At 49.0% G+C, this 257975-nt stretch overlaps 3 protein-coding genes and 2 non-coding genes across 19 annotated transcripts; 3 read left to right on the forward strand and 2 right to left on the reverse strand.

Moving 5' to 3' along the window:
- Positions 1-6819: 6819 nt before the first annotated feature.
- On the forward strand, positions 6820-6893 carry TRNAL-GAG (transfer RNA leucine (anticodon GAG)). Its single transcript has one exon. It is a non-coding gene; the product is annotated as a tRNA-Leu (tRNA).
- A 3267-nt stretch (positions 6894-10160) lies between these two features.
- HSPG2 (heparan sulfate proteoglycan 2) lies at positions 10161-212835 on the forward strand. Of its 15 annotated transcripts, none has more exons than XM_060276274.1 (105): positions 10161-10546; positions 52342-52477; positions 55594-55659; positions 69916-69999; positions 74939-75048; positions 81565-81623; positions 83327-83487; positions 83595-83633; positions 89633-89758; positions 90802-90915; positions 91779-92039; positions 93583-93702; positions 96772-96903; positions 99888-100032; positions 100138-100289; positions 101689-101835; positions 102771-102934; positions 103584-103763; positions 104909-105105; positions 106364-106511; positions 106674-106801; positions 110206-110292; positions 111540-111598; positions 112118-112156; positions 113617-113684; positions 114617-114757; positions 116843-117025; positions 118263-118442; positions 118901-119019; positions 120409-120520; positions 120686-120799; positions 121864-121991; positions 122092-122178; positions 123534-123583; positions 123891-123976; positions 125348-125488; positions 127110-127301; positions 129798-129848; positions 131791-131886; positions 132362-132607; positions 133913-134014; positions 136255-136338; positions 138481-138573; positions 139453-139533; positions 141420-141650; positions 141737-141850; positions 144225-144352; positions 144721-144807; positions 145349-145407; positions 147364-147537; positions 149079-149189; positions 150367-150467; positions 151306-151486; positions 152559-152618; positions 153016-153138; positions 153783-153935; positions 154233-154375; positions 156849-156984; positions 157302-157453; positions 164211-164352; positions 165672-165814; positions 166562-166697; positions 167765-167916; positions 169589-169718; positions 169862-170013; positions 171922-172060; positions 172788-172942; positions 173567-173705; positions 174297-174448; positions 174774-174912; positions 176169-176320; positions 176933-177071; positions 178601-178752; positions 179890-180028; positions 180122-180262; positions 181243-181377; positions 182818-182999; positions 183486-183678; positions 185351-185530; positions 187335-187595; positions 188376-188553; positions 189576-189673; positions 190954-191220; positions 191306-191421; positions 192666-192813; positions 193563-193679; positions 194268-194285; positions 194941-195025; positions 195248-195392; positions 196636-196735; positions 197929-198038; positions 198652-198760; positions 200173-200271; positions 200371-200592; positions 202325-202569; positions 202678-202849; positions 203732-203854; positions 203982-204038; positions 205312-205387; positions 206944-207022; positions 208190-208231; positions 209717-209787; positions 209885-209968; positions 210282-210385; positions 212125-212835. In XM_060276274.1, exons 1-105 carry the CDS (start codon positions 10271-10273, stop codon positions 212295-212297), a joined length of 13728 nt encoding a protein of 4575 aa, XP_060132257.1. In that variant the 5' UTR covers positions 10161-10270; the 3' UTR covers positions 212298-212835. The 15 variants fall into 15 exon arrangements, with proteins under 15 accessions (XP_060132257.1, XP_060132259.1, XP_060132258.1 ...); XM_060276276.1 differs by having other exon boundaries at positions 150370-150467; XM_060276275.1 differs by having other exon boundaries at positions 131794-131886.
- On the reverse strand, positions 92318-92391 carry TRNAA-GGC (transfer RNA alanine (anticodon GGC)). The gene has a single exon. It is a non-coding gene; the product is annotated as a tRNA-Ala (tRNA).
- A 3918-nt stretch (positions 212836-216753) lies between the features above and the next one.
- On the reverse strand, positions 216754-237046 carry LDLRAD2 (low density lipoprotein receptor class A domain containing 2). Its single transcript, XM_035120241.2, has 5 exons — positions 236783-237046; positions 221793-222269; positions 219971-220120; positions 219619-219756; positions 216754-217605 (listed from the first exon to the last, which is right to left on the reverse strand). The coding sequence occupies exons 1-5, from the start codon at positions 236904-236906 to the stop codon at positions 217382-217384; spliced, it is 1113 nt and encodes a 370-aa protein (XP_034976132.1). The 5' UTR covers positions 236907-237046; the 3' UTR covers positions 216754-217381.
- Positions 237047-242848: 5802 nt separating this feature from the next.
- On the forward strand, positions 242849-245938 carry LOC132592369 (uncharacterized). Its single transcript, XM_060276482.1, has 10 exons — positions 242849-243022; positions 243156-243270; positions 243629-243760; positions 243917-244054; positions 244336-244494; positions 244609-244713; positions 244831-244936; positions 245148-245210; positions 245653-245835; positions 245925-245938. Exons 1-10 carry the CDS (start codon positions 243015-243017, stop codon positions 245936-245938), a joined length of 1023 nt encoding a protein of 340 aa, XP_060132465.1. The 5' UTR covers positions 242849-243014.
- The last annotated feature ends 12037 nt before the right edge of the window (positions 245939-257975 follow it).

The following is a 257975-nucleotide window of genomic DNA, read 5'->3' on the forward strand; positions in this document are numbered from 1 at the left end:
AGAAATGAAACCCCAGCAGTCTGGTTTTCATGGCCATTCATGGTAATGTGCAGTGCTGCAATGATGCTTTTTTTAAACTCGCCAGCTGAAGCATGAAAGGAGTGTGGGGGAGATACTTCCCGGCTTTTGCAGAGATCACTAGTGAGATAGGCAACAGCTGTGAATTAAAATGGCATTTGTGAACCACAGGCTCCTCTTTAGTCTGGACTCTGGGTTATATATGAGCCACATCTCCAAGCAGTCTCCAGGAGCTTTCCCAGAGTTCAGTTTCCTTGGGATGAAGGTTGGCAGAGATGATGGTGTCTTTAGGATACAGTGGTACTTTGGTTCTCAAACTTAATCCGTTCCGGAAGTCCGTTCCAAAACCAAAGCGTTCCAAAACCAAGGAGCGCTTTCCCATAGAAAGGAATGCAAAACAGATTGTTATGTTCCAGACTTTTTAAAACAACCATTTAACATGAATTTTACTATCTAACGAAACCACTGATCCATCAAATGAAAGCAATAATCAATGTACTGTACTATAAAATAAATAAGACAGTTTTGTAAATGATAAAAATTAAAATCAATTTTTTTTCTTACCTACACTGATGGTAGTCATTGTTTGGATGGGGGACTTTTATCCATTTCCGCAGTCACACAATCAATCAATCAATCAATCCGCAGCTGAACTGGGTTCCACACAGTCACAGAAACAAATGAATTGAAAAAGCCTCGAAAACAAAAATGCAAAATAAATAGCAAAAAGGAAAGCGCCAAACTTAATCCGTTCTGAAAGTCCATTTGACTTCCGAAATGTTTGGAAACCAAGGCATGGCTTCTGATTGGTACAGGAACCCTGGAAACAATAGCCGGCAGCCGCATCGGATGCTGGGCTTCCGAAAAATGTTCGGAAACCGGAACACACACTTCCGGGTTTTAGGCGTTTGGGAACCAAGGCATTTGGGAACCAAGGTACTACTGTATCTGGTTTGACGCACACATATGCACAACCTGAGCATGAGATGCTCACGGCATTGGCACCCCAACACACCTTGCATCTTCATTAATCACTGCTTTGGCTCCAGCACAGAGGAGGCAGGTCTCTGGGTCTTGTTCTCCTACCTAGCAGCTAGGAGAGTGGAGTCCATGAGCCTGTAGGGAACCATCCCTTGTAGCCTGGCTCATTCTTTGGGGATGCTAATGAGGACAGGACCCAGGTGGCGCTGTGGGTTAAACCACTAAGCCTAGGGCTTGCTGATCAGAAGGTCGGCGGTTCGAATCCCTGTGACAGGGTGAGCTCCCGTTGCTTGGTCCCAGCTCCTGTCAACCTAGCAGTTCGAAAGCACGTCAAAATGCAAGTAGATAAACAGGAACCGCTACAGCGGCAAGGTAAACGGCATTTCCGTGTGTTGCTCTGGTTTGCCAGAAGCGGCTTTGCCATGCTGGCCACATGACCTGGAAGCTATACGCCGGCTCCCTCGGCCAATAATGTGAGATGAGCGCACAACCCCAGAGTCGGTCACGACTGGACCTAATGATCAGGGGTCCCTTTACCTTAAGGCCATCATCTTAGAAATAAACTTGTCTGACCACCAGAATCCTCTCTTAGATTCTAACCCTCACTTCCCCAAAAGATTGGAAAAGACTCAGGGCATCTTCCATACTGACCCTTCCCGTAGACAACAATATTTTTCCCCAAGCTTTTGGAAAGGGTGGTTTATCTGCAGTTCTCCAAATGTTTCTGGACTCGAACTCTGAGCAGCCCCACCAGCCAGCATTGGCCCCACAGTAAAGGATGATGGCTGGAGTCCAGTAACATATGGAGAGTTGTGGGTTTCCCATCCCTTAATTAAAAGAAGACTGAGCTGGGTGAGATGTACTGTAGCTTGGGGCAGTGAAGGCAAGCGATGGTCTAGTTCAGGAACCGGGAAGATTCTGTGGCGCTCCGAATATTGTCGGGCTGCTTCTCTGATAAGTTCTTGGGAGGCAGAGTGGTAATGGAGGAAGTTCGGGGCAGTAAGGACAAGTGAGGGTCTAATTCAGGGTTGGGGAGTATCTGTGGCCCTGCAGATGGTCTTTGGACTGGCAAATAAATCTCTGAAATAAAGAAAGGTGCTCCGACTCCAGCTCCCATCAGCCCTGGCAACTGTGGTCCAACAGTGTCTGCAAGGTCATATGACCACTGTCCCTGAACTTGACCGTCACTTGCCTTTAGTGCCCCAGTTGTAAGAGTCAATAAAAGATGCTGATGGTGGAGAAGGGACATTTCCCGTTGAACAGGACAGAGGTGAGAGATCAGTAGTCATAGCTGTACCTTGGAAACCAATAATAATAATAATAATAATAATAATAATAATAATAATAATAATAACAATAATTTTATTATCTATACCCCACCCATCTGGCTGGGTCTCCCCAGCCCCAAAAGAGGACTAAAAACAGAATAAAACTTCAAACATTAAAAACTTCCCTAATCAGGGCTGCCTTCAGATATCTTCTAAAACTCAGATTGTTGTTTATTTCCTGGACATCTGATGGGAGGGCGTTCCACTACCGAGAAGTCCCTCTGCCTGGTTCCCTGTAACCTCAATTCTTGCAAAGAGGGAACTGCCAGAAGGCCCTTGGAGCTGGACTTCAGCGTCCGGGCAGAACGATGGGGGTAGAGACACTCCTTCAGTTATACTGGGCTGAGACCATTTAGGGCTTTAAAGGTCAGCACCAACACTTTGAATTGTGCTCGGAAACGTACCGGGAGCCAGTGTAGGCCTTTCAAGACCAGAGTTATGTGGTCTCAGTGGCCGCTCCCAGCCACCAGTCTAGCCGCCGCATTCTGGATTAATTGCAGTTTCCGGGTCACCTTCAAAGGTAGCCCCACGGAGAGTGCATTGCAGTAGTCTAAGCGGGCGATAACCAGAGCATGCACCACTCTGGCGAGACAATCCGCAGGCAGGTAGGGTCTCAGCCTGCGTACCAGATGGAGCTGGTAGGCAGCTGCCCTGGACACAGAATTGACCTGCACCTCCATGGACAGCTGTGAGTCCAAAATGGCTCCCAGGCTGCGCAGCTGGTCCTTTAGGGGCACACTTGCCCCATTCAGACAGGGCCGGCTCTAGGTAGACCCCCGGTGGCACGGTGTGTCAGGGCGGCGGGCGGGTAGGCGGGGAACCACGCGGCAAAGCTGCGCAGAAACCATGCTGCATCCTGCGAGGGCGGGGGCGCCGGAGCGATCTCCGCCCCTCAGCGCCAGGGAGGACAACCTGCTCAAGACTGCCCTGCATTCAGAACCAGGGAATCCTCCACCCCTGCCCGCCTCCTGTCCCCACAAAACAGTACTTCCTGTCTTTTTTCCAGTACTAAAAACATTCTTCCTGTCTCTCCCCTCCCCCGTTCCAAACCTGCATGGCCTGGGACCCATAGCAGGTGTCAAGGCCACTGGGATGGCAGATCATTAACCAGCAGCCGATCTGGGAAGGTTACCCTGTAGCCAGCTGGGCAAGCAAAGAGGGGAGGTGGACATCTGCAGTGGGGTGGAGAGCCAGCTCTGGGAAATAGCAGACTGGTCATTTCTTCGTCAGAGGGCAAATGGGCAAATTTAGCAGGGGATCAAATACTTCCCCCCCCTCACTGTAGATGGAGCAAGGATCTGACTCAGCCTTCAAGCCCCACGTCTGGGGTGATGGGTGCAGCGACTTCGGATTCCACAAGGTGGAATAGGCTGCAATCTGTGAGGTCTTCTGGCATGGGCGTAGGCAGGGGGGGCAGGAGGGGGCAATTGCCCCCCCTAGAAGCAGGGCCGCTGGCCAGCCTGTCCCGCTGCCCGCCCGGTGCCGTCTCCCTTCTCCCTGGCTGGCTGTGGAGCGGGCGGAGGGGAAGCCAGGCAACCGCTTTGCTCTGGGGCTTTCCCTCCACCTGCCCCGGTGATTGCAGAGGGGGAGGAGGGGATCGGAGCAGCCCGAATTTGGGCTGATCCTGGCTCCCCCTCGCCCCTGCTGATCGCGGAGGGGGAGGAGGGAGTCGGAGCAGCCCGATTTCGGGCTGATCCTGGCTCCCCCTTGCCCCTGCCTATCGCGGAGGGGGAGGAGGGAGTCGGAGCAGCCCGATTTCGGGCTGATCCTGGCACCCCCTCGCCCCTGCCGATCGCGGAGGGGGAGGAGGGAAAGCTGGCAAAGGAGAAGGGAGCTTTCCTTGCCCCACTGTGGCCCCTCCCCCACCCCTTGGCCCCGCCCCTTGCCCCCCTGATTTTCATCCTGGCTACGCCCCTGTCTTCTGGCCTTAATCCAGGATGGGTGAAATTTCAGTTTCTCCTTTCCCCAATCTTGAATTCAGTTCTCCACATCAGCCTATGTATCATTTATCACCGTTATTTTTTTCAATGTGCATGTTTTTATGCCATTTTTTCCTGACAGAAACATGTTTTGCAAAACAAATTTCCTTAATACAATGCATCTACAGATTCAGTATGCATTTTTATGGACACTTTACCCCAGTGCTTTAAAAAAAAACTGTTTAGGGGGACTCTCTACTCATATTGAAATACTGCCCCTCAGTGAGGCCAAACTTAGATTCACAAAATGTTTAGGAGTATGTGCACCCCTGCGTCCCCCCCAAAAAAGCACTGCTTTACCCTAGTTATATGTATTTTTTAAATAAATAAAAAAGTTACACAAATACTTGGCCATAGAATTGCATTGCAAACTCTGGAGAAGTGCAGATTTTCGAACGATTGCCATGTTTTGGAGCTCATATTATTTCAGAAAGTGCAAACAAGGTAAATGAGAAGTGAAGGGAATTTCTCCTGAAAGCTTTGGCTGTCTCTCTCTCTCTCCCCTAAACCTTCACTCTATTTTTTCCTCCTTCCGCCAGAGGGAGCAGAGTCGGATATCTGTCCATCTCACTCTCCTCTGTCCATCTCTCTCTCCTCCAACCTTTTTGTCGCTCCACAAACCCTTGGCCCCCTTCTTTAGGGAGAGGTCTTGAACTCCCTCCAGTTACCTTTGACCCTCCATTTAATCTCCCTGGGAAGGAAGGAACGGGGGGGGGGCGGGGGGGGGCGTGGAACAGTGGCCCAGCTAAGCAGGAAAAAATTGTTTTGCAACAAGGCAGGACAAAGGACCCGTGGAATCCCTTTTCGACCCAGGCAACCCTGGCCAACGGTGGCGGTCGGCTCTCCCAGCAACTCTTGGCTATTGAGCATCTTTGGACCATGCCTGCGGACAAACCATGCATTTAGAGCGCACAGATTTCCCCTAGAGAGAATCCTGGGAAGTGTAGTTTGTTATGGGTGCTGGGAATTGTGGGTCTGTGAGGATTGAACTACAGTAAGTCTCTGCGGTCTGTGGGAGAGTTTCTGCTGCAAGTCCCATAGATCTCAGAAGCCGGCCCCACAGTGTCTCGGAGCAGGGCCTTTGGTGTGGCTGCCCCTGTTCTGCGGATCAAGGGGGACAAGATATGGCAGGGGCCCCCTGGCTTCACTTTACAAAGACATATTTGTTCCAATAGGCCTTCCTAGCTGTATCAGTGGCTCTTTGCCACAAGGGTCTCATAAATGTATTTGTTGTTCTTTAATGGCCTTTTATGTAAATCACCTTGAGACAGGTGATTTTAGGAGGCGATTAAGAACCTAAAAAGAACCTGCTGGTTCAGGCCAATGGCCCATCTAGTCCAGCCTCCTGTTCTCGTAGGGGCCAACCATATGTCTATGGGGAGCCTGCAAGCAGGATTCGAATGCAAGAGCGTTCTCCCCTCCCCTGAATAGCAACTGCTATTGCTGCCTCCAACCCGTTACGGCTAATAGCCACATGAATTTGTCCAATCATCTTTCAAAGCCATCTAGGCTGGTGACCATTGCTGCCTCCTGCGGAAGTGAGTTCCATAGTTGAACTACCGTATTCTTCGCTCCATAGGACGCACCCGACCATAGGACGCACCTAGTTTTTAGAGGAGGAAAACAAGAAAAAAATATTTTGCTTTCTTGAATTGTCCTAGGCATAGCAGCCAACTCCTAGAGGCCTAGGTGCCTTTGCCCCCTCCCCCCATTAAATATTTGAGGAAGCTTTATTGCAAAGGGGGAAAGCTTCATTTTTTAAGATCAGCTCAAAGTTGCTGAGTTTCCTTGCAAAGGGAAAAAATCCTGTTTTTATGGGGTTTAACTCACAGTTCTGCATCTTCTTCTATAGGAAAGGGACCCATTTCTACAGTTTCCAGACAGATAATCTAATCACATGTCTCCCTCTGCAGACATAGCTGCCAAGTTTTCGCTTTTCTCGCGAGGAAGCCTATTCGGCATAAGGGAAAATCCCTGTAAAAAAGGGATAACTTGGCAGCTATGTCTGCAGACAACAATTGAGGCCTAGGCAAGGGGCCCATAGCTGCCAAGTTTTCGCTTTTCTCGCGAGGAAGCCTATTCAGCATAAGGGAAAATCCCTTAAAATAAGGGATAACTTGGCAGCTATGCCCTAAGGGGCCTGGAGGGGCCAGAGCTAGCTCTCTTATCTCCCTCCCTGATCTCTTGCAATCAGCTGCTGAGTGGGTTCCTTTCAGCTCATTCCCTCTTGTTAGCCTTTAGCTCTTTCTTTAAAAAAAAACCAAAACACCACGATCTGCCTTTAGCCCCTGGGCAATTCGGCTCCAGGGACCACGCATTCGCTCCATAAGATGCACAGACACTTCCTCTTACTTTTTAGGAGGAAAAAAATGTCTCTTATGGAACAAAAAACACTAGTAGTGTGAAGAAGTAAAATAGGTCAGTGCTTAACAATAATTGATGGATAAATGAATATTAATACAGTAATAGAATGGGGTTATTAAAACTGCTTTTCGTTGGGCTACAGCCAAACAGCCTGGATAGCTCGGTTGGTTAGAGCATGGTGCTGAGAACGCCAAGGTTGCAGGTTCGATCCCTGCATGGGACAGTTACATATATTGCAGGGGGTTGGACTAGAATGATGCTCAGGGTCCCTTCCAACTGTACAATTCTATGTTACACAAAGGGAGGGCTAATGGGAACTGAGGTGGGGTGCATCACACTATGTCACCCCCTCCCTGAAAGAAACGTATCAACATGACACATCAGAAAACCACAACCACCCCTCCTCCAAAGTGAATAGTTTTCTTTTGAATCAGCCAGTTTTAGGGAAAAGCCACATAAACCAGCAAGGAGTGGGGAGCCGGGAGGTGGAATTGGGACGTGTTCAACGTTAGCACGGCAGTCAGTGCCTGGAAATGTGTCTTAAAAAATTACCCCCTGTGCTGGAAGGAGGCAGTGCAAGTGAGGGCTGGGTGAAGCTCCATTGCTTCTTTTTTCAGGCTGCCTTGGAAAGAGAGCGATTCCAAGAGAAAGAAGGAGCATGTCCCTTGTCTGCCGGGAGAGGGCAGCCGCGAGAGATCTTTCCTGCAAACCTGTACAGTATTACACTTTTTAAAAATCCCAGGAAAATGTCAGAAAGAGCCAGGGTGAGTGGATCAGACCAAAAGGCTATCTTGTTGTGCCCCATCCTGCTTCACACAGCAGCCAAGCAAGGGAAAGGCCTTAGCTCAGTGGTAGATCCCCACCCAGGGACCCAGGTGGCGCTGTGGTTAAACCACTGAGCCTAGGGCTTGCTGATCAGAAGGTCGGCGGTTCGAATCCCTGTGACAGGGTGAGCTCCTGTTGCTCGGTCCCAGCTCCTGTCAACCTAGCAGTTCGAAAGCACGTCAAAATGCAAGTAGATAAACAGAAACCGCTACAGCAGGAAGGTAAACGGCGTTTCCGTGCGCTGCTCTGGTTTGCCAGAAGTGGCTTTGTCATGCTGGCCACATGACCTGGAAGCTATACGCCGGCTCCCTCGGCCAATAATGCGAGATGAGCGTGCAACCCCAGAGTCGGTCACGACTGGACCTAATGGTCAGGGGTCCCTTTACCTTTACCTTTAGATCCCCACCCAGGATGGATCCTTCCTGCCTGAAACCTTGGAGAGCCATTGCTGCTGCAAGTCAGTGTGGACAATACCGGTATATTGTCCAAGGGTCTCGTTCTTTGTAGGGCAGGTTCCTATGAAGAATGGCTGTGGCGTTTGGGACTTTTTTTAATTTAGAGGGGGAAATGAGTCAGAGGCGACGGCTTAGAAGTTTATAAAATTAGGCCTGGCCTGGAGGAAGCGGACGGAGGCAAGGTTTCCCCCCCCCCCCCTCTGTCATAAGACCAGAACTTGTGTGTGGACATCCAATGAAGTTGATCCAGGATGGATAAAGGGAAGTCTTTCTTCACAGAGCATGTAGTTAAATAATGGAACTTCCTCCTGCAGGAGGCAAGTGATGGCCACCAACTTGGATAGCTTTAGAATCATAGAACTGTAGAGTTTGTAAGGGGTTCCGAGGGTCACCTAGTCCCTAACAGCCCGGTTTAGGGAAGTTTTTAATGTTTGATGTTTTATCGCATTGTTGTTATTGTTTAGTCGTGTCCGACTCTTCGTGACCCCATGGGCCATAGCACGCCAGGCACTCCTGTCTTGCACTGCCTCCCGCAGTTTGGTCAAACTCATGTTCGTAGCTTTGAGAACACTGTCCAACCATCTCTGTCGTCCCCTTCTCCTAGTGCCCTCAATCTTTCCCAACATCAGGGTCTTTTCCAAGGATTCTTCTCTTCTCATGAGGTGGCCAAAGTATTGGAGCCTCAGCTTCACGATCTGTCCTTCCAGGGAGCACTCAGGGCTGATTTCCTTCAGAAGGGATAGGTTTGATCTTCTTGCAGTCCATGGGACTCTCAAGAGCCTCCTCCAGCACCTGTATTATTATTATTTTGTTGGGAGCCACCCAGAGTGGTTGTGGAAACCCAGCCAGATGGGCGGGATATACATAATTTATTATTATTATTATTATTATTAGGATGGCATTGTGTGGATGTTGTGCCCAACTTCCGTGCCTGAGCAGCAGTGAGTGCAAAATGAACAGCCTTGTGGAAGGAAGCACACCAGGAAAGAGGGGTGCTTGTGTTTCTCAGCGGAGAGGGGTGGCGGGGGTCTGCAGAAGCTGCCCCCCACATCAGGGCAGAAGGCAGAAGCAACACGCTGAGGCTACCTGGATAGTCTTGGGGTCAACCTTCCACCTGGCTTACCTGATCCCACAAACAGACAGCTTCTCCCTCACTCAAACAAGATATGGAGAGTGAATCATTAACGGCACTCATCTTGCTTTGGGGCTGTCGCAGAGCAAGGGGTGGGGGCTGATCCGTAGACCCCTAAGGGTGGGGTGAGGGGAACAGGAATAAGCAGGAGATACCTAACATTGTAAGAAAAGCCCCCCCCCCTGGGTCATGCCAGTGGTCCGCCTGGTCCTGCCCCCTGGAGAACCCCCTCCCCCAGGTGTGGGGCACTGAGAAAACAGCTCTGCTTGCTCCCCCAGTCATGATGGAGAGCCATTGATGGGGCCTGGGTCCTCCCAGGAAGAACAGAAGCGAAGGGGATACAAACAGGCAGGATATAGGTGGTTCCTTCTTCCTTCCTTCCCAACAGCTTCTGATGGGTGGGAGAAAACGCAGGACAGATTGGATGGGCTCTACTTTCCTGTGCATACACAAACACACAGGAAAGCGGGAGAGCACCTGCTTTGCATGCAGAAGGCCCCAGGTTCATTCCCCGCTGGCAGCATCTCCAGGCAAGGCAGGGAGAGAATCCCTGTCTGAAACCACGGAGAGCCATTCTGCCACTCAGTGTAGGCAACATTGAGCTAGATAGATGGACTAAGTAATAGGCAGACTCCTATGCTTCCATTTAAACGAGTCCTTTATTTGTGACTATGAGGACTAGGAACTTGCTTTGTTTTTAATTTTTAAAAGACCACAGTTCAGCCGTGGGGCATCTGCTTTGCATGCAGAAGGTCCAGGGTTCAGTCCCAAAGAAGGCCTAATCCAGTCCAGCCTCCTGTTCTGACAGTGGACACAGTGGTATTCTGAACCATCACCACCTTAGAGGCAGAGCCGAGCTAGTAGACATCGGGAATAGTGGATGGAGGCCTGCCCCTTCCCAATGGGTGGGGGAAAGAGGGCTTTACTCCCCAGGCAAGGTCTTTGGGGGCGAGGGGAAACGCCCCCTCCTCATCTCATCCCCGTCCCGTCCCGGGAAACTCCAGGCCAGCTTTGCCGGGAGGCTGGTGGAGCCGGAGATTTGGGGCGGTGCTGCTTGGCAAGGGAGGGGAGGAGGAGAGGCGGCCGGGAAGGAGGGGTCGACGTGTGTGTGGAGGGGGAGAAAAAGTTTTGCTGGGACTGCCGCGGGCTCGCCCTTTCGCCCGGCGAGCGCTCCGCGAGAGGAGGCCGATGCGCGAACGGGGCATCTTTGGCGACATCACCCCCCAGCTGCAGCGGCGGCCGCACCGTCGAAGAAGCGAGGAAGGAGGAGAAGGAAGGCTCGGTGCGCGCTCCCGGGCGCAGCAGGAGGAGGAGGAGAACGACCCCAAGCTCTTGCTGCTCCGCGCGCTGCAAATGGGAGCCGGGAAGAGGGAGCGGAGGAGGTCGCGGGGCTCCCCCTCGACGGCGCGCCCCTCCGGCGGCTGCTTCTGCTGGGCGCTGCTCCTGGCCGCCGCGCTTCTGGGCGTAAGTGGCGCTGGATGGTGGTGGTGGGGCGCTCCGGGAACGGCTTGGCCAAAGCGGATCGGCGCTGGGCGTCGGGAAGATCGGAGTTTGGAGCGGGAGGCGGGGGGGCGTCCGGAGATGCCTTCTCCTTTCTTCCTGCCCCCTTCCTTGCGCCTGGGTGGCTCCTGCCCCTCCCCGGCCGGCCCTGGGTGGGGTGCCCGCCTGCCTGTTCGCCTCCCGGGCGTCTAATTTTAAACGTGGGACTGGGGAGGCTATTCATGGCGCGGCTGGCGTCGGCGGGCTGACCCAGGCCCGGCTCGGCCGGCCACCGGGCTCCGCCACGTCCCCGGTGGAGTTTGGACCATGCCCGGCTGGAGGGCGCCGGCCAGGTGGAGAAAGTCCCGGCGTACCCGGGGCGCTCTCCATCTTCCTTTTCTCCTGGCCCGGCTCTAAATTTAAATGCTGACGGGCTCCAGAGAGAGACAGAGACAGAGACAGGGAGACCCGTAAAAATAGCAGTCTTAAAATAAAATGGAAAAGTGTTCGGAGCTGCAAAAACTTGGCCGCGCTCTGCGAGGGGCGAAAATTGCGCCCGGATGGAGAGAGAGGGTGAAATTTGGAGAGGTGGGGAGACGTGCCACCTGTGGTGCCCCGTTAGGCGGGATTTGCCCTGAAGTTGTGGGGTTCTGAGTGTTTCCACACCACTGGTACCCCCTCTCCAAACCACATTCCTTTAAGGGAGCTATGTCCAGCAAAATGGCGAGATCCCTGGGGTCCAGTTTCTGCGCACCGTGGGCGACTGGGTTTTGCTTCCTGGCGAGCGGAGAGACGAAAGGTGGCAGCCCGATACGTGGTCTGTGGGCTTTTGAGCTGGGGCAGCGGTTTGAGGGGTCCGGCATTGGCGCCCCCTAGGCAGGTGTCTGATTGGAGGGGGTGGGGGGTCCTTCAGCGGCAACAAACGGCCCCTGAATTCATCGCGTGGTTGTTGGAAGAAGTTGTTTTCTATTACTGAGTCAACGCTTTGACCCGATGCCTGTGTTGTCTACACAGACTGGCAGAAACGGCTCTGTCCGGGTTTCAAATGTGGGGCATTCCCAGCCCTACCTGGAGGATGCTGTGGGGGGGGGTTGAACCCAGGGCCTTATGGTGCTAAAGGGGGCTGCACTGATCCATTTAGACACTGATCATCATCATCAGCAGCAGTGGCTCTCCTGAGGGTTTCAGGCAGGGCAAACAGCCCTGCCAGGAGATGGATGAAATGTGCATGCCAAGGAGATGGTCCGACACTGAGCTTGCTTGCCTGCCTTCCTCATTTGGGGTTTCCACGTCAGGCACCAAAATATTAATTTGGCTTTCCCAGCCAACCACACACCCCTCTCCCCTCGCTGTGCCAGATTCCGCACTGATGCCGCTTTTAGAAGATGCCCCATTCCGATGCCATGAGCTTTTGCCTCCCACGTTTAACCACCCGCCCCTTGGCAGCCAGGCTGCACTGTCCCAGCAGCCTCACTTCCCCCTTACTTCAGCCTGCAGCCTCCCAGTGAGCCCAGTATGTTTCCGAGCACAATTCAAAGTGTCGGTGCTGACCTTTAAATGGCGTTGAAGGAGTGTCTGCACCCCCATCGTTCAACCTGGACACTGAGGTCCAGTTCCGATGGCCTTATGGTGGTTCCCTCCCTGTGAGAAGCGAGGTTGCAGGGGACCAGGCAGAGGGCCTTCTCGGTGGTGGCACCCACCCTGCGGAACACCCTCCCGTCAGATGTCAATGAAATAAACAAATATCTGACTTTTAGGAGACATCTGAAGGCAGCCCTGATTAGGGAAGTTTTTAATGCTTGAAGTTTTATTTTGTTTTAGTGTTATTATTACCCATTCTCTTGACCTGTTGCCTTCCCCCTTCACCATCAGGGGAGGGGGGGTGACTGGCAGGCCAGCCCGCTCTCCCCATGCTAGCCAGCCTGCCTTTCCACCCACACAGACAGCCCTCCGCACTATGCGCCGCTAACAATGGGCTGCTTTGTGCATGGCTCTCTGAGGGTTATGGGAAGAAAGAAGGGGGGGAGGCCCAGCACCAGCCACTCCTTGCCCTGGCTGGGCCCTTTTCCTGGAGGGCACATTCCTCGAGGCCTCCCCGTGGTACGGCCACACCCTTGGCAGAAGGTGCTGCCGCGCCACTATGCGCTATGCCTGCTGGTGTGCAAAGGAGGGGGGCCAGAGGTTGGGGTGGGGGAGAATGTGCCATGGGGTTTGGGTCAATTCAAGGAAAATGGGATCAGGTTGGCGTGCCGGGCAGACATTTGGAAAGCCCCCCTGTTGGTTGCTCTGGAGCGATGGAAGGAGGAGGAAGCTGCCTTGCACTGAGACAAGACAGCCGCTCCACCTGGTTCAGTAGTGCCTGCACTGGTTGGCAGCAGCTCTCCTTGGTTTTGGGGCAGCCCTGCGTGGAGACACCAGGGACCTTGCACATGTGAAGCAGGTCCTCCGCTGCTGTAAAACAAAACCAAGTTGCTAGTTCTCATGGTCAGATTTAGCGAGAGGCTCAGGAAGCTGCTCTGTAGTGAGCCAAAATGTTCCATCGCTGGCTAGCAGCAGCTCTCCAGGGTTTCAGACAAGGGGGCATGGTTGGTCAGCCCTATTCAGTGGAGAGATGCTGCCGGGGATTGAATATGGGACCTTCTGCATGCCAAGCAGGTGCTCTCATGCTCAGCTGCAGCCCTTCTCTCAAACGGACAAAGCTGCCTTATGCTGAGCCAGACTTTTCATCCATCAGTATTGCTCACACCCTCCAGGGTTGCAGCAGGATTCCCATTCCCTGCTAAAAGTAGCGATTCTAGTCCTCGTGGTTCTGCAAAAGGGCTGATTTGAATAAAAGCTGCCTTATTTGGAGTCAGACCATCGGCCCATCCAACTCAGTAATGTCTGCACTGTCTGTTAGTGGGGTTTCTCTTCCCAGCACTACATGGACATGTTGCCAGGGATTGAACCTGGGGCCTTCTGCATGCCAAGCAGTGGTCCTACCACTTAGCTACGGCTGTTCCCCGAAGGCCTGCCTTCTGTCTCCTCTTCCGGCTGCATCTGTGTTCTGACCCATCTCTCTTCCTTCCCACCCCCAGTTTTTAGGAGTGCCAGTCTGGGCTGGGGACTCTGGAGAGAAACAGCTGGTGGGGGACACATGCCCTTTCCTTGGGGGCGGTTTCTTCCCCCTTCCTCCAACCCGACCAGCCTGACCTCTCCCTACACCCCACCCAACACACACACATGCCCTGGCTTGCTTTTGGTGGGGAACCTGGCTGATTTGACTGTGGAATTTGCATGGGGTTGTGGGAAGAGGAATCCCTCATCCCAGGGTGGGATCCTGTTTGTGCGTCTGTGTGAAGTGGGGAAATGAAATCCGAGGCATGGCGGAACTGTAAACAGCGCTCTAAATATCATCCCTTTTTTGCGCCTGGATTGGGAACGCCCTATCTCCCCCCCCCCCCCGACTTTATTTGGGCCTTGTCTCACCGGTGGGCAATCTCTCCCAATTGCTGGGGGAACCCAGAATTTGCGAAGGCGGCGATGGTGCGTTTGCTGGCTGCAGAGGTGGCTGCTTCGGAGGCATGCGCAGAGTGCCTTCTACTCCATAAACACCAAGAACACCTCTTGTGCTTGAATCTTGCTTGCTGGTTTCCCACATGCATTTGGTTGTCTGCTGTGAGAACAGGAGGCTGGACTAAGTGGGCCATTGGCCTGATCCTGCCGACCTCTTCTTACGTTCCTATCTGTGATTAGAGTCAGCGATTGAAATCAGCCAGGTGCATTTTATACCTGGCTATCTGCCCCTTGCGACCAAGTGAAGATGCCCTGGTGCCAGGATCATGCCTGACATCTCCGCAATCTGGAGCTGCGTGCCTGGGGATCCTTGGACCTTGCCTGCCTTTCACGCACTAGCAGCACACCCTGTAGAATTCTTATCTGTGATAGTTTATCTGCACAATTGGAACAAAATTCAGGGACCAAAATGTATAGGAAAATACGACTGGCCCCCAAATGGCAAACTAGACAATTCGTTTTGGCGACTGTAACCCTGGTTTATATCATAAGTTTCTAACACTGGGTAGAATGTGAGGCTAGCATACAGATTTCAGACTTGGTGTTGCTTTGTGCTAGAGGGGTGACTCCCTAAAGAATGGGGGAAGCTGGATTGTTAGTACACTTATTTTTTGGCCGGGTGGGGGAGTTTGGGGCAGTAGTCATGGAAGAAATGCCCCCAAGGCTGGGAAAAAGCTGTTCTCCAGAGAACAGTGGAAACCTCTTTATACTGAGTCAGACCTTTGGTCCATCAAGCTCAGCATCTCCTACTCTGACTGGCAGCAGTGCCACAACATTTCAGGCAGCTTTACCCAGAGAGATCGCTGGGGATTTGAACCCGGGGCCTTGTGCATGCCCAGCAGGTGCTCTATCACCAAGCTATGGCCATTCTTAATAAAGTAGCTGGTCAGTGTGAACAGACACTCATTTTCTCATTCTATGACTGTGCCTTCCCCGGTTGCTGATTTTATTTATTTTATAAAATGTGTCCACTGCTTTAACAAAAGCATTTTACAGAAAATTGAGTCTCTGTGTGGGCTGGTGAGGTTTCAGCGATGGGGCATGAGTCTCTCTGGAAGCCAGTCCAGTGGCGAATGGAACGCACCCTGCACAGGTTTTGGTGCGTTGGATTATTTCATATACTGTATCCCGGGAGCGAGCCCTGCAGTTCAGAGTGGATTTGGAAACTGCCCCCTCCCTTGCTTTAAAGGAGACTTGTGTGTGTCCCACCTTGGTGCAAGGTAGCCTGAGCTGCTGCGTCCCGCTTTGTTCTGACTTGGCGCGGGTCCCTTGACAGCTGGATGCCCTATTTCCAAACTGCTAGTCCCTGTGTCCTGACCTGACGCCGTTCTGTGTCTCAAGAGAGATCCGAATGAGATGGCTTGTGGTTGTTTTATTCTGGAGGCTGTATGTACATACTGTATTTGAATCCTCGCTCGGGCATTTGAAGTTGTGAAAGTTGTGCCTTGAGGAAAAGCAGCTCGTAAAATCACCCCATATTATTGTTGACTGATGGGTTGAATTCATAGCCCTTCCTTCCCTAGGAGCCCAAGGTGGCACACAAATCACACAGATTATAGCATTCAAGAAACCACCACAACTGAAACATCCAAAAGCATTTTAAATCCCCAAAGCAATTAAGATTTTAAGAAGCATCCTTCCACCCAATGATCTCGAGGTTGCCAGGAGAGGGATTCTTCAACCACTGCATGCCTGGATAAGCAGGAATGTTTTCAGATTCCTCTGGGAAGTGAACAATGATGGAGGCAAGTGGGCCATTGGCCAACTTCTGGTGGACCTCGTAGTTCAAGGCTGGGGGAGATCGGAGCCCTTTGGATTCCCTTATACTGTAAACTCACATTGTCCCCGCCCATTGTCTGTGCTGGCTGCTGGGGGTTAGAGTCTAGCAACACCTGGAGGTCTGCAAACTTCACATCCCTGAACTAGACCACCCCTTCCCTTCCCTGCCCACTAGCTACCACCATCACACCTCTGCCTTCTTTTAATGGTAAAGGTAAAGGGACCCCTGACCATTAGGTCCAGTCGCAGACGACTCTAAATTCTGGTCCTCAGCTGCACCCCATCTTTCCCTTAGCGGTCAAGGTTCCTGCTTCAGGCCCTCCGTCACGGGACCAGCCAGGCCTTGCGTTCTTGAGCAAGAGGGTCAGTTTAGGATCGCTGACCGCTTATGTCTTAATTCTCGAGGGATCCTGGCTTTGCACTCTTGCGTGGCAGATTCAAAGCACATTGTGGGCCGTAAGGATCCTTGATTTTAAAAAGAAACCAGCCCTCTCCTTTGTTAGGAGTGACAGCGCTAGCCAAAGGCATCCTCCTCCTTTGTTTAGAAAGCACTTGTCTCCTTGCTTTCAGACATTCATTTGGTGCCAGCCTTCATGGAATAAAGCCTGATCTGTCACCATGTCAATTGGGGAGGTCTAGTGCCCATCCAGGATATTTAAGCACCTGCCCGATTGTTTAGCTTTCTTACTTTTCTTTTTAAAAGAGATCTCAACCCATTTTCTTTACGCGTGGAGATACAAGGGGGGGAAATGTTGAGGTTGTATTGTACACAATTGAATTTAATAGCTGGCTGTTGTGTGACTATTCCCACCCTCCTTTTGGCCCCCTCCCCTATTTCCAGGTCCAAGCCAACATCTCTCCCCTTCCCTAGGTGAAGCTGATCCACCTGGGTTTCCCTGCAGTGATCCCCAAAGGATCCCCTGGAGAAGGAGGTTCTTGTTTGCTAGATGACTGTTAAAACATGTGTGGCTTTTTAGTCGAGAGAGCAGGATGGAGGCGCAGAAAATGGTGCAGAAAGCGGGCGAGGAAAAAGGTCTTCTCCCTGTCTCATAACACACAATAACTCTGGGCCGCGCCACACAGGTGAATGCTGGGAGATTCAGGACAAAGAAATGCTCTCTTCATGCAGCATATAGATGGACTATGGAACTCCCTCCCACAGGAGGCAGCGACAGGCACCAACTTGGTGGCTTTAAAAAAGGTTTGGGCAAAGACACAGAGGAGGAAGGCTCTCCAGGACTACTAGCCAGGATGCCTATGACCTACCTCCGCTGCCAATAATAATAATAATAATAATAATAATAATATTTATATCCCACCCATGTGGCTGGGTTTCCCCAGCCACTCTGGGTGGCTCCCAACGGAATATTAAAAATAGAATCAAACATTAAAAACTTCCCTAAACAGGGCTGCCTTCAGATGTCTTCTAAAAGTCAGTTAGTTGCTTATTTCCTTGACATCTGACGGGAGGGCATTCCACAGGGCGGGCGCCACCACCAAGAAGGCCCTCTTCCTGGTTCCCTGTAACCTCACTTCTCGCAGGGAGGGAACTGCCAGAAGGCCCTCGGAGCTGGACCTCAGTGTCCGGGCTGAACGATGGGGGTAGAGAGACGTCCCTGAATTTCAGCTGCTGGCAAAGTGCAGGAGAGGAGAGGGCTCTTGTGCTTAGATCCTCCTTGCAGGTTTTCCACGGGCATCGGGTTGGGATGCCAGGCTAGACGGGCCCACCATTCCCCTCATCCAGCAACCGGGCTCTTCCGAGGGTGCGGCTCGCGAAAGGAATGGGGGTGGGCTCACAGTTTTGAGGCAGGAGCTTTCTATGTCTGGTATCGCCTTCTTAGCGCATTCTTCAGGGAGGCTGTGTGTGTGTGTGTGTGTGTGTGTGTGTGTGTGTGTGTGTCTGTGTCTTCTCTGCCTTTCCTGGGTGTGTGCCACCCCTTGAAGGGGTTAAACTGCACCGCCCTTTCCTCCCCCCCCCCTGCTGTGGAAGAGGGCAAAGGGCACCAGCAGGAATGTCTGATAAGCCAGGTGGGGGCTGCAGGCAGCAGCACCCATCAAAGGCTCCCAGGCGCTGGCGGGAGGGAGGTGGCAGAAAGCAGATCAGGCTGGGGAGGGCCAGAGGAACGAGAGGCGGGGTCTTCTTCCGTCTCCTGGCATGCAGGCAGCTGGCCGGGCTGGCTAGCTAGCATCAACGGCCTTGGAGTTAGCAGGGCAATTTGTCCCAATGACATAAGAAAGATTCCTGCCGGGTCACACCAGTGACCCACCTAGTCGGGCATCCTGTTCTCACACTGCCCAACCAGATGCCCATTCAGTGGGAAGCCCTTGAGCGGGACCTGGGCGCAGCAGCCGCTCTCCCCTCCTGCGGTTCCCAAAAACCGGGATTCGGAAGCATCTCTGCTTCCGGCCGTGGAGGCAAAGCATGGCCAGTAGCCACTGAAAGCCCACCTCGTCCAGGGAGTGCCCTCTGAGCCTTCTTTGCCCAGGCAATCTCTTTCTCCCTCCCTCCCACCCTCCTTCCGTTCCCGGGGCCCCACCCTGCCAGGACTTGCTGGAAGAATCCCTCAATTGCCCGCAAGAGTCTCGTCCGAAGGTGGTTGAGGGTATAGGATCTCTTCCCCGAACCCTTGTGGTGCAGGCAACATCTCTTGATGTCAATGCTTGTGGGCCTTTGTGTCTCTCCCCCCCCCACATCCCCTCCACCCCCCAATCCTCTCCCTGCAGCAGCTGCTATTTTTGAGCCGGCTGTGAAGGATAAATTAGGCACTGTTCCTCGGGAGAGGAATGTGCCCATTGCTGGTCCAAAGCCCAAGCAGAGAATAGCCATTGGTCTTTAAAAGCTATTCAAAGACGGGCTGAGGGGGTGTGGGGGAAAGGAGGTGAAGGCGGCCTGCGGCCTGCGGGAAGTCGGCAAGCCTCTGAGCATGTGCAGAGTGCGCACTGCCTCCTGGGACGAGCTGCCTTTGCGCGCTGACCTGATGTTCCTGTATTTGCGCAGAGTGCAGACCCTGGCAGTTTGCCTTGGACACACCTGCCCCCTGATGCCCAAGAGGAGCCGGCTGCCCCCCTGCATGAGTTCATGTGCTCAAGGCAAATTGCACGTGCGAGGGGAGAATTACTGTCGCGCTCGGGTCCGCTGGCAGTAAATATGAGCTTCGCAAAAAGGTGGAGCTTCCGTGTCCAGAGGCAGTCCACCTCCAAACGCTGGTTGCTCTGAATGTGAGCCAAATGCTTAGGTGCTTGGATGGCTGGCTCAAACCTCCCTGGCCCGTTGCAGTCTACCTCCAAATGCCAGATACTCGGGTCCTGTTTGCAAGCTTTCCACTAGGGCACCTGGTTGGCCACTGTGGGAAGAAGAGGATGCTGGGCTGGACAGGCCTGGTTTGGCCTGATCCAGCTTCTGAGCTCTCTTTCGGTCTTTGTCCTGGCATTGGTAAGGTTTTGCACTCTCCTTCGCTAGCAGAGTCTGGAGGCTACCTGTCATGGGTGCTTTAGTCGAGATTCCTGCATTCTAGGGGGGTTGGACTAGATGGCTCTTGGGGTTCCTTCCAATTCTATGAGCTAGGCTGCTTTTCATCCTGGGACCACCCTGCTTCCCTGCCCAAAGCCTTGTGAACATAAGAAGAGCCTGCTGGATCAGACCGACCAGATGTGGGAAACTTGCAAGCAGAATTGGAGCACAAGAGCCCTTTCCCCCTCCTGTGGCCTCCAGCAAGTGATATTCGGAAGCCTCCATCTGTAGGGGCAAACACAGCTTACAGTAGTTACCAGAGCTAGTAGCCATTGATAGTCCTAACTGAATTTGTCTAAGCATCTTTTAAAGCCACCCCTGTTGGTGACCATCACTGCCTCCTGTGGCAGGGAGTTCCACAGTTTAACTCTGCATTGCCTGAATAAGTCCTTCCTTTTATCTGTCCCGAATCTTCAAACATTCAGCTTCGTTGGATGTCCGCCAGTTCTAGTGTTAAGAGAAAAACTTTTCTCTAGCCACTTTCTCCATGCCGTACATAATTTTTATAAACGTCTGCTGCGTCGCCTTGCCTTTTCTCTGAACTTTCTTTACCTTCCCTGTCTTTTCTCTGAACTTTCTTTTCCTTCCCTGCCTTTTCTCTGAACTTTCTTTGCCTCCCTTGCCTTTTCTCCGAACTTAAAAGTCCCAGACACCGAAACCGTTTCTCATAGGGGAGTCACTGCTTTAGCCGAGATTCCTGCATAGCAGGGGGTTGGACTGGATGTCCCTTAGGGGACCCATTCTACAATTCTATGATTCCCCACCCCTGATCCCTTGGGCTGCCCTTTTTCTGAACTTCCTCCAACACCCTTTGAGAGGGGAGGCGACCAACACAGTCCACAGCATTATTCCAAATGCCGGCTCCCCCATAGACTTGTAGCACAATGAACGTTCTGGTTGCCCTTCCGCGAACCTGTGGCCCAGCCTGGGTGCTGCTTCCCACCTGCCCCTCTGTCCATCTGTCCACCCACCCCCCCGCCGCTGCGCCCATCTCTTCCCTTTTCCCCTTCTGAGCAAACAAGGCAGATTAGGGCTTGTTTTGACTGGGGTCAGTGGGCACGATGCCCGCACGTTGGCTTCTGGGTGCCAAGTTATGCACGCTCTGGGCTGGGCTGGCCCTTTGCCCAAGGGAGAGGAGGAGGAGGAGGACACGGCTGGGTTGGCATGGATGGGCCAGATCACAAACAGAGATACAATCGCCTCTTGGCAGCCGCGGAGCCAAGCGGAGGGTCCCGATTCTGGGCTGAGGGCATCCCGCTGCCTCACCCCTCCTGAACCTGGGTCGGCAGAGGGATTGGGGGGCCATTCAGGACAGGAAAAGGAAAAGCTCGGAAGGCCCCGCTGACGTGGGTCAACCGTGGTGTGCAGGAAGCGGTGGGGGGGGGGCACACTCTATAAATAACCTCTCCTCCCTTTCTCTGAAAGCTCGCAGTTGCTTTGCTCAGATCTCCTGGGCTGCCTGGGCCGTTCCCCAGCCTGGTGCCCACAAATATGCTTTGGACTTCAACTCCCAGCAGTCCCAGCTCTTTTGGACTACAACCCCATGCCCTCTTGCCTATGGATCTGACGGTCTGAGGCAGGTGTTGCAGCCCCTGCTCCCTGGACGCAGGGCTCTGGCCCAAGAACATAGGATGCTGGTTCTTGTAGCTTAGCATTGCCTACACTGGCTGGCAGCAGCAGCTCTCCAGGGTTCCAGGAAGGGTTTCTTTACCCAGCCCTCCCTGGAGGTGCTGCTGAGGATTGAACCTGGGACCTTCTGCATGCCAAGCAGGTGATTTACTGCCGATCTGTGTGTTCCTCTAGCAGCAAAGAAACATTCTAGTCCTCATGGTTCTCTAGAAAGGGTTGATCGAATTGGAAGCAACCTTAGGCAGAGGTGGAGCGCTGGATTGAACATGGCACCTTCTGCATGCCAAGCAAGTGCTTTACTGCTGCATACCCTCCAACATTTCTCTGATGAAAATAGAGATGTCCAGTTTAACAACAACCACAACCACCACAACAACAATTTTATTATTTATACGCTGCCCATCTGACTGAGTTGCCCCAGCCACTCTGAGCAGCTTTCAACATATAAAAATAATAATAAAACATTAAAAATGAAAAAAAAAACTTACCTATAGAGGACTTCCTTCAAATGCCTATTTAAGCAGGGGCCAGCAAACTTTTCAGCAGGGGCCCGGTTCAGTGTCCCTCAGACCTTGTGGGGGGGGGCGGACTATTTGGACTATTGGGGGGGTGAATGAATTCCTATGCCCCAAAATAACCCAGAGATGCATTTTAAATAAAAGCACACATTCTACTCATGTAAAAACACGCTGATTCCCGGACCGTCCGTGGGCCAGATTTAGAAGGCGATTGGGCCAGAACCGGCCCCTGGGCCTTGATTGGCCTTTCCATGTTCTAAAGGTTATATAGTTGTTTATCTCCTTTGGCTCAGTTGTCGCATAGCTCCATACCCTCCAACCTTTCTCTGATGAAAATAGAGACATCCCCTCAAACATTTATCTGATGAAAATAAGAGACATCACCCCAACTTTTCTCCGATAAAAATAGGGGCGTCCTAAGGAAAAGTGGGGGCATTCTGGGATCAATTTGGAAACTGGAGTGGCTTCTTTAAATCCAGGACCGTTTCTGGAAAACAGGGACGCTTGGAGAGTCTGTTACTGCTGATCTGTTTGGTTCTAACAGCAGTGAAACATTCTAGTCCTCATGGTTCTCAACAAAAGGCAGATATATTTGGAACCTGCTGTCGGCAGATGCAGAGTGCTGGATTGAACTGGGCACCTTCTGCACTCAGGGCTCTACCCCCAAATTGTGGCTCGTGCCTGTTTTGCTGAAGCCATTGGGGGGGGGGTTCGGCTGGATTTAGGCTCGACCCTCCGGCTGGGAGCGTTGTTTGTTCCTCCCAGGAAGGCCACGGGCCGCCTCCCCCTCCCCATTCACTCTGATCTGTTACTCCAAGGTTGACATGTAACATTAGCCATGCTTGCCCTAGAGGAAGCAGCGAGGCTGGAGTTACACTTCCCCCCCATCCCACCCCCTTCTTCATAGGAAGCTTTTGCCAAAGCCTCAGCTTTCGATAACCTGCAGTTGCGGGTTGGTTTGGGCGCTCATTGAAAACAGCAAATCTTTTGCAAAAAATAAATAGTTTTTGTTTTGTTAATAAGCAAGATAAGTCAAAGCTAAAGAACATAAAGAAATCGTGTTGCAGAAGGTTGAAAGCAACATAAAGTTGGACATAATAATTGACCCCGGTGTTGCAAAACATTCTAGCAAAATGCCCATTTTCTCATAAACCTGCAATTTCCCCCCCTTCCTTCTGGGTGTGTGTGTGGACCGAGGTCATCCTTACATCTGAAATCAAAAATCAAAATGGCAAATTTACTCAGCCCAGTATGAGATAGTGGTGAGTTTATATATCTCTTTCCCACCTTTGTCTCAGACTGGGACCCCCCACGCGGCTCCTGCGAATTAAAATGACCCTGATGAAATATAATGAGCTAAAAATATTATGCTGATTTTGAATTTCCTTCCCCGCCCCCCACAATATTTTGTGTTGTCTCCGTATTCACGGTTATACCCGAAATTCATTAAAGAAAAGAGAGCTAAAAGCATATTAATTCACAAGAATCTTGTTTGATTTTGAAATTCAAATGCGATAAATGTGAGGTTTATTTTGTAAAACCAATAAAAATATTCCAAAAAGTACCCCCCCACACACAACAAATAGATTGAAATGCAGGTGGTAAAAACAGCACAACACTATTTAAAGGCCATTTCCCTAAAAAGCACAGTCAGCCCCCAAAAGCCTGTTGGAGTCTTCACCTGCTGTTGGAAGGACAGCGAGGAGGGAGTTTCGAAGCCTGGGAGCAGCCACCACCAAGAAGGCCCTGCCTCTACGGTATCTTGAGCGGAGGGCATCGTTGCCAGGGGCTCCAATCTAGGGAGTGGGTGTCGTGGAGAGTCAGGAGCGGGACCTGAAGAGAGTTGCCAGGGCCACAGGGAGAGAGAAATGCCCCCATGGAACATTTGTGACAAAGCGAATGTCCAGGAGAGACGGGGAAAAACCAACCTACCGGTAGCAGCCTATCCATGAGCCAGTCAACAGGGAGCTACTCCTTTGTAAAACTTCACACCCTTGTGAGGTAGGTTAGTCTGCGGCTAAGTGGTGGATTTGAGGACACCTAGTGAGCTTCAAGGCTGAGGGGGGCGGGAATTGAGCCTTGGCCTCTCAGGGTTTCCCAAACTTGAGTCTTCAGCTGTTTCCGGACTGCAACTCTCATCATCCCTAGCTAGCAAGACCAATGGTCAGGAGTGATGGGAATTATGGTCCAAAAGCAGTTTGGGAAACACTGCCCTTGTCTAACCACTAGGCCATGCTGACCCTCTCTTTCTAGCCCCTGGCTGATCGCTCCTGGGGAATCTACAAAACTCCCAAGAGGTCTGCCGTGTTGCCTGCAGACTTCCTTTGTGGCAAGATCCCAGGCAGAGCGAGCGGCCCCTGAGTTTGTGAGCAGCTCCTCAGAGGAAGCCCAGCTGCAACAGCCTCTTCGCTTATGCAGAAATCTCACCCTCTTTCCAGCCACTCTCATCTGGCCTGCGGTTATCCCTGTGTCTTATGCAATGTGGGAAAACTGTATGGGAGGGAGGGAGGGAGAGTCAGAGAGGCTTTTTGGACGAAGCTCAGCAGGGAGCTAGGTGCTGTCTTTGCACGTAAGGGAAGTTGGCTGTGAGCCAGTTCCTTCCAAGGAGAGTCTGGGCTTTGTGACGTGCCTCCCGCCATGCCGCTAGTCCTCATTGCCGAAACCCAGTGTATGTGTGTTTGTGTGCAAGCTCGTGCATTGAACCTTGCATTGTCTGTCCGCTGTCCTGGTTTTGGAGATGCCCATCAGGCTCTCCCCCTTCTCCCCCTACCCCACGGCTGCTCTGCCTTAAGTGGATAATAGCATCCCTTACGTAAATCTACTCTGTGGCCACATCTGGAATAGCAAACGCCTTTCTGGTCAAAAGGAAAAAAAGAAAATGATATCATTGCGATGGAAAAGGGCAACCCAGATGGTTTGGGGCATGAGTGTGGGGGGTGCCTGCCTCCCTCCACATGTTGTGGGCCCTACCAGCCAGCATGCCAGTAGCAAGAGCTAGCCATCACTCCTAATTTCAGGGTCGCTGGTTCGAGCCCCACATTGGGCAAAAGATTCCTGCATTGCTCTTCCTCTTGATCAATGATGGGAAACCAGGGAAGAACGAGTATTTTTAAGAGGCTGGGTTAAATTTTTAATTTATTTAAAAGACCACTGTAAACAGTTAAAATAATTGGCAGGGATGTAATGACACTTGTAATGTGGAATTAACCACGGTAACTGGAAAATACAACAGATTGACAATGGTAAAATATGCAGCAAAGTTAATCTTAAACATGGAACCCATGGAGGGAGGGAAGGAGGCCCGAAGGTTCAAAAGAACCTTTTATTTTAATGTTATAAAATGTATAAAAATGTGAAAAACCAATCAAAATAAAAAGATTCCTGCATTGCAGGGGGTTGGACTAGATGACCCACAGGGTCCCTTCTCCAAACTCGATACGATTCCACCCCGAGTCAAGTTGAAATCTGTGGGCCAGCGCAGCTGCCTTGCTGGGCTAAGATCCATCCCTGGCATTGCCTGGTGTTTTGCAAAACTCTTCCCAGATTATCAGCCCCTGGCCCTCGGAGGGATTTGCTGGGCTTTTGCGGACAGGATGTTCTCCTTTGGCCAATGGCGTAGGATTCCAGGGCAGGAGGTGACAGGCAGCAGGCAAAGAAATGTGCAGCTTCCGGTAATCGGAGCCCGGCGGCAGCAGGGGCTCTCTCAACCCCTTCCTCCATGCACCCCCTCCCAGCCAGCCAGCCGGCCGTGGCGGCCGACAGGTGCTGTGCAACTTTTTATACTCCATCCAAAACTTCAGAGCTGCAGCCCTGGAGATGTGTAGACGTACAACTCTCCTGTTGTTCTACTGAGTGCTGCATCCTTTGGCCTGGGCGGTGTTCATGGAGGAGGGGACCTGTGCTCTGCCCCAGGCAGGATACGGCCCCAACGGAAGCCTGCTGCATTGATTTGTTCTTTGTGTTTATTTCATTCCACCTTTAATTGGTGTACTGCCTTTCTTTATTGCGATACAAAAGGGGGGTTACAACAGCAGAATATACGGCAAAGGACACGTACGCCTTATAATAATCTGATCCGGTACAAAAAGTCATAGTAAAAGATAAAATGAAGTAATAATCTATTAGAATATAATAGTACACAACAAAATTAACTCTCGAAACACCGGCAAATAATAATGAAACAGAATTTCACTCTTAACAATTACAGCAAATACAGTGGTGCCTCGCTTAACGAATGCCCTGCTTAACGAAATTTCCGCTTAACGAAAGGATTTTTCGAGCGGAGGTTGCCTCGCTAGACGAATTCGTTTTATGAAAAATTTGTCTAGCGATTCGCGGTTTCCCATAGGAATGCATTGAAATTCAATTAATGCGTTCCTATGGGCAAATTTTTTTAAAAAAAATTCAATGCATTCCTATGGGATTCGCTAGATGAATTTTTCGTTATAAGAATAGACCCGTGGAACAAATTAAATTCGTCTAGCGAGGCACCACTGTAGTTACTAAACTACAACTAATTTTATTATTTGTACCCCATCCATTTGACAGGGTTGCCCCAGCCACTCTGGGCAGCTTTCAATATATATAGAAACAGAATCAATTATTAGACATTAAGGAGCTCCCCTATACAGGAATAGCTACAAGTCACAAGGCGTAAAATACCACAACACATACCAAACCATGTAAAAAGGATCAAATTGAGAAACAAAGATATATGATGCAGAAATGGCGAAACTTAGCGGAAAAATAAGAAATCAGGTTAAAAAATCTTTTAGATAAAAGAATGGAAATGGTTTATTGAATATTTACAAATTGTAAACAGTTAAGAACATGGGCAGGATTATTGTAATCACCTGCAGTTTTATAAGAGTACTAGCTGGGCCTGCCACGCATTGCTGTGGGTCCCTACCTCCGTTCCCCGCAAACCTGAGCTGAGGTGTTTTGGGGCATAGGTGGCTAGGGGCAGGATCCCGGCGTGGCCCTTTGTGGAGGAATGACCGTTCTGGCAGTTATAGCATATTGGTTGCTGAGACGCAGGTTCGGCCTTCTATTTCCCAGGATGCACTCTGTCCCGCCCTTGGAAACGCAGCTTCTGCGTTTTATTTCCCAGCATGCCCGGCAGTGTCTGAGTTTTGAGGTCCACAAAACGGGGTTTTTACCTTGCACTGGGGTGTCCTCTGTATCCACAAATGGTATGTGGACACTCGGTTATTCGCATGTGATGTTGTGTCCAAATTTCATTGGCATTGGTCAAGCGGTTTTGGTGAGAGGTGGAGACCAACACACAAGCCCCTTTTACATTTATTTATACAGTATATAGATATATTTAAAGCAGATGAATAAATGAGAAAATTAAGTCAATTTGGAATGTGCAGAAAATATAAGAAACCGATTTAAGGAACCGCAGAAGGGGGGGGGGGGAGGAAGTCGAGTTTTGAAATGTTAAAATGATTGTGGAATTATTGAAATGTATAAAACTTGAAAATCATAGTAAAGAAACAGATACATCTGCAAAAGGTCCCAGATTCAATCCCCATTGGCATTCCCAGATCCGAGAGACAGGATCAGAATTTGAGGGCTCATCCCAGACAAGCAGAAGCACTCTGGGAGGCTGGGAAGGGGGGTGTCGGGTCAGAGTTGAGAGGGCCACATTCAGCCCCGTGGCTGGAGATTTCCCCCAAGAGACTGTTCCTTGCACGCTTCTGGAGGTGGCGGTCCACAAAAGTGCGCTATTGTGCAGGAAGGTGCTGGAGGGCTGGGTCAGGGCTGGGTGGTCCAATTTTGGGTGACTTGGCAACATTTGATGCCCCCCCAGCCCCCATGCCGCCTTCCCAAAGCTGGCTAAGCAAGGCACTGAGCTTTTGGAAGGAGGCCTGAAGGTTCTGACATGGTCCTAGAGCAGCAAACCTTTTCAGCAGGGGGCCGGTCCACTGTCCCTCAGACCTTGTGGGGGGACGGACTATATTTATGGGGGAAAATGAATGAATTCCTATGCCCCACAAACAACCCAGAGATGCATTTTAATTAAAAGCACACATTCTTCTCATGTAAAAATACCAGGCAGGCCCCACAAATAACCCAAAGATGCCTTTTAAATAAAAGGACACATTCTACTCACGTAAACATGCTGATTCCCGGACCGTCCACCCGGATTTAGAAGACGATTGGGCCGGATCTGGCCCCTGGGCCTTAGTTTGTCTACCTATGTCCTAGAGTCTTCCTTCCTCCTTACCACAGCCTGCTTAGCACTTTCCCAGCTTTGGGCTGTGAGGAATGAGATTATCACCCCTCTTTTATTGCCCGTTCTGGGTCGCCTAACCTGCCACAGTGTCCTTTCTCTTGGCAGATCAAGATGAGCAGGTGACAGCAAAGGTTGCAAGGTTTTTAGCTGGGGCAATCAGAATCAGATCCACTATTTTGATTCAAGACCCTAAAATGTATTTTATATTCTTTGTATATCGTATTGTTGTTTTATTGCTCTGGCCGATGGCTGATGCAAATAAAGATTCATTCATCCTTAGGGCAGTGTGTGTCAAATTGTGGCCTCACTCCCTGCCCCTCCCCACGTGACGAGGCAGCGTGCAGCCCATGGGTTCTGCGTCCCCACTTTATCCTACTTTGAATCGTTGTGTCGGTAACACTTGTAGTTGAATGGTGCATTTTGGACGTAACGGAGACGGCAGAAGATTTTGATGATTAAAAAAGATGCAGGAGGAAAGGATGGACAATAGGACCCGCAAAGGCGAGGAGGGAAACCCAGGAGATTCTGTGGAATCTTGTATGCTGATATGTGATTGTAAAATTTTAATTTGAAAATTCCAAATTAATCAATCCCCCCCCAAAGAATTGTAGTGTTGGAAGGGACCCCAGGGGTCATCCAGTCCAACCCCCTGCAATGCAGGAATCATTTGCCGCAGGCGGGGGCTCAAACCCGCAACCCTGAGACTTAACAGAGTCTCATGCTCTCCTGACCGAGCTGTCTAGTGGAACTTCAGGGGGTCCTCCTTGCCCTTTCCCAGAAAGGGGCCGTTCCCGCAGCCTCCCCTGCGTCGCCACCCTGGCTGCCGCCTTGATGGGCTATTTTCGGGAGGCTTCTCTGCTTTCACCCGTGGCCACCGTTGCCTCCTCTCTTCCGCCAGGTCCCGTTTTTGTTTTAAATGTCTGTGGCTCAACTCGACTGAGTTCCGTTTATCGCCAGCTGATGGCTCCTAAAATTAACGCACTTAGGCAATGAACTGGCAAATGTAAGAGATTGATATGGGGGGCGTGGGGTGTGGTGATTTATGGAACAGTGGAAGCCTTTTCTGGCCTATTTGGGGGAAGAAAAATAACCAAATGGAATCGTGGGCAGCGCTTGAAATTTGAGCCACGGGAAGAAAATGATCAGATATGATGCGGTTTGCAGAAAAACAGCACGAAAAGGAAGGCAGGAAGTCAAATTATAAGAGAAATGGATAGCAGATTTGAAACGTTATGAAAATCTTAATAAAAATCTTAAGTAAAAAAAAAAGTTTATCACTGTCAGGACTGCAGATCAGTGGCGGACCCCTTGCTTAGCATGCAAAAGATCCTTGGTTCAGTCCCCAATGGCATCTGCAGGTAGGGCTGGGAGAGACCCCTCCCTGAACCGCCACAGAGCTGCTGCCAGTCAGTGTTGGTGGGTCAAAGCACTGACTGCCCGGCAGGCCTGTTTTTGAATTGGCCTTTCTGTTCAGAATCCACAATACAGTACCTAGAGTTGTAGGCTCACTGGCAGAGGTTAGTGGTTAGATGAATCAGCAGAAAGTTAACTTCCTATTTAGATCAGAACAATGAGGTCTAGAATCTTGGCTTTGTTTTTAAGGGAAGAGCCATGAATCTGAGCAGAGTCCTTGCTTTGCACTCTGAATGTCCTGGGTTCAATCCCCACGGGTGTAATCTTGGGTGGGGCGGGGGTTCGTCTGCCTGACACTCAGGGAGACATTGCTGCCAGTCAGTGTCGACAGCACTGAACTAGATGGGACCCCATGGTCTGACTCTGCATAAGGCAGCTTCCCGGAAGGGCTCAGCAGTAGAGCAGCTTTCCAAGCCCACACTGATTTGCAGATCGCCCTTTAACCATTATTTGCAGTTTTATTTTCAGCCTCTTTCCAAACGCTCCACATTATCCTTAAAAAAAAGAGGACTGTGTCCAGTCTTCCAGATGTCCTTAAATCTGAGGCTGAGAAGACCTGAGAGGGTCCCTGAGGAAGCAGGGAGCTAGTTGCTTCCCGTACAAAGGAAATTTCTTTAAAAGAAAAACCCCAGCAGAACTGGTGATTTTGTCCAGTCCTTAAAAAAGAAAAATACTGTACAGTCGAGAGGAAGAGGCCGAACGGATAACAGTATTTCTGAGAGCAGCTGATTCCTGGCTGGGGATAAGGGGGGGGGGGTGTTGTGATTTTTTTTGGGGGGGGGCTCTGTAGTGGGACAGGACGGGGGTTCCCAGAGGATGGGCGGCTGCCAATCTGTGCGTGCACAAAGGGCTGGAGGTGTCAGGATGTTGCAAGTTCCTCAGCGGAAAGTTCCCTTTGTCCTGATTCTGTTTTTGCAAGCAGGAGAGAGAGCCCTGGAAATGGAAAGGGTCGATTTCGGAGGCCAAGGATAATGTTTGCCCTGCAAGGGGGGGGTTGGAAATCTGACTTCCAAGAGGAGGATAATTAGAGAGGAGCCCTCTTCCGAGGCGGCAATTGCGGGGGGGGGGGCTTTTTCTCGGTTTGATTTTCGTCTCCCTGCCCAAGGTGGTGGCGTCTGGTAGTATGGCCCCATGTAAAAATAAATAAATGCTGGGTGTCTATATAGATTGGGTGGGTGGGAGCAGAGAAGCCCAGTTCGAAAACTCCACCTCTTATCCCATAATTTGCAAGAACAGCTGCAACGTCTTTGCGTAAAACATGTGCAGCAGAGCCTTGATCTGCAGGCCCTTTGGTGACTGAGTGGCGTCATCTGGATTCTCCACTCCTTCTTTATCCAATTTTTTTTTGCTTTCTGTGGAGAGACAAGGCATTTGGGAGATTCCTAGGCAAGACCAGAATATTGGAGGCCATGGTGGGTGGGAGACTTTAAAGCCCTTGGGCCTTTGGACCAAACTCAGGAGTGTCTTGTTTTTTGATTCCACGTTATTCTTTATGGGAGCCTTTTTTGGCTGAAAAGCAGGGTGCAAATGCTTGAAATAAATAAATAGAACGAAGCATGGAGGAGAGAGCGGCTGCTGGCCATGATGTCTTTACTCTGTCTTCTTCTTCTTCTTCTTCTTCTTCTTCTTCTTCTTCTTCTTCTTCTTCTTCTTCTTCTTCTTCTTCTTCTTCTTCTTCTTCTTCTTCTGCGATCCCTCGTAGCCGAGTAAGATTGTCTTCCATAAACACGGTTTTAACAATGAGTCTGTAAGTGACTGTGGAGGCCACTTCTGGATCCACATGTCCTTCCACAGTGGGGACATTGGTTTCCGGGCGGGAGTTGATCACGGTGAGGATTTGCCAAGAGTGTCTTCCTCTTCCTCCCTTGCGTCCTGAGTTCGAGTGTCTTCAAAGCCCATGACACCTTTGGTACAGTTGGTGGCAGCAGTGCTTCAGAAGACCAGTTGCCAGAAGCCACAGGAGAGGAGGGTGACATTGGGGTGAAATCCTCCTCGTGGGTTTGCCGTTGGGGTAGCTGGATAGCCAGAGCGAGAACAGGATGCTGAACTAGATGGACCTGATCCAGCTGTTGTTTCATCTACAGTGGTACCTCTACTTACGAATTTAATGCGTTCCGAACGCACATTTGTAAGTTGAAAAAAATTCTAAGTCGAATCCCATAGGAATGCATTGGGAGAAAAAATTTCGTAAGTAGAAAAAATCCTATCTAAACCACATTCAAGATGGCGGATGGAGCTCCATTCATAAGTAGAAACATTCGTAAGTAGAGTTATTCGTAAGTAGAGGTACCACTGTATGTGTCTTTGGAAACGGTGACGAAGCGCGCCTTAAGGGTTGAAGTCAAACCATTGTTTAGTTACAGCACCTGCTTTGGCTGTCGAGACCGATAAGGGAGAGACATGTTTTGTTGCAGTGGGGGCAGGTGAAGGCGTCTGGTTGCGCTGTTGCAGATGCACCGTGCCATTTCTTCTCCCTGCGCTCCTCCCAGCGGCCATTCCTCCTCTGGTCACTGCTATGGATGCACGACTTGACCACCTGTCTCCCGGCACTGCGGTCATCTGCAAGGGATTCCCACATGGCCGATGTTGCCAGCCTCCATGTCATGTCTGCAGACATTTTTGTGACACGGTCGGTCTGCCAATTTGCCCGCTGGAAACCAGCTCCCCGTAGAGCACATCCTTGGGGATCCTGCCATCTTCCGTTCTGTGGAAGCCAGCATAGACAGGAGGGCAAAACGTGCTGGGAATGTGGGCTTGGGAGAGCACATATTTTTTTCGAATTCTGCCCTGCCGTGTTAAGCCCAAAGTCTCCCTGATGCCGCGCATGTGGAAGCATTGAGGCATCACTTCCGACAGTTGTAAGTTGCCCACGACTCACCTCCGTAAAGCAGCGTAAGCCTGGTAGACCTTCACCTTGGTATAGGACATCAGCATCACATCCTCCCATACCCTTTTGGAGAGGTGAGCCGTTGCCATAGCTGCCTCACCAATACGCTTGTCCAGCTCAGCGTTGATGGAGAAATTGCTGGTTATGGTGGAACCCCGGTAGACAAAATGGTCTACCACAAGTGTGTGGGCACCAGCGTTGATGTGTGGAGTGCTGGCGACATTCCCACCCAGAATGCTGGTCTTCTAGCAAACTCTTCTTATCTTTTTTTGTTTCTGAGACTTAATGTCCAGGAGGCTGTTTTCCAGCGAGCTCTGTCCTGGCTCTAGGAATTGCATTTTGATGTCCTCCTGCGATGCTCGGTTGTATCCAGAGTTCCCCTTCTGGAGACCTCCTTCCTTCTTCTTCTTTTTGTATGAATTTTTTATTTGATTTTTAAAAAACATAGACATACAACCAAAAACAGTTCTGAATCCAAATATCGAGATTGCTCTGAATCTCCTGACTTCCCCCATCCCTTCCTAACGATATTTTTTACAACTGCATATCAATACTTATCCAAATTTTTAATCCTTCTAAATTATCCATACTTTCTGTTACTTTACAAGTGGGGTTAAAATCCTGCTAGTGTTGTAACCTGCTTACAGTGGTCTCGTGAATAAACTATAAACTTTCCCCATTCCTTGTTAAAGTTCTTGTCTTCTTGATTTCTGAGCTTCCCAGTTAATTTTGCCGTTTCGGCATAGTCCATCAACTTGGTTTGCCATTCTTCTCTGGTTGGGGTAGTTTCTTCCTTCAATCTCTGGGCTAATAGCACCCATGAGGCTGTTGTCGCAGGTGGGTCACCCTTCCTTGAGGCTTCAGAATCCCCCTTCCTCCTTTAGCTGTGACTCCTGCATTGCAGGTGGTTGGACTAGATGAGCTCTGGGGGTGTCTTCCAATCTACAATTCCGTGATTTCCCCTTCCTTCTCCTCTGTTTGTCCATGTTTTATTCCCCCGCCCCATACTTCTTTATGCTAGCTAGAACAAAGCTCAGTGTTTACTCTGGGTCAAGAGGAAGATGGATGGAGTCCCCGAGTCAGTCATTTCCTCGCCTTCCTGTGTGGGGCCTGTGTTAAGTGTCAAAGGAGGAAGCACGTGGTTGTCACCCGGCAACCTGGAGTGGAGTCAAGTAGCGGAAGAGCTCCGCCTTCCTGTCTCCATCCCTCGCACTCCGAGGTGATGCTGAAAGCCTGCAAATGAGTTCGCAGGGCTTGGGCATCTTGAGAAGCCAAGACTGGGCAGAAGCCTTCTTGCTGGGGCTGGTTGGTAAAGAAATCCCAAAAGCAGATCAAAGATTTTTTCTGTACGCCACTGTGGCTGCCAGAACGTTAATTGCCCAGAAATGGAAAACGCAAGAGATTCCTTTGATAGCAGAGTAGCAAACGAAGGTATTGGAATACATGGAAATGGCCAGATTAACCCATAGAATCCGGGATCGGGGAGACGAGAAATTTCAATTAGAATGGAGTAAATTCATAAACTATGCTAAAGACAATTACAAAAGTATGAAATCGCTAACGGTTTTGACATGACTCCTACATCGTAGAGATTGTAACAAAATTAGATAATATGAGAATAGCTTGAATTAGTTTACCATTTTGGTGGGAGGAAGGAAGTCAAAAGGTATTGATTCTGTGTCATATATTTGCATAAATGTGTTGTTGTTTTGTTGTATAAATGAATAAAAACTTATTGGTCAAAAAGAAAAGAAAAGAGAGAAGCCAAGACTGGGCTTCTGTCTTGCAAGGGCAACAGAGAGGTTCTTGGACTCAGTAGCGGAGCCCCTGCTAGGCATGCAGAAGGCCCCAGGCTCAATCCCCGCTGGCAGCCATCTCCAGATCAGCGTTTGAAATTAGCCAGCCACCAGGCGCATTTTGCACCTGGCTGTCGGACACTTGTGACCCCAAGCGAAGGTGCCAGGGTGCCTGAGGTCTCCACCCTCGGGAGGTGCATGCCTGGGGGCGCTTGGGTCGGGGCTCTTTTCACAGGTTAGCAACGCATCCTGTCGAATTCTGTTAGATTTTATCTGCACAATCACAATGAATTTCAGGAACCGAAAATTAATATTGAAAAACAGGACTTCCAAGCTGTCTTTCCCCCAAAATGGCAACCGGACATTCCGTTTTGGCAACTGTAACCCTGCTTTAAGGAGTCATTTGTCACCTAGCTGATATATCTGAGTTTTAAACACCGACTGGTTCTGGTCCTGCCATCTGGAGCAGCCGAAAGCAAAGCTTGCTCCATTTACCATGGGACAGCCCTTCAGATATTTTAGGATGGCTGTCATACCATATCATCTCTCTGTCTCCTCTTCTCCAGTCTTAACATGTAATCATCATCATCTTCATCATCATCATCATTTATTATTATTTATACCCCCCCATTCAGCTGGGTTTCTGCAGCCACTCTGGGCCATAGCTGCCAAGTCTCCCGTATTCCCCGGGAAATCCCCGTTTTTCCAGCTGTTCCTAGCTGAAAAAACGTATTTTTTTGTTTTCCCCCGGGTTATTCTGGCGCGGCGGCCATTTTGGAACTGGATGGAGCATGCTCAGAAGCGACTTTTGATGCTGCTCTGCCCAGTTCCAAAATGGCTGCAGTGCGACTTCTGGCGTCTGCTACTTCCGCCCGGTCCCTTATTTCTCCGACAGCAACTTGGCAGGTATGCTGTGGGCGGCTCCCAACATAATTAAAAGCACAATAAACCACCAAACATTAAAAACCTCCCTAAACAGGGCTGCCTTCAGATGTCTTCTAAAAACCTGGTAGTTGTTTTTCTCTTTGACATAAGACGGGAGGGCGTTCCACAGGGCGGGTGCCACCACCAAGAAGGCCCTCTGCCTGGTTTCCTGTAGCTTTGCTTCTCGCAGGGAGGGAACCCCCAGAAGGCCCTCAGGGCTGGACCTCATTGTCCGGGCAGAACGATGGGGGTGGAGACGCTCCTTCAGGTATACTGGACCGAGGCCATTTAGGGCTTTAAAGGTCAGCACTGACACTTTGAATGTGCTTGGAAATGTACTGGGAGCCAATGAAGGTCTTTCAGGACCAGTGTTCTATGGTCTTGGCGGCCACTCCCAGTCACCAGTCTGGCTGCCGCATTCTGGACTAGTTGGGTTAGCCTGGCTCCCTCAACTCTTCCAAACATGGCTATAACCGTTTCCAGCATTAGTCCTACTCTGAGTAGACCCGTTGAAACTGAACAGGGGGCTGGGCTGGGCTTACCCGGAGCTTGGGGGGGGCGGAAAGGGAGACAGGAAGGGCGTTGGAGAGTGCTAAGGGACGCTCGTCTTTGCGAGGGATTTCCCGTGGCTACTGTTTGCCAGTTCAGCAACTTCCGCAAGACAATTTCCGGAAGAGAGTCAAGGCCAGCGGACGGCTATTCTCCGGCCTTTAAGTAGCCAGGCAGTTTGGTTCTGGAAATAGCTGCCATTGTTCTGATGGGTGACTGGACCAGAGAGCAGGATGGAAAGTCGCTTTTCCTAGGCGGCAGGAAAGGAGACACAGCGGGGAGGAGGGGGGAGGGCAGAAACATCAGGTTTCCAGAGAAGGGCAGAAGCAGAGCAGCCGACTCGTTTCTTGTTAAATTTGTGCCCCCAAAGGAGCCCAGGGTGGCATGTGGTCTGTAGTCCAGGCATTGGTAACCGCAAGGCTAGATTACTGCAATGCACTGTTTGTGGGCCTGGTTGGGAAGCTCCAGCTTGTGAAGAATGCTGAGGCCATATTGCTGAGCGGAGCTTTTAGTTGAGAACATGTGGCCCCCTTGTTAGAACAGCTGCCCTGGCTGCCCATCTACTGCCGAGCCAGGTTCAAGGTCCTTGTGTTTAGTTATGATGTCCTGAACAACTTAGGGTGCCTTGGGGAATGCCTGAACCCTTTTACAGTGGTACCTTCATTCTCAAACGCCTTGGTACTCAAACAACTTGGAACCCAAACACTGCAGACCCGGAAGTGTATGTTCCGGTTTGAGAACTTTTTTTCGGAAGCCAAACGTACTCCCTTTTGAGTGTTGCGTTTCCGATTTGAGTGCCACATTTCCGTTGTGAGTGTTACGCTGAGGTCGGTCTTTTTTTGCTATTTATTTTGCGTTTTTGTTTTGGCAGCTCTTTTCCGTTTTGTTTTTGTGACTTTGTAAGGACACCAGAAATGTAATATGGATGATTGGCTTCCCAAATTGACCAGACGAAATCTCAGGCAGTTGTACATATTATAAAACAGATTTATTAAAACATTTATTGCAATAAATGGTGGCAGTGAGAATGAGTTTCTCATTCTGCCCGACCCATGGGCATACACAGAGTGCTTTTATACCTTTTTTGACAGAGTGAAGTGAAGATCAGCCTTTCTGCAGTACTTCATCAACCAATCAAGAGAGAGCACCCCAAGATGCAAAGTCACCCGCCCAACTCTACTAGGTGGCGTTATGTACCTGGTACCTTCATACACGTGTCTATGTGGAATTTTACAGGCACAATTGTGGTTGTGCTCTACTTAGAATTTGCGGTGGGCTGCATCCTCTTGCTCTTGTGGTTTATGCTAGAATTTCTTAGAAGTGCTGTGTGTGGTTAGATCTTTGCATTAGATGTGCAAACATGCTGTGCCTGTGTGCAAAGTGCTGTCTAATTTACTTTCTATCAGAGGCAGAGAGATTTAGAAAATGGAGTTCCTCTTGCTTTTAGGGCCTGCATGGCCTGACCAGGATTATTCTGGCCCTGGTCATTGCCACCCTATAACTTGTGTGGGACCCAGTTCAGCTACTGATGGATTGATTGTGTGACATTGTTTATTGCTTTCATTTTATGGATCAGGGGTCAGCAAACTTTTTCAGCCGTGGGCTGGTCCACTGTCCCTCAGACCTTCTGGGGGCCCCGACTATATTTTGAAAATAATAATAGTGAATGTGTTCCTGTGCCCCACAAATAACCCAGAGATGCATTTTCAATAAAAGCACACATTTTACTCATGTAAAAACACCAGGCAGGCCCCGTAAATAACCCAGAGGTACATTTTAAATAAAAGGACACATTCTACTCATGTAAAAACACCAGGCAGGCCCCGCAAATAACCCAGAGATGCATTTTCAATAAAAGGACACATTCTACTCATGTAAAAACACCAGGCAGGCCCCGCAAATAACCCAGAGATGCATTTTAAATAAAAGGACAACTTCTACACATGTAAAAACACGCCGATTCCCAGACCATCCACGGGCCAGATTTAGAAGGCGATTAGGCCAGATCCGGCCCCCGGGCCTTAGTTTGCCTACCCATGTTATGGATCAATAGACTCGTTAGATAGTAAAATTCATGTTCAATTGCTGTTTTAGGGGTTGCTTTTAAAAGTCTGGAACGGATTAATCCATTTTGCATTACTTTCTATGGGAAAGTGCGCCTTGGTTTTGGAACGCTTTGGTTTTGGAACGGATTAAGTTTGAGAACCAAGGTACCTCTGTAATATCGCAGCTTGATTACAGAAATCAACTGCAGGAGCATATTTGATCGTTTCCCAAGTTGGTGAGGCCCGTTTGACAATGAGAAACTTTAGTGTCGCTGGCCCAGTCTTGTGGAGCTCTCTGCCACTGGAAGTTGAGCAGGCTCCGTCTGTGCTAACATTTAAACACCTGCTGAAATCTTTTCTATTGCACCAGTTAAGAGAACATCCCTCACAACCGCCTGTTGATGTTTGTTTTCAATTCTTTCACTTGCAACTTATTTTTAACTTTATGGTTTCACTGTATGGTTTTATATTGTAGTAAACCGCTGTGATATATTCCTGTGATACTTTGGTATATGATTTTTTTAACGGATGAATAAAGAGCAAGTGAGGAAGCAGTAAAAACAAATCTTAAAAACGATCCCGGTGCAGATGAAGACTGGGAGGAAGTTCTCCACTTGCACAAGGCTTGTTGGGTAGGGAAGTAGGTGCTCAAAAGATGCCAGAGCCTAATATTTTAAGGGGAGTGCATTCCAAGGGGCAGGTACCCTGACACTAAAGGCCCGATTCCTAACCTGCCTTGCAGGGCTGTGGAGAGGATAAAAGAGGAGAAACATGTGCAACAGCCTGAGCCCCATGGAGAGAAAGGTGTGCTATGAATGTGACAGATAAATAACTATGGGGAAAATAGTGCTGAGGGAAAAAAATACAGAGAGAAACAACTTTGCAAAACTGAGCCAGCAATTAAACAGCAATAATACCAGTAGAATGCCATCAGAAGATCAAAGCTACTACTTCAAATGCCTGAGGATTTATTTTTATTACTGTGATAATAAAGTTTGCCTGGCACAGAAGTCTTCTTGCATTGAAAGGACTGTTTTGCTCAGCTTCTTATCACATTGATAGCCGACTACAAACACAGCAGTGCGGATGTTGGGAGACTGCTGTCATACCTCTCTTTAATCTTCCCTTTCTGTGTATGTGTAAGGAAATCCAGAGTTGATTAACTGGGCGTCAGCCCTGATGAAGGGTTGATTAAGTGCCCAGATACTAGGCTGAGCTGGATAAAAAAAAATCTGTCTTCATGCAACCAATTTGGGCGGGTATGGAGGACTCCCTGGTCCTGAATGGGGTAACTGGGTCCCTGAACGACCAGGTGCGGAGCCTGGGAGTCATTTTGGACTCACAGCTGTCCATGGAGGCACAGGTTAATTCTGTATCCAGGGCAGCTGTCTATCAGCTCCATCTGGAACATAGGCTGGGACCCTACCTACCTGCGGATTGTCTAACCAGAGTGGTACATGCTCTGGTTATCTCCTGCTTGGACTACTGCAATGCGCTCTACGTGGGGCTACCCTTGAAGGTGACCCGGGAACTACAACTAATCCAGAATGCGGCAGCTAGACTGGTGGCTGGGAGTGGCCACCGAGACCACATAACACCGGTCCTGAAAAAGCCACATTGGCTCCTAGTACGTTTCCAGGCATAATTCAAAGTGCTGGTGTTGACCTTGAAAGCCCTAAACGGCCTCGACCCAGTATACCTGAACGAGCGTCTCCACCCTCATTGTTCAGCCCAGACACTGAGGTCCAGTTATGAGGGTTTTCTGGCGGTTCTCTCGCTGCAAGAAGCGAGGTTACCGGGAACCAGGCAGAGGGCCTTCTTGGTGGTGGCACCCTCCCATCAGATGTCAAGGAAATAAACAACTATCTGACATTTAGAAGACATCGGAAGGCAGCCCTGTTTAGGGAGGTTTTTAATGTTTGATGTTTGATTGTACTTGCAATTCTATTGGAAGCCGTCGCCCCCCAGAGTGGCTGGGGAAACCCAGCCAGATGGGTGGGGTAGTGATGATGATGATGATGATGATGATGATGATGACGACGACTTGGAAAAGAGGAGCAGACAAATTCATGCAGGAGGAGAAGGCTATCTGTGGCTACCAGCCACAGTGGCTGTGCTCTGCCTCCATAGCTTCTAAATATCAGTTGCCGGAAATGGTGTTCAGGTCGTGCTTGCTTGTTTCCCACAGGCATCTGGTTGGTCAGTGTAAGAACAGGATGCTGGACTAAATGGGCCACTGCCCAGCAGCCAGACTACTTACGTTCTTATGGAACCTCCAGTTCCAGAGGCAGTCTATCTGTGTTCCTCAGTTCTTAGAAGCTATTTGGCTAGTGTGGTAACAGATGAGATGGGCTACCGTCCTGAATTGGCAGAGCTTGTTCTGATGTCACCCACCCCCCTTCCCCCATGGTGTAAATTCTGATTTGAGGTTCCCAGCTCTTTCCAAGTGAGTTGCAGGGGGAACCTGTGGCTTCTGTTGACGCAGCAGCTCCTGAATTGGAACGCAGATCCCCGGTTTTTGCTCCAGGCCGCTTCTCTGAGGCGATTTCCTTACAAGATGCACCAAAAGACCAGGAAACAGCAGTGAAGTCAGTGTTTCCAGGCTGCAGAGAGGACTTGAGCAGGGGTGCTTTTGGGGAGAGAGAGAGAGAGAAAGAGAAAGAGAGAGAGAGAGAGAGAGAGAGAGAGAGAGAGAGAGAGAGAGAGAGAGAGAAAGAAGGACTCTGAGTGCATGCTCCTGGCTTAGGACTCACGCTGTTGACTACATGAGAATTTGCCCATCAGAGGGGCAGGATCTCCCCATAACCTGTCCCACCATCCTCCACTCCCCGGCATACCACTCTTTCTCTCTCTCTCTGTCGGTGCCAGACGCCGCCTCTCCCCTCCTCCTCCTCCCTTCCTTTGTTGCCAATGCCAAAAAAGTCTTTTCTTCCTGGTTCCCGGCTGGCATCAGTCCCTCCTCACCGCAGGGCAGGAATTTCCAACCGTTAGTCAGCAACTTACCTGCCTCCCTCGTGGCTCCCGACCACAGGCTCGCCCTCGGCAGAGTTGACACACAAATAGTGCTGCCTTTCAGGTTATTTACTTTGTGTGCCCGCTGGAAGCTTTGCCACGTGCCAAGCAGGGCCGGGAGCTGCCCTAGACACAGCTGGAGCATCTTCCCTCATCTCTCTCCCCCCCCCCGCCCCCGGGCAAAGAAACCGCTTATGAAAGAAAAATGGGATTTTGGGAGGTGCTGAAATAGGAGGGGCATGGCAGAGAGTGGAATCAGGCTTAATGCCCAATTCATGCCTGGGGCGGATCCGCAATAAAATGAATGAAACTTTAGTTTCAGGGCCCCGAATCCCCATTGTGTTAAAAAAAATCGATGCAATAGTCGACCCGATTTGAGTCGCATGGCTTGAACGGATTAATTTATTCTTGTTGTTTAGTCGCTTAGTCATGTCTGACTCTTCGTGACCCCATGGACCAGAGCACACCAGGCACTCCTGTCTTCCATTGCCTCCCACAGTTTGGTCAGACTCATGTTGGTGGCTTCGAGAACACTGTCCAACCATCTTGTCCTCTGTCGTCCCCTTCTCCTTCTGCCCTCCATCTTTCCCAACATCAGGGTCTTTTCCAGGGAGTCTTCTCTTCTCATGAGGTGGCCAAAGTATTGGAGCCTCAGCTTCAGGATCTGTCCTTCCAGTGAGCACTCAGGGCTGATTTCCTTAAGAATGGAGAGGTTTGATCTTCTTGCAGTCCATGGGACTCAAGAGTCTCCTCCAGCACCATAATTCAAAAGCATCAATTCTTCGGCGATCAGCCTTCTTTATGGTCCAACTCTCACTTCCATACATCACTACTGGGAAAACCATAGCTCTAACTATACGGACATTTGTCGGCAAGGTGATGTCTCTGCTTTTTAAGATGCTGTCTAGGTTTGTCATTGCTTTTCTTCCAAGAATCAGGCGTCTTTTAATTTCGTGACTGCTGTCACCATCTGCAGTGATCATGGAACCTAAGAAAGTAAAATCTCTCACTGCCTCCATTTCTTCCCCTTCTCTTTGCCAGGAGGTGATGGGACCAGTGGCCATGATCTTAGTTTTTTTTTTTATGTTGAGCTTCAGACCATATTTTGTGCTCTCCTCTTTCACCCTCATTAAAAGGTTCTTTAATTCCTCCTCACTTTCTGCCATCAAGGTTGTGTCATCAGCATATCTGAGGTTGTTGATATTTCTTCCGGCAATCTTAATTCTGGCTTGGGACTCTAGTTGTATATATTAGGATTTCTAGTTGTATATATTTCCACAATCCCAATGTGGTGCAGGTGCTGCCAAGGCAGCAGTAAGTTGGCCTTTCTGCTCAAGAGCGCTGAAATTCTTTCTGCATCTCGTATCTCAAAAATGAGCTTGCAAGGAAGCTCTCCGGGCTTGAATACATGTTGCTCGAAAAACCAGGAAAAGAGTATTTTGCAAAATGTGCTTCCCGTAGTATGTATTCTTACCGGTGTCTAAGTTGAAAGATTATATTCTGTGGTCTTTTTAAGGCTTTATTTGAGTTTTTTCAACAGAGGTTGAATGGCCAACTGTCAGAGATTATTGAGCTGCAGTTCTTGCACCGCAGCGGGTTGGACTAGATGACCCTTTGGGTCCCCTCCAACTCAGCCATTATATGATTCTATGACCTCAGAAGGTAGTGGGCTCACCTTCCTTGGAGGTTTTAAAGCAGAGGTTGGGGTTTCTTCCTTCTAGTTCTGTGCATATAGGATTCTGGCAGCTATTGTTGCATACACAATTTTTAAAATCGTATTCTTTGGGACACTTACCCCCAATATCCCTAGAAGGTAAGCTTCGGTTTTCTTGGGAATTGCCAGTTTTATCTACCAGCGTTCAGCTTCCTGAATCTTCCAACATTCAGCTTGCGATCTTGGGAGAGGGAGAAAACCTTTTCTCTGTCCCCTCTTTCAACGTTATAAACTTCTATCACATTGCTTCTGACTTGGTGATAGCTTGCAATGTTAAAAACCCGATGTCGCCCAGCCCTACCAGTGACTTGGAGATGCCATTGCAGATTGAGCATGGGGCCTTCTGCATGCCAAGCAGCTGCTCTGCCACCGAGCTGTGGCCTAGCCAGAAGTATCTGTTCACACGCTGCCTGGTGCTCAGAATGCATTCCTGGGTTCTGGGCTGAACGCCGTGAGGATTCCTTTGACCAGCTCCTTTGCACCCTTTTTCCCTCTTGCGGCTCAAGAGAGGCTTTGATCAGATTCTTCTTAAGTGCTTTTCATAGAATCATGGGATGGTTGATTTGGAGGGGACCCCAAATGCCATCTAGTCCAACCCCGCTCAGTGCTAAAGACTCCCAGCTAAAGGAACCCACTCTGCTTAAAAGCCTCTGACAAAGGAGACTTTGCCCCCCTGAGAAAGTTTCTTTCTCCTGGTTAGCCAAACTCTCCTTTTTCGCTCCCCTTGCCTGTGCCACCAGGACGGATGGGTCCTTTGTGCCAAGAGCCCTATGATCGGCACCGAGGCCACTTTCTGGCCAGCCTTAGCCTGGCACAGGCCACACAAATCCCACGGAAGAAGCAGGCCTCCCTGCAGAGAGCCCGCACTGCCTGGCTCATCTCCCGCCGCTGGCATGGTGCCCTGCTGGCATTTGCCGCCGGCACGGCCTGCCAGCTCTTGTTTCCCCTCTTGCCTTTTCACGCCCTTTCAGGCGGCCCGGCCCGGCTAAACCCCCTTTTATGTCTCCGGCCGTAGCCATTGTCCCGGGACCGCCCAGCCTTCAATAATGCGCCCTGCCGTGTTTGTACAGGGGGCAAAATTGCTGCCGCGTTGAATTCCTGGCGCGGTCTGCTGCCCTCGGACGCCTCCGCTGCCAAGGACGGGGCCCAGGCTGGCTTTTTCCCACCTGAGCAGGGAGGGCACTGTTTGCAGGGGGCTGGCGGAAGGGCGAAGGAGAGGCAGGGGGAGCAGCGACGACCCCCCCACCCCAAGATCCCTGTAGAGGGTCTTGGGAAACAGAGTGAGATGTTCCGATATCCCCTGCAGTCATATCTTAGTCATTGGTCCTGAAAGCTTCCTCCGGCATTTCAGTTTAGAGAAAAGATGAGTCAGAGACAATATGATAGACGTTTGTAAAATGATGCAGGGCGTCAGACCCTCCAAGTGTCACGGTTTTCCCAGGACGGCCCCAGATTTACAGAAGCCATCCCAGTTTTTGATTTGATGCCAGAATGTCCCACTTTTCCTTAGGATGTCCCTATATTTATTGGAGAAATGTTGGAGTTACGTGACCCCCCAAAAAAGACAAGGAGATAAGTAGCTACAGTGGTACCTCGGTTTATGAACACAATTGTTTCCGGAAGTCTGTTCATAAACTGAAGCGTTCATAAACTGAAGCGAACTTTCCCATTGAAAGTAATGGAAAGTGGATTAATCCGTTCCTGACGGGTCTGCGGAGTACTTAAAATGAAGTGTTCATAAACTGAAGCGAACTTTCCCAGTGAAAGTAATGGAAAGTGGATTATTCCGTTCCAGACGGGTCCGCGGAGTACTCAACCTGAAGCGTACTTAACCCGAAGCATGGGTGTAATTGGTTCCGGAAGTCTGTTCATAAACTGAAGTGTTCATAAACTGAAGCGAACTTTCCCATTGAAAGTAATGGAAAGTGAATTAATCCGTTCCAGATGGGTCCGCGGTGTTCGTAAACCGAGGTTCCACTGTATGCAACTTTTAAAAGACATCTGAAGGCAGCCCTGTATAGGGAAGTTTTCTAAAAAAAATATATTAATGTTTTATTATGCTTTTATATATGTTGGAAACTGCCCAGAGTGGCTGGGGCAACCCAGTCAGATGGGTGGGGCAGAAATAATAAAACTATTATTATTATTATTATTATTATTATTATTATTATTATTATTATTATTATTTTGGAATAGGGTGTATTTTCACCAGGGAAATGTTGGCGGGTATGAAGGCATGCCTGTTGTTTTTGTCCATGGAGTTTTCTTGGCAGGGATACTGGAGTGGCTTGCCAGTTCCTTCTCCAGGTGGATCACGTTTAGTCGAAACTCTCCACTATGACCTGTCCTTCTTGTGTGGCCCTGCACGGCATAGCTCATAGCTTCTCTGAGTTATTCAAGCCCCTTTGCCACGACAAGGCAGTGATCCATGAAGGAGACAGGAGTGCCTGGCATGCTCTGGTCCATGGGGGTCACGAAGAGTCGGACACGACGAAACAACAACAACACAACAACAACAACAACATGAAGGCATAGAGAGAGTGGGGAGGGAAGAGCTTTTCCCTCCCCTCTTTCATCATCCTAGAACTCAGGGAGATTCAGGGAAGTTAAAAGGAACTCCTCCATCACACAGCGCAGTGTTAAACTGTGGAACTCTCCTCCACAGGAGGCAAGTGACGACTGCCAACTCAGATGATTTTAAAAGCGGATTGGACAAATTCACAAAGAGGGCTATTGAGGGCTACTAGCGATGCTCTACCTCCATGGTTTTGGAGGCAGCGATGCTTCTGAATACCATTTGACGGAGAGGCAGGGATGACCACCAACTTGGGATGGATTTTAAAGCGGAGGAAATCTGTATGCGACAACAGCCGCTCGGATGCTATTAGCCCAGGGATGGAAAAAAAACAATGTCCCTACCTGATAGTTTAAACTGATGGAATATGCCGAAATCGCAAAGCTCAGTGGAAAGCTCGGGAACCAAGAGGACAAGAACTTTCAAAAAGAATGGGAAAAACATTGGGGTTTATTTCGGAGACCACTGTAACCAGATGGAAACATTAGCAGGATTTTAATCTCAGATGTTATGGATAATTTGGATTGATACAAAACATAGATTAGGTAATAATATGCAGATTTTAATGTTGATATCAAGACCCATGGACGGGGTGGGGGTAAGTCTTGAGATGCACAGTAATCTCCATTTACGAATATGTATTTGGATTGTTAATAACTTTGTTGTTGTTGTTGCTTAGTCGTGTCCAACTCTTCGTGACCCGATGGACCAGAGCACGCCAAGCACTCCTGTCTTGCACTGCCTCCCGCAGTTTGGTCAAACTCATGTTCGTAGCTTCGAGAACACTGTCCAACCATCTCGTCCTCTGCCGTCCCCTTCTCCTAGTGCCCTCAATCTTTCCCAACATCAGGGTCTTTTCCAGGGAGTCTTCTCTTCTCATGAGGTGGCCAAAGTATTGGAGCCTCAGCTTCACGATCTGTCCTTCCAGTGAGCACTCAGGGCTGATTTCCTTCAGAATGGATAGGTTTGATCTTCTTGCAGTCCATGGGACTCTCAAGAGTCTCCTCCAGCACCATAATTCAAAAGCATCAATTCTTCGGCGATCAGCCTTCTTTATGGTGCAGCTCTCACTTCCATACATCACTACTGGGAAAACCATAGCTTTAACTATACGGACCTTTGTAGGTAAGGTGATGTCTCTGCTTTTTAAGATGTTGTCTAGGTTTGTCGTTGCTTTTCTCCCAAGAAGCAGGCGTCTTTTAATTTCGTGACTGCTGTCACCATCTGCAGTGATCAAGGAGCCCAAGAAAGTAAAATCTCTCACTGCCTCCATTTCTTCCCCTTCTATTTGCCAGGAGGTGATGGGACCAGTGGCCATGATCTTGGTTTTTTTGATGTTGAGCTTCAGACCATATTTTGCGCTCTCCTCTTTCACCCTCTTTATATTTGTAAAATCAATAAAAAATAAAAGTGGAGGAAATTGGTGCTCGAGAGAGCTGACACCCCTGAGTCCCTAGTCTGCCACATTGAGCAAGATGCTCTGTGTCCCTGCAGGGGTCAGAGGTAGCAGCAGTGGTCAGCTTTCAGCCTCTGGCCCCAGAGGAGGGGTGTGGGTGTGGGAAGAGCAAGCCCCTTCCTTCCTTCCTGGCCTGGAGGTTAGCAAGGCCTTGGACTGCCGTGGGAGGCAAGTGATGGGGAGATGAGCTCACCGTCTCCCCCTTCCTCCGAGATGACTCCGCTGCTCAGCAATGTCGGGGAAGTTCTTGCCAGGAGGTTGTTGCAGCTGCAAGGCAGGAGCAATGGGGTTGGGGGCTGGCCGGAGGTGGAGGGGGCTCTCCTGTGTGCGCAGTGGACAGGGGCCAGTTGGCCCTCCAGCCCTGTGGCTGCTGCTGCGACGCCGCTTTTGGCCTGCGGTGGACGTGAACTCTCGCCACCTCCCTGAGCTGCTTTGCAGATGCACGGCCTTGCATAACAGACCCAACATGCGTGCGCGCACATAACGGGCCTGCATGACCTGCCACAGGGCTGACTCGCTGGGTTTCTGAGACCCAGCAGGATCGGCACTGGGACGCGAGCGAGCGATGGATGTGGCCCCCGCAGTGCTTTTTCGGGGGGACGGACGACGCATAACAACTCCCACTTTGTGCCAGACGTGTTCTCAACCATAGTGCCTTTATTCCCCGAAGGTATCTTTTGTTTTCCGTGCAAAACAAAATACCTCCAGTCCTCGAGTGAAACACAGTGGCGGCTTTCTTGAAGGGTGCAAATTTGCACCTCCCTATTTTGCATGCCTTTGCTGTGCTTCTGGTCCTCATGAGGGAGGCACGGCAGAGCTAGGCAGAACATCTGCCAGAAAGAGCTGGACTCCTTCAGAAGGCAGAAGACTCTCCTTCGCTGTAGGTTGTTTTAAAAGCCGATTGACTGTGATTCTTTAGCTGTTACTCCTGCGTTGCAGGGGGTTGGACTAAATGACCCTCAGGCATCCCTTCCAATTCTGTGATCTTATGGTTCTATGACCTGACTGCTCTGGGCTCCATCCAGCCCTTCGGTGGCTCCTGATCAGGCAACGCTGTGATGCCTTCATGGTTTATCCCGGTCATAAGGACTAGAAACTTGAGTAGTTAATGAAAACAGAGTCAGAGGGAATCCCCACTGGCACAGTTGGGCTGGTGATATTTCCATCTATTCTGTCCACTTCAGCAGAATGGGTGATGGGAAAACCTGCTTTCAGGAATGTGCCATTTGTAATCTAATAAACAGATTTGTGCTTTTGCTCCGGAGAGGCTTCCCCTCTTATCTTTGTTTGCTCAACCTGAACAGGCCTCCTTGGACCAATCTGCTTCCTGGCCTCCCGGGTGACTCAGAAAACTGCCAGGAGAGGCAGCCATGCTGAGCCTGTCGCAGCAAAAACCTGAACCGGGCGCCTCGCAGCGACCTTCGATACAGAGCAGATTTGTAACGGGGAAGAGCTTTTGTGCAACGAGAGCCACTTCAAGCGATGCATGGAAGCGTATCCTCAGTTGGCCGATACATAAATATATTTAGAGAGAGGGAGAAATTGTAAACAGTGGAGTCAGAAGTCCAGGAAAAGGAGAGCGACGCAGCCTCTCACATTCCCGGGCGAAGATCCGATGTGTACAGAATAAGCCCAGAGGCTGCACGGAACAGCAGGAAACTGGGAATGCTGTCGTTTCCCTAGCAAAATCTTACACTCGTACTTGTGGGAGAGGAAACCCTGGTCTCTGCTGAGCCCTGAACAGGTAGCGTCAAACTTGGGGGCAAATTCTAGTTTCTCCTTGGAGACTTTTTAGTCAGATCTTTTTTATTAGGTTTTACGTTATGAATTGACATTCAAACATTAAACACCAACATCATCATTTAGGATTCCCTGAATCTTTCGACTGCCCTCCTCCCTTCCATGCTTACCACTATCGACCTTTTTCCAACTTGCTTCTCTTATTTTCTCTGTTTTTCTTAACTAACCAATTTTTACCATAATTCTTGTACATTACAAGCGTTACTCAAATCTTGCCAAAGTTTTTAGTTGTTTACAGTGTTCTCTTGAAATTATTCTCTTCCTGGTTTCTGATTTTCCCGGTCAGTTTTGCCATTTCGGCATAGTCCATCCTCTTCTTCAACCATTCGTCTCCAGGACTTTGTCTTCTTTCCATCTCTGGGCCAGTAGTATCCGTGCTAGAGATGGGAAGGCCTGGAAAAAACCCAGAAAAATTGGGGGGACGGACCCCAGATTTCCACAGGTTTTTTCCTAAAGCTGTTTTTTTCCAGAAAAAATGGGGGGAAAGTATATGGAATATTCAAACTATATTAAACTGTTGTTTTCCGATTTTTCCAGAAAAAAACAGCATTGGAAAAAAACCTGGTTTCCCCCCCACCCCCCCACCCCGGTTTTAATCCGCACTGGAGACTTTTGCTGGGAAATGGTGATAAGAATTTAAGAATAGGCTGCTGAATAAGCCCAAAGGGATCCAGTCCCTGCATCCTGTTCTCACAGTGGCCAACCTGTAGAAAACCCACAAGCGGGATTAATAACAATTAATAACAATGCTTTATCCATGGCCACGGCTATGTTTACAGGTGCAGCCGTTGCCTCTTGCTGCTCTGATTCCAGCAATGGGTTAAGACTTCCTTTATCTGTCCTGGCACGTTGCAAAACACCCTGTGGTCATGGGATGAAGGGCGTTACATAAATTTATTCATAATACTAATTTGAAGGGCTTTTTGCCAGCTCGATCGTTGCATTTTAAGCTACTCCCCCTTCCGCAGTCAAAGCTGCCCTTTCTTTGCCTCATGCCATGTTCCACTGGGCGCCAAGAGTTTATATTAACGGTTCAGCCGGCTGCTTTTATTCTTGTGCCCCATAACCGACCTGCTGGGATCTTGTACTGGCAAAGAGTGAGGGCGAGCAATATTTTTAATCAATGAATCCACAAGGAGGACGATTTGGAGAGACACAGAGTTGTTCTCCGGTGCCCTGGGGCGACAGCAAACTTCCTGCTCCGACAGTGGTACCTCGGTTTTCGAACATCTCAGAAGTTGAACATTTCAGTTTTTGAACACTGTAAACCCAGAAGGAAATGCTTCGGTTTTCAAACACGCCCCGGAAGTCGAACATACCACACGGCTTCCGCTGAGTGCAAGATCCAGAGGCCTAGCTGTCAGCTATTGAGTTTTCTGTTTTCAAATGTTTCAGAACTCGGAACAGTCTTCCGGGGTGGATTACAGTCATACCTCGGTTTAAGTACGCTTCGGTTTAAGTACTTTCAGTTTAAGTACTCCACGGACCCGTGGAGGTTAAGTACAGACTTCCAGAACCAATAACACTCATACCTCGGGTTAAGTACGCTTCAGGTTGAGTACTCCGTGGACCCGTCTAAAATGGATTAATCCACTGTCCATTACTTTCAGTGGGAAAGTTCGCTTCAGGTTAAGTACGCTTCAGGTTAAGTACAGACTTCCGGAACCAATTGTGTCCTTAAACCGAGGTACCACTGTATGTTCCAAAACTGAGGTACCGCTGTATTTATATCTTTTTATTTTCTTTGCATTCACGTTCCACCTTCTTTCCTCCGAGGAGCTTGAGACGGCGTACGTGCTTCTTCCCGCTCCTCATTCTGTCCCCACAACAGCCCTGTGAGGTAGGTTAGGCTGAGAGGCACCGACTTGCCCAAGGCCACGCCCAGAGAGTGTCGTGACCCAAGTGGCTGGGCGATTCGAACCCGGGACTCTCCTGGTCTGAAACTCTAACCGCTACATCACTCTGCTGTCGTTCAGCTTGAGCTCGCTGTGCATAAGATGTAGCGCGCACACACACACACAGAGTTGGACCCTACAACATTCCACCTTCCTGCTTGTAGGAGCTCCTTGATTCTCTGCTCCTTATCAAAGCCTCTCCCAAGTGACTTTGCTGTTCCCCAGTTTGTTTTTCCTGGTGACTCGAGCACCCTCAGCTCGGCTCCTTGACTTCAAGCATCGCCCAAGGAGGATCTTGGCATCCTGGTGTCGCCCATTCTGTCTCAGTCCCCTTGGTGCTGCGGCCCGGAGACCCTTTTCTCCCCAGGCGGGCACCAAGGGGGGTGGGTCTCTGCTGTAGTAGCTTCATCCCCTGCAGCCTGGATCAGAATGGGCCTTTGGCCTGATTTGTCCAAGGGGCTCTTCTCATGTCGTACCTCCGCTATCCGTGGCAGTATACCCTTGAATGTCAATTTTGGGGAATCCCAAGTTGCTGCTCTCCTCAGGGGGTTCCTTTTGGGGTTCCTGGTTGGCTGCTGTGAGACGAGGCGTCTGGACTAGACGGTGCCCCTTGGCCTGATCCAGCAAGCTCTTACTATGTCGAGCCTCCACTTTCAAAAGCAGTATACCTCTAAACACCAGTTGCTGTGATGCCTGAGAAGAATTATGCCAGGCAGAATGATAAGAAGTTATGTAATTTGATATACCTAAACTTTATCCTGTTGTGTCTGTTCTGGTTAATTTGAAGTATTATTACTGTATATATATATAGAATTGGCAGATATTGGATGGGAAGCCCACTTGTTTTTCGTTTTTGTTTTGGATTTTCCTTTTATGCCCTTAACGTAGTTTGTTTAACATAGCTCTTTTTGTTTTTAACTTTTTTGGAAGTCCTCTATGAAAGACATGATGAAAGACATACACAGAGAGGTGGCAGGGGGGTGACGAGGGGCTCTGCGGGGGAGACAGGGGAAAGAAAGAGGAATTCCCAGGTGAGAGCTGGGAAAGACTGCTTTTCTGTACACTGGTACCTCGGTTTTCAAACGTCTCCATTGACGAACGTTTCGCCAACTTGAATGCCATAAAGCCGGAAGTACATGCTTCCGTTTTCGAACACGCCTCGGAAGTCGAACTGCTTCTGCTGCGTGTATATGTTATGTTTTTATCAATCTTCTCTATTAAATTTGCGGGCCGCCTTTTGCACATCGGTTTTTGGAACTCGAACGGTCTTCCAGAATGGATTACGTTCGAAAACCAAGGTACCACTGTGGTACAGTGGTACCTCGGGTTACGAACACGATCCGTTCCGGGACGCAGTTCGTAACCCGAAATGGTCTTAACCCGAAGCTCCATTTTGCGGATGTGCAAAGCGCAAGCACGCCGCTTCTACACATGCGCAGAATGCGTGCGCGGCGAAAATACTTCCCGGTTTGCAGAGTTCGTAACCCGAGGTGGTTCGTAACCCGAAGTACGACTGTATAAAGGATATGGCACAATTGTGATCAGAGGGTTTTTATATCTGTATTTTTTCTTCCCTCTTTTGGTTTTTTGGTTTTTCTCTCTTATTTTGGCTTTTCTGTATCTTTCTCTCTCTAGATTAGATTGGCTTTTATTGTATCGCATGTTGAAAACGCCAGTTGCTGGGATTCACAAGTTTGGAGATATGCTCAGTCCTTGCTTGAGGGCTCCCCAATTGGGGCATCTTTGAGAACAGTACTGTACATTGGGCTAGAGATCCAACAGGCTCTTCTGATGTTCTTAGCTGTCTCTCCTCTTCCCATTGAGGCATCATATCCAGGGGCAGTGTACCTCCAAATCCTGTCCCTGGAAAGCGCAGGAGGGGAGACTTTGCTCTTGTGTTGGAATCCTGCTTGCGGGTTCCCCATTATGGCCAGGAGCCCTTTGGGCTTAATCCACCCTCAGGGCTGTTCCAACAATTGAGAATGTTCCATCTGGGCCTGGCTGCCACCTTTGGTCGGGCAAAATACAGGACAAGTCGGGCAAAATACAGGACAGGTCGGGGTAGGGTTGGTGGGGCACACACTCTGATGGCACCAAACCCTGCCCCCTTGCGGAGGAGGGCCCTGCATTTGCCCTCCCCCCGCCTCCCTATATACCCAGCTCTTCCCCTCGACTCACATAGTTGGGCAGTGGCCAGGGGTAGACAGCCAGCTCCCCTGGGCTACTTACTTGAGCCGCCCCTCCAGCCTTTCGCCCATGCTGGCGTGGGAAGAGACTTGAGCGAGAAGGACGGCGGAGGTCAGGTTGGGGTGGCAGAGGAGGCCAAGTTGCAGAGGATCTGCGCCAGGCTAGAACGGCAGGTGGTGGCAACCCTGCCTGGGACGAGTGTCCTGGTAGGGGAGAGAGAAGGTGGGTGCGCCACTCTCGAGACGAAAACGGCACCCTTCTTCCACCTAACCGCTCTGCTTTCCCTGCTCTCAGGTGGCTCACGCCTCCAAGCGGCCGGATGAGTCCTCCTTCCCTGAAGACACAGAATCGGAGGCCATGCGCCAGCGCTGGAGGAAATACGCAGAGCTTTCTGACGACGAGGATCTGCTAGCGGACGAGGCATCCGGAGGTGAGGGTTGGGTTGGGCTGGGGAACTTTCCGCCACGTTTCCAAAGCGCCACGTTTGGCTATCCGAATGTCGTTTTCACAAAGCTGCAGGTCTGGAGATTCAGGGCAGACAAAATAAAGTCCCTCACAGAGTGCAGAGTTAACCCGTGGAACTACCTGCCTCAGGAAGCAATGACAGCCACCAGCTTGGGCGGCTTTAAAAGAGGACTGGACAAATTTGTGGAGGGAGAGAAAACTTTCGGTGTAATTACAGTATATTTTATTTTCAGTGGAGAAATAAACTGAAGGAGATAAAAAGCAGAAAAAGTGCATTCCAAATATTATTATATTTGTTGATTCACAACATACATCTAAAAGCAATCTGTTTGTATGTTGCAAGAAATATCTTCTATCATATTTTCTATCTATTGATCAAAGGGAGGGCATAGCATTATCTTCCCAATGGATCAATATCTGGCAAAAGTAAGGGTACAAAGGGTCCATCTCTGTACCCACTGTCAAACCACACATAGGTAGCATATGGTTTAGGATAATATTAAAGGGACCCCTGACCATTAGGTCCAGTCGTGACCGACTCTGGGGTTGCGCGCTCATCTCGCATTATTGGCCGAGGGAGCCGGCGTATAGCTTCCAGGTCATGTGGCCAGCATGACAAAGCCGCTTCTGGCAAACCAGAGCAGCACATGGAAACGCCGTTTACCTTCCCGCTGTAGCGGTTCCTATTTATCTACTTGCATTTTGACGTGCTTTCGAACTGCTAGGTTGGCAGGAGCTGGGACCAAGCAACGGGAGCTCACCCCGCCACAGGGATTCGAACCGCTGACCTTCTGATCAGCAAGCCCTAGGCTCAGTGGTTTAACCACAGCGCCACCTGGGTCCCTAGGATAATATTATCATCTGACAATTTTAACTGCCTCCCCCCATTAGTATTTATACATCCTAATTCTTTTCTCCTTGTTTAATTGCGTTTTTAATAATGATAATATTGGAGTTGAAGAACCCCATAGGCATTTCTTTAATAATGAGTTTATTTTCTGGGAATATTTTCTGGGAATATGGACTGTGATTCCTCTTGGAATATAACATGGGAGTAATATTCATTTACCGTTCCCCAGAAGGTAAGGTTTAATGACTCCCACCTGTCAATGTCTTGAGGCAGGCATCCCCAAACTGCGGCCCTCCAGATGTTTTGGCCTACAACTCCCATGATCCCTAGCTAACAGGACCAGTGGTCGGGGAAGATGGGAATTGTAGTTCAAAACACCTGGAGGGCCGAAGTTTGGGGGTGCCTGGTCTAAGGAAACCTCTTGATTATTTTGTTCCTATTACCTGGTACTAACTGGGTTATATCTCTCAGAATTAAAATACCCAAGTACTGAACAAAGAATAATATAATGATAATGATAATACAACAACAACAACAACAACAACAACATCAACAATTTATACCCCACCCAACAACAACAACAATAATAATAATTTATACCCCACCCATCTGGCTGGGTTTCCCCAGCCACTCTGGGCAGCTCCCAACAGAATAATGCGGAACTGATATTTCCTAAATGAATGTGTAAGCACCTTTTCGCCCATTGGCACCAGTTCTGATTTAACCCAGTTAACAGAGTAGCCAGAAATTTAAGAAGGGGTTACTGGGGCAGGGGGGGAGGGTGGAGGGCACAAATCCAACTATATAATGGACCACCTTCGACTGTCTACTTGCACGGGATTCTCTCGTGGCAGGAGAGGGCCCGTGGGGGGGTGGGTGGGAAGAAGGTGGAGAATATGTTATGTGTGTATTGTTTTGTAATGTGTAAAATCAATAAAAATTATTTTTTAAAAAAGAAAGAAAGAAAGAAAGAAATTTTTACCAAAAGTAGCCTATTTATTGTTTGCATCAGCCTTGGGATACCAGTGTGAGGTTTTGTGATAAACAAAAGTGCATCACCTGCAAATGAAACCCATTGATATTCAACTGAGTTGTGAAGTGCTCTGTAGATCTCGCTATGTTGTCTAATAGCACAGGCCAAGGGTTCTAAGCAGAACTCTGAATATTCCCTCGGAAAGAGGTGGACTCTCCATCTCTGAAGACGGTTCGGAAATTTCAGCTAGTGCAGAATTCAGCGGTCAGGTTGCTCACCAGAGCAAGACGGTTTGAGCATATTACACCGATCCTGGTCCGACTGCACTGGCTATCGATGAGTTTCTGGGCCCAATACAAAGTGCTGGCTTTGACCTATAAAGTCTTAAATGGCTCAGGACCACAATACCTCAAGGACCGCCTCTTTCCATATGAACCTACCCAGACCCTGAGATCATCTTCTGAGGCCCTTCTTTGTGTGCCTCCTCTTCGAGAGGTCCGGAGGGTGGCAACACCAGAAAGGGGCCTTCTCTGCAGTGGCCTCCCGTCTGTGGAATGCTCTCCCCAGGGAGGTTTGCCTGGCACCTTCATTACACACCTATAGGCGCCAGGCAAAATCGTTCCTTTTAAACCAGGCCTCTGGTTCATCTGTTTGACATCCTATACCAGGCATCCCCAAACTGCGGCCCTCCAGATGTTTTTGGCCTACAACTCCCATGATCCCTAGCTAACAGGACCAGTGGTCAGGGATGATGGGAATTGTAGTCCAAAACATCTGGAGGGCCGAAGTTTGGGGATGCATGTCCTATACCCTTTTAAAATGTGGCTCTTTTCTGGGGTGTGTGTTAATGGGTTGTTGTTTTCATTCTGATTATAGATGTTGTGATTTTTTCTGTGAACCGCCCTGAGACCTCCGGGTATAGGGCAGTATATTTATTATTATTATTATTATTATTATTATTATTATTATTATTATTATTATTATTCTGGTGCAATTCCTGCATTGCAGGGGGTTGGGCTAGATCAGGCATCCCCAAACTGTGGCCCTCCAGATGTTTTGGCCTACAACCCCCATGATCCCTAGCTAACAGGACCAGTGGTCAGGGATGATGGGAATTGTAGTCCAAAACATCTGGAGGGCCGAAGTTTGGGGGTTCCTGGGCTAGATGAACCTCAGGGGTATCTTCCAAATCTACAATGTTATGACTCTATGCTGGCTCAGGTGACACTCAAGTCGTGATTCTTGCTTTCCCTTGCAGATGGGTATGGAAGTGGAGAGAACGGCAGCGGAACAGTCTCCCCGGACAAGCCCCTCCCCACCACAGGTAAGAGGCCAGTTGGGTCTTGGTCTAGTGGTGGGGTACAAGACGTCTCCAGATTTAATCCCCTGTCCTGAGGAAACTCTGACTGTGGAGCTGGCAGCACTGACTGTGGAGCTGGCAGAACTGGGTGTAACAGGGCTCCCAACAGCTTCATTCATGGGTGGGCAGGATGGGGAAGAAATTTGCAATGGTCCCTCAACCAAATTGTCTGGTCCTGGACATACATGTGGGTCAGAGTGCAGATATCAGTTGGATTGCAAATGTCAGAATACAGGTATCAGCCATACAGTGGTACCTTGGTTCTCAAATTTAATCCGTTCCGGAAGTCCGTTCCAAAACCAAAGCGTTCCAAAGCCAAGGTGCGCTTTCCCATAGAAAGTAATGCAAAACAGATTAATCCATCCCAGACTTTTAAAAACAACCCCTAAAACAGCAATTTAACATGGATTTTACTATTTAACGAGACCATTGATCCATAAAATGAAAGCAATAAACAATGCACTGCAGTCACGCAATCAATCAATCAATCAATCAATTGGTAGCTGAACTGGGTTCCACAAAAACAAAACGGAAAAGAGCCGCCGAAACAAAAACGCAAAATAAATAGCAAAAGCAGACAGACCTCAGCGTAACACTCAGAATGGAAGTGTGACACTGAAATTGGAAGTGTAACACTCAAAACGGAGCATGTTTGGCTTCCGAAAAAAGTTCGCAAACCAGAACACACAATTCCGCCTTTGCAGTGTTTGGGTTCCAAGTTGTTTGAGTACCAAGGCGTTTGAGAACCAAGGTACCACTGTATTGCAAATGACCCTTGGGGGGTCTCTTCCAAGTCTACCGTTCTGTGGTCATCTGATGGAGATTTTAGCTCAAAAAAGAATGCAAGCAAAAGTTCCCATTTTACGGGGGAAATTCAGAATAAAAGGGTTGCGTCTAATGAAGCTCTAAGTTACCATTGCCTAGTGGGGTTTTTGCGGCATGAGAGAATGAATATTGCAGGTTGCGGGTGACTTTGTTGAGCTTTGTTGGGATTGCACAATCTGTCATGCGCTGAGGTGCAACTGTGCAACTGTTGCATTTGGATTTGGTGCAGTGTTCAGATCCTTCCATCTGTGCTAGAGAAGGGGGCCGGCGGACAGATGGTGTTGGATACAGCCCCCCCCCAGGCGAATTTTGGGGAAGCAGGTGCATTGCAGAATGTGTGTTTTGGGCGGAAACTGCACACGAAAGGTCTTTTGGGTGAAAGGGTGTACAGTGGGCAATAAAGGCGTCGAGGGGACAGCGAAATTGTGCTCGGATTGTGCTCGCTGGTTCCCCATAAGGGGAAACTGGGAGCTACTGGGAGAAGGGGATGCTGAAGTGGACGGGCCACTGGCCTGATCCACCAGGACCCTTCTTCCTCTGTTCTCCATCTTCCGATGCCTCTCACACACCAGACCTTGCTCCCGAGCTTCCCTTCGGGGCATCTGGTCTGTGCTGGCAACCGGCAAGCGCCTGCAGCATGCCCGGTTGTGCCACGAAGGGCGTCTGGTTCCGGATTCCTGCCTGAGCCGTGGGCAGGAGAGGCCTGGGGCGGTTTCCAGAGCCGCTGGCGAGATAAATCCCATCCCATTCCCGACCCAAGAGGCCCATCTATCTGTGGGGGAGGCTTTTCGGGAAGGCGGAGGCCTGTCTGGTCTGGAGCTCACTCTCTCTCGCCTGTGGCCTCGTGGGAGGAGAAGTCGACTCCGGCCCCTTTGACTATCCAAAGCATCTGTGCTCATTTCCAGCTTCCCGATTCCTTTATTTATTGCCGTTCTATCCCACCTTTTCCTCTGCGGAGCTTGTACATGGCCTCCCCTACCCCCCCCATTTAATCCCCACAAGAAGCCTGTGAGGTAGGTTAGACTGAGAGGCAGGGATTGGTCGTCAAGGTCCACCAGTGAGCTTCATGGCTGAGTTGGGGGGGGGTCTCCCCAGGTCCTGGGCCAACAACAACAACAACAACAATTTATTATTTATACCCCACCCATCTGGCTGAGTTTCCCCAGCCACTCTGGGCGGCTTCCAACAGAACATTAAAATGCAATAATCTATTAAACCAGGCATCCCCAAACTGTGACCATCCAGATGTTTTGGCCTACAACTCCCATGATCCCTAGCTAAGAGGACCAGTGGTCAAGGATGATGGGAATTGTAGTCCAAAACATCTGGAGGGCCGAAGTTAGGGGATGCCTGTGTTAAACATTAAAAGCTTCCCTAAACAGGGCTGCCTTCAGATGTCTTCTGAACTCTAACCACTATGCCATACTGCCTCTCAGTGTGGGAGTTGGAACCTTGGGAGAGAAGGAACAGAATCCACCTTTATATGTCCCTGAACCTTTTTTTAAGGACAACCAACAGGGAATAGGCCAAATTCTGCCTTCTAGGTTATTTTTAGTGGCGGCCCCTATGCTTAGGAATAAGGCTGAGTGTGCTGAGATTATTCCCTTTGCCAAAAGACTGTAAGGCCCTGGGTTCAATTTCTGGCAGCATCTCCCCGTAGGGATGCAAATACCTGAAACACCCAGAGTGTTGCTGCCAGCCAGTGTTGACGTTATTGAGCTCGATGCAGTGTATGCTTGACTTGGCGTAAGGCAGCGAAGGTGTGGGGGGCATGGCCTTCCCCTCTTTATTCCCCCTGCAGAGATGTTGGGGTGCAGGGTCCCCCAACACAAATGGCCATGTTCTAATTGATATAAAGGTGTGCATTTGGAATGACTTTCAGAGGGGAAAACAAACACAGGCTACATACGCATCGTGGATTTAAAGCACACCCACCCAAAGAAGAAATCTGGGAATTGTAGTTTCTTGTGGGTGCTGGGAATTTTAGTTTCTTGTGGGTGCTGGGAGCTGTAGTTCTCTTGGTGGGGGCCAAACTACATTTCCCGGGGGGGGGGAATGTGCTTTAAATTTGTTGGGGCTCATCCAGTCACGTTCTCCTCGAAGCAGACCCACTGAAACGAACGAACCCAAGTCATGCATGCTCATTAGCTTCAGTGGGTCTACTCTGAGTAGGGCTAGCATTGGTGGCAACCCTCCCTGGTACACCAGCTACGCCACTTGCTGCAAGAGCTTCCTTGGAGCTAGGATGTTTTGCGTGCAAGACAAGGGGCCCCCTTGCAAACAAGACAGCGGCTGTTGCGTGCGTACAGTATTTGTGCTTTTCATCCCGTAAGCAAAGCTTTTAGAAGAGAAAACAAATTACTTTTAAAAAGCCGAGGGGGGAGAGAGAGGTCTAGATCCCTGCTTGCAAAAGCGGGGTGGGTGTGTAAAGTTTATGTTGGGTGCAGTCTCTTCTCTGCTGCCTGGGCCTGCTGCAAAATTTGGGTCTGTGCACATGCATGCCTTTTTTAAACATATTTTAAGCCTGTTGTAAAAATTTTGCAGAGCTACACGGCCCTAGAATTAAGTGGATCCTTGACCCAGGAAGAGTCCAGGTATCCTGGCAAGCAGACAAAGTTTAAGCGTCTCCTGCCCACCAAATAACAGAGACCAAACCAGGACGTGCGAAGCAAGGCACTTTTATTTTTGCTGTTGCAACAGGGTCCTTCCTCTCACACAGGAGAACAAGGAAGGAACCCCAAACAAAGATGTCTTGCCCTTAAAAAGAGATTTGAAATTGGTTTCAGCCCACCCCCCAGAAGCATCATCCATATGTCACAGAAGGGGTGTAGCCCAAGACCCCCCCTCCCTAGATTCATCATAGGTACATCATGAAAGGGGAGGTCTGGTGGCAGTAATCTGAGCACCCTGGACCCTGCCCCCTGCCCCCAGAACCTAATCAACAAAATTGAGAGATATTTACATTTCCCTGTTTCCCAGCCAAGTTAATCACACCCTTTTGTCTGGCAGTCAGGTATCAGGATGCCAGGGATTATCACTTTAATTCCTGAGACAATGAGAAGGTTCCCCCCACCCCCCTTCTTCCTTGCAGAGGAACACCTGGTCAGAGAGAGTCAAAATGGTGTCAGTCAGGCCTGTTTTCCTGTGCTGCTTCAGACATGTTTCTGTACATTCATGTACATGTTTTATGAACAATTATTATATATATATATATGACCTCAAAATTCTTATAACAATATCCCCCATTTGGGGCTATAATTTTTCTTAAAAATTGTTGCCCCACAAAAGAATAACCAGATGTGTTGTTTTAGTACTTTGGGAGAAGCATTTCTCAAAAATGGTCTACGTATTTCATTTAACAGGATGGTCCACCAATATTGACTGGAAAGTGCAGTTTGTTTGTTTACCCTTTTGTGTGTTCTTCAGGTGTCAAAAGCTAGCTCTCCTCTGGTTGCACACCTCCATTGTGGCACAACAGCAACAATCCCTGGTGAATCCCCTTAGGGCTTTCATATTGACCATGTCGCCTGGCACCCCCCATAGCTGCCACAGGTTTGGACATGTCATGAGAGAGATGCCTTTGCCTTGGGCTTCCTATGGGCCTTTATTATAGGCTCTGGCCTTGCACTGTAGGGAGTTGCCCAGTTGCTCTTAAAGGAAGAAAGCTACTTGCACCTTGGATACACTTGCCCAATTAGAACTGACCCAATTAGAATTTATACAGCCCCATAAAACATGTCCAAATTAGTCAAATTTAACTCTAAAAGGGATCATTCCTGTTAAATCAAGACATAAATACCTTCATTTATCTGGTGTTTCATGGATCTTGGGGCTTATTCTTGGTAAAATGATTTAAAACAATCTAAAATTGTGTAAGAAGGCTGGCACACTGCAGAGTGCCAGGTGGGACAAGAAAACGTGGTCATAAGTTGATCTAATCTAAATACTGGACTATGCAATATCCTGATCCTTTAAAAGGCATACAATAATACAAAAAAAATCATTGGGACACTATACATTAAACATAAAAAAACAATTAAACACAAAATTGGTTCACCCCCCCTCCTTGTGGAAATAACATACTGTCAGACATAGTTCAATGTTTCTGTCGAATATCACACAACATAAAACATAATCATATATCAGTTGTATGTCTTGAGGCCATCATGATCTTGAGACAATTCCGGCTGCTTTTAAATCCTAGGGCACAGAGTCTTGAGGTCAAGGAGAGAGAATGTCCTTGCAATTCACTTTCCCCCTTTGTCCCAAAGTCATTTGACACATTTCAGTGTTCCTATATAACACATAATGCACAAAACCTTCAAATTATTAATTATACGCCACTTGTATATCTTGAGGCAATCAGGTGAACTTGAGATAATTCTTGCTGCTTTTGCATGTATCTCCAACAAGGGGGTTTTCTTGTCTGCCTTCGAGTCACTGGGAGGAAGTTAACAGTACTTCTATGCCAGCACTTCTAAACCTTGCTGAAACGTTATAGCTTTCTAGGTCCTCCTTCTTAGGTTGTGATCAAAGAGATAAAATGTCAATTTGGTTTCCTGTAAAACATCCTTTTGAAAATAGGCCTGCAGGGGGTTGGGGTCTGAAGATATAATTAGTTAAAAAATAATAATAATAAATAGTATAATAATGATAAAGTCAAGAAAGGGGAGAATATTCTAGAAATTTCTTCTTGGGAAGCTGCAAAGAATATAAGATCATAGTTAAGCATTTTATTCATCTAAATATTATTATTATCATTCATATTTAATTACTGCTGTTATTGTCTGCTCAGTCAGTTTAATTTACTTCACCTAGTTTGGCTGTGGAGGAAACAAAGGACAAAAATTTTGTTAATTAGGACACAATCGATAAGTTATTAACATTTTCCTTATGTGGTTCTGAATTCTCTTTGAGGTTCACGTATCTTGTTTGAAAGGGATTAATATTATTATTATTATTATTATTTACAGGAAAGAATGAGTTAGATGCTACATTTGTATGTACAGAAAGAAAAAGTAGAAATACCAAAAAAAAGATACAAAAATAAAATAAAATTTAGATTACCACTCACACAACAATTTTTCAAATGAAATTGGACTTGACACAAAGATATCAGATTTTTTTTAAAAAAAGAATTATCATTAAATAATACAAAGACATTATAAATTGGAGAGGAACCTTAAAGATCTGAAGGTGAAATATCCAATTAAGATGGAAAAATGGTAAAATAACGGAAAAAGCTTTGAAATTCATCATAATAAGAAATACTCAGGCAAGACTACCTGACAAAATACAGTCACAAAACAATACCTGGTTATTGTTAGAATAATTTCATAGACATAATGGAAAAACTGATTTAATAAATGGAAGCAGATTATTTATAAGCTAAAGAGAAGCGCCAAAGAGAAATGAAATTACTGTTTGTATCTCCTCACTCCTCACTTTTTCTTTCTTTTTTTTTTTTGTGCTGTGGAAGAAAAAAATTGGCAAAACACTCAATCATTGCTACATTAGAAAAGGGAGGGTTATATTAACATAGGGTAATGCTTCGGGGTGAAATGCAAATGAGAGATAAGTATCCATCCTGAGTACCTGCTAGGAAAGAAATGGAGCCTTTTGTTTGCATAGTCTGTCAACTGGTAGACAGCAATTTTCTATGAATTTCCAAGTGTGGAGGGGGCTTGTTTAGGTGGCGTCCCCCCCCCCATTGGGAGATAATTTTGCATTAAGGTTCTGAAAGAATTTCTCTGCACACTGAATCTCAGTATCCTGCTGGAAAGGGAAAATTATTTCATGTGAAAATCAGTCAGGAAATGTTCCTAAAATGTACAGAGTTTTGCATGTTGAACTGGAATTGGCAGCTTCTAAACAGTTGATGGTTCTCAATGGTTCTTTATCTATTTATTTATTTTTACATAAAGAAATTTAAATTTAAGTTTCATGTGCAAAGCATAACCTTGAACCTCTTAATTAATTTATAAACTACTCAAGAGACAGACTTATAGTAGTACTCTGCTATTTATACCTGTGGAAAGAATCTGGCATGTTAAGATTTTGAAACTTGGCAACCATTTAACTTTGATGGACCAGTAACATACATGAGGTTGTTTTCCCTCAGTGGTTCAAAGCTTTACATTAAGAAATTTGAATAATATTTCATGAGCAGATTATAACCTTTTCGCCCCTTAGTTTAAACCTCCTTTTTCTCCTCTATTTTCCTCTTCAAGCTGACATAGCCTCTGTGCATGTACAGAGTTCATGATTCGGCAGTCTATTATACCCTTTTTTTTTTAAAGTGCTGTACCTCTTGACAACATTACCATCTGAATAAAGGAAGGGAAGGGGAAAGAGTAGATTTTAAAGTAGGGTTAGATTTCAAACAAAAGATAGAAACATAGCAGTGTTTTTTTTTTCAGAGCCAGTTTAAATTCTTTTTCCTTGTTTGGAGTCCTAATACAATTTGATACATTGTTTCTTGTTTCTTGCTGCTTAAGAAGCAGGCTTATAAACCTTAAACTAACTTGGAAGCTGCAATAAAAGTTGGGTCAGATTAAAGTCCTAATGAAGTCACCAAATAAACACCTCATACCCCAGGCAAAATAAATCTTGATTTGCCCCCTTTATCTACAGGGTTCGGGGTGAATTCGTAATTGCAAATGTTTTCGTTTGTTTGTTTTTAATTAATTTATTACAGCCATGGCAGACTAAATTCTCTGCCCCTTTATCTATGGGTAATATGGCCATAGAGCCAGAATTCATAAAATCCTTTGCATTCTCATTGATTTTCAGCCTTACCAATTCCAGACAAAATTTTCTGGCCCTTTATTTACTTGAACTGTTGGCTGGAGTTTTGCAGTTAAAAAAAATAGCTGACAATATGGTGGAAAAAATAACACCAGACATTCATTTTCAATGCATGATATACCATCTCTACCTCTTTCTGAATGGCACCTCAAACTCTTCATGCCAAACTTTAAAAATCTATCTTTCCATCCTTCTCCACCAAAGAGTAATGCTTGACTGAATTCAGGCCATTTCACTATACCACCAGGGTTTAAACTCACTTTTCAGTGCTTACAAACACATTTTCTCTCCCTCCTTTTTCTAAGTTTGGAAAGGGTTGGAAGGGATCTTGAGTAATCTAGTCCCCCCCTTCTGAAATATGGGGATCTCAACACTATCACTGCCCTTAGGATACACATACATTTGAGTACAGACGCCTGACTGGGAAGGAAACACAGGCTATGCCCTATCACGGAAGCACATGTGTGTACTAAGGGAAAAATAAGGAAGGGGAAGATTAAAAGTACCAACGTTATATAGAAGCCTTTAGCAAACCTTAAGATTGGATAAAGATTGGGAAATGTTCAAGACTTTCATATGTGCTTAAACTTTAAACCTTAATAGACAACGTGATAAAAACTTATATAATCACTCCATAAAAAAAAACAATTACACTCTTGTTCCAACTCTGAAAACCAATAATCTTTCCTTGCCAGAAAGCAGAGCTGGGCTGAATTTCAACCCATCACCACATCAGACACATTGCCTTTCACATAGCTCTAAAATGGGGGTTAGAAGGGACCCTGAGGTCATTTAGTCTAACCCTCTAAGATACAGGATTCACAAGATTTGAATGAAAATACCAACTTTATACAGAACCCTTGAGCAGATGAGTTGTTTTTTTCTTAAGAGACTGATATTAGGAGCCCAACAATAACCCTTCTGTCCAACACAATTGAAGTTAAAACTAGACTCAGATAGACAATTCCTGGCTATGGAAGCTCTACCTTTGACAAACAAATCACCTTTATTGGAATAGCTGTTCAATTTTCCTTTAGTCAATATTCATCTAGTCACTTGGAGAAAGACTCCCCTTTGGAGCCTCTCTCAATAACAAACATTTGCACACCTCATTCTCATATTTATAATGTTTAAGATTGATCGGTTCAACATTGTTTCTATACTAGAAATTTAAACAAGTTGGCAGTTTTAACTATGCACACTTAAGAAGGCAGTCTATGGATGTTGTAGCCAATTTAAACACACCCCATAACATTCTAAACCTTGAGTACATCTCTTATCCACTTATAGCTGGAGTTTATGAACATTTTCAAGTTTAAAATATTTTCAAAGCATTGAGCAAGCATTTTTAAACTTACAGCTCGTTATTTTCCTTCATCCTGCCCCCTCTTTTTACTTTTGGAGAGGAAACAATGGCCTTCTACAGCCTCTTTAAAACAAACCTTTACACACTACCTCCACTCTTTTAAATATTTGCCATGTTTTTGGGTTGATCAAGCCCTTACATAAGATTATTTAAGCAAGCTTGCCTTAATTTTTATATTATTTTAAACTATGCATGCTTTAAAAAAGGCAGTCTGTGGGTGTCATGGCCAAATTTTAAACACAAACCCCTAATTTCCTAAACCTGGATTATATCTCTCATTTACTTTAAAGGAAACAACTATCTATAGCAGACACAAGGAACAGACGCACATACACGTAACAGACAACACAGACAACATGTAACATGCAAACATATATAATTTTATACCATAACATACTTTGCAGGATTCCTCACAAAACTTTTCCCATTCAGAGTTCACCAGGGTTAATTTTAAAGCGGAGATTCACTGTATGTTAAAGGAACCTCCTGGTAGCCATTTCCCCTCATCTGGGTGGTCCATAGTAAATCGGACCCTATGTTTTTTTCTTACAAAGTTTTTGCAATTGGTTCCCTTCAAGCTTGTCCGCCCCGGGGATTTCATGCCAATTTAAGAGAACGAATTGGAGTGGACTTTCATCCTCAAAGTCCTTACCGGAGCAAAGCCTCAGTTGTGCTTTGCCTCGGTTGGGAGTCTGGGAAAGGAATTCCTTAGAGTGGGTTGCACCCATTTTACTTCTGTCTTTTTATACTGCAGTTCTGGGTCCCCGACCCTGTTCCTGGACACTCTTAACTTCCCGAGTCTATGACTCACCCCCACGTCCTAGTGGTGTTCCTGCCTGCCGTTCGCGTGCACTAACTACTAGGCGGCCTGGTGCAGCTAAAACCCTATTGGAACCCTCCCACTGGTCATCAATTGCCTGAGGGTTCCACAGCAACTTCCTGGCTCTTACAATCTAATAGAAAGACTACCTGCCCTGGACGCTTGCCCACGCAATGCCGGGTGGTTAGCCTTGGAAGGAAGGTTTTTTGAAAAGAACGGGTGACCTTGCGATCTAGAACAACCCCGTCACTTCCCGGTGGGGATCGGGGGTGTCTAGGGGCGGCTTCACCCGAAGATTAAGAGCAGAGGAATAGGAAACAGAGCTGGGATAGCCAGATTCCCAGATTGGTAGAAAAGCGACAGTTTGCTCAGACTTCTGCTCAGTTTGGCAGAAGGGAGCTGGGACAGTCTTTCTAAGCTCTGCGTTTAACGTAAAGACTGTTGCCCGGGACCTCAGTTCTACTCTGTAACTGTGCCTGGCAGCCTTGCTGCAACTAAGGTCCAAAGAGGAGAGTAGAAAAGGATAGTCCAAGTGGAGAAATAGATTTTTAGTTGCTGTGGTTCTTAGCTCACCCAAGGTGTCCCCTTTTAATACTCACGACCGATCCTTTCAGTCGAATCCCGTTGTCTCCAGCTTCCAACTGGTTCCTAAAAAAAAAACAGCCTTGTCCCTTTAAACGTTGCTTCGTCCTGGGGGTCCCGCTTGGACTCTCAATTACTACCAAGTGCCTCGGGTCCTGAGGTTGGTTTACCCCCCTGCAAAAGAGGCAAGGGCGCGCTGGGCTCCCCTTCCTCAGTGAACCCGGAGCTCAAGGCAAAACTGGGTCCCCGAAGTGGTCGCCAAACTGTTGTAAAAATTTTGCAGAGCTACACGGCCCTAGAATTAAGTGGATCCTTGACCCAGGAAGAGTCCAGGTATCCTGGCAAGCAGACAAAGTTTAAGCGTCTCCTGCCCACCAAATAACAGAGACCAAACCAGGACGTGCGAAGCAAGGCACTTTTATTTTTGCTGTTGCAACAGGGTCCTTCCTCTCACACAGGAGAACAAGGAAGGAACCCCAAACAAAGATGTCTTGCCCTTAAAAAGAGATTTGAAATTGGTTTCAGCCCACCCCCCAGAAGCATCATCCATATGTCACAGAAGGGGTGTAGCCCAAGACCCCCCCTCCCTAGATTCATCATAGGTACATCATGAAAGGGGAGGTCTGGTGGCAGTAATCTGAGCACCCTGGACCCTGCCCCCTGCCCCCAGAACCTAATCAACAAAATTGAGAGATATTTACATTTCCCTGTTTCCCAGCCAAGTTAATCACACCCTTTTGTCTGGCAGTCAGGTATCAGGATGCCAGGGATTATCACTTTAATTCCTGAGACAATGAGAAGGTTCCCCCCACCCCCCTTCTTCCTTGCAGAGGAACACCTGGTCAGAGAGAGTCAAAATGGTGTCAGTCAGGCCTGTTTTCCTGTGCTGCTTCAGACATGTTTCTGTACATTCATGTACATGTTTTATGAACAATTATTATATATATATATATGACCTCAAAATTCTTATAACAAGCCGCTCCGCTCCTTTTGACATCTTGGTTGGGGGAAATCCCCAGACCATCTCTGCTCCCCGCAAGGCATTCCAAGGAGAGGCAGGACCTGGTGGGGCGAGTCCCTTGGAAGTTTTGGGCTACGGCCCCCTTTCTGGGAGCCAAGAGGGTTGCTAAGATTTGGGTGGGGTTGAAGGCAGGGGGATACATCCGGTGGGTGGGGTGGGGGTGGGGCGTTGGAAGCACAAACCTCTGCACACACGCCCATGCTCAGTTTCACGCACCCTTCCCCACACAGCCCTCAGACACACCCACAGATTTGCAAACCTGCATCAGAATTCAGAGGAAATTCAAAATGATGTGCATGCTTATGCTTCTCCTGCAATTATAAACTCCTCTGGTCTGGTTGGCTTTGGGAAGGTGGGGGTGCAACTGTTTCTGATGTCATCACCCATTTTGGGAGTGGGGGACGCGGAGAGCATCTTCTTTTTCTTCTTCGCCGATCACTCGTAGCCGATTAAGATTGCCTTCCATAAACACGGTTTTAACAATGAGTCCATAAGTGACTGTGGAAGCCAATTCTGGATCCACACGTCCTTCCACAGTGGGGACATTGGTTTCCGGGTGGGAGTTGATCACGGGGAGGATTTGCCAAGAGTGTCTTCCTCTTCCTCCCTTGCGTCCTGAGTTCGAGTGTCTTCAAAGCCCATGACACCTTTGGTACAGTTGATGGCAGCAGTGCCGGAAGCCACAGGAGAGGAGGGTGCCATTGGGGTGAAATCCTCATGGGTTTGCCGTTGGGGTAGCTGGATAGCCAGAGCAGTATTACGCTTTCCATTTTTAAGTTCGGAATAGAGTAGTTGCTTTGGAAGACGATAATCAGGCATCCGCACAACATGACCAGTCCTACGAAGTTGATGTTGAAGAATCATTGCTTCAACACTGGTGATCTTTGCTTCTTCCAGTACACTGATATTAGTTCGCCAGTCTTACCAAGTGATGTGTAAAAAATTTCGAAGACACCGTTGATGGAATCTTTTGAGGAGTTGGAGATGACGTTTATTAGTAGTCCATGTTTCACAAGCATATAGTAAGGTTGGTAGTACAATAGCTTTGTAAACAAGCATTTTGGTTTCCCTGCGAATATCCCGGTCCTCAAACACTCTGCACTTCAGTCGGAAGAAAGACACACTCGCAGAGCTCAGGCGATGTTGGATTTCGGCATCAACGTTGGCCCTTGTGGAAAGATAACTGCTTAGGTAGGAGAAGTGATCAACATTTTCCAGCGCTACACCATTGAGTTGGATTTGTGGCACTGCAGAGGGGTTATTTTGTACTTGTTGGTGCAGCACTTTGGTTTTTTGGATGTTGAGTGATAGGCCAAGCTTTTCGTAAGCTTCTGCCAAGATATTTAGGATGGTTTGGAGGTCATCCTCTGTGGTGTGGAGGACCACAGCTCTCCTGGCAGAACAGATGGGGCAATGGAGGCGCTTCAGATGGGTGGGGGGAGGCAGGCGAGTTGCAAGGAGGGGGTTATGAGGGGTGTGCCTGGGAGGACATTGAGGTGAGGGCTGTTGTTGGGGAGCATAGCTGTCAGTGTGCCCATGCTTGGTCCTTTCTTCTTGGCCCCACTTCTTGCCTGGTATGTCGGCTTCCTTCCCTCCTATTGATGTTTGGCCATTCAGCAATCTCAATAGCCAAACTTTCCTGCCCTTCCTACTTCCCTCAGTTGTTTAGAGCAGGGTTTCCCAAGCCTGGATCTCCAGCTGTTTTGGACTACAGTTCCCATCATGCCTAGCTAGCAGGACCAGTGGTCAGGGATGATGGGAATTGTAGTCCAAAACTTGGGAGACCCAAACTTGGGAAACCCTGGTTTAGAGCGTGGTGCTGATAATGCCAAGCTTGCAGGATCAGTCCACATCTGGAACAGCTGCATATTTCAGAATTTCAAGGGGTTGGACTAGATGAGCCTGTTATAAGGGAAAAAACCTGCTCCTTTTCCCTTTTGGGGTAGCCAAGAGCCCTTAAGTGGGTTCCCTTTTGGTAGGGGAAAATAACAGAGGCCAACCAGAGAATATTGAGAAGCAAAGCAGCTAGTAAGCCTGCTCTTTATTCAACTGTTGCAACAGGGTCCTCACTCACCACATGCAGGAGGGAGGAGGCACCCAGAACAATGGTGCGCAAGCCCTTATATAGACTTTTGAAATTGCCCACCCTGTAGCTCAAGACCTCCCCCCAAAAACATCATACATACACCACAGAAGGGGGTGGTCTGCAGCAGAAATACATCACAAGAGGCTGTCTCTAGCAGAAATCCTGCTTGCCAGGATATCTGTTAATGGTCACTGATTGCTTTACCTGAGCAGCCTGGCCTTTCGTTTGTGATGGTAAATACTTTTAATTCCTGAATCCTGGTCACAGGCTCACCCTATTCACATAGAAATATGCCTTTAAGACAGGTAAGTACCGTAAAAGGCAAGGGAGAGGCTTTCGCACTTCCTTCCTCCTTGCAGAGAAATATGAGGACAATTTGGGAGCATCAAAATGACTTCAGGTTGGTTCTCCTGTACTATTTCAGACATGTGGTTTATATACTTAGGTATGTGTTTGCCTTGTAAATTTATGAACATATAATTTATATATTTGAGATTTATACATTCTTATAAGAATCCTCAGGGTCCCGTCCAACTCTACAGTTCTATGATTCTATTATTCCTTCCTCAACTGTCTCAATAACCAAACCTCTCCATCCTTCCTTCCAAATTTCTGTGTCCTTTTCTGTTACTCTTAGTTGGGTACTAGAATTTTCAATACCAAAACTGGTCTCTCCTCTCCTCTCCTCTCCTCTTCTTTTCTCTTCTCTGCAGACCTTCCATCTCCTCCTCCTGTCGGGCTCCCTCCCCCTGCAAGCATGACCGGTGCAGAGACCCCCGAGGACGACTCTCTGCTCAGTAAGTGGCTGGTCCCTGACCCACTGTTATAGAAAACACCTGCTCCTTTTCCCTAATGGGGTATCCAAGAGCCCATATAGAGTCCTTAAGTGGGTTCCCTATCGGTAGGAGAAAAGAACAGAGGCCAACCAGAGAATATTGAGAAGCAAAGCAGCTCGTAAGCCTGATCTTTATTCAACTGTTGCAACAGGGAGGAGGAACCCAGAACATTGGTGTGCAAGCCCTTCTAGAGGATTTTGAAATTGCCCACCCTGTAGCTCAAGACCATCCCCCCAAAACCATCACACATACATCACAGGAGGAGGCTGTCTACAGCAGAAATCCTGTCTGCTAGGATACCTGATAATGGTCACTGGTTGCTTTACCTGGGCAGTCTGGCCATTCGTTTGTGATGGTAAATACCTTAATTCCTGAATTTAGGTCACAGGCTCACCCTATTCAGACACAAATACGCCCTTAAGACAGCATTTGCAACCAAAAAGACAATGGGAAGGCTTTTTCCATTTCCTCCTTGAAGAGAAATATTTGAGGTCAATTTGGAAGAGTCAAAATGGTTTGGGAGAGTCATAATGGCTTTAGGATTGTTCTCCTGTACTATTTCAGACACGTGGTTTATATACTTATGTATGTGTTTGCCTTGTACATTTATGAGCATTTATTTTATATTTGGGACCTTAGAATTCTTATAACACCACCAAACATGGGGCATAGCAGCCTGCATGTGAAGAAAGCCAGAGGCTACGCTGTCAAGGGGGGGGGGCTGAGTTGGGGGTCCTCCACTCTGCCCCCCCAAGCCATTGTTATGGTCAGAAGAAAGCTGTTTTTTTGGTGGTGGGGGCATGGAATAATTAGCGGCATGCTGGAAAATGTCTGGCGCGGAGGAAGGGAGAGGGCTTTCGTGGAGCGAGGGCAATGGTTGCTCAGTGGTTAGAGCGCCTGCTTTGCAGGATCAGCTCAGGGCGGCATCGCCAGGCGGTGCTGGAAATCTCCCTGCAGAGCTGCTGCCCGTCAGAGGCAACATTATTGAGCTAGGTGGACTCTGTAGAAGAAGACAGCTTCCCGTGATTCCACCCGAGAACAAGATGGGTGCCCGGGAATTTTCGGGTGGGCGTTTAAGGAGTGCCCTGTGATGATCCCATGGGCAAGCTCTACCCCTGGACTCTTGCAATGAGGGGAGGGGAGGTTTGGCCAGCCAAACTGACTCAGCCAACAGGAAGAAGCCCACAGACCTCTCTCTCTCTCTCTTTTATTGTTCTCCTTTTGCGACTCAAAGTGATTTTCCAGCTCACCGCCCCAGGGAGCGAGAGGCGAGCCACGGAGCGCAGGGCTCCTTAAAAGGAATCAAAGACTTGGGGCTGATTTTTACGCGACTGGAACAACTGCAGGGCCAGGGTGGGGGTGGGGTGGGGGTGACAGTTGCCAAGCCTGGCCAGGCCTCTACAGGGTGCAGGCGGATAATTCTGCCTGGATATTTGCCTGGGTTTTTCTCTGTTCCTCTGCTCTGCCACCCCCCACCCTGCTGCTTTTGCCAGGCCTCTTCCCTCTCTTTAAGAGTCTGGTGGCCGGATCAGGCCAAAAAAGCTCATCTGGCCCAAGTGTCCTGTTCTCACCGTGGCCAAACAGACGCTCCAACGGGGAGCAGCCCCCAGGGTGCAGTAGCAGCACCCTCCTCGCTTGTCGATTCACAGGGATTTTGGAGGTAGACTTTGCCTGCACCTGGAGGCTCCATCGGTTGAGTGTAGCTGGTTGCTACTGCAAGTAAAGCTTAGAAGCGTAGCTAAGAGCCATCTGGATCGGGCCACAGAGTTCTGCTCTCACAGTGGCCAACCAGATGCCCATTGCGGGAAGCCCGCAAGCAGGACCTGGGTGCGAAAGAAGCTGGAATCCTTGTGATTCCCAGAAACAGGCATTCCGAAGTATTGCTGCTTCTGATTGTGGAGGCAGTCAATGGCTGCTGTGGCTAGTAACCCTTGATAGCCTTTCCCTTTAAAATCCTTCTTCCTTTGTTTGGAATGGGCCTGCTTCCCCACCCCACCTCCTATAGGTCTGCTTGTACCTCCTTTTGTACCTCCTTTCCAGGAGTTGGGGCCAAGATGGCTTCTCCTCCCTAGCCCACATCTCCCAGGCCTCGTCCCCAAATGAATGGGGCTGTGGCAGATTCAGCCTTGACATTGCTCCTGGGCCCCATCCCTTGCCCTGTTCAGAGGGGGCTGCAACCCCCCAAAATGCTTCTTTGTCTCTGAGAGCCAGTGTTGCATAGTGGTTACAGCATCGGACTTGGGTTCAAATCCCTCCACTCGGCCAGGAAGTTAACTGAGTGTGACCTTGGGGGCTAGTGTCCCTGCCTCTCAACCTGACCTACCTCACAGGGCTGTTGTGGGGATTAATTGCAGAAGGGGGAGAACAGTGGGATATGAATGCCCGGAAACAAAAAGCGATAAAAGCTGCCTGCCTATTCCCCGACAACGGTTGTGCCCCAGCAGAGAGGGAACAACACTCTGTGCACGCTCAGAGGACGCACTTTTCTCTGCTGTTTTGCTCCCACCTTCCAGAGCCGAGTTTCCAGCACTAAAAAATAAATAAAGAGCTTCAAGGGGCTGGATTAATCCTCGGGGTGATACTAACCCCTGAGGCACAATCTGGGTCACCCCCCACACACAATGTTGCAGAGCCTGGCATGAAGGATTTGCATGTGGCTGTGGCAAGGAAGAGAGTAAGACAAGCCTTGGGGGGGGGGGGTTGAGAGAAAACCGCCCCTTACCGGTAAAGGTAAAGGGACCCCTGACCATTAGGTCCAGTCGTGACCGACTCTGGGGTTGCACGCTCATCTCGCGTTATTGGCCGAGGGAGCCAGCGTACAGCTTCCAGGTCATGTGGCCAGCATGACAAAGCCACTTCTGGCAAACCAGAGCAGCACATGGAAACGCCGTTTACCTTCCCGCTGTAGCGGTTCCTATTTATCTACTTGCATTTTGAGGTGCTTTCAAACTGCTAGGTTGGCAGGAGCTGGGACTGAGCAACGGGAGCTCACCCCGTCACAGGGATTCAAACCGCCGACCTTCTGATCGGCAAGCCCTAGGCTCAGTGGTTTTAACCACAGCGCCACCTGGGTCCCCACCCCTTACCATTACCTCCACCCAAACATTCATCCCCCTTGAGAAAAAAAATACTGTTAGGGCATTAGAAAGGGCTGTTTGAATCCAGGGGCATGGCACATTCTTTGGGGGTGACTGCAGGCAGGGAATAGCGGGCAGCTCTTGCCAGGTCATGGGGGCACAGTGGCACATGGGGCATCTGAATGGGGCCTTTGTGTGGGTCGGACAACGGGTACCCCTGTTTGCCCAGGCTGCATTGGAGGAGGGTAGAGGCACCCTGGCATCCCTGCCTTGGGTTCCTGCCCTGGGAGTTGGGAGACGGAGGGCTAATGCAATTCTGGGCTGCATCCACAGAAGTCTAGTGTCCAGGCCAAGGGAAGTAATACCGTATTGGCCCGGATATAAGCCACACCCACAAATAAGCCACACCTTCAAAATTCCCCAGGCATTCACACCTGTAAATGGCAAATGTAGAAGAAAATCCTATAGCAATATCGTAAAAGCCCATTATTGTAAGGTCGCGAATTTAAGCCACGCGGCTCTCGCTGCAGAGGCACCTGGAGCACCAAAAATGTTGCTGTCACACACCCTTCCATCACTTGTCCCGCCTCGCAGCTGCGTCTGGGAGCTGCCGCTAGCCAATGCTCCTGGCAGACAGCCTGTGTGAAATCTGGGGGTGGGGAGGCTGATATCCAGGGCCTTTTTGTCTCTCTTCCCCTCCCCGTCAGGCGGGGAGGGGGGACTTCCCACTCATGGAAGGAGGGGTCTGCTGAGGCCTTGCATGCCAGTGTGGGAGCAGGGAGGCATGTCTCATGAAAGCTATCGCCTGGGTGGGGTGGCATATTTGGGTCCTTTCATTTGACACACACACATTCTCTGGCAAGAGTTCCCTTGAGCTACAGTCAGGGCTTTGAAATCCTTCGCACTCGAGTCTCCAGTAGCTTCCATTTTGCAGGAAGTCGGCGACATGTTCTTTCCGCGGTTCCGGCAACTAGGCCCTCACTTGCCTCCATTACCCCACTGCCTTCCTCTGGTGCAGAGCAGGGAACATGTGTGGCCCTCCAGATGTTCCTGGACTCAAATTGTCTCTTACTGTTGGCCATGTTGGCTAATGGGAGCTGGTGTCCCGACAATGCCTGAAAGCCAGAGGTTCCCCCTCTGTGAACTTCTTCTTCTTCTTCTTCTTCTTCTTCTTCTTCTTCTTCTTCTTCTTCTTCTTCTTCTTCTTCTTCTTCTTCTTCTTCTTCTTCTTCTTCTTCTTCTTCCTCCTCCTCCTCTTCGATCCCTCGAAGCCGAGTAAGATTGTCTTCCATAAACACGGTTTTAACAGTGAGTCCATGAGTGACTGTGGAGGCCAATTCTGGATCCACACGTCCTTCCACAGTGGGAACATAGGTTTCCAGGCGGGAGTTGGATCACGGTGAAGGTTTGCCAAGCGTGCCTTCCTCTTCGCACGTTTATCCCTTTCGTCCTGAGTCCGAGTGTCTTCAAAGCCCATGACACCTTTGGTAAAGGCTGTTCTCCAATTGGAGCGCTTGCAGGCCAGTGTTTCCCATTTATACTACATTTTTAAAGATTTGCCTTGAGAGAGTCTCTGTGAACTAGGCCATCACTTGCCTTCTCTGCCCCTCTCTACCTCCATCATTGGGCCTCACTGTCTCCGATGCTACCTGAGAGCATCCTTGCAGATAGGCAAATTTCGACCTACACGAGAATTCTCATTAGTATCTGTGGTCATGAGTGTTTAGGCAGGGGTGAACAAGAGAAGGAATTCTTCTGTATTAAGTCACGAATGGGACCAACAATCTCCTAACTATCTCCTCTCCATCATATCTCCTCTCTAGTTTATTTCCGGGCCCTGGTGAATTTCACAAAGTCCATCGACTACAGCTCCCGCCTGGATGATGTCAACTCAGAGGAGTTCCAGGATGTTTCCAAAGCAGTGGTGGACACGGTGAGGCCTGATTCTATCACGTTTCCACAAAAGAGCTGTCCCCAGGGGACAGAGATCACGACCCTTTGGACAGTCTTATCCTCCTCTGATTTTTATATCCCTATGCATTTGGATCAAAATAAGCAACTCCTCCCATAATATTCCTGTGAACTTGGTGTTTTAACATCTGCTAGGGTATCCCTGTTCCACCCTCCCTGGAGTTAAGATTATAATGTGTCAGGAGCGGGGCCTTTTCTGCAGTGGCTCCATGGTGATTAAACGCACTCCGCTAAGAAACATGCCTCTGTTCTCCCCAGATCTCCTGTTGCAGGCTGTGAAAATGTGTGTTTGGGGACAAGCAGACAGCTTTGCATAGCTTTCAATGCATCGTTTAACAAAATTGTAATTTAAATTGGGGTTTTGTGTGTGTGTTTTAAAGGTGGGTAAGAAATTTAGCAGATAAGTAAATGAGTAAATTTTAAAATTAGCCACAACAGCCTTGCGATGAGCTAGCGGGTCTGGGGGACCATCTCAGTACCAGGTGGAGCAGTATTGGCCCTCTTCCTTCTTCCCCCGAAAGGTCAGAGAAACAAGCACCTTGAATTCTGCAGAGGCTGGTAGCCAAGAGGCCAGGTTCTACCCTGGCAGTTATTCCTGCATTTCAGGGGATTGGACTAAGTGACCATTTGGGCCCCTTCCAACTCTGCAATTCTATGAGTGTGAGGGACAGGGGATATCGCGAAGTCCCTCCCCTCCTGAGTTCAAGCCCATCCCCGAGCACAGGGGAAAGCAGAGAGAGTTCCGATTCCAATGGGGAAGCAGGAAGTCGTGTCCGAGGCTCAGGCAAGGTAGAGGAGCCAGGGTCCCAGGTGGGACAGGAAGGGGCGAATAAGGGGGGGAGACCCATCCCCCCAACTCCGGAATTACGCAGAAAGAGGAGGGGAAAGAGGATGGGTCTGCCAAAGCTTTTGTGTTGGAGAAAGACGCGCCAAAAGCCATTCGGAGGTTCTGGAACCGACTGACCACATCACTCCGTGTAAATAGCAATGACTTCAGCACTGTAAATACGCAGCACCAATAAAAGAATAAAATGCAGAGCTGCGTAGCGTCGTTACTCTGAAGTAGCCCACTCCGGCCACTGTGACAGCAACCTCCGAATCCTTTTTTGGGCTACTTTGGAGTTGCCGGGATGAGCGTGTCAGAGGCGGAGAGATGGCGGCAGATTGCGGAGCAAGCCCAGCAAGAACTGCAGCAGCTGTCGCTGCAGGCGCAGGGGGAATTGAAGGCAGCTAAAGAAGAGACTAAGAAGGTCCAGGACGACCGGCTACAACTTGCAGAACAGGTGAGAGCGCTACAGGAAAGAGAGCAGGAATTAAGGGCGGTGGCGGTAGACCTCCAAAACAAGCTGGATGCAGAGAAAAACAAGGCGGGAGGGGCACCCCAAGTCCAAGTGCTGCCAGGAAGGAGAGCCGGGACCCTAGTAAGCAAGTTCAACGGAGACCCGAGGGAATATCAGGGCTTTGAGACTGAGATTGTGTATGCTCTTGAGCTGCACCACGATGAGTTCCCTGATGATGAGCACAGGGTAGCGTTTATTGTGGAGCACCTTACCGGGGCAGCCAGGGAGTGGCTAAGACCGTTAATCGCAACAAAGAATCCTTGCATGAAGAATGTCAAACTATTTCTGGAAGGTTTGAAAACGATGTATTCGTCCGATAGTCATATGGACCAGACTAAGGAGGAACTTCATAATTTACGCCAAGGAAATATGACAGTTCGCGCGTATTGGGCGAAATTCACCATGCTGGTGCACAGATTGGGGTGGGAACTGGAGTCACCCCCAATGCAAGCGGCGTTCTACTTGGGGTTGCATGAGGGGGTGAAGGATGAGCTCTCGAGAGGTCCAAAGCCCAGTAATATGGATCAGCTGAGCAAAGCGGCTCTGGCGGTGGGGGTGAGACAGGAATCCCGGTGGAGCGACAAGCAAGCAACGCGCGCAAAGCGGGCTTGGTTCCCACGGTCGCAGGAGAAGCCACTCCCCCAACAACCCTTTCAAGCCATGCCTGGGGCCAGCCAGGACCAGGAACCCATGCAGATTGATAGCGCGCGCGCGCGGGCTTTTCAAACCCCAGCGGCGCCAAGACGCAAGGAGGGAAGGGGTGGGAATTGCTTTCTCTGCAACTCCCCCCAGCATCTCGTCAGAGACTGCCCACATCGCAGGGAGTGGCAAGGAAAGGCGGGAACGGTTGTGCCCTCCCCCACTGACGCAGCACCACAGCAGGGAAACGGGAAAGCCTGGCTGCAGGAGACAAGGGGCAGCAGCCAGGCACAGTCAGCAGACAACAGCCCCAGCCCACCCACCCGCACAGAGAGGAGCAGAGCCAGCCCACCCCTCCCAGAGCAGGAGTGGTTCTAGAAGTGACGCTCACGCTCCCAAATGGCTATCCCCTGACGGTCCTCGCCCTAATTGACAGTGGGGCGTCAGCGAACTTCTTCTCGAGAAACTTTGCAGAAGAGCACCAGATCCAGCTTCTGCAGCTGGATTTTCCTCTGCACGTGGCGACCATTGACGGCAGAGAGCTGCTGGGAGGGGCCATCACTCATCAAACCCCCCCCCCCATGAAAATGACGGTGGGAAGGCACTCAGAGACACTGGCATTCAACGTCACCACCATCTCAGACCCCCCCATCGTCTTGGGCATGAGCTGGCTGGCGCGCCACGACCCCTCCATCAGTTGGCACCAGAGATGCATCACTTTTGGATCGGACTTTTGCCTGGAACATTGCATGCAGCACCAACCAGGGGAGGGGCCTCCGATAGCCACGGTGGCCACCATGCACGTCAAAGGGGGTGAAGCGATACCCAAGCCGTACTGGGACCTGCAGGAGGTCTTCAGCGAAGCGGAGTCCGACCACCTACCCCCACACAGGCCTTTTGACTGCCAGATCAACCTGGTGCCAGGGGCAACTATACCCCCAGCCAAGCTGTACGCCATGTCAGACCAGGAACTGGAGGATCTGCGCGCTTTCATCGACAAGAACCTCAAGCGGGGGTTCATCAGAGAAAGCAAGGCAGCAGGGGGCAGCCCAGTCTTCTGGGTGGACAAGAAGGACACGCAACAGCGCCGTCTTGTGGTGGATTTTAGACGGCTGAATTCAGTGACAGAGCCAGTGGCTTTCCCCATGCCCAGAGTGGACGATCTGTTGACAGCGGCACGCAGGGGCAAGATTTTCACCAAGCTAGACCTAAGAGGGGCGTACAACTTGATCAGGATCCGGGAGGGCGATGAATGGAAAACCACGATGTTCACGCCTCTGGGCTCTTTTGAATATCTGGTGATGCCCTTCGGGTTGCAAGGGGGCTCAGCATGCTTCCAGGCCTTCATGCACCACGTCCTGGGGTCCCTCCTCTTCAGGAAATGCTTGGTCTTCCTGGATGACATCCTTATCTATTCCGATGACCCAGTGCAGCATGTGAAAGATGTCAGGGAGGTGTTGCAGCGCCTGAAGGAGAACCACCTGTATGTGAAGCTGGAGAAGTGCAAGTTTCACACCAAGGAGGTGGACTTCCTGGGCTACAAGCTGTCAGACAAGGGGCTGGCGATGGACAAGGACAAGGTGCAGGCCATCCTGGACTGGCACAGCCCCAGGACGCGCAAAGATGCCCAACGCCTACTAGGCTTCGCCAACTTCTACAGGAAGTTCATCAAGAACTTCTCTCGCGTTACGGCTCCCATCACTGACTGCCTGAGAGGCAAGCAGAAGTTCAGGTGGACACCAGAGGCGCAAGCAGCGTTCGAAAGCCTCAAGAGGGTGTTCGCCTCAGACCAGAACCTGTTCCACGTGGTTCAGGACGCGCCCCTACGCGTGGAGACAGATGCTTCTGATAAAGCTGTGGGCGCCATTTTGTTGCAACTGGACGCCAACAGGGAGTGGAGACCCTGTGCCTTCTTCTCCAGGAAGTTGACCCAGCCAGAGCGAAACTACACGGTGTTTGATCGGGAACTTCTTGCGATCCACGCTGCGTTCCAGCACTGGAGACACTTCCTGGTGGGTGCCAAGCACCCCATCCAGGTGTGCACAGACCACAAGAACCTGGAGTTCTGGAGAACTGCCAGGGTGCTCAACCAGCGGCAGATACGGTGGGCAGAGTTCTTCTCGAACTTCAACTTCTCCATACACTACATCCCGGGGGAGCAGAATGTCAGGGCGGATGCCCTCTCCCGCAAGCCAGAGTACATGGAGGAGGAGGCGCCACCGGCACCCAGACACATTTCCCCCCCGTCAGCATGGTCCTGCGGAGCAGCAGTGGTGAGCGAGGCGGAACTCACAGCACTGACGGCAGCGGATGAGAGGGGGGGGGAGCAGGCAAAAGACTTTGCAGAACGCAGGGGGCTGCTTTTCTACAAGGGTGCACTGTACCTGCCCACCACCCAGCTTAGACGTACGGTCCTCAAGCAGATGCACGACAACCCAACGGCGGGTCATTTTGGGAGGGACAAAACCGCTCACCTAGTCATGAGACACTTCTGGTGGCCAGGGGTGCGGGAAGATGTTAGAGACTACGTACGGGGCTGTGACACCTGCCAGCGGGCAAAGGTGGTCAGAGCAGCGCCACCGGGATTGCTGGAGCCCTTAGCCACGCCACACAGGCCGTGGGAAGTGGTGTCCATGGACTTCATCACAGATCTGCCTTCTTCCAGGGGCAAGACCGCAGTGTTGGTGGTGGTGGACCTCATGTCCAAAATGTGCCACTTTATACCGTGTGCCAGGGCGGTCTCTGCAGAGGAGACAGCCAAACTGTTTGTGGATCACGTATTCAGACTGCATGGATTACCTTTAAGGGTTATTTCGGATCGTGGCCGCCAATTTGTTTCCAGGTTCTGGCGGCGGCTCATGAACCTCCTGCAGGTGGAGGTCAGCTTGTTGACGGCTAGACACCCGCAGATCAATGGACAGGCGGAGAGGGTCAACGCCATTCTGCAGCAGTACCTGAGATGCTACGTCAGCCAGCGGCAAACGGACTGGGTGGATCGCCTGCCACTGGCAGAATTTGCCTACAACAATGCGGTGCACGTCTCCACAGGGGTGTCGCCCTTTAAGGCCAATTACGGGCGCGACCTCAGATCTTTCCCAGAGAGGGAGGGGGAGGAGGAGGAGGAGGGCCCACAGGCTGAGGATTGGGCAGAGGAACTGGAGACGGTGCACCAGCAGCTTAGAGAACACTTGGAGAGAGCCAAGGAAGCGTACAAGAAGGGGGCAGATCGCCACAGGCGACCGGGGGAGGTCATTAGGGTGGGGGACAAAGTTTGGTTGTCCTCGGAGGGCCTTCCCATCAGAGGGAGGTGCAAAAAGCTGGCGCCCAGAAGGTTGGGCCCCTTCACGGTCACGCAACAGGTCAACCCGGTGGCATACAGGCTGGCACTGCCAGAGGACATGAGGGTGCACCCAGTGTTTCATAGATCGCTGCTGTCGCCGTACAGGGAAAGCAGCAGGCTCCGAGGCAGCGAACAAACCCCTGAGGGAGGGGGGGAGAGAGAAGGCAGGGAGCAACTCAATGAGGCCACGGCCATCCTGGACTCAAGGAGGGGGGTGGGGGGCCTGGAGTACCTCATGGCATGGGAGGATGCTCCACCGTCCCAGAATGAATGGGTCCCAGCCACTCAGATACAGGAGGAATTCCTGGTAGAAGAATTTCACGCCCTCTTTCCCCATAGACCCAAGCCCTGGCACATGGAAAGGGAGGGGGAGGGGGAGGGGGAGGAAGCACGGGAGAGCAGTTCACCATGGCGCTGGGAAGCGGAGTTTGAGGAACCAGAGGATGAGGTATGGGTGTCACCGAGATCCACCCAGTCAGAGGAAGGAGCAGATTGGCAGAACATTTTTACCCCTACCAGCTCTGACGCCACGGACTTTTTGGGATTCCCGTCCTCCCAGGCGGAAGGGGGGGGCTCGCAGGACTGGGGGGAGGTGTTCACACCAACGGGCTCGGAAAGCACTGAGTTCTTAGGCTTCCAGTCGTCACCGACACCTGGGGGGGACCTGGGGAGGGGTGAAGGAGAGCTTGGGAGGGGGGTGGATGTGAGGGACAGGGGATATCGCGACGTCCCTCCCCTCCTGAGTTCAAGCCCATCCCCGAGCACAGGGGAAAGCAGAGAGAGTTCCGATTCCAATGGGGAAGCAGGAAGTCGTGTCCGAGGCTCAGGCAAGGTAGAGGAGCCAGGGTCCCAGGTGGGACAGGAAGGGGCGAATAAGGGGGGGAGACCCATCCCCCCAACTCCGGAATTACGCAGAAAGAGGAGGGGAAAGAGGATGGGTCTGCCAAAGCTTTTGTGTTGGAGAAAGACGCGCCAAAAGCCATTCGGAGGTTCTGGAACCGACTGACCACATCACTCCGTGTAAATAGCAATGACTTCAGCACTGTAAATACGCAGCACCAATAAAAGAATAAAATGCAGAGCTGCGTAGCGTCGTTACTCTGAAGTAGCCCACTCCGGCCACTGTGACAATGAGGCTGATGCAATTTTCTCTCCGCAGCTGGAGTCTGAATACTACAAGATCCCTGGACAGCAAATGGTTAGCGTGGTCTTCATCAAGTGAGTCCAGGGGTTGGTTTCCATGTCCAGGGTGCCACGGAGGCAGGATTTAACCCCCGCCTTTGCTGTTTTCTTTTAAGGAGCTTGCATTGCATTGTTTTAAAGTACTTTCCCCCAAAAAACCAGAGTCCTTTTTTTGGGGGGGGGATACATTCAGACTGAAATTCCCAGATGTCAAAAAGGTTGTTTATGTATGTCACTACTGCGGCCCTTGTTTTGTTAGCCCCAAAATGGAAAACGAGCGAGGTCCCAACTAAAGAAGAATGGCAACCTAAACAGATGGACTACACACAGCTTGCAGACTTAACATATACAGTGGTGCCTCGCTTTACGAATGCCTCGCACAACGAAAAACTCGCTAGACGAAAGAGTTTTGCGTTGTGCGAGGCATTCGTAAGACGACAAGATTTTCTATGATCGCCGCTTCGTCTTACGAAGCGTGGCCATAGAAAGCGGCAAAGGAAGATCAGCTGTCAGTGCGGGAAGCTGACGGCTAATCTTCCTTTGCCAGGGGGGACGGAGCTGAAACGCGGCGGTGCGGCGGCTGCCCCTGCCTGTCTTCCCCTTGGCTCGGGGAAGACAGGCGGGGGCAAGCAGCGGCCGCTGCGATTCAGCTCCGTCCCCCGCCGCCGCCTCTCGCCTGCCTCCCCCGACACGGAACGCAACTTCGGATGTCTCCGAAGTTGCGCTCCGTGCTGGGGGTGTGGGGCTAGAGGTGGCGGCGGGGGAAGACCTCTTGCCTGCCTCCCCCGACACGGAACGCAACTTCGGAGGAACGCAACTTCCGTGTCGGGGGAGGCATATGAGAGGTCTTCCCCTGCCCCCACCCCCGCCTCTCGCCCCGCACCCCCGGCACGGAGCGCAACTTCGGAGACCTCTGAAGTTGCGTTCCGTGTCGGGGGAGGCAGGCAAGGCGGTGGCTGGGAGAAGAGAGCTTCTCCCCCCGCCGCCTTGCACACAGCTGGCATCGGATGGGGCTTCGGAAACCTTCTCCGAAGCCCCGTTACATGGCGCTGCCAGTCCCCCAGAGCCTATAGGAACGCATTGATTAAGTTTCAATGCATTCCTATGGGAAACTGGGACTCGCTAGACGGAACGAATTCATTTCGTCTAGCGAGGCACCACTGTAGAATAAGAGAACAAGAAGAACACACATTTAGATAAGATTGGAAAATGTTTATTGAATATATGAGAAATAATTGTGCACAGCTGAAAACGTGGGCTGCATTAAGATAAATTCAACACTGTAAATAAGTTTTGATGGTTGCAAAAATGGAATACTGACTGGTGTATAGTTTTTGTAAAATACGCAGGGGTTTATGATATGCAAAATGAAGCATGGAAAGAGAAGAAGGAAAGTCACAGATATTTTATGGATGCTTAAATGAGCATTCTAAATTGTAAAACAGAAAATTTAATGAAAAATTACAAAAAATTGGGGAGATATTTTAGGACAGTGGTTCCCAAACTTGGGTCTCCAGCGGATTTTGGACTATAACTCCCATCATCCCTAAATCAGACCCAAAAGCAGCTCGAGAGCCAAGTTTGGGAAACACTGTTTTAGGATCTGAACAGCACAATCCCTGGAAAGGAAGAGTTAGGTGGGAGGTGAGAATTGGACCCTGTCTCCGGACGCAGGTTTTACCCCCTTCCCCACATGATGGGTCTGTGAATTGGCGCCCATGCACCTCCTTTCCCACCAGGGAGATTGACGGCTACATCTTTGTGGAGCTGGATGTGGGCTCTGAGGAGAACGTGGATGAGGACCAGATCCGCCAAGTGCTATTCTCGGTCATCGAGAGCGGCTCCATCGCCTCCTACGTCACCTCCACGTTGGGATTCCAGTTCCGCCGCTTGGGAGAAGGTGAACCAGACTGGAACCTATATGTGGGTTAGAATGGGGTGGAGTTTATTGTGGAAATGGGCGTCACCCCCCGTTCCCATTCACATTAACTCTCCATTTGCTTTCAGCCCAAACCCCACCTCCCCCCATTACAATGGAGCCCCCAGGTGAGTGTGGCATCCGAGGGGTGCAATGGGACCTGGAGGCTTCTGTCCCGAGGGAGGTGGGTCAACCTGGGTGCCCCAGATGTCGTTGAACTACAATTCCCAGCATCCTCAGCCAGCGTTGGCAATTGTCTAGGCTGATGGCTGTCTGTGTGGCTGGGGGTGAAATTCACATTAGAAGGGGAATCGCTTCAAATTCACACTTCATGAAACACAAACCGAAACATAGCCCTTCTTCCAAGCTGGCACTTGTGCAAATTTCAGGACACGGTTTTCCAAACAAGCAAGTGTGTGCAAAAATGTGTGTGAAATAAGAGCGAAATAACATGCCCCGAATGCATTATACTAGAGGAAATCTGTTGCAGAACGGTGTACACTGGTCAGGAACTGGATTCAAAAATAAGTTTGTCGAGAGAAGTTTGCACGAAAGTGCTGATCAGTTTTCATGAGCATTGTTTCTCCCTTGCTGCCACCCAAAATTGCAAATTGCTGTGGAAATGTGGAGAAACTGGGTTTTTTTGGGATTTTTTTTTTTAATTAAAGAGAACCATAAAACAAATATCAGAAACAAAAAGCAGTTGTCGTAGCAGCAGTCAAAATACAAAAAAGCAGTAGATCTAAAATCAGATCAAATCCTGAAACTGAATTGAAGATAGGAAAGAAGAGAAACTGGGTTGAAATGGACGAATTTGTCCATCCCTAATGATAACCCTCCTCCCGGGAACCATCCCCCCCCCCCGCTCCTCTCTGCAGCAGCTCCTTGGAATCCCGTATGGAAGAAAACATCCAAGATAGTTCTTGCAGCTGCAGGGCTCACGTTTCACCATCTGTGAGGTCTGGACAGTGTGATCTTTGCAGATTGTAAGAGGGAGGTTTCGGAGCACAGAGAGAGCACCACACTTCTCTTGCTCATAATCTCATTTCATCCCCCTTTTAATTTGCAAACTGCCTTTCTATATTAGCATTTGCAAGGCGGTTTGCAAGCTTGAGGAAACAACAGAGATTGCCCACCTTCTGACAACCTGCTCCAGTATCCAAAACACGTCATAATAAAAACATAGCTTTAAAATAAATGACTTGTATCAAAGAAAATTTTATTCAACAATCCATTAGAATATACCGGGGTACCTCAGTTCTCGAACGTCTCCATTGACCCGTTTCGGAACCCAAATGCTGAAAACCTGCAAGTAAATGCTTCCGTTTTCAAACGCGCCTCGGAAGTCGAACGGCTTCCGCTGCGTGTTTTTCCATTTTCTCAACTGAATTTGCAGATAGCCCTTTTTGTGCCTCGGTTTTCGAACATTTTGGAACTCGGAACGTTTTTCCGGAATGGATTATGTTCGAGAACCGAGCTACCACTGTAATAAAGGTAAAGGGGCCCCTGACCATCAGGTCCAGTCGTGTCCGACTCTGGAGTTGCAGCGCTCATCTCGCTCTATAGGCCGAGGGAGCCGGCGTTTGTCTGCAGACAGCTTCCGGGTCATGTGGCCAGCATGACAAAGCTGCTTCTGGCGAACCAGAGCAGTGCACGGAAATGCCGTTTACCTTCCCGCCGGAGCGGTCCCTATTTATCTACTTGCACTTTGATGTGCTTTTGAACTGCTAGGTGGGCAGGAGCTTGGACCGAGCAACGGGAGCTCACCCCATTGCAGGGATTCGAACCACTGACTGATCAGCAAGCCCTAGACTCTGTGGTTTAACCCACAGCGCTACCCGGGTCCATGTAATAGCACTGTAATAGCACACTGTAAAATTAAATATCAGCAAATAATAATTAAGCAGAAATTCACTCTTAGCAATTGCAATAGATAATTTCTAAACTATAATCAACAGAAAATAATGGCAAGTCACAGGGCATAAAAGAGCGCAATACAAATTGAGAAACAAAGACACACAAAATTATTTTTTAAAAATATATACCCGAACTCCTCTTTTTCCCAGCTGCCAGTCATGGTCTGGGAAATGCTGCTAGAGGAGGCAGGCCGAGGCAGGTGGCAAAAGCCATTGCCTGGTGACCAGCACAAAGTCTCTCTCCTCTTACCTGGCATCTGTTTGGCCACTTGGGGGACAGGATGCAGGACTCGATGGGCAGAACCCCATTCAGCACGCTTGTCTTACACTCTTACGTTCAGCTAAATAACCTCCCTATTGCGTCTCCTGAACACACCTCCAGTAAAGTTGCAACAAGCAATCCTGGGTCCCTAGTGGGGGGAAAACACCTCTGAGCTGTGCATGGACTAGCAGAGCTGTCTTCTTCACCTGCCTGTTGCACAGTCCTTTTCGAGGGGTGGGGTGGCCTCCAGGTCCCTTTGTGCTCACCTGCTTGTGTTGTGCCGTGTGTTTCTCTGCCAGTGTGAGTGATGGACATCCCTGCTCCCCCCCCCTCGGGATATGTGAATCATGCCAGAAGGAACACAAGCCTCTCCCTCCAGCTGGGCTGTGGCATGCAAGGGCAGGGACTGGCATGTTGCTTAATGATGCCCGCCCCGCAGGGCAGAGTGCAGTGCCTGGTTTGGAGCAGCGTGGCGTGGTTGGGAAAAGGCCACAACTCAGCGGGCAGAGCCCCTGCTTGGCATGCAGAAGATCCCAGGTCCAGTCTCCAGAAATGTATCCCTGGGGAAGATTTCTCTGCCTGAAACTCTGCTGAGCCATTGCTACCAGTCATAATAATAATAATAATAATAATAATAATAATAATAATAATAATAATAATATATTTATACCCCGCCCATCTGGCCACTTTGTGCGGCTTCCAACAAAACAGTAAAATACAATAATCTATTAAACATTAAAAGCTTCCGTAAACAGGGCTGCCTTCAGATGTCCTCTAAAAGTCAGATAGTTGTTTATTTCCTTGACATCTGATGGGAGGGCGTTCCACAGGGCGCCACCACCAAGAATACCCTCTGCCTGGTTTCCTGTAACCTCACTTCTCGCAGGGAGGGAACCGCCAGAAGGCCCTTGGCGCTGGACCTCAGTGTCTGAGCAGAACGATGGGGGTGGAGATGCTCTTCAGGTATACAGGACCGAGGCCGTTTAGGGCTTTAAAGGTCAGCACGAACACTTTGAATTGTACTCGGCAACGTACTGGGAGCCAATGTAGATCTTTCAGGACCGGTGTTATGTGGTCTTGGCGGCCACTCCCAGTCACCAGTCTTGCTGCTACATTCTGAATTAGTTGTAGTTTCCGGGTCCCCTTCAAAGGTAGCCCCACGTAGAGCGCATTGCAGTAGTCTAAGCGGGAGATTAGAGCATGCACCACTCTGGTGAGACAGTCCACGGCAGATGGAGCTGGTAGACAGCCGCTCTGGACACAGAACTGACCTGCGCCTCCATGGACAGCTGTGAGTCCAAAATGACTCCCAAGCTGCGCACCTGGTCCTTCAGGGGCACAGTTACCCCATTCAGGACCAGGGAATCCTCTTCACCCGCCCTCCCCCTGTCCCCCCAAAACAGTACTTCTGTCTTGTCAGGATTCAACCTCAATCTGTTAGCCGCCATCCATCGTCCAACTGCCTCCAGACACTCACACAGGACCTTCACCGCCTTCACTGGTTCTGATTTAAAAGAGAGGTAGTGCTGGGTATCATCCTCATACGCTCCGTCCCTTGTTGATAAAACAAGTTTCTAGGCCTCATGGTTCTGAATCGTAAAGGGCTGATCTGAACAAGGCATGCCCCTCCCTTATATCAATTCAGAGCACTTGCTCTCTGTATTTTTCTATTCTGTGGCTGGCAGCAATGACTCTGTTGGGGTCTGAGCCTGGAGCCTTGTGCATGCCAAGTCCCACTGCAGAGCATTTCCCTAAGAGAAGTCTGGGGGAACTTAAGAGTGCTCCACTGCCTCCTTCCTTGACCCCCTGTGCTGGGACGATGGAGAGTCTTTGTATTGATGCCGATCTGTGAAGTAACTATCAAAAAAAAAAAAAGCAGGAAGGAAGCTTGGATGTCTGGGGCATCTGTGTGGCTGGCTCTTGGTTTGCTTGGCTTGTGCCAGCAGCCTCCTAACTGTGTGCTGTGGGTTTTGGTGTGTGCCAAAGGTGGGGTTCTGCTTTCTGGGTGGGTGGGGGTGGAACACAGCTGGGAAGGAGGCAGGTTTGCTTGTGTGTGTGTGTGTGTGTGTGTGTGTGTGTGTGTGTGTGTGTGTGTTGGGGTTCATTCCCAGCATGATGAATTGCCCCCACCACCAAAGTTGAGTGAAGCCTTTCCCAGGAGGGCCCCAAGAATAGTAGTCTAGCCCCCTGCTAATAGAATCAAAGAATTGGAAGGGAACCCACAGGGTCATCCAGCCAAACCCGCTACAATCCAGGAATTACAGGGGGCAACGCAGTTAATTCCAAAGCCAAGCTAGACTCTGTTAGGTTGTTTAGGGCAGTGGTCCTCAACCTTGGGCCTCCAGATGTTTTGAGACTACAGTTCCCATCATCCCTGACCACTGGTCCTGCTAGCTAGGGATCATGGGAGTTGTAGGCCAAAAACATCTGGAGGCCCAAGGTTGAGGACCACTGGTTTAGGGTATCCTCAGAGACCATGGGAAGATTCGAATTCATTGGCGCTAACCATCACTCAACTGCTGTGGGGATAAAGGAGGCAGCCAAGAGGGATTGGATGGGATGAGGGGGTAGAATTCAGCTATTGCAGAATTCAGCGGCCAGGTTGCTCACCAGAGCAAGATGGTTTGAGCACATTGCACTGATCCTGGTCTGAGTGCACTGGCTACCAATTAGTTTCCTTGCCCAATTCAAAGTGCTGGTTTTGACCTATAAAGCCTTAAATGGCTCAGGACCACAATACCTCAAGGACCGCCTCTTTCCATATGAGCCTGCCCGGACCCTGAGATCATCTTCTGAGGCTCTTATTCATGGTCCGGAGGGTGGCAACACAAGAACGGGGACTTCTCTGGGGTGGCTCCCCGTCTGTGGAATGTTCTCCCCAGGGAGGTTTGCCTGGTGCCTTCATTACACACCTTTAGGCGCCAGGAAAAAACGTTCCTTTTTAACCAGGTCTTTGGTAATAATAATATTATTACCAAGCCACTCTGGGAGGCTTCCAACAGAAAAATAAAATACAATAATCAATTAAACATTAAAAGCCTCCCTAAATAGGGCTGCCTTCAGATGTCTTCTAAAAATCTGGTAGTTGTTTTTCTCTTTGACATCTGATGGGAGGGCGTTCCACAGGGCGGGTGCCACTACCAAAAAGGCCCTCTGCCTGGTTCCCTGTAACTTGGCTTCTCGCAACGAGGGAACCGCCAGAAGGCCCTTGGCGCTGGACCTCAGTGTCTGGGCAGAACGATGGGGGTGGAGACGCTCCTTCGGGTATACTGGACCGAGGCCATTTAGGGCGTTAAAGGTCAGCACCAACACTTTGAATTGTGCTCGGAAACGTACTGGGAGCCAATGTAGGTCTTTCAAGACCAGTGTTATGTGGTCTCGGCGGCCAGTCTAGCTGCCACATTCTGGATTAGTTGTAGTTTCCGGGTCACCTTCAAAGGTACCCCACGTAGAGCGCATTGCAGTAGTCCAAGCAGGAGATAACTAGAGCATGCACCACTCTGGTGAGACAGTCTGCAGGCAGGTAGGGTCTCAGCCTGCGTACCAGATGGAGCTGATAGACAGCTGCTCTGGAGACAGAACTGACCTGCGCCTCCATGGACAACTGTGAGTCCAAAATGACTCCCAGGCTGCGCACCTGGTCCTTCAGGGGCACAGTTAGCCCATTCAGGACTAGGGAGTCCTCCACACCTGCCCGCCTCCTGTCCCCCACAAACAGTACTTCTGTCTTGTCAGGATTCAACCTCAGGATTCAACCTGGTTTGACATCCTATATCCTTTTAAAATGTGGCTCTTTTTTGGGAGGGGGTGTTATTGGGTTGTTGTTTTTATTTTTTGGTGGAGTCTCTTTCCTCGAAGGAGGGCTCCAGAGTGCAGCCGGCTTCCCCCCACTGCACACCCCCTACTTCTCTCCGCAAGAGTGGCTCTGATTCCCCCCATCTGCTTTCAGTGACGCCCGTGGTTCGCGCCTGCACGGCCGATGAGTTCAGGTGCCGGAGTGGCGAGTGCATCTCCAAAGAGTTCCTCTGCGACAGCCGATCGGACTGCCGGGACATGTCGGATGAGCTGGACTGTGGTGAGCATGGCTGTGGGCTGGGGGTGATGGCGGGTGGCGGGGAGGCAGAGAATTCATGGCCAGCATCCCTTTCACCCCCACGAGTCCGTAATGCCTGCATTGCAGGGGGTTGGACTAGTGATAATAATAAAAATAATTACTATTATTATTTGTACCCCGCCCTCCCCAACCGAAGCCAGGCTCAGACAGGGTTGTTGTTGTTTAGTCGTTTAGTCGTGTCCAACTCTTCGTGACCCCATGGACCAGAGCACGCCAGGCACTCCTGTCTTGCACTGCCTCCCGCAGTTTGGTCCAACCATCTTGTCCTCTGTCGTCCCCTTCTCCTTGTGCCCTCAATCTTTCCCAACATCAGGGTCTTTTCCAAGGAGTCTTCTCTTCTCATGAGGTGGCCAAAGTATTGGAGCCTCAGCTTCAGGATCTGTCCTTCCAGTGAGCACTCAGGGCTGATTTCCTTAAGAATGGATAGGTTTGATCTTCTTGCAGTCCATGGGACTCTCAAGAGTCTCCTCCAGCACCATAGTTCAAAAGCATCAATTCTTTGGCAATCTGCCTTCTTTATGGTCCAGCTCTCACTACTGGAAAAACCATAGCCTTACCTATACGGACCTTTGTCGGCAAGTAATAATAATAATAATAATAATAATAATAATAGTAATAATAATAATTTTTATTTGTACCCCGCCCACCCCAGCCGAAGCCAGGCTCATCATGCAAATAACACAGTACAGTATACATAAAAAGAGGCATCAATTAATTAAAAGACATCTTAAAATTAATTGAGACAAATTAAAATCTGGACAAATGGCAGTTATCAGGTTGAGATGGAGAGCGGTTAATACTTGCCAGGACCAGCTGTTTTCACTGATCATATAAGGACCTGTGAACAGGCTGGGATGCCTCCTCCATGCTTGCTCTTATACAAAGGAAAATAGGTCAGACTGCCCCCTGGCCAAAGGCCTGGCGGAACAGCTCTAACTTGCAGGCCCTGCAGAAAGATGTCAAATCCCGCTAGGTGACTCTTGGTATCCCTTCCAACTCTATAGCTCCCGAGTGCGGCAGCGATGAGTTTGGCTGCGACAACGGTGAGTGTGTTCTCCTGGAGGATCGCTGCGATGGCCACGCCGACTGTGATGACGCCTCGGACGAGGACGGCTGCGGTGAGGAATGGGAGGCGGACGGCAGCCTAGGCAGAAACTGTTGCTGCCCCCTGCCCCATCTGGGAGGGAAAAAAGCCTTTAGCACTTCTTCTTTTATTTTTAATGTTTTTTATTCAATTTCACACTATACATTTGTATTCAAACATAAACACCGCTTCACCGATTCCGTTCAAATTTGAACACAACGTCCAAAGCGAATGTCCAAAGGCTCTTATATGGTTTTCAAAGACAGATGCCACACCTCCGCCAGGTGAAAACCCCCAAAAAAACCCTGTTCCAGAATGCACCACTCAGCCGAAAGTGCATGCGGGAAAAAGAACCAGGTTGCAAACCAGCGCCCTCTAGCGGCGGCTACAGTGGTACTGCACCTGTAGAACCTTCCCTCTCAACAGCACCTCGGCTGCTGTTTACATACTAGGCCGAAGCCTTTACAGACTAGGCCGAATGGAGGGGAGGAGGGGACGGGATAGGTCAGGACATGGTGGGGCCAGTCAAAGGGATGACCTGGGGGATGGGGGGAAGAGGGGGCGGGATACGTCATGGGACGGGACAGGTTGAGAATCACAGGGAAAAGACAGGGGGTGGGGGGAGGAGGGGGCGGGATACGTCATGGATCGACACAGGGTGGTGGCAGTCACAGGGATTAGCCACAGCGACGCGTGGCAGGGCCAGCTAGTATAAAATAAAGATGAGGAGAATTTGAATTCTCCTTATCCTTTTGACTGCCCTGCATCCCCCTCTCTATCAAGCCACAGCGAGGATCAAGCGATTCATCCTAGTCTCCCTTGCGTCGTCCAGGAGAGGCAAGTGCTGAGTTCGAGACCAGACTTTAACTGACTTCCTCCTTTCTCCCCTCTCTGCAGGCATTACCACCCCTCGACCGCCTGTCACCTCCGCACGGCCCGGCACCACTCGGGTGCCCGCTACCACGGCCTCAGTGACCACCCGCCGAGCCCCAGTCACCCCTCTGCCTGGGGTCTTCCCCACCAAACCCTCCCTGGCCCCCATCCTGCGACCTTGCCGGAAGGACGAGGCCATCTGCTCCAACAAGCAGTGCATCCCCCGGGACTACATCTGCGACGGGGAGAGGGATTGCAGCGACGGAAGCGACGAGAGCAGATGCGGTGAGCCCCTATCGGCGAGTCGCTTGAGGAGCCTGACCGTGGATCCACCAAGCTCTGTGTTGGCTGCACTGACTGGCAGAAGCTTTCCAGAGTTTCGGGCAGGGGGACGTTCCCAGCCCTACCTGGAGAATGGAAGCTGGGGCCTTTTCTAGTCTTTGTGGTGCTGAAAAAATGCACTGATTGATATAGGGAGCAGTCTTGTACAGAGTCAGACCATTTAGCTCTGGCTACACAGACTGGCAGCAGCGGCTCATCAGGCAGGCGGTATTCCCACCTGGAGATGCTGCCAGGGATTCAACCTGGGGCCTTCTGCATGCCAAGCAGATGTTCTGCCACTGAACTACAGCTTACCAGGGCCACAAAGGAATCTAGCATCAGCTTCTGTTTTGTGGAGCAAAGTAGGGCCTTAATTTATCATCGAGTCCTAGAATTGTGATTATAAACTATTTGCTACAATTTTAGCTAACAGATTAAAAAAGAGTCAGTCCACAGAAACCAAGCCAGGTTCTTACCAGGCTGACAAATGAAGGACAATATAAGAAATATAATTAACTTAATAGAATATTTGGAAGTGAGAAATGAAAAACAGGCCACATTAATATTTTTAGATGTGGAGAAAGCCTTTGATAATATTTCTTGGTCATTTTTTATTAAGGTATTAGAGAAAATGGAAATAGGGAATTCTTTCCTTGCTGGAATTAAAGTGATCTATACTGATCAATCCACAAATATTTTAATAAATAATATTCTTTCAGACAAATGCCAAATAGAAAAAGGAACCAGGCAAACTTGTCCCCTATCTCCATTGCTGTTTATTATGACATTAGAAATATTGCTTCCGAATAGAAGGACAAATAGGGAAATTAAAGGTATTGAGGTGGGACGTCGAGACTATGAACTAAGGGCATTTGCTGATGATGTGGTGTTGACATTGGAACAACCTTTGGAGAGCATTCTCAAAGCGTTAGAAGAGATCAAAAGGTTTGGAGAAGTGGCAGGGTTTAAAATAAATTCAGATAAAACAAAAATGTTTGTCAAAAACATGGATGATAAGTTGAAAAATATGTTAGAAAAAATGTCTGGTTTGAAAATACAGTGGTACCTCTACTTACGAATTTAATGCGTTCCGAACGCACATTTGTAAGTAGAAAAAAATTGTAAGTCGAATCCCATAGGAATGCATTGGGAGAAAAAATGCGTAAGTCGAAGCAACCCTATCTAAAAATTCGTAAGTAGAAAAAATCCTATCTAAACCGCATCCAAGATGGCGGACGGAGCTCCATTCGTAAGTAGAAACATTCGTAAGTAGAGGTACCACTGTATGTAAAAAAGTTAGATATTTGGGAATCTGGCTGACAGTAAGAAATCTCAGCTTACTTGAACATAGAGTCCTAGATCTTGAGAGCTAGAAGCGACCGCGGGGGGGGGGGGGGGTCATATTGCCCATCTCTCAGACAGCTGAAGAACTCCTGACAGATGGGGAGGGCTTTTTGTGTGGCAGGCAGGTACTAGCTTCTGAACTCACTCTCTGTCTCCCGGACAGGCACCCCGAGCCCCTGCGAGCCCAACGAGTTCAAGTGCCGGAACGGGCACTGCGCCCTCAAGCTCTGGCGATGCGACGGGGACAACGACTGCACAGACGGCTCGGACGAGCTGAATTGCCGTAAGCGTTTTGGGAGCCCTGGGGGGATTCGTTGATTTACATCCGGGTTTCCGTGTCCCAGGGCTTAACACAAGCACTCCGGGCGGCTCGCCACAGCTGAGTTCCCCCTGGAGCAGGCCCCTCGGAATGACAGTGGTACCTCGAGTTACAAACGCCTCAGGTTACAAACGCTTCGGGTTACAAACTCCGCTAACCTGGAAGAGTTACCTCGAGTCGAGATGTGTGTCTATATCAGTGGGTAGTGGCGCCCGCCCTGTGGAACGCCCTCCCATCAGATGTCAAAGAGAAAAACAACTACAGTGGAACCTCGGTTTATGAACACCTCGGTTTACAAATTTTCGGTTTACGAATGCCGTGGACCCATCTGAAACGGATTAATTCACTTTCCATTACTTTCAGTTGGAAAGTTCGCTTCAGTTTATGAACGCTTCAGTTTATGGACAGACTTCCGGAACCAATTACATCCATGCTTCGGGTTAAGTACGCTTCAGGTTGAGTACTCTGCGAACCCGTCTGGAACGGATTAATCCACTTTCCATTACTTTCAATGGGAAAGTTCGCTTCAGTTTATGAACGCTTCAGTTTAAGTACTCCGTGGACCGTCTGGAACAGATTAATCCACTTTCCATTACTTTCAATGGGAAAATTTGCTTCAGTTTATGAACGCTTCAGTTTATGAGCAGACTTCCAGAACCAGTTGTGTTCATAAACTGAGGTACCACTGTACCGTATATTCTGGCGTATAAGACGACCCCCGACTTTTGAGAAGTTTTCCCTGGGTTAAAAAGTAGTCTTATATGCAGGAATATACTGTACCAGACTTTTAGAAGACATCTGAGGGCAGCCCTGTTTAGGGAAGCATTTAATAATAATAATACCGGTAATAATAATAATAATAATAATAATAATAATAATAATAATAATAATAATAATAATAATTTATTATTTATACCCCGCCCACCTGGCTGGGTTTCGCCAGGCACTCTGGGCGGCTTCCAACAGAAAAATTAAATAAAATAATCTATTAAACATTAAAAGCCTCCCTAAACAGGGCTGCCTTCAGATGTCTTCTAAAAATCTGGTAGTTGTTTTTCTCTTTGACCAAAGGAGGAGGACTGTGTGTATATGTGAACAAATGTTGGGCCAACAACTCTTAAGACTGTAGGCAGTCACTGTTCACCAGATTTGGAGTATGTGGCTATTAAATGTAGACCAATTTATCTCCCTAGAGCAGGGGTCAGCAAACTTTTTCAGCAGGGGGCCGGTCCACTGTTCCTCAGACCTTGTGGGGGGGCCGGACTGTATTTTGAAAAAAAAAAAATGAACGAATTCCTATGCCCCACAAATAACCCAGAGATGCATTTTAACTAAACGGACACATTCTACTCATGTAAAAACATGCTGATTCCCGGACTGCCCGCGGGCCGGATTTAGAAGGCGATTGGGCCACATCTGGCCCCCGGGCCTTAGTTTGGGGGCCCCTGCCCTAGAGAGTTCACAGCTGTTATGTTAACTGGTGTGTACGTTCCACCAGATGCCAATGCCAACTTAGCTATGAGGTCTCTGCAGAGCTTTATCAGCAGCCAGCAAGACAAGTATCCAGAAGCTGTGCACATCATTGCTGGGGATTTCAACCATGCTAAACTTTAAGACTGTGCTCCCAATGTTCTATCAGCGTGTTAAATGTGACTTTTTGAAGATCTTAGTCAAGACCATCGCCAATTGATCTGCACAGCCCCTCAACACCCTTCCTGTGATACCATCAGGTCCAGCAGCCTTCCTCAGATTCACCATCCTCAATACCAGGGTCACCTCATCATAGCTGCCAAGTCTCCCATATTCTCCAGGAAATCCCCATTTTTCCAGCTGATCTTAGCTGAAAAAACGGATTTTTTTGTTTCCCCCTGGTTTATTCTGACACGGCGGCCATTTTGGAACTGGGCGGAGCATGCTCAGAAGCGACTTTTGATGCTGCTCTGCCCAGTTCCAAAATGGCTGCAGTGCGACTACTGGCGCGGTGGCCATTTTGGAACTGGGCAAAGCAGCATCAAAAGTCACTTCTGAGCATGCTCCGCCCAGTTCCAAAATGGCGGCAGCGCTATTTTCGGTCTGCTACTTCCGGCCCGGTCCCTTATTTCTCGGACAGCAACTTGGCAGGTATGCACCTCATGTTCCTTTACAGTGAATGTGTGGCTGAAAATGTGTTTATTTTTTTGTTTTTGTTTTGTTTTGTTTCTTGTTTTTGTTTTTATGGGATAGCACCCAATTTCATTGTAATTACACAATGACAATAAAGAAATCTAATCTAATCTAATCTTTATCTTTGCATCTCTGGGCCAATAACACCTGAGCAGCCATGGTCACGTACATAAATAGTCTTTTCTGCTCCATTGGGAAACGGTTTCAGTAGGTGCCGAGAAGTGGTACCTTGGTTCTCAAGCTTAACCCATTCCGGAAGCCCATTCCAAAACCAAAGCGTTTCCAAACCAAGGTAATGCAAAAACAGATGTAATGCAAAAACAGGAAGGTAATGCAAAAACAGGAAGTAATGCAAAAACAGATGAATCCGTTCCAAACTTTTAAAAACAACCCCTGAAACAGCCATTTAACAAGACCATTGATCCATAAAATGAAAGCAACAAACAATGTACTGCAGTCACACAATCAATCAATCAATCAATCGGTAGCTGAACTGGGTTCCACACAGTCACAAAAACAAAACAAAAAGAGCCACATAAACGGAAACGCAAAATAAATAGCAAAAACAGACAGACTTCAGTGTAACACCCAAAACGGAAGTGGGCACTCAAAACGGAGCAGGTTTGGCTTCCGAAACAGGTTTGCAAACCGGAACACTTAATTCCGGGTTTGCAGTGTTTGGGTTCCAAGTTGTTTGAGTACCAAGGCCTTTGAGAACCAAGGTACCACTGTACAGTGAAGGCACCTGCCTGACGGTCAAGAGGCGGGGAGTTCCGCAGTGTAGGTGCTGCCACACTAAAGCAATATCAAGCTGGTGAGCCTGTTTCTTCACCCCAAGCTGCTCCACTAATGCTCTTGTTGTCTCCGCAGCTACCAAGGGCCCCGGGGACACCTGCGCTCCAGACCAGTTCGTCTGTGTCTCCACACGCACCTGCATCCCGGCCAGCTACCAGTGCGACGACGAGACGGATTGCGCAGATCGCTCCGACGAGATTGGCTGCAGTGAGTTCGGGGTGGGGGGATAGCAAGACAGAGTGGGAAGAGTTCAGCCCCCTCCCCAAAAGTAGACTTTGAATATGATTTGCGTCCCAAGGCACCCGAACCACAATAAATCACCCTGACATGGAATATTTGGTTTATGGGTTCAAATAGGCCACAACTTTATTGGTTACAGATGTGAGTGGTTTGGCTTAGGCACTGGGGTGAAGCCAGGCTATATCTTGACTCCTGCCCGCCTGTAGGGAGTCCACAAAGGGTAAACCACTGATGGGGGTGCCCTATAACTTACGTCAGATAGGGGCACCCAGAGGGGTCCCCGTAGGGGCTGTGACATGGCCCTAGCCCACACCCAGGCTTCGGACAGGATCCACACCCCAGTTCCCTTTAACAGGATACCCTTACTGAGGAGGGGCAGGTGAAGGCAACAACCTCCCCTCCATCCAAACAAAGGCTTACCCAATGCCTAACCAGGGACGGCGCGTCCATTTAGGCGAACTAGGCCATCGCCTAGGGCGCCTAAATGGAGGGGGCGCTGCCCAGCCTAACCCCCCAGCCACCGCCCGCCACCGCCACCCTCGCCTGTGGCTTTGTTTCTTATTTTTTTCTTCTCCCGCCGTTGCCAGGCGAGGGGCGGGCTAGCGAGGCGCCACGCTAGTCAACTTCTGGCGCCCCCCCAAGTGTGAATGGCTAGCCCGCCCCTCGCCCGGCAACGTCGGGAGAAGAAAAAATAAAAAAGAAGCTGCTGGCCGAGCGAGGCTGCAGCTTCCTTTTTTTCTTCTTCTCCCGCCGTTGCCAGGCGAGGGGTGGGCTAGCCATGCACACTGCGTTGGGGGGTGCCAGAAGTTGACCTCGCCTAGGGCGCCAAAAACCCTAGCACCGGCCCTGTGCCTAACCTCACAAAAGTTGTGCTGATTGCTACTCGGTAGACGAAAACCAAACGGCCGGTGCCTGTTTGCCAAGTGGGAAAAGATTCCTACCCAGCCCCAGCAACATGGCGACCGACAACTGCCATAGCAAGGTCATATCAGAGCAAAGCATGAAAAGAGGGTGGGTGCGTAGGGTCATCTGACGAAAAGGCAAGGAAGAGGGAGTCAGCTGGCCACGCCGAGTTTAAATGGCCTACGGCCACACTCACCCTGCCAGCAGATTGGCTGGGGTTGCCTCAGAATGCCGCCAACACAGCCGGCAATGACTTAGGGGCAAGATAGGGTGCCTCTCCCCCTCCCCACGCCGGAAGATTTTGAGGCTCGACTGCCCATGAGCAACACTGCCCTCTGATACAGAGGAGAGCGGATTTCTATCATTGCTGCGGATGAATGCTAATGGATGGGGAAACTACCTACTTCCTTCTGTCCTTAAGAACATGTAGAAGAATAACGCTGCCAGATCAGGCTGGTGTCAACTGCTCTGCCCCGACTGAGGGCACTCGGTTTTCCCAGTGAGCAGTAACATAGGAGTCAGTCTCCTCCTCTGAGCTAGGGTCCCTTCCTTAAGATTAAAGCAAGCTTCTAGTCCTCATCTTTCTGAATAAAGGACTGGTTTAATTAGGAAAATAGCCTTGGTCCATCTAGTCTGGTATAGTCAGCAATGGCTGGCAGCAGCAGCTCTACAGGGTTTCAAGGCAGGGAGTCATTTCCCAGCCCTGGTTGGATCTGCCGTTGGGAAAGGAACCGGGGACCTTCTCCAACTGAGCTCTGGTCTTTCTGGTAAGATTCTAGTCCTCATGGTTCTCACTTGCTAGCTATCTGTTAATTACGTGTAGGGCCTTCGCTTTCCTCAAAAAACCTCCAGAGGATGTTGCTGTTGCTATTTTGCTTTTCCATATAAACACAGTGGTACCTTGGTTCTCAAACTTAATCCGTTCCAAAACCAAAGCGTTCCAAAACCAAGGCACGCTTACCCATAGAAAGTTGTAATACAGATCGGATTAATCCGTTCCAGACTTTTAAAAACAAAAACAGCAATTTAACATGAATTTTACTATCTAACGAGGCCATGCATTCATAAAATGAAAGCACTAATCAATGTACTGTACTATAAAATAAATACAGTATTGTATGATAAAAATGAAAATTATTATTTTTTCTTACCTGCACTGATGATAGTCATTGTTTGGATGGGGGGCTTTTATCCATTTCCGCAGTCACACAATCAATCAGTCAGTAGCTGAACTGGGTTCCACACAGTCAGAAAAACAAATGAACTGGAAAAGCCTCAAAAACAAAAACGCAAAAGAAAAAGCGAAAACAAAAGCGCCAAACTTAATCCGTTCCGGAAGTCAGTTTGACTTCCGAAATGTTCAAAAACCAAGGCACAGCTTCTGATTGGTGCAGGCGCCCTGGAAACAATAGCTGATAGCCATATCGGACGTTCGGCTTCCAAAAAACGTTTGAAAACCGAAACACTTACTTCCAGGTTTTTGCCATTTGAGAACCAAGGCGTTTGAGAACCAAGGTACCACTGTAGGTGCAAAGTAGAGCTGGGCGAAATCTGGTTTTCAACATCATGATATATCGCCAGCTAAACATTGTGATATATTGATATATCACAATGTCTGAAATAAGGACGGAACTGCCTAGAGGCAGACTCCAAAGTGGAATCCTTCCAGAGCTTCATGCTATAATCCCAGCCAATATTTTATCGCGTTTATATCCTACCTCCAAGGAGCTCAAGGTGGTGTTGGTGTGCATGATTCTCATTTAATCCATACTACAACCCTGTTGGGTAAGATAGACTTAAGAGACAGTGACTGTTCCCCTAGGGCACCCAGTGAGCTTCGTGGTCAAGTGGGGATTCGAACCCTGGTCTCCCAGGCCCTAGTCCGCCATGCTGACCATTAGGCCACCGCTTCATAGGCATTTCCACTTGCAGATTTCATGGTCGAGGTGGAAGGAGAGCACGAGAGAGATGCTCCCCCCTTTGTTTGGCGATTCCTGCCTTGCAAGAAGCTGGACTAGACTAACTCTACGATTCTTCTCCCTGTCTAGCCCCTCCCCAGGTGATCACCCCCCCCGAGGAATCCATCCAGGCCGCCCCCGGAGAGACGGTCCGCTTCACCTGCGTGGCCGTGGGCGTCCCCACCCCCATCATCACCTGGAGGCTAAACTGGGGCCACATCCCCAGCAGCCGCAGGTAAGCCGTGGGTGGCCCAGGTGTGCCTGGTCTCCATCCCTCCCTCCAACTTTTTCCTCCACCACCTGGGCTTTGGGATGCTGACTCTGCCCCTTCCGGCCGCAGGGTGTCCATCACCAGCAAGAACGGCCGAGGGACACTGGTCATCGAAGACGTCAAAGAGGCCGACCAGGGAGCTTACACCTGCGAGGCCATCAACGCCCGCGGGATGGTTTTTGGCATCCCTGATGGAGTGTTGAGTCTCACACCTGGACGAGGTAAGCCAGAGGGGCGGGAAAGGCAAGGTGGGGACGGTTTGGGAAGGCGCTGATCTATCCATCTAATTAGCATATCTGTTCTTTTTGTGTCTGTGATTTTTTAAAAAATATTTATTCGGTTTTTAAGGTTAAAATTTTACAACCACATATCCAACAAACAACATAAAAACAAGATTCCAAGGAATCTCCCGAACTTCTCTTCTCCCCTTTGTGGGTCCTACTGTTAATCATTTCCTCCTGCATCTTTTATGATGATCCAAACCTTTTACATCTCCATGGTGTCCAAAATTCACCATTAAACTACAAGTGTTATTCCAATACAATGGTTTTTAAGATAAACTGTAAATTCCCCCCATTCCTCATTAAAATTTTGGTCTTCCTTATTTCTGATTATTCCGGTCATTTTGGCTATTTCAGCATAATCCTTCAACTTAACCTGCCATTCTTCTCTGGTCGGGACTTTATACACAGTGCGTAGTTAACCTGTGGAACTCCCTCCCATAAGAGGCAGCGATGGCCACCAACAGGGATGGCTTTAAAAGAGGACTGGAGCAAATTCACGGTGGAGAGGGCTGTCAGTGGCTACTAGCCACAATGGCTCGGCTCTGCTTACACAGTTGGGCACAGCACTGCTTCTGAATCTCAGGTGCTGAAAAACGCAGGCATTGCTCTCGCACTCGGGTCCTGTGTGAACAGGAGACTGGGTCATTGGCCTGATCCAGCAAGCTCTTACGGTTCTTGTGAAAGGCTCTCAGAAACTCTTGACATAGATGCTGCTGTCTGCCAGAACCTCAGTCACGAGACTCTTAATCTCAGGGTTGTGGGTTTGAGCCCCGCAAATATTTCCTGCACTGCAGGGGATTGGATTAGATTAGATTACCTTTGTGGCCCCTTCCAAGACTACAGATCTATGAAATAGCATAAAATTATATATCAGTGGAAATGTTAATTTAATGATTGGCTCTCTAAACACTCCTTTTTCTGGTTATTTGGCTATAGCTTTTGATAGAATATAGATAAATGAACAAACTTTGTTGCATTACATTCTTCATTAAATTATCTTTCCATTGATATATAATTTTATGGTATTACTCCAAAAGAAAGTGGCGTTATGAGTCATCAAACCTCGGAAATACACTTTTTCCAAAAGGTTTTCACAATTTTGGCCACTAGTGTACAATTTTGGCCACAGACACAGAGGACTCCCTCTTGACAGGACATTTTCCTACTGGCCTTCAGTATCGTCCCAACCAAATTTTATGTCTCTCCTGCATATACTGTGCTGCTGTATTGATTTGTTTGATTCACATCAGTGAAATCTGTTTTTTAAAAAACCTGCTGGCATGTCCATCCATTACCCTGAATCCTGGACACCCTCCTCTTTCGCCCCCCACCCCAGGACCTTGCCCAGAAGGACACTTCCACAACGAGGAAACCTCCCAGTGTTTCCCCTGCTTTTGTTTTGGCATCACCAAATCTTGCCATGGCACTAGCCGGCACCGCAACCAGATCCGCCTTCGCTTCGACACACCCGACAACTTCAAAGGTAAGTGGGCTGGGGGTGTTATAAGAAAAAATTGCTGCTTTTTCCTTTTGGGGTATGCAAGAGCCCGTACAGAGTCCTTAAGTGGGTTCCCTATTGGTAGGAGAAAATAACAGAGGCCAACCAGAGAATATTGAGAAGCAAAGCAGCTAGTAAGCCTGATCTTTATTCAACTGTTGCAACAGGGTCCTCACTCACCACATGCAAGAGGGAGGAGGACCCCAGAACAATGGTGTGCAAGCCCTTATATAGACTTTTGAAATTGCCCACCCTAGAGCTCAAGACCACCCCCAAAAAACATCATACATACATCACAGAAGGGGGTGGTCTGCAGCAGAAGTACATCACAAGAGGCCATCTCCAGCAGAAATCCCGTTTGCCAGGATATCTGTTAATGGTCACTGATTGCTTTACCTGAGCAGCCTGGCCTTTCGTTTGTGATGGTAAATACATTTAATTCCTGAATCCTGGTCACAGGCTCACCCTATTCACATAGAAATACGCCCGTAAGACAGGTAAGCAAAGGCAAGGGAGAGGGTTTCCCATTTCCTTCCTCCTTGCAGAGAAATATTTGAGGTCAATTTGAGAGAGTCAAAATGGCTTCAGGATTGCTCTCCTGTACTATTTCAGACATGTGGTTTATATACCTATGTATTTGTCTGCCTTGTACATTTATGAATCTTTTATATTTGGGACCTTAGAATTCTTAGAACAGGGCAAGAGGGGGAGGCTTTGGGTTTTGAAGTGGTCTTCCACTAAGTTTCCCTTGGAGAATACCCGGTGGCATTAATGGGCCTCTGAAGAACCCTGCTGGATTGGGCCCCGGGGGGCCCACCTTGCCCAGTATCCCGGCCTCACATAGGCCAACCAACCAGGTGCCCTGTGACAGCCCCCTGCCATTCCCGTGTCACTTTCCCCGGGATCCTTTCTTTCCCCAGGGGTGAACGTGACGACCCCCTCTCAGCCCGGAACACCACCCCTCTCCTCAACCCAGCTGCAGATTGACCCCGGATTGCAGGAGTTCCAGCTGGTCGATCTCTCCCGTCGTTTCCTGGTACACGACTCTTTCTGGATGCTCCCCGGGCAGTTCCTGGGGAACAAGGTGAGAGGAGCGAGTTCTAGTCCTCGTGGCGCTGAATGATAGGCCAGTTTAAAGAACAGGATTAGCTCCCTCTTATTTCTTTTGTATTTGTTTTGTTGTTGTTGTTGTTTTGTTTTGAAAAAGTAATAATCATACATAAAGAAGAATAAGAGCTTATATCTTATTCCCTTTTCCAGGGATTCTGTCCTTCTTTTTTAATATTCATTTATGTATTCATATGGGGTCACAAAGAGTCGGATATGACTAAACGACTAAACAAGAACAATGTATTCATTTATTCATTTGACAAAGTAATAATCATAAATAAATAAGAATAAAACTGTGCACCCCTTATTCCATAAGTTTTTGTATCCATTCTTCCTTTGCTGGGACTTCTATTCTTCCTATTTTGGTGCGAGTAACATGAATAAATTTCTATACGATTTAGGTAGTTCTGTTCCTTTAATTATGGCTCTCTCCTTTCAGGGTTTAACTTTCTCTCCCTCCCCCCCCCCACCTCCAAAACATCACTGCACTCATCCAAGGAAGGCTCCCAGCTCACATTTCTGCTAAATGGGCACATGGATTTATGGCAGTGGGTTGGAGGGCCAGGATCTACATTTGGGTTGCCCCCTCCTGACCTCCCCCTCCCTCTCTGCTCTGCCTGCAGGTAGACTCCTATGGAGGTTTCCTGCGCTTCAAGGTGCGCTACGGTCTGGCCAGGGGCCAATCGGAGCCTGTGCAGAAGCCCAACGTCGTGATTGTGGGGAACGGGCAGAAGCTGATCTACCGTGTGCAGGTGCCCACCCAGCCCTCGGTGGTGAACCAGCGGCAGGTCCAGTTCACCGAGGTGAGTGCGGCTGGAATGGGGAGGGCTTGTTCCATTCTGCTGAGGCTGAACACTCCTCTCAACAGCCCTGCGAAGTAGGCTGGGTCAGGAGGGAGAGAGAGAAAAAGAGAGAGCCGGCTCTGCCCAGCACAAGATTCTTGCCTGAGCAAGGATTTGAATCCAGATCTCTCCCAGGCCTTCAGAGGCAAATACTTATAACTGCCACGTCACATTGAACTTTAAGGTGACTCAAACAAGTGAGCCAAGCTGCGTTGGGCGGGTAAAAGCAACATTACCCTTATTTTTTTGTACTTTTTTCTTTTTTCTTTTGTAGAGACATCTTTTTTAAATTGATTTTCACAGCTTTTACAAGTTTGCTTCTGTTTCAACATATGTTTTTCTTTGAATTTTGAGTTCCCACCTTTACTTCCATGATGTTTTTATTCCTACCTTATACCTACCGCTTTAGATGACGGTACTTCATTCCGCTGCTCATAAATCATAATTCAATTTTCATTTGACCATAGCCGTTCTTCAAATACAGGAGACCCTCGGGTTACGTTACGGTACGCGGTGCCTCTGGATGCGGATTTTTCGGGGTGCACACAGATCCCCGGAATGAATTACATTGGTGCCTCGACTTACGAATTCAATCCGTTCCGAAGGCACCTTTGTAGGTCGAAAAAATTGTAAGTCGAAAAACGCCATTGGAAACGCGATTTCCCATAGGAATGCATTGGAAACGGAAAAATTCGTAAGTCGAAGCAACCCTATCTAAAAATTCGTAAGTCGAAAAAATCCCTATCTAAAACCGCCGCGGTTTCCTTCCGGATGTCGAGACATTCGTAAGCGCGCGGCCATTAGTCCCATTTGTAAGTCGAAAAATTTGGTTGTTGAGTCGTTCGTAAGTCGAGGTACCACATTCATATCCAGAGGCTCCACTGTAGTCCAAAAAGGGTCTCGCCTCATGTTTTCCATATAGATTTTAATGATGGGTAGTGGTATGTGTTGGTTTTTTTTTAATAGACCATTTCTTTAAAACATTAACAGTCACAAGATTTGTCGCCTTCTTTGCAAGTGCTCTTGGAGGAGCCAGCGCAATAAGGGGATTTCTCCCGTGGCATTCGCTTAGCCCTTTCTTCACCCCCCGGGGGTCCCCTCTGCAGGAGCACTGGGAGAAGGAGTCGGGAGCCTCCGTCAGCCGTGAGGAACTGCTGCTCACCCTCCAGAACTTGGAGGCGGTTATGATCCAGACCGTCTATGACAACCGGATGGCCAGTGTAGGGCTGAGTGACATCGTCATGGACACGACCACCACGGAGGTCACCGGCTTGGGCCTGGCACATGGCGTGGAGGAATGCAGGTGTGCTAGCGATAGGGGTGCCTGCCAAAATCCAGGGTGGCTCTGGGCAGGGAAGGTGGGGGGGGGCCTTGAGCCAGCCTGCTGCGGCCCCTGTGCCTTTGGGCTGTGTCCAATTCAGTCCTGCTCAGAGGAGGCCAATAATAATAATAATAATAATAATAATAATAATAATAATAATAATAATAATAATAGTTTATTATTTATACATCACCCATCTGGCTGGGTTTCCCCAGCCACTCTGGGCGGCTCCCAACAGAATATTGCAAACACGATAAAACATCAAACATTTAAAACTTCCCTAAACAGGGCTGCCTTCAGATGTCTTCTAAATGTCAGGTTTATCTCTTTGACATCTGATGGGAGGGTATTCCACAGGGTGGGCGCCACTACTGGACCTCAGCGTCTGGGCTGAACAATGGGGGTGGAGACGCTCCTTCAGATATACTGGGCTGAGGCCGTTTAGGGCTTTAAAGTTCAGCACCAACACTTTGAATTGTGCCCGGAAATGTACTGGGAGCCAATGTAGATCTTTCAAGACCGGTGTTATGTGGTCTCAGCGGCCACTCCCAGTCACCAGTCTAGCTGCCACATTCTGGATTAGTTGTAGTTTCTGGGTCACCTTCAAAGGTAGCCCCACTGAAATTACTGGTAACCTGCTGACATTAGGATCTGAGTGCCAAGTCACATCCTCACTCCATCCATAGCTCAGTACAGTGGTACCTCGCAAGACGAATGCCCTGCAAGACAAATGCATATTGCTATCTGATGGTGACTCGCAAGACGAATTTGTTTTGCGAAAAAAACGTCTTGCGAATCGCGGTTTCCCATAGGAATGCATTGAAATTTAATTAATGTGTTCCTATGGGCAAAAAAAGAAATTTCAATGAATTCCTATGGGAAACCGCGATCCGCAAGACAATTTTTTCACAGAACAAATTGACTTGCGGAACGAATTAAATTCGTCTTGCGAGGCACCACTGTATTGTCCACTCTGATTGGCAGCAGCTGCTCTGCTGGGTTTCCGGCAAGGGTCTCCTCCTAGCCCTGCCTGGAGATGCTGCCATTGGGAATCTGGGGCCTTCCGCATGCCAAGCAGCTGCTCTAGCACTGAGCCATGCTTCTTCTGCACATGCGACCTGCAGGCTGAGTTTGTCGCCTCTGCGGCCTGCCTTACAGAGAGTTGGCAGTGTCTTTCCTGGCAGCCCATAAACCTGCCTCTCTCCGCCGCTGTTTTCACCTCCCACTCGTCTCTCTGCAGGTGCCCCTCTGGGTACGCCGGCCTCTCCTGTGAGCGCTGCGAGGCCCATTTCAAGCGAGTGCCCGGCGGGCCGTACCTGGGCACATGCTCTGGCTGCAACTGCAATGGGCACTCCAGCACCTGCGACCCGTTCTCCGGCTACTGCCTGGTAAGCTTGCCAACTGGTGGTGGGGGTGGCGACGGCCCCTGGAGGAGGGGCGCAAAGTGGGTTGGCTGCCGGGGGCGAGGGATTTGGGGAAAACTGTGCCCTCCCCTTCACCTCCCTCTTCCTTTTGTGTCTTCTCCTTCCCCTTCTGCCCCCGCCCTGCAGAACTGCCAGCACCACACCGAGGGGCCCCAGTGCAACAAGTGTAAGCCGGGTTTCTTTGGAGATGCCACCAAGGGCACCCCCACCGCCTGCCGCCCCTGCCCCTGCCCGTACACCGAAGCCCCCCGCAGGTGAGTGAGCCGAGGGTCTTCACGTTGCGGGTTATCGTCCTCGGGGGCCGTCCTGGAGGATGTCGGCAGCCGCCTGCCCTCTGTGGACTCGGCAGGCTTTGCGGGAAGGAGATTAGAAAAGGACCAAAATGCACAGCTTCTGGGGGTGGGGGTGTGTGTGCCTGCACTTTTCCTGTTGCCCTGAAATCAAACATTGAGCCTGCAGGGAAGGACAGTGGCCCGGTGAGTCCATATCCATCAATTTACCTCTGGGAACACCTTGCCTTGTACACAGTGGTGCCTTGGTTCTCAAACTTAATCCGTTCCAGAAGTCTGTTCCAAAACCAAAATGTTCCAAAACCAAGGTGCGCTTTTCCATAGAAAGTAATGCAAAAAATGTTTTAAAAAAACAACCCCTCAAACAGCAATTTAACATGAATTTAACACTCTAACCATTGATCCATAAAATGTAAGCAATAATCAATGTACTGTACTACAAAATAAGTAAGACAGAATTATAAATTAAAATTCTTCCCTGCACTGATGATAGTCATTGTTTGGGTGGGGGGGCTTTTATCCATTTCCACAGTCAGTCAGTCAATCAATCAATCAATCAATCAGTTCAATAGCTGAATTGGGCTCCACACAGTCACAAAAACAAATGAACCGAAAAAGCCTCAAAAGCAAAAACACAAAATAAATAGCAAGAACAAAAGCGCCAAACTTAATCCATCCCGGAAGTTGGTTTGACTTCTAAAATGTTCGAAAACCAAGGCACAGCTTCTGAATGGTGCAGGCGCCCCAGAAACAATAGCAGACAGCTGCATCAGACGTTCGGCTTCTGAAAAAAATCAAAATCCAGAACACTTACTTCCAGGTTTTCGGCATTTAGGAACCAAGGTGTTTGAGTACCAAGGCATTTGAGAGCCAAGGTCCCACTGTATGCCTTTTTCTGGGCAATTCAATCCTCCTGAAAGGAAACAGCCCCCCTTCCTTTAGTTGTGCCATGCATTTCCAGGTCCGTCTTGCATCCACAAAGACCAGGGCTTTTAGTGTTGTGGCACTAGCCCACTGGAATGTGTTCTTGGTGAACCTCAGGCAGGCACCTGCAGCGCTGGTGTTCAGGTGCCTGCTTAAAACACACCTGGCTTTTCCTGAAATTGAGCTGTGTGTATGTATCGGCCTGATCTACCCCTTTCGTGATACGTTTTGTGCTTGTTTTATGAACTTATTTTTATTGTGGATTTTATGCTCTTTACCATCATGAGATTGGTAAACAGGGTGAGTAGGTAGGTAGTTGGTAGATGATCAATTGATTAGGAAAGCAAAAAGAGTAGGTAGGTATATTAGACAGGCAGGCAAATAGACAGATAGAGTGGTGCCTCGCTTAACAAATGCTCTGCTTAACAAAATTTCCGCTTAACGAAAGGATTTTTCGAGCGGAGGTTGCCTCGCTAGACAAATTCGTTTTATGAAAAATTTGTCTAGCGAATCGCGGTTTCCCATAGGAATGCATTGAAATTCAATTAATGCGTTCCTATGGGCAAAAAAAAAAAAAAAAAAAATTCAATGCATTCCTATGGGATTCGCTAGACGAATTTTTCGTTATAAGAAAAGACCCGTGGAACGAATTAAATTCGTCTAGCGAGGCACCACTGTATATAAATAAAAATGTAAAGATGACCGTGAGGCTAATTGAAAAACTCCGAAAGCGCTTGACCGATCGCTTTGAAACTCGGACATGTTGGCACACTGTACACGAGTGATTTTATATACCTAGATTATATAGATGTTTCACCTGTGACAAGTTAGAACACAATTTCTAACTTAGAACATTGCCTGGATGACAAAGCAGCACAGCTGCTGCCTGGATGTATCAGCTGCTGCCATTGGCTGAAGACCGTCTGTGACATCACAAACGAACATGGCAACGCTCAGCATAGCCCAGCCAGCACAGCTGAGGCCTCAGCTGCTGCCATTGGCTGAAGACCATCTGTGACATCACAAACGAACATGGCAACGCTCAGCATAGCCCAGCCAGCACAGCTGAGGCCTCAGCTGCTGCCATTGGCTGAAGACCGTCTGTGACATCACAAACAAACATGGCAACACTCAGCATAGCCCAGCCAGCACAGCTGAGGCTTCAGCTGCTGCGATTGGCTGAAGACCGTCTGTGACATCACAAACGAACATGGCAACGCTCAGCATAGCCCAGCCAGCACAGCTGAGGCCTCAGCTGCTGCCATTGGCTGAAGACCGTCTGTGACATCACAAACAAACATGGCAACGCTCAGCATAGCCCAGCCAGCACAGCTGAGGCTTCAGCTGCTGCGATTGGCTGAAGACTGTCTGTGACATCACAAACGAACATGGCAACGCTCAGCATAGCCCAGCCAGCACAGCTGAGGCCTCAGCTGCTGCCATTGGCTGAAGACCGTCTGTGACATCACAAACAAACATGGCAACGCTCAGCATAGCCCAGCCAGCACAGCTGAGGCCTCAGCTGCTGCCATTGGCTGAAGACCGTCTGTGATATCACAAACGAACATGGCAATGCTCAGCATAGCCCAGCCAGCACAGCTGAGGCCTCAGCTGCTGCCATTGGCTGAAGACCACCTGTGACATCACAAACGAACATGGCAACCTACTGAATATATATGTAGCCAGCACAGCTGAGGATGCTGCATCCTCAGAGGCTGCTGGGTGTGGCTGTCTGGCAGGTGAGGAGGGCAGGGCCCTCCCCAAGATGTGCATGGGGTGGGAGGGTGGGAGAGAGAGAGGGGTCGGGGGGACGGGTGCCATCACGCAGGAGGAAGATGACCTCACTTAGCGGGAGAGAGGGATGTCGTAACATGCCGTGACGGGTGAGGAACGGGGTTGGGGTGAGGAATAGGGGCGCTGAGTGGCCTTGGGGAGGAGGAATGGGTGGGAGGATTTAACGGAACACACGTGGAGAGCGGTCTGGGTCGCGGGTGGCATCATGCGGGAGGAAGATTACGTCACGCATCGGGGCAACCAGAGAGAGGGGTGTCATGATGTCATGCGGCTGGGGTGAGGAACGGGGGCGCTGCATGGAGGAGGGCCGTGCCCTTGGGGAGGATGAATGGGACGTGACAGGTTGGGCGGGTGTGGCTTTCTCCTTTTGAGCCACAGCAACGCGTGGCCGGGATCAGCTAGTATGAAATACATATTTTAATGACAGTGGCATTAAAATTTGTGCAAATAAATAGATAAGCAAGGCAGCTATGAATGGGCCACTGATTTGTGCCACTCAGTCCGCAACTGGGAAGCTGCCCTTGCCCACGATCCAGGCCGATATGGGCCTTGCCAGCCATGCACCCAGCGGCCTGCATTCCCAGTGTTGGCCTGTTCTGGGGCAGAGGGATGGTAGTGCCCATGGTGACACTGCTCTCTTCTCCTTTCAGGTTTTCAGAGTCCTGTTTCCTGGACACAGATGGGCAGGCCACCTGCGATGCCTGCGCCCCAGGCTACACCGGACGTCGCTGCGAAAAGTGAGTGGGCTCCCTGTTGTAGTTTCAAACTGTATGTTGGAGCTGCTGAGAGTTGGAATCCAGCAATTTCTGGAGAACCACAAGCTCTCCATCCCTGAACTGGACCGTCTCTTGCCTTCACTGCCCCTGGCTACCTCCATCACCACTTTGCCATTTTTAAACACAGGGATCAGGTATCAGTTGGGGAGTCTTAACAACATCTGGAGGGTTACAGGTTCCCCATCCCTGAACTAGACCGTCACTTTCCTTCACTGCCCACTGCTCCCTCCATTGCCACTCTGCCTTCTTTTAATGCTTGAATGAGAGAGGTGTGGCCCTCCAGGTGTTATGGGACTCAAACACCAAACATCTCCTGGCAGATATAGAATGATCCTTGTAAGATAAGAAATATAATGTTTGCTTTTGTTGATATCTGAGAAAAACAAAGAAAACAATACAACATCATGGAACTGTGTGTGAACAAATAGTAGAAATAATGACGCAATGAGTATAATCGGAAGTCAATTGTGTTTATTTTGTTTTCTTTTTTTCCCTTCTCCTTTTTTCTTTCTTCCCCCCCTTTTTTCTTTTTGAATTTTTCCTCTTTCTCTTTTTCTTTTTCCCTTTTTGCAATTTTCAAGCAAGAGCCGCTAAGAAAGAGACAGAGAGATAAAAGTTAAATACGACAATTTGAGCAAATCAAAAATGAAGTTTTGTATTACTGTTTAACTATTGGTAAAGCGGGTCAGTTGTAACGAAGTGATGCAGTAGTTATTGTCGGTCTTTTTGTGTTATTGCTATTTTTGTTATCGTTGAATTCTAAATAAAGCTTTTAAAAATTAAAAGAAGAAGAAGAAGATGTTATGGGACTCCAACTCCCATCATCACCCCTCACCTTAGGCTGCTGTGGCTGATGGGAGTTGGGAATCCCATAACATCTGGAGGGACACAGATGTTCTCCACCCCGAAACCTGGCTTATCACTTGCCTTTGCTCCTGGCTACCTCCATCATAACTTTACCTTGTATTTAAAATACAGGGCTGGGTAACCTCATGTCCTCCATATGTTAGTGACAACTACCGTCATCATCCCTGACCATTGGGCATGCTATCGGTTGTGGCTGATGGGAGTTAGAGTCCAGCAACGTTGGGGAGGGGGGGGGGCGGAGATGTTTCCTACCCTTGGCCACAAAGTGATTTCCGGGGGACACTGACCCCCCATCAGGAGGATAAAGTTCCAACTTAACATATTCTCTCCCCACCCCCCAGATGTGCTCCTGGCTTCAAAGGAGACCCCATCCAGCCACGAGGAAAATGTGTGAGGATTGGTGAGTAAAACCTTTGAACACACGCAATTCAGGTTTGACTCCAGAGTCACGCTGTTAGGGCAAAAGCTGTGAAAACTCAGCATTGAATAACTGCCGGCTGTCTCTAGTACAGTGGTACCTCAGGTTGCGGACTCGATCCATTCCAGGACTTTTGCGAAAAGTCCGCAACCCGAGTGGCGCTTTTGCACATGCATGTGGCGAAACCTGGAAGCAAACACTTCTGGGTCCGCCGCATTCGTAACCCGCAGCGGACACAACATGAGGTATGACTGTACTAGATCCATTGAAATAAAGGGACATGTCTAACTTACGGTAGGCCCCTTCACTTCAGCGGGTCTACTCTGAGTAGGACTCCGTTGGGAACAACCTGCTGAGACTTCCTTCTGAGTAAGCTTGCATAGGATTGTGCCACGGAGCAGAGAGGGGGAAATTGGCCAAAGGAGATTGCGGACTGCCTCACATATTGCTGGCCAAACATTTGAGCCCTTTTGACGGTTGCTTTCTCTCTCTGATTTCCAGGGTTCCCCCCTAGGCCTGAAGTTGATACTCCACCAGAGGGCAAGTTGTCATCGCTATTATGTTTGCGTTTTCTTATCCCCCCACCCCACCCAATAAAAGCCTCACTGTCTTTTTCTTTTTTAAAAAAGAGCTTTTATTTGATTTTACAGCTTCATTCACAATTGTAATCACAAATATTAAGAAATAAGCTTCTTCTGAAACTCCTCCCCTCCCTGGGTTCTTTGAGTAACTTTTAAAACTGAATATTATAAGTCCATCTTATTTACAATCCTCCGTTGTATCCAAAATCTATGTAACATTGAGTTATTTAAAACCTGCCAAAGAGTTCACGTTTTTACAGTGGCCTTTCAAATATAATATAAATTTGTCCCATTCTTTATTTAAGTCTTGATCTTCCTGGTTTCTGATTTTCCCAGTTAATCTTGCCACCTCTGCATAGTCCAATAGTTTCATCTGCCAGTCCACCCTGGTAGGAATCTTGTTGTCTTTCCAACCCTGGGCTAGAAGCATCCTTGCAGCTGTTGTAGCATACATAAGCAATCTTTTCAGTTCCTTTGGTAGCTCTGCACCTACAATTCCTAACAAAAAGGCTTCTGGTCTCTTAACAAAACTAATTTTAAACATTTTTTGGAATTCATTGTATATAATTCCCTAGAATTCCTTTATTACTTTAGAGTTCCACCATGTACGATAAAAGGTGCCTTCTTTTTCCTGACCTTTCCAACAAACATTTGAACTTGTCCTGTACATTTTTGCTAATTTACTTGGAGTTAAATACCAGTGATACATCATTTCCCTATAATTTTCTTTTAATGTATAACATGCTGTAAATGTCAAATGCTCTCTCCATAATTTCTCCCGTGCTAGAAACTGTATCTTGTACCCAAAGTCTCTTGCCCATTGAGTCATAACCAATTTAACTTCTTCACCTTTAGTAAACCGTTCCAACACTTTCTCATTTCCTATAGCTGTCACCACCTCCTTTCTTTCGCACGGAATTGCAGAGTTGGAAAGGGACCTCCAAGAGTCAGCTAGTCTGACCCGCTTCAAGGAGAGTCCAGCCCCTCTGTCACCTGCCTGCTTGCTCCCTGTCTCTTTGCCTTCCTCCTTGCACTTCTTCAGCTCTTCCAAATTCTCTTCTCAGACATTTCTACCCCTTTTCTCACCTTGTTTTGCTTCCTTTCACCTGCTGGTTTTGCCTTTCTACACTGACTGTCTGCAGCTTTCCGAGGTTTTGGACTTCGAAAGGTCTTTGTGCAGCCCTGCCTAGACACGCTCAGGATTGAACCTACAGCCTTTTGCATGCAAAGCAGCTGCTCTGCCGCACAAAGATTCTAGTCCTCATGATTCTGCGTGTCAGGGCGATTTAAGTAGAAATACAAGGAAGCTCCTCTGGACTGAGTTAGACCTTACGCTGGGTTTTTGCTAGGCCATGGTGGAGAAAATACATTTCCCTGCCTGGGTTTGTCCCTCTCAACCTCTCTTTACTCCTTGTGTAGGGCAGAGCATCGTCGAGTGCGACAAGAGAGGGAGCAGTGAAGTGTCTGATGGCGCTTGCCAGTGCAAGGTAAGCCAGGCCATAGCTTGGAGGTGCAGCAGCCAAGACTCCCCTGGGTTAGGTGTGGCAAGATGAGACAAAACGGTGAAACTTGAAAGCCTTGTTATCCCCTCATTTGCCATTTGTTAATGGGAAGGCCCCAGATCTGTGGGGTCAACGGTTGGGTGTTTGCCATGACAAATGAATACATAAATTGCATTTCAAGAAGAGCTCTGAGAACATCTGCCCAGGTGCTGAGCTTCTGTTGTCAGCATGAGATTATTTCAGAAGGACAGTGGAACCTTGGTTCTCAACCTTAATCCGTTCCAGGAGTCCGTTCAACTTCCGAAACTTTTTGAAAACCAAGGCATGGCTTCTGATTGGCTGCAGGAGCTTCCTGCACTCAATCGGAAGCAGCGGAAGCTGTATCGGACGTTTGGCTTCTGAAAAACGTTTGCAAACCGGAACACTTACTTCCGGGTTTGTGGTATCCGGGAGCCAATTTGTTTGGGAGTCAAATCATTCAGGAACCAAAGTACCACTGTACAGCAGGAATCAAGCTCCCAGACTCCTTTTTTTCCTGAGCAGAAGCATTGACATCACCTGCCAGAGCGCCTGGGTCATTGACCCTTTGCTTTGGTGGGCAAATGAGGCGATGGCAAGGCTTTTAATTTGTACTCTTTTGTGACATATTAGCATGGCCTAGAATGTGACCCTCAGCTGGGCTGAGCAGATTTATTATGCTATACACTGCTGACTTTTGGTGCTTCTATGAGAGAGAGCTAGATCAGCAAAACTCCACCCACCCACCCACCCACTGCACCCACAGCAACGCACAGCAAAGGCTTGAGTCTCCCGGGCTGATGGTCTGGATGTGTAGGCCATGCAATATAGGATCCATCCCCTTTCCTCATTCTGCTGCTGCAATGCCCTCTCCTCCTCCTCCCTCTCTTTCTCCCTAGCCCAACGTCATGGGACAGTCATGCAACGAATGTGCTACGGGCTCGTTCCACCTGAGCCACGCAAACCCCGAAGGCTGCCTGCGCTGTTTCTGCATGGGGGTCTCGCGCCAGTGCTCCAGCTCATCGTGGAACAGGGACCAGGTATTGCTCCCTGGGGCCGGGAAGGCAGGTCCTGTTATGTGCGAGGCCGGAAGCATCCTTCCCTATGCAAACTTGGTCCACAGATCCTGCGGGAAGGTCCTTCCCCACCCCTCCTACAAACATACCCATTGCAAAGTATCTATCTATCTATCTATCTATCTATATAAATGTAAAAAGGACATGTGGGTGTAGTACCATTTTTCACCAAAACCGCTTGACCGATTGAGGTGAAATTTCGACACAACATCACATGCGAATGTCCGAAGGACATAGGATAGTTTGCTAAGACAGATGTCACACCTGGGCCACGTAAAAAACCCCAAACCCCGTGTTTCAGAACACAGAGATCAGATATAAAAGTGCATGCTGGGAAATAGAAAGGAGAATCTGCGTCTCCATTGGCTGCAGACAATCGGTGACATCACAAAATTCCACGGCAACCAACTGAAAACAGGCCTTACGCAGCAACAAGGCCCAGCACTGCCAAACCGACTGAATAGGCCAACTAGGCCGCAGCATTGCCCAGCAGGGAAAACTGACTAGGCCACAGGCAAGAATCAACTGAATATGGGCCTTTTACAGGGCCCTGCCTTTGGGTAGGATAAATGTGTCGCGTAGGTAGGGGAGTCAGGGTTGGGACAGGGTAAAATTTTACAGAACACGCCTATTGGAGGGAATGATTGTGTGCAAAATGAAGGGGGACTCTGAAGGTGAGAGGACTCTGAAGGGAGACTCTGAAGGTCCATTTAAGAGAAAAAGGTCCATTTAAGAGAAAAAGGTCCATTTAACACAAAAAGCCACTGCGGCGCGTGGCAGGAACAGCTAGTATATTTATAATATACAGTCGTACCTTGGATCCCGAACGTCTTGTGAGTCTAACGTTTTGGCTCCCGAACGCCGCAAACCCGGAAGTGAGTGTTCTGGTTTGCGAACGTTCTTTGGAACCTGAACGTCCGGCACGGCTTCCAGTTGGCTGCAGGAGCTTCCTGCAGCCGATCGGAAGCCGCGCCTTGGTTTTGGAGGTCAAACAGACTTCCGGAACGGATTCCGTTCGACTTCCAAGGTACGACTGTACTGAGATAAAACAGCTACTTGATCTTAAAAAAAGGACAAAGTCAGAAAGAAGGAAATATAAGAAAAGGACAAATCTAAAGGAGGAGAAAGCAAGAGAGAAGGAAAACAAAAGAAAGATAATAATGAAAGGACTTCCGGCTCTCTGCAGCTGCATATGATATTCATTCTCCAAAATCCAACCATTCTATCTTCTATAAGCCAGCATTTTTCTGAATCATCAAATCCAGATATTACAAGTTCATTTTCTCTTTCATGCAAAAAGTCCCTAAGAAATTTCCAATCCTTAACAAATGTTCGTAATGATTTTTCTCGAATTAAACGTATTAGCTTAAGCCATCGGCCAAGTCCAATGATTTAATCAGCCATTCTTCTGTCCTGGGTAAGGCTGTGTCTTTCTGTGTGCATGTTACAGTCTCACCGAAGTAATCATATTGGAGTAATCTTCCACAATCCTTTTCTACTTGTATGTCCATTAATCCTTTAAAAAAAATTATTATTTGGTTTTTCGTTTTTACAGCGACATATCCAACATACAACATAAAAACAAGATTCCAAGGAATCTCTTAGGACTTTCCTTACTCCCCTATGTGGGTACTATTGTTAATCATTTCCTCCTGCATCTTTTATGATAATCCATATCTTTTGCCTCTCCATCATGTCCAAAATTCGCTCTTAAACTACAAGTGGTACTCCAATCCTACTAACAATTTTAACAGTTTACAATGGTCTTTAAGGTAAGTTATAAAATTTCCCCATTCCTTATTTTGGTCTTCCTGATTCTTCCTGTCATTGTAGCCATTTTGGCATAATCTGTCTCTGGGCCAATAACATCCGCACAGCCGTGGTCGCATACAAACGTCTTTTCTTTGGGATTTCAGCACATAGGTGCATTAATCCTGAAATAAAGAGTTTGGCTTCGATTGGATACATGTATTAGCCTTTAAAATCTGCTGTATCGATAGGTGTACCATCTGTATATGTATCTTGACAGCCTCTCTCCTTGTGCCCTAGGTGCGAGTGGGGTCTGAGGACACTGAGAGAGCACAGTTCAGCCTCTCCAACTCGGCCAGCTCCCGGACGATCACCGAGGGCATCCGCTTCACCGGTGCCTCAGAGCTCGCTTTCTCTTCCTTCCACACTCTCCCACGAGATGTGTACTACTGGGTGCTGCCGGAGCGCTTCAGGGGAGACAAGGTGCCACCTCTCAGGGGTGCTTCTGCTGTATTTCCTGTAATAGGGTTGGACTATAGAGGACACTTGGGGGGAATCTCCCTACCCTGTGATTTCAGGACAAGGAAAGGTTGAAGGAGGCATCAGAAGCCACTTGTGGGGCAGGAAATAGGACATCCCAAGTCAGGCATTTAGTCCACCTGGCACAGAACCGTCTACTGTGGTCTCAACCTGTGAGCCTCTTGGGCTTGACGATCGGAAGGTCAGCGGTTCGAATCCCCACGACGGGGTGAGCTCCCGTTGCTCTGTCCCAGCTCCTGCCAACCTACCAGTTTGAAAGCACCCCGGTGCAACTAGATAAATAGGTACCATTGTGGTGGGAAGGTAAACGGCATTTCTGTGCGCGCTGGTTTCCATCACGTTGTCCCGTTGCACCAGAAGCAGTTTAGTGATGCTGGCCACATGACCTGGAAAGCTGTCTGTGGACAAACGCCGGCTCCCTTGGCCTGAAAGTGAGATGAGCGCCACAACCCCATAGTCGCCTTTGACTGGACTTAACCATCCAGGGGTCCTTTACATTTACCTTTACCCTGCCTGGCAGCAATCCATGATATTTCACACAATGCAGATGCTCTACCAATAAGCTATGGTCCTTCTCCTAAAGTCCTATTCTATTTATTTCATAATTTATGGCATTTGACTGTTAAAATGAAACATAGCCCAAACTTCTAAATGGTTTCTAGTCCTCATGATTCTGACTAAAGATTCTAATCCTCATGGGTATGACTAAATAGTTGATTTGAATGGAAACGTGGGAAGCTGCCTTATATTGCTGTTATTTACTATGATTATAAAATAGATTCAGATCCTGGATTTTTTGACAATTGTCTTCAGAGCGACCTGTTTGTCCATCTAGCTCAGCACTGTCGACTGGCAACAGCTCTCTGGGATTTTGGGGCTAGGGAGACAAGTCTCCTCAGCCTTACCTGCTGCCAGAAATTGAACCCAGGACCTCCTGGAGCCAAAGCAGGTGCTCTACTCACTGAGCTATACAGCCTCTTCCTAAATGAATGGCCTGTGGTGGCCTGTTCTTTGCTGGAGGTTTTTAAGCAGAAATTGGTGTGCCATCTGTCGGCAGTGCTTTAGCTGTGAGTCCAGCATTGCTGAGGGTTGGACTAGATGAGCCTTGGGGGGTCCCCTTCCAAACTCTGCGGTTCTGCGGAATGGCTCTGACGCTGCCCCTCTGTGCCTCTTTCTCCAGGTGACCTCCTACGGCGGAGAACTGCGCTACACCATCACCCATGACACGTTCCCCGGCTCCCCTGCACTGCGTGGCCAACCTGATGTTCTGCTGAAGGGGAATGAGATCTTCCTGGAGCATGTTGCTGAAATGAGCCCCCTGCCTGGCTCACCCACTACGTTCACCGTGCCCTTCCGGGAGGTGAGACTTATTGTAGATGATAAAAATTAAAATTCATTTCTTTTCTTACCTGCACTGATGATAGTCATTGTTTGGATGTGGGGCTTTTATTCATTTCCGCTGTCACACAATCAATCAATCAATAGCTGAACTGGGTTCCACACAGTCACAAAAACAAATGAACTGAAAAAGCCACAAAAACAAAAACACAAATAGCAAGAACAAAAGCGCCAAACTTAATCCGTTCCGGAAGTCAGTTTGACGTCCGAAATGTTCGAAAACCAAGGCGCAGCTTCTGATTGGTGCAGGCGCCCCGGAAACAATAGCCGACAGCCGCATTGGATGTTCGGCTTCCGAAAAACGTTTGGAAACCAGAACACTTCCGGGTTTTCAGCGTTTGGGAACCAAGACATTTGAGAACCAAGGTACCACTGTATGAGAAAGCACAAACCTTACCCTCCTGCTACCATTCCTTTCAGCAAGCCTGGCGTCGCGCAGATGGTCAGAAAGCCACCCGTGAACACCTCCTGATGGCCCTGGCCGACATTGACGTTTTCATGATCCGGGCCTCCTACTCTGACCAGCAGGCGGAGAGCAGGTAAAAAGGGGTCTTTGTCCCTGGTCAGCATATGGGGAATGGGGAATGGTGCTGGTCTGTGCCAGATAGGAGCTGGGAACCCAGGGGATTCTGGGAAGGCCAGCTTCTGGGGACTAGGTAGGGCGGAAGGATCCATGAGTGGTAGAAGGTTGGTGGGTGAGAAAGAAAGATATATTTTGGGGCTACTTACCGTAGCAGGTGGCGGTGTGGGTTTTTTTTACTGTTAAAGTGTCTTGGTATTTTAGTATAAACTTACATTTCTAACCCGAAAGGTTTCCATGGGGATCAAAGACTTAGAAGGGACCCCCAAAAGTCATTTGGTCCATTTTAGTATTAAGTGCTATATAAATGTACCAAATAGAAAGGGTGGCAGGGAATAAATAGGTTTTAAAAGAGAATTCCCTGGATGCCAAGATCCAGGTTTGGGACAAGTGCTCTTTGGTGAGAGAACCCCAGCAGAGATTTAAAATCACAAAACATGCAGCAAAGGTGAAGCGTTGAAATGTACATTGGCAAATGGATTATTGTAACCAGGACGTCCGACACGGCTTCCGCTTGAGTGCAAGAATCTCTTACAACCAATTGGAATCCACGCCTTGGTTGTCGAACGTTTAGGAAGTCGAGAGGTGGTCCGGAATGGATTACGTTCGACAACCGAGGATTGACTGTATTCAGTAAACATTTTCAAATCTTCTTAAAACGTACATTCATCTTGTTCTCTTATTCTATATATTAAGTCTGCAAGCTGCACATATTCTGTCAGCTTAAGTTGCCAATCTTTGCTTGGGGCCTCGCTCGTTTTCCATTTTGGGGCTAACGAAACACGGTTCACAGTACAGTCGTACCTTGGAAGTCGAACGGAATCCGTTCAACTTCCAAAACATTTGGAAGCCAAAGCGTGACTTCCGATTGGCTGCAGGAAGTTCCTGCAGCCAATCGGAAGCCGTGCCAAATGTTTGACTTACGAAAATCATTCGAAAACTGGAACACTCACATTCGGGTTTTGATCATTCGGGAGCTGGTTTGTTCAGAAGCCAAGGCGTTTGAGATCCAAGGTACGACTGTAGTAGCATACATAAATAACCCATTTCGACACCTGGGAATTTCAGTCTGAATTATCCCCAACAGAAAGAACTCTGGTTTTTTTGAGGGGGGGAAGTACTTCTAAACATTTTTTTCAATTCGTAATGGATCATTTCCCAATACTTTTACCTTTTTACAAGTCCACCACATGTGAAGGAATGTTCCCTCCGCCTCTTTGCATCTCCAGCACTTATTTGATTCAGTCTTATACCTCTTGGCAAGCCTACTCGGAGTTAGATACCGTCTGTGAATCATTTTCATGTAGTTCTTTTTCAAAGAATAACTGTGGCCTCTTCCTCCTTGCAGGATCTCTGCCATCCACATGGATGTGGCAGTGCCGCACACCACGGGACTGAGCCCAGCCCTGGAAGTCGAAGACTGCACTTGCCCGCCAGGATATCGCGGCCCCTCCTGCCAGGCGAGTGGAGCGCTGAGTCACATCCAAGTCCGACTCGGGAGTAGACCCTGGGGGTTCTCAAGTCACCTGGCACAGTGGGGTTGGGGGCTGACCATGGGACAGGAAGGACCGATCCCTATGCCACACCCTTTTGCTGAGCCGAGCCCTGCCCCCCCTCTCTCCCAGGATTGTGACGTCGGCTACACACGCACAACCAGTGGCCTCTACCTAGGGACCTGCGAACGCTGCGACTGCAACGAGCACACCGCCGAGTGTGACACCGAGACTGGCGACTGCCAGGTGAGACCTCCTAGGGCAGGTTGGCGTGGAGGGAAGGGGAGGGACTCCCGTAGTAGCAGGGTGGTTTGGGGAGGTCCTGTGTGAGGTGTGAAAGGTGTCATGGGGCGGAGGGAAGTGTCAGTCCCAGGAAGCATGCCCCAGATTAGTGAAGGCCGTGGAATGGGAACTGTTCTGTGATAGCAATGGCATAATGGCATAGCCCACACTACCGTGGCGATGCCAGGCAAAAGAAGACAGGGGTGGTAACTGACAAAAGATAGACATAATATATTACAAGGACAGGAAGAAACACTACGGACAGAATAATTGCCACACACATGAAGGAGAGAGTTTGATTGCTTCATCTGTAGGTGTAGAAATCATTTAATGTGTCAATACGTATGGAAGTTAAAACTGCAGTTGCTATATAAGGGATTGATATTTTGACTGGAGCGTAATTGAAATTTATAAAATTTTGGAATGCAGAAACAAAGTAAACCATTAAATCAACAATTCTAGCACACAGGGGGGTCACCTAAATCGTGTAACTAGCATCTCAATGGTATTATTAATTGTATTATAATTTGGCATTGTTATAATGAAGCTATTATTGGATTGTTGTAATTGAAAACGACTAAAATTTATTATTTTTTAAAAAAAGAGTGGACAGGGGTGTTTCTCATTTTCTTCCCAAGATGATGTGGAATCTAACTCGTTCGAAATAGCACTTTCTGGTGAATTAAACTATAATTTCTGGTCAGTTTGAACTAGTGAAGAGGTAGAAGAAGCTGTTTGGGTGTGGGCTCCTCCAGCCTGCTCTTTGATTCTTCGCCTGTGATTCCTGCATTGCGGTTGGGCTAGATGATTCTTTGGGTGCCCCCCCCCAAAAAAACTACAATTCTGTGATTCCTAACATAACCCACATATAATTTGTTTTGTTTCCCAACCATTTGTTTCGGGGATCCCCTACAAGGTTCCCTTCCCTTGCTGGAATAAGGCTTTAGTGAAAAGCATTCGATTGTGTTGAGAGGGTGGTGAATTATTATGGCCACCATCATCAATAATATTATTATTATTATCCACAGGCCTGCCAGCACAACACGGAAGGACAACGGTGTGAGCGCTGCCAGCCAGGTTTCTTTGGCGATGCCAGGCGTGGGACCCCTGGAGACTGCCAGCCGTGCCCGTGCTACGGACCATATTCTGCTAGCCAGTAGGTACCGCCTGCCAGCCGTTCTGCAGCCCCCCTTCCACCTTTTGAGCGAGGGGTGGTTTCTCTGGGCTGCTAACTTGCCCCCTTTCTCTTCTTCCAGACTTGCCAAGACCTGCTTTGTGGACACAGACGGGCAGCCCACCTGCGACTCCTGCGCCCCGGGCTACATTGGGCGCCAGTGTGAAAGGTAGGACGGCCGTGATGACTCTGCCAGGGAGGGGGTGTAAGAATGAGCCCTCTGGCTGGGGGGGGGAGGGAGAAATTGCCCACTCCTGGTGTGATTGGATGGCGGGGTGCCTTCTTCCTTTGGAAAATTCAGTTGGAGCTCAGTAGGCAGCGAACAGCCTACTGGGCCAGGGTGGGGGAGACCCTCCTACCACCAGGAAGCTCTCAATGCATGACCATGGGCTGCTTCACTCTCGTTCTCTCTCATCCTACCTCGCAGGGTTGTTGTGAGGATCAAATGTGTGTGTGGGGGGGGTGTTGTTGCCCCGAGAGCCAGCAGAGATGTGGCTGGCAGCCTCGCTTCTGACTTTCAGAGAAGTTGTTATGCCAACAGACCATTGCTTATTTTAACCATTCACAATGGTCTTTAAGATAATTTATAAAATTTAAGAAATTTATAAAAAAAAATCCCTTATAATAAGACGAAACCTTAACACTAAGCAAAGTCTATACAGGACACAACACCAGAAGAAGGAGAGACAGGACTACAGCTTATTTTACCACTGTTAGCAGGCTCTTCTCCAGGAACATTGGGAGTGATGTCTGTTATTTGCAGATGGGGTTCTTGCTCTGCATCAATAGTTTCCCCCTCTTCTGGTGCCGAACACGACACATTTTTACATGTGCAAATTAAGAGTTGCCTGTATAGAAATACTTCCATTAAAAATAAAAATGGTGCTAGTTTGGTTGCTTGCTAGGGGTCCTGAACACACTCTCTTGCATAGACTAAACTCCACAGGGATAATATAGAGTTTCTCCGCCAAGCGAAAATGGAAGCAGAAATCTGAAGATGTCAGAAATTAGGAACCGCATAGAGGCAGAAGGAAGTCATTCAATAAACCATGGGAATAAAACCAGAGACTAGGCATAGATAAGAAAGTGAGACTTGCAAGGAGAAAAAGGATAAGGTGAAGATAAAAGAAATCCTTACTGGAAAGATGTGTTTATAACAATGTCATCGACAGTTTGTATTTCTTAAATTACTGTATGTTTTTGACAAGATACGTTGTTTAACATTCTTTCTATTCTCTTTTTCTTTCTATTCTTTTCTTTTTCTTTTTTGTTTTCTCTCTCTCTTTTTCTTTATAACAGAATATTGTGTCTCATTATGTGTAACTTTTAATGTGCAAATAAAAATTATTTAAAAGGGGGGGGGAGAACATACTCTCTTGCTCCCGGCAGCCAGGGAGGTGAACTTGGGTCCTTCCAAATCTGGAAGGTTGGGGGGGGGGTGATGACGATGGGCTGAAGCAGACCCTCAGACTTTGGCCCCTGCTCCTTTCATCCCCTTAACTCAGCCCTCTTCTCTTGGGCCAGGTGTGCACCGGGCTACGTGGGCAACCCCAGCCGAGGGCAACCGTGCACAGGTGAGTCCGGCTTCTGGGGCTAAGGGAGCCATCCGCCAACAGAGAAACCAGGTTTCCGTGGCCAAGTGGCTTCGATTGTTTCTGGCATCCCATGAAAAGCCTCCGTGGAGGATTTGATTGTCGCAGCCTCCAGTGTTTTGGACTTCCGACTCCCAAGCTAGGAGGCTGAGAGGAGTTGTAGCTCAAAATATCTGGGCTGCCGAAGGCAGAATCATAGCCTTGGGGCAGGTGGAAGGGGAAATAGTCTCACTCCTTCACCTGCCAAGTACCTGCTGCCCACAGCATTTCCCTTCCACTTCTCCCCCAGCTACAGACTCTGGCCCCCGATGCCACTGCGATCCACATGGAAGCATCAGCACCCATTGCGATGCCAGTGGGCAGTGCCATTGTAAGGTAAGGCAGGAGGGGGGCACCCCTGGGGGGGGGGAAGCACCTATCGGTCTGCATTCCCCCCCCCAGCTCAGAAACCTTTTCCTTTCCTTTCCTTTTAATTTTTTTTAAACTTTCAGGTTTTCATCATTAACACCATTCAAACTTAAATTCAACAGTATTTATACAATTGTGTGGTTCCCTGACCCCCCTTCTGGTTTTCCGCAGATACATTTGTTAAAATTTTAACCACATCTAATTCATATATCCAGCTTTGATTAAATCCTTATTTACAGTGGTGCCTCGCTTAACGAATGCCCTGCTTAACGAAAGGATTTTTCGAGCGGAGGTTGCCTCGCTAGACGAATTCGTTTTATGAAAAATTCGTCTAGCAAATCGCGGTTTCCCATAGGAATGCATTGAAATTCAATTCATGCGTTCCTATGGGCAAAAAAAATCCATGCATTCCTATGGGATTCGCTAGACGAATTTTTCATTATAAGAAAAGACCCGTGGAACGAATTAAATTCGTCTAGCAAGGCACCACTGTATTCTTTTACCTATTAAAAAATTACAAGTATTACTAATGTCTTTAAATCTTTACATTGTTCCTTAATGTACTCTATAAAATTACACCATTCTTTTTTAAATTTACTGTCGTCTTGGTGTCTGATCTTCCCAGTCATTTTTGCCATTTCGGTATAGTCCCTCATTTTCATGATCTATTCTTCCTTGATTGGAGCTGCCCTGGGCAAACAGTATTCTTGCAGCTGTCGTTGCATACATAAACAGTCTTTTTAAGTCCCTTGGTATTTCTTCTTCTGTGATGCCTATCAAAAAAGCTTCTGGTTGTTGTTGGTTTTTTTTTACAAAAGTTATCTTAAATATTTTTTTCAGTTCATTATATATCATTTCCCAGAATGCTCTGGCCTTTTTGCACGTCCACCACACGTTGTAGAACGTGCCTTCATTCTCTTTGCACTCCCAACATAACGTTGATGGTGTTTTTGTACATTTTCGCTAATCTCGTGGGAGTCAAACGCCATCGGTACACCCTTTTCATATAATTTTCCTTCAACGAACAGCATGCGGTGAACTTCAAATAAATAGTGAGAAACTATTGCCAAAAATGTTGTTGGAATGGGAAACGAAAGATAAAGGGCTAAAAGCAGGAATGATTCATTGGGCAAGAGATATGGGGTATAATATACAATTTGCCAATTGGGAAAGATTATGGAGGGAGGATTTGAAGATCAGAAACAGCGCATGCTGTTTCCACTCGCCTTTTCCAGCTGCCCTTTCCTTCCCCGCCAGACCCTCCTCCTTTTCTGAGCCCACTGCCTGCCCATCGTCCTCTTTACTTTGCGCTCCAGCTTTTCTCCGTTCCCCTTGCAGGCACACACGGAGGGGCCCTCCTGCAGCAGCTGCCGCCTGCACCACTTCCACCTGAGCGCGGAGAACAAGGAAGGCTGTTTGCCTTGCTTCTGCATGGGCGTCACCCAGCAATGCACCAGTTCCTCCTACCACCGGGACCTGGTAAGAGCGGCACAGCATCTTGCCTTTCCTGGATTTCCAGCAATTTCCTTCCTGCTGGTCTTGGGAAATGTACCAAACAATGTTTCACACACACTGTTCCCGGTGCCACATAATACTCCTTCCACATTTGTAAGAAAGCAATCTTTTAGTAAGGCACACTTTGGAACTCCCTGCCTATGGACCTTCGCTCTTCCGCTTTCTAAGCTTGCTAAAGGCGTTTTTGTGTAGGTGAAGCCTATCTGGATACGCAGAATGTTGACAGGCGTTTTAATCTTGATTTTGGCTTACTGTTGATTTCTTTTAAAAAGTGAATGCTGTAATAATGTTTTTTTAAAATATTTTATGTATGATTTTCAATTTTGCACATTTCACTAATTTTATAATCCTTTTAACATTTCAAAACTTGACTTCCTTCCCCATCTTTCTGCAGTTCCTTAAATTTATTTTTAACTAGCTGGCCCGTGATTGTCCCCACCCTGTCCCGATCCATGATCTATTCTGTTTGTCCCCCCCCCCCCCCGGGTTGGCTTATCCCGTTGAATGTCCACTGGAGGGCGCAATTTTTTTGACCACAAATCCAGGTTTTTACCTGTGTTAGGGGTGTCAGCTGGTCAGTGTAAGTGCATGATTACCTGCTCACATGTGACTCTGAGGTTGTGGCCAAATTTCAGGACGATCGGGTAAGTGCTTGTGGGAGGAAAGTGGGGAATAACACACATGCACCTTCACCATTTATATATATATAGATAGTAACTATATTTCATAAAATTCATAGACTTGCTATCTACGGGACCGCCTCTCCTGGTATGCCCCGTGGAGGACCTTAAGGTCCACAAACAACAATATTCTGGAGATCCCGAGCCATAAGTGGCTAGATTGGCTTCTACTAGGGCCAGGGCTTTTTCAGTATTGGCCCCAACTTGGTGGAACGCTCTTTCCCAGGAGACCAGGGCCCTGCGGGATTTGTCATCTTTCCGCAGGGCCAGCAAAACAGAGCTGCTCCGCCTGGCCTTTGGGTTGGACTTAGTCTGACGCCTGCATTTTTCCTCCCTCATGGCTTGAATTTATGGACTACTCAAAATGAGGCTGCATTTTAAATTTTAATACTGTATTTTAATTAATTGCTTTTTATGTTTTATTGTAATTTTATTGGTGTGAGCCGCCCTGAGCCCGGTTCTGACTGGGGAGGGCGGGGTATAAAAATGTGTTGTTGTTGTTGTTGTTGTTGTTGTTGTTGTTGTTGTTAGCAAACCCTCAAAGCAGTTTACAAAGAGAACAAAAGTATGAAATTATCAGAAATCACACCTTTAAAACATTCAAATGATAAAACCAATAAACTAAAAGCAGATTAAAACATACACCCACATTCTACAATGTCTGGGGAAGTCTGCCTAAAGAAAAATGTTTTATACAGGTGCCAAAAAGCGAAGGCGCCTTGCCTGATGTCAATAGGCAGGGAGTTCCAGAGTGTAGATGCTGCCACACCCAAAGATTAGCTTCTTACTGATGCAGAACAAGTCTTACGTGCCACCTGTAAGAGTCCAAGTTCAGCAGATCAAAGTTGCAGTTGGTTGCGACCCTCTGCCATCCCACCTGTGCCATCTCTGCTCTTTCCCTGCAGATCACCACGCCCTTCCTTCCCAGAAACTTCCAAGGATTCTCACTGGTCAACCGCCAACACACCACCCGGATCGAGACCGGCTTCGCGGTGGAGATGTCCCCCGAGGGCCCCCAGCTCTCCTATGCCCGCTTTGGGCAGCTGGGGGAGGAAACCTACCACTGGCAGTTGCCGGAGACCTACCTGGGTGACAAGGTGAGAGCCCCGCTCTGTGGGATGCAGAGAGTGGTGCCTGCAGTTCTTGAGCCCATCCCTGTTGCATCTGGTCATCCTCCCTGGACAGTCTTTTCGTTTCGTGTTCCTTGTGGTCTGTTGTGAACCAAGGCACTGATTTTTTTGGGGGGGGGGGCGGGATGGCAATTCATAGGGTGTTTCCAGAGAGAGGTGAGCCAGCAGAACCTTAGCTTTGAAGGTAAGTCCATGGCTACCAACTTAAAGGAGGAGACAAAAGAGAATGGAAGGATGCTAGGAGGCTGATGAGGATTCAGTCGGACTATTGGGTCCATCTAGCTCAGTATTTGGGACGCGGGTTGCGCTGTGGGTTAAACCACTGAGCCTAGGGCTTGCCGATCAGAAGGTCGGCGGTTCGAATCCCTGCGACGGGGTGAGCTCCCGTTACTCTGTCCCAGCTCCTGCCAACCTAGCAGTTCGAAAGCATGTCAAAGTGCAAGTAGATAAATAGGTACTGCTACAGCAGGAAGGTAAACGGCGTTTCCGTGTGCTGCTCTGGTTCGCCAGAAGCGGCTTTGTCATGCTGGCCACATGACCTGGAAGCTGTACGCCGGCTCCCTCGGCCAATAACGCGAGATGAGCGCCGCAACCCCAGAGTCGGTCACGACTGGACCCAATGGTCAGGGGTCCCTTTACCTTTAGCTCTGTATTGTCTACATTGACTGACAGCAGTGGCTCTCCAGGACTTCAGGCAGAGGTCTCTCCCAGCCTTACCTGAAGATGCTGCCAGCGGGGGTTGAACCCGGCGCCTTCTACATGCAAGGCAAGTGTTCTGCCATGGCCTATTTTCAAGCAAGGAGGCCGCACAGATCAGAGCCGGCATGGCGCACTTTGGGTGTCAGACTAGGACATGGACGACTCAGGTGCAAATCTTCCTGGGTTTCTCTCTCCTCCTCCCAACCATCTCCCAAGAAAGAAACCTCGCTTTTCTGGCGCCCGTCAGTAGCACGAAGCTCGCGGGAGTGACCTTGGGCCACTCGCTGCCTTGGTCACCCTAGCTTGCCTCGCAGGGTTCTTGTGAGGATTAAATGAGAACAGTGTAGCTCTTTGGAAGGCGGGGTGGGGCACAAATGTGGTGGTGGCGATTTTGGCGGAAAGGAAGGGAGGAATTCCACCCCTTCCCCTATTCCCAGGGTTTTTCTAGCAGAAAACCACACAAATAGACTCAGGGGTTCCCCTGCGGATGTCCTCTTACAGTCAGCATGTGAGGAGGTCCAGGTGATGCAGCCCCTTGCCAGCAGAAGGTGGCACGAGGCTGGGTGGATCCTGGGTGCTCCCAGAGCTCCCCCCCCCCCCGGGCCAACTTTTCCCCAAAGCAAGCCGTTCCACGGGGCTGGAAGTGGGTGGGGACTGTTGTCAGGGCATTCCTGGCGGACAGCAGAAAAGTGAGGCTTCCTTCTTGAAAGGTGGTCGTTGTTTTGTTGTTGTTTATTGAATTTATATACCGCCCTATACCCGGAGGTCTCATGGAATCATAGAGTTGGAAGAGACCACAAGGGCCATCCAGTCCACCCCCCTGCCAAGCAGGAAACACCACCAAAGCATTCTTGACATATGGCTGTCAAGACCTCCAAAGAAGGAGACTCCACCACACTCCTTGGTAGCAAATTCCACTGCCAAACAGCTCTTACTGTCAGGAAGTTCTTCCTAGTGTTTAGGTGGAATCTTCTTTCTTGAAGTTTGAATCCATTGCTCCGTATCCGCTTCTCTGTCTCAGGGCAGTTCACATAAAAACATCATAGTATATAACATAAAAATAAAAGCAGAGAAGGCCTGTTCTCGTGTTACCACCCTCCGGACCTCTCGAGGTGGCTGGGGGGAGGAGAGAAACTTTGAAGCAACACCCAGGAAGGTAGGCGGTTAGGATTCCAGAGGCAGACCTCCTTTGTTGCTTTACCCTACAATCCTGCCTTCGAATATGCGTTGCAGAGGGTGGACTCGATGACATCGGGGGTCCCTTCCAACAATTATACAATTGTGAGGAGTGGAATGGGCATCCCTAGTTTTGACAGCTCACAAGCCGCTGGCAAGGCTTGTCATTTGTTGTGTATTTGTCTATAAGCACGCCGTCTTGAATTAGCAACCACCGCAACTTCCTGTGGCAAGGAGTTCCACAGGCTTACGCTGAGTTGCACAAAGGCGTGCTTTATTTTGTGAGGGAATGACATTTCGAACTTGGAGGGGGCAAGTTTCAATGAGAGAGTCCTGCTGGCTGAGGGAAAATATTTTATCCAGCCCCAAAATCTGCTCAGGGCTCCTGCTTTTCTGCGCCACTTTAGAACTGGCTACAATACTGGGGGGCAAGCTGGACAGGAGGGAGACTCTTGTTCCCAGGAGGGGCACAATTATGGAGCTGGATGTATTTGGGGGTCTGGCATGGGCTATGAACTCTCCACCTTTACCTTCTCTCTCTCGACGTCTGTCTCTTTCTGTTTCTCCCATTCTTTCTTTCCTGCCCAGACTGTCGGGCAGAAGGAGACCTACTTTGCCCGGATGCGCCGTGCCCACAAGGTACGCGGGCAGAGATGCCCGTAACGGAGCATGGACATGTCGGGTTCTGGGGCATGCTATTGTATTGTGTGCTTCTAAACTGGGGTATGGGCAGGCCTGGTTGTCGAAGGCAGGAGGCCCCAAGAGGATGACTCGCTAATAAGAAAGGTGGTTTTCAGAGTTTGGGGCTTTTCAGTTCAGAGAAAAGGCGAGTCGAGAGGTGATGTGATAGAACTGTGTGAAGTTATTATGCATGGCATTGAGGAAGCTGAATGTTGGCAGATTTAGTACAGATAAAAGCAGGCTTTTCTTATGTTCTCTGGCTGGCATCTGTGCCAAAGCGGCTGCCATGTTTTGTTCAGAAGCCACAGAGCTTGTTCAGCCTTATGCAAAGTCAGACCGCCTGGGCTACCTAGCTTTTAAAAATGTTTTTAGGACCCACCCTATTCTTGAGATTGCCATTTCTTTTAAGCCATTTTAATCTTGCATTTTGAATTGTTGTAACCTCCCCTGGGGAACCTTAGGATGGAGGGCGGGTCATGAATCAAAATAATCACAGCAATAACAACAGCTCAGTGCTGTCGACAGTGACTGACAACAGCTCTCCAGTCTTTCTTTTTTCAAATATTTTTATCGGTTTTTACACAAACAAATTTAAAATAGTGTCCTTAAAATGTTTTTCCTAAAACTACATATCATTACATTCTCCACAGTTTTCATTTCTCTAAATTGCCCGTGTCTTTCGTTTCTTTAAAAGTTACAGTGGACGCTCGGGTTGCGAACGTGATCCGTGCAAGAGGCACATTCGCAACTCGCAGCGATTGCAACCCGCAGCACCACGTCTGTGCACGCGCGGGTTGCAATTCAGCAATTCTGCGCATGCGCGATTTAGCTTTTATGCGCATGCGCAGAAACCCGGAACTAACCCATTCAGGTACTTCCGGGTTTGGCGCGGGATGCAACCTGAAGCATCTGTAACCCGAGGTATGACTGTATTCTTAAAGTCCAGCTGACGTTTTTATTTGTTTGCAATGGTCTCCTAAGTAAGTTATAATTTTTCCCCATTTTTCTTAAAAATCTATATCTTCTTGATTCCTGAGTCTCCCGGTCAGTTTTGACATTTCAGCATAGTCCAGCAGTTCGGCTTGCCATTCTTCCCTAGTCGGGACTGTGGCTTCCTTCCATCATTGGGCTAGTAGAATCCTTGCAGCTGTTGTCGCGTACATAAACAGTCTTTTCTGGTCTTTTGGAATGTCGGTACCTGTAATTCCAAAGAGAAAAGCTTCTGGTTTTTTGACAAATGTTATTTAAAACATTCTCCCCCCCCCCAGTTCATTATACAGTGGTACCTCGGGTTAGAAACACCTCGGGTTACAAACACTTCGGGTTACAGACTCCGCTAACCCAGAAGTAGTACCTCGGGTTAAGAACTTTACCTCAGGATGAGAACAGAAATTGCATGGCGGCGGCGGGGCGGCAGCAGGAGGCCCCATTAGCTAAAGTGGTACCTCAGGTTAAGAACGGACCTCCAGAACAACTTAAGTTCGTAACCAGAGGTACCACTGTACATCAATTCCCAAAATGACTTTGTTATCTTACATGACCACCGCATATGAGCTACAGCCCTTCTAATTTTGGCATGGCTGGGGTCAGTGCATGCCCCCAACTCTGTGGTGTGCTGCCTCCTAAGATCAACAGGACCCCCCCCTTTATAGCCTGCCCCCTTCGTGCAAATTGGGGGTGTGTGTGTGCACTTTGCCCTGCTAATGTGTTCCTGTCTGCCTTTCCCTCCCTTCCCTGCATGGGCACCCCATACCGAGCCCCCAAACAGCTGAGCCTCTGCATGGGGGGCAACTGTGAATGTTCAAGGGAGGCGGGTGTGGGGAGGCTGCCAGCATTGCGTGGCCAGGCAAGAGGCCGGCCAGCTTTCAACATGCCCACTGCCCCCCGTGTCCCACCCCAGCAGAACTCCACATCCCTCACAGAGGAGCAGCTGAGGAAGGACGTGGCAGCTGGCAGGATCCCCAGCTCTGGCGGCCGGGTCCGGCGAGCCACCCAGGTAACGAGTGCAAAAGGCGGCTCCACGTGGATCTGCCCAGCTGGGGATTGCAGCATTCGTCCTGGGTTGGGAAGCCATTCCGAGCCCTGTCCTTTCCTAGGACAGCCAACCGTTTTCAGGCCTGCCAGCGCGAGTAGATAAATAGGTTCCTCTGCAGCGGGAAGGTAAATTGCATTTTTGTGCTCTCTGGCACTCGTTGCACCAGAAGCCGTTTAGTCCTGCTGGCCACATGACCCGGAAAGCTTTCCGTGGACAAACACCGTCTCCCTCGGCCTGAAAGCGGAGATGAGTGCCGCACCCCATAGTCGAATTTGACTGGACTTAACCATCCAGGGGTCCTTTACCTCTCTGTACTGGGCTTGCAGATCCTCCTTTGCTCTGTCTGCCTGCCTGCCTCTCTCTCTCTTTCTCTCTCTCTCTCTTCCCCACCCTGCTTCTTCCTTCCTTCCCTGACTCCCTCGCCTCCATCCTTCAGGTGCAGGAAGCCCAGTTGAGACGTGATGCTGAAATCTGGGAGATGCTGTCCCGCTGGCAGGCCTCCTCCCACAGGGCGCCCCCTCCTCCCAAGGAGAAGGAGGAGAGCGGCCCCCAACCCCCTCCAGCAGGACTGCGGACCCCCTCTGCTGCCCAGGCAGCCCACTCTGGCCCTCCTCGCTCCTTTGCCTCCTTGGCCAGGGCTCCTCTGCTCCCTGCTTCTCTTGCCGCTGCTCCTGGCTCCCAGGTACATCCCTGCCCTTCCTTGGCCTCATAGGGGAGCCCTGGTTCTCCATGCTCGGCACTGCCCTGGGGCACATCTGCTTGCTGCCAGTGCACTGGCGGAAATCAAACTCATCTGGGCCATACTGGGTTTGGAAGCCGAACCACGGGGTGGGGGAGAGGGGCTCAGAGCTTATGTCTTATTCCCTTTTCCAGGGATTCTGTCCTTCCTTCCCTCTGCCCTTTCTTCCATCCTTTTGTCTTCCCCAACCTTCCTTTTCTTTATTTTTTTTAAAAAATATGTATCCATTCATTTATTTGACAAATAATCAGAAATAAATAAAAATTCCATTGTAACTATCCAACCTCCCAAAACTTCAACACCTCTTGCGATGGTTTGACCCCTTTCCATTTTGACAGTACAAATTCTGCAAACACCCTCCGTATCTCCTCAAAGTCATTTCTCTTGCATATTCCCCGTCTTACCTTAATGGCACATGTTAATTCATCCTTAATAGCTGTATCCCACACCTCTTTATACCATCCTTCCATTTGATATTCTGCTTGCCCCTTCCACTTCCTGGCTATCATAATTCGTGCAGCTGTCAGTAAATTTGTAAGTCCTTCCTAGCCTGAGAACCTTCCACCCCATCGTAAATTGATAATAATGCTGCCTCTGGACTTTCGGCCAGCTTTAACCCAGTGATTTATGTTATCTCCTTAAACACCCTTTGCCAAAAAATATTTACACCCCCACCACATGTGAATATAATTCCCAGATTCCTAGCATCCCCTCCAACGTAACACTGAATATTCCTTGTTTATTTGATTTAATCTGACTGGTGTTAGATACCATCTCCAAACTAATTTATAATAATTTTCTTATAGACAACATTTTGAACGTATTTTTCCCCCAGCTTTGACTTCTATATGCCCTGTGTGAGAAAAGGAGACAACCTTCCTTTTCTGCCTGCTTCCATCTTTCCTTCTGTTCTTCCCTCCGTCCTTTTCTCCAGGGCCGTCTCGAGCAGATCGGGCGCCCTGGCGCTGAGGCGAGGAGATCGCTCCGGCGCTCCCGCCCTCGCAGCACGCACCACGGCTTCTGCGCGGCTTCGCCGTGCAGCGCCCGGCCCGGCGCCCCGCGCCACCGGAACTGCACCTAGAGCCGGGCCTGCTTTTCTCTCTCCTTCCCTCCACCCTGCCATCTTTCCCTTTCCCTTCCTGCCCTCCTTTCTCCTATCCTTCGATCCTCCCTCCCTCCCTTTGCTCCCCACTACCTTCCTGTCTTCCCTCTACCTCTTCTCACTGAACATCTTCTCTTGGCCTCAAGCCCCAGGGACAAGGACTCCCCGGCGGAAGGTCCTCAGACTCCTCCAGCAACCTGCTCTCCTCCTCCTCCCAGTACCGCCTCAGGGCGTCTGAGGCTAAAAAGGTACCCACAAGCAGGGCGCAAGCAGAGTGGGTAGTGAATGGAACATTGGCATGGAGAGGTTTGTGAGGAGGGGAGAGCTCTGCCACACAGCACACAGCTGTCCAGAGCAGAGGTAGAAAAACGCCCCCCCCAAAAAAAAAATCTGGAAGGCATTTTTTAAAAAAAGCAAAATGTTTGGGGGCAGGGGTGGGTATGTGCGGAATTTGAGGGGCCGTTGGTGCCAAAGCTGGCTCCTCTTTTCTCCCTCTTGCCTTGGACCTCACCCTGCTTTTGGCATTTGCTCACCTAGAAGATGCAAAGCAAGCATTGGCAGGGGGGTTGGACTTGGGGATCCTTGGGGAATCTTCCAGATCTACAATTCTGGGTTCACGTTTGGTCGTGAAAACTTCCCTTTGCCTCCTTGATGGGGAGGAGGAGCATTTTGCAGATTTGCCTTCCTGTCCATTCTTAACGGTTCCATTTTTTTTTTTACTGAATTGCTTACCAGGCCCAATCTGCTTCCCCTCCTCTGCCCCAAAATTTATTTATTTATTTTATTTTATTTATTTATTTATCCACTCACCCACCCTATCCCTGAAGGTCTTAGGGCAGTTCACATAAAGGATCACATACATAAAATAATAATAATAATGACAACCCAATAGAACCCTTCTAATTAAAAGAGCCAGAAAAAAGGGCATAGGATGTAAATCAGGTCAGGCAAAGGCCTGGTTAAAAAGGAACGTTTTTGCCTGGCGCCTAAAGTTGTCTAATGAAGGCGCCAGGTGAACTTCCCTGGGGAGAGCATTCCACAGACGGGGAGCCATTGCAGAGAAGGCCCTGTTCTTGTGTTGCCACCCTCCAGACCTCTCAAGGAGGAGGCACAGGAAGGAGGGCCTCAGAAGATGATTGCAGGGTATGGGTAGGTTCATATATGGGAAGAGGCGGAACTTGAGGTATTGCGGTCCTGAGCTGTTTAAGGCTTTGTGGGTCAGAACCAGCACTTTGAATTGGGCCCGGAAACTAATTGGTAGCCAGTGCAGTCAAGACCAGGATCGGAGTAATATGCTCAAAACGTCTTGCTCCGGTGAGCAACCTAGCCACTGAATCCTGCACCAACTGAAGTTTCCAAACCGTCTTCAGAGGCTGCCCTAAGTATAACACATTGCAGTAATCTAACCTTGAGGTTAGTTCCCCAGGGTACCTTATGAATTCAACTGGCTTCTGCCTCCAGGGCTACCAAACAGTGACCCTGTCTTGCAATCAGCTGTGTGGAAACCTAGCGGCCTCAATTGGCTCTGTGGTGGCGTACGAATTTGTGGGACAGGGGAGCCCTTTCATCTTGCCCTAAGCTGGCTTGATGGTGCCCCCCCCCGTCGTCGTCCCCCTCGGATCTTGTCCTTGTGGCCCACCTGCCTCCAGCAACCTGGGTGTCAGGGACCGTGCTGAGGAGGGCTGCACTGAGGAGGAATGGTGGGAGCCTCCCCCTGCTCCTGATTAGGATCCTGAATCTTCCCACGAGATTTGGAACAGTGGTTTGCAGAGGGACATAGTTCAGAAGGCAGAAGCTGAGAAGTACTGGGTGGGGAGCAGCTAGGAGAGGAAGAACTGCAAGAGAGAGTTAACAGACTCAATTTCGCTGGAAAGCGTCCAGCCGCTCAGCCCAAGGTCAAGGAGAGCAGATAAAGTGGCAGCACAGACAGCACAGCGGTTGCAAGATCAGGTTGCAAATTGTGGAAGTGAAGTGGGTGACTAGGGAAGAATTGGGTGGAACCCTTAATTGGGAGCACCGCCGTTCCTAGGAAATGGATTATTTGTTCTCTCGCTGTGGTCATTAAAATTTCTAACTGGTAAGAGACTCCTTTCGTTTTGTTCTGCTTATCTACTGCCAAGGGGTGCGAGGGAGAGGAAGCCGAGTCCCAGAAACCTGACGCTGGGTTTGCAATTCACAACTCGGGGCTGATGGGAGTTGTGGTCCAAAGCAGCCAGAGAGAACCAGGCAGATGGAGAACGTTGTTGCGACAGCTCTTTGGGAGAGCGGGTGGCTGAGTGATAGAGTCATTGTGCCACCCCACCCACCCCACGGGCTTGGAGTTTGGGGCACGTTCTGGGCAGTGGGTTTCTTTCTTTCTCTCTCTCTCTCTCTCTCTCTGAGCTGTGGTGCCTGCCTGCCTGTGGCACATGTTGTGGAGCTGTGAGATTTGTCTCGTCTGTCAGCTGGTCCCTCTCACTTTCCTCTGAATATCTTTCTTCTGCCTCAGTACTGGTTGCTCTACAAGGGCTTCTCACTCCTTCCCGAAATCACTTTCTACTGGAAGCTGCCAGACCCCTTCCTGGGGGACAAGGTAATCTTAACTGCATGGACTGCAAGGGGAGGGGCGGAGGTGAGGCGCAGGGATGAGAGCCATTCCGGGGGCTCCGGGCGTGTGTCTGTTTGCATGGCGGTGGCATCAAAACAAAAGAAAGTCCTTCACACAGCACATGGCCACATGGCCACTGTCTTTGCTGGCTTTGGAAGAGGATGAGACAAAATCAAGGAGGGAAGGGGCTTCTAGCCGCAAGGGCTCTGCCTCCACAGCCAGGGGCAGCAGGGCTTCGGAATACCAATTGCTGGAAACCACAGGAGGGGGAGAGTTGGTCTTGAGCTCCAATCCTGCTTGCTGGTTTTCCATGGGGACATCAGGTTGGCCCCTGTGCCAACGCCAAGGTTGCAGGTTCGATCTCTGTATGGAACAGCTGCATATTCCTGTATTGCAGGAGATCGGACTAGAGTAGACCACTGGTTCCCAACCTTTTTTTGGCCAAGACTCACCTAAGCATCTCTAAAATCCTGATCCGCCCCCACCCCGGTGGGTTTCTGGGGTTTTTCCTGTTGTTATTCTGCCTCTCGCAGCTACAATAAACCTACCATTAAAATTATGGACTGGTCATTTTCTTCGTCAAGAGGGCAGACGGGCCAATTTAGCAGGGGATCAAATACTTCCCCCCCCTCACTGTAATTCTTATTATTCAAAAGTGAACTTCTGTTCACGTGGAGGAAGCCTAAAAAGCCATGAACTGTTAATAACTCATTCTCAAATTGCCCCCCTTAAAAATAAAATTGCCCTCCAGTGGAGTGTGTGCCCCACATTGGGAACCACGGGACTCGACGATCCTCGGCGTCCCTTCCAACTCCACGATTCTATAATTTTACGAAATGGATGGTGACGCTGCAGTTTTGTACCCCTGGTGCCTTGGGAAGGTCGTGCCTTGGGGGACCACAGAGAGAACGCTCTGTGTGTTGTTGTTTTTTGCAGGGGTATGTGTGAAGCTTTTTATCTCTCGCATAGACACACTTGCAGAAGCGGCAATGCCTCTGAATAATACTAGCTGTGGGGAATCACAAGTGAGGAGAAGGCTGTTGTTTTATCAGGTCCCTCTTGCGGGCTTGCCATAATGGGCCTCTGGTTGACCCCTGGGGAAACAAGGTGCTGGACTCGGGAGGGCCTGATCCAGCTGCTTCAGGGCTCCTCTGGAAGTCCTTGCACATGCACAGAACCCTCTTTGTTTTCTCTGCATCAAGAAGCTGCAAATCTTTGGAGCAGGGTTGCAGGTTACTTCCAGCCTCAGAAGCCTAACCTGGCCCTCTAGGCTTCTCTTTCCTGCCCTTGAGAATCTCTGCTACTCCCCAAGTGCTTTTGCCAGGCCAGGATGTGTCCTTCAATTGTGACGCTTCTCGCTTGTCAAGATGGAGAAGAGGGCACACATAGATACGTGTACTGTATCTACTTTATTTTTGCATCGTTGGAATGTAGCCTGTGGCACCTGTCAGTCGCGTCGATGGCTGCACCTACTTAGGAGTTTAGCACCTCCCACTTTAGCCCCACCAACCACTGAGGGTGACCCTTGGGCAGAAGAAGGTTCCCTACTGCTTGTGGCAGACACCCTCCTGATGACTTCTGTGTTTTGGAAGAGCTTAAAATGTGGGGAGGGAGTGGGTGAGCGAATGGCAGCATAAAGGGGGTGCACGTTACTTTTGGGGGTTCCATGCTAGCCCCAGAAGTAGTTCGCCACCATGCGCAGGGTGCAGTTTCTTTAAAAGACTCCCCAGTCTGTTTTTTTAAACTTATTATTTGACTCTCTGAAATGTGATGATATTGCATCTAGTTTCGTATAAACTGGGTCTGGTTAGAGAAGTCTTACTCGTTTGTGTTTCAGTTCAGTCATCTTCCTATTTACTTGATTTAAATTTCATTAGAAATTTCTCAGTCTGTCCTACCTTGCAAGGATGTTGTGGGAATGAAATCGGCAGCAGAGGGAAGAGAAGAACCATGTGCTCAACCATTTTGGGGGAAATGCAACGGTGGAGGGAAATTCACTTTTTATAAAGTCGAAAATTTCAAAACGTGGGCCTTACGATGGGTGCATGACACTTGTGGGGGGAGGGGTGCGACCCATGACCTGCACCAAGATGGAATGACCTGACCCCTCTCGCCCAACATTTGCAGGTTGGATCCTACGGGGGCCATCTTCGCTACACCCTTTCCTACAATGCCGGAGGACGAGGCACCCCTCTGCCGGACGCTGATGTGCAGATCACTGTAAGGAAGTGTCCCTGCTTGCTCAGGAGAGGGCTGGGTTTGTACAGGTTTAGCTAGAGAGGTGGGGGGGGCACACCCCTGGAACTCACTGGGCATCGGGACCTGTACAGCAGCAGAGGCCCTCATTTCTGGGATTGGAGGAAGCTCTAGGTCCCATGTATACCGCTCCCATAAATGTTTATTTATGCCTTTGATTTGGAAGGTTTTTTGGGGGGTGGGGGTGGGATTTAGCCACTAGCAGAAAAAGCATGTGATTAAGAAAAGGGCTGCTGGTGGCACTGTGGTCTAAACCACTGAGCCACTTGGGCTTGCCAATCGGACGGTCAGCAGTTCGAATCCCCGCGACAGAGGGAGCTCCCGTTGCTCAGTCCCAGCTCCTGCCAACCTAGCAGTTCGAAAGCACACCAGTGCAAGTAGATAAATAGGTACCGCTGCGGCGGGAAGGTAAATGTCATTTCTGTGCACTCTGGCTTCTGACACGGTGTTCCAGGAACAGTTTAGTCATGCTGGCCGCATGACTCGGAATGCTGTCTGTGTACAAACACCAGCTCCCTCAGCCTGAAAGTGAGATGAGCACCACAACCCCATAGTTGCCTTTGACTGGACTTAACCACCCAGGGGTCCTTTACCTTTACCTTCTGAATAAGGTTACTAGCCATTGTGGCTACTACCCATAAGGGCCATGCTCTGATTTCAATGGAGGGGGCAGTGACGCTTCTGAATCCCAGTTGCTGGAAACCACAGGAGGCGAGGGTAGCTCTCATGCTTGAATCCTGCTCGAGGGCTTCCCTTGGGGGCACCCCAGCGAACAGGATACTGGACTGATCCAGCCAGTTCTTCTTATGTTCTTACATTCTCTTTTGGTGTGTGTCCCCCCAGGGTAACGACATCACCTTGGTGGCTTACCTGTCGGAGCTGCGGCCTCGGGAACGCAAGAGCTTTGAGGTCATCTTCCAGGAGGTGAGCCCTCCCTGTGCCGTCTGCACCTGAGCTCAATGTGTCTCTTGGTGGCAATGCTTTGGTGGAGAACGTGGGCCACTCAGGCTTAAATAAAGTGACTGGAGGAGGAGGAGCAATGGATCTAAGTTTACGGACCCTGCAGCTTGTTTCCATTGTCCATTGCCACTTGTCCTGTCCCTCTGCTGTGCCCGCCAGCTGGCAAAATGAGCTTATCTGGCTCTGCAAGAACTTCTACATGGTCAGAGGCTGCAATACCCCAGCAGGGGAGAGTTGCAGTGAAGCCAGTTCCATTACTGCCCCTTCCCCGCTATTTATCATTAATAATTACATCCCACACCTCTTTATACCATCATTCCATTTTATATTCTGCTTGCCCCTTCCACTTCCTGGCTATTATAATTCATGCAGCTGCCAATAAATTTGTGAGCAAGTCCTTCCTAGCCTGCGAACCTTCCACCCGATCGTAAATAGATAATAATGCTACCTCTGGACTTTTGGTCAGCTTTAACCCCTTCCCCGCTTTCTGCTGGTACCTGTGGGAATGTTAAGGATAGTAGGAAAGGATATATTGAATAAGTATTATCCTTCCTTTGCTCACGCTGGTAAGTGATGTAGCAGAACATACTTCGCTCAATATAGCTGGAAGTTATATTGTGCCCTTTTGATCCCTCTTCACAGAATAAAGACAGAGAGTCTTTCTGAAACAAATAACAACAAGTTTACTCACATTTCAGTTCATGATTTGATCCCTGAAAGTCAGGCTTTCCTTGGTAGTTATTTAAAGAAACTGAGTTTGTCTCATATGAACTCATGTGCTGCTGGCTGAGAGCCAGCAAACAGCAAAATTTACATTAAGATAACAAAATGGCTGCAGGAGAGCATCATGGCAGCAAAAGAACAGCAAGACAATAGAAAGAGAAAACTAGTCTGAGAAAATGGCTGCTTGACTCAGCTCTTTTATGGAGTCAGACAGCGCCACGTCCATCTCCACCCCCATCGTTCTGCCTGGACACAAAGGTCCAGCGCCAAGGGCTTTCTGGCAGTTCACTCACTACAAGAAGCGAAGTTACAGGGAACCAGACAGAGGGCCTTCTCGGTAGTGGCGCCCGCCCTGTGGAAGGCCCTCCCATCAGATGTTAAGGAAATAAACAACTCTCTGACTTTCAGAAGGGACCCAGGTGGCGCTGTGGTTAAACACCTGAGCCTAGGGCTTGCTGATCAGAAGGTCGGCAGTTCAAATCCCTGTGATGGGGTCAGCTCCCGTTGCTTGGTCCCAGCTCCTGCCAACCTAGCAGTTCGAAAGCACGTCCAAATGCAAGTAGATAAATAGGAACCGCTACAGCGGGAAGGTAAACGGTGTTTCCATGTGCTGCTCTGGTTTGCCAGAAGCGGCTTTGTCATGCTGGCCACATGACCTGGAAGCTATACACCGGCTCCCTCGGCCAATAATGCGAGATGAGCGCGCAACCCCAGAGTCGGTCACAACTGGACCTAATGGTCAGGGGTCCCTTTACCTTTACCTGACTTTCAGAAGACATCTGAAGGCAGCCCTGGTTAGGGAAGCTTTTAATATTTGATGAATAATTGTATTTTAATATTTTGCTTGAAGCTGCCCAGAGTGGCTGGGGAAACTCAGCCAGTGCCCGGGGTATAAATAATAATAATAATAATAATAATAATAATAATAATAATAATAATAATAAATCAACAACAACAACATCTCCCAGGTATCATGTAGGGGGAGGAAACTTCAGACCAGTGGAACAGCAACACTGACTGGATATCCCCCTGCTTGTGCCCACTCTAGGGAAATAAGGAATGTTGCATTTGACTGCACCGATGGATTCCATCCCACGGTATCAACCTTCCCCCCCTTTTCTCCCCAGCAATACTGGAAGCGCCCAGATGGCCAGCCAGCCACCCGGGAGCACCTTATGATGGTCCTGGCTGACCTGGACGAGATTCTCATCCGCGCCACTCACTCCACTGAGATGCTGTCGGCTGGCATCACCGGTGTCAGCATGGAGACCGCGGTGCCCACCTACACCAGCCTGCCCCGGGCTCTGGAGGTGGAGGAATGCCGCTGCCCACCAGGCTACCAGGGTCTTTCCTGCCAGGTGAGCACACTTTGCTGGGCCAGGCTGGGCACGTGGGCCCATGGGGACTGTTTGCTGATGCCACCCTGTCCCTCCTTCTCTTGCAGGATTGTACAGCTGGCTACACCCGGACAGGCGGTGGGCTCTACCTGGGGCACTGTGCGCTGTGCGAATGCAACGGGCATTCAGATTCCTGCCACCCTGAGACAGGGGCCTGTTCGGTGAGCAACCTCCATAGGTTACACAAACTTATGTGTAAAAGAGTATTGGGAAATGATACATAATGAACTGGAAAAAAATGGTTTAAAAGTCCTTTCCTAAAAAAAAAAATAGCCAGAGTTCCTTTCTGTTGGGGATAATTCTGACTGAAATTCCCAAGTGTCAAAAAAGGTTATTTATGTATGCCACTGCAGTGGAACCTTGGTTTACAAACACCTCGGTTTACGAATTTTCGGTTTACGAACGCCGTGGACCCATCTGGAACAGATTAATTCACTTTCCGTTACTTTCAATGGGAAAGTTCGCTTCAGTTTATGAGCGCTTCAGTTAATGAACAGACTTCCGGAACCAATTACACCCATGCTTGGGGTTAAGTACGCTTCAGGTTGAGTAATCCACGGACCCATCTGGAATGGATTAATCCACTTTCCATTACTTTCAATGGGAAAGTTCGCTTCAGTTTATGAACGCTTCAGTTTATGAACAGACTTCCAGAACCAATTGTGTTCATAAACCGAGGTACCACTGTATGTAAAATGAACCATGGAGAGAGAAGAAGGGAAGCTATTGATATCTTAAGGATGTAAAATGAACATTTTAAATTGTAAAACGGAAAAATTAATAAAAATTGTTTAAAAAGGAACATAAACTTATGCCATTGGTTCATCCCAGCCCTATTTAGAGGTGCTGTCAGGGATGGAACCCAGAACATTTTGTATCCATATTTGTACTGGAACAATTATATATCCTTTCAAGACATGAATTCTCGGCCCGCCGGTGGGGCTGGGCGATGTATCGATAAATCGTCCAGAACCAGTTTGAACTCCATACTGTGATATCGATTATATAATTTTTGACCTGGCAGTATATCATGAATCATAATGCGTGTGCTGTGCAAAAATCACAATGTGGGAAAAACTGTCAAGCCAGCTAATGGCCTATACGTAGCTCCATCCTTATTTCAGACGTTGTGGTATATCAATATATTGCAATGTTTAGCTGGTGATATATCACAATGTTGATGTCGCCCAGCCCTAGTTTCCAGAGACTTCCCTAAAACTGTTTAAATGTTAAGGTATAAAAATGAAGGGAAGGTAAAATAGTAAGCTGAGAACTCCCTAAATGTGTGTGTGTGTGTGTGTGTGAGAGAGAGAGAGAGAGAGAGAGAGAGAGAGAGAGAGAGAGAGAGATTTTGTGTATATTTGTACATTTTTGTCTGCACAAACACTTCCTTTGGCGCTTGCGGCAGGGTTACAATTTTGAAAGTGCCCTATTTAACCAGTGCTGAATCCATTTATTTCCTGGCCAGTTTATTTGACATAAATATTGCCTTTGGAAAGAGAGAGAGAATTGCACAGACGAAACGGTTTCTGCTGGGCATATTTCACTCTGCATCAGAATTCCACCATCACCACCCGGCCCTCCCCACACTTACCTTCCTTTCTCTGTTTCTTTTATATATATATATATATATATATATATATATATATTAGTTTTCAATTACAGTCCAATAATAGCCTCATTATAACAATGCCAAATTATAATACAACTACTAATACCAATCATTCAAGTACCAAATTAAATAATTTAGGTGGCTAGAATTGATTATTTACTTTATTTCTGTGTTCCAAAATCTTATTGATTTCAATTACATTCTTGTCAAAATAATAATCCCTTATACAACTACTGCAATATCAATAACTTCTCTTTTTTTAACTTTTGGTAAGCAAACATTACCTACAAAAAACAAAGAACCACAAACTAATCTTACATTGGATATTTCTAGACTTAAGATAGTTATTGCAGTATACATAATCAAATTGTCAAGCATCTAGAATAAGTGTGTATCATATAAAAAATAAAAAGAGAGAGAGAAAAGAAAAAGAAAAATTCACAACGATAAAACCAAAAAATTAACAAAACTAAAACTACCTATCAAACAAAAAGCAGTATTTAGTTAATTCAAACCAGTATCAGGGTGTTCTGCTCACAAAGTCCCTCGTACTGGGTTGAATCCCCTTTTTTAATTTGTTGGTTTGTTGACTTCTGTCTACTCTTTGCTGTTTCAGTTCAGCCGTTTCTATCTTTGATCTGTATTTAATTATTTGGCTCCATCTTGGGATACCTCTGTCTGCGAAATTAGTCTAAACCAGGCATCCCCAGACTTCGGCCCTCCAGATGTTTTGGACTACAATTCCCATCTTCCCCGACCACAGGTCCTGTTAGCTAGGGATCATGGGAATTCTAGGCCAAAACATCTGGAGGGCCGCAGTTTGGGGATGCCTGGTCTAAACTCAGCCAAGTGTTCTTGTTGGAACCAAGTAATTTTAATAACTTCTATTTGTGTTGACACGTTAAATGATTTGCCTTTACCAGAGCTGCCTTCATCATGCTGCTGGGGAGTTCTGTGACAAGTGTGCCCCCGGATTCTACGGCGATGCCACTGCGGGCACCCCAGAGGACTGCCAGCCCTGCGCCTGTCCGCTGACAGATCCAGAAAACCAGTACGATGTTGTCTCATTTTGAGAGAGAGAGAGAGAGAGAGAGAGAGAGAGAGAGAGAGAGAGAGAGAGGAGAGAGAGACAGACTGAGTAGATGGGGCTTGGACTGGGTTTCAGGATGGGCTGGCAGCAGATGTGGATTTGTGGGCAGGGGGAGCGAATCTGCTTTAGCTAGCCACTCCGGGTGGATAAAGCTATCAAGGGTTACAAAAAGAGTATTGGGAAGGGATCCATAATGAATTGGAAAAAAATATTTAAAAGTACTTCCCCCCCCCCAAAAAAAATAAACCCAGAGTCCTTTCTGTTGGAGATAATTCAGACTAATATTCCCAGGTCTTCTTCCTTATTTTATTTTATTTTATTTTATTCAGGTTCTCAAGGACGTGTGAGAGCCTGGGGGGCGGAGGCTACCGCTGCACAGCCTGTGAGCCGGGCTACACCGGCCAGTACTGCGAGCAGTGAGTATCTTAACTGCCTGGCGGACGGGCAGGGATGTAGCCCAGTAGCCCTCTGGATCTGCCCTAAGGTAAAGGTAAAGGGTAAAGGGACCCCTGACCATTAGGTCCAGTCGTGACCGACTCTGGGGTTGCGTGCTCATCTCGCATTATTGGCCGAGGGAGCCGGCGTATAGCTTCCAGGTCATGTGGCCAGCATGACAAAGCCACTTCTGGCGAACCAGAGCAGCACACGGAAACGCCGTTTACCTTCCCGCTGTAGCGGTTCCTATTTATCTACTTGCATTTGGACGTGCTTTCGAACTGCTAGGTTGGCAGGAGCCGGGACCGAGCAACGGGAGCTCACCCCGTCACAGGGATTCGAACCCCCGACCTTCTGATCAGCAAGCCCTAGGCTCAGTGGTTTAACCCACAGCGCCACCTGGGTCCTAACACTCTGCCCTAACTCTCAACAATTCTTCTGTCACCCCTGTTAGGGCCACTGACTGGTCTCTTTCTCAGAGGTATGATTCTCACCTGTCTCTCTCTCTTGCTCCCTTCTCAGGTGTGCTCCAGGTTACACAGGAAACCCCAATCTCCGTGGGCAGAAGTGTGTCCCCCTGGGTGAGTAAGAAGTCCGCCAGCTGGCCTCTGCCTACACACACACACACACACACACACACACACACACACACACTGCACACGCCACATTGCCAGCAGCGAAGGGTTGCTGTGTATAGATAGAAGAGCCCGCCAGGTCAGGCCACTAGCACATCTGGACCAGCATTCTGCTCTCTTAATGGCCAACCAGAAGCCTGCAAGAAGCCCACAAGCAGGGATGCTTTAGCCAAGATTCCTGCATTGCAGGGGTTTGGGCCAGATGACCCTCGGGACCCCTTCCAGTTCTCCGATTCTATTATCCTATGATTCTATACTGCAGTTTCGAGCAGCCAAGAGTCAGAAGCCTTGCTTCCTCCGACCGTGGATAGCCATCGCGGTTCATAGCCATTGGTAGCCTTTTTCTCCATGAATTTGCCCCATGCTCTTTTACAGCCATCTAAGCTGGTGGTCCTCCCTGCTTCCTGTGTAGGCAAGTTCCGCAGTTTCACTCTGCACTGCAAGAGGAAGGACTTTCCTTTATCCTCCTCAAACCTTCCAACACTCAGCTTCATCAGATTTCTGCAAGTTCTTGTGTTCCAAGAGAGGGGGGGGGGGTGGATAACCTTTTCTTTCTCTTAAAAAAAATATTTATGCTTTTCAGGTTGATACATTTCACTAATTTTACAATCATTTTGACATTTAAAAACTTGACTTCCTTCCCCCTCTTTCTGCGGTTCCTTAAATTTATTTTTAGTACCTTCTGCATATCCAAATTAACTCAATTGGCTCATTTATTCATCTACTTTAAATATATACTCCTACGAAACTGCAGGTTATTACCATAATCCTGCCAATGTTCTTATCTGTTTACAATTTATATGTAAATAGTCCATAAACCATTCCCATTATTTTATAAAAAGTTTGTTACCTTGATTTCTTATTTTTCCGGTAAGTTTCACCATTTCTGCATATGCCATAAGTTTTTGTATCCATTCTTCTTTTGCTGGGACTTCTTCTTTCCATTTCAGGGCAAGTAACATTGCCACTGTAGTAGAATACATGAATAAGTTTCTATGAAGTTTAGGTAGTTATGTCCCTATAATTCCCAATAGAAACGCTTCTGGGTTGTTGTTTTTACAAAGTTTATTTTAAACATCCTTTTCATCTATATAAATAAAAATGTAGCTGTCCGTTTGTTACCAATTCATGTGCTCCAAAAGTACTTGACCGATTGCTTTGAAATTTTGATGCAACGTTGCCACACTCTACATGAGCATTTTCATATACCTAGATTATATAGATGTCTCACCTGTGACCTTCTTTTTTAGAAAAACCTTCTTCCAAAGTTAGTTGTATTACTATCTGCTGGGTGTCAAAGCAGCACAGCTGAGGATGTCTCAGCTGCTGCCATTGGCTACAGACTATCTGTGACATCACAATAACATGGCATTGCCCAGCCAGCACAGCTGAGGATGCTAATCTCAGGCCTCAGCTGCTGCCATTGGCTGAAGACTAACTGTGACATCACAAATGAACATGGCAACCTATTGAATATAAATGTGCAAGCACACAGAGGCTGCTGGGTGTGGCTGTCCGGCCGGCGGGGAGGGCAGGGGCCGAATCCTGTCCCTTCACCTGCTGGGACCTGCACATGGGGTATGCAAGGGGGAGAGAGGGGGCGTTGGGGTGGTGAATGTCGTCACGCGGGAGGATTATAATGTCACGTGGCGGGGGGGGGCAAGAGAGAGGGGTGCTGTGATGTCATGCGGCAGGGGTGGGGAATGGGGGCGCTGAGTAGTGGAGGCCCATGGGCTTGGGGAGGATGGATGGGTCGGGTCGGGATGGGGTGGGGGGATTTCCCACAACACGCATGCGTGGGGGAGTTGCTTTCCCATTTAACAGATTGAGCCACAGCAAGCTTTAACCTTACTACAAGACCACCACATATGATTGAAAGAACCTTCCTTCCCAACTCTCCAGGTACTCCAGACCACCCAGGCCTCGTCGTGCAAGTCCACCCTCCGCGGACCGCCGTCTCGCAAGGCAGCGAGGTGACCCTGCGTTGCCACGTCAGCGGGGCTCCACCACACTATTTCTACTGGTCCCGGGAAGACGGGCACCCCGTGCCCAGCACCACCCAGCGCAGGCAGCAAGGTGGGTTACTGTCAGGGACTGGGCAGAGGAGGAATGGTAGAGACAGGCTCCCCAGCTTGACCCTTCCAAGGAGGAGGAAGACAGCTTAGATTTACAACAGGGGTTTGAGGGAGGTCGCAGCTCAGAGGCAGATGAGGGGGGAAATTGGGAAATAACGTGAGAGGAGGAAGCACCGGGGGGGGGGAGGCGCAACAGCTGATGGACACAGTGTCTTTAGACCTCCCGTCCCAGAACCTGGCAAGCCTTGAAAGTAGGGGAGCAAAGAGCTCAAAGACAGAGGGCATGTAGCAGCACCCATAGAAGTGACGAATGAGGAAGTGGGAGAGATGGGGGTGGAGAGTCACTCGGGACAACACCATTATCCAAGCGGCTGGGTTCTATAGCCTCTCTCTGGAGATATGGAATAAAAAGTGGACGGCAAGAAACATTCCCTTGCCTTTGTATGTTCCTGGGCAACCAGCCGGGGGACCCAGTTACCATCAGGGTTTCTGGGGGAGGGCTGAAGCTGTCTCTCCTTTCCTGGCTTGGTAAATGAATAAATGCAGAGTCGTTTGGTCTGGCTTAAAAGGAAGACTGCTACCTTCATACGCTGACTCGGTGGAGAAGTGTGTGTGTCTCCCCCCCCCCCCTAACACTTATGCACACACACCCTCCCAAAGAAGCCTTCTGTACAATATATAAAATTTTTCTGGCAAATTATGGAGATAACAGAAATCACTGGGTTATAGCTGACTGAAAGTCCACAGGTACCTTTATTATCAATTTACGATGGAGTGGAAGGCTCGCAGGCTAGGAAGGACTTGCTCACAAATTTATTGACAGCTACACAAATTATGATAGCTAGGAAGTGGAAGGGGCAAGCAGAATATAAAATAGAAGAGGTGTGGGATATAGCTATTAATGATAAATTTACATGTGCCATTAAGGTTAAGACGGGGAATAGGCAGGAGAAATGATTTTGAGGAGATATGGAGGGTGTTTGTAGAATTTGTACTGTTAAAATGGAAAGGGGTCAAACCATCGCAAGAGGTGTTGAAATTTTGGAAGGTTGGATTAGTTACAATGGAATGGTCTCGGTGGTGGGGTGCATATTTTTTTTCTTATTTATGTATTATTCTTATTCCGCCGTATAAGACGACCCCCAACTTTTCCAGTTAAAATATACAGTTTGGGATATACTCGCCGTATAAGAAATATGACCTGGTGTATAAGACGACCCCCGACTTTTGAGAAGATTTTCCTGGGTTAAAAAGTATTCTTATACACAGCAATATAGTATTTATTTGTACCCTGCCCATCTGGCTGGGTTTCCCTAGCCACTCTGGGCGGTTCACAACAGGGAATTAAAAATATGATAAGACATCAAACATTAAAAACTTTCCTAAACAGGGCGTCTTCACTTATGATTATTACTTTGTCAAATAATAATAATAATAATAATAATGAAAAATGTGAAAAAGAATGGCCTGCAGGGGGGTTGGACTAGATGACCCCTGGGAAACCTTCCAGCTTGTCTCCATCTCCCTTGATTTCCTCCCCAGGGCTGGAGCTCCATTTCCCCAACATCCAGCCCTCTGAAGCTGGCGTCTACATCTGCACATGCCGGAACCCGCAGTTCAGCAATGCCAGCCGTGCCGAGGTGGTTGTCACAGGTGAGACGCACCTTCTTGCTAGGAGTGAACTTCCTTCACCGGGAGGAGCTTGTAGAGGTGCAGAGTTTGAGATTGGTGCTGGGAGGGTTTGGTGCCAATGGATGGGAGCCACAGGAGTCGAGAGGGCTCTCTGCTCCTTGCTTGCGGCTTTCTCACTGGGGCATCTGGTTGGCCACTGTGAGAACAGGATTCTGGACTATAAGGGCCATTGGCCTCATGGATCCAGCAGGGCTCATATTATGGGATTCTGTTCCCAAGTCACAAAAATGGCTGTCTTCTGTAGAGCCAGCCTGAGGGTGGGCATTTGTTGTTGCTATTTACATTATTTCCATTGGAAGGGGAGCAAGTGGTGCTGTGGTCTAAACCACTGAGCCTCTTGGACTTACCAAATCAGTGGTTTGAATCCCCGCAACGGGGTGAGCTCCTGTTGCTCTGTCTCAGCTCCTGCCAACCTAGCAATTCAAAAGCACACCAGTGCAAGTAGATGAATAGGTACCGCAGCGGCGGGAAGGTAAACGGCGTTTCCGTGCACTCTGGTTTCCGTCACGGTGTCCCGTTGCACCAGAAGCGGTTTAGTCCTGCTGGCCACATGACCCAGAAAACTGTCTGTGGACAAACGCCGGTTCCCTTGGCCTGAAAGCAGGATGAGCGCCGCAACCCCATAGTCGCCTTTGACTGGACTTAACTGTCCAGGGACCCTTTACCTTTTTTATCCATTTAAAGAAGAAAGCCTCTGGGTCTTGGAATCACACAAGAAGACAAAACAAACAAAAGCAATTGAAAACTAGGGACAGTTAATCTCAAGGACATGGGTTTGAGCCCGGTATTGGACAAAATATTACTGCATTGCAAGGGGTGGACTAGATGGCTCTCGTCGTCCCTTCCAACGCTACAATCCTATGATTCTGTACAATTCAAAATGGCTTAGATGCTCATTTAGCATAACTCCTCCCCTCCCACCCCACTAAATGGACCACGCCTGAGGCTCCCTTTGCTGCCAAAGGGTGGGGGAAATAGGCAAGTTGTCAACAATGGCACCTGGTGCATTTCCTTGGGGAGAGGATTCCAGAAATGGGGCTGGGGAGAGGAAGTGGGACAGCATCTAAGGAAAGGCATGGATCTGGGCAAGGGGAAGGCCACGAGGGAGTCTTTCGCACATCTCTCTCTGCTTCCGCAGAAGGCCCCAGCAAGCCCATCACAGTGACCGTGGAAGAGCAGAAGGTGCAGAGCGTGAAGCCGGGGGGAGACGTCACCTTTGTCTGCACAGCCAAGAGCAAGGTGAGCCCCTTCGGCCTTTGTGTGCTCATCTGCTTGCTTGCGTTCGTGTACACCCCACCTCGTGCTTCAAAGAGCTCCAGGTGGCATACATCGTTCTCACCCTTCCTCATTTAATCCCCACAATGAAGCGAGATGAGCGCTGCAACCCCATAGTCGCCTTTGACTGGACTTAATTGTCCAGAGGTCATTTACCTTTTTAAAAAACATCTTGAATATTCTTACATACCTGTTTATGTTTCCAATGGAGAGTTCTAATATTTTCTTCCATATTTTTCTTAAACCACTTGCAGAGGTTTTCTTATAATCAAGCGACATACAAATCTCATTCAATTAAAAAACAACAACACATTGAAAGAAATGTCCATATACATGTTGCATGTTGAAAAACAAATTCTTGCATGAAAGTGCACATTAAAAACAAATGTGCATTGTTATTATTTTTATCATCACCATTACTGTTATTCTCACTATCATCATTTAATTTTAAAAAATTCTTTCCAACAGCACCTTAAAGACCAACTAAGTTTTTTATTTTGGTATGAGCTTTCGTGTGCATGCACACTTCGTCAGATACACTGAAATAGAAGTCCCCAGACGCTTATATGTAGAGAAAGGGTGGGGAGGGGGTATCACTCAGAGGGGTGGTGGAAATGGGTGATTGACTGACTGATAGCTGTTGACGACTGTAAACAATTGCAAATGGTTAATTTATTACTCACATCTCTGGTGTCAAAAGCCGGGGGGGGGGAGGAGGCTGGTAGAGAGGTAACTCTACCTGTTGAAAAGCTGCCTGTCTTTGGGGTCCCAACTCTCTCCTCCCCTGGCTGCCCACACCCAGTCTCCTGCCTACACCCTGGTATGGACACGCCAGAACAATGGGAAGCTGCCCAGCCGGGCCATGGACTTCAATGGGATCCTCACTATACGCAACGTCCAACCAGAGGACGCTGGGATCTATGTCTGCACAGGGTCCAACATGTTCGACATGGACGAAGGAGTCGCCACCCTCTACGTGCAAGGTAGGGACGGGGGGAGGGGGCTGCATGCTCAGGGTGCTCCGAGGCTGCAGGCACAGCCGGATCGTGGCTTAACACCGACACCCAACCCTTGCCCACCTGGCCACAGGCTGCTCTCATAGCCCTGGGCACACGACATCTGAGCACGTTCGTCTCTGCCAAAATGTCACAAAAGATGGCTCCCACCTGTTGCTTCTTGGGGGGTAATGGGAGTTGGGGTTTCAGGCGCCGGGATCAGAGAGGTCCATTCACCCCCTTTTTCCTGCTCGAAAGCCAGAAGGGCCTCTGTCAGTCAGTGCAGACAATGCTGAGCTGGAGGGGCTCCATCGAAGACCGCTCCCTGTGATCCCGTGTGTGAAGGAAAAGGATTACGGCTCAGTTCTAGAGCAGCTGCTTGGCATGCAGGAGGTCCCAGGTTCAATCCTGCGCAGTGTCTCCAGGTAGGGCAGGGGGAAAGGATCCCCCTCTGAAAACTTGAAGAGCTGCTGCCAACCAGTGTAGACAATACTGAACTAGGTGGGCCTTAACTTAGCTCCTGTTTCTAACCTTCTCAGTACCATGAGGACTAGAGGCTTTCTTTATTTTTAGTGTGAGGCAGAAGCTCTGTGGCAGAGCTGCTGTTTTGAATGCAGAGGGTCCCTTGTTCAGCACCCAATCACACCGTATTGGCCCGAATATAAGCCACACCTGCAAATTAGCAGCACTTTTAAAATTCGGGGGGGGGGCAGAGAGAAAAGACAATACCCGAATATAAGCCTTTCCCTTAAAATTCCACAGGCATTCACACCATAAATGGCAAATGTTACCGTAAAAGCCCTTTTTTTTTGTAAGGTCACGAATTTAAGCCACACTTTAACTTTTCACGGTCGGAATTTTGGTGGGGAAAGTGTGGCTTATATTCAGGACAGTACAGTATATCTCCAGGGATAATCCATTTCCTTAGCAGTGGGCTGATCCACTGGGCAAGGACATCGGCTCTGGAAAACAGTCCCTTGGGTGCCCAGGGGTCCTTGCCATTGGCCAGGCCCTCACCCCCCCTGGGCCTGGTTTTCACGTCCCTCTCCCTCGCCTGCAGCTCCGTCTAAGACCCAGATGTTCTACGGACCTGTAGAAGTGGTGGAAGGCCACAGGCCCTGTAAGTTGGTTTTGGCCGCCACTTGCATGCCCCATTGTCCATCGCTGCAAGGTTTCGGTTTCATGTCCTCGCGCTGGAGTCCTTTCCACCTCTTTCTCCTCCTCCTCTTTTGCATGGGTTTTGCTGGCATGGTGATGGGTTGCCGGCACTCCTGTTTTTTACACCCACCCACCATCCTGCTCCACAATCATCAGTGGGGCAGGCGCCCTCACGCATGCTTCATGTCTAGGGTGACATCCATTTGCTCACGCATGGCTCGGTTCCTTTCCTGATTCTGCGGGGTCTTGAGGGCACAGCACATGAGCCTTTCTCCATCCCTGCTCCGAAATTGCTACCAGCATGGACCCCCTACCCCGGCTTCCCAGAGCTCCCTTAAACTTTCCTCTCCCCGATGCAGCTGGACCCGCGGTCCACCCCATGGCCACCATTGAGCCCTCACAGCTGAGCGTCCAGCCAGGACAAGCGGCCGAGTTCCGCTGCATCGCTACAGGGAGCCCAGAGCCCACGGTGGAGTGGATTGGTAAGCTTACTGCTAGGTGACACTGTGGCCCCCATCTCCGAAAGATCACCTTCTGCCGGGCATCCCCAGGAATTTTTCAGGGGACTTGGACTTGTAAAAGGGTAAAAGAGTATTGGGAAGTGATCCATAAGAAATTGGGGGGGGGGACTCCTCTCTCTCCTCTGAGAGCCAGCATGGTATAGTGGTTAAGAACGGTGGACTAGTAATCTGGTGAACCGGGTTCGCTTCCCCTCTCCTCCACATGCAGCTGCTGGGTGACCTTGGGCTAGTCACACTTCTCTGAAGTCTCTCAGCCTCACTCACCTTGCAGAGTGTTTGTTGTGGGGGAAGAAGGGAAAAGGAGATGGTTAGCCGCTTGCAGGCATGGCCAAACTTGGCCCTCCAGCTGTTTTGGGACTACAATTCCCATCATCCCTGACCACTGGTCCTGTTAGCTAGGGATGATGGGAGTTTTAGTCCCAAAACATCTGGAGGGCAAAGTTTGGCCATGCCTGCCTTAAGGCGGGATATCAAGTCCAAACAACAAGAACAACAACAACAACTCCTCTTCTTCTTCTTCTTCTTCTTCTTCTTCTTCTTCTTCTTCTTCTTCTTCTTCTTCTTCTTCTTCTTCTTCTTCTTCTTCTTCTTCTTCTCTCTATCAGGTGGACAAGGGGGCATCATCTCCTCCAAAGCCGTCATCCAGGGTGGGATCCTGCGCTTCCCGGCAGCGGAGCCTTCCGACGAAGCCCAGTATTTGTGCCGTGTGCGGAATAGTGCTGGGCAACATATGGCCCGTGCCTTCTTACAAGTACACAGTACGTTGTGCCCAGGCGAGAAGTGGGTGGCACGCCATCCATTTATTTGACTTGTCTCTGGGGGTGCCGAATATGACCCTGCAGGAGGAGAGAGCCCGCCTGCTTAGGCCAAAAGGAGCCTACCCGGATCAGCCCCTGACATCACCATCATCATCATCATCATCATAATATCCACCCTGGCAGCCATCTCTGTCGAGTATCTTGGGTGGCCGCTCCTTTCCGTGGGCCAGGTCAAGAGGGGCTGGGGGCAATTGGAGGGGAAGAGGTGGGCTCACCTGCCGCTCTGCTCTTCCTCAGGTGCCAGCATCCCACAAGTGCAGGTGAGCCCGGAACGGACAGAGGTCCATGAAGGGAGCACCGTGAGGCTCTACTGCCGGGCAGGAGGCTCCCCTGCTGCCACCATCACCTGGGAAAAAGAAGGAGGCCACTTGCCCCCACAGGTGAGTCTCAGAAGAATAGGGGGCGATGGACTTCTCTGCTTCAGAGAGGCCTCCCCACCACTGAAAATGTCAGTGTTGAAGAGGATTCAAGGAAGAGAGTAAAAAGGGGCCCAGGATGGGAGAGGCGGATGATGTTAGGTGGAAGCCTCCCCCTCTGCTCCAAAGAAAAAGCCCCAACGATCTTAGGGTTGTCTGCCCTTACTCAGCCATGAAGCAAAGGCACTCTGCACGTGCCTAAGGCTACTCTTGTTCCTTGCTACTCCTTTGCATATAAGCCAGCTCTACACTTTTGCAAGTGATTGTGCTTGCCTAGTTGCATGTTTCGGTGAGCAGGACCCTAGGAGGGGCACACTTTTGAGACGTTAGAGTAGGGGCGTTCACATGTTAAATTGAACAAGTGTACCATCTGAGTACCTGTTGTTAAAAGAAAAAACTTCTCCTTTTGCCTTATGGGGCATGCAAAAGCCCGTATAGAGTCCTTAAGTGGGTTCTCTATCGGTAGGAGAAAATAACAGAGCCCATTGTACATTGTACATTTGTACATTTATGAACACTCCATTTATACTTGAGACCTTAGAATTCTTATAACACTGCTCACAAATACTTGAGCTGCACAGCCTGCTCAGCATCCCATCCTACATTGACTTTGTAACTGTTCGACTTTTGCCTCCTGGAATTTGTGGGGGCTTGTTCCTGGCAGGGACCCAGGCCAGGGCCACGAGATCCTCCCTCCCTCCCTTCACTCTCTTCCTCTTCCTTCTGTCACTTCCGGGCTGCCCCCTCCCGCTCCCTTCCTCTCTTTCTTTCTTTCTTCCCCATCCCCCGGATAGGCTCTCTCCGTCTTTGGCTTCTTCCACTTCCAAGGTGACAGCCTGGAGGTTCTCCAGCGGCGGATCCAGGAGCTCCAACAGGTAGCCCACCCCCCTACCCTCTGCACAAGCCTCTCCATGGCCTCTTTCGCTTTCCCCTCCATTTCCTAGCTGGTGTCTGTCTCCTTGTTGCTTCCAACTAAACATACTCAGTAGACCTCAGTAGAACCAGTAGACCTAAGTTGCTTATGTCCTTTAACTTCAGTGGGTCTATTCTGAGTAGGGCTAGCACTGGGCACAATCCCCGTCTTTCCATTTTACACTTCCTGTCCTTCTGGTTCTCCGGCAAGGATGGGCAGATTTGTCAGTTTCAGTTTGTCATTTTTTTTCAGTTTTTCAGTTCAGTTCTCTACATCAGTTTGTTTTTGTTTTTAAATTCATCAGTATTTTGGTGCAGATTTCTCCCAATACACACTTTTTTTAAAAAAAAAAGCAATTTGGTCTAAATTGCACATTTTTGCAAAAAATAATTTCCCTAATACAGTACATTTTTGTACATTGCTTTCAATCACACATGCAGTCATAGCCCATTTTAGGCTAGTATGCGTGTTTTTATACCTACTGCTTAGCTGGACAGCTGCACTGCAAAATTTGGAGGTGTGCGAAAGTTGATGGGTGGTTGCATGTTGGGCTGTGTCCAACTTAAGTTCTCCTCAGAGAGTTCTTTGAGTTCTCTTAAGTTCTCCCTTTGAAATTGACGAACCTGACTCCACTGTGTCTGCTCAGAGTGGCACCAGCACTGGGTACAACCCTATGTTTAGGAACGTGCCAATTAAGTTCACCTTTTAAATGTGAACGGGATTGAATTCTGCCCCACATTTATTCTCCGGTGGGGAGGAAAGAGGTCCATTCTCATCCTGCCATCTGCCCCAGGCCTCCCTCACCCATCTGCCCCTCCTGAATGTGCCTCAGAAACCACAAACCACGGGGCTTATGTGAAATGCCCACATTCTCCACCAGTTGCAGCTTCAAAAGGGAAACGGGGCTCAACGTCCCTCCCCCTCCACCATGACCTGGGGGGTAGGTAACCTGGCCTTCTCCACAGACCCTCTGTCCCCAACTCTGCCCTCATCACAGTCAATTACGACTCCAAAGTGGATGTTTCCCTTCCCCTGGATGCATCTAACATTAATCCATTTGTTTGTTTGCTTGCTTATTTGGATAGAGAGGTTTGTATCAGCCTGCTTTCTCTCTCCAAAACGGAGCTGTCCGAAGCAGCTAAGATGTTTGCTAAGCTTTGGACTCCAACTCAGCCCCATGCTCCCATCGGCCCCAGTGCCATACCGCTGAGCTGGATGGGGCCGGCTGGGTGTTGTAGGAGTGTAAAGTGTCCGGAGGGCAGCATGCTGGGGCCGAATGAGGAAACACCACAATTGGCCCATAGCGCCACTTCAGGAAAAAGCAAACTGAATCCTTCAAATGCATTTGTGGAGATGGCCCTTTGCTCATCAAATGCTTGCTGTGGTTTACGTGGCTTCATTTTAGACAATCTGGCAGGGGCGCTTTTTTGCACACCAGAGGCCTGCCAAGCACCCAGCCTGGCCTGTGGGGCATTGGAGCTCAGCCGCAGCTCCAGTGACTCTCCTCTTCCTCCTTGCCCACAGTCCCGTGCAGAGAGGACAGACATTGCTACCTTGGTCATCCCCTCTATCACGGTGGCTGACGGCGGGGTGTACCACTGTGTGGGGAGCAGCACAGCGGGAGTCGGCCGGGCAAGAATCGAGGTGATGGTCATCCGAGGTAAGTAGAGGGTTTTCTTCAGACCGGGCCTTGGTGGCCATCAGCCCCAGGCAGAGACTCCACCATCGGGGTCCTGGCAGGGTTTTTTGAAAGGACAATCACTCAGCCACCAGTTCTTGGCCAATATGGTTGGTGGAAGCTCCACATCCAGAGGCAGTCAGTTGTGGCAGGGAGACATGGTGACAAGGGGGGCTTGTTGTGGGGAGAGTGCTGTTTTGTACTCCGGCACTGCTTGTGGTCTTCCCATCCGGTTGTAAATCAGGATGCCAGGCTGCATGGGCTCGCCTGGGCCTGACGCAGCTTGCTTGTCCTTGTAGCTGCAGGCCTTTCCCCGATGGTGAAGATTGAATCGTCGTCCTCGTCGGTCATAGAAGGTCAGACCTTGGATCTGAACTGCATCGTGGCCGGCCAGCCAGCTGCATCCGTCACATGGTACCGGCGAGGAGGCGCCCTGCCTTCCAACCACCAGGTAGGTACAGGTTGGGCTGACAGGAGGTGAATTCCATCAATTTTTGGAGGCCTGCAGGTTTTCCATCCCCAAGGCAGAGTTCTGAACAAGATAACCAGGGGCAGTGAAGGCAAGTGATGGAGGTAGCCAGGAGCAGTGAAAGCAAGTGACTGTCTAGTTTAGGGATAAGGAACCTGTCTCTCTAGATGTTGATGGACGCTGAAATTTCATCATTCCTGGCCAGCATGGCTAGAGGTCATGGGTGGTGATGGGAGTTGTAGCCTAATAACATCTGGAGGGCCACAACTTCCTTGGACCTGCATTAAAAGGAGGTGGTGGTTAGGGAAAATCAAGGCCAGTGATGGTCTAGTTCAGGCATGTGCAGAACCTGTGTGGTTCTCTTTTGATTAATGAATTAATAAACAATGTTTAAAAGTACTTTAAAAAACAACAACAGAATCCTTTTTGTTTGGGGTAATTCAGACTGAAATTCCCAGGTCTCAAAAAAGGTTATTTATGTATGCCACTTCTGTGGCCCGTGTTTCGTTAGCCCCAAAATGGAAAACAAGCGAGGTCCCAACCAAAGAAGAATGGCAACTTAAGTTGACAGACTATGCGCAGCTTGCAGGCTTAACATATCGAATAAGAACAAGAACACACGTTTAGAGAAGATTGGAAAACTTTTATTGAATATATGGGAAATAATTGTGCACAGCTGAAAACGCTGGCAGCATTAAGAGAAATTCAACAGTGTAATTAAGCTTTGATGGGTGCAATAATGGGATACTGAATGGTATAGTTTTTGTAAAATATGCAGGGATTTATGATATTTGTGAGGGACAGGGGATATCGCGAAGTCCCTCCCCTCCTGAGTTCAAGCCCATCCCCGAGCACAGGGGAAAGCAGAGAGAGTTCCGATTCCAGTGGGGAAGCAGGAAGTCGTGTCCGAGGCTCAGGCAAGGTAGAGGAGCCAGGGTCCCAGGTGGGACAGGAAGGGGCAAATAAGGGGGGGAGACCCATCCCCCCAACTCCGGAATTACGCAGAAAGAGGAGGGGAAAGAGGATGGGTCTGCCAAAGCTTTTGTGTTGGAGAAAGACGCGCCAAAAGCCATTCGGAGGTTCTGAACCCGACTGAACACCTAGCTCCGTGTATATAGCAATGACTTCAGCACTGTAAATACGCAGCACCAATAAAAGAATAAAATGCAGAGCTGTGTAGAGTCGTTACTCTGAAGTAGCCCGCTCCGGCCACTGTGACAGCAACCTCCGAATCTTTTTTTGGGCTACTTTGGAGTTGCCGGGATGAGTGCGTCAGAGGCGGAGAAATGGCGGCAGATCGCGGAGAAAGCCCAACAGGACCTGCAGCAACTGGCGCTGCAGGCACAGGGGGAATTAAAGGCAGCTAAAGAAGAAACCAAGAAGGTCCAGGAGGACCGGCTACAACTTGCGGAACAGGTGAGAGCGCTTCAGGAAAAAGAGCAGCAATTAAGGGCGGTGGCGGTAGAGCTCCAAAACAAGCTGGATGCCGAGAAAAACAAGGCGGGAGGGGCCCCCCAACTCCAAGTGCTGCCAGGAAGGAGAGCGGGGACCCTAGTAAGCAAGTTCAATGGAGACCCGAGGGAATATCATGGCTTTGAGACTGAGATCGTGTATGCTCTTGAGCTGCACCATGATGAGTTCCCTGATGATGAGCACAGGGTAGCGTTTATTGTGGAATACCTTACAGGGGCAGCCAGGGAGTGGCTAAGACCGTTAATAGCGACAAAAAATCCTTGCATGAAGAATGTCAAACTATTTCTAGAGGCTTTAAAAACTATGTATGCGTCCGATAGTCATATGGACCAGACCAAGGAGGAACTGCATAATTTAAGGCAAAGAACAATGACAGTTCGCGAATATTGGGCGAGATTCACCATGCTAGTGCACAGACTGGGGTGGGAACTGCACTCGCCTCCGATGGAAGCGGCGTTCTACCTGGGGTTGAATGAGGATGTGAAAGATGAGCTCTCGAGAGGTCCAAAGCCCAGTAATATGGATCAGCTGAGCAAAGCGGCTCTGGCGGTGGGGGTGAGACAGGAATCCCGGTGGAACGACAAGCAAGCAACGCGCGCAAAGCGGGCTTGGTTCCCACGGTCGCAGGAGAAGCCACTCCCCCAACAACCCTTCCAAGCCACGCCTGGGACCAGCCAGGACCAGGAACCCATGCAAATTGATAGCGCGCGAGCGCGGGCTTTTCAAACCCCAGCGGCGACAAGACGCAAGGAGGGAAGGGGCGGGAATTGCTTTCTCTGCAACTCCCCCCAGCATCTCGTCAGAGACTGCCCACATCGCAGAGAGTGGCAAGGAAAGGCGGGAACGGTTGTGCCCTCCCCCACTGACGCAGCACCACAGCAGGGAAACGGGAAAGCCTGGTTGCAGGAGACAAGGGGCAGCAGCCAGGCGCAGTCAGCAGACAACAGCCCCAGCCCGCCCACCCGCACAGCGAGGAGCAGAGCCAGCCCACCCCTCCCAGAGCAGGAGTGGTTCTAGAAGTGATGCTAACGCTCCCAAATGGCTATCCCCTGACAGTCCTCGCCTTAATTGACAGTGGTGCATCTGCCAACTTCTTCTCGAGAAACTTTGCAGAAGAGCACCAAATACAGCTTCTGCAGCTGGACTTTCCCTTGCACGTAGCCACCATTGACGGCAGGGAGCTGCTGGGAGGGGCCATCACTCATCAACCCCCCCCATGAGAATGACGGTGGGAAGGCACTCTGAGACACTGGCATTCAACGTCACCACCATCTCAGACCCCCCCATCGTCTTGGGCATGAGCTGGCTGGCGCGCCACGACCCCTCCATCAGTTGGCACCAGAGATGCATCACGTTTGGCTCAGACTATTGTCTGGAACATTGCATGCAGCACCAACCAGGGGAGGGGCCTCCAATAGCCACGGTGGCCACCATGCACGTCAAGGGGGGTGAGGCGATACCCAAACCATACTGGGACCTGCAGGAGGTCTTCAGCGAAGCGGAGTCCGACCACCTACCCCCACACAGGTCTTTTGACTGCCAGATCAACCTGGTGCCAGGGGCAACGATACCCCCAGCCAAGCTGTACGCCATGTCAGATCAGGAGCTGGAGGATCTGCGTGCGTTTATAGACAAGAACCTCAAACGGGGGTTCATCAGAGAAAGCAAGGCAGCAGGGGGCAGCCCGGTCTTCTGGGTGGACAAGAAAGACACGCAACAGCGCCGTATTGTGGTGGATTTTAGACGGCTCAATTCAGTGACAGAGCCAGTGGCTTTCCCCATGCCCAGAGTGGACGATCTCCTGACAGCGGCACGCAGGGGCAAGATTTTCACCAAGCTAGACCTGAGGGGGGCGTACAACTTGATCAGGATCAGGGAAGGCGATGAGTGGAAAACCACGATGTTCACGCCTCTGGGCTCTTTTGAATATCTGGTGATGCCCTTCGGGTTGCAAGGGGGCTCAGCATGCTTCCAGGCCTTCATGCACCACGTCCTGGGGTCCCTCCTCTTCAAGAACTGCTTGGTCTTCCTAGATGACATCCTTATCTATTCCAATGACCCAGTGCAGCATGTGAAGGATGTCAGGGAGGTGTTGCAGCGCCTGAAGGAGAACCACCTGTATGTGAAGCTGGAGAAGTGCAAGTTTCACACCAAAGAGGTGGACTTCCTAGGCTACAAGCTGTCAGACAAGGGGCTGGCGATGGACAAGGACAAGGTGCAGGCCATCCTGGACTGGCACAGCCCCAGGACGCGCAAAGATGCCCAACGCCTACTAGGCTTCGCTAACTTCTACAGGAAGTTCATCAAGAACTTCTCTCGTGTCACGGCTCCCATCACCGACTGCCTGAGAGGCAAGCAGAAGTTCCGGTGGACACCGGAGGCGCAAGCAGCGTTCGAAAGCCTCAAGAGGGTGTTCGCTTCAGACCAGCACCTGTTCCACGTGGTGCAGGATGCGCCCCTACGCCTGGAGACAGATGCTTCAGACAAGGCTTTGGGAGCGATTCTGTTGCAACTGGACGCCAACAGAGAGTGGAGACCCTGTGCCTTCTTCTCCAGGAAGCTGACCCAGCCAGAACGCAACTACACAGTGTTTGATAGGGAACTTCTCGCGATCCACGCTGCGTTCCAGCACTGGCGACACTTCCTGGTGGGCGCCAAGCACCCCATCCAGGTGTGCACAGACCACAAGAACCTGGAGTTCTGGAGAACTGCCAGGGTGCTCAACCAGCGGCAGATACGGTGGGCAGAGTTCTTCTCGAACTTCAACTTCTCCATCCACTACATCCCGGGGGAGCAGAATGTCAGGGCGGATGCCCTATCCCGCAAGCCAGAGTACATGGAGGAGGAGTTGCCACCAGCACCCAGGCACATTTTCCCCCCATCAGCATGGTCCTGCGGAGCAGCAGTGGTGAGCGAGGCAGAACTCACAGCACTGACAGCAGCTGATGAATTTGCCACCCGCATCTTCAGAGAACTGAGAGGGGGGAGGGAGCAGGCAAAAGACTTCACAGACCGCAGGGGGCTGCTTTTCTACAAGGGTGCACTGTACCTGCCCACCACCCAGCTTAGACGTAAGGTCCTCAAGCAGATGCACGACAACCCAACGGCGGGTCATTTTGGAAGGGACAAAACCGCTCACCTAGTCATAAGACACTTCTGGTGGCCAGGGGTGCGGGAAGATGTTAGAGACTATGTACGGGGCTGTGACACCTGCCAACGAGCAAAGGTGGTCAGAGCAGCACCAGCAGGGTTGCTGGAGCCATTAGCCACCCCGCACAGGCCGTGGGAAGTAGTGTCAATGGACTTCATCACAGACCTGCCGTCGTCCAGGGGCAAGACCGCAGTGTTGGTGGTGGTGGACCTTATGTCCAAAATGTGCCATTTTATACCGTGTGCCAGGGCGGTCTCTGCAGAAGAGACAGCCAAACTGTTTGTTGACCACGTATTCAGACTGCATGGATTACCTTTAAGGGTTATTTCGGATAGAGGCCGCCAATTTGTTTCCAGGTTCTGGAGGCGGCTCATGAACCTCCTGCAGGTGGAGGTTAGCTTGTCGACGGCTCGGCACCCGCAGACCAATGGACAGGCAGAGAGGGTCAACGCCATTCTGCAGCAGTACCTGAGATGCTACGTCAGCCAGAGGCAAACGGACTGGGTGGATCGCCTGCCACTGGCAGAATTTGCCTACAACAATGCGGTGCACGTCTCCACAGGGGTGTCGCCCTTTAAGGCCAACTACGGGCGCGACCTCAGATCTTTCCCGGAGAGGGAGGGGGAGGAGGAGGAGGAGGGCCCGCAGGCAGAGGATTGGGCAGAGGAGCTGGAGACGGTGCACCAGCAGCTCAGAGAACACTTGGAGAGGGCCAAGGAAGCGTACAAAAAGGGGGCAGATCGCCACAGGCGACCGGGGGAGGTCATCAGGGTGGGGGACAAGGTTTGGTTGTCCTCGGAGGGCCTTCCCACCAGAGGGAGGTGCAAGAAGCTGGCACCCAGAAGGTTGGGCCCTTTCACGGTCACGCAGCAGGTAAACCCGGTGGCATACAGGCTGGCACTGCCAGAGGACATGAGGGTGCATCCAGTGTTTCATAGATCGCTGCTGTCGCCGTACAGGGAAAGCAGCAGGCTCCAAGACAGCGAACAAACCCCCGAGGGAGGGGGGCAGAGGGAAGGCAGGGAGCAACTCAATGAGGCCACGGCCATCCTTGATTCACGGAGAGGGGTGGGGGGCCTGGAGTACCTCATGGCATGGGAGGATGCTCCACCGTCACAGAATGAATGGGTCCCAGCCACTCAGATACAGGAGGAATTCCTGGTAGAAGAATTTCACGCCCTCTTTCCCCACAGACCCAAGCCCTGGCACATGGAAAGGGAGGGGGAGGGGGAGGAAGCACGGGAGAGCAGTTCACCATGGCGCTGGGAAGCGGAGTTTGAGGAACCAGAGGACGAGGTATGGGCGTCACCGAGATCCACCCAGTCAGAGGAAGAAGCAGATTGGCAGAACATTTTTACCCCCACCAGCTCTGACGCCACAGACTTTTTAGGATTCCCGTCCTCCCAGGCGGAAGGGGGGGGCTCGCAGGACTGGGGGGAGGTGTTCAACGGGCTCGGAAAGTACTGAGTTCTTAGGCTTCCAGTCGTCACCGACACCTGGGGGGGACCTGGGGAGGGGAGAAGGAGAGCTTGGGAGGGGGGTGGATGTGAGGGACAGGGGATATCGCGAAGTCCCTCCCCTCCTGAGTTCAAGCCCATCCCCGAGCACAGGGGAAAGCAGAGAGAGTTCCGATTCCAGTGGGGAAGCAGGAAGTCGTGTCCGAGGCTCAGGCAAGGTAGAGGAGCCAGGGTCCCAGGTGGGACAGGAAGGGGCAAATAAGGGGGGGAGACCCATCCCCCCAACTCCGGAATTACGCAGAAAGAGGAGGGGAAAGAGGATGGGTCTGCCAAAGCTTTTGTGTTGGAGAAAGACGCGCCAAAAGCCATTCGGAGGTTCTGAACCCGACTGAACACCTAGCTCCGTGTATATAGCAATGACTTCAGCACTGTAAATACGCAGCACCAATAAAAGAATAAAATGCAGAGCTGTGTAGAGTCGTTACTCTGAAGTAGCCCGCTCCGGCCACTGTGATATGTAAAATGAACCATGGAAGGAGAAGAAGGGAAATCATTGATATTTTAAGGGTGTAAAAATGAGTGTTTTAAATTGTAAAACAGAAAATTTAATTGAAATTATATACAGAAAAATAATATGAATGGCTTCCTGTATCCTCAGGTCTATGGGTCCGTCCTGCGCATCCTGCAAGTTTCTGCGGCGGACTCAGGCGAGTACGTCTGCCGCGTCAGCAACGGGGCAGGCCCCAAGGAAGCCTCCATCATGGTGACCGTACAACAGCAAGGACACGGTTCCGCACATGGTAACGTTTCCGGGACCTTTCAGGCGTGATCTTTGAAGATGCTGAGGTGGCGTCTTGTGGGAATCCAGTGAAGCTGAATGTTGGGACAGATAAAAGAGAGCACTGCTTCACGCAGCGCATAGTCGGCCTGTGGAACTCCTCACCACAATAGGCAGTGATGGCTGCCAGCCTAAATGGCTCTAAAAGAGGATTAGGCAAAATTATGGAGGAGAGGGCTACTGCCAATGGGTCTGAGCCATGGTGGTCATGCTCTGCCTCCACAATCGGAGGCAGCAATGCTTCTGAATCCCAGTTGCTAGAGTCCACAGGAGGAGAGAGGGCTCTTGTGCTCAGGTTTCCCATAATGGTCGTCTGGGGCCACTGTGAGAACAGGATGCTGGAGTAGAGGAGCTGATCCAGAAGGCTCTGCTTTTGTTCTTAGGCCGTGTTTCTTGGCACAGGGAGGACAGGTTGGTAGAAGCATCACTAGGTGTCGAGCCAGTGGGCATGAATTCCAGGTGTCAAGTGCCTGCCTCTCCACCCACCTCCAACTACACACACACACACACACACACACACACACACACACAGAGAGAGAGAGAGAGAGAGAGAGAGAGAGAGTGCTTCTCCCCCTTTAAAAAATGTAAATCACCATTTTATAGTTCAAATCAGGAAAAATACAATAAATGGACAAAAGTACAAAGATTCACAAAATGTTTATGGATATGCGTACCCCCAGAAGAAAATCCACTGTATATGTGTGTGTGTGTGTGTGTGTGTACACACACACACCCCAAAAAATATACATACATCGTTGATTATAGGCATCTAACGATAGAGAGGTGGCAGGGAAGACTTAATGCTTGGACTATAGGACTCTTTGGGTCTCGTCCAACTCTACAATTCTGTGATTCTATGACCTGCCCCCCAGAGCCAAAAATATTTCCCACCTTTGACTCAGAGTATTTGATGACTGTAGAGGAGTGTAGTTTTTTTGGGGTGTGTGGAAGCTGCCCCATAGCAGTCCGCTTTACCCCATTGCGTCTCAGCTTGATGTTGTTTTAGCGTTGTATCTCACCCTTTATCTTAGGGTGAAGAGCGGGCAAGAAAAAAATTAATGCAGTGGGGTGGGGGCCCTGCCTCTCCCCGCCCACGCTATGGGTCTCTCGAGGGACTCTTGTCCCATTTTTCCTGCCTCTCCGGAGGGAGTGCAAGGAAGGGAGGCCCCAATGCTCCCCCCTGCAAGAGGACGGGGTTTCACAGAAGCTCCTGGCTGTCCCTGGTTGGGAGCAGGATGCTGGGCCTCTCGAGTCTGATCTGGGCTCTTCTTGTCTCTGTAGACACCCCACCAGTCAGGATCGAACCTTCATCGCCGTCCATCACCGAGGGACAAGACTTGGAGCTGAGCTGCCTCGTCACGGGCCAGTCGCGGGCCAGAGTCACGTGGTACAAGCGAGGAGGGTCACTCCCGGCTAATCACAAGGTACGGAGTTGGTGTGTGTGCCTGGCCAACGATCAGGGCCAGATTTAGGTTTGATGAGGCCCTAAGCTACTGAAGGTAATGGGGCCCTTTATATGTCCAGCTGTCCTTTGTCAGCAACAAATTGTTGCCATTTTTTTGTGTTGAATATACGCTATATGGCAATTTGCAACCAGTCCATGCAGAACGAAGGCACCCTATATATAGAAATGAGCAAACCAGTGATATTTTAGGGAGCAGGCTAGCATCAGGTGTCAGCAAACTTTTTCAGCAGGGGGCCGGTCCACTGTCCCTCAGACCTTGTGGGGGCCGGACTATATATTTTTTTGGGGGGATGAACGAATTCCTGGGCCCCACAAATAACCCAGAGAGGCATTTTAAATAAAAGGACACATTCTACTCATGTAAAAACACACTGATTCCCGGACCGTCCACGGGCTGGATTTAGAAGGCAATTGGGCCGGATCCGGCCCCCACGCCTTAGTTTGCCTACCCATGACTTACATCATAGGAGCCTACACAACACAAAACACTGTTGCTGTATGTAGGTTTTATTTTGTTTTTTATCTTACATTTTGGAAATGTACATCCAGTTTTTTTCCCTTTCATTTTTTGGGGGGTCCCCAAGAGAGGGGGGCCCTAAGCTATAGCTTGTTTAGCGTATATGTAAATCCAGTACTGCCAACGATGCCCACAAACCAGGCTCCAGGGGGACTCAGACTGTCCCTTCACCCCCCCTCCACACTGCAGATATCTGGCTACCATTTGAGGATCCTGGCAGCTACGGCAGCAGACTCTGGAGAATACGTGTGCCGGGTGAGCGACGGAAGCAGTGGAGCGGTGCAAGAAGCCTCCATTGTGGTGACTGTCTATGGCACCTCCCAGAGTGAGTCAAACAATGCTCAGGCCATGCGCCGCCTCGCCAGTCGGAGGCAGTAACTACCAGCTGCTGGAAACCACAACGGGGGGAGGGAGTTGCTCTTTCGCTCGGGTCATGTTTGTGGGCTCCCCTTGGAGCATGTGCTGGGCAGTGGTGTAGCAGGGGTTGCCAGCTCCCAGGGCAAGGCAAGTATCCTCAGAACTGCCCACTGATTGGCTGGAACAAAGGGGCAATAGCTGGGTGACCTACCTGAGTGGCAGCCGTGGCACCCCATGAGCGTCGAGCATGGCGGAGAGTGGGGCAGGGGATTGGTTGGGAGTCCACGCAGAAGTAGCCCTAGCAAGTGTCCGTCACCCAAATTTGTTCTTCATTCTGCCCATGCGAACATTGGGAGATTTTCTGTATGCCCTCAGCCTGACCCAGCAGCCAGACACTTCTTAGGTTTGTAGGCTAAGCATTTCATTTCTCCTGTTGTGGTTATCAGCCTCGGCTCCCGTCTCTGAAGCACCCTTGGGAAAGGTACCCTTCAACGGAAGGTGCCCCCTTGCTGCACCAGGTCCAGGGAGGTTGGGGGCAATGGGCCACCTGCCAGTGTGGGGGTCCATGTACCAGACCATGCCATCCATTGATGCCGGTCCTGGTCTTTAGCTTATCAGAGAAGACTGCATCTCCATGGCAGAGCAACTGCTTGGCATGCAGAAGGCTCCAGATTCAGTTCTCTGGCAGGTGGGGCTGGGAAGAGACTCCCTGCCTGAATCCCCGGAGGAGCATTGCTGCCAGCCAGTGCATGCAGCACTGAGGTAAAGGGAACAAGGGTGATCCTTTTAAAAGCAAGCTTTCATTCACAATCCTGAGGACTAGAATCTTGCTGGGAAGGGCCTTTGTTCCATGGAGCTTTGCATGGAGAAGGCCCCAAGTCCGGTCGCTGGCAGCATCTCCAGGTAGGGTTTGAGAAAACTCCCTGAGACTGTGGAAAGGCTCCACCGGTCAATGCAGACAATCCCCGGCCAGGTGGGCCATTGAGCCGACTCTGTATAAGGCAGCTTCCTCTCTTCCTCCCACTAAACTCCCAGCCTCAGGAATCACCCCTCCGCTGAGGATCGAGTCTCCATCGCCCTCCATTGTCGAAGGACAAACCTTGGACTTGAACTGTGTCGTGGCAGGCCAGGCAGGTGGCACAATCACATGGTACAAGCGTGGCGGGACCCTGCCAGCTAATCACCAGGTACGTAGGCAGAGTGGCCTGGGGGCTCGAGTTGGCGATTCTTCCTTGCCCCTCTCTTTCCTGGCCTTGGTGGCTGCCCAGCAGTAAAATTTGGCACTCAGAAGGCCCCAGGTTGAATCCCCAGGTAAGGATGGTAGGAAGCAAATTCCGATGCTCCTTGGACAGGCACTTTCAGCTGATATAGGAAAGACCTCCATCTCTATTGGCATTCTGCCGGTTTTGAAGGCACATCTGTTTAGACAGCCATCCGTATTGACCCAAGCCTGCCATTTTAATGGGATTGCTTTATTGCACATTGTAACCACGGCTGTTAATTGTTCAATGGTTAACGCAACTGATTGCGCATTTTAACTGCGGTGTATTTTTAAAAGATGGTTTAGCATTTTAACAATGTTGCACGATTGGTTTTTATGTTCTGCAAACCACTTAGAAGCCACCCGAGCATTATGCAGTCTTGAGCCAGTGTTGCATAGTGTTTAGAGTGTTAGACTAGGACCTGGGAGAGACCAGGGTTCGAATCCCCACTCAGCCATGAAGCTCCCTGGGTGTGACCTTGGGCCACAGTCGCTCACTCTGAGCCCAGCCCACCTCACAGGGTTGTTGTGGCGATTAAATGAGAAAGGGGAGATCCATGTGCACCACCTTGAGCTCCTTGGAGAAAAAGGTGATATATAAATTCTGCACATGCAACCAGCAAATGAACTTGTGTTTGGAGAATCCAGGGAGGGCCTTTGCCCCTGGGCACGTAAGCCCAGAAACCCCTTGCCCCAGCAGACTCAGGTGGCCACTTCCCAGAGAGCATTTAGACTCCTGGCCACTTTATTCTAGTAGAGCTTGTGGCCTGCTCATTTCTCGAGCCTTCGCTGAAGGCAGTGTGGTGCAGTGGTTAGAGTGCAGGTGTGGGTGGAGCCTCAAGCCCAGGGCCTAAATCTGAACACAGTTTAGGAAGAAGCCGGGGAAATGACTGCAGAAATGAAGAGGGTGCAAGAGTCAGGCTGAGACCCTACCTGCCCACAGACTGTCTAGCCAGAGTGATGAATGCTCTGGTTATCTCCCGCTTGGACAACTGCAATGCGCTCTACCTGGGGCTACCTTTGAAGGTGTCCTGGAAACTACAACTAATCCAGAATGCGGCAGCCAGACTGGTGACTGGGAGTGGCTACCGAGACCATATAACACCGGTCCTGAAAGACCTACATTGGCTCCCAGTACGTTTCCGAGCACAATTCAAAGTGTTAGTGGTGACTTTTAAAGCCCTAAACTGCCTCGGCCCAGTATACCTGAAGGAGTGTCTCCACCCCCATCGTTCAGCCTGGACACTGAGGTCCCGCGCAGAGGGCCTTCTGGCAGTTCCCTCCCTGCGAGAAGTTTGGTTAAAGGGAACTAGGTAGAGTGCCTTCTGGGAGGTGGCACCCGCCCTGTGGAACGCTCTCCTGTCAGGTGTCAAGGAAATAAACTGCTACGTGACTTTTAGAAGACATCTGAAGGTGGCCCTGTTTAGGGAAGTTTTTAATGTTTGATGTTTTATCGGGTTTTAATATTCTGCTGGGAGCCGCCCAGAGTGGCTGGGGTATAAATAATATGTTGTTGTTGTTAAATTATCATGTAAATGAATAAATAAATGCTATTGAGAGAGATGATGATGATGAGCCTGCTTCTCCCACCATCCCAGGTCTCGGGCTCTCACCTGCGCATCCCACAAGCCTCCACAGCTGACTCTGGCGAATACATCTGCCACGTCAGCCTGGATTCCATCGTCAGGGAAGCCTCTGTCATCGTCTCTGGCACTGGATCTGCCTCCAGTAAGCATCGCCCCCTGCAGGAAGAGAGGGGAAACATAAACAGGGTGGGCTGGGGTGATGGGAGCAAACCTGCCGTGGCTAGATGCCAGCCAACCAGCTTGGCCCTTCCTTCACCCCTCTCTCTCTCCACCTGGCTCCGCCAGCTTTAGACATCACCCCCTCCATGAGGATCGAGGCCTCGTCCCCCCACGTTGCTGAGGGGCAAACCTTGGAGCTGGACTGCGTCATCGCCCACCAGGATCAGGCCACGGTCACGTGGTACAGGCGTGGAGGAGCCCTCCCGGCCAGCCACCAGGTATGGGGCGCCTGCCCAGTTTCCCCCTGGCATTTGCCCCGTGTGCCAAGCCTTGAGCATTCCCAGTTCAAGATCTCCAAGCAGGGCTGGGAATGTCCCCTGGAGAGTTGCTTCCTCCCAGTGTAGTCAGTACTGAGCTAGGTGCAACAAGGGGCCCGACTTGGCGCAAGGCAGCTTTTGATTCTGCTATTTAAGTCAGTCCTACTTTCACGACACTTTGGAACTCCCTGCCTATTGAGATCAGGCAGTTCCCTCTGCTGCATTCTTTTTGGTGCCTGCCAAAAACATTCTCATTTGCTTCATTTTTTCATTTCACTATTATTATTATTATTATTATTATTATTATTATTATTATTACAGGTAGGTAGCCGTGTTGGTCTGAGTCGAAGCAAAATAAAAAAATTCCTTCAGTAGCACCTTAAAGACCAACTAAGTTTTTATTTTGGTATGAGCTTTCGTGTGCATGCACATTTCTTCAGATACACTGAAGTGTGCATGCACACTTCTTCTGTTTCAAGTGTATCTGAAGAAGTGTGCATGCACACGAAAGCTCATACCAAAATAAAAACTTAGTTGGTCTTTAAGGTGCTACTGAAGGAATATTATTATTACTTTATTATTTATTAAAATTCATTTATTTGGTTTTTCAGATTAAATTTTTACAATCACCTATCCAACCTACAAAATAAAAACCTGATTCCAAGGCATCTCCCAGACTTCCCTCCTCCCCTTTGTGGGTCCTATTATTAATCATTTCCTCCTGTATCTTTTATAATAATCCAAATCTTTTACCTCTCCATTATCTCCAAAATTCACCATTAAACTACGTGTCACTCTAATCCTACTAACGATTTTAACTGTTTACAATGGTTTTTAAGAAAAATGATAAATTTCCCCCATTCCTTATTAAAATTTTGGTCTCCCTGGTTTCTCATTCTTCCGGTCATTTTTGCCATTTCGGCATATTCCACCCACTTAATGCAGAACTTTTCATTTCACATAACTTGTATACTGCCTTTTTATATTATTATACACAAGGCAGTTTACAAGCCGAAGAAACAACGAAATAGACCACAAAGATCAGACACATAATAATAATCTGATCCAATGCGTTCTAGTTTCGATAGGCCTGCCTGAATTTTAACCTTTCAGTATTTTAATATTTTGTCCGTTTCAAACTGTTGCCGTAAATGTTCTTGACATTAATTGTTTTACCTTTTGGTGACCCGCTTCCGGGTTTATTCCTTAGAATCAAATAAACCATGAGGAAGAGATGCTTGCTTCTTCTTTTTTAAGGGCAAGCACCATTGCATAGAATCATAGAATCGTAGAGTTGGAAGAGACCACAAGGGCCATCCAGTCCAACCCCCTGCCGAGCAGGAAACACCATCAAAGCATTCTTGACATATGCCTGTCAAGCCTCTGCTTAAAGACCTCCAAAGGAGGAGACTCCACCACACTCCTTGGCAGCAAATTCCACTGCCGAACAGCTCTTACTGTCAGGAAGTTCTACCTAATGTTTAGGTGGAATCTTCTTTCTTGTAGTTTGAATCCATTGCTCCGTGTCCGCTTCTCTGGAGCAGCAGAAAACAACCTTTCTCCCTCCTCTATATGACATCCTTTTATATATTTGAACATGGCTATCATATCACCCCTTAACCTTCTCTTCTCCAGGCTAAACATAACAGTTAGGGGCATGTGCTTTGCATGCAGAGGGTCCTAGTTCAGAACCTGCTGGTGGTCAGTACAGTCAGTACAGAGCTAGATGGACCCAGGGGTTGGGGTCTGATGGCAGTTGTAGTCCAAAACACCTGGAAGGCACTGGGTTGGGGGATGCCAGTTTAGGTTAGCCAGACTAAAAACTCACACGGTTAACAAATATGCCTTAAAATTCGAAACAACTTCCAGGCCTTTGGATCCCGCTTGCGGCTGGTGAAAGTTTCTCCGGCAGATTCTGGCGAGTACGTCTGCCGCGTCAGCCGTGGTCCAGCCACCCAGGAGGCCTCGGTCTTCGTCACGATCCAGCAGGGTGGCACAGGCTCCTTCCGTAAGTCTGACAAAGGCTCAGTGGCAGAGCACCTGCTTGGCATGCAGAAGGTCCCAGGTTGCCCATTGGCAACATCTTCAGGTGGGGTTGGGAAAAGGCTCCCTGCTGGAGGGCCACTGCCAGTCAATGTAGACATTATTCAGCTAGTTTGATCACTAAAAGGGAAAGGGTGTGGGGGGGTGGCGCTGTGGCCTAAACCACTGAGCCTCTTGGGCTTGCCGTTCAGAAGGTTGGTGGTTCGAATCCCCACAATGGGGCAAGCTCCCATTGTTCTGTTCCAGCTCCTGCCAACCTAACAGTTTGAAAGCACACCAGTCCAAGTAGATAAATAGGTACCGCTGCGGCGGGAAGGTAAACGGCGTTTCCATGCGCTCTGGCTTCCATCACAGTGTTCCATTGTGCTAGAAGCAGTTTAGTCCTGCTGGCCACATGACCCAGAAAGCTGTCTGTGGACAAACACCGGCACCCTCGGCCTGAAAGCAAGATGAGTGCCACAGCCCCATAGTTGCCTTTGACCGGACTTAACCATCCAGGGGTCATTAATCTTTTTACCTTTTAGTTTGATCAGTGGGCCTTTGACCTGATTCGGCAGGCTCATCTTACGCATTGAGCCTCCTCAGAGTAGACCCACTGACGTTAACAGACCTCAGGGTCATCAATTTCAGCTGCTTGACTCTGAAATTGCACAATTGCTCTCGCCCTTCCCCTCTATTCTTTGGCAACGCAGCCGCCGGTGTGACTCCCCCAGTACGGATTGAGTCTTCTTCTACCTCCCCCACTGAAGGCCACACGCTGGACCTGAAGTGCATTGTGGCAGGACCTGCTTCGCAAGCCAGAGTCACGTGGCACAGACGAGGAGGTGCCCTCCCTGCCGGTCACCAGGTATGGGTGCAAGAGGCCTTGGAACCAAGATCTGGTACTGCAATGTTGTCAGGGGCTGAACTGAGGAGGAATGGTGGGGGCCACAACCCCCTTGTCCTGAACCTTCCTGAGAACAGGAAGACAGTATAGATTAAGATAGGTGGTTTGCAGAAGGGCATAGTTCAGAGGCTACAGAAGGCAGAAGCTGGGAATTCCTGGAATAGGAACAGCAGGAAGAAGCAGCAGCACCAGGGGAGAGAGAGCTGACAGACTCGGTGTCCTTGGAAAGCATTCCCGACCCCCCCACCCAGGACCAGGCGTGCATTGAGAGTAGGAGAACAGAAAACTCAGGGGCAGAAAGCTCTGATTAGCCCACACAGGGGTGATGTAGAATAGGAGAGGCGTAGAGGTGTGGGACTTTACTTGGAGCAACACCATTTCTAGAGAGAGACCGCATTCCTTTGTCCCTCGCTGTGATTATTGAATAAACTAATTGGTAAGAACTCTTATTATTTTATCTGCTTCTTTGCTGCCACTGGGGGAGGTATCTGATTCCCCGAAGCCTGACAAATGTGCAAGACCCCCCCCCCCAAACACACACCCCCTCTCATCCTAACTTGCCCTTCTCTCTTTCTCTCCTCCAAGGTCTCTGGCTCCATCCTGCGTATCCCACAGGCTTCAGCTGCAGACTCCGGGGAATATGTTTGCCGTGTCAGCAACGGGACGGCTGTCCACGAAGCCTCCCTCATCATCACCATCCAGGGCGGCTCGGGCTCCTCCTACTGTAAGTCTCCATTCTTTTTACAAAAAGTCTATTTATGCTTTTCAGGTTTATACATTTTACAATCATTTTAACATTTCAAAACTTGACTTCCTTCCCCCTCTTTCTGCAGTTCCTTAAATTTATTTTTAATATCTTCTGCATATCCAAAATAACTTAATATGCTCATTTATTCATCTACTTTAAATACATGCTCTTATAAAACTGCAGGTTATTACAATCATCCTGCCAATGTTCTTATCTGTTTACAGTTTATCTGTAAATATTCAATAAACCATTTCTATTCTTTTATAAAAAAAAGTTTGTTATCTTGATTTCTTATTCTTCCAGCAAGTTTAGCCATTTCTGCATATTCAAAAAGTTTTGTAACCATTCTTCCTTTGCTGGGACTTCTGCTTCTTTCCATTTTGGGGCGAGTAACATTCTTGCCGCTGTAGTCACATACATGAATTCTGTACAGTTTAGGTAGTTCCATCCCTATAATTCCCAGCCTCTGTTCAAAAACCTCCCAACGAAAGAAAGCTGAACGGCACTTACTAACTAACAAATTCTTTCCCTCTCTCCGCCTCTCTCCGACTCCTCTGGCTTCTCCAGCTGTGGGCGTCACCCCTCCAATACGGATCGAGACCTCCTCCGCGTCCGTTGTGGAGGGGCAGTCAGTGGACCTGAACTGCCTGGTGGCGGGTCAGTCGCAGCCAAGGGTCATGTGGTACAAGCGAGGTGGTGCCCTGCCCCTCAACAGCCAGGTAAGGGGGCGGGAGTTGGAGCTCTCTTGGGTCAGGGATGAATGGGGCAGAGAAGGGAGGGTGATCCACATTGGACTGGAGGTCTCCTCCCATCCTCCGCCGAGAAGCCAGGAGGGCAGCTTAACCCGGAGAGAGCATTTGGAGTAAGGAACCCTAGACCAAGGGATGGGAATGTTGTGGCTCTCCAGTTATTGCTGGACTCGAACTCACATCATCACTGACCATGCTGGCTGGGGCTAATGGGACTAGGAGTCCAGCAACACCCAGAGGGCCACAGTTTCTCCACCTTCCGCCTCCTGATCATTTTCTCTCTCCCTTTGAGCAGATCCTTGGATCTCGCCTCAGGATCCTGCAGGCCTCGGCGGCCGACTCGGGTGAATACATCTGCTACGTGAACGATGGCGACAGTCCACTGGAGGCCTCCGTTATTGTCTCCATCCCTGGGAGCTCCGGTTCCGCTTTTTGTACGTAGCCTGAGAAGCAGAACCCTGCCACGGGACATAAGTCCTGCAGGGAGAGGCGCCTGGGCCCCCAAACTGCAAATCACTCCTTCAGATTTGGGGGAAACCACCTCACCGCTCTGCAGACTTTGAGGGTGGGTGACAGGTTGTGTGTTTCTGCAAAACGCCCTCTGCGCATGTCCAAGCCACTCTTGCTCTTCGCTTGAGAACTGATGGTGGAAATAGGGACATTATTATTATTATTATTATTATTATTATTATTATTATTATTAAAATTATTACAAATCAAACCAAATTACTTCAATTTAATACAATTTCTTAAAATCAGGTTTCCCGCTCCTGCTGCAAACATATGTCAATCATTTCCACCCATAGCCTAATCATCTCTTATTTCATATCCAATCGATCCTTCACTTGTCCTTAGTCTATTCTTGCAGCTGTCCACATTCTTTCCCTCCTTACAAACAGTGCCTCTGTTACATATTATAAATATAAAATCCATTTCATGTGTGTAGTCCTTCATTTACATTGCTGTTTCAGGCCTGATGTGCTGGGAGAATTCATTACTGTCTTCCATTCTTCAGTTCTTTGCAGTGTTTTCAGTGGTGCCTCGCTTAACGAATGCCCTGCTTAACGAAATTTCCGCTTAACGAAAGGTTTTTTCTAGTGGAGGTTGCCTCGCTAGACGAATTTGTTTCGCGAAAAATTCGTCTAGCGAATCGCGGTTTCCCATAGGAATGCATTGAAATTCAATTAATGTGTTCCTATGGGCAATTTTTTAAAAAAAATATTCAATGCATTCCTATGGGATTCGCTAGACGAATTTTTTGTTGTAAGAAAAGACCCGTGGAATGAATTAAATTCGTCTAGCGAGGCACCACTGTACTTTGATGAGACAATGTCACATTCCATTCCCTCCGCTGTTGACCAACTAGCTTACGAGATAAGGCCATAAATAACATGTACAATCTCTGCCATTAAAATTCCTCCCTGGAGTTCTTCCTCGGCACACAGTTAAAACAAAGTCTTTTCTCAAATTCAGCCTCTTGCCAGATCTGTTCCGCAGCTGTTCCTTCTTCTTGCTCTGCCTTGCTCCCTCGCACTCCTGGTCCAAGTGGAAATAGGGACCCCACACAAACGTTTAAGCCAACCTTAGCTTGAAGGGGATGGGGATCTTTGGGGTGGAGCAGCACAGCTCGCCCAGAACACCTGTTGAGCAGAGATACACGTACACACCTTTCTTTCTTTCCCTCCCACAGCCTCTGGCATTGTTCCACCCGTGAGGATCGAGTCTTCATCCTCATCCCTGGCAGAGGGACAGACCTTGGAGCTCAACTGCCTTGTCGCTGGCCAGGTGCAGCCCAAAGTCACCTGGTTCAAGAGAGGAGGGTCCCTCCCAGCCAACCACCAGGTACATGTGCTCCCCCTGGTTGTTTCTGTTGGGATAATTCAGACTGAAAATTCCCAGGTGTCAAAAAAGGTTGTTTATATAGGCAAGAACTGCGGCCCGTGTTTTGTTAGCCCCAAAATGGAAAACAACCAAAGAATAATGGCAACTTTAGCTGACAGAATATGCACAGCTTGCAGTCTTAACATGTTGAGAACAAGAAGAACATACGTTTAGAGAAGAATGGAAAATGTTTATTGAATACATGGGAAATAATTGCGTACAGCTGAAAACACTGGCAGCGTTAAGATAAATTCAACGGTGTAAAAGAGTTTTAATGGATGCAATAATAGAATACTGAATGGTTTAGTTTTTGTAAAGTATGCAGGGATTTGTGTTATGCAAAATGAACCATGGAAAGAGAAGAAGGAAGTCATTGATATTTCAAGGATGCAAAATGACTATTTTAAATCGTAAAACAGAAAATTTAATAAAAATATATACAAAAAGAAAAAGAAAGAAGCTAGCCTTTCCTTGCATTGCAGAGGTTTGGACTTGTTAACCCTTTGGGTCCCTTCCAATGCCACGATTCTGTGGTCTTACAATTCCTCTTTCTCTCCCCCCACCCCCACCCAGGTCTCTGGCACCCGCCTCCGCATCCCTCAGGTCTCCTCCGCCAATTCCGGAGAGTACGTCTGCCGCGTCAGCAGCGCTGCTGTCACTCAGGAGGCTGCGCTGGTGGTGACAATCCAAGATGGCGAGAGCCCCTCCCATTGTGAGTCCCCTCTAGCGGAGGCTGAGACCCCTCCCTCCCTCTCCTAGCCTCTAAATTTGTGCTGATCTAGGCAGCCTTGAGAATATTTGCTGGGGACCCTCATTGCTTTAAGGGAATGGCTCCCAAAGTGGGTGGTATCTCCCCTGGGCGGGGGGGAATGGGATTACTTAGGGGGCAGGTGCTAAGAGGCAATTTGGGGGTGGGGGCGTCCAAGTGTGCCGATCACTTATTTATGATTGACCAATCCAGAACCTCGAGTGAAACACCTTTCTTCATATTTAACACTTCAAAAGAGGTGTAGGGAAAGGAGACAACAGGGCAGATAGATCATCAAAGCTGGGGGGAAATATGGGAGAAACGTACGTTGAAAATGTTGTCTGTAAGAATAAAAGAAAATTATTATGAATGAGTTTAGAGATGGTGTTTAACACCAGGCAGATTAAATCAAATAAACAAGAAATGTAAGGTGTTATGTTGGAGGGGATGCCAGGAATCCAGGAATTATGTTCACATGTGGCGGGGGTGTAAATATGTTTTAAAAAGAACACAAAATGGCAAAGGGTTTTTCAGGAGATAACAGAAATCATGGGGTTAAAGCTAACCGAAAGACCAGAGGTAGCATTATTATCAATTTACGATGGGGTGGAAGATTTGCAGGCTATAAAGGATTTGCTCACAGATTTATTGATAGCTGCATGAAGGGGCAAGCAGAATTTAAAATGGAAGAATGGTATAAAGAAGTGTGGGAAATAGCTATTGAAGATAAATTAACATGTTCCATTAAGTTAAGATGGGGAATAGGCAGGAGAAATGATTTCGAGGAGATATGGAGGGTGTTTGTAGAATTTGTACTGTTAAAACAGAAAGGGGTCAAACCATCGCAAGAGGTGTTGAAATTTTGGGAGGTTGGATAGTTACAATGGAATGGTCTTGGTGGTGGGATGCACATTTTTATTCTTATTTCTGATTATTACTTTGTCAAAATAAAATTATTATTTTTTTAAAAAATAAAACTTTATGACTGTCATCACATTCTAAGTTGTTTCCTTTGGGCGCTTTTGCTTCTATTCGGAGTGGTCAGAAGATAGCCAGGTACTGGTAACAGCTGTTGATTTTATAGCAAGGTAGTTGCCGCTCATCTGTGGTAGGGGGAGAAGGCTTGTCCATGTCTGTTAAGGAGCCGCATAAAAATAATTACCGCAAATCCTATGAATTTCTTTCACTATTTTGTTTTGCTTAGCAAGAACGTGCAAAAATATTTTTCATGCAATATCTAGTATTGCGGTTAATTACATTAAATAGTCGGATTTTGAATGCATGTGCAATTAATCGCTACTGCGTTGAATTTTATTGTGCTGTTATTTTCCTTAGAGGGTCATGCAAACCACTCTTCTGAATGATGCTTTTTAGCGGGTAGGGTAGAGGGTACAAAGGAGTGCGTTTATGGAAGCAAGGGAACAAAACAAAACGAAAAAGTTTGGGAACTGCTGATCTAAGACTCCTGCTTTCTCCTCCCCACCCCCTTGCAGCTTCAGACACAGTTCCCCCTCTGAAGATCGAGTCTTCGTCACCCTCCGCTGTTGAAGGGGAGACCTTGGATCTCACCTGCAGTGTCCCAGGCCAGCCCCAGGCCATATTCACGTGGTACCGGCGAGAGGGACCCCTGCCTGCTGGCCACCGGGTAGGAAGACAGACTGGCCCAGAAGGCCTCTTTGGGCAGTGGGGGGAGGGCAGTGTCCAAGTTCACGTGGGGCACAATCACTGTGGGTAACAGGGAGCGTTGGCACCTTTCTTGGGCACGAGACGCCAGGAAGATGCTGGCAAAGAGAGAACTTGCCTTTAGCTGTGACTGCAGGAGGGTTGGACTCAATGACCTCCTCCAAACCTACGATTCTATGCAAAACAGTGAAGCACGGGACGGAGCAATGGAGAAATTTCTAGAACAACCATGGGATATCAGCTCCGCCCAAGGCATGATGGAGAACAGCAACAACCGGGAAAGGATTTTATAAGGACAGGAAGGAACCCATGCACAGAATAATTGGCACACAGGAAGAACAAGGATATAGTTTTGAGTGCCTCACTTGTAGTAGTTTAGAGTGCCTCACTTGTAAATTTGAATTGAAGTTACCGGTATTAATATTGCAGTTGTCGTATAAGGAATTGTTATTATGACTGGAATGTAATTGAAATTAGTAAGATTTTGGAAGGCTGAAATAAAGAAAATCAATTCTAGCATGCAGGGGGCCACCTAAATGATATAATTCGGCATTTGAATGATTGGTATTAGTAAATTGGTATTGTTATAATACCCAGGTGGCACTGTGGGTTAAACCACTGAGCCTAGGGCTTGCTGATCAGAAGGTCAGCGGTTCGAATCCCTGTGACGGGGTGAGCTCCTGTTGCTTGGTCCCAGCTCCTGCCAACCTAGCAGTTTGAAAGCACATCAAAATGCAAGTAGATAAATAGGAACCGCTACAGCGGGAAGGTAAACAGCGTTTCCGTGTGCTGCTCTGGTTTGCCAGAAGCGGCTTTGTCATGCTGGCCACATGACCTGGAAGCTATACGCCGGCTCCCTCGGCCAATAATGCGAGATGAGCGCGCAACCCCAGAGTCGGTCACGACTGGACCTAATGGTCAGGGGTCCCTTTAGCTTTACCTATTGTTATAATGAAGGTATTATTGGAATGTAATTGAAAATTAATAATAATTATTATGCAAAACAGAATAGCGGGAGAGGAGACAGGACATCAGGAGCCCCCTGCCCCCCCCGCAAAGTTCGTGTTTCATTCAGCCCTCTCTCTCCTGGTACACACAGATTGTTGGTGGTCACCTTCGCCTGGTCCAGCTCACCCCAGCCGACTCCGGCGAGTACGTCTGCCGTGTGAGTGGTGGAGCTGCCCCGCAAGAGGCTTCCTTGGTGGTCTCTGTCCTTGCCAGCGCCAGCGCCGCCTCACGTACGTCCAAGGTTCTGGGCCGTTTGGGAGGGGGATAGGACAGGTGGGTGGTGTCTCCAGTGGGTCAGCCTCACCCTCGCTCCATCCCTGCAGGCCTCCAGAGTCCGGTCATCTCCATCGACCCCCACAGCACCGCCGTGCGCAAGGGAGCGGACATCTCCTTCAAGTGCCGGCTCCACGATGGCGCTCAGCCTGTCGAGATCTCTTGGAAGCTGCCCAACAACCAGCTGCCAGGTAGGTGGGCTTGTGACGGCCACCTGGCCCTAGCGTCAGGCTGTAAGAAAGGAAGGAAGTGAAGGGGTGCAGGAGGCTCCCATTAGCTCAGCTGCCAGGCCAGCAAACCTTTGGAACTGGTCAGTAGAGCAAATTGCAGCCGCTTGAACCTAAGCTTGCTTATTTCCTCCTCCCTCCTGGTGCATTTTCCTTTTGTGCAACACACACACACCGATCTCCCGACTTGAACCTTTTTTTTCCAATCGTTGCACTGTTTTAATGGGCTTGCCCTGTTGCACATTTTAATCGCCGGTTTTTGTTTTGATGGAGCTGTCTTATTGTGTGTTTTTGTTGTTGTTCTACAATTGTCTGAAGGCAACGTGCAATAAAACGGCGAAAGCATTTTCAAACTTGGGCATTGCACAGTGGTTAGAGTGTCAGGTTGAGCCTCGGAAACAAGGATTCGAATCCCCACTCAGCCATGAAGCTCACTGCGTGACCTCAGGCCAGTGGTCTTTTTGGGTGGTCTTTGACTAAGGGATTGGGCAATTTCTAAAGCCTTGAAAAGCTGTCTCACACCTTTGCTCTGGGTCCTCCTTGAAAAGGTTGGAGGAACCCTGTTGAAACAGAAAAACAAAGATCTGCCATGCCTTTCTTCTACTGGTTTGTGCCTCCACTCATACTTCTCTGACCGATAAAGGACTTAGGGGATTCTAAGCCCCTTGGGGAGTTGTATGGAAATTTGAGGTTAGCCTTTACAGCCCAGCAGTTTTGATTTTGATCTTCTTCCCCCTCTTTTAAGACAGCAAGCTAGCAAGGTAGGGATTGTCTTGTTGTTGTTGTTTGTTTGTGTATGTAAGCCGTTTGGGAACCCTTTCATGCGCAAAGGGTGGGGTGCAAATGCTTTACCCCCCCCCAAAAAAATCCACTTTCTCAATTGATACATAAATGAATAACTACCAGGCCCGGACAGAGCTCTCTCTCCCACTTCCCCACTACAGAAAACGTGAAGATCAGCCCCAACGGGTCTGTGGTCACCATCTCCAACGCCCAACCCCAGAACCAGGGCACTTACCGCTGCCTCGCCTCCAACCGATTTGGGATAGCCAACAGCGTGGTCAACCTGATGGTGCATGGTAAGTGGGCATTGTGGGGCGGAGAAACCCCCTTGGTTCCTGAAAAATACCAGGGTACTATTACGATGACTTTATTTGTAGCGCCGCCTTAAGCCCGAAGGCTTATGCAGCACGCAGAGCTAGAAACCTGCCACAGTAATAGCTAAAAGTGCTCACACTATAAGCATCCTCAAAAAGGACACATTTTCCTCCAGGGGTGGCGGGTGGAACTGCTGGCGTAAGAGGCAGGGGTGCCCCAAAAGCTGGCGGAGCCACAGCCAGTCATTGGCTGAGCCACAGCCAATGAGAGGCAGAGCTGACTCATTCTCGTTTTTTGCCCCCCAACCTCCTCCCAGCAAAGTTTTGCAAGGGCAGCACAGAGGCCAGTTCAAGATGCTGGAAGCTGCAGGAGGGGAGAGTTGCTCTTGAACTCAGGTCCTGCTTGTGGGTTTCCCTGCCCTCACCCCCCCCCCCCCGGGGCCTGGCTGCTTATTTACAACCATTCCAGCGGGAGGCCTTGTAGAGTTGGGAGGGACCCCCATGGTCATCTAGTCCAACCCCCGCATTGCAGGAATCTCAGCTAAAGCAACTGTTATAGGAAAATCCTTGGGCTCACTTGGATTCCCAAGCAAAGACACCAGCCAAAAATATAAGAGCAAAGCAGCAGCCTGTAGGCCTGATCTTTATTCAAAAGACGGTTGCAACAGGACTTCCACATGGAAGAAGTAGGAAGAAGCCCAGAACACAAAGGATGGCTCCTTTTTAAAAAATAAGTTTCCCTTTTTAACCCACAACACCCTTAGTGAAGCATTACACATACATCAAATATACATCACAGCTAAGTCATAATCTGAAGGAAGGAGCCATCCTTTGTTCTGGGCTTCTTCCTGCTTCTTCCATGTGGTGGGTGGAAGTCTTGTTGCAGTAGTCTTTTGAATAAAGTTCAGGCCTACAGGCTGCTGTTTTGCTCCTGTATTCTTGGCTGGTGTCTTTGTTTGGCCATCCAAATGAGCCCAAGGATTGTCCTATAACACATCCATGACAGGTGGCCAGCCAACCTCTACTTAAAAACCTCCCAGTGAAGAAGAGTCCACCCCCTCCCGAGGGAGCCTGGGCCACTGTCAATCTGCTTTTACTGCCAGAAAGTTCTTCCTGGTGTTTAGTCGGAATCTCCTTTCTTGTAACTTGAAGCCTTTGGTTCGGGTCCTACCCTCCAGAGCAGGAGGTAGCAGCCTGGCTTCCCCAAAACAGCCTGCCTTCTCCGCCTGACCTCTGGGAGATATTAGATTGGGAAGGAGGAGAACCTCCTTGGAGAGAACGATGCCATTCCAGGGAGCCAGGCCCTTTCCTGGGTGCCCAGCTGGCATGGATGCCGGTGGGGGCATTGCACACAGCTAGACGGAAGTCTGCTCTGCTCTGCTGTGGGGCAGCTGCTCAAGGCTCTCCTCTCCCCACCTGCAGGGCCGCCTACCGTCTCGGTGGTGCCAAAGGGCCCCGTGCAATTGAAGGTGGGCAAATCCATCAGCCTGGACTGCCTGGGGGCAGGTGAGCCCCGGGCCCTGGTGCGCTGGAGCAAGGTGGGGGTCCGGCAGAAGGTGGAGCACCAGACAGTGATGCCGCTGGACAGCCGGGCTGTGTTGCAGGTGAGTCGCAGGTGACACATTGTCCTCAGGGCAAGGGAGCAGGAGGAGGGGCATAGTGGAGCCTCCAAGATCAGGAGCAACGTATCTTGGAGTGTTGGTTCCTGGGGGCTGGGAGCAAGCAGTGGGGTGGGTTCTGTTGCTGGTGGGCTTCCCAGAGGCATCTTGGTGGACCAGATGAGATGGCGATGGCTGCTAGCCACAATGGCTGTGCTGTTTGTCCGCAGTCAAGAGTCAGCAATGCTTCTGAATCCCAGTAGCTAGAAACTGCAGGAGGAGAGAGTTGTTCTTGTGCTCGAATCCTGCTTGCAGGCATCTGGCCACTGTGAGAACAGGGGGCTGGGCGAAATAGGCCCTTGGCCGGATCCAGCAGGTCTCTTATGTTCTTACGGGCAAAAAAGGGGCTTGTTTTTTGTCTAAAGGCAGCAATGGCCCCATTCCCCGATTTGAAACACCTCCCCCCGCCCCCATATACTGTTTCCGCTCCAGATCTCATCCGCGAAGCTTGAAGATGCTGGCACCTATGTCTGCATGGCCCAGAACCCCCTGGGGACGGCGGAAGCGCAGGTGGAATTACGTGTGGAGGCCGTGCACGGGAGACCGGGCGCACCTGAGATTCGTGCGAACCCAACGCAGACCGTAGTTGCCGGGCAGACGGCTCGGCTCCATTGTTCTGCCACAGGTAGGCGGGGGGCCTTTTTCAGCCCAAGGTCTGCATTCCTCTTGGAGGAATCTCCCCCCACACCTTGGGGAGGGGAAGGAGCCTTCGTATTCCAATAGTGAACGTGGTCAGAGGCAAGCAATGGGCAGTTCAGAAGGTGGGACTCTGAGCCTTTGCACAGTCGGTGGGCTTATTCCATTTTAATTAAACGAGATTTGTATGCCGCTTAACTGTGAATAAAGCAGTTTGCGAGGAACGCAGAGTAGCACACAAAAACAGTTGATAAAAAAATCAGCCTTAGGAACAAGTGTATAAAAAACAAGAGGAATAAAGTTGGAAGCATGCGCATTCTGAACCAAATTTTCAGATTAAAACAAAGAGGTTCCTCTAACGCACAGCATGGTCCCGTCTGCCCTATGCATTGACAGCAGTACAGCCGTACCTCGGAAGTCGAACGGAATACATTCCAAAAGTCCGTTCGACTTCCAAAACGTTCGGAAACCAAGGCACAGCTTTTGATTGGCTGCAGGAAGCTCCTGCAGCCAATCAGAAGCCGTGTTGGGTGTTCCGGTTCCAAAGAACGTTCACAAACTGGAACGCTCACCTCCGGGTTTGTGGCGTTTGGCAGCCAAAATGCTCGAGTCACAAGGCATTCGTCAACCAAGGTATGACTGTATTGTGTCGCTTGAAACTGTCATGGCTTCCCTCAAAGCTTCCTGAGAACTGCAGTTTGTTATTTGTGCTAAGAGTTGCTAGAAGACTCTCTAGACTCTCTAGGCCGCTCCCAGAGCTCCAGTTCCCAAAGTTGTTTAACAGTCAATAGGGAATTCTTGAAATTGCAGCTCTGTGAGGGGAACAGGTGTTTCCCAACAATTCTCAGCTCCCTAATGAATAATGAATAATGCTTGTTAGGCCAGATTTGGTCCACAGGACCTGTGGTTCCTCACTCCTGACATAAGACAGGAGAACACAGTGAGAACACAGTTTTGGACACGTGGTGGGTTGAACCATTCTATTGGGGGGGAGGAGGCACAGCACATGTGATAAAGCATTTATCCAAACCCTGCTCAATAGGGTTAGCATACACATTGTCTGGACGTGGGTGGCGCTGTGGTCTAAACCACTGAGCCTCTTGGGCTTGCCGATCAGAAGATCGGCGGTTTGAATCCCCACGACAGGGTGAGCTCCCATTGCTCTATCCCAGCTCCTGCCAACTTAGCGGTTTGAAAGCCCGCCAGTGCAAATAGATAAATAGGTACCGCTGCAGCGGGAAGGTAAACGGCGTTTCTGTGCGCTCTGGTTTTCGTCACAGTGTCCCATTGTGCCAGAAGCGGTTGAGTCCTGCTGGCCACATGGCCTGGAAAGCTGTCTGTGGACAAAACGCTGGCTCCCTCGGCCTGACAGGCGAGATAAGCCCCGCAACCCCAGGGTCGCCTTTGACTGGACTCAACAATCCAGATGTCCTTTACCTTTTTTTTTTTAACCTTTGCACACTGTCTACTGCCAGCTACCTTCTGCGTTCCAGGGCCAAGGCCAGACAGGTTTTCTGGCTCTGGGTTTTCTGTCCTTTTCATGGAAGCATAGAATTGCGTAGAGTTGGAAGGGACCCAAAGGTAATCTCGTTCAGTGTCCTGCAGTGCAGGAATCGCAGCTGACCCTAACCCGCAGCTAACCATTGCTCTCTCCTTCTCAGGCGACCCCTCTCCGACCATCCACTGGTCCAAGCTGAGGGCCCCTTTGCCCTGGCAGCATCAGATCGTGAACGACACCCTCGTCATCCCCCGGGCAGCCCAGCAGGACTCCGGGCAATACATCTGCAACGCCACCAACACCGCCGGCTTCACGGAGGCCTTCATCATGCTGGATGTGGAAGGTGAGGAAGGGAGCGGGTGAAGTTAGGGCATCCTGCTAAGGAACTGGCCCTTTTCCGAGTGCTGCCTGATGCTCATCCCACATGGGTGAGAAGCCATTCTTTTAGAGTGGCAGCAGCACCCCAACTCTGGAACTCCCTGCCTGTTGACATTGGGCGAACACCTTCAGAATACTCCTTTTGGTGCCTGCTTAAAACACTTACATTTAGGAAATGGCCTACAGTGGTGCCTCGCTTAACAAATGTCCTGTAAGACTAATTTTTCGCTAGACGAATGGATTTTGCGATCGGAGGTTGCCTCGCAAGACGATGAGGTTTTCTATGGCCACTGCTTCGTCTTGCGAAGCGTGGCCATAGAAAAACAAACCTCCGACTGCAAAGTCCAGCGTGCAGCGAAAAATTGCCAGGGCTTTTTGCCGCCTGCCTTCCCCTTGGCTTGGGGAAGGAGGCGGCAAAACACCCCCACACCGCCGCACTTCGGCTCCAGGGTTCAGAGCCGAAGTGCGGCGGTGCGGGGGCTGCGAAGGAAAGCAGCTGTGTGCCAGGCGGCTGGGGGAAAGCAGCCCCCGCACTGCTGCACTTCGGCTCCATCCCCCAGAGCCGAAGTGCAGCGGTGCGGGGGCTTTTCGCTTTCACACCGCCGGGCTTCGGCTCCAGGGGACGGAGCCAAAGCGCAGCAGTGCGAAAGCCCCCGCACAGCCGCAGGCTTTTTGCCACCTGCCTTCCCCTTGGCTTGGGGAAGGCAGCTGAGCCGCTGCACCACCGCACTTCGGCTCTGTCGGGCGGGGGGAGAGAGAAGCGGACGACCGGATCGGTCCTCCACTTCTCCCTCCCCCCGCCCGACAGATCCGGCATTTGGCTCCGTCGGGCGGGGGGAGAGAGAAGCGGAGGATCAGATCGGTCCTCCGTTTCTCCCCCCGCCCGACAGATCCGGCAACCCCGGGATCTGTGCTTTCTGTCAGTTGGGGGGGGGAGAGGAACAAACGGGGAGAAAGGGCTGCTTTCTCTCCGTTCGTTCCTCTCCCCTCACTGCAGACAGAAAGGACAGATCCTAGGACCTGTCCTTGCTGTCGGCGATGGGGGGAGAGGAACGACAGCAAGGAGAGCTGCGGGGCTGTTGCCGCCTGTCTGCCTGCCTTCCAGGGAGCCAAGCGAGTAAGCGCCGCCACTGCCGTCAGTCCCCCGGAAGTCTACAGCAGAAATTCTGTCTGCCAGATACCTGATAATGGTCACTGATTGCATTTTCTGGGCAGTCTGGCCATTCTTTCATGATTGAAAATACCCCATTCCTGAATCTCTATTGATAGTGTGCTCAGCTTAACAGATACTTGCCAGACTATATTTGAAAAGGGAGGTGTGAGCCCCTACAGTCCAAAGACAATTAGAAAGATTTTTCCATTTACGTCCATCCTTGCAGAGCAATATTTGAGGGCACTGAAAGAGTCAAAATGGCTTTAGGACTGTTTTTCTGTACTGTTTTAGACATGTGGTTTATACACTTATGTATGCGTTTGCCTGGTACGTTTATGAACATTTATTTTATATCTTAGACCTTATAATTCTCATGAAACTGGTAAGGGACTCTAATTGCTTTGTTCTGCTGATGCACAGCCAAAGGGGGGGAGGAAGCCGTTTCTCCGAAGTCTGACGAAACCTCTTTGATCAAGCAATATATAAATTATATGAAATAAAAATAAAATTAATGGTGGAGCCTGTCTGCGGAGAGGCGCCTGGAAACAATACCCTAAAAAAGAGCAGGGGGCTGTTTAACCTGGAGATCGTCCTTCTCTTCTCTCCCCCTTCCCAGCGCCGCCATACGCCACCACCCTTCCAGACTCGGTGTCGGTGCAGGCGGGCGAGGTGGTGCAGCTGCAGTGCCTGGCTCACGGCACGCCCCCTCTGCGCTATGAGTGGGCCAAGGCCAATGGCAGCCTCCCCGGGCACGCCACAGTGCGCGAACGCGTCCTGCACATCAGCCCCGCCGCCCCCCGCGATTCGGGCACCTACCTCTGCCGTGTGAGCAACCGGGTGGGATCAGCCGAGGCCGTCGCCCACGTCCGAGTGCAAGGTGAGGACATGGGGAAGGGTGGGGGAAGGGTCAATGGTGGTGAAGCAGGGAGGGAAAGGATGGAGGCTGTGGACAAGGCGCTTTTCTGAAGGAAATCCTTTTTCACTCCGATCCACATAGGGCAGATCCACGCCATACATTCAACGTGCACTTAAACGCAAATGGATTGTCCCAGAGAATCCTGGGAGCTGTAGTTTCTTAAGGGTGCCACAAATAACTGTTTTGTGGTGGGTGTGGGCGGGAGAATCCCCATGGCACCCAAGAGGCCTCTGCACTTGTGTAATGGAACTCTTCCCCAAATAAGTGCCGTGCTAGTCCTGTTGTGATGAAAACAGTTGTAAGCTTTCTATCAGGCCCCAAACTCAGGACCGCAATACCTCAAGGACCGCCTCTTTCCATATGAACCTACCTGGACCATGAGATCATCTTCTGAAGCCCTCCTTCGTGTGCCTCCTTCTCGAGAGGTCCGGAGGGTGGCGACACGAGAACGGGGCCTTCTCTGCAGTGGCTCCCCATCTGTGGAATGCTCTCCCCAGGGAAGTTCGCCAGACACCTTCATTATACACCTTTAGGCAGCAGGCAAAAATATTCCTTTTTAACCAGGCCTATCGTTGATCTGATTGACATCCTATACCCTTTTAAAATGTGGCTGAAAATTAGTGAAATGTATAAACAAGCTAATTCCAGACTTCTGGGGCCACCATGGACAAGGCCCCTCTCTAGGCCCCTCTCTGGCAAGAGTCGGGAGCTTTATCCTGTCTTCTTCTTCTCCCCACACAGGTGCAGCTGGAGGACCTCTTTCCATCCAGGTCACCCCACGGAGAGAGACGAAGGCTGTGGGGGGCACAGCAGAATTTGCGTGTTCTGTTGTTTCCGGAGACCCCCGGGCACGGCTGGAGTGGTCCAGGGAGGGTGGGGAGCTGCCTCCTCAACACAGCATCCACAACGGCGTGCTTCGGTAAGGAGAGCAGATGGTTCTGAGCCCAATGGGCCAACGGTCCAATTCTGTACGAGACAGAGTGCATCTGAAGGATGCCATGGCAAGGATGGAAGGCAAACAGGGCCGAGGGTAGTGCCACTGTTGACGGACGGCTGAGCTAGACCAGAGTCCTTTTGGGAATTATAGGGACAGAACTACCCAAACTGTACAAAAACTTATTCATGTATGCAACTACTGTGACAAGAATGCTACTTGCCCCAAAATGGAAAGAAGCAGAAGTCCCAACAAAGGAAGAATGGATGCAAAAACTTATGGAATATGCAGAAATGGCGAAACATTTTTTTTTAAAAAAATAAGAATTTTTATTGGTTTTACAAAATAAACCACATATTTATCACAATAAAATTTTGAAATAGAACAAGATTCTTCCGAATCTTAGGGCTTCCCTCCTCCCCTCCCTGGGTCCTTTAAATATCTTAATCAGCCGCATATTATGTTTCGTCCAAATTATAGACCTGCAATATATCCAAAGTCTTTGTAACACTGCAGGAGTTATTCAAAGCCTGCCAAAGAGTTCAAGTGTTTACAGTGTTCTTTCAAATACATTTAATATTTATCCCCATTCTCTGTTGAAGTTTTGGTCCTCCTGATTCCTGAGTCCCCCAGTCAATCTAAACTTACCAGAAAAATAAGAAATCAGGACAACAAAACTTTTTATAAAAGAATGGAAACGGTTTATTGAATATTTACAGATAAATTGTAAACAGATAAGAACATCGACAGGATTATTGTAATAACCTGCGGTTTTTATAAGATTATATATTTAAAGAAGATGAATAAATGAACAAATTAAGTTAATTTGGATATGCAGGAGATATTAAAAATAAATTGAAGGAACCGCAGAGAGAGGGGGAAGGAAGTCAAGTTTTGAAATGTCAAAATGATTGTAAAATTAGTGAAGTGTATAAATCTGAAATGCATAAATAATTTTTTTGAAAGAGCTAGACTAGAGTCTAGTGACTCTCGCTGCTTCCCTGCAGAATCGAGAAGCTGGACCGGGGGTGCCAAGGTGTCTACGTTTGCCGAGCCACCAGCTACTCGGAGGAGGCGGAGGACAGGACCACGCTGACTGTCCAGGGTAAGTCAGAGTGGGCAGCCACTGACTGAAAAGCCTTTGCTCTCTTGGAGGCAATGGCTCCCTTGAGTGCAGTCAATCTCCCCCTAACTCTACATGCAAAGGTATGTGTGTGGGGGGAGCAGTCAGCCACTAAGCTGCAGAAAACCCCAGCATCCCAGTTACTAGATTGCTGTTGTGCATTTTAAATACAGTCGTACCTTGGATCCCGAAAGCCTTGCAACCCGAACGTTTTGGCTCCCAAAGGCCGCAAACCCAGAAGTGAGTGTTCCGGTTTGCGAACATTCTTTGGAACCTGAACGTCCAGTGCGGCTTCCGATTGGCTGCAGTAGCTTTCTGCAGCCAATCAGAAGCTGCGCCTTGGTTTCTGAACGTTTTGGAAGTCGAAGGGACTTCCGGAAGAGATTCCGTTCGACTTCATGCTGACAGAGCAACAGTGGTTCTGCTGGAAAAGGGGGGGGGCGACTCTTCCCCCCTCCAGCTCTACATCAGAAAGAAGCTGGTCTGCCATAGTATGCATTCTCCAGTTCTCGTCTTCAGACCATTCCCTGGCATCAGGCCATATTCCAGCTTATCTCCAAAGAAGGGGAAGGGAAGAGGTTTGGCAATGGGTCCATCCCCACAGTTGCCATTCTGGTGTGGAATTGAAGCATTAATTCCCTGCGCTGCATAGCGAGGGGGGTATTGTAATCACAGATTCATAGATTTGTGAAGTTGGAAGGGATCCTGAGATTCATCTAGTTCGACTCCTCTGCAATGCAGGAATCTGGACCGCCACCTGCTGGGAGAGAATGCTCTCGCCCCCATAGGCGCCAGTCTGTTGCCCACCAATAATAATTGAGAGTGGCCGCAACAATCCCCTGACAATAATAATAATAAATTTTTATTATTTATACCCCACCCATCTGGCTGTGTTTCTCCAGCCGCTCTGGGCGGCTCCCGATGGAATATGCACAACACAATAAAATAAAATATCAAACATTAAAAACTTCCCTAAACAGGGCTGCCTTCAGGTGTCTTCTAAGGTTGTATAGTTGTTTATTACCTTGACATCTGATGGGAGGGCGTTCCACAGGGCGGGCGCCACTACCAAGAAGGCCCTCGACCTGGTTCCTTGTAGCCTCACTTCTTGCAGGGAGGGAACCGTCAGAAGGCCCTCGAAACTGGACCTCAGTGTCCGGGCTGAATGATGGGGGTGGAAACGTTCCTTCAGGTATACTGGGCCGAGACCCCAAGGATCCACTGACCTCTTCCTTCCTTCCTCCCTCCCTTCCTCTCTCCAGCACTGCCCAAGGTGATGATCAACATCCGGACATCGGTGCAGACCGTGCTGGTGGGCAACGCCGTGGAGTTCGAGTGCCTGGCCTTTGGGGACCCAAAGCCCCAGGTCACCTGGAGCAAGGTGGGCGGGCGGCTGCGCCCAGGGGTGCTGGCCAGCGGCAGCATGGTGAAGATTGAGCGTGTGGAGCAGGCCGACGCCGGGCAGTACCGCTGCACGGCCACCAACGACGTCGGCACGGTCCAATCCCACGTCATCCTACATGTCCAGTGTAAGTACCAGCAGGGCGAATGCGCCCCCCTCATTTCTCTCTCCTCCCTCCAGGTTAGCAAACCTGTTTTTTCTCTCTCCTACAGCTGTGCCCCAGATTGCTGCAGCCCAGCCAGAAGTGAAAGAGGTCTCCACCGGGTCTAAGGTGGTCTTCCCTTGCTCAGCTTCCGGTTTCCCTGTGCCAGATATCACCTGGACCAAGGTAATTCTCTGGAGGGGCAGGGAGCCCTGCTGTGGGCTCTGCCCACCAAGAAGGGCCCTGTGGGCTGACAACCTGTGACGCCGTTGTCTATTTTATTTGTTGTGTTTATTTCCCGCCATTTCTCCTCCAAGGAGCTTGAAGGTGGCATGGATGGTTCCCTCCCCATTTTATTCTCAAAGCAAGGTTGGTTTAGGCTGCGAAGCAGTGACTGGCTCCCAAGGTCTCCCAGTTGAGTTTCGTGGCCGAGGGGAGGATTTGAACCCTGATCTTTTCCCGTCCTAGTTCCCCGACAAGGTTAGGCTAAAAGAAGGCTTGAAACCAAGTGAGAGTCATGGCCGAGTGGGGGGTATGGACCCTAGTCTCCAGGTCCTAGTCCAGAAATAACCACTACACCACACTACCTTAATGTGCTTTCTGTAGTAGCTGGTGATCTAAAACACTAATCCTGGCACAACTACACTGGCTGCCAATTAATTTCCGGGCCCCAAAGTGCTGATTTTGCCTATATACCCTTCACGGCTCAGGACCTCAATACCTCAAGGGCCGCCTCTTCCCACAGGAACCAATCTACACCCTGCAATCATCATAATCTGAGCCTCTTCTTTGTGTGCCTCCTCCCTGAGAGGTTTGGACGGTGGCAACAAAAGAACGGGCCTTTTCTGTGGTGGCTCCCTGACTGTGGAATGCTCTCCCCAGGGAGGCTTGCCTGATACATTCATTACATGTATTTAGGTGCCAGGCAGAAATATTCCTCTTTACCCAATCCTAGGCCTATTAAAGCTTGCTAATATGATTATTTTATTATTATGCTGTCTGTCTTTATGTTTTTCATTACGTTTTTATTATTGGTGCTCTGTAATGTGTTTTTATGTTGTACACCGCCCTGGGATCTTTTGATAAAGGGTCGTATAGTATTACCTGAGTTGTATAACATAATCCGTTCCAGAAGGCCATTCGACTTCCGAAACGTTCAACAACCGAGGCACAATTGCCGGTTGGCAAAACCCATTGAAAAATGAGTTTATAAACCAAATGAGATAAATAATGGTAAGACAGACAAGGGAAAAAAGGCAGAGGGTTTGTGGGGAAGAGCGAGATCAGCCTCTGGGGAGAGCGGCAAGTTGGCGCACATGGCAAAGGAAGGATGAACTGAGAAGGCTCGGTTGCTGGGCTGCCTTGCAAGGCAGGCTGTGCCCTGCAGGAAGAGCCTGCTGAGGGTTTCAGGGGCCGCTTCTGTGTTCCAGCTGGAAGGAGACCTCCCCAAGGACGTCCACGTGGACAGCAACGTTCTGACCATCCCATCCGCTCGCCCCGAGGACACTGGCATTTACGTCTGCACAGCATCTAACCGGCAAGGGAAGGTGACGGCTTTCTCCATGCTCAAAGTGCGCGGTGAGTTCAGCAGGCCCGGCCTCTTCTCCGAAATCAGTTTCTCTGCTGCCGCCCCCCAAACCATGAGGGGAATATTCAGAAAGGGGACAGGCAGGTGCTGGTCTCCAGAGTTTGACCTGGAGAAATCCCCCTCTGGGGCTCTCCAGATTTGAGAGGGGAATCTCCTCTCTTTCCACTTCCCCTTCTGGTTGTGTGGACTGTGCCTTTGAATAGCCACAGCTGGGGTGGAACCGGGCAGTGGTATTTTTCTTGAAAAAGAGGTGCCAGAGCTCACCAGGCTCTCTTATCATGACACCGGTGCCCATCTGAGAGGTGCCTGAACTTAGTTCCAGTGAGTTCCAACTCAGGCTGTTGCTTCCTGTCTCCCAGCCTGGTGGTGGCTGCTGGTTCAAATCCTGATGGGACTTCTGCTGCGCAGGGGTAATGTGTGGGGTGTGGGGAAAGGGCCCCTGCTGAGCTGCATGCAGAAAGCCCCGGGTTCAACCCCTGAACATCTCCAGTTTAAAGGAGCATGGATAGCTGGGCAGGGGGGAAGCACCCCAGAAGGCTGCTGCCAGTCAGAGAAGGCAGCATTGGGCAATATTGGGCAATGATGCAACCTGGCGTAGTGGCAGTAGTGGGATTTCCTGAGGCTAAAGTGGACCAAACAGGTAGCTGGCCATTCCTCAACTAGAAAGGATAAGAGAGCTGGGAAATTGTGGCAGCTGCCCAGTCCGTCCCCTGACTCCCTGCCCTTCCTCTGCTTGTAGAACGCGTGGTGCCATATTTCACCCAGAATCCTCGGTCATACCTTGTCCTGCCGACCATGAAAGACGCCTACAAGACGTTCGCAATCGAGATCACCTTCCGACCGGACACAGCTGACGGTAAGCAGAGGTGCTGGGGCAGGCCCCTGGGGGCACGACGGCTGTGTCCCGTCCCCCACAAATGTAGGCACTCCAGAGCTTCCCCACAAGTACAGTATGATATGATAGGGCTGCCATATTGGGATTTCAAAGGCGGAATTGACATCCGGGACAGATTTCCAAAATAGAGCGTTTTCTCCTGGATCAATCGAAAAGTTGCATTTTTTAAAACAACTTTGGGATGCCCTGGTTTTTACTTTTTGAAATATGGCAACCCTAGTATATGAGCTCCTTGGTCCTTTTTGGGGGACAATCAGCCACCTTTCTCATTGCTGGCCATAGCTGCCAAGTTTTCCCTTTTTTCGTGAGGAAGCCTATTCAGCATAAGGGAAAATCCCTTAAAAAAAGGGATAACTTGGCAGCTATGTTGCTGGCAGAGGCCTCGGTGCTCTCTTTCCTGGGAATCTCTCTCTCAACACTCTCGTTTTCCCTCTTGCCTTCCCTCCCAACTCGTCTTACCTTTCTCTCCGTCTCTCTTCCTTTCTCTCTCTCCTCTGCACCTCTTCCTTCTCCCTTGTCTCTGCTCCCTCCTTTCCCCTACCTATCCAGCTCTCATGCTTTACTCAGGTAAGTCTCGTCTATGCTGGGCTGCTGCTTCCTTTCTAGCCAGTCCTAGGCGCCTTCCTTAACCCTTGCAGCAATGGAGCCTCGTGCCCGCGTGTGTGTTGTGAAAAAGTGTGCCCCTTGGCAAACTAACCAGTCCAACTGGGGGAGCCACTGTGTCTTCAGGAGCCCTCCCGGCCCCTATACACCTGCTCACCGATCCACCTAATGCCTTGCAGGCCAGGCTGCTTCTTTTGGGGCCCTGCCTAACCCCGGTTCCTTGCCCAGGCAGGTGGGACCTTCTCCCGTCCTTACCTCGAAGCGGCACCGTGTTGCATCCCAGGGACAGGAAGCCCAAGTGGATCTTGGCATCCTCTTGTTGCGCCGTGGGGCTGCCTGCCATGCTGCGGGTTTGGGTGGCACAGGGTAGCGCAGCACAGCGCTGTGTTCTGGTAGGCCAGTGGGCACCAGTTTTTGTGGCTCGTCCACAAATAGGCTACTCGCGTGGGTGGCAATGGAGGGCTCTGAGCACTGCATGGAGCTGGGGACCTCGGCCAGGCTGCCTTTCGCAGGCATCGGAGGATGGCTCGGCTGCAAATAGCTCCCTGGCGCTGAAGCTGTGAGCTGAGCAAACTCATGCCCCGCAGAGGCCGCTCACCTTCCTCTGTGCTTTTCGCAGGGATGCTGGTGTACAACGGGCAGAAGAAGAACACAGGCACGGACTTCGTGTCCTTTGGACTGGTTGGGGGCCGGCCGGAGCTCAGGTGAGAGGCTGTGGGTCCTGGTCCTTTACCTTATCTCAGCACCCTCTTTCCGGCTGGGTGTCAGTTCTAGCCTCAACCCATCCTTTCCTGCTTCTGAACCCAGAGCTGTGAGATGTGGGCCTGCAAAGTGGCCTGCGTCAAAATGGTCTAGCTTGCAGGGTCTAATGGAGTGGGTGGGAGCCGAGGCAGTTTTGACCCTCCTGAGCTGTCTTGGCATTGCAGGTTCGATGCCGGCTCTGGCATGGCCACCATCCGGCACCCGTCCATCATCAAGCTGGGCGAATTCCACACCGTCCGGCTGTACCGCAACCTCACCCAGGGCTCTCTTGTTTTGGACAACCACCCTCCCGTCAACGGCACGTCCCAGGTGAGTAGGGGCCAGGTGAGAGGGTAGGGGCGGTTTCTTCCATCTGTGGGAAATCTCTGTGGCGCGTGGCTGCTGAAAAGGGCAGTATTGTAAGCCAGTGCTGGTGCTGTAGCTGGGGTGTCAACCTGCTGCTGGGCGTATGCACCCCATCTGTGGCTCTGAGTGCTGCATTCTGTACTTGCCAGTGGATACCGGACCAGGCCCAAAAGCGTTGGGTACCGGGAGCAGGATGGCGAGTCGGGCCAAGATGGAGCAGCCCTCTGCAAACTGGTGTTTCCTGTTGGAGACCCACTTTTGCTGGGTTTACATTTCTGTGTAATGGACTGGATGAGAGCCAACAAACTGAAGCTCAATCCAGATAAGACAGAGGCAATCTTAGTGGGTGGTTCTCTTGACCAGATGGCTGGGAGCTCACCTGCTCTTGGTGGGGTTACGCTTCCTCGGAAGGAGCAGGTTCACAGCTTGGGGGTCCTCCTGGATCCTTTGCTGTCGCTTGAGGCTCAGGTGGCCTCAGTGGCCTGGAATGCCTTCCATCAGCTTCAGCTGATGGCCCAGCTACGCCCCATCTGGACTGTTGTCTGTGCTCTGGTAGCCTCAAGGTTAGATTACTGCAATGTGTTGTACGTAGGGCTGCCTCTGAAGACGGTTTGGAAACTTCAGCTGGTGCAGAATTCAGCGGCCAGGTTGCTCACCAGAACAAGACGGTTTGAGCACATTGCACCGATCCTGGTCCGACTGCCCTGGCTACCAATTAGTTTCCTGGCCCAATTCAAAGTGCTGGTTTTTACCTATAAAGCCTTAAATGGCTCAGGACCGCAATACCTCAAGGACCGCCTCTTTCCATATGAGCCTGCCCGGACCCTGAGATCATCTTCTGAGACTCTTATTCATGGTCCGGAGGGTGGCAACACAAGAACGGGGTCTTCTCTGCAGTGGCTCCCCGCCTGTGGAATGTTCTCCCCAGGGAAGTTTGCCTGGCATCTTCATTATACACCTTTAGGCGCCAGGCAAAAATATTCCTTTTTCACCAAGCCTTTGGTTGATCTAATCTACATCCTATGCCCTTTTAAAATGTGGCTCTTTTTGGGGGGCGGGGCTATTGGATTGTGGTTTTTTTGTTATGTATTTTGTGGTTTTATATCTTGATTTTATTCTGTGAACCGCCCTGATATAGGGTGGAATAATAATAATAATAATAATAATAATAATAATAATAATAATAATAATAATGTGTCTTCCCCAGGGCAAATTCCAAGGTCTGGATCTCAACGAGGGGCTGTACCTTGGCGGGTATCCCAACTATGCTGCTACTGCAAAGACAGGCCTGACCAGCGGTTTCATTGGTGAGAGCTACACATAGAATTGTAAGGTTGGAAGGGAGTCCCCCCCCCCAAAGGGTCATCTAGTGCAGCCCCCCTGAAGGGCTTGAATCGCAGCTGAAGAATCCCTGACAAAGTTTCATCCAGCCTCTGGCTGAATACCTCCAATGAAGGAGAGACCACCACCTTCTAAGGACAAAGTGGCATGGGAGCGTCTGTGATCTGTGGCGGGGGACTGGGCTGAGTCCCAAGAGCGACAGCATCAGGGACCACACTGAGGAGGAATGGTGGGAACTACCCCCTCTCCCTGCCCCTGTTCCTGAATCTTCCCAGGAGCAGGAGGACACCATAGATTTGGAAAAGTGGTTTGCCGAGGGACATAGTTCAGAAGGCAGAAGCTGGGGAATACTGGATGGGGAACAGCTAGGAGAAGCAGCCTTGGGAGAGAGTGAGTTAACAGATTAACAGTCTCTGGACAACATTCCTCTGCTCAGCCCAAGGTCAAGAAGAGCTCAGAAAGTCTCAGAACAGAAAGCACAGAGGGTACAAACTCAGAGATTAATAGGGATTGGGGGTGTAAGCCTTAATTGGGAGCACCACCTTTTCTAGGAGATGTGTTTCTTTGTTCTTTCACTGTGATTATTAACGTTTCTAACTGGTAAGGCATTCCTTTCTTTGATCTTCTTATCTACTGCCACTGGGGGGGGTGAGCCAATTTCCCGAAGCCTGACAGACAGTTGCGTTTATCCTAAATAAATCTGCCCCACCAGCCCCCAGGTAGCCAGCCCCTTTGGGGAGTGGCTGCTTCCCTTTCCCCCCTGGAGGTTGTCACCCTAAATAACAGGTGCGGGCAGTGGTAGAAAAGGGTGCTCTCTAAACCATTGCATTAGAAACTTTTGGAGGGATAAAACGAATGCCTGCACTGTTTTCCATCCCTCCCGTTTCTTCCAAGCAAGCAACCCTATGAGGCGGGTGGGTTAGGCACAGGGCCATAGCCAGTGAGATGCAGGAATCTGGGTTGCCCCATTCTGAGCCCCCCCCCCCAACACCAACCACAGCATCACCACTGACTCTCCCCATTTATATGAGCGGTGGGTATTTACGGGGTGGGGGTGCCCCAAGATGTACAGCTACCTCACACAGAGGCCTGGCCAGCTCGCCCCTACCGCCAATCTCTCCCGCAACCTCCCATCGGCTCTCTCTCTTTCCCCTCTTAGGATGCGTTCGGCAGCTGGTCATCCAAGGGAAGGAAGTTATCTTCAAAGACTTTGACCTGCAAGCTCACGGCGTCTCCAACTGCCCCACCTGCCAGGACCGTCCGTGTCAGGTGAGTTCGCTGCATGTGTGCAGACTTGGCATTTTATAGAGGAGAGCAGAATTCGGCCTCGTTGCTCACTGCATTCCCTGTGGCCAGCCCTGGTTGGTCATGGCAGGTGATTCGAATAATTTTCTTTCTTTCTTTCTTTCTACCCCACCCATCTGGCTGGGTTTCCCCAGCCGCGCTGGGCAGCTCCCAACAGAACATTAAAAACACGATAAAACATCAAACATTAAAAACTTCCCTAAACAGGGCTGCCTTCAGATGTCTTTAAAAGTCAGATAGTTGTTTATTTCCTTGACATCTGGTGGGAGGGCGTTCCACAGGGCAGGCGCCACTACCGAGAAGGCCCTGTACCTGGTTCCCTGCAACCTCGGTTCTCGCAGGGAGGGAACCGCCAGAAGGGCCTCGGCGCTGGACCTCAGTGTCCGGGCTGAACAATGGAGGTGGAGACGCTCCTTCAGGTTTACTGGGCTGACGCTGTTTAGGGCTTTAAAGGTCAGCACCGACACTTTGAATTGTGCTCGGAAACGGACTGGGAGACAATGTAGGTCTTTCAGGACTGGTGTTATATGGTCTTGGCAGCCACTCCACCAGATTTTCCCTTCTCTCCCCATGGCAGAACGGAGGCGCCTGCAGGGACTTGGAGAGCAGCAGCTATGTGTGTGAGTGCCCACAGGGATTCGCTGGAAGCAACTGTGAACACCCCCAGGCCCTACGCTGCCATCCAGGTAAGGCGCAGCCGCCCCCATTTCCATACCTGCCAAGTTCCTGTGGGTGAAATAAGGGACGGACCGGAAGTAGCACTGCTGCCATTTTGGAACTGGGCGGAGCATGCTCAAAAGCGACTTTTGATGCTGCTTTGCCCAGTTCGAAAATGGCCGCAACGCCAGAAGTCGCACTGCAGCCATTTTGGAACTGGGCAGAGCTGCATCAAAAGTCGCTTCTGAGCATGCTCCGCCCAGTTCCAAAATGGCCGTCGCGCCAGAATAACCCGGGGGAAAACAAAAAAATCCGGTTTTTCAGCTGGGAACAGCTAGAAAAACGGGGGTTTCCCGGGGAATTACGGGAGACTTGGCAGCTATGCCCATTTCCAGGTGGTGCATCACATAGGCAGGGACAAGTCTGGACGTCCTTTAGGAGGAAGGGCCGTGGCTCAGGGGCACACCATTTGCCTGGCATGCAGAAGGCTGAAACCTTGAAGAGCCACTGCTGACCAATGTTGATTACTTTTATTTATTCGGAAATTGGTTTCAAACTGATTTAAGGATGTGCTTTTTATAATTTTATTTTATTTTATTTTGACAAAGTAATAATAATAAATAAATAATAAGAATGTGCACCCCCACCACCAACACCATTCCATCGTAACTCCCCAACCTCCCAAAAGTTCAACACCTCTTGCGATGGTTTGACCCCTTTCCGTTTTAACTGTACAAATTTGACAAACACCTTCCACATATCATCGAAATCATTTTTTCCTGCCTATTCCCCGTCTTACCTTAATAGCACGTGTTAATTTATCATTAATGATGTGCATTAGGGTTAGGTTAACCCCTAACCCTAACCACTTTATAGCTGTAAGGGCAGATAATAACAATAATTGATGGACAATACTGGACCAGCGAACGGTTTGACTCTGGGGGTGGGTCCTGCAGATTTGCACCTCCCACCCCTTTCTGACATGGACCCACTTTGGATGCTGGCGTAGAAGGACCAGTGGCCTGACTCTGTATATGGCAGCTTCCTAGGTTCAGGGGGCAGACAGGGAACCCTGATTTCCAGCCCTCTGCCTGTCAGGATGCTGTCTATGGGTGTTGCTACGTGCCCTCTGAGCTGTTTGCTCCCCTGCTTTTAAGGCTCGCCAGGTTCTGGGAGATAGAGGGTCTGGAATGCTTTCTAATGACAACGTATCAGCCGGGTGTTGTTCTGGCTATCCCATGATTTCCCAGCTTTCCCCCTCATCTGCCTCTGGGCTGCGACCTTCCATCAACCCCCTGTTGCAAATCTATACTGTCTTCCTCTTCCTCTTCCTCCTCCCTGGAAGGGTCAGGATTTGAGGCGGCCTCCTCTGTTCCTTCTCTGCCCAGCCCCTGACACTGCCGCTAAACGTCTTACCAAATGACCCTCCCTTCCCTCACAGAGGCCTGCGGTCCCGACGCCACCTGTGTTAACCGAGCCACTGGGCAAGGCTACACTTGCCGCTGCCTCCTTGGGAAATACGGAGAGAAGTGCATGGAGGGTAAGTAAGGAAGACACGCTGCACCCCCACCCCGCAATGGCCAAGACAAAGCCTGAGCAAAGTCCCAGGCTGACCTCACTGCCCTCCTCTTTGCTGCAGGCGCCACGGTGACCGTGCCCTATTTCCATGGGGGCGACGCCTTCATCTCCTACCCACCCCTCACCAACATCCACTACGAGCTGCGCGTGGACCTAGAGATCAAGCCGCTGTCCCCCGATGGCCTCATCCTCTTCAGCGGCGGGGATGGCTCCCCCGTGGCAGATTTTGTCTCGCTCAGCATGGTCAACGGGCACTTGGAGTTCCGCTACGAGCTGGGCTCAGGTAATGAATCCGCTTCCCGTTGCTAACAACTGATACCCGAAAGGCCGCCTCCTTCCCAGCAGTGCTGAGATCTGCCCTCTTGGTGGTCGTCCTCAGAGGCTCAAGGGGGATACAGCACAGGGCCTTCTCTGCGGCAGCCCCTGAACAGTGGGAACTACTTTTCCACAGAGGAGATCCTGGCACCTTCATTGTGCAGCTTCCAATATTTTTTATTAGTTTTCCATTACAACCCAATGATAGCCTCATTAAAACAATGCCAAATTATAATACAATTACTAATACCAATCATTCAAATACCAAATTAAATAATTTAAGTGCTCCCCCCCCCACATGCCAGAATGGATGGTTTGATGGTGTTCACCCTGTTTTTTGACCCTTGAGGTGTATGTTTTTAGCACCCAGCTTATTTTTATGGTCGTTAAGTTGTTTTAAACTGTTTTTTTTAAATATTGTTTTAACTTGCCCTGAGAGCTTAGGGCATGGGGCGGATGATAAAATAATGATAATTGGTAACAGTAATAAAATAAAATAAAATAAACCACCCCACCCCACATGCTCCAAATTGCAGCCTTCGCACAGCCCATAGTGAAACGGTGGGATTCGCTGCCACAGAATGCAGCAGGGGATGAAAATTTGGGCAGTTGTAAAAGGCGGTTCAGCAAACTCACAGAGGATATGGTTATCCATGGCTGTTGGCCATGGCGGCTGTGCTCTCCACATCTGAGGCAGTCTGCCTCTGAATGCCACTCACTGGAGAGAGCGAGAGAGCGCTGTTCCTGATCCAGCTGCACTCAGGCTCTTACTGTCAGGCTTGAGGGATTCTCTCCTCCCCAGGCAGCCTCCAGGGTCAAAGAAGAAACAAAGGAGTTCGTTTTTTTGGTTTTATTCAGCAATCGTGTAGCGAGGCAAGGGATTTAGTCCTGGGCGCCCTCATGACGTTGCTCACTCTGAGCCCCTCCTTTTCCTTCTCCAACAACATCCTGTGTCGCTATAGAAGTCACACGTCTCTGCATTTTTGCTCTTGAATCCTAATTGACCAGTGTGTCTTGGGAGAAAGGGGGGGAGTTACCAGGCTCTCTAAGGATGTGTCTGCTATCTGTTCTCCAACTCCTCCTCCTTCTCTCATTACTGTACCTCAAAACTTGCTAGTTGTCATAAATTATTCCCGTCTCAGTCTCTTCTTGCAGCTATTGGAGAAGGGGGGCCGGCAATTCTTCTCACTCCCCCTCCTCTTCCAAAAGAGGCAGAGGGGAAGCAGGGGTCACTTTCCAGCCCTCTTCCACAAACCAGTCCCAGACACTTACCGTATTTTTCCGTGTATAAGACGCCCCCTATTTTGGGGGAGTCTAAATTAAGTAAATGGGGAGAGATTGCCCAGAGTTGTTGAGCTTTTGGGGGGGGGGTGTTCCCAAAAAATCACTCACCTGCCAGATCAACCATGACAATCGTGCGCATCATAAAACACACCAGTCACCTGCCCAATTGCCGCAGCACCGGCAAATCAACAGCAGCCCTTGCCGCAGCCATCAACAAATTCACCGCTGACAATCTCCTGCTTGCGGCAGAAACCAAACACTGCAAGCCCCAATTATCGACATTATTTTCTCAGGAAAAACCCTCATCTTATACACGGAAAAGTACGGTATGTTCTTAACTCTGGGGGTACCAATTGTTGCAGGGAGAATCTTCCCCCGGTCCAGAATCCAAACTCACGTTCCCGGTCCTCTTTTAGGAACGGCCGTCCTTCGAAGTGCAAAGCCCCTAGAGCTGGAACAGTGGCACAGGATCACGGCCGAGCGCCTGAACAAAGATGGCACCCTGCAGGTGAACGATGAGCGGCCCGTCAAGAGGTCCTCGCCGGGGAAAAGCCAGGGTCTGAACCTCCGCACTTCCATGTACCTGGGGGGCGTGGACGACGCCATCAGGCTGCCGCCGGCTGCCAACGTCTCCAGCCACTTCTACGGGTGCATCGGGGAGGTGAGCAACCGGGGGGGAGGGGCGTGACGGCAGTAGGGGAAGGGGCTGGCCAGCAAGATCCATGCGCTCTGACTGGGAGCTGAAGCTGTTTGCATCTTCCCACCCCAGGTCTCAATCAACGGGAAGAAGGTGGACATTTCGTACAGCTTCCTGGAGAGCCGCAGCATCTCGCAGTGCTTTGACAGCTCCCCTTGCGACCGCAGGCCCTGCCAGCATGGTGGCAAGTGCTTGCTGACCGGCGAGTACGAGTTCCAGTGCCTGTGTCTGGATGGCTACAAAGGTGAGAGCACCACAGAGGGATGCAGGAGGGCATGAAGGCCAGTAAAGTCTCTTGCAGTTTTTCCAGAGCTTCTTGGGGTTTCCCCACACATACCTTTTCCTCCGTTCTTCCCATCAAGAGGTCCACACTTTAAAGCTCTGTTTTAGCTCTCTCTTTATTGCTCTGGAGCGTTCCCTGCGAAAACCCACTCTTTAAAGCTGATTCGGAGCCAAGTGCAATCCATGGGAAAACCAAATACCTTGGTTCTCAAACGCCTTGGTACTCAAACAACTTGGAACCCAAACACTGCAAACCCGGAAGTACTTCCATTTTGAGTGTTGTGCGGCGGTCTGTCTGGTTTTGCTATTTATTTTGCGTTTTTGTTTTTGCGGCTCTTCTTTGTTTTGTTTCTGTGATTGTGTAGATCCCAGTTCAGCTACTGATTGATTGATTGTGTGACTGCAGTACATTGTTTATTGCTTTCATTTTATGGATCAATGGTCTCGTTAGATAGTAAAATTCATCTTCAATGGCTGTTTTAGGGGGTTGTTTTTAAAAGTCTGGAACGGATTAATCCGTTTTGCATTACTTTCTGTGTAAAGCGTGCCTTGGTTTTGGAACGCTTTGGTTTTGGAACGGACTTCCGAAACGGATTAAGTTTGAGAAGCAAGGTACCACGGTAGCTGTTTGCTCCAGTTCAGCTTTAAAGAGCGAGTTTTCACAGGAGAAAGAGAAAAAGTGCTCAGACATGGAGATTTAAAGTGCAAACCTGTTGCTTGGAAAGAGTGGGGCTAAAGGTAAGTGGGAATGAGCCCTTAGTCTTGTGCATCATGCAAGTCCGCCCTCTCCATGCCTCTTCTCCACACTCTCTACGACACTGTGTTTCTCTCTCGCTCTCTTCAGGGGAGCGCTGCGAGGTGTCTGAGGTTCAGTGCCAGCTCCAGCAGCCCTGCCTCAATGGGGGCATCTGCAAAGACACAGCGTGTGTCTGCCCTCCTGGCTTCCTGGGATTATACTGTGAACACGGTAAGTCTGAGCATGATGGCTGGCCAGAGCGTGGAGCTGCAGAGGCAAACAGTCTCCTCCACCGTGTCACTCCAGAAGTAGTTGTCTTCTGCTGTATAAAGTGAGTGCCTGTTTTTCTACCACGCAGATGCATCACAGCACCAGTCAAATACCGAGTGGACTCCCGAGGGCAGCGGAGGAAATGGTACGTCTCAGGCCCCCTCTTAGCGCCACCTGCTTCTGCTTCTTCTGGGGTGAAGATGCTGCTTTGGCAGACAAAGTCCTGACCCGGCACTTCTCTCACTGGGAGCTAAGGAGGATGTTTCTAGTAGTGAAGCCACTTCAGATAACCATGTCGTCCGGCACCTGTCTCTCAGGGCAGAGATGCTTTGGTGATCCAAAGCCATTTGACACTTCCAGAAAACCAGTTCAGCTTCTCTTTTTTTCCTTTTTAATTTGTTTATTTGGTTTCCAAATCAAAGTTTTACAATCACATATCCAGTATATAACATAAAAACAAGAAGCCAAGGAATCCCCTGGACCTCCCTCCTCCCCTTTGTGGTTTCTATTCTTAGTCCTTTTCAGTGCTTTTTTTTCTGGGGGGACGCAGGGGAGATGCATTCCCCAAAACATTCTGTGAATCTAAGTTTGGCCTCATTGAGGGGCAGTATTTCAATATGAGTAGGAAAATGAGAGTACCCCTATTTATTTGTTTATTTATTTATTTATTTATTTGTTTTTTTGGGGGTAAGCACTGGTCCTTTCCTCCTGCATCTTTTATAATAATCCAAATCTTTTATGTCTCCATTATGTCCAAAATGGGCTTGCCGATCAGAAGGTCGGCGGTTCGAATCCCTGCAACGGGGTGAGCTCCCGTTGCTCGGTCCCAGCTCCTGCCAACCTGGCAGTTCGAAAGCACATCAAAGTGCAAGTAGATAAATAGGTATCGCTACAGCGGGAAGGTAAACGGCATTTCTGTGTGCTGCTCTGGTTCGCCAGAAGCGACTTTGTCATGCTGGCCACATGACCTGAAAGCTGTACGTCAGCTCCCTCGGCCAATAATGCAAGATGAGCGCCACAACCCCAGAGTCGGTCACGACTGGACTTAATGGTCAGGGGTCCCTTTACCTTTATGTCCAAAATCCGCCATTAAACTACAAGTGTTCTTCCAGTCCTGCTAACAGTTTTAACTGTTTACAATGGTTTTTAAGATAAATTATACATTTCCCCCATTCCTTATTGAAATTTTGGTCCTCTTGGTTTCTGATTCTTCCAGTCATTTTTTGCCATTTCGGCATAATCCATCAACTTCTTCTCTGCCCTTCTTCTCTGGTCGGGACTTTTATCTTCTTTCCATCTCTGAGCCAATAACACCCAGCAGTTCAGCTTCTTCCTCCCCTCCCTCCCATTGCCTCAGACTGTTCTGGAGTCCCTGCAGTAGGTGCTGAGACTCATTCTCCTTTCCCCCCATTTACCAGATGCCCCTGGACAGTACGGTGCCTATTTCCACGACAACGGCTATGTGGCCCTTGGGCGCCACACTTTCCCAAGGAGGTGAGTTATCTGTGATGCCCTTACATCGCTTCCCCAGGAACCAACCAGCCTCGAGTGGCACTGGGAGAACTCTGCCAAGCTCCATTTATGGTGGTGGGAACAGGCCAAGGCCAATGCAGAAGGGAGTTTACGGGGAGGGACATTTACTGTATGGGTTTATGTTTTTATATTGCAAACAAAAACATATATAATTTTTTTGTTAATGTTTCCATACATGTATGAGATCTTTACATAATCTTTACATACTAATAGATATACATATACATTATGTTTGTAGATTCAAATTTTCACTTTTCATTATATACCAACATTTTTCCGTTTCTTTTTTACTTCTTACCGTGTCTTCTCTCCACCCGTGCATGACTTCCTTATTATTATTTTGTAGCCTTATTATTGAGATTATATTTCTGTATCATAGTATTGGATCATTCATTCTTACATTTCTGCTTGGTTTGTGAAATCAGCCTATACATGCCAGTAAATTTTTGTTGGAGCATCTTTTGTTCATGTATTCTTCTACACATTTCCATTCTTGTTTGAGACTTTGATTAGATTGCATTCTAATTGTTGCCGTCATTTTTGCTAAATCAATCATTTCAAAGAATTTATATTGCCAATCTTCCAATGTGGGTACATCTTCTGATTTCCAATTTTTTTGCCATCAGTAACCTTTCAGCGGCTGTTGCATATAAAAAGACTCTCTTCATTTCTTTGGGGATGTCATTTGTTATAATTCCTAGAAGGAACATATCCGGCTTCTTATCAATTGTTTTTTAAACATTTTTTTTTCAGTTCCTCATGTATAATTCCCCAGATTTTTTTAATTTTATCACATCCCCACCAGACATGATATAAATATCCCATTACATCCCTTACATCTCCAACACAAATTTCATGTTAGTTTGTAAATTTTTGTCAGTTTTACCGGGGTTAAATATAAATATTTTTAAATAAATGCATAAGAACATACCGTATTGGCCCGAATATAAGCTGCACCTTAAAAATTTGGGGAGGGGGGAGAAAAAAGAAAAAATACCCGAATAAGCCACTCCATTTCTCGCTGCTCCTGGCTGCATACCCGGGGGGGGGGGGCTCTGCATTGCCAGCAGCCTTCCCTCTTCCTCACACTCTCCTTTCCCAACCTTGGGGGAGAGGACGGGGGACTACGTATGGGACAGGCACCGCTTTGTCGCGCTCCTGGCGCTGTTTGCCCCATGCTCCTGGCTGCCAATACGGTAATAAGTGCCTTCAGCTGGATCAGACCAGTGGCCCATCGAATCCTGTGCTTGCGGGAGAGTTGCAGGCAGGGTGCGAGTGCAACTCTCCAGTTGCTGTTCCCCATCACCATTCAGGGGTAAACTACTCCTGGGCAAGGAGGTTCTGCTATTACAACAGGTGTCCCTAAAGAGAGCCCTGCTGGATTGGACCGAAGGGCCATCTCATCCAGCGTTCTTTTCTCCCAGTGACCAACCAGATGCCTATGGGGAAACTGGCTAACGCTGTGGAGATATGCACAGTCCCTCATCGCTTGGTCTCTTTGTTTCTCTTGGTTGCAGCCTCCCTGACTCACCGGAGACGATCGAGCTGGAAGTGCGCACCAACTCGGCGAATGGGCTTCTCCTCTGGCAGGGCGTGGTGAGTGAATGCGACAGAACAGGGGTCCGTCAGCTCAGTGTTGCCTACACTGGCTGGCTGTGGCCCCTCCAGGGTTTCAGACTGTTTTTTTTTTTTTGTGGGGCGGGGATCCTTACTTGGGGATGCTACGGGGGAATTGAACCTGGGGCCTTCTCTCTGCCTCTCCCAGAGGCTGGAGGTGGAAACAGGAGATGTAAAGCTTTGGGTGAGAGGTGGAGGATGAGGGGGCAGTTGGATCCTGGCAAAACTGAGCAGGGGGGTGAAAATGCCAGCAGCTCGTGACTCCAAAGTGTTGGTGAAGCCTCTTCACTGATCATTAGTAAAAAAAGTGCAGTCTTTGTGCCAGGTCTCATAAGGCATTGCCATCTTGATCATTGGCGCTGCAAAGATCAGCAGGAGTGCGGGGAGAGCCTCTGCTTCATCTGGGACACGGGAGGTGCTGTGGTTTAAACCACTGGGCCTCTTGGGCTTGCCGATCAGAAGGTTGGTGGTTCGAATCCCTGCGACGGGGTGAGCTCCCATTGCTCTGTCCCAGCTCCTGCCAACCTAGCAGTTTGAAAGCAAGGCAGCGCAAGTAGATAAATAGGTACCACTACAGCAGGAAGGACACCGTCACGGTGTCATGTTACACCAGAAGCGGTCTAGTTCTGCTGGCCACATAACCCAGAAATCTGTCTGCGGACAAACACCGGCTCCCTCGGGCCTGAAAAGCGAGATGAGTGCCACAACCCCATAGTCGCCTTGAGCTGGACTTGACAATCCAGGGGTCCTTTACCTTTTATTATTATTATTATCTGCTTGATCTGCAGTGTGGCAGAGAGAGAGGTTTGCAGCACTGGGGAGGGAAGGGAGCCATCTGTAACATAAAAAGATTTGACGGGAGTAGCCCACTTGCTGCTTGGACGGCATGCAAGTTGTTGCGAGACCCCGCAGGCTCCTCTGCCGTTGCCTGTGCATGATGTGCTTGTTTTAAGGAAGGCTTTCTCCGAGCACCAGCATGTCTCATGCACACACCCTGCCCCGTTGCATGGATGCTCTTGCTGTTCACCTCTGCCGCTCCCCCCCCCCTTTCCAGGAATTCTGTGATCAGCTTTGCACCCCACCACCACCCCACCACCCCCAGTGTGGCTTGTGCTCCTCTTTCTCTCTTTCTCTCTCTCTTCCCAGGCAACCAGGGAGGCGGGCCTTGAGCAGCATGCTGCTAGCGAGGTATTTACTGGCTTGGTTTTTTGTGGCATGGCGAAGGGAAGGCCAGAATGCACGACTAGAGGGGGTCAGAGAGAATGGAGCACGGGGAGGGGGGCTGACTAACCCAAGCGCAGATGTGCTGGTTGAATGGAAGAATTTGTTGCTGCGATGCCAGACAGGCCTGCAGAAGCGCCGGGTAAAGCTACACCATGGATAAGAATTAGCTTGGCAAAGGTTGCAGGGATGTTTGCGGGAAAGTGATGCAGGAGCTAGTCAGAAGAGGAGCCGCCTGCTCCAAAGCCCGCAGGCCATGCTCTCTGCTAACCTTTCTGTCTGACAAGCAATCATAGAATCACTGGGAGTGGCTGCCGAGACCACATAACATCGGTCCTGAAAGACCTACATTGGCTCCCAGTACATTTCTGAGCACAATTCAAAGTGTTGGTGCTGACCTTGAAAGCCCTAAATGACCTCGGCCCAGTATACCTGAAAGAGCGTCTCCACCCCCATCGTTCTGCCCGGACACTGAGGTCCAGTGCCAAGGGCCTTCTGGTGGTTCCCTCACTGCGAGAAGTGAAGCTACAGGGAACCAGGCAGAGGGCCTTATTGGTAGTGCCACTTGCCCTGTGGAAAGCCCTCCCATCAGATGTCAATGAAATAAACAACTGACTTTTAGAAGACATCTGAAGGCAGCCCTGATGGGGTTGATGGGGTTGACTCGCGGGGTCCCTTCCTACTTCACAATTCTATGAATCTGTGATTATAAGACCCCCTCGCTATGCAGCACAGAGACTCATCATCATCATCATTGTAGAGTTGTAAAGGTTCCCAAAGGGCCATCCAAACTGACCCCCTACAAGACAGGAATCACAGCTCAAGAAACCCCCAAAGATGGCCATCCAACATCTGTTTGATGAAGGAGAGTCTGCCACCTACAAAGGGACTCTTTCACTGTTGAATTGCACTTCTTTAAAACTACAGTGGTACCTCGGTTTATGAACACAATTGGTTCCGGAAGTTTGTTCATAAACTGAAGCGTTCATAAACTGAAGCGAAGCGATCTTTCCCATTGAAAGTAATGGAAAGTGAATTAATCCATTCCAGATGGGTCCGCGGCGTTCGTAAACTGAAAATTCGTAAACCGAGGTGTTCGTAAACCGAGGTTCCACTGTAACTAAAATCAATCATAAGGTAAAAACGCCTGTCAACATTTTACACATCTGGGTAAGCAATTGCCTTTAAAAAAATGTTTTTAGCAGGCGTCAAACAGAGTACAGAGAAGGCACCCAACCAATGTCAGTAGGCAAGGGGGTTCCAAAGTGTTGGTGCTGCCACACTCAAAGACGGATTGCTTACAAAGCAAAATGTGGCACCTGAGAAGCAGTACCAGTTCCTTAGCAGCTCATGGGCTTCTAGGATGCTTCTCTCCCTCTATGAGATGATCTACGGGTGCCATTTCCTAAGGAAAGGAGAAGGTGAGAAACAACGCTTTGGTTTCTGTCACAGGAGGAAGGAGAGAGCGCCAAAGCAAAGGACTTCATCAGCCTCGGGCTGAAGGACGGGCACCTGCTGTTCAGGTGAGGGAAGGCCGCCAAAGAGCTCACGATGTGGGCCGCTCTGCGTTGGGGCTCCAGGGTGGCCTTTTCTCTGACTCTGGCCATGTGTTTCCTGCAGTTACCAGCTAGGAAGCGGAGAAGTGAACATCCTGTCCGAAGACCCAGTTGATGATGGGGAATGGCATAGAGTGACAGCCATCCGGTGAGACAAGTGTGGAGAGATGTGGCTTGGGACACCCCTAGTTTGACAAGCCCAAGCGTTGGGGGGTGGGGGTGGAGAAAGGCATAGGCCCTGTTCCCCAAACAAGGCGGGTTGAGGAGCAATTGGTGTGCTTCTGGGGCTGGGGGTGCTGTCCCAGCCCCTTTTGAGGATTCCCCTGTGGAGCACATTCCCAGTTCTGTTCCCACGGGCAGACCACAAGCACTTCCTTATCCATGCTCACCCTCTCCAATCCAACCAACCTCACTCAAAAACACCTTAGTCCTTCTGACACACTCTCCCGTTCCTCCTCCAGGGAAGGGAAAAGAGGCTTCCTTCAAGTCGATGGCGAGGAGATGGTCGCTGGGGAATCTCCTGGCAAGAACGTCATGGTGAATACCAAAGGTCGAATTTATATAGGTAAGCGCCTTCGTCTCAACAAAGCAGGACCACTTTCAGGGCCCTTTGGGTGTATGGGCTACTGAGGGATTCACACTTCCCCTTTTCATTTAGTTTTCAGCAGCCCTCATCAACTGAGTAGGTTTTTTCTTCTTCTTCTGTTACTGTTTCACTCGGGGGTACAGCCATGAGGTGGGAAAAAGGCCAGAGAATCATAGAATTGTAGAGTTGGAAGGGACCACAAGGAACATCTAGTCCAACCCCATGCAATGCAGGACCCTTTTGCCTCAATGTAGGACTCGAACCCGTGGCTCTCATGCTCTTACTGAGAGGTGATGGCTGCGGCAGCAGCTTCTGGCAAGATCTTGCCAAGATCTCACAAGATCTTGCTGGAACCCACTGTTGTCACCACAACCCAGGTCAGGGCGTCAGCAGTGCGGGGGCACCTTTCCATTTTGGTGTGCCATCCATCCAGGAGGGCATCGTTTTTCCTGTTTCCTTTCAATGTTGATCACCACACTGGTTACTGCCTGACTTCTAGATCCTTTCCATGCAAATGGTGTAAAATTCACAGGTGCCGCACGACATCTTTGTGGCATCAGCCCTCCTGAATTTTGGGAGGGCGGTCAAAGGACCCTCACCCTCAAAGCTTTACACTTCAGTCTGGACTGTGTCAATGTCTTGTCACTTTCAGAGCATTCTCAGGGCCGCCCCTCCCTACAGGATGTTCCCGGGTGGACATAACCAATTTGCTAAGCAATGCTTCTTCAAGAACGCCTCCTACAAATGGTTTATTGAATAATTACAGACAAATTGTAAACAGTTAAGAACATTGGCAGGATTATTGTAATAACCTGCAGTTTCATAAGAGTATGCATTTAAAGTAGATGAATAAATGTGCAAATTAAGTTACCGTATTGGCCCCAATATAAGCCACACCTTTAAAATTCAAGGAGGGGAAAGAAAAAAAGACAATACCCAAATATAGGCCCGCTCCCTTAAAATTCTGTAGGCACTCACACCCATTCTGTTTTGCCATATGTCTTTTTCAGCAGTGTTATCGTAAAAGCCAATTTTTGGAAGGTCGCGAATTAACTTTTCACGGTCGGAAAAGTGGGGGGGGGGAGGCTTGTATTCAGGCCAATACAGTAATTTGGATATGCAGAAGATATTAAAAATAAATTTAAGGAACTGCAGAAAGAGGGGGAAGGAAGTCAAGTTTTGAAATGTTAAAATGATTGCAAAATCAGTGACATATATAAATCCAAAAAGTATATTTTAAAAAAGTAAAAAGAAAAGAAAGAACACCTACAAAAAAAAACTCAGGAGAAACACAACGAATGGGTTTTAATGTATTTCCCTATTCGTGTTTCTACATTTTCCCTTAAGAAAACATAGAAACCAGCTTGCATCAATTTCATTTTAAAAATGTGGTCCACACGGCAGCGACAGTAGCAAGTGACTTGTGGGCCCGAGATGTGAACGAATGGAAAGCAATATGAGAACCTTGAAAAGTCTACACGCCTCTGAAGGATGCTGTGCAGTTAAATCCCAACGAGGATTTAAATCCCAATGCCAAAATGAGGCAGCATCAGGGATGATGCTGACAAGCAAAATCTTGGGATGGAAGCTGTGGTCCCTGCCAACCTTCCAAAATCCTCCCAGTGACTTGAGGAGGCGGAGGAGAAAGAGGACCATAGCCTCTCCCCTAAAGGGAACACACTTGCTGACATACGGCTCTTCCCTTTTCCTCTGCGCAGGTGGAGCACCTGACATCCAAGCCCTGACCGCGGGAAAGTACATCTCGGGGATCACGGGCTGCGTCAAGAACGTGGTGCTGATCAACGACCGGCCCGGCCAGCAGCCTCAGCAGCCCATTGACCTGCACCATCACTCGGAGGCCGGCCTCAACATCCAAGAGTGCTCCTCATAGGCCGGGCTTGCCTCTTAACCACACTCTTCGCTGTTTTGTTTTTTTGTCATCAGGCCAATTGAGAGACATCTATTGTTATTATTATTATTATTATTTTATTATTATTATTATGAATTTTTTTAAAAAAGAGAAACACACACACACACTCACAAATGGTGCTTTGCTGCTACCAAAAGAAAATGGGGGTGGGGAGATGTGGGAGGGAGTTGGTTTGTGAGGGTTTTTTTTGTGGAAGTGACAGACCGATGGGGGCCACGCAGGGCCTGTCGTCGTCCCCCCACCTTCCCCAGCCCTCACATGGAAGGACACACACAGAGAGAGAGACACTTAAAAGGACTGGAGAGCGGCATTCGTGAGAGGCGATTGGACAGTGCCGTGCCCGAGGTTTTCCAGGGATGAGCATCTCGGACAGGGCAGAGAGAGCCCTGAAGAGGCTGCTCTGAGGCCGAGGGGTGGGCAACAGGGTGACCACGTGGCTTCTCTTGCTTCCGCTGCTGGGCTGGGCTGGGCCAGGCAGGTTGTGACCAAAGATACTGTCCTGCCTTGCCCTCCCTTCCTGTCTTGCTTGTGGGTGGGCGTGGGGTAAGGAAGGGAAGAGTGGGTGGGTCTCTGTATCGTCGTGCCCCACGCGCAACTCCTTCGCAGCATCCAGCACTCCAGGCAGGGCAGGATTCACAGGAGCACCGAGGAGGGAGGGAGGGAGGGAGGTCTCTTGCCCTCGCCCTCCAGCATGAGCCAAGCTTTTCAACTAGGAAAAGTTTGAGCTTCCTGCGTTTTGTCGCGGTGCCCCACGTGGCACTGCCTGCCTGGCACAGTCGAGTTTGCTCCCGCCCCTCACTCATCCAAGCTAGGCTGTGGTCAGTGTTATTTTTCTAGAAAAAGAGGTGCTGGAACTCACCATGAATGCCTCGCTGGTTCTCTTTTAGTGGCAATGGCGCCTGCCCAAGAGGTGCTGGAATCAAGCTCTGGCGAGTTCCAGTCAGGAATGGCTGCAGTGCCTCGGAGTGTCCTCTCCACCTGGTCCTCAGTGACCGCAGTGACACATGCAAAGCCATACAGAGTTCCCCTGTGCTCTGGCTGGCGCGGAAAGCAGCAGAGAGCCCAACACCAAAAAGCAGGCAGGGCTTCCCATGCCTTAAGCGCCACAGGGCAGAAATGGGACTTGCCCCTCCCAAGCCATCAGTGCCTTATTAGTCTGCGTAGGGGTCTCCCGTAGATCCACACCTTCTTTTGCCGTGTACAGTCCCCCCAGAGCTGCAGACACCCCAGGGCCTGGCAGGGCCAGGTAAGGAGCTGTTGCAGCCTCATCTGCTGCCTGGGAAGCAGGCAGGTAGGTCTTTCACCAGCATTTTATAGGACCAGGCCGCCCCCTTTCCGTGGGCAGGAGTGGGGGCAAGAGTGTTGCACCGTGTGCCCGAGAGCTGCGATGGGCTCCCCACGCACTCCACACAGCAGCTCCTGCCAGCCTCCCTGTGCCACAGGCACTGGAGGGCAGGAGTTTCCCGTCCAGCGTTCCCAGGAGGGCAGCAAGATGCTTTGCTGGGGGATGAGAGGCAGAAGGAACCCATTGCAGCTGGGGAAAGGGGGCTTTGACTGCTGCCTTCTCCTCTCAGCTGGCCCCGAGACACTGAAAAGGGCGGATTTTGGAGCTGATCTTTGGCTAACTACACAGCCTTTCCTTCCCTCTTCAAACAGCCCTGGGTGTTGCCCCTGCAGACAGTGCTAGTGCCAAGCAGGCACTAGGGGGCTTATCTTTTGAGCTTGGGCCTCGCAGGATTGTGCTCCAGCCAGCCTCCCACATTCCCTTAATGGTGTGGCTGGCTCTGGCTTGCCCCGTGTGAGCCTTTGCCGCCAGCGTTCACTCTGCCTTGCCCGCTTCCTTCCAGAACCAGAATTATACTGCCTGGCAGGCACCATGATGCTTGTGTTGCTCCAGAACCTGCTCCTGCCTTTTGCTTCCCCTGCCACCCCATTTGTTCTTTTTCTTTCTTTCTTAAATAAATGGTGCTGAACCCCAAAGTCCGTGTGTCGAATCTGTGGCTCCCTGTCTTAGCTGAGGTTGTGTGCATGCCGTACATTTAAAGCACACACAAATCTTGGGAACTAGCTTGTTAAGGGTGCTGGGGACTAGCTCTAGGAGGGGCAAACAACAGTTCTTGGGATTCTTCATGGGATAATTGTGTGCTTTAACGGGTGGCACTGTGGTCTAAACCAATCAGCCTCTTGTCTTGGGCTTACCAGAGGTTGGCGGTTCGAATCCCCGCGACAGAGTGAGCTCCCGTTGCTCTGTCCCAGCTCCTGTCAACCTAGCAGTTCAAAAGCACATCAGCACAAGTAGATAAATAGGTACTGCTGCGGCGGGAAGGTAAACAGCATTGCCTTGGGCAGCATTGCAACAGCTTGGCCAATGGTGAAGTGGAAACAACACAGGAGGGCAGAGGAATTTCATATTGGTCTCTGGGTTGATTTTGTACATGCCAAGCCTGGTAAATCCGCTGCATGTCCCAAAATAAGTTTTTAAAAATCCCCCGCGTGTAAGTAATTTCCTTTTCCCAGTGTGTTCTGCCTTCCCTTATGACTATGCTGGGAACAGATGAAGAGCAGTCCTATGATTTAAAACTCTGGTTTTTCAACCAGTGTCCCGTGGCACCCTGGGGTGCCTTGAATGATGGTCAGGGGTGCCGGGGCAACACTGGCCTCTGTCCCTCTTTCCTTCCCTTCCCTCCTCTGATGCCCTATTGCGTCTCTGTCTCCCAAAGGCTTCTGCGGCTGTTTATTGCAGCTTGTTGTTGTTGTTTAGTCGTTTAGTCGTGTCCGACTCTTCGTGACCCCATGGACCATAGCACGCCAGGCACTCCTGTCTCGCACTGCCTCCCGCAGTTTGGTCAAACTCATGTTCGTAGCTTCGAGAACACTGTCCAGTTTATTGCAGCAGCCCTGGCTATAAGCTCCGCAGGCGAATGGTGCCTCTGGGAGCCACCTCTCTTTGGGGCAGAGGGGCAGCTCAGAGACCGGGGGGTGGGGGTGGCAGCTGCAGCCCAGAGGACTCCCAAGGAAAGAGGAGAGGAGAGGAGGCTGAGGGAACACTCCACAATGGAGGGTGTTTGAAAAAGAGTGAGATGCTGGCAGCTCTGCAAGCAAGGGGTGACATAACTGGACTCCTGAACCCCACCGGGGTGCCACAGAAATACTGTAACTGGTCAAGGGAGACATGGACTCGAAAAGGTTGAAAACCTTTGATCTGAAATACCCACATTTCAAAGCTTGTCATTCCCTGTCTCCGATACCATCCCTGGAACAGGTGCCTAACTTGGTGCCTCAATATAAAAGAGGGAACACATCTGTGGGTCTCCTTTGACTTGATCCCACAACCCAGGTCTCTCTCTTTTCTTACAGTGGGAAGTCAGCTAGATGGAAACAGGCTTTCCTTTCACTGTCATAAGCTGACTGCTTGCTTAAGAGGAAAGATCTCTGGCCCAGAGCAAAAGAGAAACCCCATCCACACACCTAACCTTTAAAGTGTTTTTGGGCCACTTTAACGGCCATGACTTTCCCCAAAGAATCCTAGGGACTCTTAGCTCTTGTGAGGGGGGGTGGGTCTCCTAAGCATCCTTAAAAGTACAGTTCCAAGAGCTGTTCGACAGAGGAAAGGTCTTTGGAAGGTGGTGGACTCTCCTTCCTTGGAAGATTTTAAGCAGTGGTTGGATGGCCATCTGTCAAGGATGCTGTAGCCGAAATGCCTGCATTGCAATTGGTTGATTCTATGAAACCAAAGTTGCTATACAGTGGTACCTCGGTTTGCGAACGCAATCCGTTCCACGGAGGCGTTCGCTCGCCGAAGGCATGCTTCTGCCCGTGCGCGAAGCACTGATAGAGCACCTCTGCATGCACACACACGCACTGCGCAGATCGCTTCTGCGCACCCAACGCCGCAGAACCCGGATGTAAACACTATATATATATATATATATATATATATATATATATATATATTGGTTTTTATGTTGATCTTTTCTGTGAACTGCCCTGAGACCTCCAGGATAGGGCGGTAAATAAATTCAATCAGGGCCGGCGCATCCATTTAGGCGAACTGCCAGGGGGGTGGGAAGGAAGCCTGCTCTTGCGAGAGGCAGCGGTGGGATGAGTGCCCCGAAAGGAGCGCTTTCGGGGCGCTGGTCCTGTCGCCACCTCTCGCAGGGGCAGGCGGCCACGTCTCCCTTCTCCCCGGCTCACTGTGGAGCAGGGGAAGGGAAAGCGGCCCAGACGGAGCCCTCCCTCACCGCTCGCCGCAACCTCTCGCAAGAGCAGGCTTCCTCCCCCCCTTTTCTCTCTCCCTTCTCTCTCTATCTCTCTCTCTTACCCACCTCTTCCTTCTTTCTTTCCTTCTCTCTCTCTCTTCCGTCCCTCCCTCCCTCCCTCTCACTATTTCCCTCTCACCCCTCCTCCCCCCCTTTCTCTCTCTCTTTCCCTCTCACCGCCTGGGGGGTGCCAGAAGGTGATCTGCCTAGGGCGCAAAAAACCCTAGCACCGGCCCTGAATTCAATAATAATAATAATAATAATAATAATAATAATAATAATAATAATTGGAAATACTAACTTACTTAGTGTATAGTTAAACTATGGAATTCCCTCCCACAGAAGGCAGTGACGGCCACCAATCTAAAAGGCTTCGAAAGAGGATCAGGCAAATTCATGGAGGTCAGAGGCAGTGGATGCTTAATGATTCCAGTTGCTGGAAAGCACAGGAAGAAAGGGTGCCCTTGTGCTCTGGTTGCAGGTTTCCTACAAGCATCTTGGCAGCCACTGTGAGAACAGGATGCTAGACTAGAAGGGCCACTGGCCTGATCCAGGAGGCTCTTCTTTAAATGCATGGTGTGGGTGTGAGCGTATCTCAAGGCCTGGTGCCAGGGGCCTTAGTTCAAACCCACTGAGGAAAGAAGCAGGCATCTCCTGCCACCTTGTGGGAGATCAGCCAGTATACACCTGTCTGCTTAGCCCCATCACACCTCCGCTGCCAGCTGCACCCCTTCTGGCCCATGCTCTAAAACTATGGGCCAGTGACCCTGCCCCCCCATCTTGGAGTCACACGGGTGGCTCGGTGCTTCCATGTGGGGTGACCTTGGGGGGCTCCCGGCGGGTGCAGCTGCGTGGGCAGAGGTGGCAGGCAGCGCAGGCGGAATTGCAGCCAGGCAGGTACCTGCAGGCGCCCATCCTCCAAACGAACCAGCCTGGATTCCAGCAGCACCAGAACACGAAGGCAGCTCCTAGGATGGCAGCCAGCGAAGCAAGGAGAGGCTTGCGTTTGTCTGCAGGAGGAGGAGGAGAAGGAGCCTGGTGAGTTGCAGAAAAACGGAACAGATTGTGTTCCCCAGCAAACAGTTGCCCCAGCTGTGCTATTTTGATATTGTTGATTTCAAAAAATACAGTAACTGCTTGGCTGTAAAGAAAAACTCAGAGCGGTTTACAAAAAAAGGTAGAACAAGAAAATCAAAGAATTGCAACAATACTTTAAAACCTACAGAAATTTAAAATACTAAAAGAGATTCAAATTCACCCCCAACTTTCTAAGCATCTGGATAGGCTTAGCTATACAAAAATGTTTTATATATGATATATAATGAATTGGAAAGGATGTTTAAAATAACCTTTGTAAATAAAAACACAGAAGCTTTTCTTTTGGGAATTATAGGGACAGAACTACCCAAACTGTACAGAAACTTATTCATGTATGCTACTACAGCGGCAAGAATGTTACTCGCCCCCAAATGGAAAGAAGCAGAAATCCCAGCAAAGGAAGAATGGATGCAAAAACTTATGGAAAATGCAGAAATGGCGAAACTCACCAGAAGAATAAGAAATCAAGACAACAAACTTTTAATAAAAGAATGGAAATGGTTTGTTGAGCATTTACAGACAAATTGTAAACCGATAAGAACACTGGCAGGGTTATTGTAATAACCTGCAGTTTTATAAAAGTATATATTTAAAGTAGATGAATAAATGAGCAAATTCAGTTCATTTGTATCTGCAGAAGATATTAAAAATAAATTTAAGGAACCGTAGAAAGAGGGGGAAGGAAGTCAAGTTTTGAAATGTTAAAATGATTGTAAGGTAAAGGTAAAGGGACCCCTGACCATTAGGTCCAGTCGTGACCGACTCTGGGGTTGCGCGCTCATCTCGCATTATTGGCCGAGGGAGCCGGCGTACAGCTTCCAGGTCATGTGGCCAGCATGACAAAGCCGCTTCTGGCGAACCAGAGCAGCACACGGAAACGCTTTTTACCTTCCCGCTGTAGCGGTTCCTATTTATCTACTTGCACTTTTATGTGCTTTCGAACTGCTAGGTTGGCAGGAGCTGGGACCAAGCAACGGGAGCTCACCCCGTCACAGGGATTCGAACCGCCGACAATCAATTTTACAAAATGATTGTAAAATTAGTAAAATGTAGACCTGAAAGGGATGTGGGTGTAAAAAATGTTTTTAGCAAACTTCTAGGGGAGGTGAATGGCGGTTTGGCTGTCTTCCTGTTAGCTCCTGCTGACTTGGTGATTGATAAGAGATCACTCTGCAGATAACGGGAGTTATCTGGGAGTTACCCTCAAATGCTTTGAGTGAGGCTGTTTTTCTGCTGTTACGCATCTGGAGGCTTGGATGGGGGTTAGAGTGAGTGGGCGAGCTAAGGAGTTGCCATTGTGCCAAACAACATGGAATCGCCTTTCGTAGGTGTAAGGGGAAGAGATTACAGAGAACCTCCCCCTCTCATCAGGAGCAGTTCGTCCCCAAGCAGCCATGAAAGTGTGGGGTCTGAAGGGGCTAGTCAGGAAGCGGAGAGAGAGAGAGACAGGTCTCCGGCAGCATGGGAGAGCCCCTGCTCCACAGGCGGGAAGAGAGAGAGACGGAAAGGGGGGAGAGGGAAAAGACGGAGCGTAGACCCTTTCCCCCGGCACCGGAATTGAGGAGGAGGAGAAAGGGGAGGAGATTCGCTGTCCCGAGGCTGTTATGTTGGTCAAAGTCGTGAAAAGGGGCAGTGCCGGATTCTGAGATGGAATGAGCGGACATGAAACCGACAGCTCGATACACTGTAAATAATGTGCACCAATAAAGACTCTTTTAAAGACAAGTATGTGGAAAGTCGTTACTCAAGAGTAGCTGTAACAACCTCTGACTGTAGGTAAGAAGGAACTGTGTTTTTAGCTGAAAAGAGTACAGTAATAGCCACCTGCTCGGTATCAATAGGCAGGGAGTTCCCAAATGGCACACTATAAGCAACCAAGTTCTTACAAAGCCCCATTCCTGTCAGCAGTGCTGCTGCTGCTGTACCTGTTTTGTCCCAGGTGGCAGTGTCTGGGGGCAGGAGCTGGCTTTCCTGGGGTCCTGCGCAGGTCACCTGACTTGGCAGGGCGTCAACTGCAGAAGAGGCCTCAGCATTATTCAAGGGCGGCAGGAGTGTGGGTGAGCCTGGAGTTGAAGAGGAGCAAGAGTCAAAAATGTCTGTGCTGCCACGGAGAAACCAAAGCAGAGGGGCGTACCCTCCTCCCTTTCCTGACAAGGGGCCGCGCTGCATCCATCAGGCTCAGACATTCAGCCTCTCTTTCTCACCCATTTTTTAAAGTGATTATGAGCAAGGAAAGACACACACACACACACACACCCTCCTCCTACAGCCACCAACCTTTGCACCAGGCTGGGGACTGGAAAGCCTGGTCTGTACCATCTCCACAGTTATCCACGCTGCTGCCATCGCAGACTAGGCTGGGAGGGATGCACTTGCCATTGTGGCAGGGAAAATAGGACTCTGTGCTGCAGGCCGAAGCGTTCAAGCCTGCAATGGGAGGGAAAGGCAGATTTTGCTGTTCTTTTTGTTTAATGTACCTATAATCAGTGCTTTTTTATAGAAAAAAGGAGCTAATACTGTGAAGTTGTTATAGTGAGTGCCACGCTTTTAACATGGGGGGGGGGGGTTTGCTGGTACACCCTACCTTTGAGTATCCCCAGATAAAAAGCACTGCCTAGAATGTACCTCCCAAACTAGCTTAAAACAATAGGTAAAATGCATTTAACGCCAGCATTGAAATTTTAAAAAAGATAAAGGTAAAGGACCCCTGGATGGTTAAGTCCAGTCCAAGGTGACTACGGGGTTGTGGCACTCTTCTCGCTTTCAGGCCGAGGGAGCCAGCGTTTGTCCACAGACAGCTTTCCGGGTCATGTTTAGCAGGACTAAACTGCTTCTGGCGCAATGGGACAATGGGACGGAAACCAGAGCAGCGCACAGAAACGCTGTTTACCTTCCCGCCACAGTGATAACTACCGGTATCTACTTGCACTGGCGTGCTTTTGAACTGCTAGGTTGGCAGGAGCTGGGACAGAGCAACGGGAGCTCACCCCGTCGCGGGGATTCGAATCGCTGACCTTCCAATCAGCAAGCCCAAAAGGCTCAGTGGTTTAGACCACATAGCCAGTTAACCTGACAGCAGCCCAGTGGTTCGCATCGCCTGCACCTTAACCCTTAGGGTTACAGTGTTGGACTAGCGCCCAGGAGAGACTAGAGTTCAAATTCCCCCACCAGGCAACATGAAGCTCCCTGGGCGACCTTGGAGCCCCGTTGCTGTTTCTCGGGCTCACCTGCCTTCCAGGACTGGGAGGATTAAATGATAATAATAATATAATTATAATTTATTATTTATACCCCGCCCATCTGGCCGGGTTCCCCCAGCCACTCTGGGCGGCTTCCAACAAAATATTAAAATACAGAAATCCATTAAACATTAAAAGCTTCCCTAAACAGGGCTGCCTTGAGATGCCTTCTAAAGGTCTGGTAGTTGTTGGGTGGTTCCCTGTAACTTGGCTTCTCAAAGCGAGGGAACCGCCAGAAGGCCCTCGGCGCTGGACCTCAGTGTCCGGGCAGAATGATGGGGGAGGAGACGCTCCTTCGGGTATACTGGACCGAGGCCGTTTAGGGCTTTAAAGGTCAGCACCAACACTTTGAATTGTGCTTGGGAACGTACTGGGAGCCAATGTAGGTCTTTCAGGACCGGTGTTATGTGGTCTCGGCGGCCGCTCCCAGTCACCAGTCTAGCTGCCGCATTCTGGGTTAGTTGTAGTTTCCGGGTCACCTTCAAAGGTAGCCCCACGTAGAGCGCATTGCAGTAGTCCAAGCGGGAGATAACCAGAGCATGCACCACTCTGGCGAGACAGTCTGCAGGCAGGTAGGGTCTCAGCCTGCGTACCAGATGGAGCTGATAAACAGCTGCCCTGGACACAAAATTGACCTGCGCCTCCATGGACAGCTGTGAGTCCAAAATGACTCCCAGGCTGCACACCTGGTCCTTCAAGGGCACAGTTACCCCATTCAGGACCAGGGAGTCCTCCACATGAGGAGGCATACACCCCCTTGAGCGCCTTGGAGAAGAGGTGGAATATAAATACAACAAAATTAAATTAAATTAAGATAGAGCAGCGTGGGTCAGCTCATTTGGAGCGCCTTCCCACCTTACCAGTTCGAATGGAGGTGAAGTCACCAACAAAGTCGACACGAGGTTGCTGGCCGCGAGTCACGAGCCTCAAGGTGAGGAAGTTGCCCGTGGAGATGACGGGCCTCGGGATGTTCTTCCCGCATAGTGGCACCCCCAGGGGCTTCGTGGTGTGGTTTTGGCCATCATAGAATTGCACGTAAGAGCCTGCTGTGCAAGGGTCAGGGGGCTCCCGCTCCCTTCTGGACTTGGGGAGGAGGGCCAGAGTGGGGTGGCCGTTGCTGGTCCCACTGGCCAGCGTGCTGGAAGGTGAGCGCACCAGGCTGTACACCAGGAAGAAGCGGAACTGGAACTGGACCTTGTCTTTGGGGGTTGCCGCTTGCATGGTCAGCTGGCAGTCGGTGCTGGCCACCACAAAGTAGTAACGGCGGGAGTCGCGGTGGGAAGTCAAGACCATCCCATCCCCGTGCAGGGTCTGGCCGCAGAAATCGACCACACTCACTGTTGGGGAAGAGGGAGAGGAAAAGGAAAAGGGAGAGTCATTGGCACTGCACAAAGACATGGAAGAAGAACCTTCTGGATCAGGCCAGAGACCCATCTATTATTATTATTATTATTATTATTATTATTATTATTATTATTATTATTGCTTTTCTGATTTATACATTTCACTAATTTTACAATCATTTTAACATTTAAAAACTTGACTTCCTTCCCCCTCTTTCTGCAGTTCCTTAAATTTATTTTTAATATCTTCTGCATATCCAAATTACTGTATTGGCCTGAATATAAGCCTCCCTTTCCCCCCCCCCAAATTCTGATCGTGAAAAGTTAAAGTGTGGCTTAGATTCGCGACCTTGCAAAAATTGGCTTCTACGATAACACTGCTGAAACAGGGATATGGCAAAATGGAACGGGTGTGAGTGCCTGCAGAATTTTAAGGGAGCGGCCTATATTCGGGTATTGTCTTTTTTTTCCCCTCCTTGAATTTTAAAGGTGTGGCTTATATTTGGGTGCGGCTTATATTTGGGCCAATACGGTAACTTAATTTGCACATTTATTCTTCTACTTTAAATGCATACTCTTATGAAACTGCAGGTTATTACAATAATCCTGCCAATATGCTTATCTGTTTACAATTTATCTGTAAATATTCAATAAACTATTGCCATTCTTTTATAAAAAGTTTGTTGCCTTGATTTCTTATTCTTCCTGTAGGTTCCGCCATTTCTGCGTTTTCCATAAGTTTTTGTATCCATTCTTCCTTTGCTCGGACTTCTTTCCATTTTGGGGTCAGTAACATTCTTGCCGCTGTAGTAGCATACATGAATAAGTTCCTGTACAGATTAGGTAGTTCTGCCACTATAATTCCCAAAAGAAAAGCTTCTGGGTTTTTGGTGGGTTTTTTTTTTTACAAAAGTTATTTTAAACAGCCTTTTCAATTCATTATACAGTCGTACCTTGAATCCCTGAACGCCTTGTGAGTCAGACGTTTTGGCTCCTGAACGCGGCAAACCAGGAAGTGAGTGTTCTGGTTTGCGAACACTCTTTCGAAAACGAACGTCCGACGCAGCTTCCACAGCATCCTATTGCGTGCAGGAAGCTCCTGCAGCCAATCGGAAGCTGTGTGTTGGTTGTTGAACATTTTGGAAGTCGAACAGACTTCTGGAACTGATTCCGTTCGACAACCAAGGTACAGTATATGAGAAATGACAGGCCAGAGACCCATCTAGATCAGCTTCCTGTTATCACAGTGGACAACCACATGCCCAAGCAGGATCCGAGCACAGAAGTGCTCTCTCGTCCTGTGGTTTCCAGCAGCTGATAAACAGAAGCATTTACTGCCTCCGACTGTGAAGGCAGAACAAGAGCTATTGCGGCTGTTAGCCACGGAGATAGCTCTATCCTTCATCTTCAAAGTGCCACATGACTCTTGGCTCTGAGTCGGCCATCCCACGCCATGCCAACTTCTTCGTCGGACCTCTCCATCTCTTACTCAAGGAGCTCATCACATCAAAACATCAGAAAAGCCCCGCTAGATTGGCCCAATAGTCCACCTGGTTGAGCATCCTTCTCTCACAGTGGCCAGCCAGAAAACCCACAAGCAGGACCTGAGCACAACAGCAACTAGGATTTTACTGCCTGCCTCCAATAGTGGGAATCTGTTGGCTCTGAGGCGCCCTTGCCTCCTGTTTCGGCATCGGAAGACTCCTCAAAGCTGGTCAGTCCATCTCATTCAGCATTGGGTTGCTGGCAAGAGATTACTCTGAAGCCCATAATCAGGGCACGAGGCTGCAGCCTTTCCACCTCTTCCTTTGTCCCCCCCCCCTCCCCGTACATAATATTGTGGGGTATACTGCCTCTGAAAGTGGAAGCTTAATTTAGTACCAACCGCCAGACAGAACTATCCTCTCCATGACAATTTGTGTGCAGTTTGCAGTCAACAAGGTGCAACGTTCACTATTTTGTTTGGCTTCTAAGAATGAATTTACTAGAGATTTTGGGGGCGAGGGAAGAGTTCAGTCTAATGTTCCTGTCACAGCTGTTTGAAAATGGATGACTTAACCAAGCATTTATCAGCCTGCTAAATGAGCACACTATCACACGGGCATACATTATTTGCTTTACTAATTGCACCACCCAGCATATGACCATGGGCTCATTGGTGGCCCAGAGATGGCCGGAGGAAGTCTGTTTAACCCGAATAACATCCAGAGGATGGTCGCCTTGCTACTGTCAAGTGCAACAGAGGACAGGGTTGTTTTGTGGTAATTTAAAGAGATTTATGGTAGTGGAAACCTTTGTGGCCTAAATACCCCTTCCTCTTTAGTCCACAGAAGTTTATGCCACTATAAATCTCTTGGCCTTTAAAATGCCACAAGACTCTTTTGTGTTGCCTAATGTCAACGGCTGTCTCAATTACCCAGCACTCGTTTATTTCACTCCTTTTCACCATTACCCAGAAACAACAAAACGGCCAGCACGTTAAACCCAGGAATTCTGGCCCTCTAGTTCTTCCCATCACCCTCATAATTTCCACACATCCTAGTGTGAAGAATGAGAGGCTGTACTCAAAAGGTCCCGTCCCCCCCTCACCCACCACCAGCTTCTGGGAAATTTCACTTGGGCATTTTGTCACTGGCTCATTCCAACATGCCAGTAGTGAGAGATTCTGAGAACAGCCTCTGGAGACAGGTTTTCAAAAACTTCTGAACCACACAGTGTTCGAGGTAACTGTTATGTTGGCGTAGCCCCCCTTATGGAAGGGGGGGTTATTATTTAGCTGTTTTGTTTTAATTATTTCTTTGTGTTATTACCTTGTATTTTATTCTGTGAACCGCCCTGAGATCTTACGAAGAAGGACGGCATCTTAACTAACTAACTAACTAACTAACTAACTAACTAACTAACTAACTAACTACATAAATAAATAAATAAATAATAAATAAATAAATAAATAAATAAATAAATAAATAAATAAATAAACTTTGCAGCTTAATTGTTAGAAATGATCATTCTGGAACCACAACTTGACAGCCTTTCCAGGTCTGGTTTCCAACCTGCAATGTGGCACCCATGTTAAAATTTCCACTGTGTAGTCCTTCTCTTTTCCATTCCCACCCCCCTGGCTCTTTTTCTTACCAAGCCCCACCCTTTCACACTTTCTCCCTGGTTAGTTTCCTGCCTCCAGACTTTCCCTTAAAATGAACTGCTATAAGAATTTAAGGTCTCAAATATATAAATTAAATGCTCATAAATTAAAAGGCAAACACATACATAAGTATGTTTACCACATATCTGAAATACTGAAGTACAGGAGAACAATCCTGAAGCCATTTTGACTCTCCCAAATTGACCCCAAATATTTCTCTGCAAGGAGGAAGGTTAAACCACTGAGCCTAGGGCTTGCTGATCAGAAGGTCAGCAGTTCAAATCCCTGTGACAGGGTGAGCTCCCGTTGCTTGGTCCCAGCTCCTGCCAACCTAGCAGTTCGAAAGCACGTCAAAGTGCAAGTAGATAAATAGGAACCGCTACAGCGGGAAGGTAAACGGCGTTTCCATGTGCTGCTCTGGTTTGCCAGAAGCGGCTTTGTCATGCTGGCCACATGACCTGGAAGCTATACGCCGGCTCCCTCGGCCAATAATGCGAGATGAGCGCGCAACCCCAGAGTCGGTCACGACTGGACCTAATGGTCAGGGGTCCCTTTACCTTTTTATGTATGAATAGGGAGAGCCTGTGACCGGGATTCAGGAACTATTTACCATCACAAAAGAATGGCCAGACTGTCCATGTAATGCAACCAGTGACCATTATCAGGTATCTTGGCAAACAGGATTTCTGCCATAGACTGCCTTCTCTGCTGCAGACCTCCTCCTATGATGTGTTTTTTTTTGGGGGGGGTGGGGGTGGTCTCTGGCTACAGGGTAGGCAACTTCAAAAGTCTATATAAGGGCTTGCACACCATTGTTCTGGGTTCCTCCTCCCTCCTGCGTGTGGTGAGTGGGAACCCTGTTGCAACAGTTTTATAAAGATCAGGCTTACTAGCTGATTTGCTTCTCAATATTCTCTGGTTGGCCTCTGTTATTTTCTCCTACCGATAGGGAACCTACATAAGGACTCTATACGGGCTCTTGGGTACCCCGTAAGGGAAAAGGAGCAGGGTTTTTTTCTTTCTTTCTTATAACAGAACAAAAATAAAACAAAAGCTAAACAGAAAATGGGGGTGGGTGCAAGTACAAGGGACAGCACAGATCTGCAGGACAAAAAGGCAGAGAGGCAAAATGGATATGGTGGGACTTTAATCCATCACAAGGCTGTTGTTTGCTTCCTGCACAGCATCTTTTGTTTAAAGGAGCTGTAGCTGCTACCTACTGTGACTAAAATATTCCTTAGTGACTGAAAACGCACCCTTTCTCAAGCTCTCCCCACCCACTCACCCTCCCAACGCCAAATAATAGCATCTGCAGCTACTAAACACGAACCCATATTTACTTAGGTTTCACTTCGCCCAAGCTCATTTTAAATAGGTACCTTTTAGCGCAAGCAACAAAAAGTCTTTGTGGTATCATTAGCACAGACTGCTGACAAATCAGTCTTTAAATATCTGAAAGGCTGCAATAGGTTTGTTCTCTGTTTCTCCAGAGGGGCAGAGTCAATGGGTGGAAATTTCAGGGAAGCAGATTTTGGCTAAACGTTGGGAGGAGCTGCTCAACAGTGGAAATGACTGTGTTATAAGAATTTTAAGGTCATATATATATATAATAATTGTTCATAAAACATGTACATGAATGTACAGAAACATGTCTGAAGCAGCACAGGAAAACAGGCCTGACTGACACCATTTTGACTCTCTCTGACCAGGTGTTCCTCTGCAAGGAAGAAGTGGGGTGGGGGGGAACCTTCTCATTGTCTCAGGAATTAAAGTGATAATCCCTGGCATCCTGATACCTGACTGCCAGACAAAAGGGTGTGATTAACTTGGCTGGGAAACAGGGAAATGTAAATATCTCTCAATTTTGTTGATTAGGTTCTGGGGGCAGGGGGCAGGGTCCAGGGTGCTCAGATTACTGCCACCAGACCTCCCCTTTCATGATGTACCTATGATGAATCTAGGGAGGGGGGGTCTTGGGCTACACCCCTTCTGTGACATATGGATGATGCTTCTGGGGGGTGGGCTGAAACCAATTTCAAATCTCTTTTTAAGGACAAGACATCTTTGTTTGGGGGTTCCTTCCTTGTTCTCCTGTGTGAGAGGAAGGACCCTGTTGCAACAGCAAAAATAAAAGTGCCTTGCTTCGCACGTCCTGGTTTGGTCTCTGTTATTTGGTGGGCAGGAGACGCTTAAACTTTGTCTGCTTGCCAGGATACCTGGACTCTTCCTGGGTCAAGGATCCACTTAATTCTAGGGCCGTGTAGCTCTGCAAAATTTTTACAACAGTTTGGCGACCACTTCGGGGACCCAGTTTTGCCTTGAGCTCCGGGTTCACTGAGGAAGGGGAGCCCAGCGCGCCCTTGCCTCTTTTGCAGGGGGGTAAACCAACCTCAGGACCCGAGGCACTTGGTAGTAATTGAGAGTCCAAGCGGGACCCCCAGGACGAAGCAACGTTTAAAGGGACAAGGCTGTTTTTTTTTAGGAACCAGTTGGAAGCTGGAGACAACGGGATTCGACTGAAAGGATCGGTCGTGAGTATTAAAAGGGGACACCTTGGGTGAGCTAAGAACCACAGCAACTAAAAATCTATTTCTCCACTTGGACTATCCTTTTCTACTCTCCTCTTTGGACCTTAGTTGCAGCAAGGCTGCCAGGCACAGTTACAAGGTAGAACTGAGGTCCAGGGCAACAGTCTTTACGTTAAACGCAGAGCTCAGAAAGACTGTCCCAGCTCCCTTCTGCCAAACTGAGCAGAAGTCTGAGCAAACTGTCGCTTTTCTACCAATCTGGGAATCTGGCTATCCCAGCTCTGTTTCCTATTCCTCTGCTCTTAATCTTCGGGTGAAGACGCCCCCCTGCCACGGCGACCCTTGTTGGGTAGGACCCGTGACCAGGGAATGCAAGTGCGCCTGTTCCTTTCCTAACTCTGTATTCCTCAGTTCCGACCTGACATTGTGAAGGCAAGCGTTCAGTAGGATCTGAGTCTAGTGTGTAAGAGGCAGGGAAGTTGCTGTGGAACCCTCAGGCAATTGATGACCAGTGGGAGGGTTCCAATAGGGTTTTAGCTGCACCAGGCCGCCTAGTAGTTAGTGCACGCGAACGGCAGGCAGGAACACCACTAGGACGTGGGGGTGAGTCATAGACTCGGGAAGTTAAGAGTGTCCAGGAACAGGGTCGGGGACCCAGAACTGCAGTATAAAAAGACAGAAGTAAAATGGGTGCAACCCACTCTAAGGAATTCCTTTCCCAGACTCCCAACCGAGGCAAAGCACAACTGAGGCTTGGCTCCGGTAAGGACTTTGAGGATGAAAGTCCACTCCAATTCGTTCTCTTAAATTGGCATGAAATCCCCGGGGCGGACAAGCTTGAAGGGAACCAATTGCAAAAACTTTGTAAGAAAAAAACATAGGGTCCGATTTACTATGGACCACCCAGATGAGGGGAAATGGCTACCAGGAGGTTCCTTTAACATACAGTGAATCTCCGCTTTAAAATTAACCCTGGTGAACTCTGAATGGGAAAAGTTTTGTGAGGAATCCTGCAAAGTATGTTATGGTATAAAATTATATATGTTTGCATGTTACATGTTGTCTGTGTTGTCTGTTACGTGTATGTGCGTCTGTTCCTTGTGTCTGCTATAGATAGTTGTTTCCCTTAAAGTAAATGAGAGATATAATCCAGGTTTAGGAAATTAGGGGTTTGTGTTTAAAATTTGGCCATGACACCCACAGACTGCCTTTTTTAAAGCATGCATAGTTTAAAATAATATAAAAATTAAGGCAAGCTTGCTTAAATAATCTTATGTAAGGGCTTGATCAACCCAAAAACATGGCAAATATTTAAAAGAGTGGAGGTAGTGTGTAAAGGTTTGTTTTAAAGAGGCTGTAGAAGGCCATTGTTTCCTCTCCAAAAGTAAAAAGAGGGGGCAGGATGAAGGAAAATAACGAGCTGTAAGTTTAAAAATGCTTGCTCAATGCTTTGAAAATATTTTAAACTTGAAAATGTTCATAAACTCCAGCTATAAGTGGATAAGAGATGTACTCAAGGTTTAGAATGTTATGGGGTGTGTTTAAATTGGCTACAACATCCATAGACTGCCTTCTTAAGTGTGCATAGTTAAAACTGCCAACTTGTTTAAATTTCTAGTATAGAAACAATGTTGAACCGATCAATCTTAAACATTATAAATATGAGAATGAGGTGTGCAAATGTTTGTTATTGAGAGAGGCTCCAAAGGGGAGTCTTTCTCCAAGTGACTAGATGAATATTGACTAAAGGAAAATTGAACAGCTATTCCAATAAAGGTGATTTGTTTGTCAAAGGTAGAGCTTCCATAGCCAGGAATTGTCTATCTGAGTCTAGTTTTAACTTCAATTGTGTTGGACAGAAGGGTTATTGTTGGGCTCCTAATATCAGTCTCTTAAGAAAAAAACAACTCATCTGCTCAAGGGTTCTGTATAAAGTTGGTATTTTCATTCAAATCTTGTGAATCCTGTATCTTAGAGGGTTAGACTAAATGACCTCAGGGTCCCTTCTAACCCCCATTTTAGAGCTATGTGAAAGGCAATGTGTCTGATGTGGTGATGGGTTGAAATTCAGCCCAGCTCTGCTTTCTGGCAAGGAAAGATTATTGGTTTTCAGAGTTGGAACAAGAGTGTAATTGTTGTTTTTATGGAGTGATTATATAAGTTTTTATCACTTTCTCTATTAAGGTTTAAAGTTTAAGCACATATGAAAGTCTTCAACATTTCCCAATCTGTTTGTGAACTCACAATATTTAAGGTCTGTGTCACAAGGGAGCCATGTGCTCTGTATGTAATGTTTCACCATGTGACTATGGAATATGGTGTTCCTTCTAGGGAAATGTTATTAAAAGTAGAGGCTCCATAGCCAGCAAATGTCTATCTGAGTCACTTTAACCTTGATTCAAATGGACAGAATGGTTTTAGTAAGGAAGTAAATTCCCTCTTAAACTGTTTATCCAATCTTAAGGTTTGCTAAAGACTTCTATATAACGTTGGTACTTTTAATCTTCCCCTTCCTTATTTTTCCCTTAGTACACACATGTGCTTCCGTGATAGGGCATAGCCTGTGTTTCCTTCCCAGTCAGGCGTCTGTACTCAAATGTATGTGTATCCTAAGGGCAGTGATAGTGTTGAGATCCCCATATTTCAGAAGGGGGGGACTAGATTACTCAAGATCCCTTCCAACCCTTTCCAAACTTAGAAAAAGGAGGGAGAGAAAATGTGTTTGTAAGCACTGAAAAGTGAGTTTAAACCCTGGTGGTATAGTGAAATGGCCTGAATTCAGTCAAGCATTACTCTTTGGTGGAGAAGGATGGAAAGATAGATTTTTAAAGTTTGGCATGAAGAGTTTGAGGTGCCATTCAGAAAGAGGTAGAGATGGTATATCATGCTTTGAAAATGAATGTCTGGTGTTATTTTTTCCACCATATTGTCAGCTATTTTTTTTAACTGCAAAACTCCAGCCAACAGTTCAAGTAAATAAAGGGCCAGAAAATTTTGTCTGGAATTGGTAAGGCTGAAAATCAATGAGAATGCAAAGGATTTTATGAATTCTGGCTCTATGGCCATATTACCCATAGATAAAGGGGCAGAGAATTTAGTCTGCCATGGCTGTAATAAATTAATTAAAAACAAACAAACAAACGAAAACATTTGCAATTACGAATTCACCCCGAACCCTGTAGATAAAGGGGGCAAATCAAGATTTATTTTGCCTGGGGTATGAGATGTTTATATAGTACAGTAAACATGGCTAATTAGTGCCATGACTTCATTAAGGAGTTTAATTTGACCAAACTTTTCTTGCAGCTTTCTGGTAAAAATATTGGGTTGCCTGGATATTGAAGTTTTATATATTAAAAGTTTAAGATTTATAAGCCTGCTTCCTAAGCAGCAAGGAACAGGAAATAAGAGGTGTCAGAAATATCTCAGGACACAAAAGCTAAAGAAATGGATTTAAACTGACCAAAGAATTTAATTTCACCACTTTTGTTGCTGGTTTGGTGGAAGTGTAAATTGCTGGGTTTCTGTGTAAAATCTAACCCTATTTTAAAATCTACTCTTTCCCCTTCCCTTCCTTTATTCAGATGGTAATGTTGTCAAGAGGTACAGCACTTTAAAAAAAAAAAAAGGGTATAATAGACTGCCGAATCATGAACTCTGTACATGCACAGAGGCTATGTCAGCTTGAAGAGGAAAATAGAGGAGAAAAAGGAGGTTTAAACTAAGGGGCGAAAAGGTTATAATCTGCTCATGAAATATTATTCAAATTTCTTAATGTAAAGCTTTGAACCACTGAGGGAAAACAACCTCATGTATGTTACTGGTCCATCAAAGTTAAATGGTTGCCAAGTTTCAAAATCTTAACATGCCAGATTCTTTCCACAGGTATAAATAGCAGAGTACTACTATAAGTCTGTCTCTTGAGTAGTTTATAAATTAATTAAGAGGTTCAAGGTTATGCTTTGCACATGAAACTTAAATTTAAATTTCCTTATGTAAAAATAAATAAATAGATAAAGAACCATTGAGAACCATCAACTGTTTAGAAGCTGCCAATTCCAGTTCAACATGCAAAACTCTGTACATTTTAGGAACATTTCCTGACTGATTTTCACATGAAATAATTTTCCCTTTCCAGCAGGATGCTGAGATTCAGGGTGCAGAAATTCTTTCAGGACCTTAATGCAAAATTATCTCCCAATGGGGGGGGGGGAGACGCCACCTAAACAAGCCCCCCCACACTTGGAAATTCATAGGAAATTGCGGTCTTCTCTTCATACTGCCCTGATGTGTACCTTTGGTCTGATCCAACCAGTTGACAGACTATGCAAACAAAAGGCTCCATTTCTTTCCTAGCAGGTACTCAGGATGGATACTTATCTCTCATTTGCATTTCACCCCGAAGCATTACCCTATGTTAATATAACCCTCCCTTTTCTAATGTAGCAATGATTGAGTGTTTTGCCAATTCTTTTCTTCCACAGCAAAAAAAAAAAAGTGAGGAGTGAGGAGATACAAACAGTAATTTCATTTCTCTTTGGCGCTTCTCTTTAGCTTATAAATAATCTGCTTCCATTTATTATATCAGTTTTTCCATTATGTCTATGAAATTATTCTAACAATAACCAGGTAAAAATTGTTGTGTGAGTGGTAATCTAAATTTTATTATTTTATTTTTGTATCTTTTTTGGTATTTCTACTTTTTCTTTCTGTACATACAAATGTAGCATCTAAGTCATTCTTTCCTGTAAATAATAATAATATTAATCCCTTTCAAACAAGATACGTGAACCTCAAAGAGAATTCAGAACCACATAAGGAAAATGTTAATAACTTATCGATTGGGTCCTAATTAACAAAATTTTTGTCCTTTGTTTCCTCCACAGCCAAACTAGGTGAAGTAAATTAAACAGACTGAGTAGACAATAACAGCAGTAATTAAATATGAATGATAATAATAATATTTAAATGAATAAAATGCCTAACTATGATCTTATATTATTTGCAGCTTCCCAAGAAGAAATTTCTAGAATATTCTCCCCTTTCTTGACTATTTATTATTATTATTTTTAACTAATTATATCTTCAGGCCCCAACCCCCTGCAGGCCTATTTTCAAAAGGATGTGTATCATTTACAGCTTCCCGACAATTTTTTTAGAAATACTGTAGGATATTCTCCCCTTTTGTTTTCCCACTCCTTCCTTCCTACGTAACTGTCTTTTAGTTCCAAGCACTCCTGTCCCTCTGCAGACTGTATTTCTGAAGACTGAATAATGAACCTACAGCAGCTGAACAGCATGAGAAAGCCCACAGCCATTGTTTCCATAAATGACTTTTTTGGGACTTTTTGGGACTTAAGGGAGGGGGGAGAAAGGGGGGAACTATTGTTGAAAAGTTTTAAGGATTTTGACTATAAGACTGTTTCTTATCTGCAACAACAACAGACATCAGATTTTCCAAAGTAGCCACAGCATCTTCAAAATCTCCTTCCAAAAGAAACAGACTGAAGAGGGGCAAGGGAAAGTGAATTGCAAGGACATACGCTCTCTTTTGACTTCAAGACTCTGTGCCTATTAAGAATTGGCCTCAAGACATACAACTGATATAAATTATTATGTTTTATGTTGTGTGATATTCGACAGAAACATTGAACTATGTCTGACAGTATGTTATTTCCACAAGGAGGGGGGGGTGAACCAATTTTGTGTTTAATTGTTTTTTAATGTTTAATGTATAGTGTCCCAATGTTTTTTTTTGTATTATTGCCATGCATTGTATGCCTTTTAAAGGATCAGGATATTGCATAGTCCAGTATTTAGATTAGATCAAATTATGACCACATTTTCTTGTCCCACCTGGCACTCTGCAGTGTGCCAGCCTTCTTACACAATTTTAGATTGTTTTAAATCATTTTACCAAGAATAAGCCCCAAGATCCATGAAACACCAGATAAATGAAGGTATTTATGTCTTGATTTAACAGGAATGATCCCTTTTAGAGTTAAATTTGACTAATTTGGACATGTTTTATTGGGCTGTATAAATTTTAATTTGGCTTCAGTTCTAATTGGGCAAGTGTATCCAAGGTGCAAGTAGCTTTCTTCCTTTAAGAGCAACTGGGCAACTCCCTACAGTGCAAGGCCAGAGCCTATAATAATAAAGGCCCATAGGAAGCCCAAGGCAAAGGCATCTCTCTCATGACATGTCCAAACCTGTGGCAGCTATGGGGGGTGCCAGGCGACATGGTCAATATGAAAGCCCTAAGGGGATTCACCAGGGATTGTTGCTGTTGTGCCACGATGGAGGTGTGCAACCAGAGGAGAGCTAGCTTTTGACACCTGAAGAACACACAAAAGGGTAAACAAACAAACTGCACTTTCCAGTCAATATTGGTGGACCATCCTGTTAAATGAAATACGTACACCATTTTTGAGAAATGCTTCTCCCAAAGTACTAAAACAACACATCTGGTTATTCTTTTGTGGGGCAACAATTTTTAAGAAAAATTATAGCCCCAAATGGGGAATTGTTATAAGAATTTTAAGGTCATATATATATATAATAATTGTTCATAAAACATGTACATGAATGTACAGAAACATGTCTGAAGCAGCACAGGAAAACAGGCCTGACTGACACCATTTTGACTCTCTCTGACCAGGTGTTCCTCTGCAAGGAAGAAGTGGGGTGGGGGGGAACCTTCTCATTGTCTCAGGAATTAAAGTGATAATCCCTGGCATCCTGATACCTGACTGCCAGACAAAAGGGTGTGATTAACTTGGCTGGGAAACAGGGAAATGTAAATATCTCTCAATTTTGTTGATTAGGTTCTGGGGGCAGGGGGCAGGGTCCAGGGTGCTCAGATTACTGCCACCAGACCTCCCCTTTCATGATGTACCTATGATGAATCTAGGGAGGGGGGGTCTTGGGCTACACCCCTTCTGTGACATATGGATGATGCTTCTGGGGGGTGGGCTGAAACCAATTTCAAATCTCTTTTTAAGGACAAGACATCTTTGTTTGGGGGTTCCTTCCTTGTTCTCCTGTGTGAGAGGAAGGACCCTGTTGCAACAGCAAAAATAAAAGTGCCTTGCTTCGCACGTCCTGGTTTGGTCTCTGTTATTTGGTGGGCAGGAGACGCTTAAACTTTGTCTGCTTGCCAGGATACCTGGACTCTTCCTGGGTCAAGGATCCACTTAATTCTAGGGCCGTGTAGCTCTGCAAAATTTTTACAACAACTGCTTTGAGAGGCGATGAGCTCTCCTTCACTGGAGGTATTGAAGCAAAGGTTCGGCATCCATAAGTAAAGGATGTTGTGATTACACCCCACTTCAAGCAGGTGTCTGACTAGATGATCCCCAGGGATCCTCTCAACTAGGGCTGGGCAATATCTGCTTTTCAACATCGTGATATATCATCAGGTAAACATTGCAATATATCATGGTGCCTGAAATAAGGATGGAGCCATGTAGAGGCATTGGCTGGCTTCACGGTTTTTGCTGCACCGTGATTTTTTTGCATAGCGCACACACAAATCATGATTCACAATATATTGCCAGGTCAAAAATGATGAAACCGTTGTCACAATATGGACTTCAAACCAGTTCTGGGCGATATATCGCCCAGCCCTACTCTCAACTCATGATTATTATCTCTCCTGGGGATCCGCCGGTCGATCCGCCGGGCTCACTTGGCGCCCGCGTACCGGCGGCGGCAGTTCTGGCAGTCTGGAGGCTAGGCTGGCGGCACAGGCACGCTGGTCGCTCTCAGGAGCTTCGCGCTGCCGTGCGCCATCTTGCCTCGCCGGAAGTCCGTCAGCAATGCAAAGCGCCCTTTTCCTCGCCGCACGTCGCGGCACACCAGCCGGTGTCTCGCGGCACACTACTGTGCCGCGGAACACCGGTTGAGAAACACTGTGCTACTCCATGAAAACCAGCAAAATGGAATAAGAGGCAGGCAAGGGCAGTTAAGATACCTGGATGCTACACTAGGTGTTTTGATTCCGGCTCCCATTACCAACCCAGTCCCTGTCTGGCAGAGATTTAGGGACCAATCCAAGATGTCAAGCCAAGACTGCCTGGGAAGGAAATTGAGGAAGCGGCTAAAGCAGAGCTTTCCAAACTCTGTGTCGCAACAGGTTAGTGTGCCGGCTGCAGTGTGTTGGTGTGTTGTGCAAATGCTCCTCTTGGGACTGGAAAGGGGTTAGTTTAACCTCTGGTTTGTTAGTAAAACTGAATTACTGTGTCGCAAAATGATGCATGTCTAAAAAGTGTGTCACCAGCACGAAAAGTTTGGAAAGCTCCTTGTTGGGGATAACTCAGACGGAAATTCCCAGGTGTCAAAAAAAAGGCTATTTATGTATGCCACTACTGCGGCTCATGTTTCGTTAGCCCCAAAATGGAAACAATAGAGGTCCCAACTGAAGAATGGCAACTTAAACTGATGGAATATGCGCAGCTTGCGGATCTAACATATAGAATAAGAGAAGAACATACCTTTAAACAAGATAGGAAAGATGTTTATTGAATATATGGAGGAAAATTGTGTATATTTGAATATTTGGGCAGCATTAAGATAAATTCAACAGTGTAAATAGGTTTTGATGGATGTGATAATGGAATACTGAATGGTTTAGTTTATATAAAATATGCAGGGATTTATGTTGTGCAAAATGAACCATGGAAAGAGAGGAAGGGAAGTCATTGATATTTTAAGGTTGTTTAAGTGAATATTCTAAAATGCAAAACAGAAATTTAATAAAAGTTGTGACTGTTGAATTGCAAAAGGAAAAAAAAGAAAAGTTTGGAAAGCTCTGAGCTAAAGTTTCAGCCTACCTGTCTGCATGGTGGAGACTGCAGAGACAGCAGCGTTCAGGAGAAGCAGCCATTTACCCCACACCTCCAAGCCTCCTCGATGGGCTGGTTTGCTCATCTTGGTCTCTTTCGGGAGCCCCTGCATGCCAGGCTATAAGCAGAGGAAAAGGCAGGAGTGTGTGAAATGGCAACAGCTGTGAGAAGCAGGGTTTAAATGGACCACCGCAGCCCCTGGTGAGCAAATCAAGCTAGGGATTGCTTTTGCGTGATCTGACAGGGGAACAAAAGGAGGGGCTGGCAAGCTTATTGCAAAAGAGTCCCATCCTGGTATAAGTGTGTTTTTTTCCCTAAACGGGCAGCTTAACTTTTGCCCTCCTTCATGCCGGCTTTTGCAGACGCTGTCTGCACATCGCTCAGTTTCCATGGGAATGATGGGAGACGGATGGAGCGATGCAAGCATCCTGTCTTGGGCAATCTAACTGAACGCCTCGGGAATCTGGAACCACCCCCTGAGGCTGGCAGTTTTGAAATGAATGCAAGATGGGTCTAAGCAAAGCCAGCCAAATGGGGAAAAGAGCGCTGACAGACACTCGGCTGCTGGGCCGTTGACTGAGGGTGGTGCCATGCCTTCAGGCTCACATCGGCACCATACATTTACAACGCACCTTCCTATTTTCCTATTTGTATCTCTTGCAGCCAAAACCACAACTCTAGTCCGTGAAACTTCAAAGCATAATGCATTGAATGGCCTTTGAAGGTGCACACAAGGTTCTGTGTTGCTTCAGGAAGAACACGTTGCTGCTGCTGTCAGTGGAGACATACTCCAACTGACCTAGCAGTTAGATGGTGTGATTTTGTTTCCATCTGATCCCTCTTAGCTCTTTTTCTTTTCATTGCTTTCTTTTCCACAAAACCATTTTTCTTTTTTCTCTCTGTTGCCCCCTTCTTCCTCCACCACTTCCCCCGACATTCCTTGAGGTCTCATGAGGCCCTAAGCTACTGAAGGTAATGGGGCCCTTTATATGTCCAGCTGTCCCACCTCTACAATGGATCGCGGGGAGGCTGCAAAGGAGGCCTTCTTCCCCTGAGGGTTCTGTCGCTGAAATGGCCAGCAGGAAGGGTAGCATACAAATTTAAGAAATTTGAGATATTAAGAAATCCCCACCTGCCATTCCCTGGGCATTAAAGCACCAGAACCTTCTCATATTGGAGCTCTCACGGGGGTGAGAGGTTATGCGAACCCTGTTAGGATGTTGGAGGCAAAGCTCCATGAGGAAGAGAAGCAGAATTTATTGTTATTTCTATTTCCTATCAGGGAATCCCTTGACTGGGCCAGTCCAGCCGCCTTCAGACCTTGGCCCTTGTCTGTGGGGCAACGCAGAGGCCTTGCAGTCACTTGCTCCCAGGAAAGGGGGTGTCAGGTCTTCTGTCTGCTCCTTGGGGTCTCCTGCTCTCAGCTGAGTCTGCATCACAAGGCAGGACAGGCTTCTGAAGCCTGCCTTGTGATTGGCTGCCTAGTGCAAAGCAGCCAATCCTGCCCTCGGTGGGTGTCGCCAGGGGCGGGCGGAAATGTATATAAGCCCTGTTTTGCCAGTCTGCTCCGGAGGCCTCAAGGAAGCCTGGAGGCTGAATGGCTGCCTTAGCTCTTGCTTAAACTCACCTCTCTTCCCTCAGGGCTCAGGGGGAGGCCCTTTGTGAGGGCAAGGGGCCCTTGGAGCCAGGCTCCCTATTCTCCATAAACACCCACCCAGCCCATCCTGGAACCTAGTGTAGGATAACACGGTTGCAACTGAGCCCCTCAAGTGAGCCTGTGCGTTTGCCAGGCACTGCCTGGTGCTGCTGCCTGTGGGGCCCAGATAAGCCCCCCCCCAGGGGAATCTGAGAGGGGCTTGAGCCCCACAGCCCCCATGAAGTTGGGCATGAAGGCCTACAGGGTCAGTTGCTGCATCTCTGTCCAAGAAGAGCTGGGGGTGGGGAAGGGCAGCTTGGCCCCAGCAGGACAGGACAGGACAGGACTTGCCTGGGGACATCTCAGGCCTCTCCTTGGGCCTTGGGGAAGGGGCTCTTCCTCTGCCTTCTTCCTCCACATCCCTTCCATTGGGTGTCTTGTCTTTGGACTTTCCAAACCTGAGGAAAGGACTTGTCTCACCTTCTTTTAAATCGATGTCAGCTGCTTTAGGAGACAACAAGAGTCTGCAAAGCAGGATAAAAACAAGAGGAAATGTATGAAACTGTACATTTCAAAGAACAGATATATCAGCCTTGAGTTGCATGGCATTAACATTGTTCTAACCACTAGGCCACACGGACTCTCCTAGAACACTGGCACTGAGGCCGGGCATTCCACGTTCTCAACTGCCGTTGCCTAGCAGCGGAACTTGTGACCGTTTGAACTGAGGTTCCTGCATCCTCAGCATCTTGAGGTTGGCAGAGGTGGCCTGTAGTGACCTTCGCTCAGTCACTACATTAGAAGATGGCGTCCCAAAGACTCCTGGAGGTAAGGGGAGGTTGCCATGGCCAGGGGACTTAACTCTGGAACCTAGATTAATGGTCTCACCAAGTTTGGCAAAGAGTCAAAGAAAGGGTTGAGCTTTGCCCAGGTTTTTGGAAGGGGAGAAAGAAGGAATGCCAAAAAGGAAAATTCAGTGTCCTATATTGCAGTCGATAGAAGATTATTTTGAACAAAGGATTCCTTCTGATTTATGTACATGGGAATCTGGGAGAAGCTTCATTTCTATTTCCACATGCTGGATGTTATCTTTGTACTATAGTTTGGAGGGAAAGGGAAAAACAGAAGGAGACATGAGAGCGTGAGCGGCTGGCCCAGTGGAGGGGAAGGGGGTGACGGATGGATCTGTTTTTTCTGCAGAGGCAGGGAGCCCTGCTGCCCACCTGTCCACAGAGTCCATTGCAGGAAAGGGCTGCTCCCAGGTGCAGGTGAGGGAGAGACAGGAGGCCTGGCGGAGCTCTATTCCTGGAGGAAGGACGGGTGAGAAACAGCGCCATGAGCTCTGCTGAGACAGGCCAGCTCCCTCAGGCCTCCTCTCCCCCAACTGTCATCGGGCGGCAGCCATTTCATCAGGCTGTCTCAGTGGGAAAGATGAGAACAGCATTCTAGACATTGGGGCCTGAGCTTGTGAGTTGTCTTTTCCTCTGCCCTCCTTGACCCCTTTCCTTGTGTACTGTATTTCTGTTGGTTAGATTGTTTGTTACAATAGAAGTCTGCCATTAGGGGGTTTCTTGCATTTGATTTCATGGAAGGCTCTCTTGGAGCCTTTTTGGCTTAAGAGAGGGGTACAAATGCTCTAAATCAGGGGTGGCCAACTTCCAAGACACTGTGATCTACCTGATAGAGTTAAAAACTGTCAGTGATCTACCCCCTTTTGGGGGATTCAGGTCAAAGTGTTGTTGAGCTTTTTTTAGGAAAGCCCTGTTTTGGGGGTTGCAGGCCAACATTATTGAACTTTTTTTAGGGGAGCCAACAAAGTTGTTGAGCTTGTTTGTGAGAAGCCAGTGATCTACCAGTAATCTACCACAAACATCAAGTGATCTACCGCTAAATCACAATCTACCTGTTGGATGTACCTACTCTAAATTAATGGATGGATGAATAAGGTCTCTAAGGAAATGGAGGACAGAGATTTTTAGTTTGTTTCCCAACCTACCACGTCTGCGCTTTCCTGATCAACACAAAAACATGAGTGGGTCTGATCCACTCCTCACATTCGGACGTTCCTGTTTCTCTTTTCTCATGGACAGGGAATTGATTTCGATGAGGATCAAATATCGGAAATCAGCCTAGAAGATGGGGAGGATCTTCCTCCAAGGTAATGCTATGCTAAACCCCCTCCCCCATAATCAATTGCTTTCAAAAGCCCCCCCCCCGTCCAATTCTATGGTGGTGGTGCTTGGGGTCTTTAAAGGAGGGGAGGCAATAAAACCTTTTTACACAAGTGCTACTCCTCTCTCCTCTCAGCATCCCAACCACAGGTTCTCCGGATACGGCTGATGTTCCTCTTGAAGGCTTCAGCGAGGACCAGCTGAAGGCCAGACATGGATGTCGTCACCACGATGAAGAGCGGGAAGAAGATGGTCCGAAGGGAGGCGCTCCGAGATCTTTCCGCCCTCCTGCAGAAGATCCGGGAATATGTGAGTTTCTGAAGCAAAGCATTGCAACCATGCAGGGCTGTCAAGGCCTTCAGGCTGCCCCTTCTAGCCCCACCCTTCTCTTATCAGTTGCTTCTCTGGGTTTCTTCTCAGCCATCGGTATCGCTTCCTGCATCCTCCCTTGGCCAACTGGTGGCTATTTCCTGTCTGTGTGCCTTGGATCCAGACCCGGAGTGCAGGCAGCGGGCAGCAGAGGCTCTCTGCCATCTTCTGCCCATCCTGCGGCGTAAAGAAGGTAAGACTGAAAGAATGCATCCCAGAATGGGGTGGGGTGAGCAAGACCCCAACTAACCCTTTGGCTTTCCTTTGCAGAGACGCTGGCACGAACATCAAGGAACCCAACACTCATCACCAGAGCTCAGAAGTTCCTCAATTCCACCGGAGGACCGGTTCCTGAATTGTTCGTCAACGACTGCTACTCTCTTGCCAGGGTAAGTCGCTGTCACACAAGGCACAGCGGTCTCTCAAGCCACATCTTCTGGGTTCCGCAGAGAAAGCACCTGGGCTTTCTGCTCCCCAGCCCTGCCCTGTGGGCACCTCTGACTTTCCTCTCTTGCTTCAGGTATTTGGCGCCTTTCTCCCTGCGGAGCAACTCTTGGAAGCCATGTCCTTCCTGGCCAGCAACCTGGTTCTTGAGAGCAGATTCCACCCCTTGGACATCTCCCACCTACTGCAAGAGTTCATCAAGCAGTTTAGCGGCAAAGCAGTGGAGGTAAGGTGTCTGCAAAGGTAGGAGAGAAGAAGAATCTCCACCTTGATGTAGGGGAGGCAACCTCATGCCATTGAGTGGCCAGGACACATGTTTGTTGGGAGGGGCCTGGCAATGTCAGGACCAGAAGCGCAGCCAAGGGTCCTGAGAAACATGGGTTCAGGAATGGGGAACCCTCCTTCTGGGAGCAGCCTGGCAAGCTTCTTCTCTTGGCCCACAATGGAAAGGGAACTGGTTCCCTGCAGCTGCCTGGGTCCAATACTCCCAAGGACCCTGAGTGGTACCTTTGAAGGAAGATGGCTGTGGTGGCACAGGTCAAGGGTCCCTCTTTCTATGAGGGATGGAGGGATCCGCCTGCAGGCAGCCCCGCTTCCTTGTACTCTCCCAGCAACCTTCTCTTTTTCTCTGACAGGTGGAGGTGCTGCTGGAGGCCTTCTATAAGATCACCCAGGGGCCTACAGTGGAGGGCAGAAACATGGCCATCTTTGCGTTCTCCATCTTGACACACCAGCATCTGAACAAAGTGGTTGAATACCTCCTCCAGTTTCCCTTCAGGTATGGAGCCCTCCAGGTTCTACTGGGCTAAGGGAAAGGTTGGCAAGCTGCAGGACTTGCTCAGAAAGCCCTTCCTGACATTTCCTCTCTCTGGGGCATGGCACCAAGCACAACACTGGAATCTGACCATTGCTCTTGTTTTTGCATTCACAGAGACTGCGAGAGAGTATGGAAGGAGGTTTTGACATCGGCCGACCAAGAACAACTGCTCCATCTCATGGCCGAGCAGCTTTACCAAAGCCCCTTGGCGGAATCTGCCACCCAAGTGGTAAGGACGAACCACCTGCTTTCTGGCTTCCTTCTTCCCAGGGGAATATCGAGGGGTTTCTGTATTCTGCAGAAAAGCAGGGAAAGTGACTTGCACCTCTCTCTCTTCCAGCAACATCTCAGCAGCCTGTTGCACGCCATCCTCAGGATGGAGGAATACAAGGCAGCTGTGCGCCAGAACTTCCCACAGCTGCTGATCGCTCTCCTGGGGATGGTTGTCAACTTCCACTATGACCAGGAATTCCTCGAGTGAGTAGCGTGTTGCAAAGGGGCCAATGGAGTCCTTTTCCCTTCAACCTCGGGGGGGGGGGGTGTTTTCCAGTCCAACTTGGTATTCTAAGGGAGCCTCTCCTTCAGGCGGCTGCTAGGGAGGCAGGATGCGGAAGGAATTTGAGTGGGTGGCAATGACCCTCCTGGTAAAACTGGCCTTGCTTTTGTTACAGAGGGGCTAAGGAAGTTCTGCACCTCCTTCTCAGCACCACTGGAGAGCAAGTTGAGGCGGCCATCATTGACCAACTTTTCTGCCGGGACAATTTCAACCAGGGGTTGTCTGCCATGGTGAGGTAAGAGGAAGAACACGGTGACTTTCCCCAATGGTTTGGCAAACAGAGCTGAAGGCACGGGATCGGACTGTGCCCCTGTTTGCTTCCTGCAGTGTCTTTCCCTTCCTTACCCACACCTGGTTCTCCATTTCAGAGCTGTCGGAAAGCGACGTTGGTGGATCCGTCCCATGGTGGAAAATATCACCGCTGCTCTCGGGGACCAGGAGTTTGCCGGAATGCCAGAAGTAGCGGCAGCTATCTACATCGAGGTGAGGGGGACTGACGCGGGAGGAAATGGGTGCAGCAAGGAGGCCCTGGCTTGGTTTCTGCCGAGTGTTGGGCTTTGTGTTCTTCGGCTCCCTTTGTGTCCTCCATTAGAATTTGAACCTTGCAGCTGCCTTTACCTTCCATATTCTGTGGCTTTCCTCAAGGCTTCTTTGAGCCGAAGGAATGTTGCCTGTTTTAGTGCTCCTCAGAGTAGACCCAGTGGATTTGATGTACATGACGAACTTTGGTCCATTCCCTTCAGTGGCTTTGCTCTGTGCAGAACTACAGGTGGTAGATAAAAGGAGAACCTGCCTCAACCTCTCATCACTGAAGACTTTCTTTCTCTTTGGGCCTCTTTAGCTGCTCAGCTGCCGTCTGCAGGTTCCCTGTCAGGATACATTGGAGCAGCTCCACACCTGGCTGTCACATGACCACCTGCAAGTCCAGAAGCTCAGCGCCAGAGGGATATCCCTGATTCTGGACTCTGACATGGCAAGTGATGCTCAGAGGGGGGAGGGGGGAGGGGGGTACAGATCCCGTTTCTAATCATGGGCCAGCACTCTTTTGCTGGCAGAATCCTGAAGGGCCTGTGAAACGAAAAAGTGTGGGGCCTAACAGACCTTTGAAAAGATTCTCTCTTTTGTGTAGGACCCTTCGCTTCTGCGGCTGTCGCTGCCGGATTTCTTCCCTGATGCAGAAGCTGATGTCTTCCCACAGATGTTAGAGCTAGTAGACCAAGCCTACATGAAGATGCTGGCGGCAACCTACTGTGATATGGCTTCACATGTGAGTATTAGGGAACACAGGACATCGCCCAGGGTGGAGGAGGAAGGGTGGTGTTTAGCCTGGCATGCAGCAGAGATCTTCTGGCTTCAGGAGCGTGTTCCTTCCTCTGGAGCACCTTCTCTTGGAAGCCTGCCTGGAAAACCCAGGGGGAGAGTCACCCCTGCCCCCAGTCTCCCCCAGGAGGAGGATAGGGGGCTGAGCAGCCTCAAAACACCTCGGTGGACAGGAGAAAGGAAACTGATCAGATGAGAAACACAACCTCTGATCTTTTCTGCCTACAGGAGGAAGCCTCCGTCCGGGCAGCAGCCATCCAATATCTGGGGCTGCTTCGGGGCTGGGCGAGAGACCAAAGGCTTCCCATAACAACAACTAAAGAAGAAGCCATTAATGAACTGGTCGTCGTCCTCATTCACCTCGAAGACGAGGACGAGGTGGCCAAGGTGAGGGCCAAGGAGGTGGACTCACGCACGCAGTAGGAGGGAGGGATTGTTCTCAGGAGCTTCCGGGATTTTTTTTACGACAATTTGTAACCCTCTTCTCTTCTTGTGTTGCAGGCCGCAAGGAGGGCTCTTTCCCATCTAGCCCCACAAGTCAAGTGGTGGGCACATCCCAACAAATTTAGCCTCCACTTTGCTCTCCACCAGGCCGCCAAGCATCTGGTAAGGTCCCTCTGCTTCGTTGGCAGCTTTGCCCAGGGATGTCTTTGGGGGTGACGGGCTCTTGTGCCACACTCTCAAGCCTCTCTGATGCCACCTCTCCTTTGTCTTTGCCAACAGAGCAAGACCTTCAGCAAGAACATCCTTCGGAGTGCTGCCTTGGCATGTACGAAGCCATCTGCCAACAGGCTGCCAGCAGTCTCCAGGGTAGCAGCTCTGCTTCTGGGTAAGTCAAGCAACGTCCTTCCCTGGTAGGAATGGACAGAAACGTTTTGGTAACAATGGCAGGGAGGATGGGCATGTCCCCAGGCCACCTGCTAGGTAGGGCTCCATCTGCGCCCAGATCTTGCTCTGAGTGCTCCCGAGAGGGTGGAGGCCCTCTGTCTCCGCTTGCTTTGCACCGAGATGACGTCCCTTTTCTTGCCTTGTCTCTCTAGGTCATCTGGCTTTCCGGGATGCCGGTTTCATCCACAGTCAAGACATGGCATCCTACGGCACATGTAAGTGAGACATACAGAGGGCTGGGAGGGATGCTTCTGCTGAGAAAGGGCTTCAGGGGAAGGCAGGTTCCCAGGTGTATGTGCAGACAGAGGTGCCACAAGATGGACATGCAAAGAGAATTGGAATGTGACTTCATTGCTCTCTCTCACACACACAAATATTTCCCTGCCCCACACCCTGGTCCTGGGAGGAGCTCCGGTGGGGGTGCTTTGCAAGTTTTTGCCTTGTGAAAAGCTGATTCCTCCTCCCCAAGGGGAACCGCCACTGCTTGTGTCCTGGTTGGGGTAGATACCCTGTGGACTCCTGCATCCGCCCCTACAACCAGCGCACCTCCCCTGGCCCGATTGCTGGGGCCACCTGATGGCTGTCTTAATATTTTTGATGGATGGCTCTTTTCCTGTGCATCTCCGCCTTGCTCAACCTTTCTCCCTTGCCACTCAGGGCTGGAAGAGATGCAGCAGTACGAGGAAGAAGGGCTCAGGCGGACAGGGAGGAGCTGCCTGAACATCATGCAGCGGGCCTATAAACATCGGCAGAAAGGCAGGGTCCGGCGCCTTGTGAGGAGGCTGCTCTGCTGTATTCACAGGGAACCTTACCCGCAGGACTTCCTGAGCTGCATGCCAGGTGAGTGAGGCACCTGGTGGGCTATTTGGGCATCTGGTGGGCTGTTTGGAGGTGACATTTCTCAAGGAGCCCCTTTCTCCTCCTGACAGAACTTCCGCAGTAGCGCCAGGCCAAGGCAACGTGAACATCAGAGTTGTGCTGCAGAGATACCGTCTTCTGCTCTCCGTGGGATCCAGCCTGGATCAGCGCCAGGAACATCAAGGCCATCAGGATCGACCAAGAGGAGTGGTGCTGCCCTCACGGCCCTCCTTACATAGCGGTAGGAAACCTTTTGTTGTTGTTGTCTTTTTTGTTGATGTTGGTTTTGACTGTTGATGTTAACTAGTCCACGATCTGGTCGATCTTTCCTTTCTTGTTTTCCCTTTGTTGGGGGTCCCGCCCCCAGGACAGGCAGGCTTTATGGAGCTCCCCCAGTCCAGGGTCCGGTTCCTTGCAGGACTCTCTGCCGTCCTCTCAAGTCCTCCCCAGCAGCAACTTTCTTCCATTTCTTTGCTTATTCGCCAACAGCAGGGATTGTTAGGGGCGGGGGCAATAAGAGGGTCTAACATTCATGAGATTTCGTACCCTTTCTAACAGAATCTCTTTTCTCTCTTTCCTGCATGGAACAAAACCGCGATGGGAAACGGCGGCCTATCTGCTGGAGCCTGGGAGGAGACGTCCGGATAAAAGAAGAATGTCATCAGCCGCGAAAGAAGCCGCCCTGAAGACGACACCTGCAACATCGACCCTCCAGCTGGCAGTGAATTTCAGGACTGGACACTTTCTATTGACTCTTTCGGGACTTAAAACAGCAAGCGGGACTTTCTTTAGTAAGATAGGTTGAAATGGATGTATAGAATAGGATAGGCAAAACAGGGAGCATTCAAGGTTACGAGATAGTGTTTTGTATATTATTTTTGTTCCTTCTTTCTTTGTTCTCCCCCCCCACTTCCCCCCTTTGTATCACTTGATTTCTTTATAATTGTAATTCTCTTATTAAAAATATTTTTAAAAGGGTAAATACGGATCTTATGGTTTTTGTTAAAATGTGCAAAAATATCATTTTGTCAAAAATGAATAAATAATATTTTTGTTAAAAAGAGAAACAGGTGTTTTGGTTTGTGAAAAGTAAGCTAGTAAGGGAAATCTCTACCCTCTACACACTTCCCTGGAGGGATGCCCATCATCCCAAGATGGAGACATAGAGGCTGGTGGCTGGGGTTGCGTCTGGTGAGTTGGGAGGATGCTGGAATCTGGAGAGGCAGGAGATTGTCTTGCTCTGAGCTGGACCCAGAACTTTGGCCTGGGAATCCCTGGGAAGCTAAGGGGGGAGCAAGATGGAGGGTTATTGCCATGAAACGCTTCATCCTAGCATCTATGTGCAAGCAAAGCCTAATATCCCAAAGTCTTCATTCCAGGGAAACTGAACCCAGGCTAAGCACGGGCACCCCTGGAGTCGTCTGCTGCTCAGAGATGGGAGTGTTCACAACCTTCTCTTTTCACCATCCTGCCCCACTTCCTCATCAGTTCTCTCCAAATACTTCTCACCTGAAACCTCCAGTGGCTGAGACAAGATCCAAGCTATGGGAACTCATGAGCCAATGTTAAGAAGACAGAATAAGAGAGAGGTCCCTGCCAAAGTCTCCAGCATTGAAAGAGTATTTTTGTTTGGGGGAGGTGGGGAGGGGCAATAGGAAATCTGGGCTTGCTGTCCCTTCAGCACTTCACAGCCCCTGCTGGAAACAAAGAGTTGAATCCAAGGCTGCCTATGGGAAGGCAGATTTGGAGGGTGTGCAGGGAGGAGTCTCCTGTGAAGAAGAGGGGGAAATCCCCTTGGGAAAGGAAGAATGCTGCTGCGCTGGGGGAAGAGCAATGGAGCCTACAACCTGTTGCCTAAATCTATGCTGTTCTTCCCTGGGATACATGTTCCAAATTCACTCCTGGCCCCTGAAGGAAAGAGGGTCAGACTTCTTAGAGGCAGAACTCAGGTTTATTCTGCTGAATAAATAAGGGACAGACCCCTGACTTCTCAGGTCAGAAAAAGGGTCTGTAATACCTTTGGTTTTTGTAACATTCTCCCCCCTCAAGACTTTCAAGCGCTTCCTTTCTAAAAGACTATCTTCACCCTCCTGCATATTTCACTTGGTATACATTACAAAACCAACTGCACTCGGCACATGCCTAATGAAAGCTGTTTAGCAAAGCAAAATACAAACATAACAGAGCATTTGTACCCCTCTCTTAAGCCAAAAAGGCTCCAAGAGGGCCTTCCATGAAATCAAATGCAAGAAACTCCCTAATGGCAGACTTCTATTGTAATAAACAATCTGACCAACAGAAATACAACACACAAGGAAAGGGGGCAAGGAGGGCAGAGGAAAAGACAACTCACAAGCTCAGGCCCCAATGTTTGGAAAGCACCCATTGGAGTCGGCACTCCTGGAAACCACCCGATGCGGGCACGGGTCCCATAACTTGGAATTTTAATTAGATAAAAGTTTTCGGCATGCCTCAGATAAAGGAGCAAAAAAATTATTGCCTGCGGACTCAGCCCTGAGCAGTAGAAAAAAAGACTTGATTTACGGCCAATAAGAGGTAAGAGGTGGAAACATCGGAGAAAGGAAGATGGATTATCTGGAGAAACCGAGAAGCCTGACAGGGAAGTGGAACCCCCCCCCCTTTTCTTCTTCTTCTTCTTCTCTTAAACATAATACTCAACACCTTTTCTGGACGGCTATCGGAATTACCTAGAGCAGCGGGAAAATAGAAAATACCAAACTGTGTGGACATGGAAATATAAACAATATAAAAATGGAGGCTTTATATATGCTTTGATGATTTTGTAAAAGTCTCCCTGACAGCTGGTACTCGTTGGGATTCGTCGTGGACTGATTTAGAAGATTTAAGACTTGTGTCGCAGTTAGAAATTGAGAAAACACAAAATGGCCCCAAAACGGAGAGCAGCTAGAGGCGGGGAAGAAGCCATTGTTTGTTTTTAGAAGAACGATAAGATTTGACCTGGCTAATTCCTCGCTGGAAAAGCTGTAAATCTGTTTTCGGAGAAGCTATGGAGTAGAAATTTGGACATGATTTGTGCTTTGTGTGCTTTGTTGGGCTTGGAAGACCAGCGATCAGAGGGAGACTTAAAGCCACACGATAGAAAAATTTTCGGTAAAACCTGGCTGGCACCATAACTCAGAGGCTTGGAGAAGATTGAAGGATGTCAACAAAGACTGTTAGGAAAGGACTGTATTATTTTGGGACAATATTGAAGGTTTACATTTCAGGCTGAATAACAAGGGAGAAATTATTAAAAGCAAAAGGCAGTAGTGATTAGTAGGAAGCTCTGGAATCTGAGGCATGGTGAGTGGGAAAAAATTAATATAATTGGGCATAATTGGAATGTTTCCTTTAATTGGAATTGTATAATTAATTTGGAAAAAGTGTAATTGGGAATAATTTCAATGTAATTCGATGTTGTTTAATTGGAAAATCTAATAAAAATCATTTAAAAAATGGAAAGTCCAAAGACAAGACACCCAATGGAAGGGATGTGGAGGAAGAAGGCAGAGGAAGAGCCCCTTTCCCAAGGAGAGGCCTGAGATGTCCCCAGGCAAGTCCTGTCCTGTCCTGTCCTGCTGGGGCCAAGCTCCCCTTCCCCACCCCCAGCTCTTCTTGGACAGAGATGCAGCAACTGATCCTGTAGGCCTTCATGCCCAACTTCATGGGGGCTGTGGGGCTCAAGCCCCTCTCAGATTCCCCTGGGGGGGGGCTTATCTGGGCCCCACAGGCAGCACCAGGCAGTGCCTGGCAAACACACAGGCTCACTTGAGGGGCTCAGTTGCAACTGCCTTATCCTACACTAGGTTCCAGCATGGGCTGGGTGGGTGTTTATGGAGAATAGGGAGCCTGGCTCCAAAGGCCCCTTGTCCTCACAAAGGGCCTCCCCCTGAGCCCTGAGGGAAGAGAGGTGAGTTTAAGCAAGAGCCAAGGCAGCCATTCAGCCTCTAGGCTTCCTTGAGGCCTCCAGAGCAGACTGGCGAAACAGGGCTTATATACACTTCCGCACGCCCCTGGCGACACCCACCGAGGGCAGGATTGGCTGCTTTCCACTAGGCAGCCAATCACAAGGCAGGCTTCAGAAGCGGACTCAGCGGAGAGCAGGAGACCCCAAGGAGCAGACAGAAGACCTGACACCCCCCCTTTCCTGGGAGCAAGCGACTGCAAGGCCTCTGCGTTGCCCCACAGACAAGGGCCAAGGTCTGAAGGCGGCTGGACTGGATCAGTCAAGGGCCTCCCAGATAGGAAATAGAAATAACAATAAATTCCGCTTCTCTTCCTCATGGAGCTTTGCCTCCAACATCCTAACGGGGTTCGCATAACCTCTCACCCCCCCCCCCGAGAGCTCCAATATGGGAAGGTTCTGGTGCTTTAATGCCCAGGGAATGGCAGGTGGGCATGAGGATTTCTTAAATTTGTATGATACCCTTCATGCTGGCCATTTCAGGGACAGAACCCTCAAGGGAAGAAGGCCTCCTTTGCAGCCTCCCCGCGATCCATTGTAGAGGTGGAAAGGAGCCCAGAGACCCCTTAGTCTCCCAGCAAGAGGCCGAGGGAGACGGAGCTTTGCAAGCAGAGGCTGCTGCTCCAGGAAAGGTCTGGCTGCTTCTCTGGGAGCCATTGGCAGCAGCTCCGCCCACCCCCGAGGAGCCTGCTGGCTGACGAGCTCTATTGGCTAGCCTGGAGCGTCAATCAGCCAGCTAGTGAGGGCGGACTCATCTTGCGAGGTGCCTAGCCAGGTAGGCCGCGCAAGACAAGCAGGTTAGGGTGAGGGGAAAACTTTTACATTTTATTTCTTATGCCTTCAAGAACGTGAACAAAGGCATCCCAAAAGGAGCAGGGGACTCTATGCCTCCGAAAGGGAACCAATCCGTCTTTGGAAGGCCAGGTGGCCACCCCAGCTGGGGCTTTGCTTCTTCCTGTGGCGTAGACTCTCCAAGTGTCCCTCTTTTCCAGGGACTGTCCAGGATTTACAGAAGCCACCTCGGTTCCTGATTTGACCCCAGAATGGCCCACTTTTCATTAGGACGTTCCTATTTTCATCAGAGAAATGTTGGAGGGTATGGAATTATGTGACCCCTGAGCCAAGGAGCGAAGTAACTATATACAGCCTTTAGAAGCAATCTGATGGCAGTCCTGTACTGTATAGGAAAGTTGTGTAGTGTTTAATGTTTTAATATATCTTGAAACCATCCCGGAGTGGCCTGAGTTAGGGTTAAATCCATTATGGGTCCGAGAAATATGAACCGAGGCAGGAACCAGTCAAAATAAGGCAGATCTTAATTTTACTGTTTCTCACCATACATGTTGCATGGAGGTGAGGACCCAGGACAAGTGTGTGTAACAACTCAAGACTTGAGAAATTTCCCATAATTATAATAATAATAATTTATTTTTTATACCCCACCCATCTGGCTGGGTTTCCCTTAGCCCAGAGGTTGGCAACCTTTCTGAGTCCATGGCTCCCTTGACCAACCACAACCTTTCCGTGGCAGCCCTGTGAGGCTCAAGACCCCAGCTATGTCACCCCTTGCCAGCAGAGCTGTCAACCTCTTTTCAAACACCTTCCTTTGTGGAGTGTTCCCTCTTCTCTTCTCTTCTCTTCTCTTCTCTTCTCTTCTCTTCTCTTCTCTTCTCTTCTCTTCTCTTCTCCTCCTCTCCTCTCCTCTCCTCTCCTCTCCTCTCCTCTCCTCTCCTCTCCCCTCTCTTCAGAGTCCTCTGCACAGCCGCAGCTGCTGCCCCTTCCCTAAAGAGAGGTGCCTCCTCACGCTGCCCCACAGGGCACCCTTGACCATCATTCAAGGCACCAAAGGGTGCCACAGCACCCTTGTTGAAAACCACTGCCCACCCAACAAGCATCATACATACATCACAGAAAGAGGCAGTCTTGTCTCTTGTCATGATACCTGACAATGCTTGCTGGTTGCCCTTTCCTGGCCAGTTTCAACCATTCCCATGGCTGTCAAGTTCTCCCTTTTTTAAAGGGAAATTGCCTTATGCTGAATAGGCTTCCTCGCGAGAAAAGGGAAAACTTGACAGCTATGGATTCCCTTGAAATGGCAAAGACCTCAGTTCTTGAATCGATTGTCGCAGATCTACCCCTATTTATATGAGAGGTTTATAGCTTTTGAAGGATCAGTAAGTGAAAAGAACTACAGTATTGGGAAAGGTATTTCTTCACTGCAGAGTAAATATCTGGGGTCATTAAGAGGGTCAGGATTGCTCTTTGAACTCAAAGAAAGTGTCTCTTTCTTCAGGGAATATTTTATAATTTTTGAATGGTGAAGGATTGGTTTTTCTCTAGGGTGTGTTTGCTATGTGTGCACCTTAAGATTTGTGTAACACTCATGCCAACTTCTGTTGCCCAGCGCCTGCAAGCCCCCTACTGTGACATCATAGAATGCTTGCAGTTTTTTAAATAAACCCCACCAGCAACTGCTCATCAGGAGCAGAAGTGAGCAGCTTCTGTGAGTGAAGTGAAGGGCTGTTTCTCAGAAGAGGAAACCGTGGGAGAGACTTGGGTTCAAATACCTCCTTAACTCAGCTATGAAGCTCACTGGGTGACCTGGGACCAGGTTGTGGGGATTAAAAGAGAAGGCAAGAGCTACCATATTTATGGTAACTTGAGCTCCTTGGAGAAAAAGATATCAATTGAGATGCCATCAGAAGGGTTGGGCTCTCCTTCTTTGGAGGTTTTTTATACACAGAGGTCGGGTAGCCATTTGCAAGGCATTCTTGAATTGGATTCCTGTTTTGCAGGAGATTGGACTAGATGCCCCTTGGGGTTCTCTCCAAATCAACAATTCTATAATTTTGTTTTATTGATTAGATTGGAAACCGCTTCGGGACTACTCTGAGGTGCCAAGTTGGATATAAGTGCTGTAAATAAGAAAAGAGAGAGACACGGCGTCCTGTGAATGACCCCAGGCAGCTGGCAGAATGCACACATCTCCAATGAACCAGACTGTCTTGCGTGAGGATATCCACCCCAGCCTCCCTTCGTCTCTGCAAGGAGAAGCCTTTTGCGGGGACAGCCATGGGGGTCCCTTGCAGAAATCAGAAGCATTAATCACTTTTGCTTCTCAGAAGATGATCATCGTACTTCGTTTGCTTTTGTACTCATTGCTTTTTGCTGCATATATTCGAAGTATATTTTTCCCCAACACATAGGACAGTCCGAGAGGGAACGGATTGCAGGCTCTTCGGAAGCAGATAACATCAAAGAGGGAGCTAGCAGGCCCGGCTAGCAGAACAGGGGTGTGCAACCAATTTGGCAAGCAGAGATGAAATGTGACTTCTTTCTGTACCTTACAGACCCTTTTTCTGACCTGAGAAGTCAGGGGTCTGTCCTTTATTTATTGAGCTGAATACACATGCGCTCTCCCTTTAAGAAGTCTGACTCCCTTTCCTTGGTGGTGGTGGTGGGGAACTGGAACACCTATCCAATCAAAGAACAGCCTGGATTTCTGCAACAAATGGGTGCACTGGCCAGGAATTCCCTTTGGACCACTGCAGCAATCATCTGACAAGATAGCCCAGGCTTCTGCGGTCCACACTGACTTGGCCATGATGTTGCTGTCGCCACAGGTCAAGCGCATGATCCAGGACTCTCTAGGAGGTTTCTCAATGCGTATTCTAGAGCAGTGGTCCTCAACCCCCGGGCCACGGACCGGTACCGGTCCGTGGATCAATTGGTACCGGGCCGCCCAAGGAACATTTAATACAATTAAATTAAAATTATTACATCAAAACAATCTAAATAAAATATAAATAATCAACGCCCCCCCCCTCAGCGGACCACGAAACAATCAAGGGCCCCCCCTCAGCGGGCCGCAGTAAAATTATCAAACATTGACTGGTCCGCGGCGATAAAAAGGTTGGGGAGCACTGTTCTAGAGGACTCGGAGATAGAGGCAGAGGGAACCTGGAGGCTTCAGGACAAAGTTGCTGTTAAGCAGTGGACGCCGTGCCGACTGGAAAGGGTGAGTGGCCATCTGAAATTCCCAATTCTGTTTTAAGAGAATGCCTGGTTTCTGCAATTGTATCCAATTCTGTTCTGTGGTCTGGTTTCTGGTGGTTTCTGGGGCAAACTTGTATTTTTGGTAATAGAGCTTTCTGATATCTGGGGGTAGCCTGCTCTCCAATTCAAAACGGTCCTAAGAGACCAGGAGAGAGCCTCTGTCTGTAGATGATAGAAAGGTTTGAGAAAAAGAACAGCCTACACATTAGGGTGTAAGAAATGAACTTTTCAAGATTCAAAGGAAATGATGTTAATGACCTTGGACTGTTTTGACTTTGCATTGGGAAGCGGAATGGAATCCTAGTTCTTATTTATGAGACTGGCCATTTCTAGAGTCCTGTGAAATCCATTTTACTTCACAAGGAAAATGGAAAGGTGACCTTGAAAGGACACGGGATCCATTCCCATAAAGAGATTGTGGCAGGATGTGATGTGGAAAACCCATAGTTTGGTCACAAGAGTGCAGCAAAAAATGTCAAGTCATCAATGGCAAAACTTGCAGGATGAATAGTCAAGGACTAGGTCCAAAAGGTGGGGGAAATTAAGGGTGTGAATTAGTGAAGGGAGAGTTAGAAGAACAAGGTCTGAGTCGGTGTTTGTTGTGGCAAAAGGGGCAAAAGATCGTAAGAAAGTTTCCGGAAGGTGGTTGCAAGATGGTAAGAATACAAAATCTGAGGTTATTAGATAGAAGAGTCAGGAATAAGGAAAGTTTTTAAAAGAGCAATAAAGTTCAGAGTAGAAGGCCTACAGGAAGTCCCAAGTGTGAAGAAGATTTTTCAGCTTGCCTGAAAGATTTTTCAAAGATGGAGATGGTAGTTTAACTCCCCAGCAGCAAGGCTCCAAATGATCAATTGATCTTATTGATATATGAACAATAACATCTTTCCACTGTCCCAGAACCTGAGATTGAAAGTGTGGATCCTATTGTTTGGACAGAATCAGGGGATGGCTTGAATTGTTACAGTCACCCCTATCAGAATTATGTTGGAATCTGGAGTGTTGGTAGACTGCAGGAGCCTTCATTTTGGAGCTCTAAGTTAAGAACCGAACCGGAACCTTTTAAATTGACAATTATAGCCTGTGGATGGCTTAAAGAAAGATCCCTGTCCTTTAATTCTCCCAACATAGAGGTGTTGAAAGCAAGTAAATAAAGAGAAGCTATAAAGTCTCGAGGGAGAACCTCGTGGCATTTTACCAGAAGCTAGTGGCATTTTTGGGTATATTCTGAAGCAAGGAACTTGTCATGCCCAACCTGAGTTCTCAAAGGTCCTGAGAGCATTCTTAGGACTTTGCTGGATTTGGCAAGAATTGGATGCCAGAAATTAGGGGAGAAGCAACACATTACAACACATTAACCAAAAAGGGTTCCTGGATTGAATATGGACTATAGCAGGGGTGGCCAACTCTGTGATCTACCTCACAGAGTTAAAAACTGGCTGTGATCTACCCTCTTTTTGGGGGTTCAGATCAAAGTGTTGTTGAGCTTTTTTTAGGAAGGAAAGCCCTGTTTTGGGGGTTGCAGGCCAACATTATTGAACTTTTTTAAAAAATAATTTTTATTGGTTTTTTAACATATAACAACAAACCATCACCAGCACACCAACCCACAGCAATACCTAAAGTAGAAAACAAACAAGAAACACAAATAAAGACATTAACATAAACATAATAAAAAAGAAAAAGAAAAACATACATATACGATAGTTCAAAAACCATTAATCTTTTCTGACATTGTAGGTTGACTTCCTCAGCCCCCCTTCCTATGGTTCATCTTGTACTCTCTTTGGCAATTTCATAATCATCATCTTAACATTGTTTCTATCTTAAACATGTTTATAAGTTTAAATTTTAAACCAAAATTCTATAATTATCCTGTTCATTATATTTTACATATTTATCATCTATAGCAACATCATACTCCTCTTATATATTATATTTCTACCTTAAACATACTTATTCATTTAATTCATATTATAAAATTCTTAATCTACTTTTACACAATACTAAACTAAAAATTCTCTTCCCTTTATACCCATGCCTCTCTTCTAAAAACTCCCCATCTCAGTCAAAATCATATTTCTATTATTAACCCTTCTAATCACAAGGCCCCTTTTATGGTCAGCAAGTCTATATAAACAGTCCTATTTTGGACTTCCGGGTTGAATGCGAGCGCCGGCGGCAGCGGGAGAGATTTTCTCCCGATCCTTGAAGGGTCCTGGGGGGGGTCTGCAGAGCGCGCAGCCCCCCAAAACTTCAGGTAGAGCGACCTGAAGCCTTGGCGACCTGGCAGCTGTCCTTTTTAGACCTCCTCCCCCCCGAAGAGCCCTAATAAGGGCGCGAGAGCGGAGAAGGTGGAAGGCACGGATACGGCAGGCACAGCGCTTCCCTTCAATGGAGCAGCTCCGATTTCTGATGGTGGAACAGCGTTCAACTTTATTTAAAAAAAAACATCTGAAAATCAGGATGTGAGTAACAGTGAGTAAACCTCGAAATTTGGAACAATTTCTAAGCAATTTGGCCATTGGGAGAACTTTTAAAACGGAGGCCGGGTTCTCCCCCCCCCCCCTGCGGCAGAGCAGAAAGCAAAGACAAGCCTCCACAGTGAACTGTTTAAAAAGAGACTTTGTATCCTTTATTTCTCAGACTTTTTGCTACAATATAAAAGAGAGCAGGGTCTCTAAAATAACCCTGCAGATTTAAGCTTTAAAAGTACAGAAAGATCGCTTCGGTAAGCCTGGGAGCGGAGCTCCGTTCACCCCAGCCAGACACCCTTTGTGACGTCATAGAACAATCAGCTCTTGAACTTCTGTTCACCCTTTGACAGGCTTTGATCTGCCTGCAGCCTTCCTGTCAAATAAATAAAGGACTTTTTAAGGGAAATCTGCAACTTTCTACCCTCAAAAAGTAAGGAAAATTAGGCTATATTATTTTCCTCGTAAAAACTATCTCAATTTCACTGCTCAGACTGGCTCATTGTGACTGTGTTACTAGCTGGCTCAGGCTGGGAAACTTTAGATAACGGTGACCTTGAAAGTCTGGCTCAACAATTGAAAGGCTGACTGTTTACAACTGTTCCTTTTGATAAAAGGACATCTGGACTATAGACTGAGAGACAGCCTTTTGATTTTTTACTGAGCTTTAAATATGTCAGGACCAGAGCCCTCTGGTGGAAAAACAAGGGGGGGAAACTTCCTTTTCCTCCACGTTTGAGGAAGAAGTCTTAAAAGCATTAGCAACACTACCAGCACTGAGGGAAGGATTGGATCGCAACACCCAGGAACAGCAGCGCACCACACAAGAAGTGAGACAACGTAGGGAAGAATTAGGAGCTATCTCCAAAGATATTTCACAGGTTAAACTACAAGTGACTGGAGTTGAGCAAAGAGTGGTACAACTGGAAGAAGGAAGGGTCCCCGACTTGGAGAAGCAAGCCTATCAGACGCAGGTTGCACTTGCCTTTTTACAGATGAAACAGAGAGAGACAAATCTCAGGATCAGAGCATTTCCTCTTATAGAAAAGGACAATCTGAAAGCTACATTAATTGAAGAATTCGTAAAAGCTTGGAATCTCCCAAAGGAAGAATTGGAATCACAGATTATAAAAGCATTCAGGTTTGGTGCAAGATCAAAGAAAGACAAAAACTTTGTTAGTGATTGTATGATATCATTCCAAACCAAAGAACAAAGAGACAGAATTTTGAGTCTACATTACGAGAAAACTTTGAAAGTTCAAAAAACACAGATCGTCCTTTTTAAAGATTTGCCCAAATTCTTTCTGGACCTGAGATCCCAATATTCTGACTTGGCAACCATCCTGAAAAGGAAAGGAATCAACTCCAAGTGGGAATTTCCGGAAGGCCTAAATTTCCAATTTCGACAGAAGAAATACAAAATCAAGTCAGTGGACCAGAAGAAAGAGTTTATCCAGAAACACGAGAGAGAGCTGCTACGACCAGGACTTCTAACCTCAACTCCAGGACAACTAGACGACCCAATGGAGTTAGACTCCGATTATTATCTAGAAGGTGCAACTGCTGCAACCTAAGATGTCGCTGAGGGTTTTTTCTTGGAACTCGAATGG

Source organism: Zootoca vivipara, chromosome 6 (assembly GCF_963506605.1).
Source record: "Zootoca vivipara chromosome 6, rZooViv1.1, whole genome shotgun sequence".
Taxonomy (NCBI): domain Eukaryota; kingdom Metazoa; phylum Chordata; class Lepidosauria; order Squamata; family Lacertidae; genus Zootoca; species Zootoca vivipara.

Excerpts from the sequence above, each read along its gene's own strand:
- HSPG2 (XM_060276274.1), top strand. The coding sequence starts at position 10,271 with ATGCGCGAACGGGGCATCTTTGGCGACATCACCCCCCAGCTGCAGCGG. Across the intron at positions 75,049-81,564 it reads CCAAAGCAGTGGTGGACACG|CTGGAGTCTGAATACTACAA; the intron begins GTGAGGCCTGAT and ends TTCTCTCCGCAG. Across the intron at positions 150,468-151,305 it reads TCTGCACAGCCAAGAGCAAG|TCTCCTGCCTACACCCTGGT; the intron begins GTGAGCCCCTTC and ends GCCCACACCCAG.
- LDLRAD2 (XM_035120241.2), bottom strand. The coding sequence starts at position 236,906 with ATGCAGGGGCTCCCGAAAGAGACCAAGATGAGCAAACCAGCCCATCGA. Across the intron at positions 222,270-236,782 it reads AGTCTCCACCATGCAGACAG|TGAGTGTGGTCGATTTCTGC; the intron begins GTAGGCTGAAAC and ends CTTCCCCAACAG. Across the intron at positions 217,606-219,618 it reads TGCCACCTGGGACAAAACAG|ACAAACGCAAGCCTCTCCTT; the intron begins GTACAGCAGCAG and ends CTCCTCCTGCAG.
- LOC132592369 (XM_060276482.1), top strand. Across the intron at positions 244,714-244,830 it reads ACCAGGCCGCCAAGCATCTG|AGCAAGACCTTCAGCAAGAA; the intron begins GTAAGGTCCCTC and ends CTTTGCCAACAG. Across the intron at positions 245,211-245,652 it reads CATGGCATCCTACGGCACAT|GGCTGGAAGAGATGCAGCAG; the intron begins GTAAGTGAGACA and ends CTTGCCACTCAG.